The sequence below is a fragment of the Cryptomeria japonica genome, chromosome 6 (genome assembly GCF_030272615.1).
Source record: "Cryptomeria japonica chromosome 6, Sugi_1.0, whole genome shotgun sequence".
In the NCBI taxonomy this organism is placed as follows: Eukaryota; Viridiplantae; Streptophyta; class Pinopsida; order Cupressales; family Cupressaceae; genus Cryptomeria; species Cryptomeria japonica.
The window spans coordinates 639,950,327-640,238,684 of record NC_081410.1 but is presented as its reverse complement, the minus strand read 5'-3'; the positions used below and the strand labels follow the sequence as shown (position 1 = coordinate 640,238,684).

At 36.5% G+C, this 288,358-nt stretch overlaps 2 protein-coding genes across 2 annotated transcripts; both read left to right on the top strand.

Moving 5' to 3' along the window:
• The first annotated feature begins 20,092 nt into the window (after positions 1-20,092).
• LOC131068657 (histone-lysine N-methyltransferase ATX3) lies at positions 20,093-23,297 on the top strand. The gene is made up of 2 exons (XM_058003893.2): positions 20,093-20,218; positions 20,325-23,297. The coding sequence occupies exon 2, from the start codon at positions 20,347-20,349 to the stop codon at positions 23,065-23,067; it is 2,721 nt and encodes a 906-aa protein (XP_057859876.2). The 5' UTR covers positions 20,093-20,218; positions 20,325-20,346; the 3' UTR covers positions 23,068-23,297.
• A 177,440-nt stretch (positions 23,298-200,737) lies between these two features.
• Positions 200,738-205,749, top strand: LOC131068658 (uncharacterized). Its single transcript, XM_058003894.2, has 7 exons — positions 200,738-201,591; positions 202,526-203,285; positions 203,394-203,525; positions 203,636-203,701; positions 203,797-203,862; positions 204,934-204,984; positions 205,095-205,749. The coding sequence occupies exons 1-7, from the start codon at positions 201,299-201,301 to the stop codon at positions 205,263-205,265; spliced, it is 1,539 nt and encodes a 512-aa protein (XP_057859877.2). The 5' UTR covers positions 200,738-201,298; the 3' UTR covers positions 205,266-205,749.
• The last annotated feature ends 82,609 nt before the right edge of the window (positions 205,750-288,358 follow it).

Genomic DNA, 288,358 nt, shown 5'->3' with positions numbered 1-288,358 from the left:
AAACAATTTTAGTAGAAGTGTTCGTTAGCTTTTCTCTTTAGGAGGGAAATTATAGATGCAGGGATCACTCATACCAGTAAACTCTTTGGAAGAAACTTTGAATTTTGATGATCATAGCTTAATTTGGAATGCATGAATTCTTGTAGGTGCCAGGCATATACAAGGATTAATAGAAACCAAGCCAATAGGATGCATAAAAATGTTTTGTTTGAGGAGTATTATCTGAGTTTAGATGACTCTGTGACCTTGGATAAGGCACTGGTATTGATTGAAGTTGTTTATTGCATGTTTTGTTGATCAAAATGCTGAATTTAAATATAATTTCCATTCTTTGTTTTCAGTTGATTTCAAAGTGAATAGATCCACTAGTTTTCTGGACTGGTTTGCTGTGGGTTTATGTTTAAAAGTGTGAATTCAATTCACAAAAGTATACCCACCTGGGCTCTGAGTAAGTCCGAAGTGTAGAAGGTTCAATCAAACCTTGTCATATGTTGTCTTGAGAATTTCCTTATCTTTGATGTCTCTTCTACACCGAGTTTAACCATATTATTTTAAGGATGTTAAAGGAAATCAGATTTTTAAGACAACACAATGATCTGGTAATAGCACTCAATGCCAATGCAGATCCGCTTTTGCTCCTCTTCACCTTCTACACTTACACTCTATAGGTATCACTTCACTCTTTTGGTTTGGAAAGAATCACACATCTCTTCACTTGGATACTCACACACTACTTTTACCAACAACCTCAAAAAGAAAAACAACATCAACCTTATAGGAAAATAGATAGGTCAGTAGCATAAACCCTAAACCCTTAACCTGTTAGGTTAAGGAATTCAAACGGTTCAATCCTGACCATTGAGTGCACTGCATTAAATGCAATAGTCTTGATCCAATCTCAAGACATTCTCCATTTTTCATTTTCCACCGATTTCATGGCGGCTGATAACCCATCACGCGTTATCACTGTTTATAGGCTTCGCACATTCCCAAGGTAGATGGGAACAATCTCCTTCATGCAAGATCCTTCACGTGCACAAGGCTTACATGGCAACATGATCTATTCTTCGTTACCATGCTAACTCATCACACAATGTCGCCGGCTGAGCCACACAGGCTTGAAGCACTTCAACCGAAAACCCTGAAGTTGAGACTACCAACCGGTAGTCATACAAAGCTTCCATGTGCTAGTTCCCATAACCATATGCTAGTTCATAGTGTTATATCGGTTCTCATATATACCGATTCTCTCCTCTTCATCATATTGACATCAATGACAACATACAATGTCATTATGTCCTCATACCGGTTCACATAATGCCAACAGACACCATGTTAAGAAATAAGGTTGACTGTCTTAGGGTTATGGGACAACCTGTTCCATCTGAATTGAAGGATGTGGAGATTTATTCATATGTTTTTAGTGCATTTATTACAGTCTTGGATAACTTGAAGAGTGGGTGAGACACTCACCTAGGATTTTTGAAGAACATTTTTGTTGATATCTTCAAGTCCTTGTAAAGTCTCTGGTACATATCTCTATAAATAAGTTTTGGACAACACCCCATCTTTGGCATTGCTGTCAAAGGGGGAGAGTAAAGGTAAAAAATGTATAGTAGAAGAGTGTAATTATAGGTTTTAAAATTATTTGTCTAAGGGGAAACCTTAGCAATTTTGACCTGGTGTATAGGTTTTCAACACTTAGCCATTTTTCACGAGTGTTTCCATCAATGCCAAAGGGGGAGATTGTTGGAAATTGACACTCATCCAATGCATTCTGATACTTGCTTAATGGTTTAGGGTTGTCATTGATGGAAAATCTTCTTGAGATTCCTATCTGGTAATCATGGATCTTGATATCCAGAAGGGGATGTCAACCAGTAGCCAGTTAACCGGTATTTCAGGTTGAGCAAAGCAATTTTAGTTTGAAATATTTTTGGTGATTGCGGTGTTATAAATCATGTATGGGATGATTGGACCAACATAGAAACATCATTTTACCATCAATTTGGTGATCCACATTTATCTTTGGTGATCCGGTCAAGCCGACATATGACTACATGTTACATTAGCAGGTCGACTTGGTGAATGATCTATTTTGGGATTGCAGATATATAAGACCAATCTAGAAGATATTTTTGGTGTATGGTATGGTTGATATGCGAGTGAGTGGTGATCAAGAATCCTTTGTAGTGCAGTTTCATGTGCGCATTCTTGATCCAGTAGCTGACTAAGACATGAAACAAAGCAGAGTTGAAAAGAAGATATAGTTAGAGATTTGGCGCTTAACCAGAACTCATCCAAGCCTTGTTAGATGCTATTTTGGAGTTCTCTCATTGTATTTCATCTTTGTAATTGATCAGTAAGGTAGGGATCCTTCCAGGGTTGTATCCCTTATTGTAATTGAGTAGTGAGCTCTAGGTAGTGTGCCTGAATGCTTGTGCATTCCCCTCATGTAATATTGTTTTGCTACTAGCCATAGTGGAATAATATTGTGGGTTCAAACCTCACCGTGGTTTTTCCCATTTGGGTTTCCATGTAAAAATCTCGGTGTTTTGATTTTGTGGTTGGTTGTTTTGAGTTTCTGCATTTTAGTTTCATGTGTATGCTTCTAGTGGTTTAAAGTTAAATCAAAAAATCGGCTAATCGGTAGAACACTGATTCACCCCCCTCTTAATGTTCTTTGATTCCAACAAAAACTTATGTGCCAATCAAGGATAACTCATTAGTGGCTAATCCACTATGAGCCTCATTATCAATTCCATCATCACCATGTAGAAGATAACCAATATCAGCTAAAAAATCAAAATTAGATAGCTCTTGTTTCTCCTTACCAATATGGTGATGAGTATCATGAATGTGCTGAAGTTGAAGCTTGACCTAATGAGCCATCAACTTGGCTTGTCTGACTTTTACCAAACATCCTTCATTCATCCTTTGGGATTTCTCTATATCAACTACCCCAAAATGCAAAAAAATAGACTTACTACAAGATGCATTATCACTAGCTTCCAATCAGTATGCTCTAATTCCTTTAGGCTTGCCATCCGATGAAGCTCTCAACACAAATTCCTTTCCATCCACTAAGAATTCCAACTGCACCTTGTGATAGTCAAATGTGTACCTACTAATAGATTGTAGCCACTATATGCCTAGAACCACATCATATTGTTCTAACATGGTGTAGTCATCGGTTAGCAGGGACCTCAAAGAGATCAGTCTAGATCAGTCAGCAAGAGTAAACACAACAAAAACACAAGTATATGATGGAGGCAGTGTAGAACTGAATTAATTAAATCATGAAAACTGATTACAAGAAACCAATAACATCTGAGATACAAGATTAGGCTCACTGGCCTACTACAAACATGCTCAATTACAGAACAGGTCACAATCGGGACCTCAAAACGTTTGATCTAGCTTCTATGCTCTATATTTCCTCTGATCTATATTCTCATGCTCAATTAAAATGATTTATATGATCCAAGGGGATCCGATCGGCCCAAAAGGATCAAATGTTGAAGAACAAGACCAAACATGTAAAAGCAACAAGGCCAGCCTCTGCCAAAGAGATTCCTTTGGAAAATCCAAAGGATGAAGTGCAGATCAAAGGGAAGGTCGGCCACATGCCCAGGAACATTGGAATAAATGCTTAGGGCTTTGCAAGCTATGGAAGGGATCTAGTAGATTCACCAAAGCAAATAGGTCCAACCTATTCCAGTGCTAGAAAACTATCTCAGAAACCAGAATCAATATCTTACCAGAAAATGATCCAAATGCTCTGCGGTTTAGGAATAAGGAAGATGATCAAGTCCTCAAGCAAAATCCAACTTCTCAAGATCTGGTGAGCCAATGCTAGAAAATGCATAATGAAATGTTGAAACTGCAAAACATAAAGCAAATCAGAAAGGAAATATTTTTGGTTGATGCAAGATTGCAAAGAATCAAGGATGCTCCTGCATCAAACATTCAGGGTTGTTGAAAAAGTGAGTCTCTCACTTTGTTAGTGTTAGAAACCAAGGTAGTCTACCTCTACCTGAGAAATCCAAGACGATTCTTCAAGTGGTCTGTCCTTCCATTTCACAAGATACTCCTTATATTGACTGCTCCGGGTACTACGCCCAATCCTACTGTCCAAAATGTCTTCAATTTGATCCAGTTCCTTCCGGGGCAATTGTTTCTCCAAGTCTGCAATACTGTCCTCACTGAATTATGGTTCATGATACTGATGTAGATCTGCAATGTTGAATATAGGTAAAATACTCAAACTATCTAGTAACTTCACTTCATATGCATTTTGGGAACTAAAATTTCTCAAAATCTTGCAAGGTCCAAATTTCCTCATCTACAGTTTGTTATAAGTTCCAACTAAGAATCTTTCTTTTCTCAGATACACCATCACTTCATTGCCAACTTCAAATTCCTTATGTCTTCTCTTCTTATCTGCTTTCTCCTTATACTTGATGTTCATGTCCTCCAAATGTTGCTTAACTTGAATATGCAAGGCTGTCATGTGGTCTGCAATGTCTTATGCTTCTTCACTTCTCTTATCTTCACTTCTCATAACTCTCAATTTTGATATACCTCTAGGGTGTGCTCCAGTAACAATCTCAAAAGGTTTCCTTCCAATACTCCTGTTTACTGAATTATTGTAGGCAAACTCTTCTTGTGCATGAATCAAATCCCAAATTCTGGTCTTTTCTCCAATTAGGCATCTCAACAAATTTCTCAAGCTCTGGTTTACTACGTTTGTCTGTCCATTGATCTGTGGGTGAAAAGTAGAACTGAACTTCAAATATGTCTTCATCTTTTTCCAAAGTGTTCTCCAAAAATAACCAATAAACTTAGTATCTCTGTCTGAAACTATGCTCTTAGGTAATCCATGCAATCTTACCACTTCCCTGAAAAATAGGCTAGCTATATGCACTCTAGCTGATGTTTTCTTACAAGGTATGAAATGAGCCATCTTTGAGAATATGTCCACTTCCAAAAATATATAATCATTTCCTCTTTGTGTCTTAGGCAATCCAAGTATGAAATCCATGCTTATATCCTTCCAAGGTCTTTATGGTACTGTCAAAGGCTTATACAATCCCGCATTTTGACTACTGCCTTTTGCAACTTGACAAATTCTACAACTATGCACATATTTCCTAACATCCTTATAAATTTGGGGCCAAAAGTAATGCTCACTCACCAATTCTACTATTTTATCAACACCAAAGTGTCTGGCTAATCCTCCACTATGTTTCTCCTTTATCAGATTCTCCCTCATAGAACTCTTAGGTATACACAACTGAAATCCTTTGAATATTTCCCATCTTGAATGAAGTAATCCAACCACTTGCTTCTATCTACCATAACCGGTTCTCTAAATACTTTCCAAGGTTTTGTAAAATCTGGGTCATCATCATACAAGGTCTTCCACTCCTCAAATCCTAATACTATCACTCTCATCTCTGCCAGCAAATTCCTCCTTCTACTTACTGCATCAACAACTTTGTTTGAATTCCTACTCCTATGCTTCAACACAAAGGTGTAACTCTGCAAAAATTCTACCCATCTCATATGTCTCTAATTCAACTTACTCTAACTATTCAAATACTACAAGGCTTGATGATCGGTATATAAAACAAACTCCTTAGGCAACAGGTAATGTCTCCACTTCTTCAAGGCTTGAACTATGGCATAAAATTCTTGATCATACATTGAATATCTCCTCTGGGCATCATTCAACTTCTCACTGAAATAAACTACTACTCTACCTTCTTGACTCAATATGGCTCCAATTGTAGTTCCACTTGCATCACAATCTACTTGAAACACTTTGTTGAAATCCGATAAAGCTAACATAGGTTGCTCAGTCACTTTCTGCTTCAACAATTCAAAATTTTTGTTTGCTCCAGTTGTTCACTTGAATATCTCCCCTCATTGTCTCAGTCATAGGGTTACAAACTAAACTAATTTTTTTGATAAACTTCCAGTAAAAACTAGCCAATCCATGAAATGATCTTACCTCTCCAATGCTTTCCCATGTGGGCCATTCAACAATTGCTTTTACTTTCTCAGGGTCCATCTTCAAACCATCCGCAGATATCACAAATCCCAAATAGTCTAACTCATCCTTCATGAAAGTACACTTCTTAAGATTTATCAACAACTTTTCTTCTCTCAACCTCTGCAAAACTTGTTTTAAATGCAACAAATGCTCCTCTTTTATCTTACTGAAAATCAGAATGTCATCTAAATATACAATAACAAACTTACCCAATAATTTCTTCAATACCTCATTCATCAACCTCATGAAAGTACTTGGTGCATTAGTCGACCCAAAAGGCATCACCAACCATTCATACAATCCTTCATTTGTCTTGAATGTTGTCTTCCACTCATCTCCTTCTCTGATTCTGATATGATGATATTCACTCTTCAAGTCTATCTTTGTATAGTATTTGGCTCCACTCAAACAGTCCATTATGTCATCCATCCTAGGTAAAGGAAACCGGTATTTCACTATGATATTGTTTATTACTTTGGAATCTATATACATCCTCCATTCTCCATTCATCTTAGGTGCTAATACTGTTGGTACTACACAAGGACTCAAACTTTCTCTGATCAAAGCTTTCTTCAACAATTCCTACACTTGTCTATTCATCTCTTCATTCTCTAACAGTATCATCTGGTGTGCAACTTTGTTAGGTAAACTAGCTTCGGGAATTAGGTCCATGCAATGACTGATACTTCTCACAGGTGATAATCCATCAGGCAGATTATCTAAAATGATGTCTTCGTATTGTGATAGTAAATTTTTTATCTCTTCCAGTTTTTCTTCTTCATGCTCGGGTTTCTTAGTCTTCTTAGGAACTAAGACAAAACACACATTCTCGTATCTCATTCCATCCACCAAATAGATTCTAGCATTAGTACAAACTTAATTCTTCAAAGGCTCCTCCAAGGGTAACAAGGTTTGTTTCATCCCATTTGCTACAATAGTATATATGTTCCTTCTCCCATCATGTATTGAATATCTATCAAACTACCAAGGTTTACCCAACAAAAGGTGACAAATATCCATAGGCATAATATCACACAAGACTCCATCATGATAATTCCCAATTTTCAATTTCACCAAACATTGCTCATTTACTAACAATTTATGATCATCCTGAATCCATGCTATCTGATAAATCTTAGGGTGTTTCAATCTTTCCAACTTCAACTTATTCACCATTTCTTTTGAAACAAGGTTATTCGAACTACCACTATCAATAACAACTTTATAGCACTTATCGAATACTTTACATCTGGTCTTGAACAAATTTCTCTTCTACAAGGGCTCCTTATCTCCTTCTGTATGACACAGAGATCACCTCATCATAAACAGTTCTCCATCTTCCAGTTTGTTAGTTGGTCTGGTGGGGCTTTCTTCTACCAATACTATCCTTCCAGTATTTTTTGTCTTCTTACATTTGAAAGAACGACGTCCTTCTCCTCCATGCTTATAGAAAGTTCCTCTAAACACTCTCTTGTCTTGTCTTCTATCATCCTTTCTAACATTTTCACTCTGGTAGCCATCCAGTTCTCTCCTTCGGTGGAAATTTCTATCATCCTTCTAGTATGAATTACCTTCTTTTCTTACTTCCTTGTCCTTGTTCTGATCCGTACAGGTTCCTCTTCTTCTGGTATATCATCTTCCTCCTTGAAATATTCCTTCATAAAACCTTCCACCTCTACCTCTCTGTCTCTACTCATGTCTTTTGTTCAGCTTATTTTCTGCTTTTAGGGCATATTGGTAAGCTTCCTCAACACTCTGCAATTTGATCAAATTGAGTCATCTTGTATAGACATCCATAATCCATTCAAATATCTTGCAACTTGTTCAACCTCATCATCGACATGTCTGGATCTGATATTCAGCTTGTAGAATGCTTCGGTATACTCCTTTACATTAGATTCCTTCTGCTTCAAATTCTCCAACTTCCGGAACTGATTTTGGTGCAGTCACCAGTTAGGAGGAACCTCAAAGAGATCAATCTAGATCGGTCAATAAGAGTAAACATAATGGAAACACAAGGATATGATGGAGGTAATGCAGAACATAATGAATTATATCATGAAAACTGATTATAATCAACCGGTAGCAACCGAGTTATAGAAACCGGCTCACTAGCCTGCTAAAACATGCTCAATTATAGAACAGGTCACAATCAGGACCTCAAATCTTAATATCTAGCTTCTTTGTTTTGTCTACCACCTTCAATCTGAATTCTAATACTTAACTACAATGATTTATACGATCCAAGGGATCCGGTCGGCCCAAAAAGGGATTAGAAGCCAAAGAACAAGACCTAACGTGTAAAAAAAACAAGGTCGGCCTCCGTCAAAGAAATTCCTCTAGAAAATCCAAAGGATGAAGTGCGGATCAAAGGGAATGTCAACCACATGCCAAGGAACATCATAATCAATTCTAAGGGATCCACAAGCTATAGAAGGGATCCGACAAATCACAAATGCAAATAGGTCCAAGCAACTGGTACCAAAAAACTGTCTCGGAAATCGATAGCGATAACTTGACTAAAAATGATCTAAATGTTCCGCGGTTTGTGAATAAGGTAGATGATCAAGTCCTCAAGAAAAATCCATATCCTCAAGATCCAGTGAGCCAATGCTAGAAAATGCAGAATGAAATACTGAAACTACAAAATAGAAAGGAAAACAAAAAGAAAATATTTTTGGTTGATGCAAGATTGCCAAGAACCGAGGATGCTCCTGCATTAGACATCCGGGGTTGTTGAAAAAGTGAGTCTCTCACTTTGATGGGGTCAAAGGAAAATCAAGGCATTTTACCACTTCCTGAGAAATCTAAGATGAATCTTCAACTTGCCTGCCTTTCCACTTCACAAGATACTCCTTATACTGGCTGCTCTGGGTACTATGCCCAATCCTATTGTCCAAAATGTCTTCAAGCTGATCTAGTTTCTTCCATGGCAACTATTTCTCCAAGTCTCCAATACTGTCCTTACTAAATTATGGTTCGTGATACTGATGTAGATCTGCAATGTTGAATATAGGTGAAATACTCACACTATTTGGTAACTCCACTTCATATGCATTTCCAAAACTGAAATTTCTCAAAATCTTGCAAGGTCCAAACTTCCTCATCTGCAACTTGTTATAAGTTCCAACTAGAAATCTTTCTCTTCTTAGATACACCACCACTTCATCACCAGCTTCAAATTCCTTATGTATCCTTTTCTCATCTGCTTTCTCCTTATACTTGTTGTTCATATCCTCCAAATGCTTCTTAACTTGAATATGTAAGTCCTTTATGTGATTTGCAAATTCTTCTACTTCTGAACTTCTCTGGTCTTCACTATTGATATCTCTTAATTCTGATATACCTCTAGGGCATGCTCCAGTAACAATCTCAAAAGGTGTCCTTCTGGTACTCCTATTTAATGAATTATTGTAGGCAAACTTGACTTGTGCAAGAATCAAATCCCAACTTCCGGTTTTGTATCCAACTGAGCATCTTAACAAATTTCCCAAGATTCAGTTAACTACTTCTATCTGTTCATCAGTTTGTGGGTAAAATGTAGAATTGAATTCCAAATTTGTTTTCATCTTCTTCCAAAGTGTTCTCCAAAAATAACCAACAAACTTGGTATCTCTATCTAAAACTATGCTCCTAGGCAATCCATGCAATCTCACCACTTCCTTGAAAAATAGGTTAGCTATATGCATTGCATCTGATGTCTTCTTACAAGGTATGAAATGAGCCATCTTTGAGAATCTATCCACCACCACAAATATAGAATCATTCCCTCTCTGTGTTTTAGGCAATCCTAGTATGAAATCCATGCTTATATCCTCCCAATGTCTCTTCGATGTTAAAGGTTTATACAATCCCACATTCTGACTATTACCTTTTGCAACTTGACAAACTCTACAACTTTGCACATATTTCCTAACATCCTTATGAATTTGAGGCCAAAAGTAATGCTCACTCACCAATGCTACTATTTTATCAACAACAAAGTGTTCGGCTAATTCTTCACTATGTTTCTCCTTTATCAGGTTCTCCCTCATAGAACTCTTAGGTATGCACAACTGAACTCCTCTGAATAAAATCCCATCTTGAATGAAGTAATCCAACCACTTGCTTCTGTCTACCATAACCGGTTCTCTACATTCTCTCCAAGGTTATGCAAAATTCAGGTCATCATCATACAAGGTCTTCAACTCCTCAAACCCTAATACTGTCACTCTCATCTTTGTTCACAAATTCCTTCTTCTACTCAATGCATCAACAAATTTGTTAGATTTCCCACTTCTATACTTCAACACAAAGGTGTAACTCTGCAAAAATTCTACCCATTTCATATGTCTCTAATTCAACTTACTTTGACTGTTCAAATACTACAAAGCTTGATGATCCATATACAACACAAACTCCTTAGGCAATAGGTAATGTCTCCACTTCTTGAAGGCTTGAACTATGGCATAAAATTATTGATCATACATTGAATATATTCTTTGGGCATCATTCAACTTTTCACTAAAATAAGCTACTGCTCTCCCTTCCCAACTCAAGACTGCTCCTATTGTTGTTCCACTTGTATCACAATCTACTTGAAATACTTTGTTGAAATCCGGTAAAGCTAACACAGGCTGCTCAGTCACTTTCTGCTTCAACGGTTCAAGACTTTTGTTTGCTTTGGTGGTCCACTTGAATTCCTTCCTATCTCCCTTCATTGTCTCAGTCATAGGATTACAAACATAACTGAAATTTTGGATGAACTTCCAGTAGAAATTAGCCAATCCATGAAATGATCTTACCTCTCCAATGTTTTCTAGTGTAGGCCATTCAACAATTTCTTTTACTTTCTTAGGGTCCATCTTCAAACTATCCTCAGATATCACAAATCCCAAATAGACTAACTCTTCCTTCATGAAAGTACGCTTCTTAAGTTTATCATCAAATTTTCTTCACTCAACCTCTGCAAAAATTGTCTTAAATGCAACAAATGCTCCTCTTTTGTCTTATAGAAAATCAGAATGTCATCCAAATATACAATAACAAACTTACCCAATAATTTCTGCAATACCTCATTCATCAACCTCATGAAAGTACTCATTGCATTAGTCAATCAAAAAGGCATCACCACCCACTTATACAGTCCTTTATTTGTCTTGAATGCTATCTTTCACTAATCTCCTTCTCTGATCCTTATCTGATGATATCCACTCTTCAAGTCTATCTTTGTGAAGTATTCGGCTCCACTCAAATAGTCCATTATGTCATCCATCCTAGGCAAAGGAAACCGCTATTTCACTGTGATCTTGTTTATTGCTTTAAAATAGGTACACACCCTCCATTCTCCATTCTTCTTAGGTGTTAATATTGCTGGTACTGCACAAGGACTCAAACTTTTTCTGATCAAACCTTTCTTCAACAACTCCTGCACTTGTCTATTCAACTCTTCATTCTCTGTCAGTGTCATTTGGTGTGCTTCTTTGTCAAGCAAACTAGCTCTGAGAATCAGGTCCATGCAATGACTGATACTTCTCACACATGGTAATCCATTAGACATATTATTTGAAATGATATCTTCATACTCTATCAACAACTCTTTTATCTCTTTAGTTCTTCTTCTTCATGCTCTAGATTCTCAGTATTCTTAGGAACTAAGGAAAAACACACATTCTCATGTCTCATCCCATCTAGGAATTTCCTTCCATCCACCAAACAGATTCTAGCATTCATGCAGACTTCACTCTTCAAAGGTTCCTCCAAGGGCAACAAGGTTTGCTTCATCCCATTGGCCACAATAGTGTTTATATTCTTTCTCCCATCATGTATTGCATGTCTATCAAATTTCCAAGGTCTACCCATAAAAAGGTGACAAATATCCATAGGCATAATATCACACAAGACTTCATCATGATAATTCCCAATTTTCAATTTCACCAAACATTTCTCACTTACCAATAACTTATGATCATCCTGAATCCATGCTATCTAATAAGGCTTAGGGTGTTTGAATCTTTCCAAATTCAACTTATTCACCATCTCTTCTGAAACAAGATTATTTGAACTACCACTATCAATAACAACTTTACAACACATACTGGATACTTTACATCTGGTCTTGAAAATTTTTTCCTCTGCAAGGGCTCCTCATCTTCTCCGGTATGACACAAACCTCTCCTCATCATCAACAATTCTCCATCTTCCGATTTATTAGCTAATCCGGTGGGGATTTCTTCTATCACTGTTGTTCTCTTGGTATTCTCTGTCTTCTTACATTCGAAAGAATGATGCCCTTCTCCTCCACACTTATAGAAAGTTCCTCTAAACACTCTCTTATCTTGTCTTCTATCATCTTTTCCAAAATTTTCACTCTGGTAGCCATCCAATTCTCTTCTCTGGTAGAAATTTCTATCATCCTTTCGATATGAATTACCTTCTTTTCTTACTTCCTTGTCCTTGTTCTGATCTGTACATGTTCCTCTTCCTCCAATATATCCTCTTCCTTCGATATATCCTCTTCCTCCTTGAAATCTTCCTTCGGAAAACCTTCCACCTCTACCTCTCTATCTCTGCTCATGTATTTTGTTCAGCTTCTCTTATGCTTTTAGGGCATGCTGGTAAGCTTCTTCAACAATCTGCAATTTGATCAAACTGAGTTCATTTTGTATAAACATCCACAATCGATTCAAATATCTTGCAAATTTTTCAACCTCATCATCAACATGTCTGGATTTGATATTCAACTTGTAGAATGCTTCGATGTACTCCTTCACACTAGATTCCTTCTGCTTCAGATTCTGCAACTTCCAGAATAGATTCACTTCATAGTTAACTGGCTAAATTTTGATTTTAACTTAGCAACCATCTGACCCCATGTATTTATCTACTTTTTACCTCTTCTATGTCTATCAACCTGCAAATGCTCCCACCAAAGAGATGCATGACCTTTTAACCGGGCACATGAATACTTCACCTTTCTTTCCTCTATAGTGTTCTCAAAATAAAAATATTTTTCCATTTTTGAGATCCAACCCATCAATTCATCTGAATCCAACTTTCCATCATATTTCGATGCGGTAAAATGAGGTTTAGTATTCACCCTACTCAAAACCCTTAAGAACCTTTCTTCATTTGGATCAATCGCCGATGGGTTTACTTGTTTTGACAGGGCTTCTTCTCCTTCATCTTCATTTGCATCTTCAATATGTCGGCCTCTTCTTTGGGCTGTCTCAATGGCTTCCAACCGAGCTAAAATTCCTCACAATAGGGTCTGCATTCCCATGCACTTCACCATTCATTTTTCCTCTTCGTGCATATTTGTGCTAGTCCTTTGTAGCTGCAGGTGGGATCCACAGTCCGCCACCCTACAACAGAATTTCTCAAGATGATGCAATCTCTGGAATGAAAGATTGCTCTAATATCACTTGGTGCAGTCACCGATTAGAAGGGACCTCAAAAAGATCAATCTGGACTGGTCAGCAAGAGTAAACACAAGGATATGATGGAGGAAATGCAGAACAAAATGAATTATATCATGAAAACTAATTACAATCAACCGGTAACAACCGGGTTACAAAAATTGGCTCACTAGCCTGCTAAAACATGCTCAATTATAGAACAGGTCACAACCGAGACCTCAAATCTTAAGATCTAGCTTCTTTGTTCTATCTACCACCTTCGATCTGAATTATAATGCTTAATTACAATGATTTATATGATCCAAGGGATCCGGTTGGCCCAAAAAGGGGTCAAAATCCAAAGAACAAGACCTAACATGTAAAAACAACAAGGTCGGCCTCCACCAAAGAAATTCCTCTAGAAAATCCAAAGGATGAAGTGCAAATCAAAGGGAAGGTCGACCACATGCCAAGGAACATCAAAATTAATACTCAAGGTTCTGCAAGCTACGAAAGGGATCTGGTAGATCACACATGCAAATAGGTCCAGGCAACCGGTACAAGAAAATTGTCTTGGAAACTGGTAGTGATAACTTGCTGAAAAATGATCCAAATGCTCTGCGGTTTGGGAATAAGGTAGATGATCAAGTCCTCAAGAAAAATCCAACTCCTCAAGATCTAGTGAGCTAATGCCAGAAAATGCAAAATAAAATACTAAAACTGCAAAATAGAAAGCAAAATAGAAAGGAAATATTTTTGGTCGATGCAAGATTGCCAATAGCTGGGGATGCTCCTGCATTAGATTCACTTGATAATCAGCTGGCATAAATTTTGATTTTAACTTAGCAACCATCTGATCCCATGTTTCGATCTTCTCTTTACCTCTTCTCTGTCTATCAACCTGCAAATGCTCCCACCAAAGAGATGCATGACCTTTCAATCGGGTGCAGGCATATTTCACCTTCCTTTCCTTTGTAATGTTCTCAAAATCAAAATATTTATCCATCTCCGATATCCAATCCATCAATTCATTCAAATCCAAATTTCCATCATATTCTGGTGGGGTAAAATGTGGTTTAGTATTCGTCCTACCCTTAAGAACCTTTCTTCATCCACATCAATCGCTGGTGGATTTATTTGTTCTGTCGGGGCTTCTTCTCCTTCATCTTCATTCATATCTTCAATATGTCGGCCTCTTCTTTGGGTTATCTTGAAAGATTTTAACCAGGTTGCAATTCCTCGCAACATTTCCATCACAAAAGGGTCTGCATTCCCACACGCTCCACCATTTCTATTTCCTCTTCGCACCATCTTCATGCCACCCCTCTGTAGTTGCAAGTCAGATCCACAATCCGCCACCCTACAACAAAATTCTCAAGGAAATGCAATCTCCGGAACACAATCTGCTCTGATACCACTTGGTGCAGTCACCGGTTAGGAGGGACCTCAAAGAGATTAGTCTGGACCGATCAGCAAGAGTAAACACAACAGAAAAACAAGGATATGATGGAGGTAGTGCAGAAATGAATGAATTAAATCATGAAAACTGATTACAAGCAACCGGTAACATCCAAGATACAAGATTAGGCTCACTGGCCTGCTACAAACATGCTCAATTACAAAATAGGTCACAATTGGGACCTCAAAACTTTTGATCTAGCTTCTATGCTTTATATTTACTCTGATCTATATTCTAATGCTCAATTACAATGATTTATACGATCCAAGGGGATTTGGTCGGCCCAAAAGGATTAAATGCCGAAGAACAAGACCAAACGTGTAAAACCAACAAGGTCGGCCTCCACCAAAGAGATTCCTCTAGAAAATCCAAAGGATGAAGTACGAATCAAAGGGAAGGTTGGCCACATGCCAAGGTACATAGAAATCAACACTTAGGGCTCCGCAAACTACAAAAGGGATCCGGTAGATTCACTAAAGAAAATAGGTCCAACCGGTTCTGGTGCCTGAAAACTATCTTGGAAACCGAAATCGATAACTTGCTAGAAAATGATCCAAATGTTTCGTGGTTTAGGAATAAGGAAGATGATCAAGTCCTTAAGAAAAATCCAACTCCTCAAGATCCGGTGAGCCAATACCAGAAAATGCAAAATGAAATGCTGAAACTACAAAATAGAAAGCAAAACAGAAAGGAAATATTTTTGGTTGATGCAAGAATGCCAAGAACCAGGGATGTTCCCACATCATAACATGATCACATAGAAGTCATTAGTCAAAAGATAAGTTCCCAACTGAAGGCTAAGCTAAGGAACTGTCGCAGTACAACTCAAGGTATCGCCACTAGCAGCTGTCACCCTAAATCTTGAGAATTTCTCAACTTGTAATCCATATTTCTCAACTGACTGCTCACTAAGGAAATTTTATGTAGCTCCAATATCTACCAAAAAATCCATAGGTTTCCCCTTAAGAGTTCCCTTTAACCGAAAGGGATAGTACTAGGGTACTCCTGATAATGAAGCAATCGTAATGTTGGTAGTGACCAATGCATCCTCATCACTGCCACCCACATAACCTGTATCCTATATCTACTCATCCTCACCATCAGAGAAGACCTCAATGAGGTGTTCCCTGCCTTTCCCAAGGCATCTATGACCTGGCTCCCATGGCTCCTTGCATGAGAAACACAATTTCTTCTTCCTTAATTCATTCGGTGTTTGTTGGTCCATCTTAGGAGGAGGTTGTGCACTTCGTAGTTGTGTAGAAGAACTCTCAAGAGGTTTGGAACCTTTGGAATATTTCTTGTTCTGTTGAAAAGAGGAAGGTGGAGAAGTCGTATCAAGGTCAAGTGTGATATGAATGGCCTCTTGTAAGGTCTTAGGCTTAAGAGCCTTGAGCAATCCATTCAATCTCTTGTGCAGACCCTCAATGAAAAGCATAACCACTCGTTTATCCGACATCTCCAAAACCATGAAAGCAATGCATTGAAACTCATTTATGTAAGCTTCAACATGTCCTGTTTGCCTTAGAAGTGCCAGATCACTGTAATATAGCTCTATGTCCTTATGATCAAAATGGTTCTATGTAACAAGGTCACGATGCTAGTAATCATAGGCAACATCCTCTAAGTGTAACATGACAAACTGAATGGCCTCGTCTTCTGGCATCGGTTTCAGGGACAAGAAGATATCTAATTTGTGCACTCGAACACATGCACTAATCATACCACTACCATCAAATGGAGATAAGTTGACCTTATTAGTAGCCCGATTCAACTTAGTGTTTTGCTACTATTTGGGTCATCTGTCATTATGATTCCTCATGTTCTCCATGTGCTGCATACAATAGTGGTGTAATGGGAAGGCCTCTCTAACATGAGGCAGAAGATGTGACCACTCATCACTGGCTACCATAACCATATCCTGGAATGCCATGCCATCATATGGATAAGCCAATAGCAGCTCATCTCTAGGAGTGAATCGTGGGAGCATAGGTCTATCAGTTGTTCTAGTCTGATATTTGTCACACCTAGGGGAGATGGATGCAATGCCCAGTGATGAAGGAGTCCTACTAATACTGTGACTCCCTACAATTGAAACTAACCTGCTATGTCTACCACGCCTATCTTTGTGGCGTCCCAAATCCATTCTATCTAAGGTATCTTGTAGCCGGTCTAGTGCTTGTACAATTATCAGTTGTGCATCAGCTAAGCTCCTCATAATCTCATCGGGATCAGGATGATTTTGACTTCCCTCATTCCTGTTATCCTCGGGTATATCCACCATATCTTCTTGTATAGGATGTTCTGGGCCAAAATTTAATTCTACCTAAGCTCTTCTCTGTGTATAAAATTTGTATGTCCTAGAAATATTCAATGATAGATAGAAATTGCCCAAAAATGGTCAGGCTAGTAGGATCATGCTCTGATACCACTATAAGATGCCAACTAGGAACCTTGTTGAATCTGATTGATTTGGTTTGATTTTCAATCTTTGACCAACGAAGTATTTTTTTGGTTTTTGAGTTTTTTTTAGTCTTGCTTTTTGGTTTGTCAATGAGGAATGAAAATAGAATGCAATACATGAAAGAATAATTGACTGAAATGAAAACTTAGAATTCTGATTTTTATTACTAGAAATTTACAAATTAAAAAAAAAAAACCATTTATGACATCCAAAACCCAAAATTGGCCTACTAGGTATCCCATGCTAGCCTGGATGAGATTATTTTATTGCTAGAAGTGGTGCACTAAGCAATACTAGAGCCTCCAAGTTCCATCAATTGCTCCAAAGTTATTTATTTGCCTCACTAATAATTATCAAAAACTTTTATTGAATAAATAATTAAATCTGCTACAAGTTCCAACAGGCTCCTAGGAGAGATCACTAAATTTGGCTTGAAATCCTTAAAGAATTGCTCATACTGCTCAAATTTGCCTAAGAAAGTCTAATAAAACCACTTATTTGCTTATTTCTACCCTTAACAATGAATTTCCTTAAAAATTCAAGCCCTTATTGCCGCTGATTTGTTGTTCTAACCCTATTGATGTCACCAAGAAGGTACGACTAGCATAAGATGACCTCCTGGACCTGAAAATTGTTATTTGCTGCCCTTAATTGCCTCCAATGTTTGATCTCCTTGTTGTTGCAGGTCTGAAGATGTTGATTAAGATTGAATCTTGAAGCCCAAATGAAATTTCTGAGTGAATTTCCCTAAATTATGGCCTAGGGTTTCGTCCAAGCTTGCCTGGGATTGAAAAGTTTTCTTTCTCCAAATGAGAGATAAAAAATGATCAAAAGAATGCCAAACTAGTTGTCGTACATACTCCATTATGCTTTCCAAAACTCAACGCCCAAATTAGGGCTCCAATATGCCATGATTCCCAAGGAATATTCCCTCAACTTAGATGCCTAGCTTGAGGGTTCATTTCAACATTGATGGGGCATTTTATTTTAAATTTTAATTGCCTTTTTTTTTTGCCTAGTTCGGTGTGCATAAAAGGGGGAACTTTATATTTAATCATTGACAACTTAATTAGCCCCTCTTTATAAAGTTACTTTATAAAATATGTCTAATTTTAGAAACAGTAACTTTATAATGAAATATTATAAAGTTCTCATAATATAAGCTCACCAAGGCCAAAATGACTAAGTATAAATCCCCTTGGTTAGCCAATCATCTCCTAACCCATAAATTTGCCTGAGGAGATGGCTAACATGCAAATCTATGCACCTGAGTGATCACCTAGGAAAGTGGGGACATTATATTGTTAGAATAAATGGTTGCACCTACTAGTTATATGAGAGGTGGCTAAGAGTTCAAACAAAAGTGTGTGACACTCAATTACCCAAAATGGATGAGTGTGACACATGTAACTGATGGGTTATGTCATATTCTTGCATAATAATATTTTCTAACTAATCTATATAGGTTTAATGATATATGTAAGAAAAATAAATATCCTTAAAAATAAAGAAAATAAAAAGCCCACTTTTGTTGGCATTCTACACTCTTATGAGAATAGTTGATGTTGTCATTGATGGCAACCAACTGGCAACCAACCGACAATAGATTTCTACATGCTCGACATCACATATATTATACACTGGCAGACACCGGCACCGACAGGCACTTACACCGACATTCAGATTACATCGGCAACAAAGCATGCCGACACTCCAGCCAACATGGGATGAACTTTTGTTTATTGTAATATAATTATCTTTTGTAAGCTGACATGGTATATTATAAAAGACTCATATATGTATGAGATCTTATAGGTCATTTGGTAAGAGACATATATGATATGTATGGTAGAAAATAATTGTTTAGTGACAACGAAGGTTTTTGGATAAGGTATCTATTTGAGCTTAAACCGGTACTGAACCTGACATTAGAGATGTTGTTTTGAGCAATACATTATATTTGATTTAATTATCCATTTTGTAGTCACTGAGACTCGTATTTGAGCAGTGAGCTCTAGGTTGTTGGCCTCCCTACATGTGCAGGCCCCCTTATTGTTTCCTTGTTAAATATCTTGTGTTATGGTGTGTTTCTATGCTATCTCTGTTATTTGTGTTTACTGCATTAATTCTTATTTACCGGTACACTGTTTTGGGTTGCAAAGTTATAAATAAGTTTAAATATTTTATTAATCACACATATGAAAAAAATATAAATTTCTATTGTTAATTAAACAATGCAAATAATTTAATTATTATTCAAAAAAATATTATTATGTATAATTTAAATTATCTAAATATTTTTGAAAAAGACTCACAATTCTAATTTTTTTCAATAAATAATACAAATATAGTAATCTAATATAAACTTTTATATAATTTTATATGTTATAGAAAGTTTTAAAATTCTTATTAAAACATATTTAGGACAATCTTGTTGAAAATGTTTTAAAAATTAAATTAATAAAATTTTCTAAATTCACATAAAAAACCATTCTAAAAATTCATATAAAAATATTTTAAAAGTTAGAAAAATTTATATTATATCTTTACAAAAATATTCCAAATGATTTATATTATATAGATAAATATTATAAATTAAAATACTATATATATTTATCTATAATAATTTTAAGATTGTAATATACTATCTAAATGAAAAAACAGCTATAACGGCTATATACCTAGATCAAATTCAAGATCTGCTCTTATATATGAAAAATCGTGCATCAAAAATCTTGTCATTTTGTCTAATTTATTGCACAAGAAGGTAATTATTTGTGTGATTTCCAAAAAGCTATGAGTCGGATCCGTAAGAACGCAACCCATACACTAAATTCAAGTATTGGGACGATTCATCTCAGATGGTTAGACTGTTCAAGATTTTGGCAAACCGTTTTTTTTCTCTTTCAGAAATTCAAATTGAAAGCAGAGTTCGATTATGATAAATGCAAAATTTATGTTGGTTTGCAGAGCCAGGTGAGTAAGAGCAATCATGATGCATGGAAGAGGACAGCAACCCAAACGACGGCCCGGTCGCCCGCGCAAATTGAACGTCACAGAAAATATGGCGATTGAAATTCCTGGTAATGCAGAAGCGCAGGCAGAGGGTGAAATTGGCAAACAAAAAGACACAGATAAAGATTTAATCGCAAATCGGCGCCGCCAGATAAAGCTGCCATTGCGTTTCAGAGATCCTCCAGATCAACCTCCAAAGCGGAAACGCAAAAGAAAATGTTCCGTTTCATCAGATGAACAGGCCAATTGCAGAATCGATAAACTCCTTAAGAATCTTGTTCAGGGTGAATCAAGATCCAAGATAATGGGGTCAAGTTCAAATCCTAGTTGCAGTGCAGCAGCAGAGGGCTCGAATCCCTCTCAAGGAGGTTTTAATGCGGGTGATATAGTTTGGGTTGTATCTAATCTAAAAAATATGCCTACTTGGCCTGGAACAATTATTGACTTTTATAAAGAAGATCTTCCCCCATCTGTTCTTAGTGTCTACTATCCTGGAACCCTCTGTGTGATGCTTTTTGGCCCTTCTTTCAAAGAAGTTGGAGAAAATGAAAAGGATTATGTTTGGGCAAGGCCCAAAATGATCTTTCCCTTTTTACCCTGTTTAGAGAAATTTCAGGATGAGTTTGCAAGTCTGCATCCAAATAAAAGAAGCTCCACTGATTTTCGTTTGGCAATAGAGGAGGCCAGTTTGGGAGAGTATGGAAGTGGGCTTGTTAAGTCCTTGCCAGAAAGGAATAGTAGTGCTGAGGATGAAATGGGGTTTAGAGAAGCTAACATGTACTTGTACAAACAGTTCTGTGGCATATGCAGAAGGGTTTGCTCAGATTATGAAACAGACAGAGGCAGCTGGCTTAATTGTCACAAGTGTGATGTTTGGTGCCATTCAGGATGTGATCCTGACAGCAGCAAGTATCAGGAGGCTGAATATATGTGTCCTAAATGCCAGCTTTACTTTGAGGTTGCAGAGAAGAACAAGATAATGGTGGAGCAAGGGGAAGACTGGGTTGGGGTAGAGAATGATAAGGTTTTCTGTGCTCCTTATCGGCTGACTGTTGTGTGCGGAGACATGGAAGCAGATTACCTTCCTAATCATCACTTAGTACTATGTGAGTGTATTGAATGTGACAGGGGCTATATCATGAGCATTGGGGATTGGGAATTGCACACTGGGTGCACAGAGAAGAACTGGGAGACCAGTGTGACAGTGAAGGGCATCAATGTGTCTCTCATAGATTGGCTTAATGAGCTCCACAAAGCAGGTGTTGGTGGGCTTGCTCATTTTTTTAACCCAGAGGTAGGGGAAGCTCCACGCACCTCGAAGGAAAGAGACTTGATCGTAGACCTGCTAGGCATTTATGAACCCTACAAAGTAAGCTGGAGCATTGTAACTTGTGCAGTATGCTTTTCAAACCAAGATGATGACCAGAACAAAATCATTATCTGCAAGACATGTCAAATTGCTGTTCATCAAGATTGTTATGGTGCGGGGAATGTGGGAGATGAAGCTCTTGCTTCATGGGTTTGCAGAGCATGCGAGACGCCAGCCATTAAAAGAGAATGCTGTCTCTGCCCTGTTGTGGGTGGTGCCCTGAAACCCACCACCACTCTTCACTTTTGGGTACATGTCACCTGTGCTTGGCTTGTCAAGGAAGTTGTCTTTCCAGATGAAGATACCATGGAACCTGCAGATGGCATCCTAAGAGTAGATGGAAACTCCTTCAAGAAAACCTGTGTCATCTGCAATCAGATTCATGGCTCATGTATTCAATGTTGCAGATGCCCTAGGTCTTTTCATGCCATGTGTGCAGCATTAGCTGGCTATTGGATTCAGTTAAGCATCTTTGGAAAGGACAAAAGTGGCAGAGATGTGGGCAAGTGGATTTCCTATTGTTCTGTGCACAAAACTCCCAACTCACAGAATCCTCCAGGTTTAATTCTAGGACCCCAGAAAGAAAAGCTATGTACCAACAAAAAATTGAAAGAACAGCAAGTTACAGATTCAATTCCAACTCATACACCAGATCAAGGAGAAGAAGAAACACAAGGAGAAGGAGAAACACAAGGAAAAGATGAATTACCAACAGCGAGCAGATGCAGGGCATGGCCCTACTCATACAAGAAGGAAGGAAAGGCTGTGTTTCACAGGCCCATGGGATACAGTCGCCATTCTCCACAGGTGATGGAAACCATCAATTCTTTCAACCAACAAGCAGAATTTTCCTCATTTAAGGAACGCCTTCGTCATGCCCTAGAAAACGAAAGAAAGAGGGTTTGTGTTGGGAAATCTGGAATACACGGATTTGGTCTGTTTGCTCGGACACCCATCCTACAGGGTGAAATGGTAATCGAATACAGAGGTGAGAAAATAAGGAAAACTGTGTCAGATTACAGAGAAACGCTTTACAAGAACAAAGGAATAAACTGTTATTTTTTCAAAATAACAGAAGATAATATCATCGATGCAACAAAGAAAGGAAATATGGCTCGTTTACTCAATCATTCATGTAATCCCAACCTCTATGCAAAGATAATCGATGGCGAAGAGCGCATTGAACTGATTGCTGCCAGAGATATAACAGCAGGGGAAGAGTTGTGTTTTGACTACAACTCTTGCATTGATGGCGAAGATGCTGCTGGTCAAGAAGCTGATAAAGTTCCATGCCATTGTGGAGCACCTGCTTGTCGTAAATACATGTGAATTAACACCCAGACCTCCTCATCATCTTCATTTTTAGCTTGTTTTCCATTCTATCAAGTTTGATTGAATTCTCTCCTGCCCTAGCACTATCTGTACCTATGACACAAGCTTCTGCAACACAGAATTTTGGAAACAATGAGAGATTGACAGCATTTGCATTGTATATAATAAATTTAAGTCCATATTTGCATACTTATAAAAACTTGATTAAATTAACAGGAATGTTTGGAGACCTCTGGTCAGTCTATTTGGTATGGTTTAGATTGTGATGGGGGTGAGAGTCTATTTGCACACTGGCCAAAAGATTATAAGAGTGACTCATCTGCAATAGCAATATTTTTATTCATTAGACTGAACTCTTCATTCCTCATTTAACAAAGAAAAGAAGTTTGTTGTGTTTGTAGTAATTTAGAGGGTATGTGTGGGATTTCTTGAGCTTATATACGAAATTGATCACTCAAATTATTTAGTTGTATTTTTTTGAACAATCTAAATTGTAAATTTTGACAGTTGATGATAGTGAGGTTTTATTGTTCTCTTCCATTTAAAATACTACATTTTCTCTTGGAGAGGAGCAAGATTACATTTTCTTATATGATCATATTCACCTATCCAATGTAAAATTGGTTGTAACTTTTTTTTTCTCAACAAAATTTATTATTAGTTTTATTTAAATAAAATATGAATACTTGTCTTTGTAGCATCATAATAATAGTATTATGATAGATGTAGTGCCCCTCCATCATAGACTTATGGATTATGCTTAAATTCTTTTATGATGCTTTGATAGATATTTATGGATCTATTTATGATTTGGATGCTATAGGTGATGCCAAACATTTCATATTCACTTTTGATACATTATGGTTTTATTTGGATGATTAATTATACTTTTGGGACTATGATGATGGACTCATATTTGGTGATTTATATGCACTCATTATACATGTGAGGTTTATATTTGCTTATGATGATATGATGGTATCTTGCTAACCTCAATTATTACTTGTACTTAAACTTTAGCAACTTAAACCACAAAATAGATCTGATGATTAACAATTAAAGCATGAAACAACACCACACCAATAACACATATAACACCAAGATTTTTGGCGTGGAAAACCTAGTTAAGGGAAAAACCACAGTGGGAACCTACCCACAATGAGATAATACCCTGTTAGGAGTAAATGTGAATATTACAATAGGAATGCACATGCATTCAGACACACTACCTAGAGCTTACTACTCAAAATAAGAAACCCCAAAATGCTACAACCTTAAGGGAAGGCTCACTACATTACAGGAAGTTTCACTGACTTACAAAAATATTCGGACTACAATCTAGATCATATGAACTGTGAAAATAGCATCTCCATATGCTTGAGTATAGTTTCGGTTAAGCACACAGTTTACTTTGCAATACTTTTCTTCTTCACTCTTCTAAAAGATCAAATCACTTATTCGCACATCCAACTTGATCATTCACTCACATATACAACAGAAGCATTCACAGACATACATCTTACATGATTATGTGTGGGAGAAAAAAGCGAGACTAGGTTATCATGCCCTAATCCTACCTTTTGACACACATTACGGAATACGAAAGAGCCTAGAAGTATCACACAATTGGCTACTTCTTTTTGTGAAAGAGAGAGCCACGGGCTACCTATTAGGGTTTCTATTCCTTTGTTGTAATTGAAAGGTAAGATTATGCAAGTTCAATTCCTAACCCTAAAATGCAAGTATGAGCTCACAACAAGATTGCAGAATTGAACTTAAACACTGGAAAGCTGTAAACACAAGGATAAAACAAGAATGCAGATGCGTACCCGGAGTCAAAATTTGACTGAAAATGTTCGGGACGGGGGCGTGGGCACCACTGTCTTGATTCTGTCCCGGAACTGCACCTAAAACTGTTGTTTTGCACTCTGGAAACTGTCTGAAATGCTGTCTGTCAGGAGGACCAGGGCGCCCAGCGCCTCTGTCCCAGGGACCAGGGCACCCAGCACCCCTGTCCTGGCAGGACCAGGGCACCCCACGCCCCTGTCCTGGTATTTTGCTCTGCAATTTGGTGTGGGGTGTTGTCTCGACCTGCTTTTCCCGGATTTGCAACCTGCGGCGTCGTCCGAGTCTCGAAACCTGCACTTGTATCTGAAAAAGGTGTTTGGGCGGCTATATAGGGTTTTGCCTTAGTCAAACCCCCGCTTCAGTGATTTCCACCTCCACGAATAGCCAAGTTGTATTGTAAAAGTAATGTGTGTGCAGACCTTGTGTGTGTGCAAGATCTAAAATGCAAGTAAGCAAACTAGAGCAACCTAGAAAGTAAACCCTAATTGCTTGTAAATGATAATGTAAATGCTCTAAATCGAGATGCAAAGTGATCTAAAGCATGAATAAATGAGATATTGAAGCTTATGCAAAGACATGAAAACAACATGAAATCATACCCAACCCCCAAGGGAGAGGTACAAGCCAATCTTCAGTCGGTAATCTCCTATTGTTCTTCAATGTCTTCCAAGCCCTAAATGGATGAATGGAATTGATGAATGCTTGATAGAGGGATGTTGAATGTTGTTGAAGTCTTCCAAGATCTGCTCTTTCGCTGCATATGAGGTTCCTGAAAACAAAAATTCGGATCCTTTCAAATGAAGAAAGAGAGCTCTTATGTATGAAACCCTAGGTCGTAATTTCTTCTTTTGGCCGACCTAGAGATTGAATATCCCGCCAATTTCTTGGGGTTAAGCTTTATTTTATGATTGGATCGCGCTCCTAAAATTTCGGGAAAAATGTCCGGGACCGTGTGCACTCCGGGCGCCATGGTCCCGGCAACTTTTCACCAAATTTTCAGGGCCGTCAGATATGATGATTTTAGAGAGAATCCAGAAGTTACAGGTGATTTCGAGATGTTTTGACCCCCGAAATCAAGCCCCCAAGCTCAGAATAGGGCCTAATTAAGGTTTTTGATTGAATGATGTATTGGAGGAATAAAATGAAAAGGGCACGCTTTAACGAAAGGGCCCAACTTTATGATGTGGAGAATGGTGAAATAGGACCTTAGACCTAATTAATTTGATTAATTAAGTGCTAAAGGAGAAATGCAATGCAAAATGTAAAATGCACCAAGGCGGGTGCTAAACTAGGTGTGAAATTGTACCACCCTAGCAAGTGCGTACAATTTATGACGCTACATTTAGCCCCCACTTTAGCGGTCATATGAGTACTACGTGCATATGCAAGCTAAAGTACAAAAAGTAAACATCATTTGAAAAAGGATATATCCATAAGTTGTCGGACGAAGCCCCCAGCGGTATCTGCAGTACACAGTTAGGAACCGCACCTTACAAAACACACGTTAGATCACAAAATCACCTAATGCTTACTAAGGAAAGTGATGAAATTTGCGAGTAGCTATATGCCCCCCCCTGTTTCGGCTTGCTTATTAGGGAGGTGAAACAGGGTCACATGTTTACTTACGACAAATTGTGTAAGGGAGTATTGATGAGGGATGTTCACTGAAAAGGCTTCATCATAGCACTTTTTGGAACATCCCGAGAGTAGGGGAATGAAAATACGATTCTACGCAACAAACGGTTCGAAAATCGCATCTCCCAAACTCAAGTTATGATGAAATGAGTGAAAAAGGAAAATTAGGGTTTTGAAAGTAAAGGTAAAGGAATGAAAATATATACCTTGAAAGTGACATTTTCATTTGTCACTTTGTTGATTTCTGAATATTGTCTATTGCAGCGGAGCCCACATAGCCATCATCGTGCCTTCACGACGACCGGAGCGTCCCACGAGGATTGAGATCCTGCGACAGGTCGTGATCAACGATGAGCCACTGGACGAGGTGAGTTGACTGAATGTTGACTTTTGATTTTCTGCATTTGACTTCTGCAGGTGTGGATATTTGAGCACTTTACATGCACCAGGCCTGTCGGCTATCCGATGAGTACGGCTAGCGAGCGACCTAGGGTATTTGCTTATCCACTTACCAGCGAGTGGAGATTTGGAGATCTATTGTATTGGAGAGTGACATTTGACAGATTGACAGCTGAGGTGACTGTGTGGAGACCATATCTGCGGATGCACAGATGGGATGGGATGGAGAGACAGTTAGCATGCTTACAAAGGAACCGCCTACTGAGAGGGCGATATCCACACATCCTAGTCCCATTCTACTTTGACCGAGTACGGAGGCAGTTTGGGCTAGAGCAGTGTGTTCCAGCCGATGTGCCCATCTACACTCGACACTCATGAGTCCTTCCCAGACCCAGAGCAGTAGCGAGACCTATGATAGATGATATCGAGATCACAGATATAGAGGGGTCCGACCAGGATGTGGTCACTGATTATGCTGCAGATCCTGGGGCATAGCGCAGGTATCTCTCATGGTTTATGAGATCATACCCAGGGCCTATCTTTCCACCAGATCATCCGACAGGCCATCCAGGCCCATGGAGACATGGAGACCAAGATGAGGATCAGGGATCCAGGTCGGAGGAGCCAGAGGAGGGAGAGGGTCATGAGGAGGCAGGAGAGCTTGATCCACCCATAGGAGATCATCCTAGTGCCGAGGAGGAGGAGGACGAGGATGACGAGGAGGAGAGAGATGATGAAACAGATATAGATGAGGAGAACGAGGATGCAGGTGAGGATGCGGACGAGGATGAGGATGAGGATGAGGAGGAGAGAGATGATGACACAGATATAGATGAGGAGAACGAGGATGCAGGTGAGGATGCGGACGAGGACGAGGATGAGGATGAGGATAGAGATGAGGATAGAGATGATGAGGAGGGGTCAGATGCCGCTCCCCACCATTTAGGAGATGATACCATAGCCCTGGATCCTCCTCTTATTTGCCAAAAGGGGGAACATGAGGCGATACGGAGACCTGTTTCTAGTACGGGCCAGCCTACACCCATCGTGCACAGATTATTCGAGCGTGGGGAGCCTAGTAGTTCCCAGTCACAGATGCTACCATATCACGATCCCTACTGGCGTGAGGGAGATCCAGGTATAGTAGGTTTAAATTGATTGATTGATGTTTTGATGATATAAAATGGTACTAACACAAAATCTGTTCTACTGCTACAGCTAGTGTGCAGGAGTGGCATTCCTTGATCCAGCAAGCAGTGACAGATATCTCTACGACGGCGCAGATCCCTAGTTCCTCATAGGTTGCTTATAGACCTCAAGGGAACGTGGGTCGGCATGATGATTTATTTTCTCCATTTCGAGTACAGGTAGAGATATGGAGGGAGAGAGAGCAAGCTCTATCAGAGGACCTCCAGCGGGCACAACGTGATCTAGTAGCAGCTCAGGCCAAGGCTACCTTGTATCGCGCGATCCTTATGGATAGGGATCGTAGGAGTTCCTCTCAGAGCCATTCACGATCCATATCATGGTATACCCCTATGGGTCCACTTGCACGGCTGGATCAGGAGGGAGCTTCTAGTCGTCACTCTCTAGCCACCAGCCCTAGAGATAGGAGATGATCTTATGATGTAGGGTAGGTCACATTTTGGATGTGTAGTGACCTACCTTTGTATACATATATATATATATACATGCTTCTTTGTCTCAAATGTGTTATCCTTAATGTCTAAAACAATGTGTATTTTGATTAAAGTTAATACATTTGGTAGATGTACATGTATGTTCTGAATTTAATTTCCACGTGATTGATTTCTCAATGCTCCATGATTAAATTGATACATGTGTGACTTAATTAAAATATTTAATCAAGTACTACATTGATGATAGGGAAGAAAAATATGTATTAAGCCTATGAATCATATAACTAATGTGATTTAATTTGAGTTTAAACACAACATGACACGATTCAACTTAACACATAAAGATATTGTATAATATGTCAACATAATGAAAATGTAAATCCTTTGCAATTTACATAAATGAATTCAAGACAAATCATAAAGTAAAGAAACACGCTTGTCAGGAACGAAGCAACATAGATTAAACAAAACATCATTTAATTCTATTTGCTCTAACAAAGATATGCTAACATATTATCCAATTTTGAAGAAGTGAGAAAGGAAGTAGATGAATGATAAGGAATGAGGAATTAAGCATAGTATCTACGCAAGTGCATAGCATTTATAGGGTCTTTAAGAGACGTACCATCTACACCCGCTATTTTGTAAGCACCTGATCCATAATCTTCAATAACGATATACGGTCCAAGCCAATTAGGACTAAATTTTCCCTTTTCTTCAGGTAAGGCGTTCACATTGCGCTGATTCTCATAGAGCACTAAGTCACCCACTGAGAAGGAACGTTGAATAACCTTATCATTATAGCTTCGTTGTAGAGTTTTGTGATACGCTTGAATATGCTCAAGAGCGTTTATACGCTGTTCATCAAGCATCTCAAGCTGTTGAAGTCTTTGTTCTCTATAAGCGTCGTCATCTACTATACCTCTGAGAGAAATTCTAAGTGATGGAATCTCTAATTCTAAAGGCATAATAGCATCAGCACCATAAACAAGATTATAAGGTGTAGTTCCGGTAGCAATTCGTACGCTCGTTCGGTAGGCCCAAAGAGCATAGATTAGCTGAGTACTCCAATCCTTACCATGCTTATTCACAGTTTTACGAAGAATTTGTTCAATTATCTTATTGGATGATTCGGCTTGACCATTTGATTGAGGATAGTATGGTGTAGAAAATTGATGTTTTATATGATACTTCTCAAGGAATTTCTTCATGTCCTTGTTCTTAAATGATGTCCCATTATTAGAGATTATATTGGAAGGTATCCCAAATCGAGAAATAATGTTTTCTAGAAGAAATTGACAAATCACTTCAGCAGTAGTAGAGCGAAGGGGAACGGCCTCTACCCACTTTGTAAAGTAATCTGTTGCGGTTATAATGAAAGTATGTCCTTGAGATGAAGGAGGGGAGATTTTACCAATAAGATCCAGCCCCCATGCAGAGAAAGGCCAAGAAGCTACATGAGAACGAAGTTCTTGGGCAGGAGCATGAATCAAATTATTGTGTTGTTGACATTGATGACATTTTTTAACAAATGAAAAAGAATCCTGCTGCATAGTTTGCCAATAATATCCCATGCGAAGCAATCTTTGAACCAAGGATTTTCCTCCAAAATGCCCCCCACAGGCACCTGAATGTGCCTCTTCAAGAGCAATAGGGATTTCTGATTTATTAAGACAACGAAGGAGAAGACCATTATAACCCCTTCGGTATAGAATATTAGAAAGAATGATATATCTAGTGGACAGCTTGCGAACTCTAGCCCTAGTGTTCGTATTAGCGGAATCAGGAAAGGTACCATCAGTCAAGTATCTTATGATATGCGAATACCATTCATCTGAGTCTATAAAGTCACAACATGTCACCAAGCTAGAATCATCTACAATAGCTGGAGAAATAAGGTTGTGAATAACAAATTTAAGATCAACCATGGGATCCTCTAAAGATACCAAAGAAGCCACACATGCCATTGCGTCCGCATGTCGATTATCTTTTCGAGGAACAGGTTCCATGGTGTAAGAATCAAATTTTTGTAACAAAGAGATAGCAAGGTCTTTATATTGTGATAATTTGTCTTGTTTCGCTTGATATAGTCCTGTTACTTGTCTTATAATCAGTTGAGAATCTCCAAAAATATGTACGTGTTTTATATTCAAAGCTAAGGCTACCTTTATTCCTGCTATAAGAGCCTCATACTCAGCAATGTTATTGGTACATAGAAAATTGAGACGATAAGATAAGGGAATAGACTTCTTTGTAGGAGAAATCAGAACAACACCTGCCCCCGATCCCGTACGACACTTAGAGCCATCAAAGTATAACTCCCAAGTTTCATCTTTCTCTGTACAAAGGATGAAGTCGTCAAGAAAAGACTCAGGATTAGGGAAGGAGAAAGGTGAAGGGGCCTCAGCTAGGTGATCGGTCAACGCTTGCCCTTTGATTGCTCTTTGTGAAACAAATTTAAGGTCAAATTCAGTTAACATCATAACCCACTTAGCTAGGTGTCCTGATAAATCAGTTTTAGAGAAAAGATGCTTCAAAGGATCAAACTTTACCATGACGTGGACTTCTGAATTTAAGAGATAATGTCTCAATTTCTGAGTCGCAAACACCAAGGCCAAGCATTGTCTTTCTATCACAGAATATCGGGTCTCATAATCGAGTAAGGTACGACTTATATAATAAACCAGACACTCCTTACCATCTTTATCATGTTGTGCCAATAATGCTGCAAGAGCATGAGAGGAAGCAGCTGTATAAAGAAGGAAGGGTTGAGAAGGTTTGGCCAGTCGAAGGATAGGAGGATTAGCCAGATACATTTTTAAATCTTCAAATGCTTGCTGACAATCTTCATTCCATTGAAAAGTGATATTCTTTTTGAGAAGCTAAGTAAAAGGAAAAGTGCGATCCGCAAGTTGAGATACAAACCTACGAATAACTTGAATATTTCCTTGTAAGCTTTTGAGTTGAGACACATTTCTAGGAGGTGGCATGTTGACAATAGCATCTATTTTCTTAGTATCCACCTCAATCCCATGATGCGAAACTATGAATCCTAATAGTTTTCCACTATCCACACCAAAAACACATTTTCAGGGATTTAAGCGCATGTGATATTTACGAATTCTTTCAAAGATTTGACGAAGGATTTTAATATGATCTATGCGAAGAATGGATTTGGCCAAAATATCATCAACATAATCTTCTAAAATCTTATGCATATAATCATGAAAGATAAGGGTCATCGCTCGTTGATAAGTTGCACTGGCATTTTTAAGTCCAAAAGGCATCATTATCCAACAAAACGTACCCCAAGGAGTGGTGAAAGCAGTTTTGAATTGATCTTGAGGGTTAATGTAAATTTGATTGTATCCTGAAAAACCGTCCATGAAGGATAACAAGGCATGTCCCGCCGTAGAATCAACTATCATGTCAATGTTTGGAAGAGGGAAATCATCTTTTAAAGAAGCCTTATTTAAATCTCAGAAATCGGTACACATTCTTATTTTATTATCTGGTTTAGCCATAGCGACAATATTTGAAATCCACGGGGAATAATCAATAGGGCGGATAAACCCAGCCTCCAATAACTTTTCAATCTCAGCCTTAACAAGCAGAGCCACCTTAGGATTCATTTTTTGAATCTTTTGTTTCACGGGCTTAGCATCAGGAACTAAGACAATGTTATGAGTAACAATCTTAGGATCTATACCAGGCATGTCAGAGTATGTCCAAGCAAAGATCTCGGGGAATTCATGCAATAAATCTTCATATTGTTTTTGTTCCTCTTCATCCAAACATTTTCCAATTTTAATAACTTTTTCTTCATTGCAAGGATCCATCTTAACATTAGTGGTGTCACTTATGAGAAGATTACTTTGTTGAGGAGTATCCTTTAACTGAGGGAATTCTTTCACAATCTCATCATTATCAATCTCTTTTCCAAAATAGGCTTCAGTGTTCAAACAATAAGGGAGTCCCCTATTGTGATGATAACGAGGAAGAGTATCATATGCTCCTAAAAACTCAGCTAAAGCATCATCGGTAGGAAAAACATCCAAAGCACAGGCACACAAAGGATCCTCATCAATATACTCAGGGTGTTGCATTGATAGAGATGTAGAAATAGCATTAAGACTAATACATGGTCTCTTAGAAGCTTTAGTGCGCTTGCAGGGATTATAGCCAGGTCCAAAGGCATAATTGTGAAGATTATTCTCTAGAGGAACTTTTATCCCTTGTTCGTGAGCACCACAACCATTTCCATGATACCCATGCTTAGCAAAAATTGGAAAACCACGACCATAATGATCAGCCATTTCAGAAAGAGAAGGCGGTTTTTCATAAGACAAAGAGTCAAACTCTTCAGAATTAGAGGTGTGAGGAGAAGAAGTTTGAGAAGCGGCCACAAAATTATTACTCATAGGCTCAGGTAATGTTGATTGATTTTTAGCTTCTTCCTTCTTTTCAACTTTAAGCTCTCTAGAAGGAACCTTATATTCACCTACAAAGGTGGGATTAAAATCAAGGGATCCCCAATCGTCATCTGCGAGAACCTTCTCAGGATCAAAATCCTTCCTATGTGTAGTTTCAAGTCGAGAAGAGTCTTCTTCAGGAGCTCCAGACTCATCCAAAGAATTTTGATCATCAGAAAGCGAGGATTCATCAATAGGTATCTTATTTAAAGAGTCATAACTAGACGAGGACGGCTTAGAAGAACCCCCTTTGGAAGTAGATGTTTGTAAACAAGCTTGGAAATTAGTATCACCTATCAAGGTATATGTCTTATTGTTATAGATAAACTTAACTTGTCTGTGCAATGTAGAGGGGACAACTTGCATACTGTGAATCCAAGGTCTCCCTAATAACAAGTTATATGTTAGATTTCCTGACATAACATGGATAGGAGTAGGCAAAGTAACAGGCCCCACTGTGATGGGTAAGGTGATAGTACCTAATGAAGTTTTAGCCACATTATCAAAGCCTCAAATAGGACGAGAGTCCAGCTCAATTAGGGATGTATCCACATTCATCTTATGCAAAAGATAATGCTACACACATTAAGACTAGAGCCATTATCTACTAGTGTTCGTCTTATAGCAGTGTCTTTCATGATAACCACAATCATCAAGGGATCATATTGATGTTGAATTTCACTAGTAGGCAACTCATCTTGGGTAAACACAATTTGAGCTTTAGGATTCATCACAGAGTTAACCAAAGATGCTATATTACTAGATGTATTCGGTGGAGGAACATTCAAATCTTTCAAGGCATCTTGTAACATTCCATGATGAGCGGAAGAAGTTTGAATCAAATCCCAAAGGGATATCTTAGCAGGGGTAACTCTAAGTTGTTCTATGAGATCATATTCCTTACTAAGAACTTGTGAAATACGTGGAGCTTGCAGAAGAATTGGTTGAGGATTCGGAAGAGAAACTAGAATAACAGGAGGAGGACTAGGCTGCCTATTATTTCTGGTATGGTAAGTATGGGCAACCGCATGATAACTCTCTCTAGTTATTTGCTTGGCATAACTATAAGGACTTATAGGTTTTCTTCCTTGCACAGTGATGATTGGTTTATTCGGAGTACGAAAGGAATCATGATCATACCCTCCTTGGACAGTAAGGAGAGGTGATTTAGGAACTTGAAAGGTGGGAGAAGGATAGGCACCTTGGACTTCAAAGAGAGGCTTTTTATGCTCATTCAAGTTTATCATGTTAACCAATTTAGAAGTTTTGTTCTTGTTTAAAGATTTTGATAAAGCCACAAAGTCATCAAGAGCATCATCCAACAAAGTATGATCATAGCTATCAAGAGGTTTATCTTTTGGTTCAAAAGGAGATATCTCTTCATAGAGGGGATTGTTGAAAACAACCATTTTACTAGATTTAGTGGAAGCGTTGATAGGAATGTACCCTTGAGAGGAATCATTCAACTTATCTTTCTCATCACAACGAAATGGCATAGTAACAAGGTTTATGAGTTTTTGGTAAAATGAAGGTTTGGCATCCTTAGGGTTCAAAAACTCATCTAAAGCTTCATCTAATTCATCTTGGCTATACTTATAATAATCATCATAAGCATGAACATTTTGCAAATAAAAATCTGACATTTTGAAATGAAAGTTGCATGAAAATTAAACACACAATGCAAAGAAACACACTCCCTTTTTTTTTTCTTTCTTTCTTTTTAATGAAAATGAAATGAAAACACACTAAATCTAGATCTAGATCTAACAAATGCAATGCAAGAGGAAGCAATGATAGATTCATGTTAGGTTCACCAAAATGTGTGGGAGAAAAAAGCGAGACTAGGTTATCATGCCCTAATCCTACCTTTTGACACACATTACGGAATACGAAAGAGCCTAGAGGTATCACACAATTGGCTACTTCTTTTTGTGAAAGAGAGAGCCATGGGCTACCTATTAGGGTTTCTATTCCTTTGTTGTAATTGAAAGGTAAGATTATGCAAGTTCAATTCCTAACCCTAAAATGCAAGTATGAGCTCACAACAAGATTGTAGAATTGAACTTAAACATTGGAAAGCTGTAAACACAAGGATAAAACAAGAATGCAGATGCGTACCCGGAGTCAAAATTTGACTGAAAATGTTCGAGACGGGGGCGCGGGCGCCACTGTCCTGATTTTGTCCCGGAACTGCACCTAAAACTGCTGTTTTGCACTCTGGAAACTGTCTGAAATGCTGTCTGTCAGGAGGACCAGGGCGCCCAGCGCCTCTGTCCCAGGGACCAGGGTGCCCAGCGCCCCTATCCTGGCAGGACCAGGGCACCCCACGCCCCTGTCCTGGTATTTTGCTCTGCAATTTGGTGTGGGGTGTTGTCTCGACCTGCTTTTCCCGGATTTGCAACCTGCGACGTCGTCCGAGTCTCGAAACCTGCACTTGTATCTGAAAAAGGTGTTTGGGCGGCTATATAGGGTTTTGCCTTAGTCAAATCCTCGCTTCGGTGATTTCCACCTCCACGAATAGCCAAGTTGTATTGTAAAAGTAATGTGTGTGCAGACCTTGTGTGTGTGCAAGATCTAAAATGCAAGTAAGCAAACTAGAGCAACCTAGAAAGTAAACCCCAATTGCTTGTAAATGATAATGTAAATGCTCTAAATCAAGATGCCAAGTGATCTAAAGCATGAATAAATGAGATATTGAAGCTTATGCAAAGACATGAAAACAACATGAAATCATACCCAACCCCCAAGGGAGAGGTACAAGCCAATCTTCAGTCGGTAATCTCCTATTGTTCTTCAATGTCTTCCAAGCCCTAAATGGATGAATGGAATTGATGAATGCTTGATAGAGGGATGTTGAATGGTGTTGAAGTCTTCCAAGATCTGCTCTTTCGCTGCATATGAGGTTTCTGAAAACAAAAATTTGGATCCTTTCAAATGAAGAAAGAGAGCTCTTATGTATGAAACCCTAGGTCGTAATTTCGTCTTTTGGCCGACCTAGAGATTGAATATCCCGCCAATTTCTTGGGGTTAAGCTTTATTTTATGATTGGATCGTGCTCCTAAAATTTCAGGAAAAATGTTCGGGACCGTGTGCACTCCGGGCGCCATGGTCCCGACAAATTTTCACCAAATTTTCAGGGCCGTTAGATATGATGATTTTAGAGAGAATCCCGAAGTTACAGGTGATTTTGAGATGTTTTGACCCTCGAAATCAAGCCCCCAAGCTCAGAATAGGGCCTAATTAGGGTTTTTGATTGAATGATGTATTGGAGGAATAAAATGAAAAGGGCACGCTTTAACGAAAGGGCCCAACTTTATGATGTGGAGAATGGTGAAATAGGACCTTAGACCTAATTAATTTGATTAATTAAGTGCTAAAGGAGAAATGCAATGCAAAATGTAAAATGCACCAAGGCGGGTGCTAAACTAGGTGTGAAATTGTACCACCCTAGCAAGTGCGTACAATTTACGACGCTACAGATTATTACATATATTGATACAAGTCATCAACCTATATTTCAAGATTGGTTAAACCCTCAATACAAATTACAAAATAGTATCCTCACACGCTATAGCAATACATGTAGACCAAAAAAATATCAACGAAGACATAGTCTAGACCCAAATCAATACCACAAACATGCAACACCTTCAACAATCATGCCTCGATCATCCGCAACACACTACAACCACCAAGAATATCACATAACATGAAGAACATCATTGGACAAGGAAAATATTCAATAACGTGCACAATAATCAATGTAGACCACCCATTCGCATAGAAGATGATCAAAAAACATTCACAAGTAACGTCAATTGTATCACAACAACCACAACAACTCAGATCATCATCATCTCTCTACCGGAGCTCAAGAACATCAACATAACTGACTATCAACCTAAAAGATTCACTTGTAGATATCCAAATCATGAACCAAGCTAATTGAAGACACACATTAATGTCCAAAACACATTCCACGCATCCACAACCAAAGATATAGAAAGTTTGGAGGAATATGAAGCACAAACCAAAATACCGAATAACATGAACAACTACATAACATCCTAAATACTGAATCTCATAACTCAATCAAATCATCATGCAAACCTCTATAAATGGGAATGAACCATCTACAAACAACATACTAGAAACCCTTTAAACCGCATTAGCTCCTCTATAATAAACAGGCTAAACGAACTCATCCAATCAAACTGCAACACTAGAATACATAAAAAACTGTCCAACAATTTTTTCATCAACAATCTCCACATATGTCACATATGTTGACATCAATGACAACATATCAGCCAATATCTAATACTCTCTGTTTGTCCTGACATGGATATGGTGGGACCCAGTCAGATGTGTGGTGTGATGTCGACCACCCATTTTCACTTGAATCTAATTGGATGATTGCATTTTAAGAGTTTGTTGAGCCTAATGTGGGCTATTGTGGAGAGATCTCACGCGTCCATCTGCATGCGAGTCTCTCAGATCGATGACTGGATTTCAAATCTTGCAGTGACCATTAACTTTCAATTACTCTACAAGTGGGTAGTTGTCGACCCGACTATCAAGGACGTTATTTGTGCTCGGTCGACACCACAAATATGATTGGATTTTCATTTAACCACTGGGGATTTATCGCCATTACTCCAGAAGTGACCTTGCAAGCTGATTGTGGATGCCACTCATGCCTCTTCAAGACATAATGAAGACTTTGGGGTCTGATAGAGTGTTCTTAGACGCCATCCCTCGCAGATTTCTCTAGATTTCCAAGAGATGATTGTCTCTCCTTTGCCTCTATGACTAAATTCAGATGAAACCATGCTCATTCATTGCAGACCAGAGACTTTTTTGCCTGAGAGTGTACTCGACCATGCTTATGTGCGGAGGTTGCTTCACCTACGTTCCTACCAAATGATTAGACATTCATGAAGGAGATTTTGCACGCTATAGATTAGAACAATCAATCAAATTTTCTTCTCCCATCTACCATTTTGTAACCTAACCCTTGTTGTGGTTAGGGTTTCTATCTTGAGCTTGATCTGAGTTATGCTTGAACTATAAAGGTAATTTTTGTAATATTTTTTGGATCTTCTTTTTCTTTCTCTGTAGAAAACTTAGGTTTCTCTACACATGTAAAAGTTGCTTTTCCTTCATAAGAATATAATTTACTTATTTTGCCTCCATTCAATTCTCATAACTTGTGTATTTTCTTTACCTTGTTGTTTGAATGCATCTTTCTTTAGTTCTCCTTAACATAGTGATTGATTTGACCCTTCTTTAGGTGTTATCTATGGGCTACTTTCAGGCCCTCTTGTCATATTCAATATTTTCAACCTTCATTCTTCTTAGGAAGCTAAGTAATATAGGATCTTGTGCATCTCATGGGTAGTTTTTATTTATGTTTTGTGTAGTTATAGGCAGGGAAGATCACCATTTCAGTTTGGGTGCAAACCCCCTTTCCCCTCTTTTAGCAAAACCTTCTCTACCTCCCTTTTCCTTTCCAGACCAGTAGAATAGATATTTCAGTGTTGGGTTAGTCCAACACTCGCATCAGATTGAAGAGGAAGCCGGCCTTCTCCAAAAATTCAAGCTTACCTCTGCAAGTCCCACACTTGGAGGTTGGTTCAATGTTGCACAAGGTTGATGACCAAGATTGCTCATAAAATGGGTGAACTTTTGTGACAACAGTTAGAATGTAGTCATGTGGCATAATCCTACAATCACATGTGTCATTCACACCCACAATTGGGCGATTGAATGTCATGCCCTCTTTTGGATTTATTTGCCACCTCCCCATACCAATTTCTTATATTTACCCAAGTTGGCATAACCATTTACTTTGTATTTACCAAGTAAGTAAAACTCCCTCCTATTTTGGGCTACAAGGAGTTATTATTCCTCTTGGTTTTATATGCCCATATTTTGTTATATAAACAAGCCTTCACCTCTCCCTATGCTAGGTACTGAGAATGATAACACTAGCGCAGATTATGAGTCTAGTTTAATGCTAGGAGAGTGTTGGTTTTTTGTTCATCTCTGGGTTCTTGTCTTGCTTTCCTTCAGTCACATTGATCTTGGGTGGATTCACAACTAAATTTAATAGAATCATCACAGTCCACATCTTCAGATGAATGGCTACTCTCTTTGGATTAAAAACTTCTCATAGTCTTATCTCCATTGTCTCTATCATCTATCCTCTTATTTCTATCATCTCATCTTTTATTGATTTCTTCTCTATAAGGACATCTAGAAACAAAATGACCAATCCTACCACAATAGAGACATTTAATAGGTAACTTACCTTTGTATTTATTAGTTCCCTTTAGTAATCTTCTCACAAAGTTTTCTTTTGTATCATCTAGGTTAGCATCATCTTCAAACTTCTTAGTTGCTTTGAATGCATATTCCTTCTTTGGTTGATCCAAAATAACCTCTCTCATCTTGAATGCAATAAGGGCTCAATAGAGTTGATCCATAGTATAAGTATCCAAATCTATACTTTGTTCATTGACAATCACCTTAGGAACAAAATACTTACGAAGAGTCCTAAGTACATTCCTCACAACTTCATCTCCTTTCATTTATCCACCAACACCTCTAATTCTAGAAACTACTTCAATGACCTGATGCATGTAGCTATCAATGCTTTCATCTTTCTACTATGTTGTAGAAGGAATTATATTGTGAAAGGGAGATATGCATCCTACTTCATAAAAAAACATCATAACTATTATGATCAATCTTGATGGTGTGGAGTTCATTGTTATATTTGAATTTGATTATGCGATGAAGAGTAAAAGGGATTTCTTTCATCTACCTAGAAGAAGGTTATAACTAAGATCGATGGGCATGGCATGAATATGAGTGCATAAAGTCACAAGTCCTAGATTGATAGGTAATATGAATATACCAAGTGACCCTCTAGGAACATTATCAAAGCCACAAACACAAAGGGGACTAGGTTGGATAGAAGAATAATCCCAATTTATCTTATCTAATAAGTCAACATGACAAATGTTAAGGGTTGATTCATTATAAATTAAAGAACCCCTTATTTTATGTTCATAAATGTGAGGTATGATCATTTGGGAATCATTTCTATTTTCAACCAATAAAGAAGATAGTTCATCTTGTGATAATGTTATATAATTTGGTTTAGAAGAAGGATGAGGGACTACCTTTTGTAAAAATTCTTGGATCAACTTATCATATGAAGGTTAAAAGTTTGAGTCAAGTTCTAAAGGGAAATCTTAGTTAAGATATCATGGAGTTTATCAACAATATTAGGTTCCTTATCAACATTTTTCCTAAGATGAGGGGGGGGAGGAAGGGAAGTGAGAAGAACATTAGGATCTTGCTAGTTGATTCTACTGTTATATGTGTGAGGCACTTCAAGACCATATTTTTGTGCTAGTTGTCATTCCATGTTACTTGTTTCACATATGAATTTTTCAACACTTAAGAAATAGTAAGGAGGTCTCTTTGGTTCAAGTTAGCATTAATTGTAGGTTGGTTTTGAGGTTGAGTGGCATGTTGAATAAATCTAGGCTTCTCATAACTAAAAATATGAATAGTATTAAATTGATTAAAATCTTTGTTCTCCAAGGATTCATCTATATATTCATCAAAGAAAGTTCTAATTATTTCTCCTCTTTCTCTAAGGTATCTTTATAGTTAGGGAAAAATTTGGGAGAAGGATTAACAATATCCATCAATGATTCATCTCTAGAAGGAATACCATGTATGGAAGGTAAATTGACATTAACAAAGGTGTTTATGATATCAACCTCTTCCACTAGGATATCCTTATGAGAGAGGCGCCTTTTAGGAGAAAGATCAACATCATTCTTCCAAACTTGGGAGAGGTTAAATCATATCTATGGATGAAAGGAATAACTAAGTTGTCATCATATGCATGAAAGATAACATCATGAATATCTTGAATATAACATGAAATTGAACTAGCAAAAGAAGATAAGAATTCCATATAATCATATGATCAAACAAGATACTCATATGATATAGTAAAGATGCAACCAAATTGTTTATTCAATGTATGCAATGAAATTATGCAAATCAGATTTAAAATCATAAGATATGCAAGTGTAAGAAGAGTTAGACTCACCAAAATGTAATGGATGGAAATAGGAGCTCACAAGTTTAGCTATGTAAACTAGGAATCAGACCCATTTCACACACATTACATTAAAATGAGAATCAACTAGATAGATTCAACTTCAATTCTATTAGGAAGAGAGTTGAATTTAGATTGAATTCTATTCCTTTTGATTGAGTTGAAATGCAGCTAAAATAATGTAACTTAGATGCCAATAATAGATGACAATAATCAACATATATAGGAAGCCTCATATCAGATATGAAGCCATAGATGCAGACATAAAACCGAGAAGCAAAGGGGAGCCTATAACTAAAGAAGGGATGGGGATGAACAAGACCATGTGGCTCTAGATGCCCTAGTTCTCCCATATTTCCTTGGTCCTCTTGTAGTGTCTTGGTCCTCCGTGGTGTTTGAAACCCTCACAAAAGCTAGGTCTATTCACGTTTGTCTCCTCTACTTCATTCTTTGTTTGTAGCTCCTAGATTTGTCACCTACACACCAAAAGAAGGGAAATTATGTTGTAGACTATGGTTTTCTTAAGACAAACCCTAGGTTTAGAATTAATCCTTGAATTGAATTGAAATTGATTTTGAAAAGCTTGCCTTTTGAGGGAAAAGCTAAATCTAAATTGAAATGTTTGAATTGGATTGATTATACCTTTAATTTATGAAAAAATGTCCTTAGGATACGCCTTCCATGTGTTGATGCAATAACATGATAAATCGCATAAAATCCATCATGAAATCATAATTGAAACATAAATCAAGATGCCTTGATGAACCTTTCTACTCTTTGAATCATGCATGTTCTTGAAGTGTTGCTTTTCAATTGGAATGATAGCATAATGAGGAGGTAAGACTGGGAATGAGAAATGAATTGGGACAGATGCCTTATATAGGGATTTCATAATAAAATCACCCTTAGGCTGACTTAAAATTATCATATTTTTGCATGGAGCTAGATTTGAATAGGATAGGACCATCTTATTATTCTCTTGAAATTCGGGGGAGAAATCATAGGTTCTGTTGGTAAGAGACACTGCATAGATGATCAGATGTTGTCATTGCTGGAAAATCGTGTCAGAAATTCCATCCGCAGTTCATGATCTATTCATACTGGAAGTATGACTAAGTTTTGGAGAGGTCTGGTGAGATAGAACATGGCATCTAACAGAGTGTACAATAATTTGGTTGGTATTTCATTTTGGTTGGATATTTGGTGTTGCGGATCTTTGGAAAGCATTGTGGAAGTGTTATCTACCTTATTCTAGGTTTGTGGCCTTTGGTGATGATTCTTGAGTGAGTTAGAAGGTTTGGTATATAGGTTTTTGGTTATAACAGTGTTCATCAACAATAACATGTGGATATTCATTGTGCGGATCTTGCATATTGATTTTGATGATCATTTGTGTGTTTGAGGATATTTAGCTGACATATGGGAAGAGTGTGGATAGTTTTTTTGGTCCGCATGATTGTTTTAATTCAGATTGAGCCGACTTGGGTAGCACGTTTCATTTGTGTGTGATGCATTTTTGGGCCGACATGAAGAAGGCATAATTTGATGTTGCAGATATATAAGATAGATTGATATGATCATTTTGGAGATCAATGATTGTGTGGAAAGTGTTTATGAGAGATTGTGCACAATTTCACGTGTGCAAGTAAGAGATTTATGCTCTAGTATATTGAAGAACAACATGATAGAGCAGTGTGACAGAGTAGAGAAAGATAGAGTTTTTGAGCTTAATCAAAATTATATTTTGACATTTGTAGATGTTTAAATCATTTCAAACATTCCAATTATCTTTGTAATCATTTATAAGGCAGTGTTCCTTCCGGGGTTGTATCACTAATTGTAATTTGAGTGGTGATCTCTAGGAAGTGTGCCTGAATGCATATGCATTCCCCTTATGTAATATTTTTATACTTCTGTAGAGTACATTGATATTGTGGGTCTCATCCCCACCATGATTTTTTCCTTAACCAAGTTTCCACGTAAAAATTCTAGTGTTATGGTGTTGGTGTTGATTGTATTTTTTTTTGCATCTTACTTTCATTCATTTTCATCAAGTTGTTAAAAGGTCAAGATAACAAGGTTAAACATTGAAAAACACTGATTCACTCCCCCCTCTCAGTGTTCATTGATTCCAATAATTGGTATCAGAGCCTAGTTACTAGGAAGAAGCCTAACATCTTGAGGAGGATCCGAGATGGTGAACCAATGGATTGTGGTAGTATTCAACATTAGCTTATTGTTTCTCTTGAGGATCTTGATCAAGCCCAAGCTAAGGTCCAATAGATGAAAGAAAATCTTAAAGAAGTTGAAAACTTCATCCAGTCATTGAAAGATCAGGTGAACAAGTCAAGAGAGAAAAGAAAGGAACTTGTTGATAAGTTGAAGGACAAAGAGAGTCAAAGCATTGATGACCAAGCCTTGAAGAAGAAGACATAAGAGTGTGAGAAGCTTGCCAGAGATAATGCAGTTCAGAAAAATGAGATGGAAGCCATTGTGATGAGGTTGACAAAGGAAATTGAAGCAAGAAAGAAGAATGAAGAGAGCCTTAATTAGTCCCAAAAAGAAAAATCTGATGAATATTGTAGACTCAACTATAAAAATGATCAATTGAAGCTTGAACTACTTCAATCCAAGAAAAATGAGCAAGAGCTTGAGAGACAGATTATCATTCTTAGAGATGAAATTTCCACTACAAATGAATACATGGAGAATTTCAAGATTAGATTAGGAAAACTTGATAAGATCCTTGGAAGCCAAAAGAGTGGAGATGACAAGCATGGACTTGGATTTGAGAAAGGTGAAAGCTCTAGATCTAGTCAAGGCAATACCAAATTAGCACATCAGAAGAACAATTCTATAAGGCCTCTAGTAAGACAACCTAATGCTCATAAGTTTAATGGTAACTATTTTGTTTGCAATAAATTTAGTCATATGGCTAATCAATGGAGAAATAGAATGAATCAGAATGGTCCATCTTTCTTTGGTCAATGTTTCAAATGCAATAAATATGGTCATAAGGAAAATGAATGCATAAGTATGATGAATAAATTTTAAAATTGGAGAAATGTTTGATGACATGCATGTGTTAGATTTGTACACATTGGTAATTAGTGCATATCAAGAGAAAATTAGATGAACTTCAGTCCTATGCAAGGAAATGTTATTTTTTATGCATGCAACAAATTCAGTCACATTGCTAAGTATTGCATAAGAAAAAATGTTAATAGGTAAGGTACGGAAGTCAAGAACAAGAATGTGAAGGCATATGAGAAGGGAAAAGAAAAAGTTGAAGAGATCAGAGATCAGATGAAGAAGACATGGGTTAAGAAGAGTAATTTAGATGCAGGAAGTGGGTCTGTACCTAATTTCGATGCTAGAACTACATCCGGTAACTAAGCTAAGGCATCCAGCCTTGGGGGAGTTTTCATGAAAATCTTATAAACCCCCTGTTTCAGATCTGTACCTAATTCCGAAAGGTTGCAGAAGTTGAATTTGATAATGACTAATCTATCTAAAGTATTTTTGGAAGAATATGAGTAGATTTGAAGGTCTGGATAGAAATTCTTGAAGATATAGAGTATCCAAAATTATTAGGGTAAAAGTGCATTTATTACAATGAAAAGCTAGGTATGCAAAAGATAAAAAGTGATTTAGCCACTTCATTTCTCACCATGCATTCAAAGAGAAGAAGAGAAGAGATCTCCGCAAGAGAATTTTTAGCGACCAAAGCATGAAAGAAGATTTATCAAGAGAAAATTGAATCCGGTGGTAAAGGTATTTATCGGTGAAACCCTTCAGTTTGAAATTTGAAATTTGTGAAATGGCTACATCTGGTACTACTACCCCTTTCATTGTTGACATCACGGAGAGAGCTTGACCTAATTTCAAAAGCCATCCATTTATCTCCATGGAAAATGACCCAAAGAGCACGTTTTCATCAGTTCCACATGGTGTCCTGCACATTAAGGATGTTAAGGTTTACATGCATTGCAATATTGAGGAGATTAAAAGCACACAAATGTTGAATTTATACACCAAGAAGATGGCTAATGAGGTTGGTAACTTGAAACCAAAATTTCAAAAATTGGAAAATAAGGGTTTCGCTCAGTTTGATAGATTTTTGATGTTTGATGAACCAGAATGGGTCTGGTACGTGTTGAGCCAAAATGCATGAAAATTTTATATGGTTAAGAAATCCTTGCAAGATCATAAAGAATGTAATTAGGGATGTGTCAAAGTTATGTTCATTTGGAGAGATGCCCTCATTGAAGGCAATGAAGAATGAGGTTGTTACTAATGCATCTGGATCAAAATTTGATCGTAGCACAATGAATATCAATGATATCTTGGAGCATGATGTCAAATTTACATCAATGGTGATTGGATACAAGGTGTAGAACACAAGATGCCACTGAGAGAGGGGGGGTGAATTAGTGGTTTCCAAACATAACCCTTTTTAATCCTAAATGTGTGTACTAGTTAGCAGTTCAAACACAAGGTAAATGTACTGGTGAGATAGGGGAAGACATCAAGATGCAAGTACACACAAATACATATCACATAACACCAGATGTACGAGGAAAACCCAATGTGGGAAAAACCTCAGTGAGAAATGTTGTTGGAGTCTACTGCTCCAATCTAGCCTCACAATAAATATTGATTACAAAGTTTAGGGCACCAGCCCAAGGAGAACTTGTTGGCATTGTGTTGTCATTGTTGTCAACTGGTATAGAAGGACAATCGGTATGTGAGTGTAGTTGATGTGCAGTAATTTATGTCAACCTGTCTTGCAGGACACTGGTAAGGGAGTGAATGTCATTCAATACAATTACCATTGGAGTCATAGTTGAGTCATTGGTATACAAGTTAGTGTCTGACTTGTGTGGAAGATATGGATAGGAGACCGGTATGATATAACAACCAGTACATGATGAAATCTCTGAGTGGGAAAGATGTTGAGATGTTGATTGTGATGAAGAGGTGGAATGTTACCTAAATCACATCAACATAGGAGGAGAAGAATGTACAGGTCATCGGTATGTTTTGTGGATGCAGAAGAGAAGGACTCCCACTAGATGAAGATGTAGTCACCATGTGAAGAGATGACTGAAAGTGAATGTACTTACACTAGATCACATGTTCCTGTTTGAAGGTATGTTGCACAAACATGGAAGGCACATGAGTACATTGAAGGATGCAGATGACAAGGATCCACTACCACCAGTAACTGGAGCTTATCTCCTATTATGCATAGTGTGCATCATAGTTCTCTGAGATAAGGAAGAAGAGGTAAAGGTAGATGTTTGAAGGTTGACACTGGATCTACCAGTGAATCAAAGGAATGCCTCAAGTGCATGAATTCAAGGATATGCACTAGATTGACATAGAAGGCATGATAAGCCATTGGGACAATAAAAGAAAAGTAAAGAAGTGATGGGTTTGTCACCTTGACAAACTGGCTGAGATAATGTCTGGTATGATGATGAAGAGGGAAAAGTGGAACAGATGCAAAGAGAGAGTGCAATCAGTATGCATATACCTTAGATGGAATCAGTTGAAGGTTGATGACATGGTGTCATCGGGATGATTACTAGTGAGCATGAGAACTAGTAAGGAAGCAAAGAGGCTGAGTGATGTGCTCCTATATGATGAGAATGATCATGCTATGGATAGACATGTCTGGCGACTAGTTAAGGTGTTCCACCGACAGATCAACAAAGTGAAGACATGAAGGGTAACTGGTAAAAGTGTGAGATACCGACAAGGTTAGTGAACTGACAGAAAAGAAGGATCGGTTGTGTGTTTGGTTGGTGATCCTGTCTGAACTAACACAGTGGTCCAAGCTAAGGCGGATGTTGACCAAGGTGCCATGTGGAGTCAAGAGGGCGTACATGCATGCAATGGTAGGTGGAGTGTGCATCGACGAGGTTGTTACAGAGTTGGTCGACATTAATTGTAGACCCTATAAATCATGAAATATGTTGCAGAGGCATTACAGAGGTGTACAACTCGAGGAAGATCGAACAAAGGAGATCAATGGGATGCATCAATCAATGCAGAGTGTCCAGGTGTAGAATGAAGTTGGTGATGCAATCTGTAGAACCATTTATGGTGATTGATCTTGTGTCTCGCCGACTGACTGTCTGTGTTTGCTAAGTTGAGAAAACGTGTATTGGAAGGCACATTAATGGTGATGATGTGTAGGTATTTGTGTTGGAGATCGGATCGAATGAGATTTTATTAGATTCGATGTGCCTCGTGTTCAGTGGTAAAAACCCTAAAGGTGCCAAGTTCAAAATCATCTCTTGGCAGGAAAATATGGCTATATGTATGCAAGCCAAAGATATTGTTTGTGTTGCTAAAGGAGAGAATGTTGTTGCTAAATGTGAGACAAAATCAGTCAAGTAATCAATGAATATCAGTAAAGAGACTAAGTGTGTATGAGTGAGAAACTAGTTGAAGAGTTCAATCGGCAACAGTGAGGCAATTGATAGTTGGCCATTGAGTCTGATAGAGGAGGAAACCAATGGTGACCAAACTGGCAGTGAAGAGTTGTAGAAGAGTGCAAAATAGGCAAGAAAGAACCTGTTAGATGCAATGACAGTCCCAAAGACACTGAGAGGGGGGGCTAAATTGGTGTCTAACCGTTTTATGAAATATTTGAATTTGTTTATAACTTTGTAACTTAGATTAATGTACCAGTAAACAAGCAATAGTACAGTAAAGAGAAATAACAGAGACAACATAAATGCACACCATAACACAAGATTTTTTTGGCGAGGAAACCTAGTGTGGGAAAAACCTTGGTGGGATTTGTGACCCACAATATTTACTCACTGGCCAATATGAATAAATATTACTTATAGTAGGGGCTTGCACATGCTGGAAGACCAACAACCTAGAGCTCACTTCTCAATAGAAGAGTCTCACTGACTAGGAAATGGATAATTAAATCCAATATAATGTACTGCTCAAAATAGCATCTGCAATGCTTGATTCAGTACCGGTTTAAGATCTATCATAAACCTTAACCAAAAACCTTGCCGGTGAATGATATTCACTTACATAACCTATCTGCCTTATCACAAAATCTTTTCATTATCTTCTACATAATATTCTTCTATGCCATGCTACTACAAAAATGACTTATTAGATCTCATACATATATGAGTCTTTACAATACATCATGTCGGCTTACAAATAATTAATTACATTTACAATATAATTCACATAAACAAAACTTTATCTTATGTCAGCCTAAGTGTCGGTATACTTCTCTATCGGTGTAATCTGGATGCTGGTGAGTGTGCCTACCAGTGTCGGTAGATGATGTCTGTGTTGCCGGTGATCTTGTTCAACCTGTTTCTGGTTGGTTGCCATCAATGACAACATCAACCATTATCATGTGAGTGTAGAATGCCAACAATCTTCCCCTTTGGCATTGATGGCAACACTCATGAGAAAAATCCAAAAATGAAATCCAAAATCTGATCCCCAAAAAGGTGTGCTCCCCCTGAGCAAGTGATCTCTTCTGTGCATTTATTTTTCTCCATACTACTCTCCCTTTGACATCAATGGCAAAGGATGTCAAAAAGAATCAAAGAATACAAAAATGCTACCTTATAGCCTGTAACTAGTTGCTTACAAGTTGAAAAATGTCCACCAAAATTAGATTCAGGCTCTGCATGAATTTGTTATTGTCAAAAAGAATGGTTTTTGTCTGCTGGATCATGCCGGTCAGATAGTGCATCTGTTTCTCCAGTGACTGTTCTCCTTGAATTGTTGTCTTTGATAGTTCAACCCGTTGAGTAATAAGACTGTCCAATCTTGGACCAAGTTTGGTTTTCATCTCCCAGGCCTTTAACCTTATCCTTGCTTTCTCTTTCTCAAGTTTCTCTAACTTTTCCTCACAAACTGCCATTTCCTATTCAAAAATTGAGGTAAGTCCCTAAGAACCTATTGTTAGAGTAAAGTAATTAATTAACTTTGCTCTCCTCTTAAGATTTCTCTTTATGCATACATTAGTCATTTAATAATTAATATTTAATTATTAAATGCTCACACCTTAGGGTTAGGTTTTCCTTTTGGTGTTGATCTCCTTTATAAGGATTGATCTCTTGTATTATTCATATTCTTGATTCATTTTTCTCTGATAATACATCTTTTCTCTTTGTCAGAGCCAAAACCCTTGTATTCGTTCTCTCTCTTTCTCTGTGACAGGTTTCTTGCATGCAGGTTTCTTTTGGGTTCTGTGGATTTGTATTTCTCAAATCCTACATGGTATCAGAGCTGGATCTGCTGCAACTTGTTCAGAATTTTGAAAGATTTTGAGATCCAGGTTTTGGTTGCATCAGATCTGTGTTTGTCTTCTGTTTTTTATTTTGGAATAGGGGGTATTTTTTTTCGGTGCACTTTGAGCCCAAACGGACCTCACCGTTGAGCTCGTAGCGCCCAAAAACCCCTATTTCCATATAAAATTCGTCCGATTTGGACACAGTTGCACCAGGAGGCAAAAAAATTTTGGCCCCAAGGCCGTACGGCCTTAGGGCACGAAAACCGAGGCGGATTTTCAAAAAAAATCAAAAAAAAAATTAAAAAACGCAATTTTTTTTGTTTGAAAAAAGCGCAGCCAGTTTTATTAAAAAGGGCGCAGCCCTTTGGAGTCTAGCGCCGCCGGTGCGCAGCCCGGCGGCCACCGCCGCCGGCGATAACACCCGCCGCGCCGTCTGCGCGCCGCCAGCCGCCTGCCGCCAGCCTGCGCGCCGCCCGTGCCCAGCCAGTGCGCCGCCCGCCACCACAGCGCCGCCCCCGCGCCGCCGCCCCCTGCGCCAGCCCCTGGTCGCCCAGAGGACCAGGGGCTTATTTTTTTTAAGCCCTTGAGGGCTTAAAGGGCCTATTTGGGCTTTTTTGAAGCTGTTTTTACAAAATCGGGCATAACTTGGGCGTCCGATCTCCGTTTTTCGAAAATGAATAGGCGTTGGAAAGCTGGTTCCGAGCCCGATCTAAAAGATGTAGATCTTTTTTTCTGATTTTTCCGTTTTGTAGTGTTTTTTGCTAGTCGAAGTCAGAACAAGTTTTTTGCACTCCAGGAGCCATATCTTTTGCATACGGACTCCGTTTTTCGAAAGCGAATAGGCGTCGGAAAGGTGGTTCTGTGCTCTTTTCAGATCTACAGTCTATTTCATCAGAAAAATCTTCAGGTGCTCCAAATTTTGTCTCAACCCGTTATTGTTTTCTATCATTTTCTGGCTTTCAGTTTGTACTGGGGATTAGTTTTTTGCATTGTGGGGGGGTGTTTTCTCTTGCTTTCTGTTATTTACATCAGAAAACTAGAATTTACAAACACCAATACAAAAAAAAATCAAACCCCCTTCTGCATCTTCTGTCTAGTTCTGAAAGACCACTTAATACTAATTAAAAATTCAGAGCAGTTGAGACACAGTTTACAGGATGGCAGACAGACCTATTGAATCTCTCACACCGCATAATTACCACACTTGGAAGGGTCGCATGATGACTCTTCTCCAGTCAAAAGGGTTATGGTCCTGTTTGGATGAGGTTCAGCCTCAGTTGACACGTCCTTTTGAGATTATGCAGCACAGGAACAATATGGATCAGGCTATGGGATTGATGGCTTTACACATTTCTGACAGTCTTCAGTTTCATCTTGAGGGTTGTCTCACTCCTCGAGCCATTTGGACCAAGTTTGAGGGACTTTTTGGTACTGTCAACGAGTTCAGAGCTTTGCAGCTTGAGGCAGAGTTAACTTCCTTGGTACCTGATTCATTTCCTTCTATTGAGGACTTTCTGATGAAGTTCAAACAACAAAGATCTATCTTGCAAGGTTGTGGTAAGACTAAGACTGATACAGAGTGCATTTTCCTGATTCTCTCTAAGCTTTGGGGTCCATTTCAGATCTTCTCTTCGACCTTCTATTCCACCATGGATGCCTTGGGTGCTCGACATGTCATGCCTTCTTTTGAGGTCTTTTGTGATCGTCTGACTCGTGAGCAAGCTAAGCTTAAGCAGTTGGATTCACTTTCAGGTTCACAGAACCAAGCATTGGTAGCCCAGTCCTCCAAAGGAAAACAGAAGCAGAAACCGAAGCCTAAGAAAGATTCAGAGGCTAGTGAGAATCCCTCCAAGCCACCACCTAAGTCTGATTCAAAACCACAATTCAATTCTAAACAGGGAAAATCTTCAAAGTCTGGTGAGTCTTCCTCCAAGACTAAGAAGAAATCAGGTGATCCTTGCAGTTTTTGTGGCAAGGAAGGACATCCCATTTCCAGGTGTTGGAAACGTTTAGAGGCTTTGGAGGAAGCCATGCAGCAGCATAATATCAGTACACCACAGCCTCCTTCACAGCCCATAGGGAAAGGTCATGCTCTTTCTGCACGAGCATTGTCCTCTGCGTCCACTTGGATTTTAGATTCTGGTGCCTCTCACCATATGACACACACAGAGGATTTGGTCACCGCTCTTGCTCCTACAGGCACTCGACATATTGCAGTTGGTGACTCAGCACAACTTTCCGTTCAGGGTTCTGGTACTGTTTCATTGGATGGTGGTTGTCTTCAGGATGTGCTTTTGGTTCCTGACATTTCGACAAACCTTCTATCTGTTTATCAGATTTGCCACTCTGGCTCTGGTAAGACAGTTGAGTTCTCTCCACATGATGTGGTTATTCGAGATCTTCATGATCCTGACTTGGTTGTGGCTACTGGGATTGTGGATTCTGCATCTCACTTATATAGTTTTGATGGCTTTGAGAGTTCAGACACTGTTGGTTCCTCTCTTATAGCACATGCAGATTCAGTGAGCAGGCTTTGGCATGAGCGTTTTGGTCATGTCAATTACAGATATCTACAGCAGATGAGTACACAGGCACTTGTGATTGGGCTTCCACAGATTTCTTGTACAGATGGTGTATGTCGTGGTTGTGTCCTTGGCAAACATCATCGAGATCCTTTTCCTAAGGGTCAAGCCTCTCGTGCTAGGGCAGCCCTAGAGTTGGTACACAGTGATCTTATGTCCTTTCCGACTCCTTCTTTTTCAGGGGCCCGTTATGTACTCACTTTTATTGATGACTTCTCCAGACGTACATGGGTGTACTTTCTTAAGTACAAGTCTGATGTCTTTGACTCTTTAAGGAAGTTTAAGACATTTGTGGAGAAGCAATCTGGACTTTCTATCAGGAGGATACGCACAGATAATGGGGGGGAGTATGTAAATCAGGCTTTCAGAGATTTTTGCACTGAGCATGGTTTACAGCATCAGTTTACAGTTCCTTATACCCCTCAACAGAATGGTGTTGCTGAGAGAAAGAACAGAACCTTACGGGAGATGGCAAATTGTATGATACAGTCTCGAGCTATGAGTTCTTCATTTTGGGCTGAGGCAGTCAATTGTGCCAATTATATTCAGAACCGGATGCCCCATAAGGCATTACGACATATGACTCCTGAGGAGGCTTGGACCCATGTCAAGCCTGATGTTTCTACATTCCGAGTTTTTGGTAGTGAGGCTTGGGCATTTATTTCTGATGCTCAGCGGATAGCCATGGAGAGGAAGAGCCGACCACTCATATTTGTTGGCTACTGTGAGGATGTTAAGGCATACAGGTTGTTTGATCCTGATTCCAGAGAGGTCTTGTTTCGGCGGGATGTCCAGTTTGATGAGTGCTATCCTCAGATGGATTCTCCATCACCAGCTTCTCCCTCATTGCCTACTCCTTCCTCTTCATCTCTTGAGGATTACTTATCTCTTGAGGATGATGTAGATCATGATCCACCATCTCCACCACCACCAGTTGCTCCGTCTTTGCCGAAGTGGGCCCGTGATACTGTTGATGCAGCTGGTTCTTTGGCAGGTGATCCTTCAGATACTCGTCGCACTCGTGCTCAGACATCTGGTTCTAGTCTTTTGAGTCATACCCTTTCAGATGATCCTCAAAAGTTTTCAGAGGCGACAGGACACCCAGAGTGGGATAGGGCCATGGATGAGGAGTATTCTTCTTTGATGAAGAATCATACTTGGGATCTTTGTCCTCTTCCTAAGGGAAGAAAGTTGGTTCGGTGCAAGTGGGTGTATCGTACCAAGTATGCTGCAGATGGTTCTATTGATAAGTATAAGGCCCGTCTTGTTGCGAAGGGGTTTCTTCAGGTAGAGGGTATTGACTACTCTGAGACCTTTGCTCCTGTCGCCAAGATGAATTCTATACGCCTGGTACTTTCACTTGCAGCTTCACAGGGATGGACAGTGTTTCAGATGGATGTGAAGAGTGCCTTCTTGCATGGAGACCTTCATGAGGAGATCTATATGGAGCAGCCTCAGGGTTTTGTGCAGGACACTTCTTTGGTTTGCAGACTTCGACGTTCATTGTATGGTCTCAAACAAGCCCCCAGGGCTTGGTATGAGAAGATGGACTCCTTCTTGCTTTCCTCACACTTCACACGCTGTCATTCCTATCACATAGTCTATATTCAGCGTCAGGAGGGTGATCTTTTGATTCTAGTGCTATATGTAGATGATCTCATCATTACAGGTAGCTCATCCTCCATGATTCAGAGTGTTCAGAGAGCTTTGATGGAGCAGTTTGAGATGACCGATCTTGGTCTCTTGCACTTCTTTCTGGGTCTACAGGTTATTCAGTCTTCGGATGGGATTTCCATTTTTCAGGAGAAGTATGCTCTTGATATGCTTCAGCGATTTGGCATGCTTGATTGCAAGTCTGCCCTCACTCCATTTCAGTCAGGTGTTGTTTTGTCTTCCACTTGCTCTACTCCTTCAGTAGACCCCACTTTATACAGGCAGTTGGTTGGCAGTCTGTTGTACCTGACACATTCTCGTCCTAATCTTTCCTTTGCGGTTGGCCTTGTCTCTCGGTTCTCCCATGATCCTCATGAGAGCCATTGGCAAGCAGCCAAACGTATTTTGAGATATATTCGGGGCACCACACATTATGGCATTCACTACTCTTCAGGATCCCCTCATATCATTGGCTTCACTGACTCCGATTGGGCTGGTGATGTCAATGATCGGAAGTCTACTTCTGGCTTCGTTTTTTGCCTTGGTTCTGGTCCTATCACATGGTCTTGCAAGAAGCAATCTGCTATTGCATTATCATCTACAGAGGCTGAGTACCGTGCAGCAGTGTTAGCCAGTCAGGAGGTTTTATGGCTTCGGCAATCGATGACAGAGTTTGGGTTTCCTCCAGATTGTCCCACTATTCTTTGATGTGACAACCAGAGTGCCATTCACATTTCTCGCAACCCAGTAGAGCATCAGCGGACAAAGCATATTGAAATCCACATGCACTTCATCAGACAGTTGATTCAGGATGGTTCTCTCATCTTGGAGTATATTCCTACAGAGGAGCAGGTTGCAGACATCTTCACTAAACCTTTGGCATCTCCGCGCTATCTTCAGTTGCGCTCAATGCTTGGGGTGAAGGAAGTTGTCCTTGGGGGGTCTCAGTGAGGCCTTCCTTCCTTCATGTTCCTTCATGTTTTCTTTTCAGCATGATTCTTTATCTCTTTTTGGAGAGGAGTTTTTTCCCACTGGGTTTTCTCCTTTACTCCGCTTTATAGAGATTTTCTTGTATTCGGGTACCTCATCAGGCCTTGTTGCCGGGACCCTCTTTTGCATTGTAGTTCCTTTGCTTTCTTCTGCATTGTTTGCAGCTGCATTGTAGCTCATCTTAAGGGGGGGTGTTAGAGTAAAGTAATTAATTAACTTTGCTCTCCTCTTAAGATTTCTCTTTATGCATACATTAGTCATTTAATAATTAATATTTAATTATTAAATGCTCACACCTTAGGGTTAGGTTTTCCTTTTGGTGTTGATCTCCTTTATAAGGATTGATCTCTTGTATTATTCATATTCTTGATTCATTTTTCTCTGATAATACATCTTTTCTCTTTGTCAGAGCCAAAACCCTTGTATTCGTTCTCTCTCTTTCTCTGTGACAGGTTTCTTGCATGCAGGTTTCTTTTGGGTTCTGTGGATTTGTATTTCTCAAATCCTACACCTATCATATTATATGCAATGTCATCTATCTCCTTCCGTGTCTTCTTAATTTCCTCATCAATATCTTCAATCAGGTGGTGAGGCTTGCTAGATTCTCTATACAGCTCCTTATATTCCAAAATTGTTGAGTTAAGTACCAGTAATAATGAATCCATGTGCTCAGTATAGTCTTTGATAGTTTTCTCAAAGAATTCACCTTTCTCTTTGTCTACTCTTTCCTTTACAGTTTCCTCATTTACCTTATCTATGGTTAGAACACTTTTAGCAATAAATTTGGACAATGCGTCCAGTTTACCTAAATAATCATCAATGTGATCTATCTTATAGGTTGGTGCAATTATCTTCAAAATAGGTAATGTCTCATCAATAGCCTTAAATGTTAAGGCATTGCAATATGTTATCCTCTTAATTGAATCCAAAAGAATATATGTTACATTAGTGGGTTTGAATTCTCCAGAGTATGTGCTTAGTTTTGCAATAGGTTTCCTTTCAATAGATATGTTCCCAATTGCCTTAACTAATTCTTCCTTGTTTCCATTAATTGCTTCCTCTTTATTTACATTTTCTATCAGTTTCTCTGTCTGTATTATTACCTCTGCTTCTTCTAGTTTTTCAGTCTGAGTAAGTACCTCTGCATCTGTTGATTTCTTTGTGTCTGATTTCTCAGTGTTCTGAGAGTCAACAATGTGTGTCAGTGACTCAGAGATCTCACTGTTCTTAACATCAGCTGCCTTAACCTATATAGTCTCTTTATCCACAACAATGTTAAAATCTTGTGTATCAACATTATAGTGAAAATAATTTCAGAATCCGGGTTAGTGTCATCATGTGTTACTTCTTCAGTTGCCTTATTCGATTGATTGTCTGTATGTACTGATGTATCTGAAGTTATTGATGGAGTATCCTGTGTTGGTGGAGGAATGTTATCTGTGACCTTTATAATAGGTATACTACAAAATTTTCTTTTACCTTTGTCCTTTCGGTATACTTTGACAAAAGATTTATCCATTTTATGTCTCTCCCTTTCCTCTTTCTTTTCTTTTTCAACAAAAATTATGTCCCATTTGTCTGCAGTTTCATTAGCAATTTCTTTTACTCTCCCAACCATTAGGATAACTTGTTGGTGTCCACTTACAAAAACTGATCGGTTTGCTTCAGAAATCAGTTCATCAATTTCCTCTTTAGAATTTACAGGGTGCACTACCAATAATGCTTCAACTTTTAACTTTTTATCTAATTCCATCACTGACATTCTTTTAGCCTCTAATCTTAGATACAAGTCATTCGGCAGATCGTCTACAACTTCAATCAAAACCTTCTTATAGATGTCTAAATGCAAAATTATGCTAGCCTCTATGGTCTCCTTGTCATAATCCTTGAATGAATGATATAATTTATTTACATTGCAAAGATTACCATCTTGATTTATCTCATTTACCAGTTCCTCCGGTGTAAGGGTATCCGGGGTCTTAGTTTGTTTCTTCTTAGGAGTTAGCTTCTTCTTAGGCTCCCTTACAACCTGTTGCTTCTTCCTTAATGTCCTTTCCTTTTTAGGAGAAGGAGAAGGCACCAGTGAGGGTTTCCTCTTCTTCCTCTCAACTCTCTTGAACTCAGCTACTTTTCCACTATCTGTATCCGAAGAAGTGACAACCGGTGAAACATGAGCTACTAGTTCCAATCCTTCCAGTTCACTAACAGATATACCACTCAAGTTCATTACATTTTCTTTAACCTCCTTAGCCATCTTGGATGCATCTCTGATAAATTTCTCTCTTCTTTTTCTCTCCTTCTACATCAAAACAACACTCTTAATGCTCTCAGCATTACCAAAAAATTCTTCAAATGGTTCCTTGGGTGCATCAAGAAGTGTTTTAGCATATGCTTCAAGAATATTTAGATCAACTTCATAACCCATTTATATTATCCAAATAGTTCTAGGAGTAACTGCAAGATAGGAATCTAGAAATCATCAAAGCAATATAAACATTAGCCTAGCTCAATCACGAAAACTAAAATGTAGTGACAAATCCTAATTACATTCAATGAAAACATGAAGACAAGACATTCAAAATGAAATCTAAGCAAACTAAATGCAGATGTCTCCTTCATGTGGCTCCATTGTCCTTCTTTCTCCTTCAAATTGCTTTGTTTTGTGGATCTCATCTTCAAGTGCATAAACCTAATATGAAAGCAAGATTGACGAGACGACAACATAAGGGTACTAGAAGTGTGATTGATTCGACCAGGGGCCTTGATTGAAGAAATTCATCCAATTTATAGACAAATTGGAGAAAAGACAAGATTAGCATGAGGAGATTTGAATGGAAATTTCAAATCAAGAATGACAATTATGACAAATTATGACAAATTGACACTTTCTATGCAAGATTTATTGATTGATAATTATGACAAATTGCTATGTCAAAATTGATTGATTGTCAATTATGACAAATTATGACAAATTTGCTATGTCATTCCCATGAAATTAGGAGAAAATTAGGAGAGAATTGAAAATTAAATGAATTAGAAATTAGGAATTTAGAAAATTGATGAAATTAGGAATTAGGAAAATTAGAAAATGAGGAAATTAGGAATTAAGTGAATTAATTAACAATTTTTCATTTATTAATTAATTCACAAAAGAGGGAGGAATTAGTTAGCCAATTAAATAAACATTTAATTGTGACAAGAAGACTTAGGATAAATAAACTATTTAACCTAGAGGGAGAAATGACAAACAAGGTTAAATGAATAAATCATGAAACCCTAGAAAATGCAAGGATGACAATTAGGTCTTGACAAAAGATAATTGATATCGATTCGATTTGATCATGATTATGACTGACAAAGGACCAATGTTGATAAGTGATTTGATTGATAAATACGCCAATTGATGAGGAACAATGACTAATTGATCCAAATTGACATGATTAAAAAGGACGACGATTGATGACAAATCGATCGCAAAATGACAAGATTGAAAATGACAACGATCGATGACAAATCGATCGCAAAACGACAAGATTGAAAATGACAATGATCGATGACAAATCGATCGCAAGATGACAAGATTGAAAACGACAACGATCGACGAAAAATCGATCGCAAAATGACAAGATTGATAAGAGGACAAAACCCTAATTCCATCATCGATTAGGATTGACGATGTCCAAAATGATGACAAATGAGCACGCACATTGATGCGACAGGGTAAGATCAACCAAAATCATGACTAAAGATTGTTATCGACAAGACCAAATTCGAAAGCGAGACAAATGAAGAATGCAAAAGAAGGACTCGATGCTCGCAAATGATAAAGACCAAGTGCGTAACATAGGATAAATGTTAATGCGACGCAAAAACCCTAAAATAAGGCAATGTGCAGATGTTAAAGTATGACTCCGCAAGCGTTGACCATTTTTAGACGTCTACAGTAACAACTTCCATCCATGTTTCAACACATTTGATTACAAAGAAAATTTGCTTATCATACTTATTTATAATTCTCTGTTGTATCCTTTCTCTAGCCTTCATCTTAGTTTTGAAGTTTTTGAAGTGTGTGCTATAATGTTATCACTGTTAGAGCCCATACCGGTGATAGCTTCCATGATTTGTTTGCCTACCGGGATGTCATATCCAAAGTCCTTATGACCAATGTCGGGTATCTCTTTGGTGAAGTAAAGCATTAAACACACAAGTAGGTTGCCAAATAGAATGTCCCCTTCTTGTAACCCTTAATCTTTTTCAGGTTATCAATCAGTTCATCCTTAAGCCATTCACAGATATCAATCCAAGCATTGTTCTTAACCATCTCATATGCACTATGAATACATAATCTGGAAACATAGTTTAATCTATTTCCATGAGTTACTCTATAGCCAAGTACCATGCTCACATATCTCACATTTGCATCAGTAATGTCATTAACCCTAAGAGATCTGTTGTCGGATGTGGCTCTGGTTAGGTCCATAACACCCTTGTTAGGTATATTCTTTATTTTGTTGGGCCTACTACTAGTTGAGGGTAAACCAGTAACTACCTTGATTTCTTCCTTTGAGATTTTAAAAATAGAGTCTAGCCATATAAACTCTCCATGAACTCTGCTCAGTACAAGACAAACTACCTCCTTCAAAAATTCAGGTATGTTTAGAATTTCAACAAATCCTAAGTCTCCTACAATCTTATGCTCCGGTTTAACCAAACCTTGTTCATCAATAATAACATCACTATAAATTTTCTTTAAAGCATCAGTCCCAAAATTTTCTATATTGCAGTGAATGTAAATCCTCAGGTCTTCGGCAAAAGTGACTCTCTTTGGAATTTTTGAAAAAACTCCGACAGAATCATCTTGCTTGGAAATTTCGGGGATGATTTTAAAAATGGGTCTAGGGCACTTAATGTTTTCTACCACAGTAGGGTTTGCAATAAACTCAGGTACAAAAGATGAAGATTCCATTTCAATAGATAAATACCTCTTGCTGGAAATCTTGAATGCCTAAAAAAAACTTGTTGCTTCACCTTAGGATGCCTTTGCTCAATTTCATGCTCTCTAAATGCTTGGATGCTTGGTGGATTGAAATGAGGGTTTTTCGGTGCTTTATAACCAAAAAGTTCTTCAAAAACCGCATTAAATGCTTGTCGGCTAAGTGAAATCTTAACACATATTCCGGTAAAGAAGAAATGTGTCTTATTACCATCAACCGAGGGTAGAATGCATGATTTTCAACCTGTTGCCATACCCCCTAAGGATTATTCCTTAGTTAGATGAATAATCTCCTATCGGTGGAGGGTTACTCTATTCTACCGATGCAAAGACAGATTCATCAACTCTTTGATCTCTCTTCTTAATCTATTGTTTTGAAAATCTTGCTTTATTTTATTTATCTTTTATTTTCCCTTCTCATTAGATCCTTTACTATTCATCGGTATAGTCTTGCTTCTATAAAATTTTTCAATATGCCCAATCTTGTTATATGCATAACAAGTTACATTATTACTCTGAATAGATTTTCCATATCCTTGACCAGTTTGTATTTTGCATTGATTAGATAAATGTCCAAATCTACCACAAACATAGCATTTCACATTCATTCTACAATTTTATGAATTGTGACCAACTTTATTGCATTTGGAACATTGACCAGTGGGTAAGTTTGTATTCTGATTATTTCTAAATCTACACTGATTTTCTCTATGACCAAATTTGTTGCAATTAAAACATTTCCCATTAGATTTATAAGCATTAGGTTGTCTTACCGATTTGTTGATCTTGATTATTTGTATTCCTAGAACTTTCTCCATGTTCAAATCGAAGTCCAATTGTATCTCCATCAGGTTTTTGTCTTTTTAGCATGTCAATAAGTCTTTTTGAACTTTTCTTGAATTTGTCTTTATGTTCATTTGTAGTGATCAAATCATTTTCTAGAATGCCAATTTGTCTCCTAAGCTCCTCTTTATCATGTTGCATGTGAATCAGATATGTCCTTAGCACATCATTCTCATGATAAAGTCTTAGATTTTTATTTGCTCCATCATTAAGTCTTCTAGTCAAGTCTTCTTCATTCTTCTTTTTGTCTTCAATGTCCTTACATAGCCTCATGGTTAAATCTTGCATTTCTTTCCTCATGTTATTGTTCTCTTGCCTCAACTTTTCTACAATATCACTAAGAGTTTCCTTTTCATCATCATGTTTCATCATTTTATCATGAAGTTCCTTCCTCTTATTTTGTGCCATAACTAGGTTCTCCTAAAGTCCTTTAATGAATTCCTTAGCAGTCCTCAAATCATCTTCAAGTTTGATATTTTTCAATTTTTCTGCATCAAAATCTTCAACAACTCCTTGCAATTGTTTTCTCAAACTCTCCATCAGTACCGGTTTCAAAATCTTCCTCAAGTTGTTAGGCTTTTGCAAATAGAGGACCTAGCTCTGATACCAATTGTTAGATGCAATGACATTCCCAAAGAAATTGAGAGGGGGGAGTGAATCAGTGTCTAACTGGTTTATGGAATATTTGAATTTGTTTATAACTTTGTAACTTAGATTAATGTACCGGTAAACAAGCAATAGTGTAGTAAACAGAAATAATAGAGACAACATGAATGCACACCATAACACAAGATATTTTTGGCGAGGAAACCCGATCTGGGAAAAATCTTGGTGGGGTTTGTGACCCACAATATTTACTCACTGGCCAATATGAATAAATATTACTTACAACAGGGGCCTGCACATGCAAGAAGGCCAACATCCTAGAGCTCACTGCTCAATAGAAGAGTCTCACTAACTACAAAATGGATAATTAAATCCAAAATATGTACTTCTCAAAATAGCATCTACAATGCTTGATTCAGTATCGGTTTAAGCTCTATCATAAACCTTAACCAAAAACCTTTCCAGTGAATGATATTCACTTACATAACCTATCTGCCTTATCATAAAATCTTTTCGTTATCTTCTACATAATATTCTTATATGTCATGCTACTACAAAAATGACTTATTGGATCTCATACATATATGATTCTTTACAATAAATCATGTTGGCTTACAAATAATTAACTACATTTACAATATAATTCACATAAACAAAAATTTGTCTTATGTCATGATGGGATGGGGTTTGGGATAGACTAGCCTAGTCTATGCTCTTAGATCCTTTCCTTTGATCATCAGGTGTAATAACCACACCCTAGGGTCTCTAGGACTTCCCCTACTTGTGGAATCCCCTGACCTTGCCCAATCTACCCACCAACAACTTGAATTTTTGCTCCTAAGGTCTCACCTACTCATGAGAATCAAAGAACCCTTACTTAGGATAATAAGGGTTTGGCTTGTTCCACACCTTCCTAAATCCTAGCAAGGTCATGACAGGTCTTAGAGATGGTTTTCCATCCATTCATGTGCCCCAAAGAGGTTTCAAGTTTCCAACCCCTTACCGATTTCACTATTTTGTCTTTTGCCTACAAAATAGGGCTACAAGGATTGTGTCCAATTAGGCCTCCTACCTGGACTTTTAGGGCTCCCTCTTGCAAATGATGCATATTCTTGTGAATCTTCCCAAAAGACTTTCTATTCATTTGGCAAGGGCTCAAGGATTTTTCTAGTTTTGGGCCTCCAAGTGTCCGTACACTGCCCTAGGTGGATTTTAAGGTTTTTAAGGGTTTTAAAGAGGGTTTTTAGGCCTGCCAGGGTCACAGTGTAGGTTTGATGTTGTTGCCACCTTTTTTGGATTGGTGGAATCTCCTCCTTCTCACCAATGGTACTCCACTCACCCCTCTACAACTCCTCCAAAGGGTGCCTCCTCCTCTATCCTTCCTCGCTCTCCAAGACCTCTACAACTTAACCCTTCCTAGCCGGGCACTGTTTAGTCTCACCTAGGAGTGGGTCTTTAGATGGCTTCCCTACATCTTCAAGGGCCCTTCTTGCTTTGAAGTATTGTATAGGGTCTGTACTCCTATTCCCCATGGTTTCATGGTGATTCCACAATGGGGAATGGAGTTATGAACCCATTGACTCAAACCAGTCCAAAATTGGACAGTGAGAAGCAATTTTACAAACTATTTACAAACACACACAACCTGCAAAGAAAAACCTCATCTAAATGCTCACAATGAAAGTAAATACACCATAGAAGACACTCAACATAGTTTTACTCAAAAATCAATCCATTAATGATCTTGTCTTACTCCATTTGTGCCGACTGGCAACAAAATTGCAGTCACAATCAAGTCACTTTTCTTGGGCCATACAACAAATGACATCCAACCCCTTCTCTTAGGGTTTGCAACTACTTATACTACCCTTTCCTCAGTTTGTGTGCCCATATTAGGGTTTTCCATGCTAAACTAAAGATTTTTACCTTCTAGGTGGAAAAGTTGCTTGACAACTTTGAAAAGTTGTCATGCAACTTTTGCAACTTTTGAGCAACTTTCTCAATGTTGCTTTTCTTGACTCCTAGGCCCACACTGGACTCTCCTAAGGACACCTCCATGCTAAGAAGGACCCTAAACACCACAAAGGCACACATACCCTCTATTTTCAAGAAAAACTCAACTTTGACTTATGACCCTAGGACCTCAACTAGGACCTAAACTAGACCCAATGAACACATGGCTCTTATTGTATATACAATGGCTTCTTAAAGAAGTAAGAACACAATCAAAATCAAATGGTGGGAGCCCTATGAATGGTGCTCCTGCACCATACTCCCCCTCTACAACAAACTAAGGAATTAGGGGAGTGAGAAGAGGCGGATCAATGCCAAGCTTCTTGAACTTGCTCTCCTCAACCCAAGTAGCTTCAGACATAGGTTGACCTGCCCATTTCACCAAGTGCTCCATGTAGACCTGGTGTCTAGTAGACTTCTTCACCCTTGTCTCCAAGATCTCTTCTGCTATAGGCTACTTCACTTGAGGTAAGGCATTCATATCCAAGTCTTGTAATACCTTGGCTTGTCTCTCAGTCTGCCCTGCTATCTATCCCTTATACATTACCAGATCAGCCACATTGAAGACTGGTGAAATGGCTAAGTCTGAAGGAAGATCAACCTTGTAGGCATTCTCACCATATTTTGATAGAATTCTACAAGGTCGTACCCTCTTCATTTGTAGTTTGGTAGGCTTACCACTTTGCATCCTAGCTTTGCTCAAATGGACCATCACATAGTCACCCACCTTGAACTGAACCTCTCTCCTTTTCTCATCCATTTTGGCCTTCAGTTTTTGAGTGGATTCAAGGATGGCCTTCTTAACCTACTCTTGGACTTCCTTGATGGTTTGAGTGAAGTCCTCTTCTTGCCCACTCTTCATCTCCATGGAACCAAGTTCCCTGAGTTCACACACTCCCCTTGGATGTCTACCAAAGACAACCTCAAAAGGACTTCTTCTAGTGGTCCTATTTACACTGTCATTATATGCATACTCTGCTTGTGGAATGACTAGATCCCATGTCTATCCATACTCCTTGGTTAGACACCTCAACAAGTTGCCTAACACCCTATTAATGACTTCAGTTTGACCATCAGTTTTGGGATGGTAAGCTGAGCTAAATGAGAGATTAGTTCCTAGTCTCCTCCATAAAGTTTGCCAAAAATGGCCCATGAACTTGCTGTCCCTATCTCAAACAATGCTTAAAGGAAGTCCATGAATCCTTACAATCTCCTTAAAGAAGAGATGTGCAACATAGCTAGCATCATGTGTAGTTCTACATGGAATGAAATGGCTCATCTTGGAAAATCTATCTACTACCACATAGATGCTATCCACACCTATCTTTGTCTTGGGGAGTCCTACTACAAAGTCCATGCTTATACATTCCCAAGGCCTATTAGGGACCGGTAATGGTTGATAGAGACCTGCATTACTTGATCCTCCTTTTTCCCTTTGACACACACCACATTGCTCCACATACCTCTTCACATCTCTTGGCAACTTGGGCCAATGGTAGTACCTCTGTACTAGATCCAAGGTTTTATTGATCCCAAAGTGTCCACTTAAACTACCATTGTGTTTTTCTTGGATGAGGTTTTCCCTCATGGATCCTCTAGGTACACATAACTGATTACCTTTGAGCAAGAGACCATTTTGGAGAGTGTAATCTGCATACTCACCATGAAAATGATTCTCAAACTCCTTGCAAACCTTGTAGGCTGATGAGAAGTCTTCATCTCCTTCATAGAGGTCCTTGAAACCTTCTATTCCTATGCTCTACAATTGTAACTCTTGAACTATCAACAACTTCCTACTTAAAGCATCTGCCACCTGGTTGAGTTGCCCCTTTTTATGCTTGATGGTGAAGGTGAAGGATTGGAGATATTCCATCCATTTCAAATGTCTATTGATAAGCTTCTCTTGAGTGTTAATGTAACTCAACACCTGGTTATCTGTGAACACCACAAATTCATTTGGGAGTAGGTAATGCCTCCATTTCTTAAGAGACTGCACTAATGCATACAACTCTAGCTCATAGGCTGAGTACTTCTTCTTTTCTTCATTGAGCTTCTCACTAAAAAATTCCACAGGTCTTTCCTCTTGACTCAATACACCCCCTACTGCAATTCCACTTGCATCACACTCCAATGTGAATAGCTTGCCAAAAGTAGGTAGGAGTAGGATAGGTTTTGTGGCTACTTCTTGCTTCAATAATTGAAATGATTTGTCAGCCTGCTCAATCCATTTAAACTTAGTTTTAAGGCCTCCTTTTATGGTGTCAAGGACTGGTACAGATATGCCACTGAAGTTCCTCACAAACTTTCTATAGAATTGAGCTAAACCATGGAAACTCCTAACTTCGGTCCATGTTCGAGGTGTAGGCCAATTCAAGATTGCCTCCACTTTTCTTGGATCCATCTTCAAGGTTCCCTTAGAGACCACAAATCCTAAGTAGACCAGCTCCTGCTTCAAGAAGTCACACTTCTCTAGGTTGATTGATAACTTCTCTTCATGCAACCTCTCTAAGACTAACCTCAAATGCTCAAGGTGCTCCTCTTTAGTTTTGCTATAGATGAGAATGTCATCTAGGTACACCACCACAAACCTGCTTGTGAATTCTTTTAACACCTCATTCATCAACCTCATGAAGGTTCCTGGGGCATTGGTGAGTCCAAATGGCATCACAAGCCATTCATACAACCCTTCTGTGGTCTTGAAAGCAGTCTTCTACTCATCACCCTCCTTAATTCTAATCTGGTGATTACCACTTTTAAGGTCCAACTTGGTAAAATACATAGCACCTCCTAAACAGTCCATAAAATCCTCTATTCTAGGAATATGAAACCTATACCTTATGGTGATCCTATTTATTGCCCTTGAATCAGTGCAAATTCTCCACTTGCCTCCCTTCTTTGATGCTAGCACTACCGGGACTACACATGGGCTGATGCTCTTCTTGATCAGTCCTTGTTCCAACAACTCCTACACTTGCCTTGCCACCTCCTTGTTTTGGTCAGGTGTGAGCTTATATGTAGCTTTGTTAGGTAGGGATGCACTGGGAACAAAGTCTATTTGATGGCTTATAGACCTTCTTGGTGGGAGTGTTGTAGGTGCTCCATCACTCACTATGTCCTTATACTCTTGCAACATTTGCTTCACCTCCTTGGGTACCTCTGCTTGCAACTTGTCTTCCTCCTCCTTTGGCTTCACAAAGATAGCACACCTCATTATCTCCTCCCCATGTAGCAAGTGTAAGAACTCTTTACTAGTAGCCAATAAGACACTAGGTGTTTTTGAGGTTCCCTCTTCATTATCTGTCAAAGACTGAATCTTAAAGGTCTTGCTATCCTTCTTGAAGGAAATGGAGTTCTCCTCTCCATCATAGATCACCTTCCTATCAAATTGCCAGGGTCTACCTAGCAATAGGTGATAGGCATCCATGGGTAACACATCAGAAAGGATCTTATCCTTGTATCCTCCAATAGAAAACTCTACCCAAGTCTGTTCATTGACTAGCACACTCTGCTCTTGATTCAACCATGTCACCTTAGATGGGTTAGTGTGGGGTATCCTTGTGAGTTTCAACTTCTTAGTTGCCTCCTCTGATATTATGTTATCAATTGACCCTGAATCAATTATTACCTTGCAAACTTTACCAAGGATCTTACATCTCACCCTAAACAATGCTCTCCTATGCTTAGGTTCATTCTTAACCGGCTGTCTTATCAAGACCCAATTAAATATTAGATTTTCTCCAATCTCTAACTCAATATGGTCCACCTTAGGTGTCTTTCTTCTTGATGTGTCTTCATGTGCATAAGCAACCCTCTTTCCACTGTTTGATGATGTAGGCTTGTCAGGGCATTTATAGGCTGGGTGTCCCAATTGTCCATAGTTGTAACATTTCATGGTTGCAAAGTAGGAGTTACCCCTACTTGGACCACCTTGTGCACCTCATCCTCTAGAATGGCCCCCTTTGAGATTGGCTTCACTGCTATGTTTAGTCAACTTGGATTCTCCTTGGTTCCTTTGTTCATTTGCCTTGCTTTGGTAACCACCTCGGTGATTCATTTGTTCTCTACCTCTGCCTCTACACCTATTATTAGAGTCTCATTTCCTTTTGTTCCTCTCTTCCACCTTGGCAGCAAGCTGATGACATTTTTGAATAGTGGTAGGAGTCCATAGGCTTATCTCCTCTTGAATGTTCCACTTTAGGCCACTTAGATACCTAGCCACCTTGATAGATTCATCTTCTTAGACTTTGGATCTAAGACAAAGCTTTTGAAATTCTTCGATGTAGGAGATCACATCAAGGTCTTTTTGCTTCAATCCCTATCTCTTCTTATGAAGTTGGACTTCATAATCCTCTGGTAAGTAGTTCTCCTTGATCTTACTCACCATGGCCTTCCAATTGGCAATAGGTAGCTTCCCCATGGTAACTCTCATTTCTTGCAGATACTTCCACCATGTCAAAGCTGCTCCCCTTAATCTTGACTTGGCAACTTTAACCTTTTGAGCTTCTGTCACTCCTTCACACTCAAAGTGGTTCTCCATACCCTCAATCCATTCCATGACAGTGTCAATGTCCATCCTTCCACTAAAATGTGGCAATCCTTCAAAAGCTTTGGTGTTCAAAGCCTTAATAGCCTTTACAAAAGGTTCTTCATTGAACAATGGATCTGATTCAGGTATAATGTCATCTATGTCTATAATTTTCTTGCCTTTATCCTTGGTGTCTTCACCCCAAGATCCATGTGTCCTCTGATCCACCACTTCCTGCAGCTTATCCCTTATCTTGCTCATAGCTTCTTCAAGGAGTCTATTCGTCTCCTTCTACTCTTCTACCTCCCTAGCTAGCTCTGCATTAGTGACCATTCTGCTCTTCCCTACTAATTCACCAGTATATAGAGACATGCACGGTCCACCAAATCTTTAACTTGCTCTGATACCAATCTGATGGGATGGGGTTTGGGATAAACTAGCCTAGTCTATGCTCTTAGATCCTTTCCTTGGATCACCAGGTGTACTAACCACACCCTAGGGTCTCTAGGACTTCTCCTACTTGTGGAATCCCCTGACCTTGCCCAATCCACCCACCAACAACTTGAATTTTTTCTCCTAAGGTCTCACCTACTCATGAGACTCAAAGAACCCTTACTTAGGCTAATAAGGGTTTGGCTTGTTCCACACCTTCCTAGGTCCTAGCAAGGTTAGGATAGGTCTTAGAGATGGTTTTCCATCCATTCATGTGCCTCCAAGAGGTTTCAAGCTTCCAACCCCTTACCGATTTCACTATTTTGTCTTTTGCCTACAAAATAGGGCTACAAGGATTGTGTCCAATTAGGCCTCCTACCTAGACTTTTAGGGCTCCCTCTTGCAAATGATGCATATGCTTGTGAAGCTTCCAAAAAGACCTGCTATTCATTTGGCAAGGGCTCAAGGATTTTTCTAGTTTTGGGCCTCCAAGTGTCCGTACACTGCCCTAGGTGGATTTTAAGGTTTTTAAGGGTTTTAAAGAGGGTTTTTAGGCCTGCCAGGGTCACAGTGTAGGTTTGATGTTGTTGCCACCTTTTTTGGATTGGTGGAAGCTCCTCCTTCTCACCAATGGTACTCCACTCACCCCTCTACAACTCCTCCAAAGGTTGCCTCCTCCTCTATCATTCCTTGCACTCCAAGACCTCTGCAACTTAACCCATCCTAGCCAGGCACTATCCAATCTCGCCTAGGAGTGGGTTTTTAGATGGCCTCCCTGCATCTTCAAGGGCCCTTCTTGCTTTGAAGTATTTTATAGGGTTTGTACTCCTATTCCCCATGGTTTCATGGTGATTCCACAATGGGGAATGGAGTTATGAACTCATTGACTCAAACCAGTCCAAAACTGGACACTAAGAAACAAGTTTACAAACTATTTACAAACACACACAACCTGCAAAGAGAAACCTAATCTAAATGTTCACAATGAAAGTAAATACACCATACAAGACACTCAATATAGTTTTACTCAAAAATCAATCCATTAATGATCTTGTCTTACTCCATTTGTGTTGACTGGCAACAAAATTGCGGTCACAGTCAAGTCACTTTTCTTGGGCCATATAACAACTGACATCCAACCCCTTCTCTTAGGGTTTGCAACTACTTATACTACCCTTTCCTCAATCTATGTGACCATATTAGGTTTTTCCATGCTAAACTAAAGATTTTTACCTTCTAGGTGGAAAAGTTGCTTGACAACTTTGAAAAGTTGTCATGCAACTTTTGCAACTTTTGAGCAACTTTCTCAATGTTTCTTTTCTTGACTCCTAGGCCCACATTGGGCTCTCCTAAGGACACCTCCATGCTAAGAAGGACCCTAAACACCATAGAGGCACACATACCCTCTATTTTAAAGAAAAAATCAACTTTGACTTATGACCCTAGGACCTCAACTAGGACCTAAACTAGACCCAATGAGCACATGGCTCTTATTGTATATACAATGGCTTCTTAAAGAAGCAAGAAGACAATCAAAATCAAATGGTGGGAGCCCTTTGAAGGGTGATCCTACACCATGTTGGCCTGAATGCTGGTATACTTCATTGCTGGTGTAATCTGGATGTCAATGAGTGTGCTTGTTGATGCTGGTAGATGATGTCCGTGTTGCTAGTGATCCTGCTCAACCTGTTTCCGGTTGGTTGCCATCAATGACAAAATCAACCATTCTCATGTGAGTGTATAATGCCGACAAAGATGACATAAGATAGAACTGGTGGAGAGCAGCAGATCAGTTGAGAGAAGATAAATCCAGCAAAGAGAACCGATAGAGAGAGAACCAACAGAGAAGGAGAAGAGGATGAACTGATAAGGTTGCAGTAGTGAGAGGGTGATAGAGAGAGAGAACCAACAATGAACTATATAGAAGATCCAGTAGAGAGATTTGAAGAGGAGTTATAAAATCCATTTGTAATAAGGCTATTAACTTGTAAATGATTATGTTTTGTATTCATTGAGTTGGAGCTCGGTGCAGGGGTTGTAGCTCCTTGGGTTGGTGTCCTAAATCAGGGGTTGGTGGTCCTTGGGTCAGTGCCCTAAATATTGTAATCGAAGATTCATTGTGAGGTTGGATTGGAGCACTATTCTTCAACAATATTTCTCACCGAGGTTTTTTTGATCTTGGGTTTTCCTCATATATGCTAGTGTTATGTGATGTCCCTTTATGTGTGAATGCATTTGTGATTAGTCTCCCCACTAACCAGTAAGTCTGCATTGAGTTAGATCTGATAATTGGTATACACTCATAGGATAGTTAAAGGGAAAAGATTGAGGACCACTGATTCACCTCCCTCTCAATGGTGCATTGTGTCTAATAATTGGTATCAGAGCCTAGGTTCCTAGTCAGATGAGTTGTCTCTAGCTTGGGTAGATTTTGGCTTAAAGACATAATGGTTTGTTTAGTTCAATCCTAGCTCTGGTGTTTAATGTGTCTAACTATTCTATTTGGAGTTGTAGAATGAAAGTTCACTTATCCTCTCTAGGGTATGATGTATGGATGTCTATTGTAAATGGTTTCCCTAGTAAAGTCAGTCCTTCCAATGAATCAGATTTAGAAAGAAGAAACCAGTGCAATGAAGCAATAATGAAGGCTATACTTTGTGGGCTAATAGATGATGTCTCTGCTTAGGTGGACAGCTGCAGATTTGCAAAAATATTATGGGAGAGATTGAAGAAGCTCTATGGAAATGTGCCTACTATTGCAGAACTGGCTTGTGAAGATAGAATGAGAAATGCATCTCATGTATCTGAAAATGATGAAGGCAAATTTGCTAGCAGCTGTAGCAATGATGATGAAGGAACCCACCTCTTCATGGCTCAAGAATCAGAAGATGAGAGGCACACATCTAAGAATGATAATGCAAATCACCCCTACTGGCAAGATGTGTTTGATAGTGATAGTGAAGGAGAAGAAGAAGATAAAGTAGAAGTTGATATTGAAAGTAAGCTTGTAAATGCACTTGAAGAACTCAGAAGGGTAAGAAATGAATACAAGATATTCAAGAATGCTGCTATTGTGGAGTAGAACTAGTTGATCAAATAACTTGAAAAGTCTGAGAAATCCATCTCAGAGTTGTAGACCTCAAGAAGAAGACACCAAGGAGTTTTGGTGTAAAGACCTAGCATCTAAGCTAGAGGTAAAAGATAAATAACATTAGCAGCTGCTTGGAGAAATGGAGGTTCTCTGAAATGACCTTGAGAAATGTTAGGATGAGCTCAATGTAAGAATCTGGTTTGATGGCAGCAGTGATGCCTTGGACAAGATGTTGAAGAAGCAAAAACATTCCAAGGATACTGGAGGATTAGGAAGCGGTGCCAGTGAATTCTCCACCAGCAAGAATGTCCCCCACAATGACATTTTGTTTGTCTCCTCAAATGGAGAAATCAAGGGACAAACCTTCACAGTTAGAAATGCTCCCCGAAAGAAGGTTGATATAACTACAACCGGTGAAGACTTGCAGACAAGAATGAAGACTGGTGTTGCAAGAAGGATGAACAATGCAGATCCCAAAGGAAAAAGGAAAATGGGAGAAGACAACTTAACTAGAAGCAAGAACATGAGAAGACAACAAAGATGACCTCCTACTAGTAGAGGACAAAGAAATGCTACCGCCCACATGTCAAGACAAGTGTGGGAGAAGAAGAGATCAGATGGAGGGAATGCAAAGAATGGACAAACTAGGATCCATCCTTAGAGATAGCGAAATGGAGATGCCAGATTGGTAAGATCTCCCCATGCATGGAAAAATAAATTTGTAAGTCATATGCCATCCTTTACTGGTTATTACTTTGCATGTAATGGTCATGGCCATAGGGCAGAAGAATGTAGAAAGGGATCTAGAAGGAATATTCTAGGATCTCACAGATATCATGCAAATAAGAAAAATGTATCAAGGAGTAGATACTGGCATATCCCCTCTCCTGGTTATGCAAAAAATGTTTTTTATAACTACAATGGAATTGGCCATAGAGTTTGAATGTAGGAAGAGGAACTTGCAGTCATATGGAGGCCGGTATAGCAACTATGTGTGTAGGAGAAAAAGTGACACTAAGCAAACATGCCCTAATCTCACTTTCAAACACACACTTGTGGACTACAAAAGAGCCTAGAGGTATCACACAATTGGCTACTTCTTTTTGTGGAAGAGAGAGCCATGGGCTACCTATTAGGATTTCTATTCCTTTGTTGCAAATGATAGATAGAATGATGCAAGTTCAACTATTAACCCTAAAGTGTAAGTATGAACTAGTAACTTTGAGCACAAGATTGTAGAATTGAGATTTAATGATGAACAATTGTAAGGATAAGAGGAGAAATGTAAATGTGTACCTTGAATGGATTTGATTCTGCAAGATCTACCACTGAAGCCAGAAGCCTGAAATATGGAAGCTGCTACCTCTAAAACTGCTAAAATTCATTGAAATGGACAAGGACCAGGGCGCCCAGTGCCCTTGTCCCAGGGACCAGGGTGCCCAACGCCCCTGTCCTGGTAGGACCAGGGTGCCCCACGCCCCTGTCCTAGCTTTCTGGGTTGGAATTTGGTGTGAAGTTCTATCTCGGTCCGCTTCTGTCAGATCTGCAACTTGCGACGTCCTTCGAATTCAGAAATCTGCACTTATATCTGAAAAGGGTTGTAGGTGGCTATATAGGGTTTTGCCTTAGTCAAACCCCTTCTTTGGTGATTTCCACCTCCATGAATAGCCAAGTTGTATAGTAAAAGTTGTGTGTGCAGACCTTGTGTGTGTGCAAGATCCTAAAATGCAAGTAAGCAAACTAGAGCAACCTAGAAAGTAAACCCTAATTGCTTGCAAATGATAATGTAAATGCTCTAAATCAAGATGAAAAGTGATCTAAAGCATGAATACAAATGATATATTGAGGCTTATGCAAAGACATGAAAACAACATGAAATCATACCCAACCCCAAGGGAGGGGTACAAGCCAATCTTTAGTCGGTGATCCCCTATTGCTCTTCAATGTCTTCAAAGCCCAAAATGGATGAATGAAATTGATGAATGCTTGATGGATGGATGTTGAATGTTGTTGAAGTCTTCAAAGATCTGCTCTTTCGCTGCGTAGAAGGCCCCTGAAAACCAAAATTCGGATCCTTTCCAATGAAGAAAGAGAGCTCTTATATATGAAACCCTAGGTCTTAATTTCAACTTTAGGCTGACCTAGAGATTGAATCTCCCACCAATATCTTGGCATTAAGCTTTATTTTATGACTGGATTGCGCTCCTAAAATTTCGGGAAAGATGTCCGGGACCGTGTGCACTCTGGGCGCCATGGTCCCGACAACTTTTCACCAAATTTTCAGGGCCGTCGGATATGATGATTTTAGAGCGAATCCCGAAGTTACAAGTGATTTCAAGATGTTTTGAACCCCGAAATCAGGCCTCCAAGTTCAAAATAGGACCTAATTAGGGTTTTTAATTAAATGATGTATTGGAAGAATAAAATGAAAGGGGCACACTTTAATGAAAAGGGCCCAAATTTATGATATGGGAGATGATAAAATAGAACCTTAGACCTAATTAATTTAATTAATTAAGTGCTAAAGGGGAAATGCAGTGCAAAATGCAAAATGCGCCAAGGCGGGTGCTAAACTAGGTGTGAAATTGTACCACTTTAGCAAGTGCGTACAATTTACGACGCTACATTTAGCCCCCACTTTAGCGGTCATATGAGTACTACGTGCATATGCAAGCTAATGTACAGAAAAGTAAACATTATTTGAAAAAGGATATATCCATAAGTCTGTTGAACGAAGCCCCCAGCGGTATCTGCAGTACTCAGTTAGGAACCACAACCTACAAAACCACATGTTAGATCACAAAATCACCTAATGCTTACTAAGGAAGGTGATGAAAATTCGAGGGTAGCTATATGCCCCCCCTATTTCGGCTTGCTAATTTTAGTGAGTTGAAACAGGGTATCATGTTTACCACTTCGAATTGTTAAAGAATATTGATGACAAATGCTCACAAGAAGATTTGATATGAGATCAAAAATTAATGGAGAATCATTTGGTAAGAAAGAGGACTAAATCTCAATTCCAACACAACAAAGAGTGTGAGGATTTGAGAGTTCTCTAACACAAGATGAAGGATGTAAATGGAAACAAAATGCAAAGAGAAGAAAAGATAAGATAGTTGAAAAAGGGATATCTTGTAGTATGTGTAAAGGAGATCCTTAGAGGAGAAGAGATCTTTGTACAAAAGACACCTATCCCCGAGAGGAATTGTCTTAGACAAATATAACATCTTCTAGAATAAGACAAAGAAGAAAATAAGAATGCAATACTTCCTTCTTTTGCGAGGTGAGAGTGATTCTTAATGAAGGATGATGCTCTTTTTAACCCAATTGGGAGAGTGAATTCATTATGGATGTATTTTACCAAGTGCAAAAGAGGTTGTAGTCAAGGACTTACACCTCTTGTAAGGGAGAATCCTTGAACAAACAACAACAAATGCATACAAGGAATAACATCAAGTAATAAAGTTCACACCATCCACGAAATAGGAAAAAGTGGATCCTTAGATAAAAATAAGGAAAGATCATTGCCTCCCAAGGATAAGGACAATGAGAAGGACTTACACAATCCTCTAGGGAGAGATTTAGACATAAGCCAAAATGTACTACATAGTCACATGAGTTCATGCAAGCAAGACATTAGTGTATGTAAAATTCTCCTCACAAGAAGTGGGTAGGATAAGAAAGAGAATACACATCTTCTCCCATATCTAGGAAAAGAGGATTCTAAAGAAAAGATGATCAATATTTCCACACTATTACCCCAAAGGGAAATTTTAACCATAAAAAGAAGAGATGTATGAAATCACTCTTGTCCCCATAGGAACAAGAGATAACATAGAAAATTAGGCTATTATGTTGCCTCAAAAATATGATTGCACTTGAAATTGTACCATCATGAATGACAATGAGCCCCTAGTAAATGAGCTACCAATGTCACATAATGATGAGCAACATAATAGCCATTAATGTTATTTAAAGACATGGTAGATTGAATGAGGTATTTGAATATGACATGCTAAATGCTCAACTATAAGTGAGATCAAAAACATGTATAAAATGATAAAAATTGAAGAAGAAAAGTCACAAGAAATCTTAGAAGAGGGATGAGTGTAATTTATTAGAGCCTTATCCCTAGAGGAAAGGACTTTATGATGAATAGGAGATAAAGATTCATAAGTGGATTTAAAAATTTGAGGGGAGTCATAAAGAGATTTTTTCATCGCCAAGATTTCCTTATGAGGGGAATGAGAGTTGATAGAAGTAGAAGATGATTTAGTTGAAGTGAGATCATCATCACTACTAAATATAGCATTCACATTGAGAGATGGTCTTTTAGATACTTTGGTGGGCTTAGAAAGATTATATCCAAGTCCAAATGAATATTCATGCATGTTATGTTCTAAAGGAACTTTAATTCCTTGTTCATTTGCCCCACAACCATTTCCACTATAGCCACTCTTAGCCAAAATATGAAAACCACGACCATAATGATTAGCAATTTCAGAAAGAAAAGGTGGTTTTTCATAAGACAAAGAATCAAATTCTTTAGAATTAGAGGTGTGAGGAGAAGAAGTTTGAGAAGCAGCCACAAAATTATTGCTCATAGGTTCAGGTAAGACTGATTGATCTCTAGTTTCTTCCTTCTTTTTAACTTTAAGCTCTCTAGGAGGAACCCTATACTCACCTACAAAGGTGGGATTGAAATCAAGAGATCCCCAATCGTCTTCTGCAAGAACCTTCTCAGGATCAAAAGTGTTTTCATGTGTAGATTCAAGTTGAGAAGAATCTTCTTCAGGAACTTCAGACTCAGCCAAAGAATTTTGATTATCGGAGGGTGATGATTCATCCATAGGTATCTTGTTTAACGAGTCATCACTAGAAGAGGAAGGCTTAGAAGAACTCCCTTTGGAAGTAGATGTTTGCAAACAAGCTTGAAAATTAGTATCACCTATCAAGGTATATGTCTTATTATTATAAATAAATTTAACTTGTCTATGCAATGTGGAGGGGACAGCTTGCATACTGTGAATCCAAGGTCTCCCTAATAACAAGTTGTATGTTAGATTTCCCGACATAACATGGATAGGAGTAGGCAAAGTAACAGGTCCCATTATGATGGGTAAGGTGATAATACCTAATGAAGACTTACCCACATTATCAAAGCCTCGAATGGGATGAGAGTCAAGCTCAATAAGGGATGTATCCACATTCATCTTATGCAATAGATTAATGCTACACACATTAAGGCCAGAACCATTATCTACCAGTGTTCATCTTATAGCAGTGTCATTTATGATAACCACAATCATCAAGGGATCATATTGATGTTGAATTTCACTAGTAGGCAACTCATCTTGAGTAAACACAATTTGAGCTTTAGGATTCATCACAGAGTTCACCAAAGACACTATATTACTAGATGTATTAGGTGGAGGAATATTCAAATATTTCAAGGCATCTTGTAACATTCCATGATGAGTGGAAGAAGTTTGGATCAAATCCCAAAGGGATATCTTAGCAGGGGTAGCTTTAAGTTGTTCTATGAGATCATATTCCTTACCAAGAACTTGTGAAATACGAGGAGCTTGAGGAAGAATAGGTTGGGAAGGAGGAAGTGAAGTTGGGATAACTGGAGGAGGATTAGGTTGCCTATTGTTTCTTGTGTTATAGGTATGAGCAACCGCATTATAACTCTCTCTAGTCAGTTGCTTAGCATACTCATAAGGGCTCTTAGTAGAATAACCTCCCTGCACAGTAATAATAGGTATCTTAGGAGTGCAAAAATAATCATTAACATAACCACCTTGGACCACTAAGATAGGCTTATTTAAAGGTTGAGAATTTTGAGAAGGACAAGCACCTTGGACAGTGAAGAGAGGTTTGTTAGGTGTTTCATTCACATGTATCAAATTGATTGAGGATGGTTTAGAGGAATGAACAAAAGTGTTGGAAGAATTATTGATAGTCTTCTCTTGCACTAAAATCTTATCATAGATTAAATCAATTTTAGGAGAGAGACAAGGGGTAGGCATTGATGTTCTAGTAGGAAAAGTAATACTAGGAAAGGTCATATCATCCTCTATCATCAAAGGATCTACATGGGGAATAAACTCTCTAGGAGAAGGATCAACATTACTCTCTAAAGTCTCACTTTTAAGAGGGAGATCTTTGAAAGAGATGTTAACCATCTTGCTTTGAACTAGGGTATCCTTATGAGTAGAACCAAGTTGAGGAGAGGGAGATGGTTTATTTTTAGAGGGAGAATAATTGAGATTTAAGGAAGGTGAGAAACTATCAAGGGAATTTTCAATCTTGATTTCATCCCCTTTGGCTAGGGTTCTCTCATGGGGTATAGAATAGTCTACACCTTCTTCTAATGGTTCATCCCAAATAGTGAAGTGATTGAAAAGAATGTTTGAAGTATTGTCAATTTCGGGAGAGGAGATAACATTATTTATTAATTCCTCATCTTCTTTCCTCAAAATATGTTCAATATGATCTTTAGGGGAGAGAGAGTTAAGGAAATTGCTTATTATTTCATCTTCTTTCTCTAAGGGATGCTTATGGGTAAGACAAACTTTAGGAGAAGGGTAAGCATTTATCATTAATTCATCATCTCTAGTTGGAATTTTGTTGGAAAAGGAAATGCCATCACTAGGAAATGTAGGGATAATGTCATCTTCTTGCACAAAAGGATCCTCATGAAGGGAGTGTTTTTTAGGAGGAACATGAACATATTTCTCCAAAGATTCATGCTTAGGAAGGAGATCTTTGAAAGAAGTGTTCATAACCTCTTGTTGCACTAACATGCCCCCATTGGAAGGACCAACTTTAGGAGAAAATAAGTCAATATCCATCAATAAATGTAGGGAAAGTGAAGTAACATTAAGAAAGGTGTTTAAGATATCATTCTCTTCCTCTAGGATAGCTAAATAGGAATGGCACATTTTAGGAGAATTGTCAAGATCACTCTTAAAGTTTTCATCCTTAGAGCATGGGAGAGTCTCAAAGTGATCAGTAGCAACTCTTTTAGGCACTAAAATGTTGTTATAGATGGGGGGAGGCTCTTTAGGAGAAGGAAAAATTGAAACAAGGGAAGCTAACCCATTATCACATCTATGAAATGAATGCATCATGACAACAATTTTCCTCTTTCAAATGATACCACATGCAAAATAGAAGGAAATGTTTAATTTTAACCAATGCAAGCACTTAGAATGTAGATTTAGAAAATGAAATTTATGATTCAAATGAGTTCCTAAATCAGATTTGAAATTATTGATCCCAATTAAGCTATCCACAAGTTCAACTTTGAATTGAAAAATTAGCAAAAATTTCCTCTAAATTTTTGAATTTGAAATAGCATAAACACTCAAATTTGAAAACATAAATCAGAATTAGAGAAGATTGGAATTCACGTCGGGTTCACCAAAATGTGTAGGAGAAAAAGTGACACTAAGCAAACATGCCCTAATCTCACTTTCAAACACACACTTGTGGAATACGAAAGAGCCTAGAGGTATCACACAATTGGCTACTTCTTTTTGTGGAAGAGAGAGCCATGGGCTACCTATTAGGATTTCTATTCCTTTGTTGCAAATGATAGATAGAATGATGCAAGTTCAACTATTAACCCTAAAGTGTAAGTATGAACTAGTAACTTTGAGCACAAGATTGTAGAATTGAGATTTAATGATGAACAATTGTAAGGATAAGAGGAGAAATGTAAATGTGTACCTTGAATGGATTTGATTCTGCAAGATCTGCCACTGAAGCCAGAAGCCTGAAATATGGAAGCTGCTACCTCTGAAACTGCTAAAATTCACTGAAATGGACAAGGACCAGGGCGCCTAGCGCCCCTGTCCCAGGGACCAGGGCGCCCAGCACCCCTGTCCTGGCAGGACCAGGGTGCCCCATGCCCCTATCCTAGCTTTCTGGGTTGGAATTTGGTGTGAATTTCTGTCTCGGTCTGCTTCCATTGGATCTGCAACTTGCGGCGTCCTTCGAATTCAAAAATCTGCACTTATATTTGAAAAGGGTTGTAGGTGGCTATATAGGGTTTTACCTTAGTCAAACCCCCACTTTGGTGATTTCCACCTCCACGAATAGCCAAGTTGTATAGTAAAAGTTGTGTGTGCAGACCTTGTGTGTGTGCAAGATCCTAAAATGCAAGTAAGCAAACTAGAGCAACCTAGAAAGTAAACCCTAATTGCTTGCAAATGATAATGTAAATGCTCTAAATCAAGATGCAAAGTGATCTAAAGCATGAATACAAATGATATAATGAGGCTTATGCAAAGACATGAAAACAACATGAAATCATACCCAACCCCAAGGGAGGGGTACAAGCCAATCTTCAGTCGGTGATCCCCTATTGCTCCTTAATGTCTTCAAAGCCCAAAATGGATGAATGAAATTGATGAATGCTTGATGGATGGATGTTGAATGTTGTTGAAGTCTTCAAAGATCTGCTCTTTCACTGCGTAGAAGGCCCCTGAAAACCAAAATTTGGATCCTTTCCAATGAAGAAAGAGAGCTCTTATATATGAAACCCTAGGTCTTAATTTCAACTTTAGGCCAACCTAGAGATTGAATCTCCCACCAATATCTTGGGGTTAAGCTTTATTTTATGATTGGATTGCGCTCCTAAAATTTTGAGAAAAATGTCCGGGACCGTGTGCACTCCGGGTGCCATGGTCCCGACAACTTTTCACCAAATTTTCAGGGCCGTCGGATATGATGATTTTAGAGCGAATCCCGAAGTTACAGGTGATTTTGAGATGTTTTGACCCCCGAAATCAGGCCTCCAAGTTCAAAATAGGACCTAATTAGGGTTTTTATTAAATGATGTATTGGAAGAATAAAATGAAAGGGGCACACTTTAATGAAAAGGGCCCAACTTTATGATATGGGAGATGATAAAATAGAACCTTAGACCTAATTAATTTAATTAATTAAGTGCTAAAGGGGAAATGCAGTGCAAAATGCAAAATGCACCAAGGTGGGTGCTAAACTAGGTGTGAAATTGTACCACTTTAGCAAGTGCGTACAATTTACGACGCTACACTATGCTCAACATAGAAATGGATACAGAGCATATGGAAGTCAGAGACTTGCATGTAGTCAAAGGAGAAATGTCCCTGCAGGTTCAAGAGGTCCACTGGTTCTAGTTGCTAGTCACAAGAACATGACCAGAAGAAGATGGTCAAACTTGCATGTTAAGAGATTCCCCTATCATGAAGTAGTGATGGATGTTGTGTGCTTCTATAGCACTACTTTTAGGTTTGTAGAAGAGTCCTTAAATGAAAGGACCTATCTACAGAAGAAGGTAAGACCTGAACCCATGATTGAAAATGGGAAGAATAATGAGATCGGGTAGGCATGGGGGAAGAAGCAAGAGGATGCAACCATAGACCAGAATTGTGTGTTCAATGCACAGGTGACATCTCCTCAGGCCTAAAGGAGATGTAGGACCTTATGGGGAGTAACATATTGACTAGATAATCTACCCCCTCAATGAAGAAGGGAACTTGGAAGAACAAGATGAGAAGATATATGCGTGTAGTGGTTTCCTTGGCTACACACCTACAGATCAAAGTTGGTTCACTACTGCATGTGTCAATGGATGGAGATTAACAATTGAAATTAGATACATAGTGACACAAAATGTCAGGAGTTGTAGGAAGGTTCTCTGGTAGTGATGATGAACCGGTATGTGCAGGATGTTACTGACATAAATGCTAACAAGTACTTGCAGGTTATGTAAGACAATGAGGTTGGAGATTATTGCATTAGCCCCGGTAACATGGAATGGGGAAGTTATGTCTCAAGTGGTGTTCATGAAGACCTGAATGACATATATTGGCTCGATTATTGATCATGTAGGCATACATGTTTTTGGGCTAACCGGTTTGACTCATGGCATGGTGATGACATTGTATGACATTGTGAAGATCCAAGATCATGTCATAGGCTGTGGTGGATATGATCGAGTTGAAGGATCATCAGATGATCACATATGCACAACTCAACTACTATATAAAGTTGATTAGAGCTTTAATTTTGGACTTGACCAATAGTATGGACCTGAGATGTATGACTCAGGGGGAGTTGATAGCCATGCTTTCTAATTTGTATCAGACTTGCTAGACACATAGGACATGCAAGTGTCTATGGCTATATCTGAGTGATGGTTTCTTTGAAAGTGTCCAGAGTTGTGAGATATTTTAATGCCTATTCAATTGAAATCACAACTGGATCACTGGAAGTGTTGTCTAAAAAAAAGGGAAAGTTACTTGTACAAGAGAACATGTATTTGGTATCAGAGAAGATACAATTGGTATTAGTGTCAGCTTCAACACTCGATATCAGATAATTGGGGTCAGAATAACTTCTGCATATCAAAGGGGAGATGAAGCAGTCTAACCAATAGTTAAATTTTGTTCACTCACACATGGGTCTTCAATTGGTTTCAAACTTGTATATGCAAAGGCTTTTGGTTTTTATATACACTTTGTAGCTGAGCAATTGGTGTCAGTTCATGGTTGAGTCCTCCATCTCAAGAGCTCTAACTTGAGAACTTGTAACAAGTGGTATCAAAAGAGGAGATGCATCCGATAAAGATAAAGGAGGAGAAATATTTTTGTTAGTACCAAGTAGATACAAGGAGGAATGATATCCTGATAGTGCCCTTTGCCATTGTTGTCAAAGGAGGAGAAATATTTTACAGTATGCTAGATACTGCATGTGTTGACATCAATGCAAAGGGGGATATTGTTGGCATTGTGTTGTCATTGATGTCAACCGATATAGAAGGACAACTGGTATGGGAGTATAGTTGATGTGCAGTCATTGATGTCAACCTATCTTGCAGGTCATCGATAAGGGAGTGAATGTCATTCAATACAATGACCATTGGAGTCACAACTAAGTCACCGACACATAAGTTAGTGTCTGACTTGTGTGAAAGATATGGACAGGAGACTGGTATGATTTAATAACCGATACATGATGAAATTTGTGAGTGGGAAAGATGTTGAGATGTTGATTGTGATGAAGAGGCAAAATGTTACCTAAATCACATCAACACAGGAGGAGAAGAATGTATAGGTCACTGGTATGCTTTGTGGATGCAAAAGAGCATGACTCCCACTGGATGAAAGTCACCATGTGAAGAGATGACTAAAAGTGAATGTACTCACACTAGATCACATGTGGTTGTTTGAAGGTATGTTGTACAAATAGGGAAGCCACATGAGTACATTGCAGGATGCAGATGACAAGGATCCACTACCACCGATAAGTGAGGATTATCTCCTATTATGCATAGTGTGCATCATAGTTCTATGAGATAAGGAAGAAGAGGTAAAGGCAGATGTTTGAAGGCTGACACCGGATCTACCGATAAATCAAAGGAATGCCTCAAATGCTTGAATTCAGGGATATGCACTGGACTAACATAGAAGGCATGATAAGCCTCTAGGGCAGTAAAAGTAGAGTAAACAAGTGATGGATTTGTCACCTTGACAAACTGGCTGAGATAATGTCCGGTCTAATGATGAAGAGGGAAAAGTGGAGCAGGTGTAGAGAGAGAGTGCAACCAGTATGCAGATGCCTTAGATGAAATTAGTTGAAGGTTGATGACATGGTATCATCAAGATGATTGTCGGTGAGCATGAGAACTAGAAATGATGCAAAGAGGCTAAGTGACATACTTCTATCTGATGAGAATGAGCATGCTATGAATAGACATGTCTGGCGAATAGTAAAGGTGTTCCACTAAAAGATCAGCAAAGTGCAGATATGAAGGGTAACCGGTAAAAGTGTGAGATACTGGGAGGGTTAGTGAACTGGTAGAAAAGAAGGACTGATTATGTGTTTGGTCGGTGATCCTATTTGAACTGACATAGTGGTCCAAGCTAAGGTGGATGTCGACAAAGGTGCCATGTGGAGTCAAGGTTATGGACATGCATGCAATGATAGGTGGAGTGTGCACTAACGAGGTTGTTATAGAGTTGGTCGACATTAATTGTAGACCCCGTAAATCATAGGATGTGTTGTAGAGGTGTTACAGAGGTGTGCGGCTCGAGGAAGGTCGAACAAAGGAGATCAATGAGATGCATCGATCAATGTAGAGTGTCCAGGTGCAAAATGAAGTTGGTGATGAAATCTGCAGAACCGTTTATGGTGATTGATCTTGTGTTTCTCCGATAGACTGTCTATGTTTGCTAAGTTGAGAAAACGTGTATTGGAAGGCATGTTAATGGAGGTGATGTGTAGGTAGTTATCTGGGAGATCAAATTGAATGAGATTTGATTAGATTCGTTGTGCCTCATGTTCAGTGGTAAAAAAACTAAAGGTGGTAAAAAACCTAAAGGTGCCAAGTTCAAACTCATCTCTTAGCAGGAAAATTTGGCTATATGTATGTGAGCCAAAGGTATTGTTTGTGCTGTTGAAGGAGAGAGTGTTGATGCTACATGTGAGAGAAAATCAGTCAAGTACTCAATGAATATCAGTAAAGAGACCGAGTGTGTATGAGTGAGAAACTAGTTGAAGAGTTCAACTAGCAATAGTGAGGCAACCGGTAGTCATCCATTAAGTCTGACAGAGGAGGAAATAAGTGGTGACCAAACCAGCAATGAAGAGTTGTAGAAGAGTACATAATAGGCAAGAAAGAATCGACAGGAAATAGAACTGGTGGAGAGAAGCAGATAAGTTGAGAGAAGAGACATCCAGCATGGAGAATTGACAGAGAGAGAACTGGTAGAGAAGGAGAAGAGGCTGAACTGATAAGGTTGCAGTAGGAGATAAGGTTGTATTAGTGAGAGGGTGACAGAGGGAGAGAACTGACAGTGAATTGGATAGAAGATCCAGTAGAGAGATTTGAAGAGGAGTTACAAAATCCATTTGTAACAAGGCTATTAACTTGTAAATGATTATGTTTTGTATTCACTGAGTTGGAGCTCGGCATAGGGGTTGTAGCTCCTTGGGTTGGTGCCTAAAGCAAGGGTTGGTGCTTCTTGGGTTGGTACCCTAAAATCAGGGGTTGGTGCTACTTGGGTCGGTTCCCTAAACATTGTAATAAAAAATTCATTGTGAGGTTGGATTGGAGCAGTAATCTTCAACAACATTTCTCGCTGAGGTTTTTCCCATCTTGGGTTTTCCTCGTATATGCTAGTGTTATGTAATTTCCCTTTATGTGTAAATGCATTTGTGATTAGTCTCCCCACTACCAGTAAGTTTTTAGAACCACTGATTCACCCCCCACTCTCAGTGGTGCATTATGTCTAACAACACCAACCCAAGGACCGACAAACCCTGATTTAGGGCACCAACCCAAGGAGCACCAACCTTTGCACTGAGCTCCAACTTAGTGATTACAATGGCATATATCAATACAATAGTAATAGCTCGATTACAAATGAGTTTTGTAACCTTTGCAATCTCTCTTCCAGTTCAGCCCTTCTCTGTTCTCTGCTTAACTGGTTCTCTTCTCTTCTTTCCTCTATGTTGCAACCTTACCAGTTCTACTCTTCTCAATCTTCTTTCTTCTCGTCTCTGTTGGTTCACTGATCACTCTAACCTACTGCTTCTTGACACCACTGATACTCTTCACTCTATTAGTTTTATTCACTCTACCAGTTCTGTTCACTCTGTCGGTTCTCTTTACTCTTCTGCTTAGTCTCTGCCATGTCTGATCTTCTCTGACACTCACTCTCCACTGCTTCACTCTTTGTTGCCTTCCTATTGGTTCAAACACTACCGGTTCACACCACTATAAAATTTAGTGTTAGTCCATCAGTTTCCTTCACCTTGCCGGTTAAGCACTTCCTACCGATTCCTTCTTCAACTCTCTTAGCCACTTCAATCTTTAGCATTTAAACACTAAGACTATTTTGTCTACACTCTTCACTTGCATTCGACATCTAGCATCCAAACTCCTTCATCAACCTTCACACCAACAACCACTTAGATCTTAAACCTGCATATTTATACTCGGGCTTTCCCACAAAAACAAAAACTCAAATTTCATGCCCTAATATTTTCTTCACTGACTCAATCCATATCAAATTTGATCAAATCCCTTGTTCAAGATTGACAACCTACAACAAATCATCCATCAATGCCAATCTCATTGCTTCAAACACACGTTTCCTATATTTAGCAAATACGACAAATTGATCATCGACCTTCTTCTATTAGTCACATTAAATGATCCCTCGCTTGCCACTCCAAATCTGATCTACACCAGGACATCCTGCATTGATCATTGCAACACAAATGTCAACCTTCTGATCTACCTCGAGCCACATCTAGCTCCTCTCAACTCGTGATTTACGTAATCGACATTAATGTCGACCAATCAACAACTACCTCACTAAAACATTTGATGATGCACTATTCATTTACCACTTGGAGACTACATGACATCTTAGTCAGTATCCAACTCATCTGATCATGTCGGTTCAAGCTTAGTCACTAACTGAACACACAACTAGTTTTCCCTCTATAGTACCGATCTGTCTTACCTTACTGGTATACACAGACTAGTTCGCCTTCATGAAGTGCAAACTCCAGTTCTACTGATAGGAACACATCTGCACGGTCACCAAACATACCAATCCATTGCATGCTCATCTTCATCTAATGGGAGACTTTTAATTCTACACTCTTTTCTTTCTTACCGGTTGACATTGACATGTCAACAGTCTCTTTGGAAAACCGATTGTCCTACTTACTGGTTGATAATGCATCTACCTATAGACCAATAATAACCTTGATGACACCATGCCATCAAACTTCAACTGTCAAGCATCAACCTACATCTGCATTTTGGTTGACATCAGCATCTTGGAGTAGATCGATGTTTGTAAGTGCTAAGCTTTGAACCTTCTCCTATATTTGCTCGAATCTCACCTTAACCAGTTTGTCAAAGTGACAAACCCATCACTTCTTTACTCTTCATTTTCTGTCCCGATAGCTCATTATTCCTACTCTTAATGATCTAGTGCACATCTCTTGTTTTATGCACCTGAGGCATCTTTGCGTTTCACTTGTTCATCTAGTGTGTGCCTTCAACCACCTGCCTTATATCTCTTGATTGTCTTATTTCGAAGGGTTATGATGCACTCCATGCATATTGTGAGATAAGCTAAGTATTACCACTTACCAATGGAAGTGGACCTTTGTCATTTGTTGACCACCATCTGATAGGAACTAGTTGTGAATACATTACTTTCTTTGCTTCTGGTATAGCACTAATATGACTTAGCTGACATTAAGCAGATACACCTTCAATTAGGCACATAACCCGATAGACATCCCCTTTGTCTACCTTACTAATTTGCAGCAGCACAAACTCTGTCAGTCATATCTTCATCCTATGATAACCTCTTCATCCAGTGGGAGTCCTGCTGTATGACACCCAACTGCATACCGATTGCCTACACTTTCTCCATTAGCTCAACCTTGCTTACTCACCAGTCACATGCTTTACGATTGGCAGCCATACACTACCAACACATCACTCACCAGTTGGCATTTCCATAATGCCAACTATATCCAATGTGTACTCACCGGTTAACACCAACTTATGTCTCCAAAACTAACTTGTATACCAGTGACTCCAATGACCATAATTCTGATTGATATCCTCTTCTTACCAATGAGAAGCTATAACGATAACCTTCTATACCAGTTGACATCAATAACACCATTACCGGTTGACATCAATGACAACACAATGCCGACAATCTCCCCTTTTGGTATTGATGTCAACACATGTAGTATTCGGTATACTACATAATTTCTCTCCCCCTTTGACAACAATGGCAAAGGGTACTGATAGAACTTTCTACCAGTTTCTTCTCCCCCTTTGACCACTATACTCTGCATCCTCTCAATCAACAGTCCTTGAGATAGAGGGCTCACACACCACTGACTCCAATTGTATATACCAGTCTGATACCAATTATAAGAAAATGTGTTAGTGAATTTTACTTACCTACCAGTCAGACTGCATCTTCTTCATCAGAGACTAATTTTTTATGCAGGTAACTCTCCTTCTTTGTCAAGTATATGGTTCAAAAATCAAGGGATGTGAAGCCATGAACTCACCCTGAACCATAGATCCCAGGTCTTCTTTGCTTGTCTGATCCTAAATCAGGACTCCAATCTGCACCATTTACCAATAGAGCTGAGTATATGTGATCTACTAATGATCTTCCAGCTCCATGACATCCATCACAACTTATGACATGATCTTAGATGACCACAATGCCAACCAAACCAGTTGACACAACTTCAGATCTCACATCAACTTCATGTCAACTGCCAAACCGGTTAAATCAAAATGATGCATCCATATAACGTCAGTTACCAGACCAAGACATTTTCATTTAGGTATTCTCCAATATCACCTGAGATATATTTTCTTTAGTCCAAGCCATGGGAGTCACCGCACAGATCATAATATACAATACCGATTAGTATCCATACTGATAACATGCTATACATGTCGGCAATATATCCACCAAAGCACCTTCCTCTAACCTCTGTCTTCTTCTGTCAAGTGTCTTTGATTCCAATTGTAGTTTAAACCATCCATTGACACTTGTAGAAATAATCCATCTCATATATGTAGATGTATAGCCAAGGCAGTAACTACACACACTATCATTTCATCTTCTTCCTTGTATCGACAACAAACAATCCTTTCCTTTGTCCTTTTCTAATTTGAGGGTGAATGATATGATCAATATATTACTCCCCCTGAGTCCTACATCTCCTTTAAGCCTTAGGAGATAGCACCTATGCATTAAATGCATAGTGTCAGTCTATGGTTATACTCTCTTTCTTATTCCTCCATACCTTCTTGGTCTCTCTCCTTTTCTCATTTGTAATATTGGGAGAAACATTGACTTCCTTTTGCTGATTGGTTCTTTCTCCACAAACATTGTTGTAGTGGAAAATTGTGCTCATGCCAACCAAATGATTGGAGGACCTTCTATCAAATCGGTTTGATCTTCTTCCTCTGATCATTTTGTTGTAGCTAACTACCGAAACCGGTGGATTTCTTGATCCTACAAGAGCACTTCTCCTTAGGTTCCATAAAGGTCTTTGATTTTTATATGTTCTATAACCATTTCCATATTGAGCATAGTTGTTATACCGGCTGCCATATGACTTAATGTTCTTCTTTCTACATTCATGACTTCTATGGTCAAGTCCATTACATCTTTGACAGACTAAATTATTATTTATAAGAATTTTTTTTTGTCTATTCCTAGTCCTCATTTTACATTCATCGACCCTATGACCATAATCCTTGCACGAAAAATAATAACTGGAGAAGGAGGGCATACAACTTAAAAATTTAGTTTTCCAAGCATGAGGTGATTTTACCAGCTTGGTTTCTCCATTTCTACTTCTCTAGGGATTATTCTTGGGAACAATAGCATCTCTTTGTCTTCCACCGGTAGAAGGTCTTCTAGGTTGTCTTCTCATGTCCTTGTTTTTGATGAAGCCATCTTCCATCAACTTTCCTTTCCTTTTAGGATCTGCATTATTCCTTCTTGTAGCATTGGTCTTCATCCTCATGTCTTCACTAGTTGTAGTTAGTTCAACCTTCTTCCTTGGAGCATTTCTGACTGTGAAGGTCTGACTTTTGTTGTTTCCATTTGAGGAGACAAACTGAATGTCCTTGTGGGGGACATCCTTGCTTGTGGAGAATTCACCAACTACAAGAACTAAACCTCTGGTATCCTTGGAGTGTTTTTGTTTCATCAATATTTTGTCCAAGGCTTCAGAGCCTCTATCAAACCGGATCCTCACCTTGAGCTCATCTTGACACTTCTCAAGGTCTTTTATGAGATTCTCCATTTCATCTTTTAGACTCTGACATTCTTTGTCCTTGGACTCTAGCTCTGATGCTAAATCTTTACACTTGCATATCTTGGTGTCCAAATCTGATTTTGGTTCTTCATTTATCCTTTTAGAATCATCCACTTGTGCTTTCAGATTAGCAGTAGTTAGCTCTGACTCTTGAAAGCATTTGATTAACCACATTCTTGAACAACTTGTATTCTTTTCTTACTCTACTAAGCTCCTCGAGTGCACTTATAAGCTCTCCTTCAAGATCAACTTCTGCTTAATCTTCATGATCACTACCAAACACATCTTGCCAGTAGGATTGATTTGCATGATCACTTTCTGATGTGTTCATTTTGCTTTGTGTCTCATGAGCCATGAAGAGATGGGTTTCTTCTTCATCATTGCTATAGTAGCTAACTGATTTGTCTTCATCATCTGCACATGTGTTTGTTCTATTGTTCTTCTTGCATCCATAGTGGTAGGCTCATTTCCATAGAGCTTCTTTAGTTTGTCCCACAAACTCTTTGCTGATTTGCATCTATCCACCTGTGAAGAAACATCACTGGAGAGTCCACTGAGTATAGCCTCCATTGCTTCAACATTACACCTGTATCTTGTTTTTGCTTTAGGATCGGTGTGAGGAAATGCAGAGACAAAGTATCCTTTCACACCTGACATCCAAACATCACATCCTAATGAGGACAAGTAGACTTCCATTCTACAACTCCAAATGGAATAGTTTGAACCTTTAAATACTGGTGTAGGGATTGAGTCAATTTTGGCCATTGTGTTCATACACCAGAATCTACCCAAGTTGGAGAAAGCTTATCTAACCAAGAACTTATGCTCTGATACCAATTGTAGAACACAATATTCCATTGAGAGGGGGGGTGAATCAGTGGTTTCAAAACTTAACCCTTTTTAATCCTAAATGTGTGTACATCGGTTAGCAGTTCAAAAACAAGGTAAATATACTAGTGAGATAGGGGAAGACATCAAGATGCAAGAACACACAAATACACATCACATAACACCGGATGTACAAGGAAAACCCAATGTGGGAAAAACCTCGGTGAGAAATACTGCTGGAGTCTATTGCTCCAATCCAGCCTCATAATAAACACTGATTACAAAGTTTAGGGTGCCAAGCCAAGGAGCACCAACCCCTGATTTTAGGGCATCAACCCAAGGAGAACCTGTAGTATCATAAATTGTACACCCTTGCTAGGGTGGTACAATTTCACACTTAGTTTAGCACTCACCTTAGTGTATTTTACATCTTGCATTTCTAATCTCTTTTAAGCATTTAATTAATTAATTAATTTTATTAAATCTAAATTCATATTTTACCTCTTCACACATTATAAAGTTGGGCCCTTTACCCTAAGCATGCCCCTTTCCATCTTATTCCTTCAATAAATTATTCAATCATAAACCCTAATTATGTCCTATTTCTACCTTTAAGGCCTGATTTCATATATCAAAACATCTCAAAATTAGTTGTAACTTTGGGATCCGCTTTAATATCATCATACCTAACAGTCCCAAAAATTTGGTGAAAAGTTGGCCAAACCATGCTGAAAGTACACATGGTCCTCAACTTTTTTCTCAAAATTTTGGGAGCATAATCCTATGATATAATAATTCTTAACCCCAAAATATTTGTGGGAAATTCAATTCCTAGGTCAGCCTAAACATGAAATTAAGATCTAGGGCTTAATAGTTAAGAGCTCTCTTTCTTAATTTGAAGAGGTATTCTTCTAAGAATCTAAGAGAAGGTTGTTGGAGAATAAAGAGCCTTATTTGTAGTGAAAGAGTAGATATTTGAAGTCTCAAAACCATACAACATTCATCCATCAAACATTCATCAAGCATCCTTTCATTAATTGGGAGCTTTTGAAGATATAGGAAAGCAATAGGAGATCACCAACTGAAGATTGGATTGTACCTCTCCCTTGGGGTTGGGTATGGTTTCATATTATTTTCATGTCTTTGTATGAGATTTATTTTGATTACTATTCATGCTTTATATTACTTTGCATCATGGATTTAGAGCATTTACTTTGTCAATTATAAGCAATTAGGGTTTACTCTTTAGGGTTGGTCTAGATTGTTTGCTTTCATTTTAGGATCTTGCACACACACACACAAGGTTCTTGCAAAAACATTTTTTAGTACATTATCGACTATTTATTGAGGTGGAAATCACTAAATCGGGGGTTTGACTAAGGAAAAACCCTATATAGCCACCAAAAAATCTCTTTTTTCAGCTACAGGTACAGGTTCGGACCTGAGCGTCACTGGAACTTTTAGGACCGGGAGAGCACACAGAGCCTGTCCCGGGGTTCAAAAATCATCATAAACCCCTAATATAGGGGCATGGTACCCTAGTCGTGCCCAAGACAGGGGTGTGGTACCCTGGTCTTTCCTGTTTTTAGCAGCATTTGGCAGTGCAACAATTTGCAGATCCTAGAATCCAGTCCTTCAGTTGCAGCGTCAGATTTGCAGAATTAGGACAGTGGCATGGCACCCTAGTCTTGGATTTTTTTGGCTCAGATTTTAGACACAGGTGTGCCTATGATATTTCTTCCTAATATGTACTTTTCAGCAGTTTATCAATTATTTTTTGTTCTGCATTTCCAGATTAGGGTTTGCTTGCTTACTTGCACTTTAGGTTAAATTGCATTTTGAATCATTCATCACCCTTATTTGTAGAAAAGGAATAGAAACCATATGAGGTAATCCATGACTCTCTCTTTCTCATAAGAAGTAACTGAAGTGCGTTACCTCCCTAGGCTCTTTCGTATTATGTGAGTGTGTATGAGAGTGGGATTAGGGTTTTCATACTTAGTTTCACTTTTCCCCCTACACATTTTGGTGAACCCAACGTGAATCCAATTGAATTTTCATTACAATGCATTGTTAGATCTAGATTTTGTAACTTTTAATTTTTCTTTATAAACATAAAATTCCAAAAAAAAGTGAAAAAATTTAAGAAAAAAAAAGAGAGATTTCCCTTTATTGGCTTGGATTGTGTGTTTAAATTTCAAAATGTTAGATTTTTTATTTTACAATTTTTTTGATTATGAGTTTATTAAGGATAAATTAGATGAAGCTCTAGATGATTTTTTGAATCCTAAGCCTTCTAAACCCTCATTTTGCCAAAAACTAATCAACCTTGTTACCATGCCATTTCATGGTGATGAGAAAGATAAGTTGGATGATTCCTCCCATGGGTACATTCCTATAAACTCCTCCACTAAATCTAAGAACATGGTTCACCTTCACAATTCTCTATATGAGGTTATGTCTCCTTTTGAGTCCAAAGATAAACATTTCAATCGCTATGACCATGCTTTATTGGAAGATGCCCTTGATGACTTTATGTCTTTACCTAAACCTCCAAATAAAGGCAATACATCTAAAGGGTTAATCAACATGATCAATGTGAACAGACATAGTAAGCCTCCTTTTATGATCCAAGGTGCTTATTCTTCCTCATCTCTTTCTAATCAACCCCTTTTCATAGTTCAAGGTGGATATAGTCATGATTCCTTTAGTACTTCGATCAAACCTATCATTACTGTGCAAGGAGGAAATCCCACTAAGAGTCCTTATAGCTATGCTAAATAATTAACTAAAGAGAGTTACAATGTAGTTGACCATACCTATAATACGAGAAACAATAGGCAACTTAATCTTTCTTCGGTTATCCCAACTTCTCTTCCTGATCCTCAACCTAGTCTTCCTCAAGCACCTCGCATTTTGCAAACTCTTCATAAGGAATATGATCTTGTTGAACAACTTAAAGCCACTCCTCCCAAGATATCCCTTTGGGACTTGATTCAAACCTCTTCAACTCATCATGGATTTCTACAAGATTCCTTGAAAACATTAAATGTCCCACCCGTAGTTACATCCAATAATATCACCCCCTTGATCAATTCTATCACAGCTCCTAAGGCTCAAATTATGTTTACACAAGATGAGCTACCCACTAGTTAAATTCAACATCAATATGATCCCTTAATAAATGTGGTTATTATAAATGATAGTGCAATAAGATGAACATTAGTGGACAATGGTTTTGGCCTCAATGTTTGCAGCATTAACTTGTTGCATTAGATCAATGTCGATACATCTCTTATTAAGCCTGATTCTCTCACTATCTAAGGCTTTGATAATGTTACTAAATATTCATTAGGTATCATCACCTTTCCTATTAAGATAGGTACTGTTACTTTACCCATACCTATCCATGTCATATATAGAGAATTAACATACAACTTGTTACTAGGGGGACCTTGGATTCATAACATGCAAGTTGTCCCCTCTACATCACATAAGCAAGTTAAGTTCATTTACAACAGTAAGACATATACCCTCCTAGGTGACACACATCTCCAGGCTTGTCTGTAGACATCAAATTCCAAATCCTCTTAAATTGGTTCTTCCCCAACTATCTTAGTTGATTCCTCTAAAGCTTTTAGTGTGTCCACTTCATCAAACCCATCTCTCACTTCTGAATCACTTCCCAATACTTCCCCAAGTAGACCTAAAGTTCTTGAGGAAGAGTCTTCTCAACCTGATTTTACTTTTGAGGAAACTTTCTCTCCTGAAAAAGGTTCTTTCAAAAGACGATTGGGGGTCCCTTGATTTTAAACCTACCTTTGTAGGGAAAAATAAAATCCCCCCTAGAGAACCAAGGTCAAAATGAAGGAAGAAAAAGAAGAACCTAAAAAGCAATCCACTCTGTCTGGGCCCTTGAGTAATAACTTTGTGGCAACTTCCCAGACTTTTGTAAAGCTTTGTTGCAAATAGTAAACAAGATGAGAGGGGGGCGTGAATCATACAAACTTAATATTCCATATATTCAATAGATTCAACCTCGGTAACTTATACTTCTGAATATATAACCAAAACTGTAAAACATTCAAACTCATGAACAGATAATCATCACAACACATATAACACCAGATTTAATGTGGAAACCCAAATAGGGAAAAACCGCTATGGGATTTCAGACCCACTAAGAAATATACCCTTCTAGAGTATGCTCGGTTAAAAGCAAATCCTGTTAAAGATTACAAACACATTGCTAGATGTGACCCGGTTAAGGGATTTCCCTTAGATCTCTTAGGATCTTCACTTTGTTAGAAGTGACCTTGTCAAAGGATTTCAAACACTCATTTAGAATGTTACCTTGCTAGAGGATTTACAAATAAGACTGTTAGGTCCACTTGGTTAAGAGATTTTCTGTCACTTTACAAAATAATAGTAATAAAAATATATCTGCAACTTCACATCTAAAATGCTAAAGCAGATTCTTATTTTCTCAAAACAATATTGTCATAAGACTTATGTAATCCCTTGATGGGCTTGTTGGGCTTCTCAATCTATTCTTCAATCAGATCTTCGAGCTTCTGAGCTCAGTAAACATTCCTGTAGCATCACTGGGCATACATTTGCTCGCATGTAGTGTTTATCAACAATTCCTTATTTATAAACAATTTCTAACCACTTAATCTTGTTGATCACATTTCCCATGATCAATCTTAGCCATCAGATCATTAAACTTGACTAGGTTCAATGTATCCTTCGATCTGAAAATGTTTTACCTCACCTTGGAACTTGCATTCCTTCCTAGGAACTTGTGCTAGGTTATTGCAGTTCAATCTATGTTGTAGATCTTCCTCCTAATTTTCTATTGCCGTAGATCCTTAACAAACTTCTTGCACGACATACCAATCATTTATTCATCTCCTTCTTATCAGCATCCTTCATTAAATAATGCTTTTATCCATCCAATGCGATCTATTATAACTCGGTTGTTACTTGGTTAATACTGAACTTCACTCGGTAGACATTTTGACTTCATTAACCAATATTAATAACCTTAGGGTTTACCGACTAGGTTCCTTGCTCAGTGACATAATACAATATTAAACTTATAATCAACAACATGTGTAGGATATCAAAACAATCAAAACAACATGATCTCATCATTGTCTAACTTGGTAATAGTTTCCCATTGAATAACTTATATCTCCCCTTTATTATCACATTCTTTCTGTGTCACTTACCGACCTCTCAATACTCATCAAAACATACTTCTCAGGCTATGGCAACATCATACTGATGAGAAAATCAATTTCTTGACATCAATGACAAAATAATATTATTAAGATAGTAATCATCCTTCTTTAGTTATATCAACAATCTCCAACAATATTCTCAATATCCTTATTGAAATGCCAACAATCTCCTTTCTATTGTAATACCAACAATCTCCCCCTTTGGCATTGATGGAAAAACCAACAATTAAATGGTAATACCAACTTGATTTGCTCCAATTGATTCGGATTCAGATTGCTGTTTAGTCTTCTCCTGAAGTCTTCTCCCCCTTGGCATTGGTTTTCTATTATCTTCTCCATTTAGTTTTCTTCCCCTTTGACAACAATGCCAAAAAGAAAAAGAGCTAATTCGTGGTTTCTTCCTCTGTGAAGTGATTTGCCTTGCTGTGTTACACATGTATAATCTCAGTCTCGATCAGAGCAACTTGTCTCCAATCACTATTTCCTACACACCTTTAGAAAACCTCCTAAAGTGCGTAAATCAACATCAATCCACAAATAATATTTGATAGAGTCATCGAATTGATGCTTTCACTGAACTTTGTCAGTGAGTAGAATATAGGGGTAGGACCCCTAACTTGCTTTTGAGATACTCAAAAGTGTCCCTTGGTAGTGGCTTTGTGAAGATGTCTGCTATTTTCTCCTTTGAACTGATATATTCTAGCACAACTTTCTTCTCTTGAACTTCTTCTCTGAGATAATGATACTTTATAGAGATATGTTTTGTCCTAGAGCGCATTACCAGATTCTTTGAAATGTTAATGGCACTAGTATTATCACAGAATATAGTTACTGGCTCAGTAACTTTCTCATTTATACCTTCCAACAGTTGTTTTATCCATGCTATATTAGTGCAATTCAATGTTGCAATGACATATTGAGCTTCAACTGTTGATTGTGAAATGCATCCTTGTTTCTTGCTAAGCCAACTTACCAGTCTATCTCCCAAGACGAAAGCTCCACCACTTGTTCTTTTCCTATCATCAATGTTTCCTGCCCAATCAACATCAGTAGACACTTTTAAATCAAAATCATTCCTCTTTTCATATACTAAGAAATAGTCTTCAATGCCTCTCAAGTATCTAAAAATTCTCTTGATTGTTGTCATATGGGTTTTTTTGGGATCTGCATAAAATCTTGCAACTATTCCTATTGCATGTGCAATATCTGGCCTGTTGTGAACAACATATTGCAGCTTTCCAATCATAGATAGGTAAAGTGTCTCATCAACAGATGCCGATTCATCATTCTTTGATAGTTTACAATTAGTAGTCATAGGAGTACTTACAAGTTTAGAATCCTCCATTCCAAATTTCTTCAAGATTTCCTTTATGTACTTGGATTGAGTAATGAAAATCTCATCTTTCATTTGCAGTATCTATAAACCTATAAAATACTTTATCTCACCGATTAGTGACATCTCAAATTCTTTGCTCATTTCATGTCACAAATTTTTGCATAAGGAGTCATTTCCACAAAATATAATGTCATCAACAAATATGGCTGAGATCAGTATTCCATTATCCTCATCATTCTTCATGTACATATTGTTGTTTTCACTTGTCCTTATAAAACCAATCTTGATTAGGTAAGAGTGCAGTCTTTCATACCATGCTATAGGTGCTTGTTTCAAACCATATAAAGCTTTGTTCAATTTACATACCTGATCTTTACTCTTGTCTTCAACAAATCCTTCAGGTTGTTCAATAAAAACTTCTTCTTCTAGTATACCATTCAAAAATGCAGATTTAACATCCATTTGATATACCTTGAAATTTTTGAAAGCAACATATGCCAACAATGTTCTTACTCCCTCAAGTCTAGCCACAGGTTCAAAAGTCTCACCATAATCTATTCCCTCTTCTTGAGCATAACCTTTGCAAACTATTCTTGCTTTATTTCGAATGACCTCACCTTTTTCATTTAGCTTGTTTCTGAAAATCCACTTTGTACCGATTACTTTTTTGTCCTTTGGTCTTGGGACCAATGTCCAAGTTTCAATCTTCTTGATTTGATCAATCTCTTCTGTCATAGCATTTACCCAATCTTCATTGTTAAATGCCTCTTTTACTATTCTTGGTTCAAATTCAGATATCAGACATGTGTTTTGTCTCAGTTTGTTCCTTGTCATCACTGGATCATCCTTATCTCCTATAATCTGACTTGATGCATGATTCCTTCTGACATATTTGGCTAATATAGGCTCAGTAGGCTCTATATGATCTTCTTCATCAATCGGTAACTGGATATTCTCTTCATTTTCTTTAGTAACTCTCTCGGTAGGACTTCTCGATTGAACATAAACAAATTCTTCATAATTTTCTGGTTCTTTAGAATTTCCTTCATCATTTCTTTTTGTAAATTCATCAAGTTTTACATTTGCACTTTCTACTATTTTGTTAGATGATTTGATCAGACATTTAAATGCTTTACTTCTAGAAGAATAACCAAGAAATGTTTCATCCTCGCTTTTCTGATCAAACTTTCCATTCCTATCATCTTTGTGAACATAACATCTACTTCCAAAGATTTTAAAATAACTTACATTAGGTTTCTTATCATACCAGATTTTATATGGTGTCTTCATAGTTCCTTTCTTCAGTTGTACTCGGTTCAGGGTGTAAATAGCAATGTTGATTGCTTCTCTCCAAAATGTTTGAGGTACCCTCTTTTCTATCATCAGGTTCTGGCACAATCTACAATTGATTTGTTTCTTCCCTCAGCTATCCTATTTTGTTGAGGTGTTCTCAGTGCAAACACTTGCCTTTTTATACCATGATCATTGCAGAATAAGTTAAACTTGTTAGAAGTGAATTCTCCTCCTCTATCAGATCTAAGACATTTCAGTTGTCTTCCTATTTCATTTTCAACTCTTGCCTTGTACCATTTAAACATTTGAAAAGCTTCTGATTTTTCTTTTAAAAACATAACTGACATCATCCTTGAGTAATCATCCACAAATAATATGAAGTATTTGTCACCATAATAACTTTGAACTTTCATGGGACCACAAAGATCAGTGTGTACTAGATCTAAAATTCCTTTAGAAGTGTGGGACTTACTTGTAAAGCTTGATCTTGTCATCTTACCCATCTGGCATCCTCGACACATAGCATTCTCAGGTTTTTCTAGGCTCAGTAGACCTCTTACTCGGTGTTTCTTACTTATTTTGATCAGATTATCAAAATTTACATGACAAAACCTTTTATGCCATAACCAAGTATCTTCTATTTTTAAATATAGACATTTGTTCCGAGTTGAGTCAAGATGAAATGTATTACCTTTTGTTTGTGTCCCAGTAGCAACCAGCTTTCCATGTTTGTCATGAACTTTGACACATCCCTTCTAGAATTCTATTCGGTATCCTGTATTGTTTAGTTGTGCTACACTCAACAAATTGTATTTCAAACCTTCAACCCAGTATACATCATCACATTTAGCATTGTCAAGAAGTATTATAGATCCTTTACCTTTCACCAGACATTGTGCATCATTACCAAATCTTATATATCCTCCATCATAGTCTTCTAATTTAACAAACTTGTGTTTATCACTTGTCATGTGATGTGAGCATCCACTGTCTATGATCCAAGAATCATTATTATTTATTTGAGATATTAGGGCTTTTTCTTCATACCTTTCTTCATCCGATCCATCTTTAATAGCCACATAAACAACTTCGTCTATATCAGTTTCATTAGATTTATCATCATCGGATTCCTCATCAGCTACTAGGCATGTCTTTCTATCTCTCCTTCTGAAGTCTTAATGTCCTCTGTAGTGATTGTCTTTATGTCTGTCTTCTCGGTATTCTCTCTTCTCACTAGATTCTTTGCCAGGGCAGTTAGAATCCATATGTTCTATTTTATCACAATTGAAACATTTAAAGGTAGCTTCCCTTTATACTTACCTTTGCCTCTTGGTTACCTTCTAGCCAAAAGTGCTTCAAACTCTTCTTGCTTTCTGATTTCCTCATACAGTTTGTGTACTTCTTCCATGTTTTTATGAAATCTCTCACTTGCTCTACTGTGATTTCTTTCAGGATACTTATTCATTCTATCATTATAGTCATCAGATTCACCAATATGAAAAGAACTGAATGCAGATTCTATTTTATTTACTGAAGACCCACTGTTATCAAAATTACTTAACTCAAATGCATGTAGCTTACCGATAGTGGCATCCAAAGAGACTGGCATGTTTGGTACAAACCTCAAGGGTTCTCAACAACTTACTTGTTACATTCTTTTCTTCAATAGTTCCTCCTACTCCTTCTGATTTGATTGACAATTTCCCTTAACCTTGTACTGTATTGGGTTATGTTCTCACCTTCATTCATTCTCATGGATTCAAGTTGTCCTCTTAGACTATCTACTTTTGCTCTTTGAACATGTTCATCACTGCCATACACAGATATGAGCTTGGTCCACATTGCTTTTGCATCATTACAACCTTCTAGATCATTAAACTCTGAATCGGTCAATGCTGATGTTATTTCAATCATAGCTTGAATATGTTCTTGCTTTTATTTTATCTCTTCCAAGGTCATCGGGTTGGTGCTAGGTGCTATGTATTCATTCTCCAAATAATATGTTGCATATTCTCCAATTCCTGATAAGTGCAACTTCATCCTTTTCTACCATGTGGAGAAACTTGACTTGTTCAGCTTTGGTGCATCCCTTTTATACATCTTCAGATCTTTGCCTCAAGTACCTTTAAACTTTTCTTTTGGAGTCCACAGCTTTGATGCAAATAGTAAACAAGATGAGAGGGGTGGGGGGTGAATCATACAAACTTAATCTTCCATATCTTCAACAGATTCAACCTCGGTAACTTATACTTCTGAATATATAACCAAAACTGTAAAACATTCAAACTCATGAAAAGATAATTATCACAACACATATAACACCAGATTTAACATGGAAACCCAAATAGGGAAAAACCACTGTAGGATTTTGGACCCACTAAGAAATATACCCTTCTAGAGTATGCTCGGTTAAAAGCAAATCTTGTTAAAGATTACAAACACATTGCTAGATGTGACCCGGTTAAGAGATTTCCCTCAGATCTGTTAGGATCTTCACTTTGTTAGAAGTGACCTTGTCAAAGGATTTCAAACACTCATTTAGAATGTTACCTTGCTAGAGGATTTACAAATAAGACTGTTAGGTCCACTCGGTTAAGAGATTTTCTATCACTTTACAAAATAACAGTAATAAAAATATATCTACAACTTCACATCTAAAATGCTAAAGTAGATTCTTATTTGCTCAAAACAATCTTGTCATAAGACTTATCTAATCCCTTGATGGGCTTGTTGGGATTCTCAATCTGTTCTTCAATCAGATCTTCAAGCTTCTGAGCTCGATAAACATTCTTGTAGCATCATTGTGCATACATTTGCTCGCATGTAGTGCTTATCAACAATTCCTTATTTATAAACAATTTCTAACCACTTAATCTCCTTGATCACATTTCTCATGATCAATCTTAGCCATCAGATCATTAAAATTGACTAGGTTCAATGTATCCTTCGATCTGAAAAATGTTTTACCTCGCCTTGGAACTTGCATTCCTTCCTAGGAACTTGTGCTAGGTTATTATGGTTCAATCTGTGTTGTAGATTTTCCTCCTGATTTTCCATTGCCATAGATCCTTAACAAACTTCTTGCATGACATACCAATCATTTATTCATCTCCTTCTTATCAGCATCCTTCATTAAATAATGCTTTTATCTATCCAATGCGATCTATTATAACTCAGTTGTTACTCGGTTAATACTGAACTTCGCTCGGTAGACATTCTGCCTTCGTTAACCGATATCGATAACTTTAGGGTTTACCAACTGGGTACCTTAGGGTTTATCGACTAGGTTCCTTGCTCGGTGACATAATACAGTATTAAACTTATAATCAACAACATGTGTAGGATATCAAAACAATCAAAACAACATGATCTCATCATTCTCTAACTCGGTAATAGTTGCCCATTGAATAACTTATATCTCCCCTTTATTATCACATTCTTTCTCTGTCACTTACCGACCTCTTAATACTCATCAAAAAATACTTCTCAAGATATGGCAACATCATACTGAATCAAAAAATCAATTTCTTGACATCAATGACAAAATAATATTATTAAGACAGTAATCATCCTTCTTTAGTTATATCAACAATCTCCAACAACCTTCTCAATATCCTTATTGAAATGCCAACAATCTCCTTTCTATTGTAATGCCAACAGACTTCATCTCCCTTTGTTTCTGACCTATAGGACTTTGAATTTTCATTTTATGAAAATCCTCCTTCTCTCTCAGAAATGGCTAACGTTTATGGTCCTAGTTTTCACATCCTAGCTAGGTGTGGATATAATGATAATGTATGTGGTGCACAAGAACAAGGGATAAAGGTTCCCTTGGAAAACAAATTTCATGATATGACATTTGGGCTTGGTTATGATCCTTTTAAGCGTATTAAAGCCTCTAAGAGACCATCTATTAGTGTTAATTGACCATGACTCTTCTAGTGTCCTCCCTTTGGATGTTTTTCCTACTGATGATTCCTTAGCCAAATTCTTAGGAGCTTATGATAACATTCCTTGTTATCACCATAATCATGGCTTTCCCTAATGTCTAAATGTGGAAGCTTATTTTGGGAAAGAAAGAAATAACGATGATATATTTAAAGAATTTCCTCAGTCAAAAGATGCTCCTCAACAAAGAAATCTCCTAATAAGTGTCACTATTGATATCAAGATAGATCCTTATGTTGAAGATAAAATTATCAAGATAGGGAAATTGGTGTAGAGCACATTTCATTTCACAACTAATTTTCAAGCACACGGTGTTGTCTACTAGTTCATTTATGTTGTAATTGTGGTTTGGATCAATGATCAAACTTGATGTAACTGAATGCCTATTTTGTATGGTCAATAATCTCTCAGGTGAGCATATAAACCTAGAGGTCTATTAGGCCATGAAGGCTTGGAATTTGGATTTTGTCAAAGTTAGTATGTCTAGGATGTTGTCTTAGGTGTTGGAGGAAATAATGACCTTGGTTGTGTTTCCATAATAAGGTCTAGGTAGTTAATAACAGGTGCTGTTCTAAAATTGTAAAATTGCAAAATCTTGCATTTGTTGTCAAGCAACTTTTCAAAGTTGTCGGTAGATGACAACTACTTCTCCAATGGTCCTAACTGTTCAAAAGTTGGTTATGGACATTGGAAGAGGTTTATATATATGTGGACAGCCATAGGAAGGCATGAGAAAAGGTTTTGTAAAGTCTGGTGGAGAAAGTGAATAAGACAAATTTGATTTCGCCATACAGAGATTTTCCATACGATTCATACAGATTGTGAGAATTTTTGATTTGGTTAGGAGTAACTTTGAAATGCCTTTCTAATGTGCTAGGTCTAACCTCTCAAAGTAGATTTTAGTAGAAGTTACAAATGTTTGATTTCTACAAGTTGAAACCCTCCATTTTCAAGAGTTATAATGCAAGTAAGGCCCTAACTTGCAGTCTACTTATTGGGATCCGATGGTCATGTGTAGAATGCTAGTTAGGGATGTGTATTTTGAGATTCTAGAGGGGTGAGGTCAGAGGAGCTGGTTAGTATAGTGCCACCAAGCCCTAGTCTAAACCAGTTTAGGGTTTAGATTATATTAGATGAGTTTTTTTGAATAGACAATGAATAATGATGAGAAGATGAGTTGAAGTGCTGAAACTGGGTATTTGAATATAGGAGAAACTTCCCGAAAAGTTGGAACCTTCCTGTGATCCCATTCTCCATTCCTCTTTTCTGTGACCAGTCTAACCTGATCAATTAGGCTTGTAACCAAGTAGGTGTTGAAGAGTGCAGGAATAGGGTGGAAAATCCAATCTTTTCGAATCTAATAGTGATCCCAAAAGGGCGTCTGAAACCTAAATTTGGGTAAGTGTTGTTTGGTGTTATTTGGAGAAAAGTCCCAAAAGACAATGAAATTGGGCTACTAACTGGTGAACTTGTACTGGTAAGTCTATGAAACCGGTATCGGTAAAAATGTGAAACTTATACTGGTAGACCTATACCAGTGGGCTTGTCTAGTCCTCAAAAACCAATACTTGTCTTGTGTTTCAAATGAGCATTGTGGAAAATCTTGATAGGTCTTAGGAAGTGGATAGGAGTGTGTGTCAACCTGCTTAGTGGTGAGAAGTTTTTTCACCATTGAGGTGTGAAACATAACTAGAAAGAGAAGACCAGAGGTGTGTGTGTGGGTTTATCACCCTACTGTTGCCGACCTCTGCATCAGAAATGTCTTGACGAAGAAGAGAAAAAACAATATTATGAGTTATTACTTGAATTCCCTGAAATCATTGCTTGGATGTACTATGACATAGATACTAAGATTTCCCCTCATAAAATTGTCCTAATTCCTTATGCTAAACCTGTAAAGAAAAAATTTCGAAAGATTCACCCTAAAGTGGCATTACTTGTTAAAGATGAGATTGAAAAATTGTTGGATACTGGATTCATTTGTCCTATCAATTATCCCCCATGGATTTCAAACATTGTGGTTGTAGCCAAGTCTAATAATAAGATTAGGATGTGTATGGACTTTCGTGATCTAAACAAAGCTTCTTTAAAATATGATTTCCCTATCTCAAATATCGATATGATAGTGGATTCTATAGAAGGTCGTGCCTTATTATCCTTCATGGATGATTTCTCTGGATATAATCAAATCTTCATTAATCCTCAAGATCAATACAAAACTGCTTTCACTACCCCTTGGGGCACGTTTTGTTGGGTTATGATGCCTTTTGGATTGAAAAACATTGGCACAACCTATTAGCGTGTTATGACTCTTATATTTCATGATTACATGCATAAAACCTTAGAAGATTACATTGATGGTATCTTAGCTAAATCTGTTCTTCACACATATCATGTTATGATCCTTCATTAGGTCTTTGAGAGAATTCATAAGTATAACATGCACTTGAATCCCCGAAAATGTGTTTTTGGTGTGGATAGTGGAAAACTATTAGGGTTCATAGTTTCGCATCATTGAATTGAGGTGGATACAAAAAATATAGATGCCATTGTTAACATGCCACCTCCTAAAAAATGTCTCTCAACTCAAAAGTTTGCAAGGAAAGATTCAAGCAATTCATAGGTTTTTATCTCAACTTATGGATCGTACCTTCCCTTTTACTCAATTGCTTAAAAAGAATATCACCTTTCAATGGAGTGAGGATTGTCATCAAGCATTTGAAGACCTACAAACTTATTTGGCCAATCCTCCTGTTCTTCAACCTACTGACCCTTCTAAACCCTTTTTTCTACATACAACTGCTTCCCTTCATGCTCTTGCAGCCTTATTGGCACAACACGATAAGGATGGTAGAGAATGTACAGTTTAATATATAAGTTGTACTCTACTCAATTATGAAGTCCAATATTATGCGATAGAAAGGTAGTGCCTTGCTTTGTCTTGCAACCGAAAAGTTAAGGCATTACCTTCTGAATGCTTAAGTCCATGTTATCATCAAATTTAATCCTCTTAAGCATCTTTTTTTTAAATCTGACCTTTCGAGATGCTGAACTAAGTGGGTTATGATGTTGACTGAGTTTGACCTTATGTTTGTCTCACAAAAGGCAATAAAGGGTCAAGCATTGACTAACCACTTAGTTGAGGCTCCTTCACCCTTCTCCCTACCTAATATAGAGTCCTTTCCCGATGAATACATTTTATCTATTGATATTGATGAGATTTGGGAATTATATTTTGATGGCTCTAGATGTCGTACAGGATCGGGGGTAGGGATGGTCTTAATTTCTCCTAAAAAAGAAGCCTATCCCCTTATGATATCGTCTCAATTTCTTATGTACCAATAATATTGTTGAATATGAGGCTCTTATAGCTAGAATTAAAGTATCCTAGCATTAAATATAAAAAATCTACATATCTATGGAGATTCCTAACTAATCATAAGGCAAGTGATAGGGATTTATCAGGCTAAGCAAGACAAATTATCTCAATATAGAGATTTAGCTATATCTTTGTTGAAAAATTTTGATTCTTATACCATGGAGCCTGTTCCTCGAAAAGATAATTGATATGCTGATGCAATGGCATGTGTGGCCTCTCTTGTGTCTTTAGAGGACCCCTTGGTAGATCTCAAACTCACTATTCACAACCTTACTACCTTGGCTATCGCTGATAATCCTAGTGATGTGGCATATTGTTGTATTATTGATTCTGACAAATGGTACTCACATATCGTGAGATATTTAAATGATGGTACCTTTCCCGACTCTGCAAATAAGAATACTCGGACTAGGATTCACAAATTAGCTGCTAGAAACATTATCCTTTCTAATGTTATTTATAGGAGGGGTTATAATGGGTCTTCTCCTTAGATGTCTTAACAAGGCTGAAATCCCTATTGCTCTTGAGGAAGCACACTCAGGTGCTTGCGGGGGGCATTTTGGGGGCAGATCCTCAGTTCAGAGATTGCTCCAAATGGGATATTATTGGAAAACCATGGAAAAGGATTCCTTTACATTTATTAATAATGTCATCAGTGTCAACAACATAGCAATTTGATCCATGCTCCCACCCAAGAGCTTTGATCTCAAGTCGCATCTTGGACGTTTTCTACACGTGGTTTGGATCTCATTGGTAAAATATCTCATCCTTCATCCCAAGGAAATACTTTCATCATCAATGCAACTGATTACTTTATGAAGTGGGTGGAAGTATTTCCTCTTCAATCCACTACTACTAAGGTAATTTAAAAATAAGGATGTGAAGAAGTTCCTCAAGAAATATCATATTCAACATAAATTTTCTACACCCTACTATCCTCAATCAAATGGTCAAGCCAAGTCTTCTAATAGGATAATTGAACATATTATTTGAAAGACTATAAACAAGCATGGTAAGGAATGGCATACTTAATTAACCTATGCTCTCTGGCCTATCAAACAAGTGTACGTCTTGCTACAGGTTGTAGCCTTTATAATCTTGTTTAAATGGCGCTGATGCAATTATACCTTTGGAGTTACAAATTCCCTCTTTGAGAGTTTCTCATAGGGGTATAGTGGATGATGATTCCTATAGAGAAAAAAGACTTCAACAACTTGATATGCTCAATGAATGACGTATAAACTCTCTTGAGCATATTCAAGCATCTCATAAGACTTTATAACATAGCTATAATGATAGTCATTTCACGTTCCTCTTTAGTGGGCGATCTAGTTCTTTATGAAAATCAACATAACGTGAAAGCTTTACCTGAGGAGAAAGGCAAATTTAGCCCTAATTGGCTTGGACCATACATTGTTACCGAAGTATATGGATCAGGTGCTTACAAGATAGAAAATGTAGAAGGTACGCCTCTCAAGGAGCCTATAAATGCTATGCACCTTTGTAGATACTATGCCTAGCCTCTTTCTCTTTCTAGTTTATTTTCTCTCTCTTTGTACCTTTTCTTTATTCAAAATTGGATAATGTGTTAGCATATCTTCATTAAAGTATGTGGTATTAAATGATATTGTATTGTTTAGTCTACATTACTTCATTCTTGACAAGCATGTTCCTTTACTCTATTGTTTGTCTTGGATTTATTTATGTAAATTGTAATAGATTTACATTTTATGTGTTAGAATGTTATACAATTTCCTATGTGTTAAGTAGGATTATATCATGTTGTGTTTAATTAGAGTTAATTAAATCACATTAGTCATTTAGTTCTTAAAATTAACACATTTCTCTTCTAAATCATCAAAGTAGCATTTAATTAAATACTTAGTTATTTAATTAAATCAGACATGTATCAATTTAATCGTGAAGCATTGAGAAATCGATCGCATGAAAATTAAATTAGACATACATGTTCACCACCAAATGTGTTACTATTAATATAAGAAATCCATACATTGTTTAAGTATTAAAATAACATGTTTGAGATATAACATGACCATAAATAAATACATATCCATGAGTGTCATAACATATACATCAACAACATGTCTCCTAATAAAGAAGAGTCATCTCCTATCCCTAGGACTAGTAGCTGGAGGATGGTGACTAGATGTCCCCTCTTGATCTAGCCATGGGGGTGGGCCCATGGGTGTGTATCGTGATACGGAACGCGAGTGACTCCATGAGGAGTTCCTATGATCCCTTTCCATCATAATCCCCTAGTATGTGGCAGCCTCTATCTGAGATGCTACCAGATCACGCTATGTCTATTGTAATCTCTCTCGCAAATATCTCTTTGTATCTCACTAGACCTCCATCTCCATCCAAATGGGGGTGAATTGGTCCTCATGCTATCCTGCCCTTCCTTGTGATCTATGTGCTATCTGCAAGGAACTAGGGATGTTTATAGACATGATGAGGTCTATCATGGCATGTTGGATAAGGGAGCACCATTCATAGATGCTAGCTGTAGAGAGAGAGAGAGAGAGAGAGAGAAGTTTTCATCAGTAACATTCTATTTCATCAAATCTAAGCAAATAAGATGCATAAACTAGACAATCATAACACACCTTACTTGGATCTCCCTCTTGCCAGTAGGGGTCATGGAAAGGAACCACCTGAGACTGGGACCCACTAGGCTCTCCATGCTTGTACTGTTTCTACAGAGTAGGCATGGGTCAATGGGGACTAGAATCAAGACCCTTTATAGGGTCCTTCTCTGCCTATGATGGGAGGTTCGGTGGATCTAGGGCTATGGTGTCATCCCCAGAGTGATGAGGAACTGCATCTGACTCATCCTCCTCAACCTCCCCCTCAATATACTCATCCTTCCCATCCTCCTCGTCCTCATCCTCTTCCTCCTCATCCTCGTCCTCACCCTATTCCTCCTCCTCCCCATCCTCCTCATCATCTCCATCCTAATCTCCCTCTCCTATATCAAGATCATCTCCATAACTAACCACCTCCTATTGTCCTACATCATCATCCTGATTATCTGTTCCCTCCTCGAATGTATCAGGTCCCTCCTTGTCGCCCATTTGTCTCCATGGTCTAGGATTCCCTCTAGGATAGTCTACTAGAAAGATGGCTCTAGGGTATGTCCTACCTCACCATGTGTTGTACCACCAGTGCACACCCACATAATCTCTATAATCCATCATGACATCTCAATCTGATCCATCTGAATCCATGATGTCAATCTCATCACTCGTAGGCCTCGGAACAACTCTCAGCCTAGGAGTCATGTATGAGTGTCAGATGTAGATAGGCACATCATTAGGAACACACTAATCAAACCCAAAATACCACTGGACTCGGTCAAAGTAGAAGGGAACGACTATATGACTATACCATCCCTCCAGTAGACGGTTCCTCTGCATGCAAAATAACTACCTGTGTATCCTTGCCCACATATACATCTTGAGGTAAGGTCTCCATATGATCAATCCCGTTGTTAATCTATCAATACTCAATTTGCAATGTAGTAGATCCCCAAACTGGCACTCGCGGGTAAGTGGATGAGCAAATATCCTAGGCTTCTTTGAAACTATGTTCGTGTAGCATCCTAAAATTGCGACACTTGCAATTTCGACTACATTTGGGTCTTCACGATGGCGATGCAACACGGAACCTGAATGGAGACCCCGAAACTTGTTCATGACATCAAAAACTGCATTTTTCAGCACCCTGGCCTGATCCTCCTTGCACCCCGCTGTCCCTAGAGGTGGGACCATGGTGCCTAGCGCCCTGGTCCTTCAGGACTAGGGCACCCAGTGCCCTGGTCCCCCAGGACCATGGTGCCTAGCGCCCTGGTCCCTGGCCCTATTTTTGGGCCCGGTCTCTTTTGGGTCTCGGGTCTTTATGTTTGCAAATTGGAAAATAATATTTCCTAGTCAGCCTAAGGTCGGAAAAATCAGTCTATCAGCCCTAATTGAAAAGTATATAAACTACATTTCCTCTCCCATTTTGGGAGATGAAAAAAAAGGTGGAAACGATATTCAAGCATTCAAGCATTCAAGCACTCAAGCATTCCTTCAAGAAATTGAGCATTCTAAGTCTCCATTCAAGGCTAAGTGTTGCATTCAAGACAAGGATTCAACCATTGAAGAGGAGATCACATACAACATAGAACATACTACATACATTACACCTTCGCATGTAAGAATACAAACATTCTTACAACAAGGTATCAGTACTTGTTTACATTACAAACATTTACATTTACAACATTCTCATTTCTTGGTTAATTCCAAAACCGGGGTTTGACCTAAAGGAAAACCCCTCATCCCTAACCCCCCAATCGTCCTCTCTTTTTTGTGTGTAGGTTGCAGGTATGCGGCTGTAATTGAAGATCTGGAGTCCTTGTGCAGAGACGAACCGATCCCCCTTCGTTTCATGGATTTTTTGGAGGACCGTGTGCAGGCCGGGCGCCATCGTCCTGTCAACTTTCGCTCAAATTTACAGAAAAGCACCATCTCAACATTTTACTACTAATTCCAGGTCCACAGCTTCATCCCATAGTCCTATCTCTGTTTATAAGCGAATCTTTCCTACTTTACATGCATTCCTAGTTCAATCTTTCTATCTACATTCTTTACAAAAGAGGGTATCCTTGATGTCTTAACCCTTGAAACTCATTTAGAATCCAATCTTGCATTGTGTGGGATTGAATCTGGTGGGTTTCAACCCCTCTTTTGAATGTAAAGTCTCCCCTAAGTGAAAACCATCAACCCTAGTGACTCTCCCTTCTCTCTCCTTGGAGTTGGGGAGGGGAGAACGACTAGGGTTTGATTTTTCTGCTTTACATTTTGGTGAACCCGACGTGAACATCCTCATTCTGATTATTCATGGTTAGATCTGAAAATTTGCTTCCCTAATTACATTTCCATGTTTGATCTTTTGCAAATTTTAGAGGCTAGTTACATAAAAACCCTAAAATTTTCTTTTAAGTAATTAAGCTTGTGAAATGTTTAATTGTTAATGCTTGTTTCAGATCTACCCTTCTATTGCAAATTTTCAATTCATATTTGTGCTTTAATTCTGAAAATTAAGTGGTTAAATGTCAAAACCCTAATTTTTAAGACCTTCTTGATTCAACCTTTGACTGATCAAAACACCTCCAAATCGGCTGTAACTTTGGATTCCGCAACAAAATCACAATATCTTTTATCCCTAAAAATTTGGAAAAAAGTTGTGAGGACCGTGTGCACCCCGAGCGCCCTCGTCCTCGACATTTTTTCCGGAATTTCGGGAGCTAGATCTTACTGTATTTTTCTGCTAAAATCCAGAATTTTGGCTGATTTTATCAATTTTAACACTCTCAAAATTAAAGTCAAAGTTGGTCTAGCGATTGCTTGGTTTGAGGCTTCTAATCATTCAAAAATCAATGAAATTAAAATTCATATCAAAATTGTGTTTCTTATAGTCCTAAATCTGAAAAGTGTGTTGGCATTCATTCGAAATTTCAGTGTTTTGTTCAAATTTTTGCAGTTTGTGACTTTTGAAATTAAGTGTTTAATTGCAACAACCTTGATTTCCACTTTCAAATTCGAATTTTGCATGAAATCGGGTCAACTTTTAAAATTTCAAAACTTGCATTGCTTTCTGCATTCCTTCTAAAATCATAAAATTCAAAATTTCAGTTTCCCCCTCCTTTTCAAAATTCAAATTTTACATTTTTCAACAATCTTGGTAGGGTTCAAATTTGAGATTACAACTTTAATTTGGCCTATCTACAGATCATAAAATCACTCAATTTTTTCAGATTATCTTTAAAATCATCATAACTTTCATCCTTGAAAATTTCAAAAAAAGTTGCAAGGACCGTGTGCACTCTGTTCGCCACGGTCCCAGACATTTTTTCTGAAATTTTGGGAGATTGTCCTGATTGCATTTAACAGCTTAAATCTAGGAGATTGGCTGATTTTATTGAAGTTTTCTACCTCTAAGATTCAAAATCTCTCTCTCTCTTTAGTGCATGAGTTTTACAACAATAAGTCCTACTTACACTATTCCCGTTAGACGAAGCCTTAGAATTAAGTCTTTCCAAGGTTTAATTACTGAGGAGATGGAACCTAATTTGAATGGCCTTTTTAACGAGGACATGGGTAATTCCTCTAATCCTCTTAATGATGAAGAAGCTCTCCATAAGGTTTCTGTAGAACAACTTTCGAAATTGGATAACCAATTTGATGATTTTCGACAATGGATGTCTCAAGAATACCCTGATAGTGAAGCTCTTTCGTTAATTGAGGGTCTAAAACGTATGGTTCAAAGTGATAAGAATGGAATTGATATTTTGCGTGGTATTGCACACATTGTGGAATCGAATGTGATGCCTATGAAGAGTTGTGCCGAAACTTTGGGTTATACACAACCTCCTACTCAAGTTAATCATTCTATTCCTTTGACGACTCCTATTGCTAGTATACCTACTTTTACATCAAACATAATGACTACTTCTATACAAGACATTCCCCCTATGATCACCAGTCATGGGGGCAATCCTTCTTCTTCAATTAACCCTCTTCCTTCATTTAATCCGACTTCTTCATTCATTCCTTCATTTAACCCTTCCATTCCTCCTTGTAGTGTTCCTCCTTTCCAACCATCTCCTATGACCAACTATCATAGTGTCCCACCACCTTACTCTCTACCTTCTTTCAATAACATAACACCTCCGTCACAATCTAACACGTCTAATATGAACTCTTCGACTGAAGCGACCATTAACAATCTTGCACAAACTGTCTCTTCTTTACAACAACAAATTGCCTCCATGAATCAATCTAAGTTTAGTGTGCCCACATTTGATGTTGCGAGCCCACTTTCTCTTGACATTGTTCGAGCTAATCCCCCTAAACATGTTGAAATTCCACATTTGGAGCTTTTTAATGGTAAGGGTGATCCTCTAACACATGTTAAGACCTTTCAAACAATATGTACTGATTTTGCTTATGACCAAAGGTTGCTTGCAAAACTGTTCACTAGAACATTAAGAGACAAAGCCCTACTATGGTATTGCTCGTTGCCTTCCTATTCTATTTCTTCTTTCGAACAACTTGCAAATGCTTTCATTCAACAATTTCAAAACAATATAAGTCCTAAAGTTACTTTGATTGATTTAATGCATTGTAAACAAGGTGTTAAAGAAAAAGTGACTAATTTCATTGGTAGATATAAGCATTTGTATGCTCAAATTTATTTTCCAGTACCTGCCAATGATATTCAAAGAATCTTTATTTCTAATTTACAAAAAGATATTAGAGAAAAACTCCTAATTTTTGAGTTTACTTCTTTCCAACAGTTGTGCGCAACTCTTCACAATTATCAACTGACTGTGAGTCAAATGGAACAAGAAAATCCTATGACTCCGGGTGATAAGGGTGATAGTAGTCAACAAGCATTTGGGAAGTTTAAACCGAACAAAGAGTCTATTAAATTCAATGAAAACACCATCAACAACAATGTGAATGCGGCATCAGGTGTGCCTCCTATTTCTAAGTTTTTCAAGAAAGAAAGAAAGTTTACTCCTTTGAATGAATCATTGCATAGTATTATGAATAAGTTATTGGAACAAAATGTGCTTACCCTTCCTCCTATAAGGCAAATAGATCCTGCAAAAATTAATTCACCCTATTTTGATAACAAATCTTTTTGTCAATTTCATCGTCAACCTGGGCATGATACTGAAAAATGTTTTGCTTTGAAGGGTAAAATTCAAGATTTGATTGATAATAATACTATCTCTGTTTTTGGTGTGAATGATAAAGGCAACACATCTGTAGCTCTTCCTAACCAAAATCTTCAGATTTTTACTGATCCATTACCTTCTCATACCTCTAATGCGTTTGATACTACTGATTCCTCTGTCTCACTTGATGATCTGGTGTCTATGACTCTGAATGTGATTAACTTTGTAGAGCAGCAGAAGATCCCTAAAGAACCTTCCATCACCTTTGATTCCAGTGAAACTATCAGGGCACTTGATGGTCCTTTATATATAGTTGCAAAAGTCAAGAATACACCTTGCCGTGGAGTGCTTATTGATCCTTCTTGTATGATTAATGTCATTACTGAAGAATTTCTTTTTACTTTGCAATTGAATCAAGTGATCTATGATGAAAAAAATGTGGTTGTGAAACTATTTGATGCATTTTCTTCTCCTACAATTGGTTCTATTACATTACCTATTGAGGTCCATAACAAATCCCTTGATGTGGACTTTGCTATTATTCCATCATCCGAAGAATTTTGTGTGAAGCTAGGTTATCCTTGGCTATCTTCCATGAAAGCTATTGCTTCTCCTATTCACAAGTGTTTGAAATTTCCCCATAATGGTGAAGTTGTTACTGTCAATCATAGTCTCTTTAAACCAGCTGAAAGAACTTCTAGCATTCCTATTGATTACTTTTGGCCTAAACAATTCCAATCTCTTCCTCCACGAAGTGATCATCTTTTCAAATCCTATCAAAAGTGGAAAAAAGATATGATCCTATCTCTAAGTGAACCTAGAACACCCAAACTTGACATTCCTATCGTTCTTGAGAAGGAAGTTCTTCCTTTGAAAGATAAAACTAATGTCTTTCCTCAAGAAGATTACCAACCCATTCCTATGAATGTGATTATGCCTATATCTAATAAACTTCCTAAAAGTAGACCTATCCCTCCTCGTCATGATGGACTTGGTCTCCTTCCTAAACCAAATATTCCTCCCTTATATGGAACAATTCCTCCTCCTTCCTCTTATGGAGAGAAGAGACCTTCCTCTTCTCCTATTGTTCAACCTAAGAGACCACAACCTAAACACCCAAGTGATAAGGATGAGAATATTCCTCCTCCTCAATCTTCTCAACTTCCTACTAAGACTAGATGAAATCATTCTGCACGTGAACGCCGATGAAAGCGTCGTCTTAGAGCTCAGGCAGCTGCTTCTCAAACTTTGCAATCCCCCAAAACACCTTCAGCTAGTATTATTCCATTTTCTCCTCAGCCGAAAATTGAGCCGAAATCTCCTAAACATAAGATGCATGATGGTCTTGATCCTGTGCGAGTTAAAGATCCTATTTTTATAAATCTTGATGATGATATAGATGAAAATGTTATTCATGATGAAAATGTTACTCCAGTTCATTCTGATAGTGAGTATGAATATGTCGATGTTGATAACCATTTATCTAACGAATTTTCTAAAGCACTTATCCTAGCTCCTAGACAAAAACAATGTGGCTTGGAACATGAACATAGACCTTGTTTGGATCTTGTGATAGCTCCATCTGCTATGTTGGATGTTCCTCCTCTAGCGTGTTCCCTACCTTCTCGAAATATTGATCAGCAAGATCAGGGGGTAGATGATGTGCTAGACTAGTTCATTAGCATAGCAGACGCTCTCCTCCTCTCTTTTGTTACTTCTTCTATGTGTTATTCTCATTCTTCTATTTGTTGTCCTTAGTGTTTTCTACTTGAGGACGATGCAAAACATTGAGATCTCTTTTGGTCTCTCTCATGTTGACTCAAAAGACACATGTGTTCCCTTCTTCTAGGTGACCTTCCTTGATTGGGGAATGAAGAACAATTATGCATACATACATATGATATACATGAATTATCATACAACATACTGACCCCGAGGAAAGCGAAGTCACCTCGTGCTTTGTGTTTTGTGTCTATTATCCTTGGGCTTATCTCACACTTGGGGGCTAAATCCTTGTGATAACGTGCTCCTTTCTCATTTCTTATATGTATCACTACCTTAAAGCAATCACCCCCGGTGAGGCGTGTGCGATCGCTTTAACGTAGGGAGGCATACATCCCGTTCATATCTTTTCAAGATACTTGAAAATTTCTTGACAAATTTAGCTTTGCCTTGAAATTTTTTGATATCTTTCTTGCATGACTCATAGTGAGGGAACCTTACTACTGACAGTCATGGTTCTCCCTCATGATCTTCAATTTTACTTTGTCAATTGAAGTCGTAAGATCCTTAGTCCACTGGGGGCTTGGTGTATCTTGCCTCCTTGACGTGGTGAAAGTTTTTCAATGTTGTTTCCTTGTACTTTACCGGAAGTATGAGTGTACGCTTATACTCTCGCTAAAGTGGGGACTAAATGTAGCATCCTAAAATTGTGACACTTGCAATTTCGACCGCATTTGGGTCTTCACGATGGCGATGCAACACGGAACCTGAATGGAGACCTCAAAACTTGTTCATGACATCAAAAACTACATTTTTCAGCACCCTGGCCTGATCCTCCTTGCACCCCGCTATCCCTGGAGGTGGGACCATGGCGCCCAGCACCCTGGTCCTTCAGGACTAGGGCGCCCAGCGCCCTGGTCCCCCAGGACCATGGCGCCCAGTGCCCTAGTCCCTGGCCCTATTTTTGGGCCCGGTCTCTTTTGGGTCTCGGGTCTTTATGTTTGCAAATTGGAAAATAATATTTCCTGGTCGGCCTAAGGTCAGAAAAATCAGTCTATCAGCCCTAATTGACAAGTATATAAACTACATTTCCTCTCCCATTTTGGGAGATGAAAAAAAAGGCAGAAACGATATTCAAGCATTCAAGCATTCAAGCACTCAAGCATTCCTTCAAGCAATTGAGCATTCTAAGTCTCCATTCAAGGCTAAGTGTTGCATTCAAGACAAGGATTCAACAATTGAAGAGGAGATCACATACAACATACAACATACTACATACATTACACCTTCGCATGTAAGAATACAAACATTCTTACAACAAGGTATCAGTACTTGTTTACATTACAAACATTTACATTTACAACATTCTCATTTCTTGGTTAATTCCAAAACCGGGGTTTGACCTAAAGGCAAACCCCTCATCCCTAACCCCCCAATCATCCTCTCTTTTCTATGTGTAGGTTGCAGGTACGCGGCTATAATTGAAGATCTGGAGTCCTTGTGCAGAGACGAACTGATCCCCCTTCGTTTCGCAGATTTTTCGGAGGACCGTGTGCACGCCGGGCGCCATCGCCCGTCAACTTTCACTCAAATTTACAGAACAGCACCGTCTCAACATTTTACTACTAATTCCAGGTCCACAGCTTCATCCCATATTCCTATCTCTGTTTATAAGTGAATCTTTCCTACTTTACATGCATTCCTAGTTCAATCTTTCTATCTACATTCTTTACAAAAGAGGGTATCCTTGATGTCTTAACCCTTGAAACTCATTTAGAATCCAATCTTGCATTGTGTGGGATTGAATCTTGTGGGTTTCAACCCCTCTTTTGAATGTAAAGTCTCCCCTAAGTGAAAACCATCAACCCTAGTGACTCTCCCTTCTCTCTCCTTGGAGTTGGGGAGGGGAGAAAGACTAGGGTTCAATTTTTCCGCTTTACAGTTCGTAGGGACTCCAATAGGCCTAGTGCATGTACTATGCTCGAACATACACAATTGTAGTAGTGTACAGGTCATTAGACTGAACCCCTATCCAAATACATAATCTCTAAGGTTGTGATAGAGATATGAAAGCATGCTCCAACACCAAGAGTATACACTCTGATGTCTCTCCATGGCTCTAATCATGTAGGTGAGACCTCCATGCATGTGGGTGCCATGCCCATTGGGGCACATGACTAATGCAATGGTAGTGATCATGAGCTGCCTCACCAATGGAACCTCGTTGGTAGGGTGAAGGAGCCAACTGACCATGATGCAACCCCTCGTCTCACCGGGTATCACTCTCCCTATGCAGTACACCTGCTCACTGCTATACTCAATAGCAGAGCAATAGACTCAATATATAATAGTCTTTTCCTTGATGGGAAGAGACAAAATATGGTATACATCCTCAAGGGTAACCGCCATCTCCCTCACAAGAAGGAGGAATGTTGAGGTATCTATGTCCCACCTCTCCATCAACACCATCAACATCGTAGGATAAAACTTGATGACAGGCATAGTCATCATATACCATAAGTCTACAACGTGAAGCAACTCTCTCTCTCCTCTGGTGTAAGCCTTGAAATTTTCTTCAGAAGGCTCTCAAAGGTGTGATTGACAGTGTTCTCCCAAATGTATGAAATAATTTGCAATTCGAAACATCAAATCATCAATAATCAATCATTGATCATAATCATCCAATAAAAAAAATCATCAATCTATTCTATCTGACTGATGCTTGATCCCATGCACCCTTTGGCTGCCCTGAAAAGGGACCAGGGCACCCTAAGTGGACTAAGGCACCCCCCTATGACCAGGGCTCCTAGGTGGGACCATGGCACCCTAGGAGGACCAAGGCACCCTCATGGGACCGGGGTGCCCATGGAGGACCATGGCGCCCTAGGAGGTCATGGTGCCCAAACAGGGGGCATGAGCATGATCTTGGTGATGACATAATTTAATATTGAATTCAATGCATACATGAACAGTCAAAGACAAGTCCATGACAGGTCAACTCACCTCATCCAAGGGTCGGTCGATGAGTATGGACTAGTGTAGGATCTCCATCCACATAGGTCGCTCGGGTCGGCATCGAGGCATGATGGAAAATAAGTGGTCTCTTTTGCAATGAATAGTGCCAAAAAGTCAAAAAGTTACAAATGAAGGTGTCACTTTCATATTTATGAGTTATGCACTTTTTTTGTTTTATGCTTTTAAGTTAAAAACCCTAATTTTTGCACTTTTCCTTCAATCTATCATATCTTGAGCTAGAGAGCTCTGATTTTCACACAGTTAGTGGCGGAATCATGAATTTTCTCACTTTGCATCAGTTCCATAAAGCACTTGGAAGCACAACTGAGCCTTGTTGTGAACATGTTCATCAAGGTTTTCATTCCAATTCATTGTGGTAAACATGATACCCTATTTCACCTCATAAATTAGCAAGCTAAAATAGGGGGCATATAGCTACCCACAAATTTCATCACCTTCCTTAGTAAGCATTAGGTGAATTTGTGATCTAACATGTGGTTTTGTAGGGTATAGGTCCTAACTATGTACTGCAAATACCGTTGGGGGCTTCATCTAACAATTTATGGATATATCCTTTTTTCAAATGATGTTTACTTTTTCTATACTTTAACTTGCATATTCACATAGTGTCATATGATCGCTAAAGTGGGGGATAAATATAGTATCATATATTGTACACCCTTGCTAGGGTGGTATGATTTCACACTTAGTTTAGCACTCGCCTTAGTGTGTTTTGCATCTTGCATTTAATTAATTAATTTAATTAAAGCTAAATTCATATTTCACCTCTTCACACATTATAAAGTTGGGCCCTTTACCCTAAGCATGCCCCTTTCCATCTTATTCATTCAAAGAATCCTTTAATCATAAACCCTAATTATGTCCTATTTTGACAAGGCCCTATTTTGCATATCAAAACATCTTGAAATTAGTTGTAACTTTGGGATCCGCCCTAATATCATCATACCTAACGACCCCAAAAATTTGGTGAAAAGTTGGTTGGACCATGCTGAAAGTGCACATGGTCCTCAAGTGTTTTCCCAAAATTTTGGGACCATAATCCTATGATATAATAATTCTTAACTGCAAAATATTAGCGGGAAATTCAAATCCTAGGTCGGCCTAAACATGAAATTAAGATCTAGGGTTTCATACTTAAGAGCTCTCTTTCTTCATTTGAAGGGGTCTTCATCTAAGAATCTAAGAGCAGATTTTTGGAGAAAAAAGAGCCTTCTTTGAAGTGAAAGAGTAGATATTTGAAGTCTTAAAAAACATGCAACATCCATCCATCAAACATTCATCAAGCATCATTTCATTAATTGGGGGCTTTTGAAGATATATGAAAGCAATAGGAGATCACCAACTGAAGATTGGCTTGTAGCTCTCGCTTGGGGTTGGGTATGGTTTCATGTTGTTTTCATGTATTTGTATGAGATTCATTTTTATTCATATTCATGGTTTAGATCACTTTGCATCATGGATTTAGAGAATTTACTTTGTCAATTATAAGCAATTAGGGTTTACTCTTTAGGGTTGCTCTAGATTGTTTTCTTTCATTTTAGGATCTTGCACACACACAAGGTTATTGCACAAACATTTTTAGTACATTATCAGCTATTTATTGAGGTTTAAATCACCAAAACAAGGATTTGACTAAGGCAAAACCCTATATAGCCACCCAAAACCCTCTTTTTTCAGTTACAAGTATAGGTTTGGATCTAAGCATCACTAGAAGTTTCAGGATGGAAGAGCATACAAAGCATGTCCCAGGGTTCAAAACTCATCAAAAACCCCTAGGACAGGGGCATGGTGCCTTAGTCCTACCCAGGACAAGGGCTCGGAGCCTTGGTCCTGCCTATTTTCAGCAACATTTGGTAGTGCAATAGTTTGCAAATCCCATAATCCAGTCCTTCAGTTGCAGCTTCAGACTTTCAGAATCAGGATAGTGACATGGCACCCTGGTCCCAAATATTTTGGCTCAGATTTCAGACATAGGTGCATCTCTGATATTGCTTCCTAATTTGTACTTTTCAATAGTTTATCAGTTATTTTTTGTTCTCAATTTCCATATTAGGGTTTGCTTTCTTACTTACACTTTAGGTTAAATTGTATTTTGAATCATTCCTTTGCCTCATTTGCAACAAAGGAATAGAAACCCTAAGAGGTAATCCACGACTCTCTCTTTCTCATAAGAATTATCCAAAGTGTGTTACCTCCCTAGGCTCTTTCGTATTTTGTGAGTGTGTATGAGAGTGAGATTAGGGTTTTCATACTTAGTCTCACTTTTACCCCTACACAACACCAACCCCTGATTTAGTGAACCAACCCAAGGAGCACCGACCCCTGATTTAGGGAACCAAACCCTGTACTGAGCTCCAAATCAATGATTACAATGATATATATCAATACAATAGTAATAGACCGGTTACAAATGAGTTTTATAACCTTTGCAATGTCTCTTCTGGTTCAGCCCTGCTCGGTTCTCTACATAACTGGTTCTTTGCTCTTCTTTCCTCTCGGTTGCAACCTTACCCGTTCAACTCTTCTCAATCTTGTTGCTTCTAGTCTCTATGGGTTCTCTAATCACTTTGATCTACTGCTTTTTGACACCACCGATACTATTTGCTTTGTCGATTATGTTCACTTTGTCGATTTCATTCACTCTGTCAGTTCTGATTCCTCTTCTGCTCAGTCTCTGTTGTGTTTGATCTTCTCTAAAACTCACTCTCCACCACTTCACTCTTTGCTTCCTTCTTACCGATTCTAACACTACTGGTTCACACCACTATCAAACTCAGTGACAATTTAACGGTTGCCTTCACCTTGTTGGTTAAACACTTCTTACCGATTCGTTCTTCAACTCTCTCAGTCACTTCAATGTTTATCACTTAAACACTTAGACTATTTTTTCTGCACTCTTCACTTGCATCCAACATCTAGAATCTAACTTCCTTCATCGACCTTCATAGCAGGAACCACTTAGATCTTAAACCTGCATATTTATACTCGGGATTTCCTGCCAAAACGGAAACTCAAACTTCACGCCCTAGGATTTTCTTTGCCAACTCAATCTGTATCAAATCCCTTATTCAAGATTGACAACCTGCAACATATCACCCATCACTGCCAATATCATTTCTTCCAACACACGTTTGCTAAATTTAGATAACATAGCAAACTGATCATCGACCTGCTTCTATCAGTCACATTAAATGATCTCTCATTTGCCACTCTGAATTTGATTTGCACTAGGACATCATGCATTGATCGTTGCAACACAAACATCAACCTTTTGATCTACTCTCGACCCATGATTTATGTAGTCAACATTAATATTGACCAATCACCAACTACCTTATCGACAACTTTGATGATGCACTATTCATTGGCCACTTGGAGACCATGTGGCATCTGAGTCGATATCCAACTAATCTGATCATGTTGGTTGAAGCTTAGTCACTAACTGAACACACAACCGATGTTCCCTCTATAATACTAGTTTGTCTTACCTTACCGATATACACAGACCAATTCACCTTCATGAAGTGTAGACTCTACATCTGTCAGTGGGAACACGTCTGTCCGGTCACCAAACATACCAATCCACTACATGCTCATCTTCATCTGATGGGAGCCTTTCACTTCTACACTCTTTTCTCTCTTACCAGTTTACTTTAACATGTCAACAGTCTCTAATGCACACTAATTATCCTACTTACTAGGCTGATAATGTATCTTCCTATATATTGGTAATAAACTTGATGACACCATGCCATCAAACTTCAACTGTCTAGCATCAACCTACATCCGCATTCTGGTTGACACCAGCATCTTAGAGTAGATCCATGTCTGCAAAAGCTAAACTTTTCCTTCTCCTACATTTTCTCGAATCTCACCTCAACCTGTTTGTCAAAGTGAGAAACCCATCACTTCTTTACTCTTCCTTCTCTGTCCTGGTAGCTCATCACGCCTACTCTTGTTGATCTAGTGCACATCTCTAGTTTCATGCACCTGAGGCATCTTTTTGTTTCACTTTTTCATCTGGTGTGTGCCTTCAACCACCTGTCTTATATCTCTTGATTGTCTTATCTCAGAGGGTTGTGATGCATTCCATTCATATTGTGAGATAAGCTATGTAGTACCACTTACCAGTGGAAGTGGATATTTTTCATTTGCTGACCACTATCTGATAGGAATTGGTTTCCAATACATTACTTTCTCTGCTTCTGGTATAACACTGATATGAATTAGCTAACATTGAGTAGATACACCTTCAATCAGACACATAACCCGGTAGACATCCCCTTTGTCTACCTTACTAACTTGCAGCAGCCCAAACTCTGTCGGTCATATCTTCATCTTGTGATAACCTCTTCATCTGGTGGGAGTTCTGCTATATGACACCCAATTGCATACCGGTTACCTACACTTTCTCCATTAGCTCAACCTTGCTTACTCACCAGTCACATGCTTGTTGGTTGGCAACCATACACTGTCAATACATCACTCACCAATTGGCATTTCCATAATACCAACTATCTCCAATGTGTACTCACTGGTTAACACCAACTTATGTCTCCAACACTAACTTGTATACCAGTGACTCCAGTGACCATAATGTTGGTTGATATCCTCTTCTTACTAGTGACAAGCTATACCGGTAACCTGCCATACCAGTTGACATCAATAACACCATTACCGGTTGACATCAATAACAACACAATGCTAAAACAAGGTGTACTACTCCAACAAGGAAAAATTTGATTTTGAAACAACCATTTACGCTATATATGAGATTATGAAGGAAAATAAGAAATATGACTGGTGTGAGTTGCTTTGAAGTGAGCTAATAAAGAACTTCAATAAGATTAAGGAGAATAGAAATATTCATTCAAATACGAAACTCTAATCCTATGTTTGTTTTTCTACTTCATGAGTGAAGTACCAAGAGTTGGATAGGTACAATGGGCCTTTGATAGACCTATAGATGTGCAGATCCAAGAATAATTGTATACCTCCGATGACTCTAAGGTTTGGAAAGCCAATCTGTGGGGATACTTTAAGAATTTCTAGAAGAAAATGCATGAAAGAGAAACAATTCCCAAATCTATAGTGGAGAAATATCAGGATACAATCTGTTTCATGATTGATACTGATCAGTGTTTGATGGAAGCCATTGAACCAAGAACATCTTGGATTATGCCAATGGGATATGAAGTAGATGAGAAAATTTTGGAGCTTTATGCACAACACTTTCTAAGAAAGCCGTTTGATCCCTCTAAGGAGAGGTCCAATACTTATGCAGATAAAATATTGAAGTTGCACCGACATGTCAAAAGGCCAAAAATCTAGAAGAAAGTTAGGAAAGAGTTTGAAACTTATGTGGAGAGCATAGGGATCTCCCATAGGGGCTTCACTTAGTGCACCTAGGTTATATCACGTGTGTTCATGGCATACTAAATAATCCCCCTATTTTCAAAAAATATTGCCCTAAAATCCTTTTTTGTCACCCCCTCCCAATACACAACCTAAATTAAAACCCCCCTATTTTCACCTAATATTGCACTTTTTCTTAGCCTGAATTAAAAATACCCCCTATTTTCATCGATAGGAAATATATTGTACCCTCATTTTTGGAATTTTAAACCCCCCAATATGAACACACGTGATATGGTATTTCCTATCTATTGAAGCCCTCGTGGGATCTCCAAGGAGGCAATTCAGGAGGTGAGGGAGAGGAACATACTCTCTGAAGAGAAGACTATTAAGAAGGCCAAACTAGAAGCATCTTAGCTAAAACAATCAAGGAGTACTGTGCCCTTCTCCAAAAACCATCTAAATCATCAGCTAAATCATCCAGTAAGGGAGAGAAGAGGAAGATAGTAATATTTGTCACTATAGATGATGAAGAAACTGAGTTCGATGAAGCGGTGAATGAGGTAAAGGCAAAAATTGTTAAGGCCTCTAAAGTCACAAAGGAGAAGCCATTTAATGGAGCTAAATTCAGTAAGAAAGAAAAATCATCCAGAATTGATGAAGTAATGAAACAAGGAAAATTTGAATGTGTGCCTCCTATGTCCTTAAATGAAATTGTAAATGAGGTTGTAAAGAATGGTAATCTGAATCCTCTGTCAGAATGGTATGACAATTTTGATACAAATAGTAAAATATCATTAGAGGAAGCTACAATAGAATACTTGAATGTGTATAGTAAAGATCTAATTAAAATAATGTTAGAGATACCCAAGAATTTGTATGATATTTTGGATACAAGAAGATTGACGACTAGTAAGAAAGATGAGACACTAAGAGAATATATATGAAGCAGTCACCGGTTAGGAGGGACCTCAAATAGATCAGTCTAGACTAGTCAACAAGAGAAAACACAATGTAAATAAAAATACATGATGGAGGCAATGCAGAACAGATTGAATTATAACATGAAAACTTATTACAACCAATCAGTAACAACCAGGTTACAAAAACCAACTCTCAGGCCTGCTAAAACATGCTCAAAGGTACAAAAAAGGTCACAAATGAGACCTCAAATCTTAAGATCTATCTTCTATTTTTAGTATCATCTCTTAATTACATTCTAATTCTCTATTACAATGATTTATATGATCCAAGGGGATCCGATTAGCCCAAAAAGGGATCAAAACCCGAAGAATGAGACCTAACATGCAAAACCAACAAGGTCAGCCTTCGCCAAGAGATTCCTTCGGAAAATACAAAGGATGAAAAGTAGATCATAGAAAAAGGTCAGCCAAATGCCAAGGAACATCAAAATCAATGTTCAGGGCTCCGCAAGCTATGAAACATATTAGATAGATCACAAATGCAAATAGGTCCAAGCAATTGGTAATAGGAAACTATCTCGGAAATCGGTAGCAATTAATTGTCAGAAAATGATCCAAATGCTCCATGGTTTGGGAATAAGGAAGATGATCAGGTCTTCAAGAAACATCCAACTCCATAGGATCGGGTGAGCCAAATCTGAGACACACAAAAAGAAGTGCCGAAACTCCAAACAAAAAGAAAAAACAGAAAGGAAAATATTTTTGGTTGATGCAATATTTCTATGAATCGGGGATGCTCCTGCATCAGACATCAAAGGTTGTTGAAAAAAAAGTGAGTCTCTCACTTTGTCAAGGTTAGAGGAAAACCAAGGTGGTCTACCTCTCCTTGATAAATCCAAGATGAATCTTCAACTAGTCTGTCCTTCCACTTCACAAGATACTCCCTATACTGACTACTCCGAGTATTACGCCCAATCCTACTGTCCAAAATGACTTCAATATGATCTGGTTCCTTCCGGGTCAATTGTTTCTCCAAGTCTACAATAATATCCTCACTGAATTCTAGTTCATGATAATCATGAATATTTGCAATGTTAAACACAGGTGAAATACTCAGAATATCCGGTCTCTACTTCATATGCATTCCCAGAACTGAACTTTCTCAAAATCCTGCAAGGTCCAAACTTTTTCATTGCCAATTTGTTATAAGTTCCAACTGGGAATATTTGTTTTCTTAGTTACACCATCACTTTATTTCCAACTTCAAATTCCTTATGCCTCCTCTTCTCATCTTCCTTCTCTTTATACTTGATATTCATGTCCTCCAAATGTTGCTTAACTTGAATATGTAAGTCCTTCATGTGATCTGCAAATTCTTTTGCTTTTGAACTTCTTCGGTCTTTACTGTTAATATCTCTTAATTATTATATACCTCTAGGATGCACACTGGTAACAATCTCAAAAGGCGTTCTTCTGGTACTCCTGCTTACTAAATTGTTGTAGGAAAAATCCGCTTGTGCAAGGATAAAATCCCAACTTACGGTTTTATCTCCAACTAAACATCTCAACAAATTTCCCAAGCTCTGATTAACTACTTATGTATGTCCATCAGTCTATGGATGAAAAGTAGAATTGGACTTCAAATTTGTTTTCATCTTCTTCTCAAAAAATAGCCAATAAACTTAGTGTCTCTATTTGAGACTATGCTCCTAGCTAACCCATGTAGTCTCACTACTTCCTTGAAAAATAGGTCTACTACATGTAATGCATCTGATGTCTTCTTACAAGGTATGAAATGATCCATATTCAAGAATCTATCCACTACCACAAATATAGAATCATTTCCTCTCAGCGTCTTAGGAAATCTAAGTATGAAATCCATTCTTATATCCTCCCAAGGTCTTACCAATACTGTCAAAGTTTTATACAGTCCCACATTCTGACTACCACCCTTTGCAACTTGACAAACTCTACAACTTAGCACATATTTCCTAATATCCTTATGAATCTGGGGCCAAAAGTACTTCTCACTCACCAATGCTACTATTTTGTCAATACCAAAATGTCCGGTTAATCCTCCACTGTGTTTCTCCTTTACCAGATTCTCCCTCATAGAACTCTTAGGTATGCACAACTGAACTCCTCTCAATAAAATCACATCCTGAATGAAGTAATCCAACCACTTGCTTCTATCTACCGTAACTGGTTCTCTACATGCTCTCCAAGGTTCTGCAAAATCTGGGTCATCATCATACAAATTTTTCAATTCCTCAAATCCTAATACTGTCACTCTCATCTTTGTCAGTGAACTCCTTCTCCTACTCAATGCATCAACAACTTTGTTAGATTTCCCACTTCAATGCTTCAACACAAAGGTGTAACTCTGCAAAAACTCTACCCATCTCATATGTCTCTAATTCAACTTACTCTGACTGTTCAAATACTGCAAGGCTTGATGATGTGTATACAACACAAACTCCTTAGGAAACAGGTAATGTCTCCACTTCTTCAAGGCTTGTATTATGGCATAAAATTCCTGATCATACATTGAATATCTCCTCCAGGCATCATTCAATTTCTCACTGAAATAAGCTACTACTTTCCCTTCCTAACTCAAGACTGCTCCTATTATTGTTCCACTTGCATCACAATCCACTTGAAATACTTTATTGAAATTTGATAAAGCTAACACAGGCTTCTCAATCACTTTCTGCTTCAATAGTTCAAAAAATTTATTTTCTTCGGTGGTCCACTTGAATTCCTTTTGATCTAACCTCATGGTCTCAGTCATAGGGTTACATGTTGGCATTTCAATATCAAGAGATTGTTGATATTCAATAAGGATATTGAGAAGGTTGTTGAAGATTATTGATATAACTGAAGAAGGATGATAACTATCTTTATAACATTATTTTGTCATTGATGTCAAGAGATTGATTATCTGATTCAGTATGATGTTGCCATATCTTGAGAAGATTGATTAGAAGAGAATTAAGATGTCAGTAAAAGACACAGAAAGAATGCGATGAATAAGAGGAGGAATAAGTTATTCAATGGGCAACTATTACCGAGTTAGACAATGATGAGATCATGATGTTTAGATTGTTTTGATATCCTACATATGTTGTTGATTGTAAGGTTAATACTATACTATGTCACCGAGTAAAGAACCTAGTAGGTAAACCCTAAGGAAACTAGTCGGTAAACCTTGAGGTTATCGATATTGGTTAATGAAGGTGGAATGTCTTCTGAGTAAAGTTTAGTATTTACCAAGTTGCAACCAGGTTGTGACAGTGCACATTAGATGAATACAAGAATTATTTTATGAAGGACAATGATGAGCTGGAGATGTATAAATGATTGGTATGCTATGCATGAAGTTTGTTAAGGATCTATGGCAAAGGAAAATCAGCAGGAAGATCTGCAGCGTAGATTGAACCACAATAACCTTGTGCAAGTTCCAAGATAGGAATGCAAGTCTCGAGGCAAGGTAAAACATTTTCAGATCGGAAGGATACAATGAACCTGTTTAAGTTTGAAGATCTGATGGCTAAGATTGATCATGAGAAATGTGATCAAGGAGATTAAGCGGTTACCAATTGTTTATAAATAAGGAATTGTTAATAAACAATGTATTCGGGCAAGTGTAAGCACAAGGATGCTACATATTGATTACTAAGCACAGAAGCTTGAAGACCTGTTTGAATAACATAGTAGAGATCCCAGCAGAGGGACATGATAAGTCCTATGACTAGAAAATAAGAATCTGCTTTAGCATTTTAGATGTGAAGCTGCAGATAGATTTTTATTACTGTTATTTTGTAAGTGACAGAAAATCTCTTAACCGAGTGGACTTAACAGTCTTATTTTTAAACCCTCTAGCAAGGTAACATTTTAGTTGAGTGTTTGAAATCCTTTAACAAGGTCACTTCTAACAAAGTGAAGATCCTAACAGATCTAAGGGAAATCCCTTAACCAGGTCACATCTAGCAATGTGTTTGTAATCTTTAATAGGATTTGCTTTTAACTGAGCATACTCTAGAAGAGTATATTTCTTAGTGGGTCCGAAATCCCACAGTGGTTTTTCCCTATTTGGGTTTCCACGTTAAATCTGGTGTTATGAGTGTTATGATGATTATGTGTTTATGAGTTTGCATGTTTATCAGTTTTTGGTTAAGTTGCTGAAGTATAAGTTATCAAGGTTGAATCTATTGATTTTATGGAAGTTTAAGTTTGTATGATTCACCCCCCTCCTCTCATCTTGTTATCTATTGGCATCTGTAATTTACATTAAGTATCAGAGCTATCAATTGGTATCAGAGCTTTGGAATCCGAAAGAAAAAAAGTTTAAAGGTACTTGAGGCAAAGATCCGAAGATGTATAAAAGGGATGCACCGAAGCTAAACAAGTCAAGTTTCTCCACATGGGAGAAAAGGATGAAGCTGCATTTATCAGGAATTGGAGAATATGCAACATATTATCTGGAGAATGATTACATTTCACCGAGCACCAACCCTATGACCTTGGAAGAGATAAAGGCAAAGCAAGAACATATTCAAGCTATGATTGAAATAACATCAGCATTGACTGACTCAGAGTTTAATGATCTAGAAGGTTGTAATGATGCAAAAGAAATGTGGACTAACCTCATATTTGTGTATGGAGGTGATGAACATGTTCAAAGAGATAAAGTAGATAGTCTAAGAGGACAACTTGAATCCATGAGAATGAATGAAGGTGAGAACATAACCCAATACAGTACAAGACTAAAGGAGATTGTCAATCAAATTAAAGGAGCAGGTGGAACTATTGAAGAAAAGGATATAACGAGTAAGTTGTTGAGAACCCTTCTACCAGCTTATGCTATTCGAGTCTCTACAATCAATGAATTGAGGTATGTACCTAACATGCCAGTTTCTTTGGATACTACTATTGGTAAGCTACATGCATTTGAGTTAAGTAATTTTGATAACAGTGGGTCTTCGGTAAATAAAGTAGAATTTGCATTCAGTTCTTTTCATATTGGAGAATCTGATGATTACAATGATAGAATGAGTAAGTACTCTGAAGGGGATCATAGTGGAGCAAGTGAAAGATTTCGCAAGAACATGGAAAAAGTGCACAAACTGTATGAGGAAATCAAGAAGCAAGAAGAGTTTGAATCATTATTAGCCAAAAGGTTACCGAGAGGCAAAGGTAAGTATAAAGGGAAGCTACCTTTAAAATGTTTCAATTGTGATAAAATAGGACATATGGCTTCTAACTGCCTTGACAAAGAATCTAGTGAAAAGAGTGAATACCGAGATAACAGGAAGAAAGACAACCAATACAGAGGACACCGAGACTTCAGAAGGAGAGATAGAAAGACATGTCTAGTAGCTGATGAGGAATCCAATGACAACAAATCTATTTAAACTGATACCGAGGAAGTTGTTTATGTGGCTATTAAAGATGGATCTGATGAAGAAAGATATGAAGAAAAAGCCCTAATATCTCACATAAATAAAAATGACTCTTGGATCATTGACAATGGATGCTCACATCATATGACAGGTGATAAACATAAGTTTTTTAAATTAGAAGACTATGATGGAGGCTATGTAAGATTTGGTAATGATGCACCATGTCTGGTAAAAGGTAAAGGATCTATAACACTTCTTGACAATGCTAAATGTGATGATGTATACTGGGTTGAAGGTTTGAAATACAATTTGTTGAGTGTAGCATAGCTAAACAATACAGGATACCGAATAGAATTTCAGAAAGGAATTGTCAAAGTTCATGACAAGCATTGAAAGTTAGCTGCTACCAGGACACAAACAAAAGGTAATACATTTCATCTTGACTCAACTCGGAACAAGTGTCTTTATGCAAAGATAGATGATACCTGGTTATGGCATAAAAGGTTTTGTCATTTAAATTTTGATAATCTAATCAAAATAAGTAAGAAGCACCGAGTAAGAGGTCTACCGAGTCTGGAAAAACCTAAGAATGCTATTTGCCGAGGATGCCAGATGGGTAAGATGACAAGATCGAGCTTTACAAGTAAGTCCTACACTTCTAAAGGAATTTTAGATCTAGTACACATTGATCTTTGTGGTCCTAGGAAAGTTCAAAGTTATTATGGTGATAAATATTTCATATTATTTGTGGATGATTACTCAAGGATGATGTCAGTTATGTTTTTAAAAGAAAAATCAAAAGCTTTTCAAAATTTTAAATGGTACAAGGCAAGAGTTGAAAATGAAACAGGAAGACAACTGAAATGTCTTAGATCTGATAAAGGAGGATAATTCACTTCTGATGAATTCAACTTATTCTACAATGATCATGGTATAAAGAGGCAAGTATCTGCACCGAGAACACCTCAGCAAAATGGGATAGCCGAGAGAAGAAACAGATCAATTGTGGATTGTGCAAGAACCCTGATGATAGAAAAGAGGCTACCTCAAACATTTTGGAGAGAAGCAATTAGCACTGCAGTTTACACCCTGAACTGAGTTCAACTGAAGAAAGGACCTATGAAGACACCATATGAGATCTGGTATGATAAGAAACCTAATGTAAGTTACTTTAAAATCTTTGGAAGTAGATGCTATGTTCACAAAGAAGACATAAATGGAAAGTTTGATCAGAAAAGTGAAGAAGGAACATTTCTTGGTTATTCTTCTAGAAGTAAAGCATTTAAATGTCTGATCAAATCATCTAACAAAATAGTTGAAAGTGAAAATGTGAAAATTGATGAATGTGCAGAAAGAAATGATGAAGGAAATTCCAAAGAACTAGAAGATTATGAAGAATTTGTTTATGTTCAACCGAGAAGTCCTACGGAGAAAGCTACTAAAGAAAATGAAGATAATGTCCATTTATCGAGTGATGAAGAAGATCATACAGAACCTACTGAGCCTATATTAGCCAAATATGTTAGAAGACATCATGCATCAAGTTAGATTATAGGAGATAAGGATGATTCAGTGATGACAAGAAACAAACTGAGATAGAACACATGCCTGATATCTGAATTTGAACCGAGAATAGTAATAGAGGTATTTAATAGTGAAGATTGGGTAAATGTTATGGCAGAAGAGATTGATCAAATCAAGAAGAATGACACATGGACACCGATCCCAAGACCAAAGGACAAAAATGTAATCGGTACAAAGTGGATTTTCAGAAACAAGCTAAATGAAAAAGGTGAGGTCATTCGCAACAAAGCAAGACTAGTTTGCAAAGGTTATGCTCAAGAAGAAGGAATAGATTATGGTGAGACTTTTGCACCTATGGCTGGACTTGAGGGAGTAAGAACATTGTTGGCATATGCTGCTTTCAATAATTTCAAGGTATATCAAATGGATGTTAAATCTACATTTTTGAATGGTATACTAGAAGAAGAAGTTTACATTGAACAACCTGAAGGATTTGTTGAAGATAGGAGTAAAGATCAGGTATGTAAACTAAACAAAGCTTTATATGGTCTGAAGCAAGCACCTAGAGCATGGTATGAAAGATTGCACTCTTATTTAATCAAGATTGGTTTTATAAGGACAAGTGAAAACAACAATATATACATGAAGAATGATGAGGATAATGGAATACTGATCTCAACCATATTTGTTGATGACATTATATTTTGTGGAAATGACTCCTTATGCAAAAGTTTGTGACATGAAATGAGCAAAGAATTTGAGATGTCACTAATCGGTGAGATAAAGTATTTTATAGGTTTATAGATACTGCAAATGAAAGATGAGATTTTCATTACTCAATCCAAGTACATAAAGGAAATCTTGAAGAAATTTGGAATGGAGGATTCTAAACTAGTAAGTACTCCTATGACTACTAACTGTAAATGACTCCTTATGCAAAAATTTGTGACATGAAATGAGCAAAGAATTTGAGATGTCACTAATCGGTGAGATAAAGTATTTTATAGGTTTATAGATACTGCAAATGAAAGATGAGATTTTCATTACTCAATCCAAGTACATAAAGGAAATCTTGAAGAAATTTGGAATGGAGGATTCTAAACCAGTAAGTACTCCTATGACTACTAACTGTAAATTATCAAAGAATGATGAATCTGCATCTGTTGATGAGACACTTTACCGATCTATGATTGGAAAGTTGCAATATGTTGTGCATAGTAGATCGGATATAGCACATGCAGTAGGTATTGTAGCAAGATTCTCTGCAGATCCCAAGGAAACATATATGACAACAATCAAGAGAATTTTCAGATACCTGAGAGGCACTGAAGATTATGGCTTAGTAAATGAAAAGAGGAATAATTTTGATTTAAAAGTTTATACTGATGCTGATTGGGCAGGCAACATAGATGACAGGAAAAGCACAAGTGGTGGAGCTTTCTTTTTAGGAGAGAGACTAGTAAGTTGGCTTAGCAAGAAACAAGGATGTATTTCTCAGTCTACAGCAGAAGCTGAATATGTTGCTACAGCATTGAATTGTACCACTATAGCATGGATCAAATAACTGTTAGAAGGTATAAATGAGAAAGTTACCGAGCTAGTAACTATACTCTGTGATAATACTAGTGCCATTAACATTCCAAAGAATCTAGTAATGCACTCTAAGACAAAGCATATATATATAAAGTATCACTATCTTAGAGAAGAAGTTCAAGAGAAGAAAGTTGTGCTGGAATATATTAGTTCAAAGGAGCAATTAGCAGACATCTTCACAAAGCCATTACCAAGGGACACTTTTGAGTATCTCAGAAGCAAGTTAGGGGTCCTACCCCTATCTTCTATTCACTGACTGAGTTTGGTGAAAGCATCAATTCAATGAATCTATATAATATTATGTGTGGATTGATGCTGATTTACGCACTTTAGAAGGTTTTCTAAAGGTGTGCAAGAAAAAGTGAATAGAGACAAGTTGATCTGACCGAGACTGAGATGATACACAGCAAGGCAAATCACTTCATAGAGGAAGAAATCATGATTTAGTTCTTTTACTTTTTGGCATTGTTGTCAAAGGGGGAGAAGACTAAATGGTTGGAATGCTAAATGGTTGACTAAATGGTAAAGCCCTAAATGATGAAAATAATAGAAGACTAACGATAGAGGGAGATTACTGCAATAGGGAGAAGACTAAATGCAAGACAATAGATCAAGGATAATAGGAGAAATCTAACAACAATCTAAATCCAAATCAATTTGAACATCTTATTGGTATTACCATTTAATTGTTGGTTTTGCCATCAATGCCAAAGGGGGAGATTGTTAGTATTTCAGTAGAAAGAAAGATTGTTGATATTCATGAAGGATATTCAGAAGGTTGTTGAAGATTATTGATATAACTGAAGAAGGATGATAACTATCTTTATAACATTATTTTGTCATTGATGTCAAGAGATTGATTATCTATTTCAGTATGATGTTGCCATATCTTGAGAATATTGATTAGAAGAGAATTAAGATGTCGGTAAAAGATACATAAAGAATGTGATGAATAAGAGGAGAAATAAGTTATTCAATGGGCAACTATTACCGAGTTAGACAATGATGAGATCATGATGTTTAGATTGTTTTAATATCCTACATATGTTGTTGATTGTAAGGTTAATACTATACTATGTCATTGAGTAAAGAACCTAGTCAGTAAACCCTGAGGTTATCGATATTGGTTAATGAAGGCGGAATGTCTACTGAGTAAAGTTTAGTATTTACTAAGTTGCGACCGAGTTATGATAGTGCGCATTGGATGGATAAAAGCATTATTTAATGAAGGACAATGATTAGCTGGAGATGTATAAATGATTGGTATGTCATTCATGAAGTTTGTTAAGGATCTATGGCAAAGGAAAATCGGCTGGAAGATATACAACACAGATTGAACTGCAATAACCTTGTGCAAGTTCCAAGAAGGGAATACAAGTCCCAAGGCAAGGTAAAATGTTTTTAGATCAGAAAGATACATCGAACCTGGTCAAGTTTGAAGATCGGATGGCTAAGATTGATCATGGGAAATGTGATCAAGGAGATTAAGTGGTTAGAAATTGTTTATAAATAAGGAATTGTTAATAAACAATGTATGCAGGCAAGTGTAAGCACACGGATGCTACATAGTGATTACCGAGCACAGAAGCTTGAAGACCTATTTGAATAACAAAGTAGAGAGCCCAGCAAAGGGACAAGATAAGTCCTATGACTAGATTATTTTGAGCAAATAAGAATCTACTTTAGCATTTTAGATGTGAAGTTGCAGATAGATTTTTATTACTGTTATTTTGTAAGTGACAGAAAATCTCTTAATCGAGTGGAATTAACAGTCTTATTTTTAAACAAGTTAACATTCTAGTTGAGTGTTTGAAATCCTTTAACAAGGTCACTTCTAACAAAGTGAAGATCCTAACAGATCTAAAGGAAATCCCTTAACCGGGTCACATCTAGCAATGTGTTTGTAATCTTTAACAGGATTTGCTTTTAACCGAGCATACTCTAGAAGAGTATATTTCTTAGTGGGTCAGAAATCCCACAGTGGTTTTTCCCTATTTGGGTTTCCATGTTAAATCTGGTGTTATGAGTGTTATGATGATTATGTGTTTATGAGTTTGCATGTTTAGCAGTTTTTGGTTAAGTTGCTGAAGTATAAGTTACCGAGGTTGAATCTCTTGATTTTATGAAAGTTTAAGTTTGTATGATTCACCCCCCCCCCCCCCTCTCATCTTGTTAGCTATTGGCATCTGTACTTTACATTAAGTATCAGAACTATCAAAGTCTCCCCCAATGGAAGACATCCAAGAATCTCCCCAAAATGATATAACAATGAAGTTCTTAACCAATAGACCAAACTCCCCCTTTGAACGATATCCCTATTAAGCTCTATTTTTCACATATATATCTCTTCCCCTTTTACATAAATGCCAAAAATATGACATAAACATCAAAGAAAAATCATAAATCCTCTGAACCACGCAATTGACTACTCCCTCTGAGTAGTAGCACCAACACAACAATCCAGAATGAATGATAGCTCTGATAAATGCATATCGGAATGATGCCAATCAACATCACTCAAGTCTCTACCAGAGGAGCGGAGACCCCCAATCTATCTCTAAAGTATTCAAATGATTCCTTAGGCAAAGGTTTAGTGAAGATATCTAGAATATGCTCTTTAGTGTTCACATAAACCAGTCTAACTTCATTTGGTTCCACCTTCTCCTTTAGAAAACTATACTTGATTGATATGTGCTTTATCTTAGAATGAAATACCAGACTCTTTGATATGTCAATAGCAATATATTTATCATAGTGAATAACTACCGGTTCATTATATCCTTCAACATTTGCTTCATCCATAGAACTTGTGTACATTTAGTAACAGCAACAACATACTCAGCTTCAGCAATAGATAAAGTAGTACATGAAACAAGTTTCTTTTCAAGAAAGAAAGCTCCACTGAGTGTTCTCTTCCTATCATCAACATCTCCAACCCAGTCTACATCTGTATATGCACATAGTGTAAAGTCATCATCTTTAGGATACCACAAACCATACTCAGTTGTTCCTTGTAAATACCTGAAAAATCCTTTTCACCACACTCTCATGATTCTCTCTAGTATCACTCTGATATCTTGATACAATACAAACTGCATTCATTATATCCGGTCTAGTTTGAGTCAAATATAACAAACCACCAATCATACATTTATAACTTGTAGGATTTACCAGATCAGATGCATCTTTTTTTGTCAATTTCTCACTTATAACCATAGGAGTACCAACCAGTTTAGAATTTTCCATACCAAATTTCTTTAGCAACTCTCTAGCATACTTAGTTTGACAGATGAAAATACATTTATTAGTCTGAGTAATCTACAAACCTAAGAAAAATTTAATTTCCCGAATCATAGACATCTCAAATTGATTCTTCATATTATCAGAGAATTCCATACATAAATTATCCTCACCTCCAAAAATGCTATCATCAACAAAGACTTCAACAATCAATATGTCATCATCGATGATCTTATAATATAAGTTACTGTCAGCATTACTTTTAGTGAAACCAAGCTTCAAAAGATATTTGTCCAATCTAGCATACCAAGCTCTAAGGGCTTGTTTCAATCCATATAAAGTTTACCTTAACCTGCAAACCATGTTTTTGTCATCTGAAAGTGAAAATCCACCAGGCTGCTCAATATAAACTTCCTCTTCAAGATCTCCATTAAAAAATGCACACTTGACATCCATCTGATAAACCTTGTATTTCTTATGGGCAGCATAAGCAAGAAATAGTCTCACAACTTCAATCCTAGCTACCAGAGTAAAAGTCTCATCATAATCAATTCCTTCCTTCTGAAAATATCCTTTACATACCAATCTAGCCTTATTCCTCACAACCTGTCCATCCTCATTCACTTTATTTCTAAAGACCCATTTAGTTCCAATAACATTCTTATTTTTAGGTCAGGGAACTAAAGTCCATGTGTTGTTCTTTTCTATCTGATATAATTCCTCTACCATAGCTCTCATCCAAAATTCATCTTTACAAGCTTCACTAACTGATGCCAGTTCAACTTGAGAAATTAAACATACCTCATTAGCTGCCAACCTTCTTCTTTTCATTACTCCTTTGTTCTTGTCTCCAATGATCTGATCTTCTGAATGATTTAACCTTACATACTTATGAGTCTTCTAACTTTTTGTTTTCCAGCTCTGATCTTTAGTTACTGTTGAATTTTATGATACAGTTGGGGTAAATGGTTCAACATTTTGTTCCGGTATAGGTGTTATTGATTCAGTTATGATCATCTCCACTTTTGGTTCTCTCGCATAAGTTTTGATTTGAACTTTGTACTGCTCATCCACCTTGACATTAGCACTCTCCACAATTCTTTGTAATCTTCTGTTATAACATCTATATGCTTTTCTTTCATTAGAATAACCAAGAAATATCCCATCATCACATCTAGGATCAAACTTTCCAATGGAATCATCTCTTTTAATATAGCATTTACTAAAAAAGATTTAGAAATACTTAACTCTAGGTGTATGACTAAACCATAACTCATCAGGTGTCTTACCAGTGTCTCCTTTGATATGAACTCTATTGAATGTATATACTGTGGTTCTCACAACTTCTCTCCAATAGATATGAGGCAGATTATCTTCCATCATCATAGTTCTAGCTGCATCCAAGATAGTTATGTTCTTTCTTTCCACAACACCATTATGTTGAGGTGTTAGAGGTGTAGACAACTATCTCCTTACCCCATGCTTCTCAAAACAACTATTAAATTCAATGGATGTGAATTCACCACCCTGATCAGACCTTAAGCATTTAATCTTCAACCCTGTCTATGTTTCAACTTTAGCTTTAAAGATCTTGAACTTTTCAAAGGCTTCAAATTTCGCCCTTAGAAACCCACATCATTCTAGAATAGTCATTAATGATTAGCATGAAATATCTATCACCCTAAAAACTTTTTATTCTAGCAGGACCACATAAATTAGTATGGATAAGATCAAGAACATCATTAGTTTTGTCTTGTGTACTCTTAAAATAAGTTCTGACTTTCTTTCCCATTTAACATTCCTTACATAACAGATTATAGGGCTTCACAATCCTAGGTATATCTCTAACATCCTTACATGAACTGATCTTTACAATGCAATCAAAATTCACATGACACAACCTCTTATGCCATAGCCAAGTCTCATCAATTTGTGCAATCAAATATGTCTTCGCACCAGATTTCAAATGAAAGATTGTTAGGATTCCCAACGATATTGAGAGGGGCAGGTGAATCAGTATCTAATCGGTATATTAATTTACTTGACTTAAAACATGAAAAACATATTAAAAATGTGTACCGATAAACTAGAAATAATGTAGTAAACAAGAATAACAACAACCACATGAGAAGCACACCATAACACAGTATTTTAACAAGGAAACTCGGTGTGGGAAAAACCTCAGTGGGATTTGTGACCCACAATATTCGCTTACTGGCCAATAAGGGAATATTACTCTTACAATAGGGGCCTACACATGGAGGAAGGCCAAGTTCCTAGAGCTCACTACTCAATTACAAAAGAAGTCACACTGACTTACAAAAATAAATTATATTAATCCAAAGTCTTGTACTGCTTTAGATTAGCATCTGCTATGCCAGATCCAGTACCGGTTTAAGCTCTGCTACATACACAAACCCTTAACCAATAATTCGCATATTAGGTCTGCATAATTTCACCTTTTTCCTTATTACAAAATGATCTCATACATATATGAGTCATATTACAACTCGCCATGTCGGCTTGCAATGATTTTACAATTAATTACAAAATACATTTTAAACAAAATTGAAGTCGGCCAAGGTGTCTGTATCCTTCCTTTCATTGTCGGTGTTCTGTATGCTGATGTAGAGTCTATCAATGCCGGTGCCGGTATATTTGTCTTTCTGGTATCATATGATTGCAAGGTTGCCATCAATGACAAAACCTTCAATCACCTACAATTTCTCATTGGAATGTGCATCTGCCAACAATCTCCCCCTTTGGCATTGATGGCAACACTCATGAGAAAAATAAAAAAGTGTCCAAAATGATATCCAAAAATAGTCTGCCAAAATTGTCTTTCCAAAACTATATGCTCAAAAAATGTATGCTCCCCCTGAGCAGACGATGTCCTTTCGTCTGGCCATTTTTCTCATCCCACTACTCCCCCTTTGACATCAATGACAAAGGTTGTCATTCAATGTCAATGGAGTCCTGCCTGGATTCTTGTAACTGGTGGGTTATAATCTGAAAGATATCTGTCAAAACTAAATTTATGCCATTACTGAAAGTTTTGCTATCTTTTATTGCCTCTTGTGTTCTCTGCACTGTACCGATGAGTATGTGCATTTTCTCTTCCGGTGTCTTTAGTCTGGGAACCAGAGCTTCAGATATTTCTTTTCTCAAGGAAATAAGATACTCTAGTCTTGGACTAAGTTTGCATTTTAATTCCTTTGCCTTATCATTTATTCCCTGTTTGTCATTCTCCAGTTTCTTGATTTTCTATTCCTATTCTGCAATTTTCTTCTCTAACTCCAAAAATGAATCTGATGTTCCAATCAAATTGTCAGCAATATTATTTATCTTTTCTTGTGCTTTGTTGATCTCCTTGTCAAGATCCTCTATTAATACATTTGATTTGCAAGTATCCCTGTATAGTTTCTTGAAGTCATAGATTATTTCTCCAAGTTCTGGTAAAAGGGTGTCCATTTCTTCCTTGTTCTTCTTTACAGTATCCTCAAAGAATCTCTCTTTTTCTTTTATCATTTTTTCTTTAAATGTATCCTCATTTATTTGATCAATAGTTAATAGGTTGCAGGAGATGAATTTAGACAATGTGTCTAGTTGACCTAAAGAATCTTTTCAAAACTGCACTTTGGTGCTATCAATTTAAGAATTGGTATTGTATCATCAATAGCCTTATAGGCTTGTGCATTGCATTCCGTGATCTTCTTTATTGAATCTAACATAACTTTTGTTACATTAGTAGGTCAGAATTCTATCATAGTTGTACCATATGTTTGTCCAATAGTCTTTATAATAGCCATGCTACCAGTTGTGGTTATTTCCTTGCTTGATTCAACCTTTGGTAGGTCTATCTGTGTTTGCATTTCTACAAACAAATGTTTATACTTTTCAGTTTGGGCTGGTGGCACTGTCTCTATTTGTACCTGTGCTTCAACCTATATCAGTTTTGGTTTCTCTAACCATGTCTTAGAAGGTTTCTCAGATGTAATCTTGGTCTGTACCTCTGAACTTTGCTTAGTTGTTCTTCAGATGGTTTATCTGTTGTATCTACCAGTTTCTCAGTGGTATCCTTTGCCGGTTGCTCTGCCAGTGCTAGTTTTTCTGTTTTTGTCTCAATCTCTGTAGTTGGTGACTCAGTAGTCACATCTTTCTCTTTATCCTCAGTGTTTTCTCTGTCAACCACAATGTTAACTTCTTGAGTGTCTACATTTATTGTATACAAAATTTCTGATTCAGGATTTGTATCTTCTACCAGAGTCTCCATACTCTCAGTGGCCAGTTGATTTTCAGTAGTGTCTACCAGTGGATTATCTTAAAGAGGTGGGGGCATATTGTTAGTTATTTTCAGGCTTGGTGGTCCACCTACCTTACCTTTTCCATTATCTTTGTCCTTTTGATATACTTTGATAGTTTTAGGTCTAAGTAAGTCTTCCTCTTTTTCTTTCTCCACAAAGAAATATCCCATGCATCAACAGTTTCCTCAGAAACTTCCTTTACTCTTCTTGCCATTAATGCTACATGTCGATGAGTAGTAGAAAATACTATTCGATTAGCCTCACTAATTAATTTGTCTATTTCATCAGGTGAGTTAACTGGATGCATTGCTAGTAATTTTTCAATCTTAATCTTTTTATCCAATTCAACAATAGCTAATCTCCTAGCTTCCAATCTCCTATACAAGTCATTTGGAATTTCATCAACAACTTCCATTAAGAATTTCTTGTATATATCTAAGTGTAAAATTACACTGTTCTCTATACTTTCCTTATCATTAGCTGATAGTGTATTGTATTATTTTATTGATGTTCTTCAACTTACCATCTTTTGTGATTTCACTAAGAAGTTTGTCTATAGGAGCAATAGTTTGTTTCACCTTCTTCTTAAGAGTCATCTTCTTAGTTGGAGGCCTTACTATGTGTTTCTTTTGTCTTGTCCTTTTAGGTGTAGGAGAGGGTGTCGGTGAGGGTTTTCTTTTCCTTCCAACCCTTTTAAATACAACAGGTATATCACTTTCAGAAGAAGTTCCAATCGGTGAAAGATGAGTTTCCGGTTGAGGTGCTTCCAACTCACTTTCACTTATACTAGTTTGTCTCTAGAACATCTTCCTTGATTGCCTTTGCTTGTCAGGTTCCTTTCCTTACAGTTGCTTCAACCTTCTTAACCCTTTTTCTAGATTGAATTCCACTTTCTATTGTTTCAGCATTTCCAAAAACTTCCTCTTCCAGTTCGTTTGGAGCTTCAAAGAGGGCTTTTGCATATGCTTCTATGATGTTGTCATCTATTTCATAGCCCATTTCAGTTACCCAAATAGTTCGAGGGACAACTACTTCCATCCAAATTTCATCTTTCTTGATCACAAAACAAATTTCCTTTTGATACTTATCCACAATGGCTTGTGATAGTCTTACTCTAGACTTCATTTGAGTCTTCAATGCTTGAAAATACTCATTTATGTTTTTCTCCCTATTTTCTCCCATATTGTTTAGTAAATCTAACAGTTGTTTTCCTACTGGTATGTCAAAACCAAAATCTCTAGCACCAATACCGGGTACTTGTTTAGTTATGTACAGTTCATCAGACAAACAAGTAAGTTTCCAAATCAGAATGTTCCTTTCTTATCTCTTTTGATCTTTCCCAAATTGTCTATCAACTCGTCTTGAAGCCATTCACATATATCTATTCTTGCATTATCATTTACCATATCATAGGCACTCTTGATACATAGGCTAGAAACTAAATTTAGCCTATTTGCATCTGTACCCTTATAACCTAAGACCATATTGATAAATCTGACATTTATATCTTTCACATTGTTTACCCTTAGAGATCTTTTGTCAAATGTTGCACCAGTTAGGTTTGTCACTGTGTCATTTGAGACCTTTGTTTTGTCCGGTCTATTACTGGTGGAGGGTAACCCTTTTATAGCTTTTATTACTTCTTTTGTGATTTTATGAATAGAGTCTAACGAGAAAAATTCACCATGTACTCTAATTAACACAATCCTTATGATGTCCTTGGGAAAATCCGGGATACTAAGAATTTTAGTGAAACCTAGGGTTTCCACTATCTTATGTTCAGGTTTGACATTTCTGGATTCATCGCAGATTACAGTCTTACACATATTTTTAATCTCATCATCACCTAGTTCATCAATATGACAATGTATGTACATCCTAGGGTCTTCAACATATACTACTCCTTTAGGGATTTGAGAGAATGCACCTATGCTATCATCTTTCTTTGCGATTTCGGGAACTAGTTGAAATATGGGTCTAGGTCACTTAACAACTTCAACAATAGTAGGGTTTACAATAAATTTAGGAGTGGATGAAGATGCCATAGCTATAAATACCTCAATCTGCCTTAAGGATGGATGATTTGATGGATTGCTTCACTTCTTCGCTTAGAATGCCTTTGCTTGGGACTTTTCATGCTCTTGATGATTTGAATGCTTCGTGAATGGAAAAGGAGCCAAAACACTTGCTTTATAATGTTATTTTTGCCAACTACCATATTTTATGCTTGTCGGTTAAGTCACAACTTAACTCATCTACCAGTATAGAAGTAATTTCAACTTCTTACCATCAACCGAGGGAATAATAGCATGTTTTTCATTTTGTTGCTAAACCCCCAAAAGAATTTTCTTCAGTTAGATGAAGATTCTCCTGCTGGTGGAGTGTTACTCTATTCTGCCGGTGGAGGAGTATTCCCATCAATATTATGATCTGACTTTCTGATCCATTGTTTTGAGAATTCTTGTTTTACCTCTTCAACTTTTTCTTTACCTTTCAAACTCGGACATTTGTTATTTGTCTGTGAGGACTTGCTTCTACATAATTTAGCAATATGTCCAATCTTATTATAGGCATAATAAGTCACATTGTTCTTCTGAATAGCTTTCCCATATCCTATACCGGTATGTGTTCTGCATTGATTAGATAAGTGCCCAAATCTTCCACAAACATAACATCTTACATTCATTCTACAATTTTCTGAATTATGACCAACTTTGTTGCATTTGGAACATTGACCGGTGGGTGTATTAGTGTTTAGATAATTTCTAGATCTACACTGATTTTCTCTATGACCATACTTGTTACATTTAAAGCATTTGCCATTAAATTTGTAAGCAGTAGGTTGTCATACCGGTTTGTTATGATCATGATTGTTTGCAGTACCAGAGCTTTCACCAATTTCAAAGCCGAGGCCATTTGTATCACCATTAGGTTTCTGATTCTTCAGCATGTCACCAAATTCTTCTAAACTTTTCTTGAATTTCTCCTTGTGATGATTTGCAGTAGTCAATTTGTTCTCCAAGATTTCTTTCTGTCTCATGATTTCAGTTCTGTCATTTTGTGTATGCATTAGATCTGTCTTCAACATATCATTTTCATGACTGAGTCTTGTGTTTTCATTTCTAGCATCGTTTTGTCTTCTAACCAAGTCTTCTTCATTCTTCTTTCTATCTTCAATTTCTTTACAAAATCTCATAGTCATATCCTGCATCTCATTCTTTGTTGTACTGATCTCTTGTCTTAGCTTGTTTACCAGATCATTAAGAGTTTCCTTTTCATTTTCCTCATTCTGTATTTTTTCACAAAGTTCTCTTCTCTTGTTCCTTGTAATAGTAAAATTCTCTTGAAGTTCTTGAATAATATCCTGAGCAGCCTTTAGATCATCTTCGAGTTTGATATTCTTCACCTTTTCTGCATCATAGTCTACAAGAGCTATTTCCAATTGTTTTCTCAAGTTTTCCATCTCTATTGGTGACAAGATCTTCCTAAAGTTGTTAGGATTTTGAAAATAGAGGACCAGGCTCTGATACTAATTTTTAGGATTCCCAAAGATATTGAGAGGGGGAGTGAATCAGTATCTAACCAGTATATTAATTTACTTGACTTAAAACATGAAAAACATATTAAAATTGTGTACCGGTAAACCATAAATAATGTAGTAAACAAGAATAACAACAACCACATGAGAAGCACACCATAACACAATATTTTAATGAGGAAACCCGGTGTGGGAAAAACCTCGGTGGGATTTGTGACCCACAATATTCGCTTACTGGCTAGTAAGGGAATATTACTCTTACAATAGGGGCTTGCACATGCAGGAAGGCCAATTGCCTAGAGCTCACTGCTCAATTACAAAAGAAGTCACACTAACTTAAAAAAATGGATTATATTAATCCAGAGTCTTGTACTACTTTAGATTAGCATCTGCTATGCCAGATCCAGTACCGGTTTAAGCTCTGCTACATACATAAACCCTTAACCAATAATTCGCATATTAGGTCTGCATAATTTCACCTTTTTCCTTATTAAAAAATGATCTATAATGATCTCATACATATATGAGTCATATTACAACTTGCCATGTCATCTTACAATGATTTTACAATTAATTATAAAATAAATTTTAAACAAAATTGAAGTCGGCCAAGGTGTCGGTATCCTTCCTTTCACTATCGGTGTTCTGTATGCTGGTGTAGAGTTTGTTGGTGCTGGTGCCAGTATATTTGTCTTGCCGGTATCATATGATTGCAAGGTTTCCATCATTGACAAAACCTTCAATCACCTACAATTTATCATTGGAGTGTTCATTTGCCAACAGTTACCTTTAGTCTGAGTACCAGTTGCAATCTCCAATCTAGATCTATTGATGATTTTTCATTTTTCATCTTTGAATTGTAATTGAAATCCCTTATCCACCAACTTTCCTACACTCAAAAGATTATGCCTTAAACCTTCAATGTAATAAACATTATCAGTGTTATTCTTACCATCCAATGATATAGTTCCTCTTTCTCTGATCATGCATGCTTTGTCATTTCCAAATCTAACTAGACCACCATCAAATTCTTGCAAAGATAGAAACTTCCTTTTATCTCTGGTCATATGATGTGAACATCCACTATCTATCACCCATTCATCATTGTCTTCAATTTTAGTAGCAAGGGCCTTTTCCTCATTTTGAATGACAGGTTCTCAAGCATCTTCCTTGATAGCCAAAAATACCCATTCCTTTCCACTAGCTAAATATTGTGTTGGTTCATCATCAGAATCAGTCACACCTTCCTCATCCACACAGTAACATGATTTGTCTTTTTTCCTCCTATACTTATGCTTGTTTTGATAATCATGGTTAGGCCTAAAATATCTTCTAGCTTTCTCTTCAAATCTTGAATTCATCTCAGGACATATATATGCAAAATGACCTATCTTATTATATGCTAAACATTTAAAAGGTGATTTTCCTTCATACTTACTTCTTGTCGGACCTTTTGGTACTCTTCTAGCAAATAGGGCTTAAATTTGCTCAAACTCTTCATCTTTTTTCTTCATTTCCTCCAGTTCCTTTACATATAGAGATTTCCAATCACTCTTGTCGGTTGATGATGTAGTTGTATGAAAAGCAGATTCAAACTTTGCACCTCCTTGAGGACAAAATTCTTCAAGCTCAAAAGAAGATAAATTTCCAACCAAAGTATCCCTGTCAACAGAGGTGTTAGACATTGTTCTCATTGTTGGTCTCAATTTCTGATTACTTTGTTTTCTCTATAAGATCTTAAGCCTATGCTCACATAAGGAGAGAACAACAAGAAAAGAAACAAAAGACAACAATTAACGAGGTTTATAAAGGAACCTCCTACACTTCAAACTCAACAGAGCTTAGGCGGGTATACCCTTTTGTGATGGATTTATCACAATTTTAAATGGTGATTTACAAAAAACCAATGCAAATTTCTGCAAACTTCACCCCTTTGAAGGCAACCAAACATAAATGAAAGACTCATTTTCATAGTAATGGATCACCAAGAATAACATAAAATTTGACAAGCCATACCAGTGCCTTATTTGGGCCTCAGAGTCATTTAAAATCAAATAATAACTTTGATAGTGGAAACTCACATACATATCATCACCTTGATTTACTAAATCTATTTATGCCTGACATACATAAACCATCAACCTATGCTAGACCCAATCATCAAATTTATGTGTAGTTACTGATTATCAACGAAAAGGAATTAAGTATATTTAATTTCAATCCTTGAAGGAAAAACCTAAAACATTCTCATAATTTGCCTTGCAAATCAGTTAACTAAACAATCCTAGATCATTTAATCAAAATGATAATGAACACACAGACACAAAGACAACATAGATCCAGGCTCAAAATGTTCTGATTGTATATTTATATTCTATCATCAAAATTTTACAAAGACACAAAATGATCCTCTAAAAACTAAACAAAAGCTTGTATACATTTTGCCAGAGCTTTCATACAAAATTCTTGCGATCCCCTTTCTAAGTAGTCCTGGTATCCATTTATAGAGAAATGGATGCGCCAAGCTTCAGACTTCCCTAGAAAATATTCTTGTCCTAACGATAATTCCCCCCCAAAAGTTACATTGTTTACAATTGAAAAAGGAGCATAACCAATTAGTTAACCAGTTGGAGAAAGGCCAACCGACTTCTCAATATTTGCAAATCAAGTGCCAAGTGTCTTCAATTCTTACCCAAAAAATATCTGTTATAAGAACTAACCACTTCCAGTCGCCTGAGGGTTTCTACATACTGGAGTGCCGGTAGAATCTCCCTGTGCCTCTATCTCTTTCATCACATATTTACTTCCCCATTCCTTGAATGTATCATCATCAAGCCAAGATAAACTAACAATTTTATTCTTTAGCTTATTTAATCTTTTCCACGTCCCCTTTAACTATTTAACTTCCTTTTCCAAAAATCAAAAGTGTAATTTTATTTTTCCCGCATTATAGTCTATAATTCCCTCCCTCCCGATTGCTAATATAGTTGGGTGAGGAGAGATAGTTCTGGGAATTCCCCTACTATTCTAAGGGGTTAGTTTTGCCAATCTACTGGCTAAAGGTGACTTGTACACTGACTGTACCGCTGCTAGCTTAGAAGCTGGTGGATCAACAATGGTAACTTGAACTGGCAAAGATGTCGGCTTTGTTGGGGGTGAACCTACTGCTTTTGGCTCGATCGATTGATTGTTAATACGTATGTAATGAATGGTGCCTATCTCACCATGATCCTTAGAATAGTAGGGCACTTATTAATTAAGTATCATCTATATTTATGATGTTATTTATTCTTTGAGACAACTTATGGCCTAACTTGCCAAGCTATACTTCTTTATCATTCAATTTATTAATACTAACAAAACCTCCAGGAAACAATTGAAATTCCTGATCTGCATATTCTTTTTGATATAAGTTTGCCTTTCTTTCCACATTGACTCTTTCAGCTGCAAACCTGGACAAATCTTTTACCAATTCATAAGTGGTTTTGATAGTGGCATTATCACCTACTTCCTCCTGGGATAAATATATAAGCTCTAAATCTACCTCTCTGGCAATCCATTTATCCAAAATTGGTTCCAAAATAGCCTTATCTTCTTTCAAAGAATTCAAAATATTCAATATTCTTTTTATATAAATATAAACAATTGATGCTCCAGCAGTATCAACAAACTTCAAAATGGTACCCCAGATCTTCTCCTCATATTTGTTTGCAAATATTACCTGGGCCTGCTTCAATCTCTCCATCTCATCTTGAATGTTTTCATCTGATTGAAAACTAGGAGTCATAGGAGAAGGCGTGAATTCAATAATTGGGCTAGAAGGAGGGGGCCTAGCAGGAGAAGAGGCAATCATCAGTTTGGAAGACTCACCCTTTTGATGTTGTCCTCCCAATTTATTCTTCAACTCTGCAATGGTGTTGTCCTTATGAGCTATCTCAAGCTTTGCTTCTTTATAAGATTTTAGGACTACCTCTAACTTCACTTGGAGATCATCTTTCTCCATGGCTTCTTTCTCAGCCACTGCCATACCAAATTTAGCAGACTCTAAGGTCGTGCTAGTAGCTTCTACTACCCCTGTATCCCTAACTCTCTTTACAATCATACCTCCTGAGTAAAAAGATTCTGAGGAGTCTTTCCTTCTTTTGTTTTCTTCCCTCTTTAGTGACCATATAACAAGGGCCTCATGGTCATTACTATAATTTATTCCTTCTAGAGGCATGGTTTCCTTTCTTATTGCATAAAAAACTAGGGCATCAACTATGTCCCATTCCAGGAGAATAAAAACTCCAGCATCTACAATCAATTTTCTCCCTTTCTCAGGGGTAATTGCCTCAAATTCTCTCAGCATTTCTTTCTTTACTTCTACTTAAACAATAGATGTATCTTTATGGGGTTACTCAACTTTCCCCTTTTTACATCTTTCTTTAAACTGCTCAATATGTTTCCTCCAAACAAATTGCAAAATGCTCCTCTTTTAACAAAACTATTATCAGCCAAAAATTCATCACTGGCTGGGTTAATGATAGGATCCATTTCTCTTCCTGGAAATTCTTCAATATTCAGGTCCATTTTGGCACGTACTGGCTCTTCTAGCATCCCTTCTTGTAGTTCTCCATATGTGCATGCAATCTCTTCTAGGATTCCTTACTGCAATAATTGCTCAGCTACTGCCCACTCATCACCTATAAATAATGGGGATTGAGAAGGAGAATACAAAGACTCACTTGACTATGCTTCCTTTTCCAACCTCTTCCTTTTTGGGGAGGCTTGTGACTCAGGAGGATCCTCCATTGGCCCTTTTCCTTTTGAAGTGGAAGGCTCATCTTTTCTTGGCATCACTACATTATACCTCGACCTCTTATACATCATATATTCACCAGGAGGAACAAACTTAGCAAAAATAGGCTTAGCTGAAACAAGCTTAGCTTTCTCAAGATTTGCTTTGATTACAACATCCTTCTTCTCATTCAAGGTCTACATTACATCTTCAAAATAATCTACCAAAAACTTAATCTTTTCTTCAAAAGGGTGAAAATTGTTCAAAGAATCATAACTTTTGTCAAAATGTTCGACAAAATCAAGGGTCTTCTTGAATGCCAACCACTTTTCCTTTCTTACTTCTTGCTCATCCAAATTCAATTCATTTCTTATCAGATCTTCAGGAAAGTGAAATTGATGAATTCTACCCCCACACCTGACTTTCTTCCTGAACATACCGTTGAAGAAGTCCTCTGGATCAACAAACCTAGCAACTATCGTTGACAATCTATATGGTTGAAGGAAGATTTCAAAATGTAACCAACCACCTTTGGTGACTACAAATTGATGTGCCAAAATGACTCTTGTGAAAATTGTCCCTATTCCTTTGTTTGTTAGCTCTACTTCTTGTAGGCCTCCAATCTGCCTCAAAATCTCAGCAATCCCGATCTTCAAAGGGACCATATAGGGGAGTAGATATGGGATTCCCCTAAAACCATATACTCTGAAAATAGTGGAAACATGATACAAGATTATGTCACCCCAATTGTGCACAATCTTAATATTCTCAACAAACTCCTTTGGTCTAATGAATTCACGGAGAGCCTTTGGGATCCTAGGGTTCTCTTGACATAGAAAGATTTTGAGCCTAGATGCAAATCACCTATCAAATTTCAAGTATCTTGCATCCTCTCTATCCCAGGACAAATCTATACTCCATAACTGAACAGGCATGTCTTCACCATCCTTTTCCCTTAGTAAATCCATATTGTTTGCAAAATATTCAACACCTTTAAACAAGAACATGTGCATCAGCAGGGAGTACCAGTCGAAAGATCTATCCACCTTAGCATTATTTTCCCGTTTAGACCTTCATGAATGGCATCTGTAAGATAAGGTACAAAATCATAGGTTACTACTAAGGACGGGTTTAGAATTTGTGCCATCATAAGCATATAATGGGTAGGCATGGCATTCTCTACATCTTCCCCAAGAATTTGACATAGAGACCAATATATACCCTTAGCCCTTAAAGTGAAAAAATTCATAGGGAAGGGTTCCATTGTGCTAGGGCCTACCAATGTCAATCCTCCTATCTTTGCAAAACATTCCTTCAATGACCCACTCCTAAGATGATCCCTATGGGCATCATAAACCTTCTTGAATATCTCAAAATCAATGGGTTCCAAATAGTTTAACGCCTCACTCAGCCGAAAAACCCTTCTGAATTCAACATCATTAATTTCAATTAAGGGCCCCCCATTTACAATTCTCACAGTCCTAGTGACAGGGTCATAACTTTTTCCAATTTGGGTCAACAAATCAATGTCAATGAAGACTCCAAGGATCACCAGTTTTCCAACATCTAACTCCCATATACTATTTATAGGAGCAGGTGTATTCTATTGTCCAAATCCTACCCTAAACAAGCCTAGACCTATCATACCTATCTGGGCATCTCTCAACCAACATCCCTTGTCATATAAACTGTCACCAATCTAGAGGCGGGGAGATTTGGGCACGAGTTCTTTTATCTTGGGTGCACTATTTGTAGATTGAACTAGTTGTTCTAGAAATTCATCACAAATAGCCCTCTCTTGGTAATCTATTTTTCCCTTGAATTCCCTTTGTGGTGCCATCTTAAAACTATCCTTACTTCAATTGTTATTCAAATAACCTCTTATGAATTTCAAGCACCAAATAATGCCACACAAATAGGAATTGTAAAGCACAGTCGCATAAAAACTTACTTCTTGCCTGAGAAATCACAAAGCCGCACACCTATTTTCTCTACAAATCTTCTTGAATGCTTCTATGCAAATTTACAGTTCAAAACAATGTCATATGGAGGGACTTTAGTTGAAAATAGAGCATTTATTACCATCAATAAAGCCGCACACTTCTGCAATTAATCCTTTTGAAATTTCAAATTTCGGCTCCAACGAACTAGAAGAGCTTCTTCTGAGTATTTTCCCTTCAGTCGTTGATCTGCAAATATTAAAGTTCAAGCAACTTTCAATCGTGGTCTAGCGACCGCTGTCAGATCATGCAGAACTAGCGCACCCTTTAATCATACTAGCCTTTAAAAGTGGTCCCATCACTCAGTCACTCGTCTGCTCTTTGTCGCTGAGCCGCAAAGTTTAAGATTCGAGCATCTTCTTATTGCAGTCTAGCGACAACCGTCGATCTTCCTCGGACTTGTCAACTCTTTAACACACCTGGGCCGCCCACATTGGCCAAGCCCATCATTCAATTGCTAGTCCGCGATGAATAAACATAGAGCATCTCTCAATCATTGTCTAGCGACAATCGTTGGATCATGAGCTAACCGTTCAATCTTTAAAATCCTTCATTACTTTTCTGCAACCACTTAACTATCTGCACTAACTTCTTGCATTAACTATCTGCCTTAACTATCTGACTGAGCCCACCGCTCGTGGCTTGTCGCTAGGTCGCGATGAATATTCAACACGCAACTTCCCATTGTGGTATCATGACAACCGTTAGATCAAAAGAAATTTATCCGGCCCTTAAAAACCCAACAAATACAAAGGAAAATACTTAGGACTTTAGGAAACTGTGAAATATTTCAAATTTAATTAAAACCCACCCAAGCCTAGAACTCAAAATGGCCCTTTTCAACGAAACAATGACCCTTCTGCTTTAAGTGAAAAAATCAATGGGCAAACAAAAGTGACTTGGAAATAATGCGACACAAAGGTTTATTTTTTAAATGATTTTGAAATTGCAAAACCCTAAACCCTTAAGAACCATGGACTCGCAGACAAGGATCAATCCAAAATTTGAAAGACTTTTAAGAAATAAAGGTAGGACTTCCAACAACTTTTAAAACAATGATAACAACAACTCTGACTGGGGATGGTTGGATGTGAGACCAACGCAAGAACTTAGCAAAAAAAAACACTAGAACATAGACCAAAACAAAACCCAAAATCAAAGCAAACCTAATATATACAGTTTCTACAGCTACTGTGCATGGACTAAAATGAGTCATGAGAAGTAATACTTCAAGAATTGTCCATGCACTGGAAATTCTTGTACTTCACCATTCATCCTTTGCAAAAAATATGAATCCCTTCCATTAACATTTTAAACAATCAAAGGGCCTATCCATAGTGATTCAAATTTCTTGTGCTTACCCTTGTCCTGTTCTCTAGCATTCCACCGAAGAACCATATCACCAATTTGGGATTTCCTGGTTGTAGTTCTTTTATCAAAGAGATATTTTGATTGCAATTGGATTTTCAGATTTCTTTTATGAGCTATAGTTCTCATTTATTCCAATTCTACCAATTGGATCACTCTTTCCTCCATGGGTTCTAACAATTTCAACTCTTCAGCTTGCAAAAACTTGTATACAGGGAGGAGATTGTTTACCGGTACTCTAGTCTATATTCCATATACTAGTTCAAATGGATATATACCAATGGCCTTCTTTACAGTAGTTCTATCTACCCATAAAGATAGCTTGAGCTTTTGATCCCAAGATCTTTTATTTTGTTCAACAATCTTTTTAATAATGTTCAGAAGACTTTTATTACTAGATTTTGCTTGGCCATTGCCCTGTGGGTGATATGGTGAGGAATATGACATAGTAATTCCATAACTTGCACAAAATTCTGTGAATTCCTCTGCCCTGAAGCACATAACATTATCCATTATCAATTTCACAGGCACACCAAACCGTGTTAGTACATTATCCATTAAAAATTCAATGACAATTTTACTAGTTGCCTATTTAGTACCTATGGCCTCAATCCATTTTGTGAAGTAATTTGTGTCCACCATGATCCATTTGTGACCTCTACCTAATTTTTCTGCTATCTCCCCAATAAAATCAATGCCCCATTGAACAAAAGAGGCTTCAACTATAATAGGATTAAGTGGCAAAGCTCCTTCATACTTCAATTTAGAAAAAAATTCTGACAAGGATCACATTTTTGAACATATTTATGGGTATCCTTAAACAAAGTGGGCCAATAATATCCTATCGTGATTATCTTGCGAGCTGTTGTCTTTGCTGAATAGTTCCACATACTCCATTATTCATCTATGTCAACATTTTTTGAGCCTAGGAATCATCTTAGCACATTAATAATGCCCCTTCTCTATTTTTCCAATATAAGTCCCCCTGAATAAGAACATATTTCTAGGACTTCAACTTTAGTGTCCTTTTCTGATTGTGGGTCATTCCTTCTAGATAGGTTGCATTTAAAAAAAAAATACACTAACTCTGAATACCACAACTACATCTCAATACTAGTGACCATGACCTTCTCAGTCTCAACATTATTAATATCAACAGTGACAAGATTTGATTTAGTCATTAATTTAGCAAGGTCTAATCCTCTTACCAATTTTGTGATCTTGATCTCAAGATCAAACTCTTGTATCCTATTTATCCACCTACACCTTTTACCAGTAACCTCAGATTGAGATAAAATATCCTTGACAACAGCATGTGGGACATAAGCAATTATTCTTGCATTTACAAGATAAGGCCTAAATGCTTTAATGGCCTTGAATAAAGCATATACCTATTTTTCCATAATCTCATACTTTAATTCAGCAGCCTGCAAGGATTTACTATAGAAAGCAATTGGATGTTCATACCCTTCATCATCCTTTTGAAGAAAAACTGTTGCTACTGTATGGTAAGAAGCGAAAGAGAATAGTGAGAATGGCTTACTGTAATCAGGGGATTTCAACACTAGGGCTTCTTGAACAACGCTTTTTATCTTTTCAAAAGCCTGTGCTGCTTCCTCATCCCAAGAGAACTTAGCATCTTTTTTTAGCATCTTAACAATAGGCTTAACAATCTCAACAAAGTTAGCTATAAACCTCCTAACAATATTCACCTTGCCCAAAAAGGACTGAATTTCTTTAACACTCTTTGGTTGAGGCACATTATTAATAGCTTCAGTTCTTAGGGTCGATCCTAACTCCTTTCTTGGAAACAATATGTCCTAACAATTTTCCTTCAGTTACAACAAAGTGGCATTTTTTTGGATTTAAAGATACACCAAACTCCAAAGCCTTGCAAAATAGTTTTTCCAAATGACCACAGTGGTCATCTGCCTTCTTTGAGAAACGTGTAAGATCATCCTGGTAAACAACCATTATGATGTTAATAAATTATTTGAAGGCTACATCCATAGCCCTCTAAAAGTTGCTCCAACATTTTTTAGACCAAATGGCATCCTTACATAAACATAAGTTCCCCAAGGGGTAGTAAAAGAAAACTTAAATTGCTCAGACTCTTTTACTAATACCTGATTATAACCAGAGAATCCATCCATCATTGATAGTAAGTCACAACTAGTTACCCTTTGTAGCATAGCTTCCATGTTTGGAGATGAATAATTATCCTTAAGAGAAGCAACATTCAAATTCCTAAAATCCACGCAAAGCCTTATGTCCCCATTCTTCTTTCTGACAGGAACTAAATTGGATACCCATGAAGAATGCCTTATGGGCTTTATAATCCCCCCTTCTCTCAACTTAGTCAATTCTTTTTGCATTTTGGGTTCTAAGAGGGGGTTAATTGGTCTTTTCTTTTGTCTAAAAGGCTTAGCATCAAGATACAGAGGTATCTCATGCTGAAATAAATCTTGTCTATACGCCTTCAAGGCCTCAAAGGACCAAGCATAAAGATGTTTGTATTTTCTTAGCAAATTAATGAGGTTAATCTTGATATGAGGAGACAAGTTTTTCTCGATATACACCAACTTAGGGGATGACTCTGTCCCTAAGTTTACGTCTTCCAATTCTTCCAATTTAGTGGACGAATTCTGGTGCAAATGAACATCACTATAACTAAACATACCCTCTAATTCCACTAATCCTCTAGGTATCTTAGTAGTTTCTAATTGGACCATGTCATTGCCAAAAACTGTTTCTTTGCCATCTACTACTTCTACTAATGCATTACAATCAATTTTATGACCTTCATATTCATTGATGCATTGTACAAACTGAAGAATATCATCATCATTTTTTGAAACACCTGCCAGTTATACAGATTATCTGGGATAGCAGGTCTAGCTCTAACCTCAACTATTGATACTCTAGTCAATGTTACATCATTATTTTTTAGTGCAACATTAGCTAAGAAGTCTGCCATGATGTTTTTTGATCTCTCAATCCAATCAATTGAAAATGCATTAAAGTATTTAATCACATCCCAAACAACATCCATATACCTTTTTAACCAGTTATTCTTAGATGCATACCTTGATCTTATCTGAGATACTACTAGTTCTGAATCTCCAAAAACTTTCAATAATTAAATTCCATGCTCCTTAGAGATTTCTAACCCCAATAATAAGGCCTCATACTCAGCTGTATTATTTGTACACTAAAAAGCCAATAGAAAAGAGTATTTGAAAGTAATACCCAATGGAGAAACAAAAAGTACCCCTCCTCCAGATCCTTCTTTGGAAAAATCTCCATCAAAGTACATATGCCACAAGCCCTCCTGTTGAGATTCCAATTCATTAACAATGAGGTATGTGTTCTTTAACTGAGGCTGAATTTTTTCCACTCTAAAATTTTCAAAGTCCACATCAATCATTCAATTAAGCATGTTAGGATCTACTTTCTCAATGACCCTTGGGGCATGTGGTTCTCTATATAGCTTAACCCGATTTCCATTTATTGGGATAGTTGCATATGAAAGGTCTAATTGGACATTTCCCCCAACTACTGTAGTCCACTGTCTAGACAATAGCATTCCATAATGAGGCTTGGTATTAGTTACTATGACATCCATCTTGTAAGTAGCTTCAGGGAACACTGCTATTTTTACTTCTACATCTTTCATTATACCTACACCAAGTACCTCTCTGTTGTCCATGGCATAGCATTTCCCATACAAATTACTTACTGACAGTCCCAATTCCTTGATGACCCCATATGGCATCACATTTGCCGCAACCCCATAATTTATCATATAATTTTTTATTAGCCTATTATTGATTAATAAGGTTACATAAAAAGGATCAACTTGGGAAGGTTCTTGAGTAATTGTGGTTCCCACATAGATTTCTGTTATTTTTTCCTCTTAATCCCTTTTATCCTTTTCAGTACTTTTGGGTAAAGAAGCATTGTTGTCTGATATACTAGAAAGTAGAGAAAACACAACTTCTCTATGCTCTTTCATTTTCAACAATTCCATTAGTGGTACTAGAAATTTCATTTGGGTTAAAGCTTGAGTCATATCAAATGTAGAACTAATGTTTGACTCAGTATGGGCTTTAAACTTTTCTGCCTTTTGCTGACTTATTTTCTTATTAGCAGCGGTCTTAAATGAATTGCCAGTCGCACTATTTTCTTTAGGTTTCTCCAAAGCGTTGGACTGATCCTTTTTAGCATGGTCATCTTGGGCAAGAGTATTTCTATTAGCTGCCCTTTTTTGAGACACTTATTTTATGAACATAGAACCAGGCTCACCTTGATCTTCATCCTTCTTGCTATTTCTTAGATTATAATTATGTTTGGCCTTAGCTATGGTGGCTTTGGTGAGGTTCTTGACTTCTTCCTCACTAGGCCTTCTAAGATGAACTTCTTCATCCTTAATTGTTACTACATTCAAGGTGGGATGCCAAACAATTGTCAATTGCCTATGGCAATTTACACTGCTGCTCAATGCATCATACTCACTTACTTCATCCTGTGAAGAATCATCATCACTTTCAACAATGGTTTCAAACATATTAACTATAGGTTTATCCTCACTCTGATATCTCAGTTCACCCTCACTCCTCATAGATTCATTTAAAGCTTGAGCCACAACACACTGGTAAGGAAAGTGTGGTCCATCACATGTTGTACACTAGGGAGTGTTCTCCACATTATGCACATTTCCACCCTTCAAAAGATCAGGAGTATCATGATTTTGTGTACTTCTTGGCTTGTCTTGCAAGGGTTTACCATCCTTCCAAGTAGTGTTATATGGCATGTCATGTAATCTAGCAGGCCTATCTTGCCAATTGTAATGAGGTTTATCATTCTTACTCACCTTGTCAGTAAGGTCTTTCACAACAGTCTTTAATTTCTCAATCTTATCCTCTTCTTTAGAGGCTTTATTTAGTTGCGGCTTTTTCTCTTGCCACAATCTACTATCAGTTCTCCTTCCCACTTTGACTGATGCTTTCCTGTTACTTTCCACATTTAAGGCAAATCTAAAGGCATCTCTTAAACTATGTGGGTTTTTATCTCTGAGGATCTAAGCCATTTTTGGGTCAAAGGCATTATAATAAGTAGTTAGACATACATTCTCATCTAGCCTCATTACTTGAAAAATTCTATTCATTGCCTTTTGAAACCTTGCATTGAAATTTGTGACAACCTCATTATCAGACTTCCTGATGTTGTTGAATTCATTGAGCATGAAGCTCACATTTATCTTGTCTCCATATTGTTCTTGAAAACAATTTTTGAAATCTTCCCAAGAACTGATGCTATTTATAGGTAACCCTCTGTACCAATCCCTTGCATCATCCACTAAAGACTGCACAAACAATTTTATAATCACATCCTCATTAGAAATCTCATAGTCATTAATCATATCACCGAAAGACTTTAGGTGTTCCTTTGCACTTATAGCATTGTTTCTAGCAAATTTTTGGAGTTTGTCCCTCATTTCAATAGGGACATGGTTTGGGTAACCTGGGATTCCATCAAAGAAAATCTTTCTATGCAATTTCACATTGATGAGTCTTCTTCGGAATTGGTTACCAGTAGAATTATTACCAATGTTCATTCTCAAACAGGACCACCGGTTCGAGGGACTTGGCTATTTTGGTTAAGAGGTTGCACAAGTGACATTTGACTTACTAGAGAAATATTAAAAGAAAAGTGAGGGCTATGTTGGCTAGCAGGAGCATATTGGTTTAGAGGTGGAACAGTATTCACAGGCACAGTTGGTTGAATTTTCATTGCAGAGTGTGAAATATGTTGAGGTATAGGTTTACTTTGATCTATCGAAGGAAAAGTTATAGGAGGAGCTTTCAAGTAATCAATTTTTCTTTCGACTTCAGCATTAATTGCCTCTAATTCAGTCTTTTCCAACTCTCTTTATAGATTCTCTTTCTCTTTCCTCATTCTCTCTATTTCTACCTCATGTAAAGAAATTCCATGATGTACTGTTTCATTTCTTGATACTATGTCTGCAGTTTTGGAGCCAGACCCAGTGTCTATAACCTTTTGTTTTCCTTTATCAATGATGATTTTGGTAGGTTGTGGATCACTTTGAACCTCCCTACTAGTTTGCACAAGAACTTTGGGTGCAAGACTAACTTTAGCAGTCAAATTTTCTCTGATAACAGGGCCCTCTTCTTTACTTTTAGGTTTCTATTGGGTGAATAACTCAAGATCTGCAATCTGTCTCAATAACCTATCTCTCTCAATAAGTCTTGCCTTAGTTTCATTTTCCTTACCCATCTCCTTTTTTTCTTAAATTAATTGATGGACCCTTTTGTTAAGAGCCTCAATTTCCTAGGAAACCTCATCAGGGTCTGGGAAGGTTTCCTCTGAATCTGATATGTTGACATGGTCAATGTTAATTAAACTCACATTCTCGTCTACAGTCCAGGGCAAAGAATCCACCCTAACGTTGGAGCTATTCCTATCCCTCCCAGAAATGCCAGTATGAGACAATCTCTGATGAAAAGTCTGAATATCCTCATTATTACCAAATAGACCAGTATGAAAACCCATGATGTCTTGTTCAGATTCACAGGATGATGTATTATAATTTGCATATACCGGTCATCCAGAAGACTTACCTGTATGGCTGCTTTTCTATCTCCATGCAACATTAATTGGTTCATGCATAACCATTCCCTTCTGGCCTTTTTGAATTGGTTCTGGTAATCCTTCTTGCAACTTCTCTTGAGGATTATTCTTCATGTAGGACCTCGTGTTTCTTCCTCTCTGCATTGTATGCACTTCCTTAAAATGACTTGTGATTTATTCAAGAGCACTGGTTGTTTTATATTTTTAGAGTCGCCACCCAATTGGGAATTTAGAATATTATTATTGAATTTGACAAATCACTCACAGGAGACAACAAAATGAGAATATTATTTTTAAAGAGAAAATTGAAAAACACGGGGATAGAGAAACCTATTACAAGGACACAGGTAAAAGAAAATTCAGACAAATTTTGAGCAATACAAGCACTAATCTACAACATAAACTTATACTATGACTCTCCCCAGTAGACTCGCCAATTCTTGTTGGTCTCAATTTCTGATTACTTTGTTTTCTCTATAAGATCTTAAGCCTCTGCTCACATAAGGAGAGACCAACAAGAAAAGAAACACAAGACAACAATTAACGAGGTTTACAAAGGAACCTTCTACACTTCAAACTCAACAGAGCTTAGGTAGGTATACCCTTTTGTGATGGCTTTATCACAATTTTAAATGGAAACTTACAAAAAAACCAATGCAAATATCTGCAAACTTCACCCTTTTAAATGCAACTCAACATAAATGAAAGATTCATTTTCATAGTAATGGATCACCAAGAATATCAGAAAATTTGTCAAGCCATACTAGTGCCTTATTTGGGTCTCAGAGTCATTTAAAATCAAATAATAACTTTGACAGTGGAAACTCACATACATATCATCACCTTGATTTACTGAATCTATATATGCGTGATATATATAAACACTCAACCTATGCTAGACCCAATCATCAAATTTATGTGTAGTTACTGATTATCAACGAAAATGAATTAAGTATATTTAATTTCCCTCCTTGAAGGAAAAACCTAAAACATTCTCATTATTTGCCTTGCAAATCGCTTAACTAAACAATCCTAGATCATTTAATCAAAATGATAACCAACACAGACACAAAGACAACATAGATCCAGGCTCAAAATATTCTGATTGTATATTTATATTCTTTCATCAAAATTTACAAAGACACAAAATGATCCTCTAAAAACTAAACAAAAGCTTGTATACATTTTGCCAGAGCTTTCATACAAAATTCTTACAATCCCCTTTCTAAGTAGTCCTGGTATCCATTTATAGAGAAATGCATGTGACAAGCTTCAGACTTCACTAGAAAATATTCTTGTCCTATCCATAATTCCCCCCAAAAAGTTACATTGTTTACAATTGAAAAAGGAGCATAACCAATTAGTTAACCAGCTGGAGAAAGGCCAACTGACTTCTCAATATTTGCAAATCAAGTGCCAAGTGTCTTCAATTCTTACCCAAAAAATATTTGTTATAAGAACTAACCGCTTCCAGTCGCCTAAGGGTTGCTACATATTGGAGCATCGGTAGAATCTCCCTGTGCCTCTGTCTCTTTCATCACATATTTACTTTCACATTCCTTGAATGTATCATCATCAGGCCAAGAGAAACTAACAATTTTCTTCTTCAACTTATTTAATCTTTTCCACGTCCCCTTTAACTGTTTAACGTCCTTTTCCAAAAAACCAAAGTGTGTTTTTTATTTTTTCAATCTCTTCAATGGTTTGAATGAATACGAAAGTATCATCTATATTTATGATGTTATTTAATCTTTGAGACAACTTATGGCCTAACTTTCCAAGCCATACTTCTTTATCTTTCAATTTATTAATACTAACAAAACCTCCAAGAAACAATTCAAATTTCTGATCTCCATATTCTTTTTGATAAAAGTTTTCCTTTCTTTCCACATTGACACTTTCAGTTGCAAACCTGGACAAACCTTTTACCAATTTGTAAGTGGTTTTGATAGTGGCATTAGCACCTATTTCCTCCTAGGATAAATATATAGCCTCTAAATCAACCTCTCTGGCAATCCATTTATCCAAAATTGGTTTCAAAATAGCCTTGTCTTCTTCCAAAGAATTCAAAAGATTCAATATTATTTTCATATAAATATAAACAATTGATGCTCCAACAGTATCAACAAACTTCAAAATGGTACCCTTGATCTTCTCCTCATATTTTTTTGCAAATATTGCCTGGGCCTGCTTCAATCTCTCCATCTCATCTTGAATGTTTTCAGCTGATTGAAAACTAGAGTCATAGCAGAAGGCAATAATTCAATAATTGTGCTAGAAGCAAGGGGCCTAGCAGGAGAAGAGGCAATCATCAGTTTGGAAGACTCACCCTTTTGATGTTGTCCTCCCAATTTATTCTTCAACTCTGCAATGGTGCTGTCCTTATGAGCTATCTCAAACTTTGCTTCGTTATAATCTTTTAGGACTACCTCTAGCTTCACCTGGATATCAGGTTTCTCCTTGGCTTCTTTCTCAGCCACTGCCATACCAAAATTAGCAGACTCTAAGGTCATGCTGGAAACTTCTACTACCCTTGTATCCCTAACTCTCTTTACAATCATACCTCCTTAGTAATCAGATTTTGAGGAGTCTTTCCTTCTTTTGTTTTCTTCTCTCTTTAGTGACCATATAACAAGGGCCTCATGGTCATTACTATAATTTATTCCTTCTCAAGGCTTGGTTTCCTTTCTTACTGCATCAAAAACTAGGGCATCAACTATGTCCCATTCCGGGAGAATCAAAACTCCAGCATCTACAATCAATATTCTCCCTTGCTCAGGGGTAATTGCCTCAAATTATCTCAGCATTTCTTTCTTTACTTTTTCTTCAACAACAGATGTATCTTTATGGGATTGCTCAACTTTCCCCTTTTTACATCTTTCTTTAAATTGCTCAATATGTTTCCTCCAAAAAAATCGCAAAAATGCTCTTGTTTTAACAAAACTATTATCGGCCAAAAATTCATCACAGGCTTGCTTAATGACAGGATCCAGTTCTCTGCCTACAAACTCTTCAACAGTCAGGTCTATTTTGGCACCTACTAGCTCCTTTGGCATCCATTCTTTTAGTTCTCCATATGTGCATGTAATCACTCCTAGGCTTCCTAACTACAACAATTGCTCAGCTACTGCTAACTCATCACTTATAAATAATGGGGATTGAGAAGGAGAATACAAAGACTCACTTGACTATGCTTCCTTTTCCAACCTCTGCCTTTTTGGGGAGGCTTGTGACTTAGAAGAATCCTCCATTGGCCCTTTTCTTTTTGAAGAGGAAGGCTCATCTTTCCTTGGCATCACTATATTATACCCCAACCTCTTATACATCACATATTCACCAAGGGGAACAACCTTAGCAAAAACCAACTTAGCTAAAACAAGCTTAGCTTTCTTAGGATATGCTTTCATTACAACATCCTTCTTCTCACTTAGGGTCTGCATTGCATCTTCAAAATAATCTACCAAAAACTTAATATTTTCTTCAAAAGGGTGAAAACTGTTCAAAGGATCATAACTCTTATCAAAATGTTGGACAAAATCAAGGGTCTTCTTGAATGCCAACCAATTTTCCTTTCTTACTTCTTGCTCATCCAAATTGAATTCAATTTTTATCATATCTTCAAGAAAGCAAAATTGATGAATTCTACCCCCACACCTGACTTTCTTCCTGAACATACCATTGAAGAAGTCCTCTGGATCAACAAACCTAGCAATTGTTGTTGACAATTTGTATGGCTGAAGGAAGCTTTCAAAATGTCACCAACCACCTTTGGTGACTACAAACTGATGTGCCAAAGTGACTGTTGGGAAAATTGTCCCTCTTCCTTTGTTTTTTAGCTTTGCTTCTTGTAGGCCTCCAATCTTCCTCAAAATCTCAGCAATGTTGATTTTCAAAGGGACCTGATAGGGGAGTAGATATGGGGTTCCCCTGAAACCATATACTCTGAAAATAGTAGAAACAAGATACAATATTATGTCACCCCAATTGTGCACAATCTTAATATTCTCAACAAACTCCTTTGGTCTAATGAATTCAAGGAGAGCCTTTGGGATCCTAGGGTTCTCTTGACATAAAAGGATTTTGAGCCTAGATACAAAGCATCTGCCAAATTTCAAGTAACTTGTATCCTCTCTTTCCCAGGACAAATCTGTACTCCATAATTGAATAGGCATGTCTTCACCATCCTTTTCCCTTAGTAAATCCATATCCTTTGCAAAATATTCAACACCTTTAAACAAGAACATGTGCATTAGCAAGGAGTACCAGCCAAAAGGTCTATCCACTTTAGCATTATTTATCCTGATTAGACCTTCATGAATGGTATCTATAAGATAAGGCGCAAAATCAAAGGTTACTGCTAAGGACGGGCTCAAAATTTGTGCCATCATAAGCATATAATGGGTAGGCATGGCATTCTCTACATCTTCCCCAATAATTTGACATAGAGACCAATATATACCCTTAGCCCTTAAAGTGAAAAAATTCATAGGGAAGGGCTCCATTGTGCTAGGGCTTACCAATGTCAATCCTCCTATCTTTGCAAAAAATTCCTTCAACGACCCACTCCTAAGATGATCCCTATGGGAATCATAAACCTTCTTGAACATCTAAAAATCAATGGGTTCCAAATAGTTTGAGGCCTCACTTAGCCGGAAAACCCTTCTAAATTCATCATCATTATTTTTCTAAAAAGGCCCCCCCATTTACATTTCTCACAGTCCTAGTGATAAGGTCATAACTTTTTGCAATTTGGGTCAACAAATCAACGTCCATGAAGACTCTAGGGACCACTAGTCTTCCAACATCTAATTCCCATATACTATTTGTAGGAGCAAGTGTATTCCACTGACCAGATCCTACCCTGAACAAACCTAGACCTATGATACCTATCTGGGTATCTCTCAGCCAACATCCCTTGTTGTATAAACCATCACCAATCTACACGCGAGGAGATTTGGGTACGAGTTCTTTTACCTTGGCTGCACTATTTGTAGATTGAACCAGTTGTTCTAGAAAGTCATCACATATAGCCCTCTCTTGGTAATCACTTTCCCTTGAATTCCCTTCGTGGTGCCATCTTAAAACTATCCTTACTTCAATTGTTATTCAAATAACCTCTTCTAAATTTCAAGCACCAAATAATGCCACACAAATAGGAATTGTAAAGCATAGTCGCAAAAAAACTTACTTGTTGCCTGAGAAATCACAAAGCCACACACCTATTTTCTTTGCAAATCTTCTTGAATAATTGTTTGCAAATTTACACTTCAAAACAATGTCATATGGAGGGACATTAATTGAAAACTGAACATTTATTACAATCAATAAATTCACACACTTCTGCAATTAATCCTTGTGAAATTAAAAATTTCAGCTCCAATGGACCATAAGGGCTTCTTCTGAGTATTTTCCCTTCAGTCGCTGATCCGCAAAGATTAAAGTTCAAGCAAATTTCAATTGCGGTCTAGAGACCGCTGTCAGATCATGCAAAACTAGTGCACCCTTTAATCATACTAGCTTTTAAAAGTGGGCCCATCACTCAGTCACTCATTTTCTCTTTGTCATTGATCCGTAAAGTTTAAAATTTGAGCATCTTCTCATTGTGGTCTAGCAACAGCTATCGATCTTCCTTGGAGTTGTCAACACTTTAACACACCTGGGCCGCCCACATTGGTTTGACCCATCATTCAATTGCTAGTCCGCGATGAATAAACATCGAGCATCTCTCAGTCGTGGCCTAGTGACAACCATTGGATCATGAGCTAACCATTCGATCTTTAAAATCCTTCATTACTTGGCCACCACCACTTAACCGTCTGCACTGACTGCCTGCATTAACTGTCTGCCTTAATTGTCTGACTGGGCACACCGCTAGTGGCTTGTCACTGGGTCGTGATGAATATTCAATGCGCAACTTCCCATTACGATATCATGACATCCATTAGATCAAAAGAATCTTATCCGACCCTTAAAAAATTGATAGATACAAAGGAAAATAGTTAGGACTTTAGGAAATTGTGAAATATTTCAAATTTAATTAAAACTCGCCCAAGCCTAGAACTCGAAATGTCCCTTTTCAATGACACAACAACCCTTCCGCTTTAAGTGGAAAAAGCAATGAGCAAACAAGTGTGACTTGGAAATAATGCAACACAAAGGTTTATTTTTTTAAGTGATTTTGAAATTGCAAAACCATAAACCCTTAAGAACCATGGACTCACAGACAAGGATCAATCCAAAATTGAAAGACTTTTAAGGAATAAATGCAGGACTTCCAACAACATTCTAGACTGGTCAGCAAGAGTAATCACAACAGAAACACAAAGACATGATGGAGGCAATGCAGAACAAATTGAATTATAACATTAAAACCGATTACAACCAACCCGTAACAACCAGGTTACAAAAACTTTCTCTCGGGCCTGCTAAAACACACTCAAAGGTACAAAATAGGGCACAATCAGGACCTCAAATCTTAAGGTCCATCTTCTATGTTTAGTCTCACCTCTTGGTTACATTCTAAAGCTCTATTACAATGATTTTTAAGATCCATCGGGATCTGATCAACCAAAAAAGGGATCAAAACCCAAAGAACAAGACCTAATGTGCAAAACCAACAAGGTCGGCCTTCACCAAGAGATTCCTCTGGAAAATCCAAAGGATGAAGAGTGGATCATGGAAAAAGGTTGGTCACACGCTAAGGAACATTGAAATCAACATTTAGGGCTCCACAAGCTAGGGAATGGATACCGTAGATCACAAATGCAAATAGGTCCAGGCAATCGGTAACAAGAAACTATCTCAGAAACTGGTAGCAATAAGTTGTCGGAAAACAATCCAAATACTCCATGGTTTGGGAATAAAGAAGATGATCAAGTCTTCAAGCAAAATCCAACTCCACAAGATCCGGTTAGCCAAATCTAGGACACACAGAAAGAAATATTGAAACTGCAAATAGAAAGCAAAAATAGAAAGGAAAATGATTTGTAAGGAGGAGATAACCAAAATTTTTAAGTTAGCTAAGAATGAGTTTTAGAGTAAATAAGATAATGATTGGAAAAACAAATGAAGTTGTAAAGGACACTGAAGCAATTTTGAGAAAAGATTTGTTACAAAATCAATATGAGGTTGTCCATGAGAAAACTCATGATGATCTAGAAGAGAAGAGAAAGGATGATACTCCTTTTGTTTCAGATGTGCGGGAAGTTGATTAGACATAAGTGAATGATCTGGAAGGTGCTGGAAATGATGATACATTGAATAAGGGTGAGGGTGATGCAGGAAAAGAAGATAAGATTGAGGATATTCCAAATCCTCCGGCTGAAGCTGGAACAAAGAAGAAATTAGAAAAGGAGAAGGTGAGAATGAAGCAAGAGACAATGTAGGGGCAGTGAAGGGCAAGCAAGTTATTGATAATTTGGAATTCATACAAGGACCTATCAGCCTTGCCTCTCTGTCGCCTATCCAAAAGCTTCAACTAGCATCATTCACACAAGCAAAAGCCAATGAAGATCTCTTAAAGTCCCATATTGAAGATAGTGAGCTACTAACCCTGACATCCAGTGTTATAGAGAACCTTATTTCCTCATTTTAGAAGCATACATCAGACACTCCATCCAGTCAGTTGAAGAGTTTAATCAACTCTGTGGACAGTCACTTTGAGTCTTTTAATAAATCTGCTGCAGTGAAGGTTCAGAATGAGTTTAATGCCAAAAGGCTCCAAACTTTGAAAATGATGATTGTTGATGAAAGAGCCTGATTAGATTCTTGTGTTAAGAGTGTTCAGGATGCTTTGTCCCAAGGAGGAAATATTTATAAATCATGCTTATCATTGTCTAAATTCATTGAGGATATTGAGAAAAAGTCTATGGAGCATGAGGATGAGTTAGCCTGGATATCTCAGTCGGTTGATCCACTGTCAGTTTATGTAAGCAACCATGAGGATCAAATGATATCTTTACTTGAGAAAATCAGAAGTTTGAGTTATGACCGGGAGAAGATAATTGGTAGAGTTAGTGATTTGGGAGTCATATTACTCCCAAGTTAGATATCATGCTTAGTGCTTTGTCAGATGCTTAGATCGCTAGTGAATCAAAAAATCTTAAGGCAATAGAGACACAAGCCTATCTATTCAATGGGCTTATAAACATCTTGGAGAGTCTAAAAAAGGGTTGTGATAGCCACTTGGATTCATTGAAGAATACTTATGCAAATATCTTCAAATTTTTGTAAGGACTATGTGTACATATGTATATAGAATTTTGACATTGGAACCCCATCTTTGCCATTGATATCGAAGGGGGAGTGTAGAGGAGTGAAAAATGTTGATCTTAGGGGGAGTCTTTTGGATTTTTTGGTTGCAGTGTGTTTAGTATTTTGGTTTTGGTCTGACACTTAGTCATTTTTCACTAAGTGTTTCCATCAATTGCAAAGGGGGAGATTGTTAGCAAGAGACACTGCATAGATGATCAAATGTTGTCATTGTTGGAAACTCTTGTCAGAAATTCCATCCATAGTTCATGATGTTGGTATTTTGGTATGGTTTTGTCATTGATGTCAACACCTACTAAAACACTAGCACTTTGGAGATCTAGCAGCATTCACCAGGAAGCAAGTAACTATTGCACAGTTACTAGTATATGGTTCACCGACAGGATATAATGTTCACCGGCAGGATATAATGATCACCGACACTTGGAATGATATGGAAGACACTTGGTAATGTCGAAGACATTGTGTGGACACTTTGTTTTGAAGAATTAATCATTGGTATATTCATATTTACATATTTGTTGTTACCGGCAAACAGGTCCAGGGTTACCTAGGGTTACACCGGTAGGTTTATCTTTTCCAGATCAGCATGGCACGCTATAGAGATGATTTATTATTGTTGTAAATGCATTAAGCCAACATGTTTAATCGGTTATTGCATCGGATATTATATTGTTTACAAATGATTTTATTGTAATATCTTGTAGAGCCGACCTACTAAAATTGGTCTTAGGTTATGGTATAAATGTAAGATCGAATGTGGAATGCGAAAAAGGATTGTGAGAAGGTATATGCGAGATTAAGTAGAGGTATACATGAAGACATCATTTGAAGGTGAAGATAGGTTTTTGTAGAAGCATATCAACATTACACCAGTATTGAATCCAACATATGAAGATGCTATTTTGTGCAGTACATTCTTATTGGATTTAACCATCCAACTGTAGTCAGTGTGACTCCCATTGTGTGATTGAGCAGTGAGCTCTAGGTTGTTGGCCTTTCTGCATGTGTAGACCCCATTTATCTACACTTACTATCTGCAGTAGTATCATCTGATTGTGGGTGAGGTTTCCCACCATGGTTTTTCCTCTTACAGGGTTTCCACGTACAAATATTGGTGTTATGTGTTGTGGATGACTTTATGTTTGTGTTTCATGCATTAATCTTTACCGGTACAACAATTTACTGTTAACACTATCTACCGGCGTACTTAACTAGTTTACCGGTATTAAGTATTAAGTTGGTTTAATGGTTTTTGATTTGAATTTATTAGACAACTGATTCACCCCCCCTCCTCTCAGTTGTCTCCAGGACCTAACAATTGGTATCAGAGCTTAGTCCTCTTTTTGCAGAAGTTTAACAACTTGAGGTGAGGAGATCCAATGACTACTAATTATTTCAGGAAGGATAGTCCTAAACTTGATGGAACCAACTATGGGATATGGAAGATTAGAATGGAGACACATCTGAATTGCATTCGTAAGGACATCTGGGAAGTTACAAAAATGGTTATACTGCTACTGTAGCTGGTCAAACTGCTCCAACTACCTTAGCTAAAGATGAGGAGAATGATTCCAAAGCAAGAGAAGCACTTTTAAGCGCTTTATCAGATCAACAAATCATGGGATTATCAGATAGGTCTACTGCTAAAGCTATTTGAGATCATTTAGAAACATTGAATGAAGGAGATTCCACAGTCAAGATTGCAAAACTTGAAAGCTTTCGAGTCAGGTAAGAGGATTGCCACCGACATATAAAATGAAGGTTACTGCTATAAATGAGTTGAGAACAATGCCTAATACATCAGCAACTAGGGATACATTGATTGGAAAACTTTCAACTTTTGAAATTGAGGAATTTGGTCCTGTTGCTACTATAAAGACAGATTTGGCCTTTAAAGCATCAACATCATCTGCTCCATCATTTGACAAATCAGATTGGAAATCCTTTTATGCAAGAGAACTTGAAGAAACTAGGAAGGAGAATGAAGAGCTTGAAGAACTTGAAGCACTATTTGCAAGGAAAATGCCAAAAGGTCTAGTTGGAAGTAAGTATGAAGGTAAAGCACCTTTTAAATGTTTTAACTGCAATAAGATTGGTCATATGGCTTCGAGATGCCCTGATAGACATGCTAGACTAAGAGAAGAAGCTAGAAGAACATACAAGCCTAATCTTGAATATCAGAGATACATATTTAAGAAGAACAAAGACAAATCTTGTTACATTGCTGATGAAGGTGTAACTGATGATTCTGATGAGGATCTAGCAGACAATGGATGAGTTTTTATTGCTATAACAGAAGATCAACCGACACCTACTGCTCAACCGGTAAAACAAGCCCTAGCAACTAAAGTTGAAGTAAAGGATGAATGGATCATTGACTCAGGATGCTCACATCATATGACATGAGACAAAGGTAAATTCTTGAACTTTCAAGAATACAATGGAGGTTTAGTAAGATTTGGAGATGACAAAGCCCGTTCAATCAAAGGTAAGGGTACAATATCTCTTGATGGTAAGCATAACACTGACAATGTCTACTATGTTGAAGGATTAAAGAATAATGTTTTAAGTGTTGGTCAATTGGTTGAGAAGGGATTTCAGTTACAATTTAAGAATGGAAAATGCAAAATCATGAATAGAACTGGTTTAGAGATTGCAACCGGTAATCAGACTAGAGGTAATATCTTTCATTTGAATAATAGTGAAAAGGCATGCTTGATTGCACATATAGATGAAAGTTGGTTATGGCATAAGAGACTATGTCATGCAAACTTTGATTGTATGGTAAAGGTCAGTACTTCTAAGGGAGATCTACCCAAAATTGTGAAACCTCAGAATACAATATGTAAGGAATGTCAATTTGGAAAACAAGTTAGAGCTAGTTTCAAAAGTATTCCAGAAAAATCCAATAATGCTCTTGATTTGATTCACACTGATTTATGTGGTCCAACTAGAACTAAAAGCTTACAAGGTGATAGATATTTCATGATAATTATTGATGATTATTCTAGAATGTATTGGGTTACTTTTCTTAGAGAAAAATTAGAAGCACTTGGAAAGTTCAAACTATTCAAAGCAATGGTTGAAAATGAAACTGGTAAGAAAATAAAATGTTTAAGATTAGATCAAGGAGGAGAATTCACATCTAAGGACTTTAATACATTCTATGAAGTGAATGGAATCAAAAGATAGCTATCAGCACCTCAGACACCATAGCAGAATGGAGTTGTTGAAAGGAAAAACAAAACTATCTTAGATACAGCAAGAAGTATGTTATCTGAAGCAAATTTACCACATGTGTATTGGAGAGAAGCAGTCAGAACAACTATCTATACATTCAACAAAGTTCACATCAAAGGTGAAACTGGTAAGACCCCTCATGAACTATGGTTTGGTAATACTCCCACTCTTAAGTATTTCAGAATTTTTGGAAGTAAATGTTATATTAGAAGAGATGAGTATATTGGCAAATTTGATCCTAGAAGTGATGAAGGAATATTTCTTGGTTATTCATCTAAGAGCAAGGCATATAGATGTTTTAATAAGAGATTGCAGAAAATTGTTGAGAGTACAAATGTAAAGATTGATGAACAATTCAAAGGAACTTCAAGGTATATAGACTCTGAACCGGCAACAAAAGTTGTGACAAATGAACCTACACTAAATCCACCGGTACAGAATGAAGATCCAGTTACCCCGGTACCATCAGAGGATTCCACAGTAATTGAAGAACAACAACAAACTAAGACACCCCGGTATGTAAGATTGAATCATTCTGAAGATCAGATAATTGGAAACAAATTTAAAGGAGTTATGACAAGAGGAAGATTGGTAAATGAAGAGGTATGTCTTATTTCTCAAATTGAACCATCATCTGTTAATGATGCATGTGAAGATAAATTTTGGATTAAAGCTATGGAAGAAGAATTAGGACAAATTGAGAAAAATAATACTTGGACATTAGTCCCCCGGCCTAAAGATAAAAATGTAATTGGAACCAAATGGGTATTTAGAAACAAACTTAATGAAGATGGTAAGGTTGTCAGAAATAAAGCAAGATTAGTGTGTAAGGGATAATCTCAGAAAGAAGGAGTTGATTACAATGAAACCTTTGCATCGATAGTTAGAATTGAGGCAGTCAGATTATTCTTGGCCTTTGCAGCTCACAAGAAATACAAAGTTTATCAAATGGATATTAAATGTGCATTCTTGAATGGAGATCTTGAAGAGGAAGTCTATATTGAACAACCTGATGGATTTTCTTTGACAGATGACAATGATATGGTTTGCAGATTAAGAAAAGCTCTGTATGGATTAAAACAAGCCCCAAGAGCTTGGTATGCAAGGTTGGATAAGTATCTTTTAAAGATTGATTTTACTAAAGGAAATGCAGACAACAATTTATATTACAAAATAACTAATGATGACATCTTGATTATAGAAGTATTCGTTGATGATATAATCTTTGGAGGAGAAGATGGATTATGTAAGGAATTTTCTATTAAAATGTAGCAAGAATTTGAAATGTCTATGATTGGGGAAATAAAATTCTTTTTAGGATTGCAGATTTCATAGATTGACAAAGGTATATTTTTGAGTCAATCCAAGTACCTGAAAGAGTTACTAAAGAAATTTGGGATGGAGAACTCTAAACCGATAAGCACACCTATGACTACAAATGACAAATTATCTCAAAGGGATGAATCTACACCTATTAATCCAATTAGATACAAATCTATGATAGGAGGTTTACTGTATCTGACACAAACCAGGCCTGATATTATGAATGTTGTATGTATTGTTTCAAGATTTCAAAGTAATCCTAAGGAAAATCATGAATTAGTAGTAAAAAGGATTTTTCGGTACTTACAAGGCACTACAAATCTTGGATTATGGTATCCTAGAGATGAAAATTTTGATGTATGTGCATACACATATGCAAATTGGGCAGGAGATGTGGATGATAGGAAAAGCACCACCGACGGAGCATTCTTTCTTGGAAAGAGATTAGTTTCTTGGTTGAGTAAGAAATAGAGTTGTACATCTTTATCAACAACATAATCAGAATATGTTGCAACAACAACTAACTGTACACAGGTAATATGGCTTAAGCAAATGTTGAAAGACATAAAGGTAAAATGCAAGGAACCTATTACTATATATTGTGATAACACTGCAGCAATTGATATATCTAAGAATCCGGTATTACACTCTAAAACAAAACATGTTTCTATCAAACTGAATTTTCTAAGGGAAAAAGTTGAAGAAAAAGAGATAAAACTGGTTTATGTGAATACTAAAGAACAACTTGCAGATATTTTCACAAAACCTTTGCCTAAGGAGACTTTTGAATATCTTAGAGATCAGCTTGGAGTCATACCACCACCGGTAGAGACTTAGACAGTTGATGATTGTCATCAACCGACAGAATTAAAAGACAAATCTTTTACTTCGGTCTTTGATGAGGAAGCTACTTCTTAGGGGGAGTAGTTGGTATATTGAATTGATTGGTATTTCGTATATGAACTTGATTTTTGTAACTTTGGCATTTGATGTCAAAGGGGGAGAGATATCTATGGAAAAACACATTATCTTTTAAGAGAGAGATTGGTATTGAAAATCCTTGGATAAACACATGTTGCTCCCAGGGGGAGAAATTATTGTTTAGGAGGATTGTTGATTTTTGGTATTTGGCATTTCTATTTTGGCACTTTGATGGTTTTTCCATCTTGTGTTTCCATCAATGCCAAAGGGGGGGATTGTTGGTATTTTGGTATGGTTTTGTCATTGATGTCAACACCTACTAAAACACTAGCACTTTGGAGATCCAACAGCATTCACCGGCAAGCAAGTAACTATTGCACAGTTACTGGTAAATGGTTCACCAATAGGATATAATGTTCACTGGCAGGATATAATGATCACCGACACTTGGAATGATATGGAAGACACTTGGTAATGTTGAAGACATTGTGTGGACACTTTGTTTTGAAGAATTAATCATTGGTATATTCATATTTACATATTTGCTGTTACCGGCAAATAGGTCCAGGGTTACCTAGGGTTACACCGCCAGGTTTATCTTTTCCAGATCAGCATGGCACACTATAGAGATGATTTATTATTATTGTAAATGCATTAAACTGACATGTTTAATTGGTTATTGCATTAGATATTATATTGTTTACAAATGATTTTATTGTAATATCTTGTAGAGCCGACCTACTAAAATTGGTCGTAGGTTATGGTATAAATGTAAGGTCTTATTTGTAAGATCGAATGTGGAATGCAAAAAAGGATTGTGAGAAGGTATATGCGAGATTAAGCAGAGGTATACATGAAGACATCATTTGAAGGTGAAGCTAGGTTTTTGTAGAAGTATATCAGCATTACACTGGTACTGAATCCAGCATATGAAGATGCTATTTTGTGTAGTACATTCTTATTGGATTTAACCATCCAACTGTAGTCAGTGTGACTCCCATTGTGTGATTGAGCAGTGAGCTCTAGGCTGTTGGCCTTTCTGCATGTGCAAACCCCACTTATGTACACTTACTATTTGCAGTAGTATCATCTAATTGTGGGTAAGGTTTCCCACCGTGGTTTTTCCCCTTACAAGGTTTCCACTTACAAATATTGGTGTTATGTGTTGTGGATGACTTTATGTTTGTGTTTAATGCATTAATCTTTACCGGTATAGCAATTTACTGTTAACACTGTCTACCAGCATACTTAACTGGTTTACCGGTATTAACCATTAAGTTGGTTTAATGGTTTTTGATTTGAATTTAGTAGACAACTAATTCACCCCCCCCCCCTCTCAGTTGTCTCTGGGACCTAACACATGATATGTTCATACCGGAAGTATGATTAGGTTTTAGAGAGGTTTAGTGAGATAGAATAGGGCATATGATTGAGCATACAATAATTTGGTTTGTATTTCATTTTGGTTGGATATTTGGTGTTGTGGATCTTTGGAAAGTATTGTGGAAGTGTTATCTACCTTATTCTGGGTTTTTGGCCTTCGGTGATGACTCTTGAGCGAGTTAGAAGGTTTGGTATACAGGTTTTTGGTTAGAACGGTGTTCATCAATAGTAACATGTGGATATTCATTGTGCAGATCTTGTAGATTTATTTTGATGATCATTTGTGTGTTCAAGGATATTTAGCTGATATATAGAAAGAGTGTGGATAATTTGTTCTGGTATGCATGATTGTTTTAATTTGGATTGAGCCGACTTGGGTAGCAAGTTTCATTTGTGTGTTATGGATTTTTGGGATGACATGAATCAGACATAATTTGATGTTGCTGATATATAAAATAGATTGATATGATCATTTTGGAGATCAATGATTATGTGGAAAGTGTTTACAAGTGATTGTGCTTAGTTTCACGTGCGCAAGTAAGAGATTTATGCTCCAGTATATTGAAGAACAACAAGACAGAGTAGTGTGATAGAAAACAACAAGATAGAGTTTTTGAGATTAAGCAGAGCTATATTTTGACATTTGTAGATGTTATTTATCATTTCAGACATTTCAATCATCTTTGTAATCATTGTATTTCATCGTTCCTTTTGGGGTTGTATCCCTTATTGTAATTTGATTAGTGATCTCTCGACAGTGTGCCTAAATGCATGTGCATTCCCCTTATGTAATATTTCTATACTTCATTAGAGTATATTGATATTCTGGGTCTCATCCCTACCATGGTTTTCCCCTTAACTAGGTTTCCACGTTAAAATCCTGGTGTTATGGTGTTGTTGTTGATTGTGTTGTGTTTTTGCATCTTAGTTTCATTCATTTTTATCAACTAGTTGTTAAGATGTCAAGTTAACAAGGTTAAAAATTGCAGAACACTGATTCACTCCCCCCTCTCAGTGTTCATTGATTCCAATAATTGGTATCAGAGCCTAGTTCCTTGGAAGAAGCCTAACAACTTGAGGAGGATCTGGGAAGGTGAACCAATAGATTGTGGTAGTATCCAACATAAACTTATTGTTTCTCTTGAGGATCTTGATCAATCCCAAGCTAAGTTCCAACAGATGAAAGAAAATCTTAAAGATGTTGAAAACTTCATTTAGTCATTGAAAGATCAGGTGAACAAGTCAAGAGAGAAAAGAAATGAACTTGTTGATAAGTTGAAGGAGAAAGAGAGTCAAAGCATTGATGACCAAGCCCTGAAGGAGAAGACATAAGAGTATGAGAAACTTGCTAGTGATAATGTAGTTCAGAAGAATGAGATGGAAGCCATTGTGATGAGGTTGACAAAGGAAATTTAAGCAAGAAAGAATAATGAAGAGAGCCTTAATCAGTCCCTGAAATAAAGATATGATGAATGTTGTAGACTCAATTGCGAAAATGATTAGTTGAAGCTTGTAATACTTCAATCCAAGAAAAATGAGCAAGATCTTGAGAGGCAGATTATCATTCTTAGAGATGAAAATGTCACTACAAATGAATACAAGAAGAAGTTCAAGGTTAGCGCAGTAAAACTTGATGAGATTCTTGGAAGCCAGAAGAGAGGAGATGACAAGCATGGACTTGGATTTGAGAAAGGTGAAAGCCCTGGATCTGGTCAAGGCAATACCAAATCAACACATTAGAAGAATAATTTTAGAAGGCCTCTAGTAGGACAACCTAATGCTCATAAGTTCAATGGTAACTATTTTGTTTGCAATAAATTTGGTCATATGGCTAGTCAATAGAGAAATAGAATGAATCAGAATGGTCCATCTTTCTCCGGTCAATGTTTCAAATGCAATAAATATGGTCATAAGGAAAATGAATGCAAAAGTATGACGATTAACTTTCAAAACTGGAGAAATGTTAGATGCCATGCATGTGGTAGACTTGGACACGTTGGTAATTAGTACAGACCAAGAGAAAATTAGGTGAACTTCAAGCCTATGCAAGGAAATGTTGTTTGCTATGCATGCAAAAAATCCAGTCACATTGCTAAGTATTGCATAAGCAAAAATGTGAATAGGAATGGTTCGGAAGTCAAGAACAAGAATGTGAAGGAAAATGAGAAGGGAAAAAAAAAAGTTGAAGAGATCAAAGATCAGATGAAGAAGACATGGGTTAAGAAGAGTGAATCAGATGCAGGAAGTGGGTCTGTATCTGATTCTGGTGCTGGAAAAACATCCGATAACTAAGCTAAGGCATACAACCTTGAGGGAGTTTTCATGAAAATCTTATAAAACCCCTGTTTGAGATCTGTACCTGATTCTGATAGGTTGTAGAAGCTGAATTTGATAATGACTAATCTATCTGAAGGATTTTCAGAAGAATATGAGTAGATTCGAAGGTGTGGATAGGAATTCTTGAAGATAAAGAGTATCCAAAAGTATTAGGGTAAAAGTACATTTATTGCAATGAAAAGTTAGGTATGTAAAATATAAAAAAGTGATTTAGCCACTTCATTTCTCACATTGCATTCGAAGAGAAGAAGAAAAGAGAGCTCTACAAGCAGATTTTTTAGCGACCAAAGCATGAAAGAAGATTTATCAGGATAAAATCGAATCCGATGGTAAAGGTATTTATCGATAAAACCCTTTAGTTTGAATTTTGAAATTTGCAAAATGGCTACATTTGGTACTACTACCCCTTTAGTTGTTGACATCACAGAGAGATCTCAACGTGATTTCAAAAGCCATCCATTTATCTCCATGGAAAATGACCCAAAGGGCATGTTTTCATCGGTTTCACATGGTGTCCTGCACATTGAGGATGTTAAGGTTTACATGCATTTAAATATTGAGGAGATTGGAAGTGCATAAATATTGAATTTATACACCAAGCAGATGGCTGATGAGGTTGGTGACTTGAAACCAGAATTTCAAAAATTAGAAAATAAGGGTTTTGCTTAGTTTGTTGGATTTCCGATGTTTGATGAACCTGAATGGGTCTGATATGTGTTGAGATGAATGCATGCCATTTTTATGTGGTTAAGAAAGCCTTGCAATATCAAAAAGAATGTAATTAGGGTTGTGATAGGATTATGTTCATCTGGAGAGATGCCCTCATTGAAGGCAGTGAAGATTGAGGTTGTTACTGATGAAACTAGATCAAAAATTGACCATAGGGAAATGACTGGCAATGATATCTTAGAGCATGATGTCAAATTTGCATCAATGGTGATTGGGTACAAGGTATACTAATCCAAAAAGGAAAACTTTGTTTCTGAAACAACCATTTACACTACATATGAGATGATGAAGGAAAATAATAAATATGACTTGTGTGAGCTGCTTCCGAAGTGAGATAATAAAGAACTTGAAGAAGATTAAGGAGAATAAGAAACATCCATTCAAATATGAAACTCTAATCCTATGTTTGTTTTTATACTTGATGAGTGAAGTGCCAGAAGTTGGACACGTGTAGGCAGCCTTTGATAGACCTGTAGATGTGCAAATCTGGGAATACTTGTATAGCTCCGGTGACTCTAAGGTCTGGAATGCCAATATGTGGGGGTACTTTAAGAATTTCCAGAAGGAAATGCACGAAAGAGAAATAATTCCCAAATCTATAGTGGAGAAATATTGAGATACAATTTGTTTCATGATTGATACTGATCAGTGTTTAATGGAAGCCAATGAACCAAGAACATCCTGGATTATGCCAATGGGATATGAAGTAGATGAGCTAATTTTGGAACTTTATGCACAACACTTTCTAAGCAAGCCAGTTGATCCCTCTTAGGAGAGGAGAATTACTTATGCAGAGAAAAGATTGAAGCTGCATCGACAGGTCAAAAGGCCAAAAATCCAGAAGAAAGTTAGGAAAGAGTTGGAATCTTATGCGGAGAGAATAGGGATCTCCCATAGGGGCTTCACTTAGTGCACCTAGGTTATATCACATGTGTTCATAGCATACTAAAGAATCCCACTATTTTCAAAAAATATTGCCCTAAACTCCTTTTTTGTCACCCCCTCCCAATACACAGCCTGAATTAAAACCCCCCTATTTTCACCAAATATTGCATTTTTTCTTAGCCCAAATTAAAAAACTCCCTATTTTCATCGATAGGCAATATATTGTACCCTCATTTTTGGGATTTTAAATACCCCAATATTGTTGGCAAATGAACACTCCAATGAGAAATTGTAGGTGATTGAAGGTATTGTCATTGATGGCAACCTTACAATCCTATATGGCACTAGCAGACACAGACACTGACACAGGCAGCGGCAGCGACAAAGATGATTACCGACACCCTAGCCAACAAGATTTTATTTTGTATTTAATTGTAAACTCTTTTGTAAAGCCGACAAGGCAAATTGTAATAGGACTCATATATAAGTATGCGATCTTGTAGGATCATTTGTGTATGTATAGGCAGATGTGAACATATTAAGATAGATTTTGGAATAAGGTTTATGGAAGTTGTATGAGCTTAAACCGGTACTGAACCTGGCATAGCAGATGTTGAACCAAAGTAGTACATGATATTGGATTTGCATAGTCAATTTTCATAAGTCAATGAGACTTCCCTTTTGTATTTAAGTAGTGAGCTTTAGGCAGTTGGCCTTCATGCATGTGGAGGCCCCTATTGTAAGTAATATTCATTTATTGGCCAATGAGTGAATATTGTGGGTCACAAATCCCACCAAGTTTTTTCCCACACCGGGTTTCCTCATTAAAAATATTGTGTTATGGTGTGCTTTGTATGTTGTGGCTATTGATCTTATTTATTGCATTATCTTTGGTTTACCAGTACACTGTTTTGGAATGCAATTTGTTTAATAAGATTAGAAAATATGTTAACCGGCAAGATACTGATTCACCTCCCCTCTCAGTATCTTTGGGAATCCTAGCAATTGGTATCAAAGCTTGGTCCTCTATTTTCAAAAGCCTAACAACTTGAGGAAGATTCTGACACCGATAGGGATGGAAAACTTGAGAAAGCAATTGGAAACAACTCTCTTAGATTATGATGCAGAAAAATTGAAAAATATGAAACTTGAAGATGATCTGAAGGCTGCATAGGAAATCATTCAAGGAATTCAATAAAAAAATCACTATTGATAAAAATAAAAGAAGAGAAGTTTCTGAAAAGATGCAGAGTGATGATGGTGAAAAAGAAACTCTTAATGACCTTGTGAACATATTGAGACAGGAAAACAATACAATGAGGAAAAGGAAAGCATAGAAAACAGTGTTATCCTACACTTAGATATCTACAAGAATTTTTTGATAGAAGTTGTAGATGATCTACCTAATGACTTGTATAGAAGGTTAGAAGTAAGAAGGGTAGCAATTGTTGAACTAGACAAAAAGATAAAGGTAGAGAAATTACTTACAGTTCACCTAGTAAGATCAGCTGAAGAGATTGATGAACTAATAAGTGAGGCTAAAAGGATTATATTTTCCACCGGTCACCGGCATGTAGCATCAATGGTTGGCAGAGTAAATGAGATCACTGAAGAGACAACAGATAAATGGGACATCTTCTTTGTAGAGAAGGAAAAGCAAGAAGAACTTAAATGACCAAAGACTTTCAAAGTCTATCAGAAAGAAAAAGATAAAGGTAAAGGCGAGATAGGTGGTCCTCCGAGCATAAAGGTAACAAATAAATTGCCCCCACCTTCTTCTGATACTCCACCAGCACAAACTGTTGATACACCACCAATAACAAAGAATGTGGAGAGTATGGAGACAACACATGAAGACACCAATCCTGATTTTGAGGTGTTGTATACCATCAATATTGACACTCAAGAAGTCAACATTGTGGTTGATAAGGAAACAACTGAGAAGAGAGATGTGGAAATTGAGCCACCGGCTAAGGAGATTGCAGTTGAGAAAAATGTTGAGGATACAGTTGGAAATGTTGAGATTGCGATTGAAACACATACTGAACAATCAACTAATCCCCTAGATACTGGAAAGACAGATACCACTGATGTACACACTAAAAAACCTACTGAGAAACTGGCTACTAATAAATCTATTGAGATACCGACAGTAGATAGTTCAGAGGTACATACAGAAAAACTGGTAGTTAACACTAAGACAAAATCATGGAAACCGATAGTGGAAAGCATAGAGAAACTGATAGAGGTACATTATGAGAAACATGAAGAGGAAAAGGTTCAGACGAAGACTATACCACCGACATCAGCTGAGAAACCAAAACCCTTGCTTGTAGAGATGTAGACTCAAACTGACCTACTAGAGGTCACCATAAGCAAAGAGGTTACTCACACCGGCGGATTACAAATTGTTAAGGCAGTTGGTCAATCATCTGATTCTTCACTGATAGAATTCAGACCAACAAATGTAATAGAGGTATTGCTTGATACTATTAAGAAAATAATTGATTGCAATGCACTTGCATACAAGGCAATTGATGACACCATACCAATTTTGAAGATGATTGCACCCAAGTGTAATATAGAAAATAAACATTCTTTAAGCCAATTAGACACATTGTCTAAATACATAACCGACAATCTACTAACAATTGATCAGATCAATGAGGAGACTTTTAGAGAGAAAATGAATAAAGAGAAGGAAAAATTCTTTGCAGAGTCAATAAACAGATGTAAAGAACATAGTGATACATTATTACCGGTACTAGGAAAGACAATAATGGACTTCAAGAAATTGTACAGAGATTCATGCAAGACAAACATTTTGACAGAGGATATAGATAAAAAGATTAGCAGAGCACAAAAGGAAATCAATGACATTGTTGATAATCTAATAGGTTCATCAGACTCCATATCGGTAGTAGAATAGGAAATTTTAGGCTTTGAAGAGAAAATTTAAAAACTTGAAAAAGATAAGGAGAGATTAAAATTTAAGGCAAAGGAACCCAAATGCAGACTTGGTCCAAAACTAGACATCCTCATCTCTTTGAGAAAAGAGATTTCTGAGGAACTTGTTCCTGGACTTAAGACACCAAAATAGAAAATGCACATACTCACCAGTGCCATCCAAAGGATAGAAGAAACATTGAAGGATAGTGAGAGACTCACTAACAACTTAAATTTTGCATTAGCAGATCTATATTAGATTGTAACCCACCAGTTACAGGGATCTTGACAAAAACTACACTCAATTGACATTAATTGACAACCTTTGTCATTGATGCCAAAGGGGGAGTAATAGAATGAGAAAAATGACTGGCAGAAGAGATCATCTACTCAAGGGGAGCACACAATTTTGGAGCACACAGTTTTGGCAAGACTTTTTTGGACATCACATTTTTGGATACAATTTTTCACTTTTTCTCATGAGTATTGCCAACAATGCCAAAGGGGGAGATTGTTGGCAAATACACACTCCAATGAGAAATTGTAGGTGATTGAAGGTATTGTCATTTATGGCAACCTTACAATTATATGGCACTGATAGACACAGACACCGACACAGGAACCGACACCGACAACGACAAAGATGATTACCGGCACCCCAGCCGACAGGATTTTATTTTGTATTTAATTGTAAAATCTTTTGCAAAGCCGACAAGGCGAATTGTAATAGGACTCATATATAAGTATGAGATCTTGTAGGATCATTTGTGTATGTATAGGCAAATGCGAACATATTAAGACAAATTTTGGAATAAGGTTTATGGAAGTTGTATGAGCTTAAACCGATATTGAACCTGGCATAGCAGATGTTGAACCAAAGCAGTACATGATATTGGATTTGCATAATCCATTTTTGTAAGTCAGTGAGACTTCCCTTTTGTATTTAAGAAGTGAGCTTTAGGTAGTTAGCCTTCCTGCATGTGCAGGCCCCTATTGTAAGTAATATTCATTTATTGGCCAGTGAGTGAATATTGTGGGTCACAAATCCCATCGAGGTTTTTCCCACATCAGGTTTCCTCGCTAAAAATATTGTGTTATGGTGTGCTTTCTATGTTGTGGCTATTGATCTTATTTATTGCATTATCTTTGGTTTACCAGCACATTGTTTTGGAATGCAATTTATTTAATAAGATTAGAAAATCTGTTAACCGGCAAGATATTGATTCACCCCCCCTCTCAGTATCTTTGGGAATCCTAACAAATATGAACACGTGTGATATGGTATTGCCTATTCAGTGAAGCCCTCATGGGATATCCAAGGAGGTGGTTCAAGAGGCGAGGAAGAGGAACATCCTCTCTTAAGAGAAAACTATTAAGAAGACCAAGCTGGAAGCTGCTACATATAAGAAAAAATAATCAAGGAGTATGGTGCCCTCCTCTGGTCCTGCAAAACCATCTAAATCATCAGCTAAATCATCCGGAAAGGGAGAGAAGAGGAAGACACTAAGATTTGTCACTATAGATGATGAAGAAACCGAGTTCGATGAAGTGGTGAAGAAGGTAAAGGCCAAAGCTGCTAAGGCCTCTAAAGTCACAAAGGAGAAGCCATATGGTGGAGTTGAATTCGACAAGAAAGAAAAATAATCCAGAATTGATGAAGTAATGAAAAAAGGAAAATTCGAAGTTGTGCCTCCTATGTCCTTAAATGAAATTGTAAATGAGGTCGTAAAGAATGGTAATCTGAATCCTCTATCAGAATGGTATGACAATTTTGATACAAATAGTAAAATATCATTAGAGGAAGCTACTATAGAATACTTGAATGTGTATAGTAAAGATCTAATTGAAATAATGTCAGAGATACCCAAGAGTTTGTATTAAATTTTGGATGCAAGAAGATTGACGACTAGTAACGAAGATGAGAGACTAAGAGAATATATATTGGTTAATTTATTCTCTGTGATTTGTAAGGAGGAGATAACAAGAATTCTTAAGTTAGCTAAGAATGAGTTTCAAAGTAAAACTAGAATAAATAAGATAATGATTGGAAAAATAGATGAAGTTGTAAAGGACACTGAAGCAATTTTGAGAAAAGTTTTGTTACAAAATCAATATGAGGTTGTCCCTAAGAAAACTCAGGATTATCTGGAAGAGCAGATGAAGGATGATACTCCTTTTGTTCTAGATGTGTAGGAAGCTAATCAGACACAAGCGAATGATCTGGAAGGTGGTAAAAATAAGGGTACATTGGATAAGGGTGAGGGTGATGCAGGAAAGGCAGATGAGATTGAGGATATTCCAAATACTCTGACTGAAGTTGAAATAAAGAAGAAAGGAGAAAAGGAGAAGGTGAGAATGAAGCAAGAGACACTATAGGGGCAGTGAAGGGAAAGAAAGTTATTGATAATTTGGAATTCATACAAGGCCCTATCAACCTTGCCTCTCTTTTGCCTATCCAGAAGCTTCAACTAGCATAATTCACATAGGCAAAAGCTAGTGATGATATCTTAAAGTCCCATACTGAAGATAGTGTGTTACTAACCCTGACATCTAGTGTTATGGAGAACCTTATGCCCTCATTTCAAAAGCATACATCAGACACTCCATCTAGTTAGTTGAAGATTTTAATCAACTCTGTGGACAGTCACTTTGAGTCTTGTAAGAAATCTGCTAAAGTGAAGGTTCAAAATGAGTTTAATGCTAAAAGGATCTGGACTTTGAAAATGATGATTGTTGATGAAAGAGCCTCATTAGGTGCTTGTGTTAAGACTATTTAGGATGCTTTGTCCCAAGGAGGAAATATTTATAAATCATGCTTATCATTGTCTAAATTCATTGAGTAAATTGAGAAAAAGTCTAAGGAGCATGAGGATGAGTTAGCCTGGATATCTCAGTCAGTTGATCCACTGTCAGTTTATGTAAGCATCCATTAGGATCAAGTGATATCTTTACTTGAGAAAATCAAAAGTTTGAGTTATGATCGGGAGAATATAATTTATAGAGTTAGTGATCTTTGGAGGCATATTACTCCCAAGTTAGATATCATGCTTAGTGCTTTGTCAGATGCTCAGAATGCTTAGGTCGTCAGTGAACCAGAAAATCTTAAGGCAACAGAGACGCAAGCCTAATTGTTCAGTGGGCTCATAAACATCTTGGAGAGTCTCAAAAGGGGATTGGATAACCACTTGGATTCATTGAAGAATACTTATGTAGATATCTTCAATTTTTTTTAAGGACTATGTGTACATATGTATATAGAATTTTAACATTCTGAACCCCATCTTTGCCATTGATATCAAAGGGGGAGTGTAGAGGAGTGAAAAATGTTGATCTTAGGGGGAGTCTTTTGGAGTTTTGCAATTTTGGATTTTTGGTTGCAGTGTGTATAATATTTTGGATTTGGTCTAACACTTATTCAATTTTCACTAAGTGTTACCATCAATGCTAAAGGGGGAGATTATTGGCAAGAGACACTGCATAGATGATCAGATGTTGCCATTGGTGGAAACTCTTGTCATAAATTTCATCCCCAGTTCATGATATGTTCATATTAGAAGTAGAGAGGTCTGTTGAGATAGAACAGGGCATCCAACAAAGTGTACAATAATTTGGTTGGATATTTGGTGTTGCAGATCTTTGGAAAGCATTGTGGAAGTGTTATCTACCTTATTATAGGTTTTTGGCCTCCGGTGATGATTCTTGAGTGAGTTAGAAGGTTCACTATACATGTTTTTGGTTAGAATAGTGTTCATCAACAATAACATGTGGATATTCATTGTGCGGATCTTGTGGATTGATTTTGATGATCATTTGTGTGTTCGAGGATATTTAGCTGACATATGGGAAGCCTGTGGACAATTTGTTTTGGTTTGCATGATTGTTTTGATTCAGATTGATCCAACTTGGGTAACACGTTTCATTTGTGTGTTATCCATTTTTGGGCCGACATGAATAAAACATAATTTGATGTTGCTGATATATAAGACATATTGATATGATCATTTTGGAGATCGATGATTGTGTGGAAAATGTTTGTGATCAATTGTGTGCAGTTTCACGTGCGCAAGTAAGAGATTTGTGCTTCGGTATATTGAAGAACAATAAGAAAACAATGTGACAAAGTAGAGAAAGAAAGAGTTTTTGAGCTTAACTAAAATTGTATTTTGGCATTTGTAGATGTTGTTTATTAGTTCAGATATTCCAATTATCTTTGTAATCATTTGTAAGGCAGTGTTCCTTCTGGGGTTGTAGCCCTTATTGTAATTTGAGCAGTGAGCTCTAGGTAGTGTGCCTAAATGCATGTGCATTCCCCTTATGTAATATTTATATACTTTTGCAGAGTATATTAATATTGTGGGTCTCATCCCCACCGTGGTTTTTCCCTTAATCCAGTTTCCCTGTAAAAATCTTGGTTTTATGGTGTTGTTGTTGATTGTGTTGTGTTTCTACATTTTACTTTCATTCATTTGCATCTTGTTAAGAGGTCAAGTTAACAAGGTTAAAAATTGTATAACACTGATTCACCCTCTCTCACAAACTTTCATTGATTCCAATAGGTTCGTGTGGCATTTAGTGACCTGGTCCCAGCACTTTCAACCCAACATTTTAGGAATGCAAGATAACATGATTTACGACACTACAGTACTATATTTGAATTTTTTGAAATAATAATGATATATCATAAAAATTTTAGTGAAACCCAAATGAGATGTCACGACAAAAATCAAAAACCTAATAAGAAAGGATATAACAATGTATATATGATAAAGCACAAAAATGAAAAAAAAAAAAAATCTAGAAATAAGATGTAAAATAATAAAAAGTACAAAGATAGAAACTCTAATAATTAAAAGAACTTTTTGAAATAAACTAAGCCATATGAGATTGATTAGGTTCACCAAAAATGTAAAAGGAAAATAATCTTTCCCTTATTCTTAATTTAGGTTAATCCAATAAAATGCATATAAATACGCACACATTAACCTAGATAAATAAACGAGTGTTATACTAGTCTAATATACTCTAGGTACATGAAACATATGCACTAGATAAGGGCACTTAACTATATGACTAAAGAATGAAAAATTTATGTTGTGGTGTTGACCTCTAAACTATATATAATCTAAAAAGGCTACCTCTCTTGCAATGCAATGAGTTAGATCCTCATTAAAAATCTAATCTACCCTAAGATTATTTTATTGGTCTAGGTTTATTCCATAATTGTGGATTCATATTGGACGTGAAAATTCAACTAGGCTCGATATGTAATTATACTCTATGGTTTGCACAAGTGATCTTTATTTTCTCTACTCTTTTTTCACATCTAGATATTAGTAGCATTTAGAACTATCTTATAAGGGTTGTCAATAAAATATTACAAGGGGATATGTAATCACTTAATTCAAACCTATTTATGCATGTAAAATATTTAAGGCAACATGTAAGCACCTTAAATTGATGTATCCAAACTTATTACTCCTTTTAATGCATTGAGTTAAGCTATATTGTTATTAATCACTCATTAAATGGGCTTAAGATGAGAGAGGATGATTGAATGCATTAAACATGTGAAATGGATGCAAATAAATATCTTTAAATAGAAGCATGAAACATCAAAACATGCAAGTATGTGTTTAGTTGGCTCATAACAACAAGTAAAATATGCATGAGAGCGTTTTCAATTAGAATTAGAATTCTGAAAATGTCAATGACTTTGCATAGGCAAATGGTTGTAATTGTATGCGGGATAAACATGGCTATCTATAAATTCATAAACAAACATTATATAGGAAGATGTGTATAAATGGAAAATGCATAGGCAAACATATAAATTTCTACGCATAAAAAGATCAATAAAAATCAAATCTACACAAAATTATGTCATTTATCAAAATGTACATTTATAAAGCCATTCTCGTAAAATAAACATAATTGAAAAAAGATATCATATCAACAATATAAAAGAACCAACTTAAAACAAATGCGACTAAACAATTTAGATAAACAATAAATAAAATCCACTATGACAAAAATTTCACCCTTAAAAAATGATATGCCATCTTATACGTAATATATAAATAATAATAAATTGAATATATTTCCTACAAATAAGACTTATTATGGAAAATTTGGGGTGACCCATGTAATGCAGTGATTAAAACACTTGCTTGGTGAAACCGCCACCAAGATTCAAATCCCTCCTGGATAGCTATGCTCACAGGCTTTGTGCTTTCGCTTGGCTAGCAGACTCACGGATTTGAACAATAGTAACATTCAACACCTTAAAAAGTACCCTTATTGATTAAAAAAAAAAGACTTATTATTATAAATAATTACTCATTCCATTCCAAAATCAAGTAATAGATCCCTTGTGTGCAAAAGAAGAGAATGATAATGATGAAAACCAAGGTAAATGATACCCAACTTAAACGGTATGAATGATAACTCCTAACCCAATGGAAACCCTAAAATCAAGTTATTGTGAATGACGAATATTGGTGATGCTCAGATTACTACTCACCAGCTCAGGTGAAAACGAAAGATATGGTTGATATTTTATTGAATAAAATTTTATAAAAGTCAGGCTTTAAATTTAGAAATAAGAATCCAAGTCTTTTTAAAATACTAGGAAACATCCTAAAGTGTACTATTTCCGCACAAGATTCCACTGCCGTAGCTTTTGGATAAAAACCAAAATAAAGCCATCTATGTCAAAAGTAGTCCAAAGACTTATTTTAAATTATTCTTATTACACAAATGTCACAACTTAGTCTTCACAATATTAATTAACAAGTTAATTTTGGAGTATTTTTTACGCCAAAAGTTTCAAGTATATGTGAACATGTTTATGTTTTTTGGTTCTGAAAATTGATAGCATGCTGTTAGGCATCCATCATGGTTGATATGTTAGTCTTTTGTAAAGGTTTTCTAATTTGTTGTTGACATTTAAAAAAATATGGTACAATTGTTGGTAATGGGTAAGAAAAAGAATAGAATATTTAAATTTCATTTTTTTTTTATGAATTTTTGAATCGATCAAATATAAGAATATGATTATTGTTTGTTAGATTGAATATTAAATTATTGAAATTGGAATCTAAAATTGTTGTATATAAAATTACGCTGTAAGACTAGTTTCATAAGCAATCATTAGATGATATTTTCTATCAAAAGATCAAAATGTCATAAATTTTATCTTTGTGTCTGCATTGAAGAACATGTATTTTGTTAATATTTGTCTACATATTCTACATCAATCGTGTCTTGGGTTTCTTGAACAACAATAGGAGCTTGACCAAGTATGAGGAAGTCTAACACTACATTTTCCTACTCAAATAGATCTAGCTTAGATGAATTACAATTTGTAGATCGTAGGTGACACATACACTCAAATTTAAAGCATAATAGTATATTCTACTAGTAGACCGCATGTTGATTTATTAATTATGCAAACTAGTTAGTTGTACATGAAATGAACTCGATGTGTGTGTGTATGCGCGCGCGCACGTCCCTTAAACATTGAATGTGATATCATTTTCCTTCTAAACTACATCATCAATGTTGTTGGTAATTTGCTACTTCACCTCATATATTTGAGGACAAAATAAAGTCATACAAATATGAAATTATATAGCTAAGTAGCCCTCATTTTATCTTTTTGAAATGAATTAATTTAATTTTCTTTATGTCAAAATCATATATTTATTAATTTCATAATCAACATTGGAAAATTAAAAAAAGAAATGTTTTCTATTCTAGAAATTAGATAATGACAAAATATGTTAAAAGAATGCATTAAACATTGTATCGATGTCCTTGTTTCAATGGACAAAGAAAAACTAGATTGGATGTTAGGTAAAGGGGAATTCTTTAAGGGAAACATCTAGCTCTAAATTTTTATTTATTACCAATAAAAAAATAATAGAAAATATTCCAACAGTATAAATACCAAAAAATATCAATGCAATAGCTATTGGAGTAAATATCTATTTTCAAGAAATCATGTAAATATTTTTATTTGTAGTTGAAGTTATGTACTATGCAAAAATATTACTAAATAAAAAGAAGGAAAATATAGAGAACATTTTATTAAAAATTGAACAAAATTTTAAAAATATTTTTTTAAAAAAAAAGAATCTAAATAAAAATATTTGCAGATAACTAGTTTTCATCATCCTTAAAATCTCAAGAGTTTATTCTTTATAACTGATAGAATGTGGCGAATACTAAAAAAAATTCAATTGTGGAACATATTATTGTGTAGTCACTCATCATAAAAAAAAATGATGAGATTACTAAAAAGTTTAAGATTACAACTTCAATTCTCTTAAAAAAAAAAAAACTTTAAATGACCAGATTAATTTATCATAATAGTTTATACATATTTTTTTGTCTCTAGACTTAGTGTACATATTCAATGTCAATTATAACACATCAGTCAAAAAAAGAGATAGACTTTATTATCTATTTTTTTTTGTCAATTATTATTTTAAATTGTTCTATTAGTCATGAAACTCCTACCATTTAATGTCAATCATGTCTTTAGATAATACAATCATTTTTAATAAATATATAGACATTATTTTAATGGTGTAGAGGTGAAAATTGTATGACCTTAAAAATAATTCTTCTTATTTCATGCCACTTTGTATTGAGGTCCTAAGTAAATAGTCCTAGAACCTGATTTTATTTTATTTTTTGTACTTATTGACCTCAAAATTAAACTATCACTCATGATTGTTATTTTACCTCAACTAGTACTTTCTCTTACCAATTCAAGACCACCAAGGAGGCCTTACAACTCTCACTTGTAAATTCAAATTTATTATGGCCTCACACTATCTCAACTTAATGTTGTTGTTACCCATTGGAATATCTACTTAAAAAAAAAATTGTACACCTATAAATAATATAAAAGGGCATCGCCTCTAGTATGATTGTATGCTTAATCATCCTCATCCATAAAAAAATATAAAATACCTTTTTAATAACACTATCTTTGCATTAGTAATTTGTTGATTCTATCATGATGGAGAATTAGAATGATGGCAAACCTCCAAAGGATAAGGCAAAATAGGCCATTCAACAAGTGGAGAATGATCATAGTGCTCACATGAAAGGGAGTACGAAGAAATCATTCCAAGATGAGAAGAAAGAGTTATTCAATTTCACCAATCTCCAAAAGAACTTCTATTAGTAGTAATTCGAGGTTGCTAAGATGCTTAAGAAAATGTACTCATTTTTGTTGTCTCTTTTTTTCTATGTAATTCTTTTTTGTTTATTGTTGGTTGGTTGTCAGTTGCCTAGGGTTTTTTTTTATCAAAATGCAGAACGTATATATAGAAAATAATTGAGTACAATAGAGAAAGTATCAAATATAAAAGTGGGGGTCACCACTCATCTTGATGACAAAAAACCCTTGAAAGCTAGCCAAGAAGATTTACATTATAATTGTGTAGTCATATAGCTAAGACTATACAAACCCATTGAAAATGATACAAAAAGTTCTACTGAACCTGTCATGACTATGTAGATAAGAAAGGCATAAGATGGTATAATCCAAAAGACTTACTCCTAATTTTCCAATCTGATTCTTGTAGATACCACATCATTTTCTCCTTCCACGTCACGAACTTGAATTTAATTATCATTCGGAACTTACACATTCAACTGTCAATGGTAATGAAGAATTCTTGGATGGCGGCGATGAATTCTTGGATGGGCTATGGATGTGAGGGGTCATTTCTTGTTTGAACTTGGTGAAGAATGAAAACCCTCATAGTTAATGAGGAGGGAAAGAGCATTAAAATCTATTCTGAATTACTTCTAACTGCACTAGTCCAATATTATCTGCAAATGAAAACAAATCTCTACCCAAAGTTTCCTCATTATTATCCTCTATTGCCACTTTAAAGGCATCATAAAGTGAAGCAATTTTAGATTTTCTTTGAAGTTATTCTCTAAGAAATAATCTTCATATGTCTTCCTGAACCTTATAGAAATTATTTCCCCTTATTGCCATCTCAAAAGAATGATTAACAACTTATAATCCACATTTACAAATTTATATACTATGTGTGACAAGGTTCCATGATATTGGCACAAATCAAAGCAATTTGAAACAAAAACATATATTAATTGAGAGGGAAATAGAGCACAAGGAGACTATGGAGAGAGGATACAGTCACTTATCATCTCCCAAATTGCATCTTCCATGAATGAGTTTTTGAAGTTGAAGATCTTTGATAATTGAACTGAAGAGAAAGCTCTAGAAATTGGAGTTTTTGTAAGTAGGAGTTTGGGTCCTTTCAAAACCTTCTTTATCCTTCAATCTTTTTCCATCAATTATAACTAAATTGCATAAGTTTCCATTTGATATTTTTCAATGGGGCAAGTAAACCTAGAATGTTGATATTGAGAATAGACATGTTGAAATAGAAAAAGCATAAAGACAACCAAATATTTTATAATGCAATATTACAGATAGAACAAAATATGGGCTATAATATAATTAATGGATGCTCAAAAGTGAGCTACAAGTGGATATATAAGATATTCCACCAAAAGATTATAATTTATAATCAATTTAAGATAAAGGAGAAAGTACATATGTATAGTATAAGGATTTATCAAAATAATAAAGTGGATACCTACTAATGTGCAAGAGAAATTTAACACCTACCTAAGTAAGATTATGCTAGGTGTACACCAATGCAATTTAAATTTATTAAATAAATATTAGAAAAAAATTGTGCACCAACATTTCTTGATAAACTATGTGACATATGCATGTGGAACTAGACTTTTAAACTGTGTATCCATGTTAGGTAACCATTTCAAAAATTGTCCCTCAAAAGAATAAGAAGGAAAAATCCACGTGTGAGGAAGAAGTAGAACCTATAATAGAAATAAAGTGAGGAATTCTCACCAAATAATACTTATCCCATTAGGAAGAAACAAATGCAAACATGATTGCAGAAGATCTTCCCATTCTTAAATGAATAAGAAAGAATAAAATACAAGATTTAGTTTTTCTTAGAAGATTTTCATCTATCATAATGTTGATGGTGTATAAGGTATCACAATATAATCCAAAATCCCAAGCCTAAACAAAGAAGATGAAAACTAAAAATAATACAAAAATTATTTAAGAATAGGATCTATAGATGATTCTTATATCTTCAAAAAATTATCAATCATTTCCAAGTTAATATAATAGAACACTAATAAATACTAATAAGAGAGATCATCTAACATATGAGGAATTGATACAAATATTCTCTTGAACAAAAAAAAAAGATCTAAACAAATGATAAATCAATACTCCTAAATAAGGTGTCAAAATGAACAATAAAAAATTCAAATATAAATAATCAATAATTGTAAGATGTGTCACTATGAACCATGTAGAGGTAGATAAAGAATATAAAGGTCTAAATGTACCTTCACAATAGCTAGCTAAGAAAATCTAACACTATGGCACCCTCCAAAGTCCTAGAAATATTAAAAAAAATCATATAATATTGTTAAATTCTTGGAAACTATTGATCTTTATGCAAATATGGTATTAATTATGTCATGAATTCTTTAGTAGGTTGTAGCTCAATTTTCACTCACTTATCATCAATGAAAAAACACTAGGATTTACTTAAGTTCTAAGGAGGGAACTTTGTGTTGACTATTGGTATTACCAAATGCTACCATAGGGAAAAAGACTAATAATAAATTGGCTATAACTTGAATAATATGCTAGCATGGGACTCCCCTTAATTGTTAGTGTGGTATCCTATATAAGTAAAAATGAATAAAATAATGAGCATTTGGATCGAGTCATCATTTCCCACAATCCCTAGGTTTTACATGGAAGAACCATCAAATTTTTATTTTCAAAAAATCTAGAGGAGGAGGCCAATTACTAATTCAATTCACTTTCTTAGAAAACAAGCCTCTACACAATAGGTAGAAAAAGAGAAGTTGAAGAAGAGTAAAGACCAAGAATACTAGAAATTTGATAATAAAAAGGAGAAAGGACCTATATAAGTGAATATTTAGTGGCAAAATTTTTCTAAATTGTAATTTGTATCTTTTACCAAACCTAAATGAGAAGGCTCCAATTCTATTTAAAAAATTCCCTATTTCTCTAGATAACCAAATTTTCTAAATAATAAAAATAGGAAAAGTAGATCCCAACCAAAAACCAAATAAACAACAATTGTAGGTGTACACCCCAAGCTAACCTAAATTCAACTAATGAATAAGCATGAATCATATTCTTTCCATATTCCTTGTCATAATATCTTGAGATATAAGACAAAAGGACACTAGAAAAGGAGATGTGGAACATTATCCTCACTAAACCACACAAAAAACATTTAAATGTACCCAAAAAAATTGGCTTCAAAGTATTGTCCCAAGTGAGGCACTTATTCTAACTTTAAATACAAATTAAGAGATTACATTTTGACAAACTAAATTTAATCCAAATTTTCCTCCACAAGGAAAAATCTCTATTAATACCATTCTTGTACTCTAGATATAGAAATCCAATTGCCATCCATAAGTACCTTTAGGCTATTGAACATTGTGTTGTCATTGATGTCAAATAAATCAATGATAACTAAATTAAATTATACTTGATCTCAAATGTCAAATAATTTTAGTAATTTTAGTTTCTTTTGACATAACATGATTGATCATTTGAGTTCCAAAACAAGTGTAAAAAGCTATGTTTGATAGCTCCCTTATTGTTATAATTATGTTGTAGTTTTAGTAGTTCCTAATTATTTGTCACTTGTGCTATTGTCTAGGAGCATTTGTAGTAAGTTTTAGAGGTTTTTTCTTAGAAATAATATGTGAAATTAGTTGCACTGCAATGGTGTTTGGCACTGCATTTTATCGTAGTTGAGGGTTACAACTTGAAGTTTGGAAGTTAACTTGTAATAATACATATGAAGTATCATATTCCAAATTTTCATAGGTTGAGCATCAACAAATAGCAATTTAGAAGTCATAGAATATTGAATGTGCTATTTGATCAATTGTGTTGATGTTCCATATTGATGTGCTAGAGAAGGATAATTTGCACCAGCTAGACGAAGTGTACATATGCTCTTCGGGGATAGAAGAGTCTGTATTAGGTAACACATATCATGTTCCTACTCTTGGAGTAACATGTGGGATTTAGGACCAAGCCTATTACATGTTTCTAGTTTAATTTTATTCTTGAGGCTGACTTACAAGTATTGTAAATGTTCTACTACGACTTGAGGATTTAATTAATGTTGGAGTGCATATATATTGAAGATCAAATTCATTTCATTGTGTTATTTTTGTTGCTGTGGATTAAGTGAGGTGGTTGTTGATGTGCAAGTATGTGGGTGATGATGACAAAAGTTGTACACACTATCTATTCAATCATTGCGTGTAAATTCATTTGAAGATGTTATGATAGTGTGGGGGTTTTCTGAAGTTGATCAAATTAGGAAGAAGTTGATTATTTGGCCTTGAAAGTCCTCATTTAATATCTCTCATATTTAAATGAGATTGGTGTCTTACATATTGAGTTGGTACTCAGATCTTGTATTAAGGGATGGGTTGTTAGACACAATGCACCATTGAGAGGGGGAGGGGGTGAATTAGTGGTTCTCAAATCTCTTTCCTCTTTTGCAGTCCTTTGTGAACATACCAGTTCCTAGATTTAACTCAATGCAGACTTATAGGTTAGGGAGAAGACTAACTTAAATGCAAACACACTCACAAGGGGACATCACATAACACTAGCATATACGAGGAAAACCCAAGATGGGTAAAACCCTGATGAGCAATGTTGCTGGAGTCTATTGCTCCAATCCAACCTCACAATAAAACACAGTTACAAAGTTTAGGGAACCAACCCAAGGAGCACCAACCCTTGACTTTAGGGCACCAACCCAAGGAGCTACAACCCCTGCACTGAGCTACAACTCAGTGTACACAAAGTAAACGTCAAATACATGAGTGGTTATCATGTTGCAAGTAAGTCTTGCAACCATTTCAAATAGTTTTCTCTGTCGATGAGATATCCTCTCTGCTACACCAACTCACTCTTCTTGATTATCTTCACTTGCTCTACTCTCTGCTGGTTCGTTGCTTACCATCTCTGCAACCTCATTCCCTTCTACTTGACCGGTATAAACACTACTGGTTCTTCACTCCAACCAGTTGAAAGCTTCAACCAGATTCTCCCTTTCTCTCACTCTTCTCACAGATGCTCGTTGAGCACTGGACTAATTTCTTCTTCCCTATAGAGACCTTCAATTTCTCAATCCCTCGATTGTCTATTCTTAAGCAACTCTATTCTTCCTCTTTTGTTGTACACTTATAGACTGGTTTTCCCTCCAAAAACCAATTCAAAAACTAGGCGGTTAGGGTTTCCTCACCATCCTCAAGGAAAACTAAATCCAATCATATCTTGCATGATCTAATCTTTCTGACATCCGAATGCACAACTCTTCCATAATTGCATCTCTTGGATCACGCCTTCCATTTTTGGCGACTTGCTTTTTACCCTAATAGCTGATTCCTTGGTCAATCATGAAAGATCTGTTGTGTTGTTTTCTATGTCACCTCGATCTTCTCAATCACTCTAGGCTGACTCGTAGTTGTCTTCCAGACCTCGAGCCTCAAACCCCTGCAATCACTCTGCAGCAAGTCCCGTGATTTGTGTGACCTTTCATTAAAGCTGACCAACCCTGCAACAACCCTGTTGATGTACATTCCATCTTTATCCACATGCAGGTTTGCCATGATGACTCCTTGTGGCATCCATATCGACTATCTGCCAGTTTGGCACTTCAAGTCGGTCCTAGTAGGATCACTGACCAACCACCCTACCGGTTCCTTACTTCTGCTAGTTTGGTAACCCTTCCAGTCTCAACCATTCTATCGGTTACCTTATCATATCTTCTCTCATCTTGAATTGTCGATGAAACTCTCAAACCAGTCTCCAAATTGGTAAATCCAAAGTATGCTCATTCCCACAAATGGGAAATCTTCTGCAACTGCACCTTGCTTATATAACCGATGGAATCATATATCGGTTACCACTCTTGATGACACCATGTCATCAACCTTCACAAGACTCCTATCTTCTTTCAGTGAGGTCAAATTCCTATGTGTGCATCTACTCAGCCTTTCTTCTTGATCAATGTTGTTTCTTCCTCTACCGATTTGTCAAAGTGACAAACACTTCACACTTCCTTTGTAGTGGCATCTTAATCATGCCTTCTCTTTTCAGTTTAGTGCATAACCTTGATCTTAAGCACTTAGGGCATTCCTTCAATTCATTGGTAGATCTGGTGTGATCCATCAAGTGCTTACCTTTACCTCTTCACTCTTATCTCTCCAAACTATAATGCACTCAATGCATATAGGAGATAAACCCCACTTACTTGGTGGAGTAACACCCTGTCATCTGCTCATGTGAGTTCCCTATTTATGCAGCATACATGCACATGAGAATCGGTGTGAGTACACACATTGTCAGTCATTGCTTCTCATGATGACTGCAACTTCATCCGGTGGGAATCCTACTGTTTTGCAACCTCACAACATACTAGTTCATTCTTCTATTCTAGTGTTGATGTGATTCAAATAACATTCCGCCTCTTCATCACAAACAACCACTCAAAACACCTCTCTATCTCCTCACACAAGTCAGGCACTAACTTGTGTACTGATGACCTCTAAGGTCATCTTCCTTACCTTTATCAGTGTTCTGCAACACAAGGTGATATCCAAGATATCACATCATGTACTCCTTCATAACAATGTTGCACATACATATCTTCTACCGGTGGTCATCCCATACTGGTTTACATCAATGACAACACACTGCCAACATGGGTGTCTCCAATAGGCTCATGCCTACTTCATATTGTAAGTACATTATTATTTTTTGAGGCTACTTTTGGATAGTAGGTCCAAGTAGCTATTCTCATTTTTCTTTTTCCCTTCTGAGTTTCCACATAAATTTGGTGTTCTTTTGTGTGGATGGGTGTTTGTGTTTATTGTTTCATAAGTTTCTTCATCATTGAGAAAAATTTAGTAAATGCTACTATTAATGATTTAGGTTTGATATTTGTTGTTATTCTTGGAAAAATTATTAATTGTAATTAATGTTCAATCCATTTGAAATTGGCATATACTAATTCACTCCCCCTGTCAACATATCTATGTGTTTAACATAGACTCATTGCTAGAGATAAGTATATCATATTTCTCCAAAGAACTACAAGGCATGCCAATAATAAGAAGCAAGAGTAGCATGATCAATAGATGACTAACCTTTGGGCTAACTAATGGGATCCTTTCATTGATATATCTAGGATCTACACAATTGAGTACACTTTTTAAAATCTTGAACTTTAGATCACCCTACTGCCTAACAAATTTTAGTAAAGGGAAGAAGATGAGGGAGGACTCAAAGGATTTGAAGATTAAGATCCCAATAATATTTATTATTTTTTTTAATTATCCTATAATTTTATTAGTAAGGTTTATTTTCTTAACATTGATTGTAGTGAACCCCTAACTTAGATGCCTAACTAATAGGGTAGAAACTTCTTCTTTCTTTTATAAGATTTTATTTTACATACATTAAGGTTTTGATATAGGATCCTTCACTATTTTTATTGTTTATAATTTTAATTGCAAACATATTTTCTTCATTCATAGCTATATTGAAACAATTTTTGCAATTTAAATAACTTATCAATTTATCTTCCATAAAACCTTTTGATATTTATAGAGGCATTCCAAAGTACTTTAATGCTAATTATTTTGGTTACTATCATTAGAACATGGACAAGATATAGGTAGATACATTAAATTAAATGATGATCTTGTTGATAAACATGTGAAGTTGAGTATATTTATGGTTATGTACATATGCTTTTAGCACCCCATTCTTATAGTGAGGATTCTTTCAAGGCAACTAGTAAGACGAATAGAAATAGTATGGAGAATATTACATTTACATCTAGCAAATCATATTAAACATATGATAATAATCAAGACAAGATTTGGATACAAGTTAGCACAGATGAAGTAGTATATGGTGGTAAATGCTAATAAAGGTATATGATGAGAATCAAAATGAGTCAAAGATTATATAGGAAAAATCTAATTTCATCAATCTCAAAAGTAAGAAACATTTATTTTGAACCTAAGAATGTATCAAAATTGATACCATTAGATGATTCATTTTATTAATAAAGAGACCTTGTTGAATCATAATTCACTTATATGTCATGGTATGCAAGAGAGTGATCTCATTAGGGGTCAAAAATATATCATATAACATTTAGTTCTCATCTAGCATTAATTTATTTATATATCTTACTACATGTATTATTTTATTTTCTATTGAATTTTTTAGTATATTTTGTTACATGAGACAAAGTTATTATTTTCATTTTTAGGTCACTTTCATTTGAAACCTTTCATCTTCAACTTACATCCATATTGATCACACACATGCAAGTATATCATCCATGCATCTCTATTTTTTTTGTCTTTTTTTCTTATTACAACTTTTTACTCATATATTGATAATTTTAGTTACTTTTTAATCCTTTGTTTTATTGAAACTCAATTTATCTTGCTTATGCTCATTTTTTTAATACACAAATTATCATGTTACCATGCTCATTATTGCCATATTTTCATCTGATTGATTTCTTTACACCCATTTATGGTGCACATAAAATCAAGGGTGTAATTATACGTTGCTAATATTTGTGAAGGCCTTAGTTGACTCTAGTTCTTTCTTTAATTATTTTAATTGTAATTATGCTTGTATATTTTCTTTTTAATTTGATATGCTTCTAATGTAGATTCATTTGCACATCAAAGTGAATGTAAAATGCAAAATTGAAAATTTCACTCTTACACTTTTTCCTCTCATTTTACATTACTTCATGTGGAAACTCTAAGTACATAGTACTAGCACATGATTTTGGCTATTTTGACACATTCATTGACCCCACACTTTGTTTATCACATAGAAATACTATTTCACCTCTACTTAGACCAATTTCAATTATTAGATCTTAGCATTATAAAGGATTCCCCATTTCCATTAGTAAGTTCTAGTAATGCTTCATATTACCCTAATTTCTTTTATTTGCAATTACAAACATTTATGTGAGGGACCTTGTAGTAATATTTTTAAGATTCAAATACCAAAGTTATACATAAAGGCCAAGATGGTCCTTAGAAGGAGCATGGTCACCATTGTGACCCCAACCTAAAGTTTAATATAATTATAAATTTCACATAGTGTATTCATCATAGCATATTCATCTTAAATTTAATCTTATATTCTGTATATCTACTAATTTCCTCTTCAAATATCCATTTATTATGATCTCATTATTTTTATTTCAATTTACAACTTATATTTATCAAATTCAAATTGTATATAAACTAACACCTTTTATTTGAGGATGCTTATGGATTTGAGTATGTGTGATTCTCTTTATCAACATTTTAAATCACAATCTGTGATCCATCATTGAGATAATAGAAGAAAAAAAAAAAGATAACATATTCATCATAGCTTTAACCTCGTATTTCATATATCTGCTAATTTCATTCTCAAAGACACGTTTATTCCAATCACTTCATCTTTGATTTAATTTTCAACTAATATTTATTGAATTCAAATTGTATCTAAACTAACACCTTTCATTTAAATTATTACTTGTCTTTCACTAATAATTTTATTTTTAAACCTTATGAAGTTTGTTTTTCTAGGATGAAAAGAAAAACATCTCTTCAAAACAAGATAACTTATTAATCATAACTTTAATCTCATATTTCATATATCTGCTAATTTCATTCTCAAAGACACCTTTATTCCAATCACTTCATCTTTGATTTAATTTTAAACTAATATTTATTTCATCTAATTCAAATTGTATCTAAACTAACACCTTTCATTTATAAATTATTACTTGTTTTATTTTCTCTCACTAATAATTTAATTTTTTAAACCTTATGAAATTTGTTTTCCTAGAGTGAAAAGGAAAACATCTATTCAAAGTTATTTTACTTCCCTTCAATGATTTGATTGAAACATGGTAGAAGATTGACAATGCAAAGATTGACAATGAAACATGGTAGAAGATTGACAATGCATTTCTTAAGGTTATTGACAAAGGTGAATAATGTTGACAATAGTGAATAGTGTTGACAATGGTGAATAATGTTGACAATGGTGAATAGAAAGGAAACAAAGAAAGCATAATAAGCCCTCCTAACATTTGGCAAAACATGATAAAAGAGTGACAATGGTTGTTGACAATGGTGAATAGAAAGAAAACAAAGCAAGCATTGTAAGCCCTCCTAACATTTGGCAAGAGTAGTTGAATTAGCAATGGACAAACAATAATCCCCACTCGATTGAAATCAATAGAAAGAGGGGGGGGAGGTTCACCTGTTCACAATAGGGGTTGGAGTAGAGTAGATTGATTCCCAAGTGTGATAAAATAATAGCTAGTCATTTCAGTAGGCGACAGGAATAATTTGGTTTGCAAACAACTCTCTTTGGTTTGAGTTAAGCGAAGGAACTCATAAGAAAGGTGACAAACAAAGGGAGATGAGATGAGGTGAGTTAAGTGAAGAAAGCTGACAAACAAAGGGAGATGAGTTAAGTAAGAAAAGCCCAAATTAAAGAAAAGATGATTCAATATCAACATGAGTGAGTACAGTTATTGATGTTTGTAGTCAACTTGGATGCAGCCAAAGGAAAAGAAAAAGTTGGTTTGTGAGGCTTCCCTTATCCAACTCCATTGACGACTGACTTGAAGAAGAAAAATTGAGGTCAAATAGCTCGTCGATGAAAACGTATGTAACAAGTCAAAATGATAGCAAGAATAAATAATTTAAATTATATATATTCTTATTCCCCTTCTGTAGAATGTCAGGCTTTGACTTTGTGATTAAATTAAATGGAAAAGGCAATGACCTAGCACGCGCGCACGCCGCCCAGTAATATGTTTCCCCCACTGCCCGCCACCCGAGCAATGCCCGAAGCGCTGCCCCTGCCCCAGCCCGTAACCTTTTGCACGGTGGTGTCGGCCCGCCACCGGGTCCACCGGTGGGTTGACCTCCACCCTACATTCATTTCTCTTTTCCAGCTCACGTTTCCACTAAACATTCCCTTGTCCCACCTGAAAACATCACGCTGACGTCATCTTTTTAACCTAATATCGCCCGTCGCCGTTCCCCCTGCCTGCCCGTCTTCCTTGCATTATTTCTACGTGTGAATGAATACAAAACAGACTTGACTTTGTGTTTTGCTGTGGTTTTTTTCTCTTCTCTTTTTCTTTTGTGTTTTTTTTTTCTTCGCTTTGCTTGCAATTCTTGTTATATAAGCGTTTTTATTGTGGGTGAGAGTGAGTTCATTCATATCTCGATTTCCCAAAAGAATTGTGATGATTAGCAAGTTTGCCTGCTGTTATTAGCAGAAGAGAAGATGATGATGATGATGATTATGACGATTATGATGATGATGATGATGAATTGCAAATGAGACTTAGGAGGGAAGGAAGGAATTAGATAGATAGATAGATTGAAAGGTTGTTTTTTTTTTTGAGCATTATTCGATTCCATTCATTTCAATTCAATTCCACCGTAGTACCTTTTTTCTCGTTATCCGAGCATATACACGTAGAGATAGAGCTTCTTCCTAGATTCTCGGCCGGCCGGCAGATCTAATGCTTATTGTCTTGTTTAATTCGTGGTCTCTTTTATTATAAGAGAATTTTGGCCGCCCAGTTTTCTTGCATGTATTTTGGCAGCGCAGTCTTGTTGCATGTATTTTGCAGCTTTGTTGCATGTATTGACGTTGAACACACAGAGAAGAGAGATTTTAAGAAATGGCAGGTGTTTCAGGAGGCAATTTGTGGACTAGTGGTGAATCGAGGGCTTGGACTTCTTTGTTTCTTCAGACTGCTGCTGCCGATTCACAAACTGTTTCTGCTGAAATGGGGAATTTTAGCTGGGGTTTGGATGTCACTCCAAATTCCGCCGCCAGTGTAGAAAACGCCGCCAGTTCAGCCGCCACTCACGATCTTTTCGCCAATTTGGGTGGTGAGCAGCTTGGGGATTCTCCCAGCCTGCTGGATTCTGCTGCGTTTGTCGACTCACAGCCCTGGAATCAAACCCTAATGTAAGTTAGTTTTGTTGCTTATCTGATTAATCTGTGCTTTGTGCCTTGTCTCACCAAGATTAACGTGTTGTGGTGGTAAAGTTGAATCAGATTTTTGAAGATGACAGTTGCACATTTTTCTTCAAATCGCACTGTTGATAGGATTATATAATTTTGGTAAAGTTGCATCTTTATGAATTTTTTTTTCATATGGACAGTAACGTTCTAAAGCCTCTCGTCTCTATGGTTATGTTTTGCATCACCTATGAAGCACAAGAAACGATAGATGATTTTTTTTTTATGTGGGCTACTTCAGTTGAATATTTCAGATTGGTGCTGTGTTGTATTCAACCAGTCAAGTTGGAATTTTTAATGGGCTCATCTTTTATAATTTATAGGGGATGAAAAGAGAGATTGTATGGTCACTTATGGGTGTTCTACAGTGAAAGAATTTTCTGCATAAGCGCTTATAGATCAGTTTATTGCCCAATAAATGAATGGATGCAAAATTTCTTGGAGATAACGGTGAACTGAATTAACCAGTTGATGGGATCCTCCTATGGTTGTTCATATAAAACGTCAAAATTAAAGACTTGCTTAAGTTTACAAGAACGTCTTAAAGACATATAATCCAATCTTCTCTCCCACTCATAGAACTTGAAGTAAACAACTATTGAGTATATTGTGAAATGCTGTATTTGCAATTCTCTGAACGGGGTAATTAACCAGATCAGAAGTCAGGATGTTTTCTCACAATCAATCTATATTTCTGACTTGTTATTTTTTTAAATATGGAACATATTGTTTATATTTTCTCCTACGAGATTGTTGGGCATGCCCAGATTTCTTTTGTTGAGTATGATCCTTGTAAAGGATTTGAAACAATTGAAAAAAAAACATTTGTCTGGTCTACTTTTTGCTAACAGAGGGCAATTTTTGTTTTGTGTATCCTCAGGAGGAGCCGAGGGGGAGACTCTGTGCAGAACATGCAAGGCTCGTTGGGAAACCTAAACGAAGGATTCTTTAACAGGCAAAAGGAGCTGGTAGGAGGAGTTCCTTCGGAATGGGAAATGAGAAACTTTGGAGGAGAGGACACAATGAAGAACTTCACAGGAGAAGACACAACATTCTCCACTATAACTACAGAAAATGGATTTAGCCATTTCAATACTAGTGCTGCATTATCAGATTTAGGAAGTCCCACATTGCAGACAACAGACCAAACTGTAACTCATAGCATCTCATGTGCAAATAGATTCAATAGTCGATCACTGCAGTTGCCAGTGCCTCAATTTGACATGGCAAGAATAAAGCAGGAATGCAGTGTACTGGATCAGTCTGGTACCACACTAATATCCCAAGGACTGGAATCAGACGCTTACAGCAAACAAGATATGTCAGGCATTCTAGAGCCCTCAGCAAACAGACCCTTTCTAAAACCCATGGCATATGACAATGGACAAGCTTTTATGCAAGGGGAGGATCAGTACCCTGGTCTGTGGCCATCTGCCAATAGTTTTCCCATCTCTCTCTCTCAAATTCTACCCACATCTTCGCAATCGATTGGCCCCTTAAACACTAATAGAAATAGTCCTTTATGGGACTTGTTATTCTCTAAAACAGACCTTAAGCCACACCACACTATCCAAAACTTCCCACATTTTGGGCAGGAGAAAAAGGTGCAAATGAACAGGATAACTCAACATCTGACCAGGGTGAGTCTTCCTTGAAAATATTTGGGTTGCCTTCTTTCATGATAAATTTGAGATTTCTTCCATGTTATTAAGATGGTATTCTTTCTTAACTTATCTAACGTCATGCAGTCTCATGGTGATGATGGAAGAGATTGTTCCAGTGAGACTGGAAAGAGATGCAACAATGAGAGTAGTACATCGGATACCATCTTCAAAAGGCCCCGCCTTGACACTACTAACTGTACAATGCCTACTTTCAAGGTATGTCTTTGCTCTTCATTATTGAAAAAGAAAAGCTTTAAAAGATTTGCTCATTTTCTTTTGAAACAGCACATGAAGGTCATTATGAGTGTTACCATTACCATTTACAGGTGAGGAAAGAAAAGCTAGGCGACAGAATTACTGCTTTACAACAACTGGTTTCACCTTTCGGCAAGGTACACTATCACATACTGTGAAAACTGCTTTCCCTTTTTGTTCACACAAGATTAAGGTTGTTAATCTGAAAAATATGACAACCTATTACTTGCAGACAGACACTGCTTCCGTGCTGCTAGAGGCCATTGGATATATTAAATTTTTACACGACCAAGTTCAGGTAATTTTTTACTTCTTTCTCCCTTGTTTGTATCTATGTTCCCATGTGAAAAGATGTTTGCGTTGCAGATTTGACATCCTGTTCTTACAAGGTTGTCTACATTGATATTTTTTTGTACTGAAACCTGGACATTGATAGTAGTTGCATATGGAATGCACAAATAATAGAGATTAATTTGGTAGTAGTTAATGCGATTTGATAAAATCTTGTCAGAAAGGTTAACTTTACAATTTTTATGGTTATTATTTATGTGTATCAAAAGTTGTGTCAATTACACAGTAAATTAGATAAGATTATATCTGAATTTAATCGTGTTTGTTTTTTAATTGACAATTTAAGTATATCAACTGAGAAATAAGTATAGTAATATAATCTAAAACGTTGATTGTAAAACAAATACAGTAATGTAATCCAAAATGTAGATTGAAAAACAAGTATAGTAATGTAATTCAAAATGTTGATTGAAAAACAACAACATAAATGTAATCTTAAATGTAGATTGAAAAATAAATACAGATGAAATAATCTTATTTAAGATGCATAGACCTGGGAAAAACTTGTACCAACTAAAAAGTAAAATCTTATGTTCAAGTTATATCTTGTTAAACTTAGCATGAAATGTAATTTAGGGTTTTATTTGCTCGAACTTTGCATACCGACATATCTCATGTAATTTAAAGCAGTTCGACATCTGTAGTGCATTCACTACTTTCTCTGTCTGTCAGTTAAAAGTATTTAGCTATACCAAAAAAATGTCAAAGAAAGATGTAACATAGAAAAATTAATATACATAAATCTGACAAGACTAGAAGCAATTATACAACTTAGATAACCAACAGTTGGAAAATAATATTTTTAAGGGTTAAGAAAACAAAAAAAATTACATCTCAATAGCACAAAATAAACTGATAAATCTTTTGTCTGTATCTCCAAAGTGTGTGCAGCAGCCTTCATTTTCTGTTAGCTGTGTCAACTTATAATTGCTTAATGTAATACTTCTTTCATATCTCACTGATGTGGCCATGGGCTGAGAAAAATCCTCACCATTTCTACCCTTACTATAAAATGCAGGTCCTTAGCACACCTTACATGAACAATGGAGCAGCCAACTCTGGTCAAGGGGTAAGCATTTAAACCATTTTTTAACAAAACCATAGCCTGATAAACTATATGCTTTATGGATTTTTTTGTGGGTCAATAATGACACTCTTTAACTCTTTTCTCTTCCTCAGGTTGAGACAGGCTGGGCAGGAGGATCATGTGAGGGTAATGATTCAGATGGAGCCAAACAAGACTTGAGAAGTAGAGGACTGTGCTTGGTTCCAGTTTCTGCCACTCTGAGTGTTACTAATGACAATGGAGCAGACTATTGGAGCCCAGCCCTTGGATGTAATTACAGATGAGACTGTAGATCATGATTTAGTTTCTTCCAGTTCCTTTGGGTATTTCATCCCTAACACAAAACATAACTGCACAGTGGCATTCTCAACAAACAGAATGGACAGAGAACTGACAGAATCTACTTTAGTTGGCAGCAAAGGAAAACAGAAATTAATTGTATATAAGAGCTCGCTTACCCATGAGATAAGCAGCAGCAAGAGAATTTAAACTTTAGATAAATTAGTTTAGCTCATGTTAATTTATGAACCTTCTTATGATGTAGCATGGTTGTCTCAATACTGGGCAAAAATCAATAAAGCTATTCAGCCTACATCCATTCTGACAGAGAAAAAATGTGTATGATGGGAACACATACTTTGTATCAGCTGCCAACGCCAAATTGGAATCAAATCCAAAGGTTTTGACAAACAGAAAGTTCCAAAGGTAATTTTCCACTTTTGATTTAATTTCTCATCAAAATAAAACTCTCCAAAAAGTATTGAGCTATGTAAAGTTTTCACTGGTTAGGCTTCAATTGAGAAGGATGACGCCTGACATGATAACATCGAGTGGAAAAGAAAAGAATTCATCTGACAAGCTCGTAGAAAAAGTTTAATATTCGCTTGTCCCTTCTAGTACGTTCGAAAAAATAATGCATTATAGGCACTAGCCATTGATAATTCCATGGCAATCTAGATTATTTGCATGTATATATAATTTTTCGACAGTAGCTCTCTTACCATCTTTTAAACTCTCATTGCTATACCACAATGGCAGCTGTAAAATAATAGATTTGTAATACTTATATTTTTGGATTTGTTTTGATTATTTTGAATCTAAGAATCAGTTTATTTGTGACATTATTACATGAAACTGATTTATAACATTACATATTACAATATCTCTACCACTGATTTATAAATTTACATTCACAATCTTTAGAGTTATTGTTCACCACCTTGGATCATATTTGTAATCAAATTTGACCTATGTTACTTTTGAACTCATGAATCTGTAATGTCATAAAATGGGTCCTTGCTTATAAGCCAACTTATTGCTCAATTATTTGATTTGTGTTTTGATTTAAAGACATTCACTCATTCATTTATCATTCACATAGGACTTGGTGTGCAAAACTAGGTTTTAATTTGTGAAAATGGATAAATATAATTTAGTGCATGATCGATCATAACTTCATTTTAGGCCCATTGCTTCTTGTGCTCAATCCTTTTCCTAAGAATCATAAAAATAGCCCATTCAAGGTTCTAACCTAGGAGAAAATGAACATTCTTATCTAACAACTTTTTTAAAGATCTTTATAAACATTGCTCATCCTTGCATTAACTTAGATATCAACATCGAGTTGAGTGAAACTCAATAGTCTACAATTTACAAGATTATCGAAGTAGTGGAAATATAGATATGAACCACCAAATCATCTAAATACTTATTTCCAGTTTGTTTAAATTTTTACTTTATTTATCATAAATCTAAGTTAGTGTAATTGAATTATATCATTTATTATATTCATTAAACCTAATGTTTATAAAGAATGCTAATTTATATTTCTTGGCATTATTTATTTATTCTTACACTTTGGAGTTTATCCTTACTATTTACATTCTAAATTAGGTATTTATAAGTCCTTTTTTTCCCTAGATGCTTTGTCTTAGTTTTATGTTTTCTTCTTTATTTGTGCTTCCTACCTATATTTTCTTCAAGTTTTTGGATATTATTTTCATGAGTTCTTTCAACCACACCACTCATCTTTTATTCTACCTTTAAGGTTTCATAGATTCAAAGCTAATTTTTTTATTGCATCCTTTTATTCAAATGTTCCTCGCCTCTCAATTCAGCCTTGTTCATATTTTTTTTATCATACATTGATTAGTGTTTTGCATCCACAATGGTATAACTATTTGATTTCACCAACCTATCCTCGGATACTCCATCATTGCTCCTTATAACTTAATTCCTTTAGCTGATTGACGTGCACATATTTTCTATTTTGACATTTTTATAACTTTTATGGCCTTCAATCCCTTTATCCATGACATCCTCAAGACTTTTTATGCTATGGTGAGGATAATTTCTCTGTCTATTATTTTTTGACATTCATAGAATTGGCTAGCAATTAACCTTTTCTTATAGAAACAGTCATCTCATCTCACCTTAGGTGTAAGAATTACATTTAATGTACAATAGTTTTGAAGTTTGTCAAAGTATTTGGAAAGAAAAAATATTAGACAATGACTACAGGACTTCAATAATAAAATTGAACTTCGATAGGAGTTTCACTTCAATAGCAAGTTGACACTTTGGTAGCATCTAACAACGCTTCATTAGTACACAATATTAATTTTACAAACACTATTGTACTTTAGTGGTAACTTTCCACTTTAAAAAGAATTAAAATTTAGTAACATATTGTTAAATTTTAGTGGTAATATGCTCCTATAGAAATAACTAAAACTTTGTAACATACTATCACTTTGGTGAGAATTAGACATGTTGTTTAGGTTCCTAAACATGATCTTATCTTAGAGGGAATGTTATCAACTAAGAATAATATGTTGTGGTGTGAGGACATGGCCCATATTGGTGAGAAAGGACATAGATCCATGAAAATAAAATCTTATTAAGGTTTAGTTGATTATTCTTTGGATTCAAACTTTTGTGAACATTGTAGGTATGTAAAGTAAAATTATAGATAATTTTTTTTAAGTTGTACTAATTTTGTATGGGTTTTGAATTTGATCCACAATGATAGTTTTGGTCTACTTGATGTACATTGCAAAAGTACTCAATTATGTTTATTTTATTAATGATTTCTGTAGGAAGACATGAGTCTATTTCTATAGGAACAAATAAAAGACCTTAGAATAATTCAAAGAGTTTTAGTATCTTGTGGAAAACAAGATGGCAAAGAAGATCAAAGTGTCAAGAATAAACAATGGTGGATAATATTTCTTCACGAAGTTTGATATTTTTATTAAGGATGATGAAATTTTATGAAATAATTCTATTTCATATGTGCCCCTCAATAGAATGTTGTTGTACACAGGATCAACACACCATTGATAAAAAGAGCTAGGAATTTTTGTATTGGAACTAGTTTTGATAATAAATAATTAATTATTCTCATTTTTATCTCGAATGATTTAATAAATTATATTAAATTAAACTTCTTACACCTAAAAATTATTTAAAATTTGATAAAATCCTTCTTTTATCTCCACCCTCCATCTCTTAACCAAATAATTAACACCAAAAAACAAATATTTTTAAAATTTTCATTTTATGTCTACCCTCCATCTCATAGCTACTTAACTAGCTAATCTTAGTATTTGATCTCTCCATCAATCCTAACCATTAATCAATATAAACTCAAACATATAAATCCGTCTTAAGCCATTTTAAAAAAATATGTAACTTGGTCAATTTATCATTTTTTTATCACAATGAGCAACCACACACCTTCTAAAAACAATATTGGAGCACAACTATTTCTTTGGTGCAACAATATTTGAATAGTGGGATTCGTTCTTTTGTATTTCATGCATTTTTCTATTTTTTTATTTAAACTAAAGTGTTTTTTAGATTCGAATTAGGCTTTAATCTTTAAAGTTTTAATTTACATTTTGGTTCATTTTTAGTTATATGAACTAACTACCATAAATAAGGATGAGTCAAATGTATCATCTATCCTAATAAATGATCCACTCCTAACAACCTAATAAAGCTAGAAAAATATGTAGGAAATATGCAATAAACCTAAATAAAGTAAAATAAGAACCTACACTAATAATGTTATTGGATATTCTATTGAAAGACATTAATTCAAAATTAATAGACTTGTTTTGATTAAAGGGGAAATCAAGTTTTGAGGGGACCCGAAACCCCTTACAATAGGATTTGAAGGGAACCAAAACCTGCAGATCTAATAAGGATCCAAAAATCAAAACAAACAGCTACCAAAAGATACAACAAAAGATAACCAACAACCCAAACTCAACCTAGCAACAAGGGGAAAACAATGAAACCTAGCTGAAAAGGGAGAAGGCCAAAACCTTTCATAAGCACAAGGGTTTTAACAAGGCTCCCTTAACCTTGAACATAAACCAAGGGTTTTTCCAAGCCCCCATAACCCGAACATTGAGGATGATCAAAGATCTCAAAGTAAAAAGCACCAGATTCTTTTTGATAAGTATACAAACACAATCTAGGACCAAAGGGTTTTGAAAGGATCCCCAAACCTTGGAGAGTGGGTTTTATAAGGCTCCCACAACCAAATGGGAAGAAGATAGCAACAATGCCATCAACAAATCCTCTGCTGCAAAACACCTGGGTATCATCAGCCCCACAGTAGCACTTCTAGGCAAAAATTATAGCATCTAACTCTACCTCAATAGGAAATAGGTCACCTCCAGCCACATCCATCTCCCCCTCCATAGAAGATAGGAGCACTTCAATAGGAACAACCAGAGTAAACCCAAGATGTTGAAAACGAAGCACAATGAACAAAGTCATGGAACCAAGACAGAGAGGTGAAGAAAAACCCTCAACATGAAGAGATCTGAGAATCAAAAGATATGGACATGAAAGACCAGTCCCTATCAAACCAAGGGTTTTCACAAAGATCCCATAAACAATACTAACCACCCCATGGGGTTTTACTTAAATGTCACTTTACTTAAATGGGGATGGTCAATAGAATGATGTTGTAGACAGGATCAACACACCATTGATAAAAAGAGCTAGGAATTTTTTTAGTGGAACTAGTTTTGATAATAAATAATTATTTATTCTCATTTTTATCTCGAATGATTTAATAAATTATATTAAATTAAACTTATTACACCTAAAAATCATTTAAAATTTGATAAAATCATTCTTTTATCTCCACCCTCCATCTCATAACCAAATAATTAACACCAAAAAAAAAAAAAAATTTAAAATTTTCATTTTATGTCTACCCTCCATCTCACAGCTACTTAACTAGTTTAATCTTATTCTTTGATCTCTCCATCGATCCTAACCATTAATAAATATAAACTCAAACATATAAATCCATCTTAAGCTATTTTAAAAAAATATGCAAACTTGGTCAATTTATTATTTTGTTATCACTATGAGCAACCACATACCTGAACTAAAAAATATATGCAAACTTGGTCAATTTATTATTTTGTTATCAAGAGTGGGTTTTGTAAGGCTCCCACAACCAAACTGGATGAAGATAGCAACAATTACATCAACAACTCCTCAACAGCAAAACACGTGAGTATCATCAACCCCCCCAAATAGCACTTCCAGGCAAAAATTGTAGCATCTAACTCCACCTCAATAGGAAATATGTCACCTCCAGCCACATCCATCTCCCCCTCCATAGAAGATAGGACCACCTCAATAGGAACAACCAAAGTAAGCCCAAGATGTTCAAAACAAAGCACAATGAACAAAGCCATGGAACCAAGACAGAGAGGTGGAAAAAAACCCTCAACATGAAGAGACCTGAGAATCAAAAGATATGTACATGAAAGACCAGTCCCTATCAGCACAAGGGTTTTCACAAAGATCCCATAAATAGTATTAACCACCCCATGAGGTTTTAACAGGCTCCCCAAACCAAAAGCACTGGGTTTTAGCATGGCTCACAGAACCATAAGAATAAAACAACAAAGCCTCCAACCATTTGTGACCCTTTAATGCTTAGATCCATAAAGCTAGTCCATCTAGGGGTCTTAACCAAGGGAACATAAACCTTGTGATCTAAATAAATCCTCAATGGTGTTTATAATTTTTTTGTATACTAACTTAAAGTAAAGTGTTTGTCATATTTGAAGTATGCTTTCATCTTTAAAGTTTTAACTTGCATTTTGGTTTCATTTTTTAGTCATACACACTAACTACCAAAAATAGGCACAAGTTAGATTCATTAAACGTGGCATCTATCCTAATAAATTATCCACTCCTAACAATCTAAGAAAGCTATAATATCTAGAAATATCCAATAAATCTAAATAAAATAAATAAAAAAACATATACTAATAATGTTCTTCATTATTGTATAGAAAGACATTTATTTGAAATTAATATAATTATTGTAGGTTTTAATTTGTGAAGAGCTAGGTAAAAAGTGTATATCACATGATAAGATATTAATTCATTCTACATCCATAGCATGATTTATTGCCATTCGTGAACCTTCAAGGCTTAGATCTATAGAAATAGTCCATCTATATGTTTTAATAAAGAGAACATAAACCTTGTGGTCAGGTCAAATCCTCAAAGGTGTTATAAACATTTCAAGATTAATGAAAATCAAAATCAAGAAACTATTGACTTCTGAATCATTATTTATAATTATAGGTTGAACAACATCTATATGGTTCATTCATTTTCACTATTGATATGATCAATTCCTTTTTGCACTTAAATATATAATATATCAACATTATATTAATGACTTAATTCAAATTTCATCATATGATTTCTAAAAAACTATATAAAAATATGATTCTAAATTATATTTTATTAATCAATTTCAACAATGTGAAAAAATATTTTCATTTCTACTTATTTTTTAAATTTCAAATTTTATTCTATAATCTATTAAAATTTTATATTAAGTTAATTAAATTTTATAATTATACGTTGAATAACATCTATATGGTTCATTTATTTGCACTATTGATATGATCAATTCCTTTTTGCACTTAAATATATAATTTGTCAACATTATATTAATGACTTAATTCAAATTTCATCATATGATTTCTTAAAAAATCTATTAAAAAACGATTTCTAAATTATATTTTATTTATCAATTTCAACAATGTGAAAAAATATTTTCATTTCTATTTATTTTTAAATTTCAAATTTAATTCTATAATCTATACAAAATTTATATCAAGCTAATTAAATTATACTAACTATATTAAGTAAGTCTAATTCTAATTAAGAAAACCCACTAATTTCTTTACAAGATGATGACAATGATAACTTATTAGAGGTTTCCATGACAATTTAATATAAAAAGGGGATGGTCAAATAACTTTGTTAAAGTTAGTGAGATGACATTATTTATGAAGCACTTTACTTAAATGTCACTTGGTTCCTTATCAAATAGTTGATTCTAAGTCAAATAATCAATCACAATTTTATATCTTATACAATAATTAAATCTTCTTTTAATTAAGTAAAATCATTTTTTAATAATTAAACTAGATTACATCTAGGAATAACTAAAGAAAACTCCTTTGTTTATTATAATCTACTATTAATAGTTGGGGAACCAGAAGCCTAAAAATATTTTGAAAGTCATATGGTTGGTAGAAATCTAAATTTCTTCCATTCCTCATAGAAAGAATATATTGACCAAGAAAGACTTAAAGCTAGGAGCTATAAATGAAATTAATAAAAAATAAGTGGGAATTTTATATCCCTTAAACAATTTTACATATGAATATACAAGAAAAATATAGAGGACCATAGGATAAGGATCTACGTGCCTCAAATTGGGATGATCTTCTTTGTTTAACCTATAAAATTTTAATGGAAAGATGTTGATTCCTAGAAGGCCCATTAGCTATTGTCTTCTCTATAAAGCAATATTCTATTATTCCCCATGCTTACAATGGGAATTTTATGGGTATTTTTACAAAGATTCATATTAAATCAATAACGTTTTCTTTTTGTATGAATTATTACTCTAAAATTTTAAGATATGTTTTTATATTTCTTTTTATATAGATAAAGTGTTAAATTATAAAGTTAATTATTCTATTAGTGAATTGAATAATATTCAGTAAAATATATGGAAAATGATTAAAAGTTTAAAAAAAAAAAATTAGAATGAATGTTTCTTTTACTTTAAATGAAATTCAACTCTTTATAATTATTCTCATTCTATTAATATTATTATCATTTAAGAATATTTATCATGTTATTATTTTAGTATTTACATCTTTTTAATCACAATAACTAATTATTATTTTTCATTTTATTATTGATTGCTTGATTATGACTGTGAATAATGTTTAAATAAAATAGAAGAAAAATAATTAGAAGTATCTCTTCTAAATCTTAATGAATGTTATTTCTTTTATTTCTAAATAAAATTGATATCTTAATAATTATTCTACAATTACTAACATTATTACAACCCAAAAATTAATATATAATTTTTTTCCTTACATCATTTTAATCACTATTCAATTTACTATTGTCTATTTTATTTTACAACTAACATTATCAAGAACCACTTAATTGTTTTCTCATTTATGATTTTTTTAATCCCAATCTTTAATTAATATTTTTCCATCTTATAATATAAATGGAATGGAACAAGAAAAGGATTCGGTGGAATAATCCAAGGAAAAAATGTCCTCACTAAGTCTATAACTATGAACAAGAAAGAAATTGCAAAGCCATTGGGACCAACATATATTTTGGAGAAGATTTGAAAAAGACTGTTCCTCTTTCTTTGTGAGACGGAATCTTATTTTTCAAGACACCTACCCCTTAAAATATCAAATTGTAGTTCCTTGAGGTTCACTTTACCCATTTGATTAATATTATGTATGTACATAAAATCAATTATTATGGATTTTCATGTATATATCACTATTGACTTTTAACATTACTTTAAAAAGGGCCATCAACTAATAAATTTAGTTTTATAGCGTTTTGGTTTAAATAATCTCAAATAATATTTATAATTTTCATTTTTAGTATTTGTTGAGTTATTTGAATATATATATATATATATCTTTTTATTTATTTTGAAAGACACTTTAAAAAAAGTTATTATATGTTTTGATATGGTAATTGTTTTTGTTTTATTTTGATTTTGAAAAGTGAGAACTTGTACTTAAATGTGATCTATGAATAATTTTATAATTTGTAAGTTTTGTTTTCTTTCTTTCTTTCTTTCTTTTTTTAAAAATGTGTGGTAAACTTTTTAACATGAGTAGCAGTGCTGGCATGACACATCCTCCGACTCCATGCGAAATGCTTTTGATCCGGAGCTATGAACCGATGAAGTCACAAACGAGGGACCTCATCCCCACACTTCATTTGTTCAAACCCGCGAGGACAATAGCCCAACATAGACACAAGGCCTGCGAGCACAGTGGCCTAGTAGGGATTTAAACCTTGGTGGCCGCTCCACCAACAAAGTGTTTTAACTGCGACACTACACATCCGAAGACTTTTATTTGTCAGTATTAATATGTATTTTAAATTTTGATTTTTTTATATTTAAAATACTTATATTTAAAAAAACCTATGTAAAAGACATGATATATATCATTCTCAATGTGCTATTTATTTAATTATCATATTGTTGGTTGTCCATTATTCTAGGCATGGCTTTTGCAACTGGTTCCTTTCTCGTGTTTAGTGATACTATAATGGATTTCCCTCTCACAAATTTCTATAGTGTTATGTTGAGTTCTTGAAAGTAACAAGGTGTTGCCAAGTGTTGATTGAATGAGAGTAATTCAAAATGTATTGTTGTACATCTTTATGTTGAAGATTAATAATATACTTGTCCTCTTTTCTATGTTAATTTTCTCCCAAAAGGGTTTCTCCACATTAATTCAATGTTTCTTATGGTTTGTTGATTTTTATATTATAGTTGAATACAAAATCACATAATCTAAGTTTGGTAATCTTATTTTCATATTTGTATACACATTCATAAGTTATTATTGCAACTTTACTTCACCTTGTTTTTAACACACTTAAGCACCTATAGGTAGTGGATGTGGGTTGAATAGGGTTTGTCATGCCTACTAGATGTTGTATACAACAAATCTATGGTGATACAAGGTTTGTGTATCTTATAATGTTTTCTTAAATTTATTATTTAATTTAGTTTAATGTTTCTTTTAAATAAATCTTTAGTAAAAATAAATAATATATATAGTTTTTTTTACTTGATAGGGAAAAAATTGTAGAGTTTTCATGACACTAGCATATAATTGGACGATGCAAACAACATGGATGGTCATATAATGGGGCAGGGAGGCTAAAAAAAATACTTGATTGGACAATCACAAAAGAATTTCACGTTTACTCTCGGTCCATATATATTTGGCCTTTATGGACTCAACCAATAGTTATATCTAGTCCAAGATGCTCCCAATAAAACTTAATGGAAATAAATCTCCAAAAAGAGAAGGGGCTTGTCAAATTCAAAGTTTTGATACCATGTTGAGGTAGACAAATAATATTAGATATACAACACCAAATAATCTTCCACCACATAAGAGATAAGAAAGAACAAAATATGTTATTCTACCAATAAAGAATTGCAAGCATGACCACAATATTTACAAGATGCTCAATATGAAAGAGAAGCCTTTCTTATAAATGTAAGGTGAGGCCTAGGAAGGAATAGTATTAAGTCAAGTGTCATAATCATATGTTGTAAGATAAATGGATATATGTAAATCCTAGGTGTACTCTTGAGGCTATCTAAGTAAACTTAATTAAAAAAAGTGAATAGGTCCTAGAAGGGAACCAAATAGGGAATAATCACTTTTACACCAATATTAATGTCTATAAATACTAAAATAAAAACTATTTAAAATAGTTTTAAATTATTTTAAATTAATTAAAATAAATCCAATGGCCTTGCAAGGAATACTCCTTGGTAAGAAATTTACCGCCCTTGTCTTCTTTCCCTCATGACATTATTTGTAGCTGGTAGATGGAGGCTTCTTGATTTTAGGCATGTCTCACCACACCTTTTGTATTGATCTTCACAAGATCATCAAAATTGATATCTCCTAGCCTTATGTTCCAAACCCAACTTTATTCCTTCTATATGGAAAATAAATTCTACCCATTTAATTCACTATGATGATAAACATCACTATTAGTCCTGCTTTCTTCTGCAGCTAATTATCTAATATCGATTTCTCTAATTTTACAAGCCTTTGCATTGAAAGAAAAATTATAACCTTTATCACACATCTGACTCACACTTAGGAGATTATGTTTCAAACCTTCTACATACATGAAATCAAAAAAAGGTGCAAAAAAAATTCTACTAACATATTTATTTCTTCTTGTCAGAAACCTTTTATAATTCAAGCCATATGACCAAATTGATTGCAATTAAAATAATAACCAAAAAAATAAAATGGACCTAGCATTATATGCTTGTTCTCTTAAAGCTTGTCTTTTAGATCTCCTATCTTGTCTATGCACATGAGTAAAACCATCATCCACCATCTTTCTCTCTTTGGTTGCCATAATTGGTTTAGATTTTGACCTTCCAGATCTATTCTCTTCTAGATTCCCAATAATTTATTTCATGGTCTATTCAATCACCTTATTCTTTTGTATCTTTGTGAATTTGATACTGATTTTGATATCTAGAAATCCTTGGCTTTCTATAATCTAGCCTAAGATCTTAGTTCTTTTTCCAAACTTAAATTTTAGCTAATAATTTTCTTTCTCCAGATCCTTTCTCAATGTCACAATTTGTGCCTAATATCTTTCAAATTTCTTATCCTTTGTCAGAAACCTCTCTATCATAACCTCCACTTGAATGTTGAATTCAATAACCTTCTTCTCCACCTTCTCAAGGTTTTGAGATAGCTTGTATTTTTATTTAACTTCTTTAACAATAGTCTTCTTTAGCCTCTTCATCTCTTTGCAAACACAATACAATTCTTCCACAAGATCTACCTCATCATCTTCATTTCTAAACTTCATTCCTCCTACATCACCTTTAGTAATCTCCATAACCATGAATAGATCATTTTCACCCTCATTCCCAGAAGTGCCTTGGTCATCCTCATCAGATGAATCTAGATTTCCTTATTAGTGAAGAAACTCTTTTGATTCTTCTGAATATTCTTCTTTTTTGGAGATGACTTCTTCCCATTCCTTTGATCATCATTGTTATAATCTCTCTATGGACACTTAGCCATGAATTAAATATTTGAAAATAAATTTACCTTTATTCTTTCTAGTTCTTCTCTATGAATTTTTGACAATGTTTGCTTCCTCTAAATTTGTAATGCATCATCTAAATTTAGATCTTCTTATCTCTTTCTTTGTAAATTTATCATTTTCAATCCTAATCTCATATGTAGTTGGCATTTGATGTAACTCATCCATACTTAGAGAATTCAAATCTTTAGCATCTTCGAGAAACACAATTGTATCAAACCCTGGGGAAAGAGATGAATACTTTTTTCATTGCCACCATATTTTTTAGTTCTTCACCAAGTCCTCTAATAGAGTTGACAACTTCATCAACCTAGGGTCAGAATGTAGCAATACTGACCTCTTCCTTCATTTTTAGACTCTAAAATTGACCTCAGTAGGTCTAAATATTTTCTTACTTGACCTTTCATCTACCTTATAAATGTTGTGCAACTTAACCTGTGACACTTCCTTCAATGTCTTCCAATGCATAATCTTGAAAAACTCCATGTTAGATAAACCATATAGAATAACATTTCTTACCTTAGCTTAATTTTGACAAGCCCTCTTTCTAACCTGATCTCTTGGGGGACTCTTAATGAATTCATAGCTATCCACAATTTATTGGGAAACATCAAACCATAGGGCCATAAAATATGCTTACATCCTTATACTCCAAACCACATAATTGGATCCATCAAAAAATGGTGCATTGTTTGAGTCAAAGGCCTTCTTGAGAACCTAAGTGTGTCATCCTAGATCTACCTCAATTTATTAAGATTCTTTCAAGCTTCTTGAATTAGCTTTGATACCAATTTTAAAGCACACCAATTAATCAAGAGGGGGTTGAATCAATAAATGCTAATTTCAACTTAATTGAACAATAATTATCTTTAATAACTTCTCCAAACATGAAAACCAATTCATCAAAGTAGAATTTACTAAATTTTCTTAATGCTAATGCAACTTATCAACATACACACAAATGAACATCAGATTTACATGAAAACCCCAAAGGAAAAAAAAAAAAAAAGAGCGAGAATCGCTACTTGGATCTACTACCCAATTATAGCCTTACAAAATAATAGAGAACAATAGGTACCAATCTACCAAAGATTATAATCCCTAAATACACTTTTAGGCACTAGTATACAAGAGACACCAATCACCTAATCCAATATTTGAGCACTAACTTAGCATATGAGACATCAATCCCACTAAAAATATAAAAGATATGAATTGCGTACCTTCAAGGCTAATTACTTAGCATCTTGTTGACCTAATCAACATCAAAACTACCTCACATTATGCATCTGATCTTCAGTTGCAACCACACAACGATTGAGATGCTACTCACACAACATCACCCACATACTCTCATATTAATTACACCTTCCAAATATTCACATTAAATAACCATGCTAGAAATGGACCTAGATCAACTAAATATATATGAATTAAAATATTAATTACATTTATATGTTAACCTAGAATAATATTATTGCATCTACAAGTTAGCCACACAAATAAATCATATACACCTAACATGTAATAGGATCAGTATAAAATTCCACACATAACTCCAAAATAAGGGACATATTATGCATTACCCAATGCATTCTCCATTGGCCCCAATGTACATCCAGATGGTACTTCTAGCTAGCACACATTACAATCCCTTGTCACATCAAACCTAAACATCAAACTAGTTGGCCAACAAGCATAGTGAAAAATCTGTCAATTCACACTTTTTGTTTGTTGAAGCTCAACCATAGAAACTTTGGAATATGACATATCATATATATACTTACTTATCTTCCAAACCATAGGTCATGACACACAATTGTGGCAAAATATGGAACATGGTGCAACATCGTGATAGTGCAACTGAATGTACATTATATTCCTAAGCAAAAAACCTTAGAATCATACCATAGATGCTTCTAGACAAAATGACATAAGATATTAGATTAGGAACAACTCAAACTAAAACATAATGATAACATTAAGAGAGATATCCATCATATCTTGTTATTTTGGAACTCAAATGCTCAAACATGTTATGCCAGAAGTAGTTACATCTAATTTTTACTGGTTAACTTACTCCTTTGGCATTACACCTTTGACATCAAAGACAACACAATTTTCAACACTTGCCCCTCACACAATCTCAAGCACAATAGAGATAATTTCTTTTTAACATTTGATTCCTTAAAATTTCCACAATCAACAAAGTAATGGGCTAACATTTTGAATTTTTTATTCTACTATGTTGAGAATTCTACATAGCCCACTTCTAGTTTACACTTAGGCTGAGATATTTATGATATCATGGATCAATAAGGGTGTGTAGCAAAAGTGAAGACAAAAAGGAACTAGTGCAAAAAAAAGATGATATAACCACTTGTATATTAAAATATCATTAAAAGTACCTTATTTATGTCACAAATATCCCTTTTATTCATTACTCCATAAATTCTTTGCATTAGGAAATGACACACTAAAAAATGGTTTACAAATTTTAATGTCAAAATACTACTTTAAATTGTTCCCAAATTATTGAATTTTTTTAAAAAAAAGGGGGTTTTATACTTTTATTTATTTGGTTTTTGAAATATTTTCAATTTTAAAATTTCATTGAGATTTCAAGAAGTTATTACAATATTCCTAGGACTACAATCTGCAATTTTAAAAACACCTCAACAAACCTCCATTCTTAATAGCCACAAGAAAGATAATTGCTCTGACATAATGTTAAAAAATGGAAGAAAAAAAGAATAAATAGAGGATCAAACAATTTCTATAGATAAGACAATATAAAATATATATTATTGATTTCTTCCAATAGTTTTTCAATACATTACATTGGCTTTTTAAAGTCTTATTTTCTAGCAGGCAACTAACCTATAGGAATAGCTTCCTAAAAGATATCTAACTAATTTATTAATTTTAAACTATAAACTAACCAAACTAATGTAGTATTCAACATTTACTAGAACATTGAAAATACCATAAAAATAGATGTCATATATATTTTTTATCTTTTCTTGTACCAATGCTAGCAAATCGCTCTTGGATTACCATAGGATCGATAAAGCATCTACCCATGATTAATTTTTGTAGCATCCTAAATTGTACCCCCTTACAATTTAGATCGAATTTGGGCCCCTCACCTTAGTTTTTGCATCCTTATTCTTGACTAAGACCCATTTATGCTTGAATCATGCAAATATGGCCTTAATATTATATTTTACCATGCATTTCCCCTATATCCTAGCCCCATATTAGGGTAGGATTAAGGCGTGGTGCCTTGGTCCTCACTAGGACCATGGTGCCATGACACGGTCCTCCCTAATTGGGTCCTTTTTAAACTCATTGTCCCATCTCAAATTTGAGTGGAAACCTTTCCTTGTGTTAGCCCATGTCATAAAATTAACATGTTTTCCCGATGAGAAAGTATATAAGGAGGTCTTCCCCTCTCATTTTGAAGAATAGAAGATAAGGTGGTAAAATTGGGAGAAATAAAGCATTCAAGAATTCAAGAATTCATCATCAAGCATTTCTAGAGGTCTTCAAGGCTACATATTCTTCATCTATCTATTGTGGTGCAAATTTACATCATTCCTATGCAAGCATGTGTGTTTGATTATGGTTTTATCATGATCATGCCATTTCATACAACATACGTGATTACATGCAAGAAGCAAATCATCATTATCAATCATTGTAGATCTAAGGTATATGTTTCCATTATTTATTTCATTATTGGCAACATTTCATTCAAGGTCGAGCCCTCAATCAGGGTTTGACTTAGTCAAACCCCTATTCCCAACCTATTTCACCTTCTTTCTTTGTGTAGGAAATAGGTACGAAGCTGCGATCTTCATGATATAATTTATTTATAGAGATGAATCAATCCCTCTTCGGTGCGTGAAAATTTCAGAGGATCATGGTGACGGGTGCCATGATCCCCACATTTAGGTTCTTTTTCAGGGATCAGATCTGAGTTTGCTCATATTTCTTAGTTCCAGGTGTACAACTCAATCTCGCATCGTTAACTTACTATTTTCATGTTTTTATCTTCTTTTCCAGCACTTTATCTTAATTCAACAATTCAACTTACAAAAGAGGACCCCAAACCAATCAATCCAATTAGTATTCAATCTAAATCTTTGCTAATTTGTGTTTGAATCTATTGGATTCCTCCTCTTTTATATCTGATGGTCATCTTAAGCAAAAATTAGTGGTTTTCTCCCTCTAATGGTGGAAACCCTAATTTTTCACCATTACGTTTTGGTGAACCCAACTCCTTAAACCTTTAATTTTGATTTATGTTCTCAGATCTGAGTTTTTATGCAGTTTAAAATTCAAATTTTTATTTACAAGTTTTTGATTTTCTTGCAAATTTTAAAAATTTAGAGGTTAATTTCACTAAAAACCCTAATTTTTAAATTCAAAATTAAGCTTATCAATTGTTTAATTTTCATTAATAATTTCAGATATGAGTGCTTCTCATATTGCATTATTCAAAACTTCACTTACAAGTTCAAATTTCAAATTTTAAATTTAATTGGTTAATTTAAAAAAACCCCAATTTAAAAAAAAAATCAAAATTGAGCTTGTGGGTTGTTTAAATTTTGAATTTACCATTTTGGATTTGATTGTTAATGTTTATTCAAATTCAAAATTGCAATCTTGGATAAAATTTCAAATTTAAATTTTAAAAATAAGCGAATAATTTCAAAGAACCTAAATTTTTAAATTTAAAATTGAACTTGTGGTTTGTTTAATTTGGATTTTTAGATCTAATGTATTTTCAAATTTCAAATTCTAATTTTTAAATTTATTTCACATTTTTCAATTAATTTAATCTTAATTTCAATGTGTGTGTGTGTGTGTGTGTGTGTGTGTGTGTGTGTGTGTGTGTGTGTGTGTGTGTGTGTGTGTAAAAACAAGTAAAAATTAAAATAAAATAAAATAAACATATATATAAAAAGAAAACAAAAAAAATCAAATTTGTGGGTTGGCTATCTTATCAATTTACATAAATTAAGAGGTTTTATTAACAAAACCCTAATTTATTTTGATTAATTTGCTTGATCTAAATTTAAATATTCATCATGACAATTAATGGATTTGGTTTATGTTCTATTTCGCATATGATTACATTGCTTTTTACGTACATTTATTATAATCATGTGTCGGATAATGGCTTCTTTCACTTGATGTTACTTTTTTTCATTCATAGCACTTGGACATATTGCATTTTTTAGGGTTTCCAAGTTGGTTCCTTTTCATCAACTAGATCTCAAAGATTTCATCTATCATGTGTGTTGTGTTATGGTGATGTTTTTAGGAAAATGTATTTCATACATTGATCACCTAAAAGCTTTTGTAGATCCCAATCCTAGATATGTTAATGGAAAACTTAATACTTGTACCTCTCCTAGGGTATCTAATGTGAATGAAGAAAGAGATAATTCTCCTATCAATGATCTCTCTAATGGAGAGAAATAATTGAAGAGAAACATGGCCTCATCTTCTTCTTATACACATACTCTTGCACAAGGGGGGGAAAATCAAAATATATCTCCCCACATAAAATTAAGTAAAGATGAGGCCTTAGATGATAAGGAACTTCCTTCCCAATCAACTAAAAAGGATATGCATGATGAAAGAAAGGAAGAATCCCCTTCACAAGATATTCCTTCTCCATCTACTAATCCTTTCATTTATTATAAACATCCTTAAACTAAAAACTTCAAAGAAATTTATTATAATGTTCCTATGCCTTATCAATTAAAGGATTCTTATAGGAGTGGTTTTAACGTAATATCAAAACAAGGTTTTAGAGGATGAGGACTTGGAAAATTTGAACAAGGAATTAGAGTCCCTATAAACCCTCCTAGACAAATCAATACAGAAGGCCTAGGACATGATCATAAATCTCCTATTGATGACCTCCTTAGGATTCAAGACTTCAAAGATCATCTTGCAAGACAACAAGCCATTCGTTCCCATAAAAGTGATTCTTCTTCAAAAAATCCTTTTTGTTCATTTCATCAAACTCATGTTCATCACGCTAATGATTGTCCTAATTTTAAAAATGAAATGAAATGACTTATTGATAGTGGTAAAGTTAAAATAATGGAGGACAATCCTTCTTCTTCTAATAATAACTCTTTTCCTCAGTCTCAAAAGAATAAGCCTACACCTATTGATGATCAAGAAAAGTTAGCTACTAGAATCTTTTGGAAATTGAAGTATGACAAGAATGTTGTTTTTCCCTTTGTCAAGTTTAGCACTAAACATAAAGAAGGTTGTGGATATTGTCTTGTTCATCATGGTAGTTCTCATTCTCTTAGAAAGTGTAAAGAATTTAAGGAGCTTGTTCAAGAACAATATGATCATGCTTGTATATGTCTTTGAACAGATCTTGTTCGCTTTCTTGGTGAAAAGTTAGCACCTTAGCATTCCTTTCATCCCATGTTGCGCCTCACCCTATGAAAGAAGTAGCTAACTTAATTGGGGGCCCTTTGTCATTAGAGGTGATGCTTTTTCAATTTCAAATATCTTGGGGTAGATACATGATTCTCTTCTATCCTATCTCTCATCTGTAAAGATTCACCATTTCCTTTCGGGATTGCATTCTTCATTACTTGATGTCCTTTCTTGCATAGAGTTATCCTTCATGTGGATGAATTTGTGACCATTGTTAGGATCTATTCTTTGTTTGAAACAACATTTATTTTATGAATAATCTTTCCTAGGGAAATGCGTGATTCTTCCCCCTTACCCATCCTTGTCTTCTTGCTTGGGGGGCAAGGATAACTTTTCCCTTTCTCTCTTTCTATCTAAACTATCACTATTCCCTTTAGGGGTTGCATTTTTAATGTGTTGATATCCTTTTTTGCATGAAATGGTATGACTCTTATGAATAATCCCTCTTTAGGGGAATTAGTGATCTTTTTTTATTTCTCTCTTTCTTGTTGAAGATTACCTCTTCTTTAGAGTTGCATTTTACATATACTAATGTCTTTTCTTGCATTGGATATTAATTCATGTGAGTAAATTGTACACTTGATTATGTCTAATTTATCTTTGGAAGTTGTGTAATTATTCTCACTGGCCTTACACTTGGGAGGCAATTCTTTCCCTCTCTTTCCTTTCTAAGGATCTACTTTTCCTTTGTGAGCGGTGTTTTCTTATGATTTGATGTCATTCCTAATGTGAAATTGTTCTTTTCTCAAGGATTATCTCTTATACAAGAGGTGCACATCCTTGGATACAACCTCTTCTTCACTTGGAAATGTATATCTATTATAAACCTACCCCTCACATTAGGTCAAAGGTGTGTCACCCTTCATCAAGAATCCCTTTCACCTAGCAATAGGAGGAAGATATGAATTATTGTTTCCTTTCCTTTCTTTTGGAAGAAGATTCTATGTTTGTTCAAGAAACTCCTCTTGGAGGTAGGTGTCTTTTGAATAGATATCTCTTCTCCAAGGATCTCCTTTGCATTTGTTGCAAGATATCTCTATTTCAACTATCTTATCCTTCCTTTAAGAGTGTTCCTTCTTTAGCTTAGATTTATGAACATTATTGCTTTGAGGATATCTCCTTGGTGTTGAAGGCTAGGTATTCTTGTCTCTAATCTTCCTTAAGACATCAACTAGACCTATGCTGACATAATAAGGGGGGAGGGGCACCCATATCGCTTCCTTTGTACCATATGTTTGCATGTCTTAAATGAGGTGTTCATTCTTGAAACCAGAGGAAACAAACTCTTACAAAAGATGCTTCATGCCCAAAACCATATGAAACATTTAATATATGACTTAAATGGGGTTACAAATCACCAAAACCAAAGGAAACACTCTTACAAGAAATGTCCTTGAAACTAGGCATGTATCTATCATTCACCTCTTAGCATTTGCACACACATTCGCCCCTTGGCATTTGCACACACATTCGCCCCTTGGCATTTGCACACATAGTCACCTCTTGGAATTTGTATTTACATTGCATGTCTTAAACAAGTTGATGAACACTAAAAAATGGGGTGCTTCATACTTGAAACCAGACATCACTTGCACACACGCATGAGGATAAGTGGAACTAGCAAAATAGGGCTAGACTATTCTTACTCTCCTCTCCAACATGGATCACCTAGATAAAAACATCTAGGGGCGAGATATCTATGTTCTCTTTCATCATTCTTCTGATGGATCACGTAGAAAAACACATCTCTAAGTGTGTATTCATGCTCTCTCTCTCCTTCTTCTCATGAACTCGTAGCTTTTCTATCGATAGTTCATGGATGATGATTTCTTTTATCTTTTATGTGATCACTTGTGTTCATAAGATGAAATTTTTAAAAAATGATATTAGTGGTTGAGACATTTTGATATCAAGGTCTCTTCGGCTAGTTGACTTGAGTTTTTATTTTTGGTCTTTAGCTTTTGTGTGTGTGTTTTTGTGTCTTTTTCCTTGGTTTGTCTTTTTGTTTTTGTCTTGTTTTTCTGTGTGCCCTTGCATATGTTTGAGTTAGTTAAGATCCTATGATTAGGGGCTTGGTTCCTTGAAATTAGTGATGTCTTTTACTCCTCAAGGTGATCTTGCTCCATATTCCTCCTCTTCTTCATCTTTCTTTCATCTGCTTTACCATGAGTATTTGTGTAAGCTCATTCTCCTGCTAAAGTGGGGGCTAAATGTAGCTTCCTAAATTGTACCTCCTTACAATATAGACCATATTGGGGCCCTCACCTTAGTGTTTGCATCCTTATGCTTGACTAAAACCCATTTATGCTTGCATCATGCAAATATGGCTTTAATATTATATTTTACCTTGCATTGTCCCTTTATCCTAGCCCCATATTAGGGTAGGACCAGGGCATGGTACCTTGGTCCTCATTGGGATCATGGAGCCATGTCATGGTCCTCTCTAATTTGGCCCTTTTTAAAACCCATTGCCCCATCTCAAATTTGAGCAAGAAACCTTTCTCTGTGTTGGCCTATGTTAGAAAATTAACATGTTTTCCCAGCAAGCAAGTATATAAGGAGGTCTTCCCCTCTCATTTTGAATAATAGGAGATAAGGTGGTGAAATTGGGAGCAATCAAGCATTCAAGAATTCAATAATTAATCATCAAGAATTTCTATCGGTCTTCAAGGTTACATACTCTTCATCTATCTATTGTGGTGCAACTTTACATCATTCCTATGCAAGAATGTGTGTGTGATTAGGGTTTTGTCATGTTCATGCCATTTTATACAACATATGTGATTACACTCAAGAAGAAAAGCATCATTATCAGTCATTGCAGATCTGAGGTATATCTTTCCATTATTTATTTTAGTATTTGCAACATTTCATTCAAGGTTGATTCCTAAATCGGGGTTCGACTTAGGCAAACCCCTATTCCCAACCCATTTCCCCTTCTTTTTGTGTGTAGGAAATAGGTACAAAGCTATGAGATTCAGGATAAGATTTATTTATAGAGACAAATCAGTCCCCCTTTGGTGTATGAAAAGTTCAAAGGACCATGGCAATGGGCACCACGGTCCCAACATTTTAGGTGTTTTTCGGGGATCAAATCCGAGTCTACTCGCATTTCTCAGTTTTATGTGTACAACTCAATCGCGTATTTGTAGCTTATTGTTTTCATGTTTTTACCTTCATTTCCAACACTTTATCTTAATTCATAAATTCAACTTACAAAAGAGGACCCCAAATCAATCAATCCAATCAGTATTCAATTTGATTTTTGGTTGATTTGTGATTGAATATATTGGATTCCTCCTCTTTCCCATTACAATTTTTTTTCACTATTTCCCATTTTAATCTCAGACTACAAGTCATTTTTAATGGAGGATTTGTTTCTTATATTGTCACTCATGTGGTTACTACAAACATTATCCAAATAAAAAACCTTAATTTTTCTTTTCTTAATAATTATATATATAACGATATGTTTTGTAATTTTCATGTTCTAGGAGCTTTTGATTGGCTAAATTTTCACTTTGTTTTAATTAGTCATTCTTCCTTTTTTGTGCTTACTTGCAAAATTATCGTATTTATGACAATAATAGAACTAAAAATTACTTTTATTATATATTGGTTTGAACTACTATTCGTAGGAGTCTATTTATTAATTTATTGTTCCCTCTTGGCTATTTGAGCTACTCTTCCATAGTAGTTTCTTCTTCTACCTCTTAGATTTATACGTCTATTTTCCATTCCTTCCTCCCCACTTCTCACATTAGTTTGATCTCAAATTATTACTCTATGGAAGGAGTTTATCTATTAAATAACTACACAAGTTTGTAATGAACCCACCAACTCATCTATTATCATATTTGAAAGGTATTCAGTCTGTTTAATTGCAAGGATGATAAGTTCAAACTTTAAGGGAAAAATCTTAAGAATATTCTCAATGATCCTTTTATCTTACATAGATTCACCATTAATCATTAACTAATTTAATAAAATAGAAACTCTTTGTAATGCCCGCCAAGATACCCTAGAGAAATACACTAACATACAAATAGAGATAATTTTTTTTTATAAATATCTACCAATGCCACATAAATAACTATCTTCTCATATGAATCAATCATCCAATAACAAGAATAACATCTAATAATCATAACCTATTCTCAAGAATACATAACACAAACAAAAATAAACACATCACATCTAAGAATTTCCTAGGGTATCTCAACGCCATTACCATATCTGATACCAAATACCATTGATACCATTAAATAATCAATATCCAAGATACACATGTTACATCATTATGTTTACTTATACATCATCTATCATCTCACATGAATACAATATCCTTTTACAACAAGGAGCATAGCTCTCATTTACATTAAAATTACATAATGTATCCAATACATATATATCATATGAATCATATACATCAATCTGCTACAAATATCCATTCATAGCTCAGAAGACAAGAGATCCACATCCACACAAGAGAGTCCAATGAAGAACATCCCAATGGAAGAAGGCATCAAACCACCCCACCATGTGGAACCATAAGGAACCAGCCCCTGTGCTAGGATATGACACAAGAGATCCCACTCAAACACTAGATCTAGGATGACACCTAACATCCAAAGGAAGACCAATACAAAACAAGTACAAGAACACATATCATAAAATATTTAATCATAAATCCTCCATAGGAAACACACCAATTCAAGACTCAAGGCACTAGGACCTACATGTAGGGAAAAGAGTGTCATCACATGCGACAAATGGGAACCTAGGCACCTGTCCCAACCATCCTAGATGCAAATATGGAGCCATATCAACCTCTATAGAGTAAGGGATATTAGCTTACTTGGGTTACCAAGGCCTTCCCAATCCTATCCCAGATCTCTACCATTGGGCAAGGTAGAGTGATCACCAGCCATTTCTTATCTTATTATGATGAAGTATTCTACCCAAACCCCAAGAAATATCAATTAGAATATCACTTCATTACAAATAATAAACTCCCAATGATATATTCTGGCAATCTAGACTCTGAGTAACCTAGCCGTCTACTCCACATAATCTCAGTCACTCACTTGGAAGCCCACACCCCCTAGCATGATCCTATACTTTTAGGGTAACAACATAACAATGCAAAAAATGACCATGGGACCACAACCCAACAAGACCTAGTAAACCAAGGTGCAAAACAACCAATAGCATCAAAACCACAACAAGAAGGCTCACAAGAAACATACAAAGCAAGAACCTTCACCAAGCATGGCAATCAAGAAACTAAAGCATAGGTATGAAATCAAGACCAATCCAAGAGAAACTCCAATGCTCAATAGTGAGGCAATAACATCCCACTAGAGTTCTCATAAACATTCCTCAATATCAAGACATCCTTCCTCTCACTAGAGAAATCAAACACATAAGAACAATCCTCAAAGGTAGGGCACAACACCTCATACCAGAGCACAAAATCATAATGCAAAGATCCAATGAAATCATAAACAACTTAGAGAAACTGAAAGAAATCCAAAAATGCCTCTAAGAAATGCACAAAGTTCAGAAAACCAATCATACAAGTCAAACTACCAATTACGACACCCCTGTAGCTGATTAGCACTCTTGGTTTCTAGATTAGCGCCCCTGGTAGCCAGAATGGCATTTTGGGTAAATATGTAGAAAAAACAAGGAAATTTGACAAATAAGAAAAGGGCACTTGCCTAGTTCTACACAGGACCCCACAAATACCCAAGAGAACTCCTGGAAGGTTTAGGAGATAAAAAAATCACAAGGAAAACACATAATTAAGGGAATACACACTCATAGAAAGAATTAATCATCAATAGACAATCATAAGCACTCTCCAAAAGTGCTTAGAATGACACGTCATCTACACATCAATAGGGGAAGACATAATAACACCATAATAGCTACAAGAAAATATTACAAAGTCTATTCCAAGCCCATTCACATCTCTAGACCTTCAAAAATAGTCTATGACCACAATGCAAGTCACAGGAAGACAATAAATAGCTCTTGGCAAAGTCACAAAAAATGCAAACTTGCAATCATGCACAGAGCTTTGGGATAATGTATAATACACATAAGGAGGATGCCAAACATTCCAATAGCATGATCAAATTCCATATAGTTACAAATAAGGGGAATACAAGTCCATTAAAGGAGAATGTAGAATAAACACTTCTCGACAATCAACATTTCCATAAACTTAAAATCAATCAATCAAATAAAAATCCTAACCTTCCTAAATCTCTCCCTCAAGAACAAATTGAATTCTCTAAACTTCAATATCCCAATACAATCTTTAATAGGCATTGTGCATACACTCTTTTCAGAAATGAAATTTGCAAAGAGAAAAATAAGAATCTCCAACCTGAAAATCATAGTCCCAACAAGAATAACTGGTGAAGGGCAATCAATCCAACAATATTCAAACCAAATCTTCAACCAAAAATATTCTCGGAAATCCAATCCAAAACTCAAACTAAATCCAAAGCTTTCACCTCATAAATGCAAAGAAGCCAACCCCCGTGAACACACAAGCAACCAAATTTATAAAAATTAAAATAAAACTATAGAAAAACCTTGACCAATCAGAAAATTCGATGAAACGATATATTATACCTACCATACCATATACCAATGCAAAAATAATACGAAATAATATTTACCAAACTTACCAAGCTCACAGTCAATGGTAAAATTGGGTAGATAGAATAAACAATTAATTAAATAACCAAGAGGGTGAAAAGGAATTAAAATAATATAAGATCAACCAATATAAATAAAACCATGGGCATTATTAATTATAAAAGCCCATTAATTAAATAATCAAAGGAATATAAATAAATACCCACAACAAATCATTAAATAAGTAATAATTAATTCTCAATCATAATAATGATATTAAATCATTAGTTTAAATATAAAATCGAGGATAATTAGTAATAATAATTCCCCTCTGAATGTTGAAATTAATATGGCTAATGAATCTTCCTTAGGGAATGGTAATCCATCAGAGGTTGTCCCTGTTATTATGCCAGATGAGAATCTGGTTCAGCAAGTAAATGATATTTTTAACAATCATGCACATCAAATGGATGAGGGTATTACTAATAGAGTTGTTTGTTCAATTGAGAATGGTTTGGGGGGTATAAACTTGACCCTTCCAATTTCTGCATCTGCTAATCCTTTTACAGTTTTGGCTACAATAGAGTTGGGTTTTGAAGATAATCCATTTATCCTGGCTTCTCCAAAATCATGCAAGAGTTTACCAATTGTCCAAACAACTCCGATTTTTTCACCATCGGTGGTTTCTCCTAGGAGAGGTAGGCCTCCAAATAATCTTAAGACTCAAATAGAAATTGATGCTGGAATTCAAAAGACTTTGTCCCTTTCTCCTACTAGTGGGCAAGGGAGGCATTTGGTCTCTCTTGGTAGGCCTAAGAAAACATGCCTAACTCCTGTAGGTGTAAAAAGAAAGAGGAGTAAAAGATTTGTGACTAGTCCTCCTGTGACAAGATCAGGGGCTGTGAAATGTAATTTGCAAGGTTGCTTAAATGGGGAAAGCAAAAATTCTCTGATTAATGGGAAGAGGGGAGCTTCAGCCTCCCCTCGAGGACAATGAGAATTATTTCTTGGAATATTAGGGGCTTAAATGCCCCTAACAAGAGACACTTAATTAAGTCCCAGATGGACTTAATTAAGTGTGATACTTTTATGTTGCAAGAAACAAAGTTGTCAAAGGAGTCTACTGAGTTGGTTTTTTCATCTTGGAGAAGGTGGAATTTTCTTTCTTCTCTGGCTTGTGGTGCTTTAGGAGGTTTGGCACTGCTTTGGAATAATTATAATATTGAGGCACAGTTAGTGGAATCTGCTACAAATTGGATGTTGGCTTTAGTTATAAGCAAGATTTCGAAGGTTAAATTCTAGCTTTTTAACATTTATGCTCAGTCAAGAATTCAAGGGAAGAGTAAGTTATGGGGTGAATTAAAGAGGATTTATTCTCCCTTAAAACATGGTTCCTTTATTATCTTCGGGGGTGATTTTAATGCTATCACTAATTTATATGAGAAAAGAGGAGGTGTTTTCCCTAATAAAAGGAATATGGATGACTTTGGGGATTTCATTTATAATATGAGCCTTTTTTATTGTAAGTCTCAGAATGGGGTTTTCACATGGACAAACATAAGAAGGGATTTTTCTTAGATTGTTGAGAGATTAGATTGGTTTTTGTTATCTGAGAATTGGATTGATTTAGATTTTGAATTCTTTTCCTCTATTCTACCGGTCTCGGGTTCTGATCATTTTCCAATTTCCCTTTCAGTTATTGAGGATAGGACTTCTTTTAAGTCTCCATTTAAATTTGAGCCCATGTGGTTTAGGGATTCTTCCTTTTTGCCTCTGCTTATGAAATGGTGGAATTCTGCTCCTTTTTGTTCTAGGTCCTGTATGTTTCAGATTGCTAAGAAGTTAAGTTATTTAAAATTGAATATTAGGGAATGGAATATCTCACATTTTAAGAACATTTTTCAGGAGAAACAAAGGATTCCAGATATGATTGAGTGTCTAAATACTAATGTGCCTGAACATGGTATGGTGCCACAAGTTTTTGATGAATTGAAGTCACTAAAATTACAGCTTGAGGAGGTGTTAGCTAGAGAGGAAATCTATTGGAGACAGAAATCTAGAGAGTTATAGCTTTCAGATGGTGATAGGAACACAAAAAAATTTCATTCTTCAACTAAGATTAAAAGATGTAAGAATAGACTATCTTGTATTCAGTGTCAGAATGGAAATTTATTGACAGAGCTAGAGGACATTGCTTCAGAGGCAGTTAGGTTTTTTAAGTCATTATTGTCTTCGGAAAATGGAAATCTCAGCAATGATATTATATCTAATATTCCTCCTTTAGTATCTTTGGAAGACAATAAGATGTTGATGTCTCCCTTTTCCTTAGAAGAAGTTAAGAGTGTTGTCTTTTCCATGAATCCAGATAAAGCTCTAGGACCAAATGGTTTTACTCCTTTACTTTTTCAGAAATGTTGGCATTTTGTGGGAAATGATGTTTTATTGGCTCTCGAGGAAGCTAGGAGAAATAGGTCTATTTTAAAAGAACTTAATACTACAATGATTGCAATTATTCCTAAAAAAGAGGATACTAAGACTTTTGTTGACTTCTGCCCCACTGCTTTATGTAAGACTTTGTATAAGATATTTACGAAGGCAATTTCCCTTACGGTGGCAAAAATTCTACCTAGGATCATTTCATTGGAGCAAGGTGGTTTTGTTTCTGGAAGGGAGACGATAGAGGGTGCAATTGTAGCACATGAGGTGTTGCATTCTATTTCCACCCAAAGAACCCCGACCATGATACTTAAACTAGACATGATGAAGGCTTATGATAGAGTAGAGTGGGGGGCTTTATGTGTTGTTCTTGAGAAGTTAGGTTGTTCCAAGGCTTGGGTCAAATGGATTCATGCATGTATTTCTTCTGCAAGATTCTCGGTTTTAATTAATGGTTCTCCTTGTGGTTTTTTCACTTCCTCTAGGGGTTTGAGACAGGGAGATCCCCTTTCTCCCTTTTTGTTTATTCTCCTAACTGAAACCTTTAGTTGGGCAATTAGGGCTGCTAAAGTGGGGGGGCTTTGGAAAGGTATAAGGATTTAGAATATTCCCCAAAGTATTTCTCATTGTCTCTTTGTAGATGATACTCTGTTATTTGGACATGCTTCGTTAGTAGAGGCAAAAGTGATTAAAGGAATAATACAAAATTATGCATCATTTTCTGGTCAGAAAGTGAATGGTGATAAATCAAAGATTTTTTTCCTTAATGCATCACACTAGTTTAGCATAGGTTGCAATCCTTTTGGGGATTTGAGACTGGAAATCTTCCATGTACTTACCTTGGGATTCCTTTCTTTGTTAAACAGGATAAGATTGGTTTTTGGGATAAGATTATTTTGGTCATTTTTAAAAGAATTCTCTCATGGAATCATAGATGGTTAACTTTGGTGGGTAAAATTGTTCTTATCAAGTCTATTTTGAATGTTGTTCCCATATATCTCATGTCTGTTTTGAAGTCTCCAAAAGTAGCTATTGTTAGTTTACAAGATACTCTTGGAGATTTTCTTTGGAACAATAATAAAGATGGAAAGAAGAAACTCTCTTTAGTTGCATGGGATAAGGTATGTTTGCCTAAGGAACTTGGGGGAATAGGAATTCGGAGTTTGGAAAATCAGAATTTAGCCTTAGGTGCTAAGTTGGTTTGGAAATTATATGACAAGCCTAGCTCCTTATGGGCACAGATTATGTTTGCCAAATATTTAAATAATGGACCGAGAGAGTACATTTTTAAAATCTCAAATTTGCCTTCGGGTTCTACTATTTGGAATTTCCTTTGTAAATGTAGATCAGTTAATTTGCCTCATCTCTCATGGATTGTTCATAATGGTAGAAAGGTCAGATTCTGGGATGAAGTATGGAATAGACACACACCTTTGGTGAATATTAGGGATTGGTCTCCTTTGATCACTGTTCTTTCCTCCCTTTGGGGTGTTTTTGTAGCAGATTATTTTGAAATTGTGACTAGTGGACCCCTTAAGCTAGCTAGATGGAAGTCGATTGATTTCTTAGATGTTGATCAAAGCATGAAATTAGATTTTGAGAAGATTTTGGGGGATAGAATTGTATTTCTTTCCGAATCTGAGGGTGAACTTATTTGGACAAAGAATATTTCTAGTAAGTACACTGTTAAAGATGGTTACAACTCTCTTATGGTTGCTAAAGATTTATCATCTTGGCCTTATAAGTTGTTTTGGCATTCGGGTTGTCTTCTTAAAGCTGGAGCCTTTTCTTGGTTGGCAGTTCAGAACAAAGTCCTTACAGGTATGAGACTAGACAAGCTTGGTATTATTGTTGTTTTCCCTTGTGTCCTTTGTAACAAAAATTTGGAATCTTCTTCACACCTGTTCCTACATTGTGGTTATGCTTATGAATGTTGGTAGTGGTTGTTTGAGAAGTTAAATATATCCTTTGTTATTGGTAAGGATCTCATTTCCCATTTTAGATCTTGGCCCTTTATGTTTGCCTCATCTTTTTATGCATGCCTTTGGATCATATCTCCATCTATTGTGCTTTGGAATGTTTGGCTAGAGAGAAACAACATGATATTTAAAAAAACAAGGTCTCATGTGTCTGAGGTTCTATTAAAAATTGAGTCTTCAATCTCTAAGGTTGCTTTGTCATTTATTTATAAGAATTTGGAAAATCTTACTTCTCTTTCACATTGGGATAGTAGAGTTACTAGAGTTTGGAAGATGTCAGTTTTACCCTCTCATGGTTCAATTTTAAAAAAGAATGATGCAATAGATAAGAGATGCTCTGCTAGATGGAAACCTCCTCCACAGGGGCACTTTAAACTGAATTTTGATGGGGCATCTCGTGGTAACCCTAGGGTGGTTGGGGTAGGTATGGTAATTTATGATCACAATGCAAATTTTATTCGAGCTAAGTGTCCTGCTATTGGTTTTAAATCTAACAATTATGTGGAATTTCATACTTTGTCTTTTGGATTGGATATGGCAATCTCTTTGGGAATTAAGGACTTAATAATTGAAGGTGATTCTATGGTGATTATTCAATGTGTTATGAAAAATAAATCAAATTGTTGGAATTTGCAGTATATACTTGATCCCATTTTACAAAAATTAGAATTGTTTGAATCTTTTTTGGTATCTCATTGTTACAGAGAAGTTAATAAGATTGTGGTTTATTTGGCAAATTTAGCCATTGATAACAATGCTAATCAACGAGAGGTGGGTTTTGAGGAAATTCCTTCTAGGGTATGGGAAGGTTTGCAACAATAGTTATATGATTTTCTTGAGTAATGTTGATGTAAAATTTTATGATGATAATTATTCCCGCTTTCCCCTTTCATTTCAAGTATTCATGTTCGTTGTCTGGAGGAGAGTTCGAGCTCATGGTATTTGATATAATAGTGTTTTTCCAAAAAAAAAATTGATACTTTCTTTTTTGGCAGGAAGTTTTTTGGCTCATGGGATTTGGCACAGGGCTTTGGAAAATTTTGTCTTCTTCCATTTATAGCAATTGTGGAGTCTACACTTGAAAATTATCCGATGGGTTTCTTTTGGCAAATTGTCATATGGGCTTTATGCAAAACTAATATTATATGTGTTGTGACCACATTTTGTATGTGGTTTTGGGCGGGGTGCATAAACTGATCTATTAGATACTACAGGTTTATTTTATGAGCTGTGACCGGAGGTTTTCTTCCTAGGATTCTTTCAAATAAACCATTAAATTTCACCCATTAAATTTCAAATATGTATATCAACTATTTATTTAATTTATTATTATAAACTATATTAATCCATTAATTTTAATTTAACATTATTAAACTATATAAATCAATTAATTAATTTAATAATTAAATCAAACAATAATCACAATAGTACACAACAAGAATAACCCAAGGAATCACTAGACGCTAAACAATAAATCACACCAAGACACTAAACTAACAAGGGAAATCAACTTAAACCTAGAGTATAGAGTGGGTTTTCATGTCATCTCTAATCAACTTGCCATTGGGATAAAACACACTTAGACCTATGAAGCTAGGTGGAGTTGATGTCTGGTACCTGCAAATCTGTCATCACCAACCCAAGTACAACAACATATATAATAACATATATCATATAATAGGAAGACAAGTGAAGGGGAATCCCAATGCCGTATTGTGCTCATGAATGAGTGGTATGACATCGTCCCTTTCACAACCATAGTAGAAGACACTTACAAACAACAAGCACTTTCATTGTCATCATCATCATAAGATAAGGTTAGTACACAATATGATTTCATCAAATCACCATAAGAAAACATGAATCACACATATAACATGAGTACATATCAATCATCAAAGAGTAATCCATCATCACAATAATCTAGGAATGTCATCATCCACAAGTAATCATGGTGTCAACACAATATAATAAGTCTAGTATCCATAAGGAAGCATCTAAATCATAAATAAACCCATAAATGTCTAATCAAAGCATCACAAAATAGTCTAAGCTATGCCAATATAGTCTAATGATGCACAAAAAGGAAAGATGAATTAGGGAGGGGCACTGCACTCTTGAATGGAAATCTAAAATAGACTCACCCTTTTTCATCTAAAGGGTTTCAATTCTCTTTTGATAAATTAGAGTTTGAATAACTTCACCTTGTTAGTCCCTTCTTAAGGGTTTTTAAAAACTTCCAAGGCCACCCTGGAGTAATTAGTCAATGTTAATCTATAGAATATAGTTTCAACCATTCCAATTTCAAACAAAATTTGAACTTTTACATCATTACTTTTAGTCCTATTTCACTAGATCTTTTCAAAACTTGTCAATATTGCATAGTTTATTTGGTCAATTACATTGTTGAATCTGCTAACCACAAGCTCCCACGGATCATTATTTGCCATTTTATTATTCATTTTCTTAGCTAACACATCATAGTTTTGTGCATCAAATGTATGTGTCTATTGCCAAATCCTGCTATCATTTCTAAACATGCTATAAATTTTGGGAAAGACTCTTAATACACAATCTATTGGATAAAGAGAAGAATAAAAAGAACACAAGGGAGAAGAAGAATAGTGTAATATAAACTGAACTAAAAAACTAAATAGGGTTCATATATTAAAAAAAAAAATGTTTACAAAATTAATACTAGTGCTTAAAGATAGTATACTTTCACAATCTATGAAACTGTTGCTAAATGTTTATGGATTTGATTGAGTATTGATTTTTCAGCATCACTTAAAAATTGATACACAATCAAATCCAGAAACATATAACTACAAATGCTAGAACTACTCTAATGTTCCTTACATCTACTATTATTTTGTGCAATGCTTTTTTATTCTTTCACTACCCTATTCTCTACTTCTTCTTATCAACTTTATTCATGTAATAAACAACCTTGATATTGTACTTCCTATGATTTGTTTATTCAACACTAACCTTATTGATGTTGCAATTCCTTTTCGTTTTTAATCTTCAAGTTAGTCGCCTTCTTTTCTTGCTTATACACAAAAACAAAATTTAAAATTTTAAGTGGACAATGACGATATCAAATCCACAAAAGATTTGAAACAAATAAGAAAAATATCAGAATAAATGGTAGCAATTCAAAATTAGAAAATCCAACAATTTTGATGTCATACATGAAGATTTCAACTTTAGTGAGATTTGTGTCCACTGATTGATACATACAAATTTAATCAAATTTATATTAGATTATATCCCAAGCACTACATCTTACCTTTATTTCTAGCTCATAGCTTGGCCCACTCAAACTTGTCAGCTATTTTCTATGAAAAGTAATTCATAGTAATTACTTGTATAACTAGATTATTGTGTTTACTTATTCAACAATTTTTGTATACAAGTTCAATCCATTCTCTTTTATTTCTCTTGGATAATGTATGAGTTGGATTAGAACAAACACATTAAGTGCTATTTGCAGCTTTCTCTATTTAATAGAAGAAAACAATATGGCAATGTTGCAATTCTCTTATACTTAGAAAAGGCAACACACATGCAAAGGGTGTCAATCCAATCTTTTTCAGTTGATAGGCCTATTCTTTGCATCTCGACAATACCCGCTAAACAAATCAGAGTAGCTACACAAAATTTATATGTCAATCAAGTTTTAGAAACTTTCAAGCAAATGTATTTGGCGAGGGTAAATCCAAATCAATGCATTTGAGACAAGTAATAGACATCAATCAAAGCGCAATAGAAAAGGAGTTTTTGTCACATATTCTTGTTGGAAATGTCATCTCATGAAATACAGTGATTTCAGTTCAAGCACAAAAACGATTTGTTGAAATGACATTATAAATGGTTTGAGTTTCAGTTGTACGTGAAACCTTAGTCAAAATGCATCAAGTGATAGCAGTCTTTTGGACTACTAGTTGAAGATGATATGCAGAAGCTAGATTCGAACCTAGTTCACTAGATGACTGATCTACTTTGTATTCATTGTGAACTCCCATAAAGAATTAAGTCCGACTAGACCATGGAAACAAGCTGAAAGATGGTATTATGTCCTCGCCTAGTGAAAAAAGCTTACAAAGTTACTTGATATTAATCAAAACTTACTCCAAAATATACGTCAGCAATCAGAGTCAACTTAGAATGTTGGGAATTCATCAATTTTTGGGCAGGCTTTGTGCTACATGGGCCCATCATGATGGATTCAACAACAGGGAGCTAGCCTTCCAATATCTATTGGTAGGAGTGCTTGAGCTCAGCATGGCCTACAAACTTCATATTAACACCACCTGAAGGCTTGAAGGTCAAAGTAATGACAATAGTGAAATGGAAAAAAAGTAATAGGTCTGATATGACTTTAAGGTGGTATAATGAAGGTTAGTCTATGATAGTAGGTGATTTATATTTGAGTGTACAGGTGGCAGAAAGATTCTTTTATAGTCTACAATTTTAGGTGATCTATATTTGAGTGCACAAATGACTTATAGTAATATGGGGCTACCTCTTACTTACTCGGAGAGACACTAAATTGTGCTACAACAAGGCATACATACCTTGAACTTGTGACCTCTCTTTCAAGAGCACAAGTTCTCCACCACTAGGCTAACTCAAATTTGATGAAAATATTGCACATTTTTTATGAATAGCTTTTACATTGTTTATAAAATAGTGTCACATGTATTCGCATAAAATGGGTGGATATATGTAGATTTCTAATGTCCAAATGAAATTACTTGGAATAAGGAACATTAAAACAATAAAAACTAGTGTCATGAATAAAATAAAACTACCCTTTAATAACAATAATAGACAAAGTGAAAAAACTAACAATTAGATGTAATAATAAATCTATGCATTTATAGGAGAATGTTCAAATGGGATCTGTTGGCAAGAGACACTGCTTAGATCATCTAGTGTTGTCATTGATGGCAATCGAAGTCAGATATCCCATCCACAATATGTGATTTGATCCTACTGGAAGTCAAAATGCATATTGGTTCAAGTCCGACAAGCTAGAAAAGAGTATCCGGAAGAGTTCAGAATTCTATGTAGCATTTCATTTCAAGTTAATATCTTGTATCGCGGATCTGGTTGAAGGTTGATGCATGTATGGATAGCCTTATCCCATTATTTTAGCCTCTGTTGTTGATTTGATTGTAAGTTAGGTGCTATGGTATATTGGTCTTCAGTTCATCAGTGCACATCAGCAGTCTCGTGTGGATAATCCTTATGCAGATTATGTGGATCAGTTTTGGTGATTACTTTTGGGATCTAGATGTTTTGTTTTATGATTTTGGTAGTGTGTGGACAATTGTTTTGGTTCGCATTAGTATTTTGGTTCGGATTCAGCCGACAGTGTGTACATGTTTCATTATTTGTAAAGTGTTCTTGTAGTTGACATATAACTAGCCTAATTTCTTCTTGCGGATATATAAGGTCCATTGTTATGATCATTTTGGATATCGGTGGTTATGTGAGATATGTTCATGATCGATTGTGCATAGTTGCACGTGCACAAGTTGAAGATTTATGCTCCAGAATATTGTTGAACAATGGAACAGAGCAGTTTGTAGCAGAGTGTGAAAAAGTTGTATATTGTGCTTAATCAAAACTATACCCAGGCATTTGTAGATGTTGTTCAATAGTTCAAATTCTCTTGTGATAATTTGTAACTCATTTGTAAGACAATGAGTCTTCCTAGGGTTGTAGCCCTTCTTTGTTTTGAGTTGCATTCCATTATAAACATTATATTTGAGTATGCTCATTTGAGGGTCTCATCCCCACTGCGATTTTTCCCTTGATCGGGCTTTCCATGTATAAATCTATGTGTTATGGTGATGTGGTTGATTGTTTTGTATTTTTGCATCTTTCTTTTGGTTCAATGCATTAAGTGGTTGAAAGAAAAAATTATCAGAGTTAAAACTTGTAGAAAACTGCTTCAGCCCCCCCCCCCTCTCAATGTTCTTCGATTCCAACAATTGGTATTAGAGCCTAGTTCCTTGGAAGAAATCTAATATCTGAAGGAGGATCCAGGAAGGTGAGTCAATGGATTATGGTGGTCTTCAACATCAGCTTATTGTTGCACTTGAGGATCTTGATTAAACCAAAGCTGAGGTTCGACAAATGAACGCGAATCTTAAGGATGCTAAGAACTTCATTCGTCATTGAAGGAGCAACTGAATAAGTCCAAGGAGAAGAGAAAGGAACTTGTTGATCAGCTAAAGGAGAAATATAGCCAAAGCATGGATGATGATGCCTTGAAAGAGAAGACAAAAGAATGTGAAAAGCTTGCACAAGATAATGTTGTCCTAAAACATGAGATGGAATCTATAGTGATGAAGTTGACTAAGGAGATTGAAGGAAGAAAGAAGAATGAAGAAGGTCTTAATCAGTCCTTGAAGGAAAGATCAGATGAATGTTGCAAACTTAGCTGTGAGAATGATCAGCTGAAGTTTGAATTGATACAATCCAAGAACAATGAGCAAGATCTTGAAAGACAGATTATCATTCTTAGGGATGAACTTACTACTGCAAATGAGTACAAGGAGAAGTTCAAGATTAGCTCTACTAAACTTGATGAGCTGCTGCAAAGCCAAAACAGTGAAGATGACAAGTGATGTCTTGGATTTGAGAAAGGTGAAAGCTCTGAATCTGGTCAAAGAAATCTTGTCATAACATTAGAAGAACAAAGCTAAAAGGTCTCCGCTAAGGCAGCCTAATTCTCACAAATTCAATGGTAACTATTTTTTTGCAATAAGTTTGTGTTGGAATCAATGAACACAGAGAGGGGGGGGTGAACCAATGTTTTTCAATTTATAATTTTCTTTAACTAATTCTTAAACCACTAGATGCAAAAGAATGAAAGTAAAATGCAGAAACTCAACACACAGAAGCAAAAAACCATAACACCGGAATTTTTACATATAAACCTAGAAAGGGAAAAACCACAGTGGGATTGAGACCCACAATATTATAATACTGTGATCAGGAGTATAATAATATTACAAGGGAATGCACATGCATTCAGGCATACTGCCTAGAGCTCATTGCTCAATTACAATAGAGGGCAACAACCCCTAGAGGAATCACTCACTATCCAACAAATGATTAAAAATGATAATTGATTGTCTGAACTAATGTATAGAATCTACAAATGCCAAAATGCAGTTTCGATTAAGCACAAAAGGTCTTCTTCCACTGTTCTGCCACATTGCTCTATTATGATTTGTTTTGTCACATACCAGAGCATAAATCTAAGGATACCACAAGTGAAACTATGCACATATTCTCATACAATATTTTCACACTCACATCGATCACCAAAATTCTCAAATAGATTGGTCTTATATATTTACATCACTTGATTAGGTCACCAACATGTCGGCTTCAAACATATTCACAAAATATGAAATATGTAACAAGAAGTCAGCTCAATCTAATTACAAATGCTCATCTGGACCAAAACAAATTGATAACACACTTTACACAAGCTAGCACAACAACCTTGAACACGGTACCAATCAATAAAGTCATCCTGAAGATTCTACATAACACACTACACCAAAATAACCTTGTTCTTCCTGAAATATTGGATATCGGATCATCAAACTTGCACTAGAATCAACACCGAAAGCTAGGATTGTGGACTAAGGAATTCCAAACATCGAATCAACTACCTCTTCTTCCGCAAACAAAAACGTGCACCCCAAATTAGGTTCTACTCAATGTACTCATACTCTGCTGAACACTTTGTTTCACCTTCCAGACTTAAGCAAAATAGGCTTAGGACTTCCGATAGAGTGAATTTGCGTATACCGGATGAGGCATCTGATCTAAGTTGCCATTAGTGAGAACCCCAAGACAATTCTCAAGCACTAATCTCTTCTAGAATAGTGGCTCTTGCCAACAATCTCCCCCTTTGGCGTTGATGGAAACACTTAGTGAAAAATGACTAAGTGTCAAGCCAAAAATGTCAAACAGTGCAAAATTTCAAAGATTTGATTCTTTAAGGATCCCCTTGAGAATATACATCATTTTTCACTCTCTCCTCTCTCTCCCACTTTGACATCAATGGTAAAGGTAGGTATCTGCTCAAAATTGTATGTACAAGGGTATATACAACATCTTACAAAAATTTGAAAATGTCTACAAAAATAATTCTCAAAGACTGCAAGTGATCATCCCAACCTTTCTTCAGGTTCTCCAAAATGTTTATCAGAGCAGTAAAAAGATAGGCATGAAGTTTTTCTCCATGAAATCAGGAAGGAACACTCTTATTCGGTGCATTCAAGGCATCCTGCTGATTGCTCAAAAGAGTATCCAATCAGGGAGTGGTCCGATTTCTTGTCTTTCCCACTCTAGCGATTACCATATCCTTTTCTTGATTCAGGCTCTTTATTTTATCAAGTAAAGCTATCACCTGAGCCTCATAGTTACTTGCAAAAATGGCCTGAGGTGAATAGGACTGAGATATACCAGATAGTTGTCCTTCACATTCTTTGATTTTCTTGTCTAGCTCTATAGTGAAGTTCGGCAATAGAAGATATGACTTGTAGATTTTTCCACCTTCATTCAATGCCTCCTGAATGCCCTTCACACCAGTTATGAGATTGACCATATCACCTTCAACCATTCTCAAAATTGTCCTTAACCTCATAGCATTAAAATGATTCAAAATATTTACATCTACCTCTTTCTCAAGAGATTCAAAATGAGAATCTACCGCCTTAAGCATACTTCTTAGCTTATTGGAGGGTGAGTCAATTTTTTCTTTCTTGAATGCTAGCAAAATCTTCTCAAGAACACTTGAGGCCAAAGATATAAGCTCTCTGTCTTTAGAGTGAGACTTTAACAGGTCTTCACTAGCTTTTTCTTGTGCTAGAGCTAGAAACTTCAATGCTTGCACAAGAGATAATGAATTGAGATTTATAGGCCCTTGAATAAAGTCTGTTTCACTAATTATCTACTTATCCTTTTCAGATTCTGCAGTGTTTTTTGCCACCAGAACCTATTCAATCTTTCCTTCATCCTTCTCCTTTTCTCCCATCTTTGCATCCTTTGCCTTCTCATCACCAAACTCCTCAGCAATCTTCCCTGAATCAACATTCACCACTAGAGGATCCCGAACTACTTCATGGGAGTTTGCAATGTGTTGATTGTTATCAACATCATTTGTAACAATAGGTTTAGTTTTCTGTACATTCGGTTTTGCAATTTTTGGCTCATCACCTTTGGGCGGCATCCCAAAGACTTCTGGAATAGATTTTTGAACACTTCCCTGAGATCTTTTAGGAACTACATCATAATCATATTTCTTTATTATTTCTCTCAAATTTCTCGTGTCTCTTTATGAACCTTTGCATTCTTACCAATTATTATTTTATTTACATGAGTTTTGCTTCCAAATCTTTCTTTATTTTCCTTAAGTATTCTATCAACTTTTGTCTTAGCAATCACCGAGCAAAGTTGCACTAGCTCATACTCCCTAATTATCTCCTCTTCTATTCTTGCAATTTCTTTTCACATATCCAAAATATCATATATACTCTTAGGGATTTCAAACGCAATCTCAATAAATTCTCTACTATACTTATTCAACTACACAATGGTAGATTCTTCTAGACATCTTTTCCCTTTTTCATCCAAATGATCATAAAATTGAGAAAGCAATTTAAGGTTGCCTTGTTCTATGATTGCATCCTTGACTTGCTTGAGAGTTATACCAGATGGATCAACTTCAACTCTTGGCTTCTTACTGGTCTAACTTCCACCAGAGGATACAACCCTAGCAGCCGTAGCATTCTTTTTTACTTCTCTCACTACTTCATCTGATTCAGTCTCTTCTTTTGCAGTGGTTGTTGCATAAACTCTCTCAGGTTTCCCTTTCTTCCTCTTCTCTACTCCACTAGATGGTTTGGATTGAGGCTTAGGTGGAGAAATGGGCTTTTGAGCATCAGAGGAAGGTGTTGGCTTTCTTGTTTACCTCGGCTTCAAGGAAGGAGATTCCGGTTTGGACTTCTTTAGTTTCACCATATCCTCTTCCTTCAGGATATTCTTCTCTCAGGATCTTTGAACTTCCTCCTTTGTGATTCCCATGTCTTTTGCAAGTTTCTCCACTTCCTTCGTCACTCTCCTTTGCATTTCGGGTTTGGTAAACTGAGAGTACAGACTCAAACTTTTCTCCTTATAAGTTCCAAACGTTTCCTCATTAGTGTCTACCGGATTGCTCAAAAGGTGCTAAGCATATGAATTAATAATGTCACCACTAACCTCATACCCCATGGGCATGATCCAAACTATCCTAGGTTCGACAGCCTCCATCAAGAATTGATCGGTATCCACCATGAAGCATATGGTGTCTTCATATTTCTCCATAATTTCTTTAGGGATTCTTTCCCTTCTTTGCATCATGCCTTGAAATTTTTTAAAGTAACCCCACATAATAGCTCTCTAAGCTTGTGCATCACCCAATCCACTTAGAGTTTCCTTTATCTGTGCTGCCACCAGCCTGTCATAGGCCCATTGAAATTTTCTTGCACCAGGGACCTCATTCATGAAATAGAAATACAGACAGATAATTAGGGTATCAAATTTGAATATATGCTTCTTGTCCTGCTTTATCTTCTTTAGATTATTCAAGAGCCCACTCTGGAGCACCTCACATAGATCATATAGCATATCTTCTTTAAGAATTTGAAAAGTAGCGCAAATGGTCATACCGGATACAGAGTTATTTTTGCTAGATTGATAGACCTTGTATCTCATTACCATGGATTTAAATCTAACATCATGTTCAATAATGTCACTGATTGGCATGCCTTTGTCACGGTCATGTTATTCACATTCCTTAGGGCAGGAACTACAATAGTTGCATTCAATCATGTTACAACTTTGATTACTTGCTTCGTTATCTTGTGTGGCCTATCAAGCCATACGAATTCGCCATGAACTCTGCTCTAAATGAATCTAATCCATTCAGGTTCATCAAAGAGAAGAAAGTTCACAAACTGGATGAAACTCTTGTCCTAGAGTGATTTGAATTCGGGTTTAAGGTTACCCATGCCATCTACCATGTGCTTTGTGTAAAGCTTCAACATTTCAGCATTCCCAAGCTCTTCAAAATTGCAATGAATGTATGCCCTAATATCTTCAACATGAAAAACACCATACGAAAAGGTTGAAAATTCCCCTTGCAGATCATCTTCCATCGATTTATATGGGTGTTTCTTTAATTTAGTCCTTGCCCTATCAGCTACATCAAAACCAATGGAGTCACCACAATAGATGATGCCATTGTCAAATTTTAGGTTATGAACAGAGAAGGTTATCGAACTCTGAAAAATACCTTTTAATCTCCAATTGGATGCAAGAAATCTTTGTCGAATCTCTTAAGGCTTTGGGTTCACTTCACAATCTCTTCACCAAGCTCTCCCACTCTTTCTCTTCAAATGCAATGTGAGAAATGAAAGTTAAATCACCCTTTTATTCATCGCATACCTAACTTTTAGGTATGTGATGCATAAAAATGGAACCAAGTTACTAGGACCTAATCACACTCTCATGTACACACAAAGGAATATGAAAGAGCCTAAGGAGATATCTCGCTTTGACTACTTCTTATAGAGAAGAGAGAGTGAAGAAATATCTCTTAGGGTTTCAATTCCTTTGTTGTAAATGATGAGTAGATATGCAAAATACAATGCAACAATCAACTACACTAGGAGATGAGAAACAAAGCAAGCTAAACCGAAAATGTAGATTTTGCACAAACTGAAACTAAGAGACAGAAAGAAGAGATAGAAAATTGATTCAAAAGTGCATCTATTGCTGAAATTAATGTAGAATTAGTAGATACTAGGGCGTTGGGCGCCCCTATCCCTTTGCTAACAGGAAGTTGATCTTCTGAATCTAAGGTCTTGAGGGTCTGATATGTAGATCTGGCACTTGAAACTACAAAACTTTGGGGACCAGGGTGCCACACCCTTGTCTTTGAGATCTAAGATCAAATTTTGGCCCTGAGACTATCTCTATGTCTTCCGTTGGTCCCAAAATTCGTGCATCTGCCAGATTCCAGTACTTGCACCTGCAACTTGAAAAAGGGTGTCTAGGTGGCTATATAGGGTTTTGCCTTAATCAAACCCCTTATTTTGGTGATTTTCACCTGCACAAATAGATGATAATGTAACGAAAATGTGTGTGCAAGAATCTTGTGTGTATGCAAGATCCTAAATAAATAAGAAAGTAAATCTAGAGTTCTACCCTATGCTTTGGAGAGAAAACCCTAAACGATTGTAAATGTAAATGTCAATGCTTCAAATCACAAATGTTACAATAGTTCTAAAGAATGAATGTAAATCTGAAAATGAATGTTATGAATCTCATACAAAGACATGAAAATAACATGAAACCATACCAAACCCTAATGGAGAGGTACAAGCCAATCATCAGTCGGTAATCTCCTATTATTCTTCAGTCTTGAAATCTCTTAAGGTATATTGAAAATTCTTTATGTAGACTTGATGGATGCTTGATTTGATGTTGTAGACTTCATAAAACCTGTACTTCGCTACATAAGAATCTCCTTCAATTGCTAGATCTTATTAGCTTCTCAAATGAGGAAAGAAAGGATTTATGTAGGAGACCCTAACTTTGTTTTGAGTCATAGGCTGACTTAGAAATAATATTTTTTTTCAATCTCTTGGATTTGAATATTAAAATAGTGCCAAAACATTCTCTCAAAATTCGGGGAGAAAAAGTTAGGACTATATTGGTACCAACATGGTCCAAACACATGTCCGACCAAATTTTTTCCAAATTTTTGGGCAAGCAAGGTATTGTGATTTTAAAGAAAATTCTAGGAGTTTGTGGAAATTTGAAACGTTTTGATATGTGAAATTGAGCCTTGAAGGTCGAAATAAGACATAATTAAGGTATTTGATGAAATGATTAATTAGAGAAATGAAATAAAAAGGGGCACACTTAGGATAAAGGGCCCAATTCTATGATGTGTAGAGAGATGAAAGAAGGCCTTAAATTTAATTTAATTAATTAATTAAATGCTTAAGGGGGAATTGAAATGAAAGATGCAAACACACTAAGGTGGTGCTAACCTAAGCATGGAATTTTACCACCCAAATAAGGGTGTACAATTTACGATGCTACATTTAGCCCCCACTTTAGCGGTCATATGACACTACCTGCATATACAAGCTAAAGTACAAAAAAGTAAACATTTCATGAAAAATGATATATCGATAAGGTGTTGGACGAAGCCCCCACCAATATCTACAATACACTGTTAGGAACCGCACCCTACAAAATCACCTAATGCTTACTAGAGAAGTAATGAAATTTGTGGATAGTTATATAAGATGTGATGCATAAAAATGGAACCAAGTAGCTAAGACCTAATCCCACTCTCATGTACACATAGAGGAATATGAAAGAGCCTAGTGAGATATCTCGCTTTGACTACTTCTTGTAGAGAAGAGAGATTCAATGAATATCTCTTAGGGTTTCTATTCCTTTGATGTAAATGAGGAGTAGATATGCAAAATGCAATGCAACAATCAACTAAACTAGGAGATGAGAAACAAAGCACACTAAACCAAACATGCAGATTTTGTACAAACTGAAACTGAGAGATAGAAAGAAGAGCTAGAAAATGGATTTAGAGTTGCACCTATTGTTGAAACTAATGCAGAATTAGCAGATCCTAGGACACTAGGCGCCCTTGTCCCTTTGTTGACAAGAAGCTGATCTTTTGAATCTGACGCCCTGGAGGTCTGATCTGCAGATCTGACACCTAAAGCTACAAAACCTTGGGGACTAGGGGGCCATTCCCTGGTCCTATCCCAGGGTGCCATGCCCCTATCTCTGAGATCTGAGATCAGATTTTGGCCCTGAGACTGTCTCTGTGTCTTTTGTCGGTCTCAAAATTTGTGCGTCTGCTGGATTCTAGTACCTACACCTGCAACTTGAAAAAGGGTGTCTAGGTGGCTAGCCTTAGTCAAACCACTTGTTTGGTGATTTCCACCTCCACAAATAGCTAATAATGTAATGAAAAATGTGTGTGCAAAAACCTTGTGTATATGTAAGATCCTAAATGAATAAGAAAGTAAATCTAAAGTTCTACCCTATGCTTTGGAGAGAAAACCCTAAATGATTGTAAATATAAATGTCAATGCTTCAAATCACAAGTTCTACAATAGATCTAAAGCATGAATGTCCAAAAATGAATGTTATGAAGCTCATACAAAGACATGAAAATAACATGAAACCATACCAAACCCTAAGGGAGAGGTACACGCCAATCATCAATCAGTGATCTCCTATTATTCTTCAATGCCTTCAAATCTCTTAAGGGATGTTGAAAATGCTTGATTTGTTGTTGTAGACTTCATAAAACCTATACTTTCACTACATAAGAAGCTTCTTCAATTGTTAGATCTTATTAGCTTCTCAAATGAGGAAAGAAAGGGTTTATGTAAGAGACCCTAACTTTGTTTTGAGTCATAGGTTGACTTAGAAATAATATTTTTCGCCAATCTCTTAGATTTGAATATTAAAATATTGCTAAAACATGCTCCCAAAATTTGGGGAGAAAAAGTCAAGACCATGTTGGTACCAACATGGTCCGAACATGGTACCAAGCTATTCTTTCGCAGCTTTTCTTTCTATGTCCTGTTCTTTCTAGTTTCTTTTATGCTTATCTTCTCATTATGTAAGTGGGTTTTAGGTCCCTTAAAACCTGATTTTCCTTAATCAAAAACATGGTCCGAACACATGCTCTAACCAACTTTTTACCAAATATTAGGGGAAGCAAGATATTGTGGTTTTAAAGCAAATTCTAGGAGTTTGTGTAAATTTGTGATAGTTTGATATGCGAAATCGGGCCTTGAAGGTCTAAATAAGACATAACAAGGGTACTTGATGAAAAGATTAATTGAATAAATTAAATAAAAAGTGGCACACTTAGGATAAAGGGCCCAATTTTATGATGTGTAGAGAGATGAAAGAAGGCCTTAAATTAATTTTAATTAATTAATTAAATGCTTAAGGAGGAATTGAAATGCAAGATGCAAACACACTAAGGCAAGTGCTAACTTAAGTGTGGAATTGTACCACCCAACTAAGGGTGTACAATTTACGATGCTACAAGGTATAATAAATGTTCAACCCTAACTTTACCAGATGCATTGTGTTCCTTGAATATTCTTTTGGAGTCACAAATCTACATGAAGTCTTATGGAGATCCTTCAAAATCAATTGTACAACCATCTGCCACCTCTCGCAGCAAGTTATAAATCTCAAATAGGGGGGTTTTTCAGGATTTACATGAAAAGCTTCCCCCTAAGGCCAAGTGCCTTAGTTACCGGATGAGGTTCTTGAAGGAGGTTAGAATGGTGGAAGGAAATAACACAATCAAATAACAACAAAACATACAATTAATCAAATGACCAAGTTATACCTTCATTTTTTTTACCTTCTTGCTCGGATTGAGTGGGATGAGGTTGCAGTAGCACCCCTTCTCCAACCTGATTGGATGTGCTCCTTGATTGAATCTGGTGGCTCTCCAAATGTGGACAAAATGATTAAAAGGATGATGAGATGGATGGGTTGAAAATGGAATGGATATGCAAGGTAGATGACTAAGTGATGGATGAGTGGAGATTTTGCTATAGTCTAGGTGTTTGGATGGATTTTTGACTCAAAATGACAGCATGAACTTACTAAACTTGGAGATGATCAATGAAGGGGTGGAGTCTCCAATTTATAGAATAAGGGGGGGAGAAATTGAGGGGAAAGATTGCATGTGAGCCCACACATGGATCAAGAGAGGCTGATATGACAAGTGTGGAATCCAAGAGATATGCCATAAAGACATTTATTATCTCCACACTCCTCAAGGTTTATTGGGAAGGCTTCCCAATGCACCTAGGAAAGACAAAAGGATTAAAATATTCCTTGGATTATGGGAAGAGGGATTTAAAAATTATCCAAAAAGGGAGCATGGGGATTTGTGGAATAAAAAGGAATTAGAAATTCCTTGGGTGAAGGGATACATAGAGGAATGCAAGATTTTTGAAAATCTCACATTCACCTAGGAGAAGAGCATGTAAGGAAGGTAGTTGGATGAGAGGACAAGGAGATCTAGCCTAGAAGGGCTAAAGGTTGACTTTGTGGCTAATCATGGGGATTAGCCACTAGCAACCCATTAGAAGAGGGATTAGATGAGATTAGAGCAAGTGGGATTTGTAGGAAGATTTGACTAGGAGAGAGAATGAGTGGAGGTAATTAAAAATTGAGGAATAATGCTAAGTAGGATTAAGGGAGTTTCTAGAAAGAATTTATTAGACTAATGATGGATTAAAAAAAGGTGATTTGTAGGAATCACAAGGATTAATTAGTTAATTGAGATTAATTTTGATTGCCTTACAAGAAGAAAGGAAAATTGATTTATTAAATAAATCAATCATTGGACTATAGTGACAACATCAATTAGATTAAATTTAATTAATATTGAGAAGAATAAGGTTTAACCTAATTAAATTAATTAATTATGTAGGACAGTTAAGTTAATTAAAATAATTAATTTAAGTGTCTACATTTTGCCCCTCTTTTACATAGCAGCAAAATTTGGCGATGGGTAAAGATGGAAGAAAGAGGATGCCCCGATGTAAAGTGCGGGTGGTGTATGCCCCCTCAAGAATTTTTTGGAATTTTAAAAAAAAAATTAGCAGAAAATTCTCAAAAAGAAGAAGGAAGGAGGGAAAATAACGAACAAATGAGAAAGGAAGGAATGATCAAGGAAATGCGAGATGAGACAGAAGAAGGGGTGGGCCCGCGAGGGGGCCCATATAAGCCACACAGGGCCCAATGAAGGGTCATTGTCACACATAAGCATTGGAGCAAATTGGAGCTTAGAAAGTAGAAGTTGAGATGGACCAGATTCCAATATGCGAGCACTCCACAGAGAGGGTTCATTGTCATGAGAGGAGCGCCCATTATGGTCCACTAGTACGTACCCTAAGCCCACTTTGTGATTCGATAGGTTTAGGGTAGAATTTAGGGCTAGAATTATGGTTAACGTTTAGTAGGGCGGTTGCATTGATCACTATTTTAGTGCACGTGCCCCTAGGTTAGCATGAGTGTTAGCGAATAGGGCCAACTTGGGGTGGGCATACATGCGTGGCGCATGCACTCGCTCTGGTCTAGGTTAGGGTTTAGATTTGGGGGAGGAAAAAGGGGCGCATGGTTAGGGGTTTAGATCAGGGTTAGGTCCTAGGTTAGGGGTTTTTGGTGTCTGCAACTTTGGCATAGCATGAGTAGCACGGCTTTGGCGTGAGCGCTAGATGAATCAACGTGAGTGCTAGGGAGGTTTGGAAGATGAATAATTTGATAAGTATAGGTGTAGTAAGTGGCTTAGGAGGTATCATGAATGCCTTGGGAATAAGATAAGGGGAGGGCTAATAAGGATGACAAGGGATAATGAAGTGGTTTGCATGAATGTAGGCAAATTTAGGGTCATTGGCATTGAGGGAGCATTGGCTGGCGACTATGAGGCTTTACACATAGTTAGGGGCAGACGAGCTGGAGATATTGAGCGCCATAAGATTGCATTTTGTCAGTCGATGGCCAAGGATCAGAGCACATACCACCATGACAACTACATTGGTGGAGAGGTGGGATAGAAGAACCTGTACCTTCCATCTCCCTACAAGAGAGGTGACAATGACACTATTAGATGTATGGAGGATCTTGAAGATCCCCATTCGTGGCGTGATTCCCTAGTATAGGCTAGATGCGACAAACTTCTATCTTTGGGAGGTTTGTGAGTGGGATGCGCTGCCTATAATGGATAGAAGTCGGATGCATTTAGGGAGAGCAATGGAGATCTGACACATTCCTCACTTGGTTCTTGTGATCTGTGTATTTTATAGCAGACGGGTGATGCCTAATCTAGGAGGTCATGGATTTCCTATTGGGTGGAGCAGGTGCTTATATTATATGGTACAATGATATATGGAGTAGAGTATGCCTAGGGAGCATGGATGCTTGCTTAGTTATATCATGATATGCATCTCGTTGTGTACAAATATTATGTGAGTCTATCAACAGGGGTTACCTTACTGCATATATGGGTGTGGGATTACATTGCAGTGACTCGGTCGCTTGGGGTACAGGATAGATGGCCTCGATGGCCTTACATTGACCAATATAGGGGCCTGCTTCATTATACATGGATAGGAGCTATATGGTTCTGGTGCCACATTTTTTATGAGCTTATGGATTTTACATGGTAGCCATTTTTGGACAGCGACCGGTGGAGGGGAGATTGGCAGCTACATTGGGTGAGTGTGGAGATGTGGCTTTTTGGGTGTTAGTATAGGTTATGGAGTACTGCACACTATATAGGGTAGCGCGTCGGTTCAGTGAGGTACAATATATGGTAGGAGATATACCATTATGTCCGTAGACTACATGGGATGTGGGGGTAGACGGTGAGTCCACTACAGGGGAGGACTAGTTTTCAGACTGAAAATTACTTGGTTTGGGATGAGTGGAGGGGTGTGGGGGAGGATCCAGGCACCATAGGGGGATACAGGAGCTAGTGGGAGGTGCACCTACCAGTGTGGTTGACCATTCCAGGGGTGTTGGAGGATGATGAGGTATAGTCGGTTATGGACGAGATAGTCAGAGGGGAGGAGGATGCACCTACGGATAGGGCTTTGGCAGGAGGAGGTAGGGGTATTGTGAGGTAGAGGAGGGGGGAGGTACTAGGGAGGGGGCCATAGGTTGCCATTCCAGCATATGTACAGGTGGCTACAACAATGATAGGATAGGCTACAAGGGATGGGGAGGTTGGAGGAGATGAGGCAGTCCCGATGGATATTCCTAATATGCAGGCATAAGATGCTGGAGTGGAGGGTGGTGGCGAAGTTTCTCAGGCAGATTTTGACAAGCTACTGCAGGAGAGGGATGTTGCCAAAGCAAGATTACACTCACTTGAGGATGAGATATAGGTGGATAGGGAAAGGAAGGAGAGTCTATAGGAAGATGTGGGGAGGTTACAGTTGGAGGTTGAAGATTTGACAGAGAGCCTACAAACGAATAGGACAGAGATGCATGAATTGTGGAGGAGGGAGAGGAGGCAAGGATAGGGACTACTATTGGGGAGATGCAAAGAACATTACAATAGTAGGATGAGGAGCTGGAGGGGCTACAGGTGAGGGTACAAAGAGCAGAGGCATATGTTACTCACCTGCATGGGTAGAGGGACAAAACATGATAGATGTTAGTCCCCATAGGGCTAGGACAAATGTATTCAGATATGATGCAACAGTGGGAGAGGGCAGAGAGGGAATTTTGGGAGGCTACATATTATAGAGGATTATATCATGGGGTGGTCCCACTAGATCAAAGAGTAGCATCATACACAGAGAGTGTATGTTCTCATAGGATCCACAGCTAGCATCCAACGCAAAGCTAGCAGACAGGTGGATTGGTGGGTATGAGACCACCTAGGATAGGGGAGCAGAGGGATCCAGAGGAGGAGGAGGGGATGAGGAGGGGACTAGATAGATAGGAGGGGAGAGTCAGCTCCATTTGACATTATGTATTATTTTTTACCCTTCAGGGCGACCATTGTACTATGACAGTTATATTCATTTTTTGAGAGGCATATATATGTGATTTTGGCGGCGCTTATGCATGCATGTACACTTTATTATGGACATTATTTATTTTTTTACGATGTGATGCATTGATGATAATTATGGATGTATTGTGTTGACCTATTTGTGATGCAGGATGGATGCTTTTGTATGCCTATACTTATTATATGTTACTGACATTTTGGTGGATGCAAGATGATTATCAATGTATGCATATGTTTATGATATATTACTGACATTTTGATGGATGCAGGATGATTGTCTATATGGATGCATATGCTTTGGGATTTATGATGTGTATATATATATATATATATATATATATATATATTTGTATGATGTGTTATTTTGGGATTTTCTAATGATTTTGAGGATACATAATATGATTTAATGGATTAATCTATAATGAATATGCAACAAAATCTATAATGAAATGAGCATGTACACTATAATGGATAACCTATAAAATGAGAAGTGCAACAAAATTTTGAATGCAAACTAGGTGATAAGCATACCGTACAAAATAAAAATGAATAATGCCACAAAAATTGAAATATAACCTAAATGATGGATTAATGAATAATGCAACAATTGAAAGATTGATGAGTAATACACCTATATGAATAATGCAAAATTTATTTGAGAATATGCCAATCATAATACAATGACCTTAGGTAGGATAGAAGAACAGGTGGGGGGGAAATTGAGGACTCCACAGGAATGCTAGATGGGGAGAATAGAGGACTCGATGGAAATGCAAGATGGGAATGATGGGGGGGTGGGGTTGTGAACATAAGATGTGGAGAGCCAACCTAGTTTAATATTGCCCTAGGTAACCCACACCACTGATTATAGGAACCATGATGCCATGAGAAACCCAAGGCATGGACTGAATCACAGACAAGTGGTAATTACTGGCACACAACTATGCAAGTATTAAAAAACATGGATACAAAGTTGTGGGTACATGCAAGGAAACCCTCAAACACACAAATATCCCTTGTACATGGAAAGGTAAGTGTTGAAAAACACTAGTACCAAGTCATAGGTTTGTACAAGAGAGATCCCAAACATGCCATACCATGAAAACATGCCCCAGTATACACCCATCACAAACATACCAGGAGATGGAAGATTCGGGTAGTCATAGATAGGAGTAGTCATAGGGAAAAAGATGCAAGTCAAAATGAAAACCCAAAAATCAGACAAGTCATGCACACATGACCAACTGACGCCTCTTGCCAAGATTAGGATCGGGATAAAGATTAAGCTAATAGGTGAGGGAAGGATTCATCCCAATGGTAAAGGACAAGATGGATAAGATTGACTAGGCAATTGACTAGATGACCATAAAGACTGACCTACAGACGTAGGACTAACACTAAGACTTGTTGAAGCTCATATGGAGGCACAAGCTCAGGATGCGGGGAAAAGCTCAGTGTGAGGGAATAGAGCTCAGTTTAATGGGTCGATCCTTATTCATGCTTTAGGAAAAGACTCATCATCATGTGGGTGATCATTTAATAGGGGGATGATATTCATGCTAGGATGAAGGGAAGAATCGACGACAGATGAGATGATGGATGCAGAGGCAAATATGGTTATCTAATGGGTGAGTGGTGGAGACCAAGTCTGACCTAGTAGATGATGGATCTAGATTATTTCCCTTGATGCCTGCGTGTTGGTTTTCACCAAGGTACTTGCCCATAGCGCCACAAAGTGGTTTTCACTAACGGACGATTTTTTTTTTTCTTTTCTTTTGTGTTTTTTCATTTTTCCATTTTTTTTCTTTTTTTCTTTTTTTTTGTATTTTTCTTTATTTTTTTATTTTTTTGAGATTTTAAGACAATTGGTGACCTTTTGAGGACTAGGCATAGAATCTCTTTAGGTGCATGATGTTCATAGGCTCATCCAAGGGATCTCCTTTAGGAGTAGCCAACTAATATGCCCCTAATCCATACTTTGTTGTGATTACATAGGGTCCAAGACAATGGGGCTCGAACTTGCCTTTCTTCTCTCTTTCTTGGAGGTTTCTCTGATTTTCCATGAGGACAAAATCACCAACTTGAAATTCCCAAGTTTTTACTTTCTTGTTGTAACTCAAGCATAGACGATGCTGATATACCTAGAGATGGTTTGAGGCCTTGAGACATCTTTCATCCAATAATTATAGCTCTTGCAGCCTGGCGACTCTATATTTCTCATCTCAGAGGATATTCTGCATTGACACCCTTAGGGAGGGGATCTTGATCTCAAGAGGGAGGACAAATTTAGAGCCAAAGATGAGGGAATATGGAGTGGCACCTGCGGGTGTGCAGATGGAGGTACGGTAGGCCCACAGAGAAGGATGGAGTTGGAGGTGCCAATCATGGCCAACTTCATTGACTCTCTTTTTAAGAATTTTTATTAAGGTTTTGTTAGAGGCCTCAACTTGACTATTTCCTTGTGGGTAATAGGGAATGGAGAAGTAGTGTTGGATATCAAACTTCTGATAGAGCTCTTTAACATCGTGATTTTTGAAAAGTCTACCATTATTTGTGATAATAACCTTGGGGATTCCATATCGGTAGATTAAATAGTTCAGAATGAATTTAGAAATTTTTTTACTAGTGGTGAAGGTAAGAGGGATGGCCTCCACCCACTTAGTGAAGTATTCGATGGCGGTAATGATGAATTTATGACCATTGGAGGATGTAGGGTTTATTTTCCCAATGAGATCGAGTTCCCACTATGAGAAGGGTCAGGGTGTGATGAAAAGCTATAGATCTTGTGATGGAGCATGAATCTTGTCGCCATGCTTCTGGAAAGGGATACATTTCTTCACATAATTATATGCATCTACATCCATTGTAGGCAAGTAGTATCCTATTCACAAAAGTATTTTAGCCGAAGTGAGACCACTTGAGTGTGCCCTTCAAATACATTCGTGCACTTCACATAGTTCCCATTCAACCTCTTGAGTGTCTAGACACCTTAGGAGGGAACCATCAAAATGCCTTCTGAATAGGCTATCTGGAAGGATAGTATAACAGGCACATCAATGAATAAAGGTTTATTGTTGGGTTTTGGTGAGGTGCGGGGAAATGGTGTTATCTCTTAGGTAAGAGAAGGTCTCCTGATACCAAGAGGATTCAGGACCAGCCAGTATGCACACCATTTTAGACTCTAGTAAGTCATATGCCGGTATGAAGAGTTAATCGACCAAAAACTCACATTTCTTACTATGTGTCGAAATCTAAAGGAGGGAACTAATAGTGGCCATTACATCTACGGCTTTGTTGTTGGTATGTGGAATCTGATCAAACTTGATTGATATGAAATGCTGCTTGAGGTCCTCAACCATACTGCGATAAGGAAGAAGCTTGTCATCTTTTGTTTGATACTCATCATTGACTTGTTTAATGACAAGTTGGGAATCACCATAGACATGTAATTCCAATATTTTTCATTGGATAGCCAAATGGAGTCTAGTGATTAGTGCTTCATATTCTGAAAATGTTGTTAGTACATGCAAAGGCTATCTTGTATGATTTAGGGATGCAATCTTCTTGGGGTGTTATCAATAGTATTCCTACCCCTGATCCATTCTATGTGAAAGAACCATCAAAGTATACCTGCCATGTAGAGGATGCGTTGATAGTCATTATGAATTCATTTGGAAATTCTGTGAGGATTGGGTGATCACCTGGGAGTGGAGAATCAGCCAGCTGATCTACTATTACTTGTCCTTTGATTTATTTTCTATCCACATATTCGATGTCTAATTTACTTAGTAACATGACCCATTTAGCAATTCTTCGAGTGAGAGCAAAATTTGATAAGAGTTACTTGAGAGGGTTGATCTTAGCAATCAATTTTGTTTTATTATTAAGCATGTAGTGCCAAAGTTTTTGTGTGCTAAGCATTCTTTTTCAATAGGGGTATAATTGATCTCATACCCTACTAATGTGCAACTAATATAGTATATAGCATGCTCTTTTCCCTGATCATCTATCTGTGCCAATAATGCCCCCAATGCCATTGAAATAGCTCGTATGCACAAAAGAAGTGGCTATCCTAGAATAGGAGGTACAAGAATCAGAGGCAATGCAAGATATTCTTTGAGTTTCTCAAAAGCCTTCTGACACAGGAAATCCCATTTGAATTTTTTATCCTTGCATAATAGATGTGCAAATTGATGACATTTGTCTACAAGCTATGAGATGAAGGACTTGATGGATTGAAGCTTTCCTTGGAGGCTGCACAACTGCCTGAGGGTCTTTGGGGGAGGAATTTCCATGATATCTTTCACCTTTTCTGGATCAACCTCTATGCCCCTGCAAGAAAAAATGAAACCTAACAGTTTCCTAGATGTGACGCCAAAGACACATTTCTTGGGATTTAGGTGCAGCTTATATTTTTCCAATCTCTTAAAAATTTGCCTTAGGATAGGGATGTGCTCATGTCTTGTCTTGGATTTTCCTAGAAGATCATCCATGTAATCCTCCATAATTTTGTGCAAAAGGTCATGGAAATTTTTTGTCATTGCTTGTTGGTATGTAGCTCTGATGTTCTTGAGACCAAAAGGCATGACTTGATAACAAAAGGTTCTCCATGGTGTTGTGAATATTGTTTTGTGTTCATCTTCCTTTGTGATCCTGATCTGATTATATCTATTAGCATTATGGATATGTTACATTGGTTTTGTCATTGATTTCAACACTTATCAACACTTATCCTTCTGGAGATCTTTGGTTATGTTCACCAGCAAGACTCAATGACTTATGCACAATCACCGGTATCTAGTTCACCGATAGGTTATATTGTTCACCAACACTAAGGATGACTTGTTATCATTTGGAGATCACTTGGTTATGTCGAAGACATGGTTTGGACACTTGGTTTTGATGATTTGGTTATTGGTCTAATTGGGTTGACATATTTGTTGTTTACCGACAAATGGATCTAGGTTATGGACCAGAAAGCACTATCTATTTCAGATCAGCATGACACGTTATGGAGATGGTTTAATCAATAAATATTGTTGTTGAGCCGACATGATGCATTGCATCTTGACTTACTTGTAATAGATTTTATTATATTATTCTTAGAAAGCCAACATACACATTTGGTCTTAGGTTTTGGCATATATGATCTCAATTGTGAGATTGATATATAGGAGAAGAGATAAGGTATTATAAAGTTGTGATATTTGGTATATGTGAATATAAGCAGAGCTACTCATGCAGACATCATTTGAAGATTCAAGGAAGGTTTGAAGAAGACAATCAGAACTTAACCGGTACTGAATCCAACATTGGAGATGCTACTTTGAGTAGTGCATTATAATTGGATTTAATCATCCAATTGTAGTCAGTGTGACTCTCATTTTGTGATTGAGAAGTGAGCTCTAGGCAGTTGGCCTATCTGCATGTGTAGACCCCATTTGTATACACATACTATCTATAGTAGTATCATTTTATTGTGGGTAAGGTTTCCCACCATGGTTTTTCCCCTTACAAGGTTTCCACATAAAAATCTTTGTGTTATGTGTTGCGGAGGTTGTTTCTCTTTCTATTTCATGCATTAATTTTCACTGATACTTTTATTAACTGTTAATCTATTTACCGACATTAAGTATCAAGTTTGGTTAAAGTATATTTGGGTTGAAATTAATAGACAATTGATTCACCCCCCCTCTTAGTTGCCTTTGGGTCCTAACAATTGGTATCAGAGCCTAGTCCTCTTTTTGCAGAAGTTTAACAACTTGAGGAGATTCTATGGCAACTAACTATTTCAGGACGGACAGTCTGAAACTTGATGGAACCAACTATGGTATATGGAAGATCAGAATGGAAACTTATCTAAATTGCATTGGGAGAGACATATGGGATGTTACACAGAATGGTTATGTTGGTCCTACACCACTTCAACCTAATCCACCTACATTGGGTAAGGATCAAGATAATGATTGCAAAGCAAGAGAAGCACTTTTGAGCACCTTGTCAAAATCAACAAATCATGGGATTATTAGACCAATCTACTACTAAAGCTATTTGGGATAAATTGGAGACATTGAATGAAGGTGATTCCACTATCAAAATTGCAAAACTGGAATGCTTCCGAGTCAGGTATGAAAATTTGAAAATGGAAGAAGATGAAATAATTTTTTCTTTTATGGAAAGAGTTAATGAAATTGTTTTGGGAATACAATGTTGTGGAGGTTCTTTAAGTGAAGATGAAATTGTTTCTAAATTTTTAAGAACATTGCCATCGACATACAAAATGAAAGTAACTGTTATTAATGAGTTGAGAACCATGCCTAATACATCAGTGTCTAAAGATACCTTGGTTGGAAAACTTTTAGCATTTGAGCTTGAGGAATTTAGTCCTGTTGCTACAACTAAGACAGATTTAGCTTTCAAAGCATCATCATCTGTAGCACCTTCATCATCAGCTGATAAATCTGATTGGAAAGCACTTTATGCAAGAGAAATTGAAGACATCGGGAGGGAAAATGAAGAACTTGAAGAGCTTGAAGCACGATTTCTAAGGAAAATGCCTAAAGGTCCTATTGGAAGTAAGTATGAAGGTAAAACACCTTTTAAATGTTTTAACTATAATAAAATTGGTCATATGGCACCTAGGTGTCTGGATAGACATGCAAGATTAAGAGAAGAAGCTAAAAGAAAATATAAGCCTAACCCTGAATATCAGAGATACCGATTCAAGAAAAATAGAGACAAATCTTGTTACTATGCTGATGAAGGAGTTACTGGTGATTCTAATGAAGAACCAAGAGACAATGGATGGGCTTTTGTTGCAATAACATAAGATCAACTGGCACCTACTATTCCATTGGTAGAGTAGACCTTGGTAGCTAAAGTTGAAGAAAAGGATGAATGGATTATAGATTCCGGATGTTCACATCATATGACTGGTGATAAAAGTAAATTCTTATCTTTTTAGGAATACCATGGAGGTCTAGTAAGATTTGGAGATGACAAAGCTTGTTTGATCAGAGGAAAAGGCACTATATCTTTTGATGGTAAGCACAATACTGACAATGTTTATTATGTTGAAGGTTTGAAGCACAATCTTTTGAGTGTTGGTCAATTAGTTGAAAGAGGATTTTAGTTACAATTCAAGAATGGTAAATGCAAAATCATGAATAGAATTGGTTTGGAAATTGCAACCAGTAATCAGACTAGAGGTAATATCTTTCATTTGAATAACATTGAAAAGACATGCTTGATTGCACACATTGATGAAAGTTGGTTATGGCGCAAAAGACTCTGTCATGTAAATTTTGATTGCATTGTGAAGATTAGTTCATCTAAGGTAGTAAGGGATTTACCTATGATTGTAAAACCTCATAACTTGGTATGTAAGGAATGTCAAATGGGAAAGCAAGTTAGAACAAATTTTAAGAATATTTATGAGAAAACCAATGATGTTCTTGATTTAATTCATACTGACTTATGTAGTCTGGCAAGAACAAGAAGTCTACAGGGAGATAGATACTTTATACTAATCATTGATGATTATTCTAGAATGTGTTGGGTTACTTTTCTAATGGAAAAATCAAAAGCTTTTGGGAAATTGAAATTATTCAAGGCACTTGTAGAGAATGAAACCAACAAGAAAATCAAATGTTTGAGATCAGATCAAAGAGGCAAATTTACATCTAAGGAGTTCAATACATTTTGTGAAGTGAATGGAATTAAAAGACAACTATTAACACCCCAGACACCTCAGCAAAATTAAGTTGTGGAAAGGAAGAATAGAACTATTTTGGATGTAGCTAGAAGAATGATATTAGAAGCAAATCTACCTCATGTATATTGGAGAGAAGCAGTGAATATAGTGGTTTAGACTTTCAACAGAGTTCACATCAAAGGTGAAACAGGTAAGACACCCTATGAACTATGGTTTGGTAATATTCCTACTCTTAAGTACTTTAGAATATTTGGAAGCAAATGTTACATTAGGAGAGATGATTATATTGGTAAATTTGATCCTAGAAGTGACGAAGGAATATTTCTTGGGTATTAATCTAAAAGAAAAGCATATAGATGTTTTAATAAGAGATTACAAAAAATCATTGAGAGTGCAAATGTGAAGATTGATGAACATTTTGGAAAAAATTCAAGGTCTATGGATTCTAAACCGACAGTTGAGATAATCACAAATGAACCTACACTAAATGCACCGATACAGAATGTTGATCCAGTCACACTGGAATCATCAGAGAATTCCACAGTGATTGAAGAACAACAACAAGTGAACACACCCAGGTATGTAAGATTGAATGACTCTAAAAGTCAGATAATTGGGAATAAGTATTAAGGAGTTATGACAAGAGGAAGACTGGAAAATGAAGAGGTATGTTTAATTTCTCAAATTGAACCAGCATCTATCATTGAGGCATGTGAAGATAAACATTGGATTATGGGTATGGAAGATGAATTGGAATAAATTGAAAAGAACAACACATGGACATAGGTTCCTCGACCTAAAAATAAAAATTTAATTGGAACTAAATGGGTATTTAGAAATAAACTCAATGAAGATGGTAAGGTAATTAGAAACAAAGCAAGACAAGTGTGTAAGGGATATTCACAGAAAGAGGGAATTGATTACAATGAAACCTTTGCACTGGTACCTAGAATTGAGGCAGACAGATTATTTCTTGCATTTGCAACACACAAAAACTATAAAGTATGTCAAATGGATGTTAAATGTACATTTCTGAAAGGTGATCTTGAAGAGGAATTTTACATTGAACAACCTAATGGATTTTCATTAACAAATGATAAAGATATGATTTGCAGGTTAAGGAAAGCTTTATATGGATTGAAGCAAGCTCCTAGAGCTTGGTATGCTAGATTGGACAAATATCTTATGAAGTTTGGTTACACTAAAGGTAATGCTGATAGCAACTTATACTTCAAAGTGACTAATGAAGACATTTTGGTTATTGAAGTTTTTGTTGATGACATCATTTTGGAGGAGAATATGGATTGTGTAAAGATTTTTTTAACAAGATGCAGGAAGAATTTGAAATGTCTATGATTGGGGAGATAAAATTCTTTTTAGGATTGTAGATTTCTCAAACTGATAAAGGTATATTTCTATGTCAATCAAAGTATTTGAAGGAATTACTAAAGAAATTTGGTATGGAAAACTCTAAACCGGTAAGTACTCCTATTACTACAACTAATAAACTATCATTGAAGGATGATCAGCTCCTGTTAATTTGATAAGATACAAATATATGATTGGAGGTTTACTGTATTTGACACAAACAAGACCTGATATAATGAATGTAGTATGTATTGTTTCAATATTTCAGATTAATCCTATAGAAAATCATGAATCAGCAGTAAAAAGGATTTTTGGGTATTTACAAGGCACAACAAATCTTGGTTTATGGTATCCTAAAGATGAAAATTTTGATTTATGTGTATACACTGGCGGGGCATTCTTTCTTAGTAGCAGATTGATTTAATGGTTGAGCAAGAAATAGAGTTATACATCATTATCAACAACAGAATCAGAATATGTTGCAACAACAACTAATTGTACTCAGGTATTATGGATCAAACAAATGTTGAAGGACATAAAGGTAAAATGCAAAGAACTTATAATCATCTATTGTGATAATTCAGCAACAATTGATATATCTGAGAATCTAGTATTTCACTCTAAAACTAAACATGTTTCTATCAAATACAATTGATATATCTTTACTAAGCCTTTGCCTAAGGAAACTTTTGAATATCTTAGAGAGCAACTTGGGGTCATACCCTCACCGATAGAGATTTAGAAAGTTGATGCTTGGCATCAAACCGACAAAATTTATAGAGAAACCTTTTTTCTAGCTTTGATGGAAGAGAGCTACTTCTTAGGGGGAGTAGTTGGATAAGTTGGTATTTGTAATTGGTTCTATGAACTGGTTGTATCTGGTATTTGTATTGCTTTGGAATTTGATGTCAAAGGGGGAGAGATATCTATGGAAAAACAAACACGTTATCTTTTGGGGAGAGATTATTCATTGGGGGAGTGATTATACAAATGCAGAGATGATTTGTATTTTGATTTCTGGTATTGATTTCTAGAGATTGTTGGTTTTTGGTTTTTGGCATTTTTGCTTTGGCACTTAGATGGTTTTTCCATCTTGTGTTGCCATCAATGCCAAAGGGGGAAATTGTTGGTATTATAGATATGTTCCATTGGTTTTGTCATTAATGTCAACACTTATCAACACTTATCCTTCTGGAGATCTTTGGTTATGTTCATCGACAAGATTCAATGACTTATGCACAGTCACCAGTATTTGGTTCACCAGCAGGTTATATTGTTCACTGGCACTGAGGATGACTTTTTTATCATCTAGAGATCACTTGGTTATGTAGAAGACATGGTTTGGACACTTGGTTTTGATGATTTGGTTATTGGTCTAATCAGGTTGACATATTTGTTGTTTACCGACAAATGGGTCTAGGTTATGGATCGACAAGCATTATCTATTCTAGATCAGCATGAAACATTATGGAGATGGTTTAATCAATAAATATTGTTGTTGAGTCAACATGATGCATTGCATCTTGACTTACTTGTAATATATTTTATTATATTATTCTTAGTAAGCTGACCTACACATTTGGTCTTAGGTTTTGGTATATATGTAAGATCTCAATTGTGAGATTGATATATAGGAGAAGAGATAAGGTATTATAAGGTTGTGATATTTGGTATATATGAATATAAGCAGAGCTACTCACGCAGACATCATTTGAAGATTCAAGGAAGGTTTGAAGAAGACAATCAGAACTTAACCGATACTGAATCCAACATTGGAGATGCTACTTTGAGTAGTACATTATCATTGGATTTAATCATCCAATTGTAGTCAGTGTGACTCTCATTTTGTGATTGAGCAGTGATTTCTAGGTAGCTGGCCTATCTGCATGTGCAGACCCCATTTGTATACACATACTATCTGTAGTAGTATCATTTGATTGTGGGTAAGGTTTCCCACCATGGTTTTTCCCCTTACAAGGTTTCCACGTACAAATCTCTATGTTATGTGTTGTGGATGTTGTTTCCCTTTATGTTTCATGCATTAAGTTTCACCAGTACTGTTATTAACTATTAATCTGTTTACCGGCATTAAGTTTGGTTTACCGGTATTAAGTATCAAGTTTGGTTAAAGTATATTTGGGTTGAAATTAATAGACAACTGATTCACCCCCCCCTCTTAGTTGCCTCTAGGTCCTAACAATATCCAGAAAATCCATCCATTAATGATAACATTTCATGTCCCATTGTGAGGTCTACAATCATGTCTATATTGGGGAGAGGGAAATCATCCTTAGGACAAGCTTTATTCAAATCTCAAAAATCCATGAAAATATGGATGCCCCCACCAGGTTTGTTGATAGGTACAACATTGGATACCCATTCAGGATAGTCTTTTGGTTTTATGAATCCAAAATCCAACATCTTTTGAAGTTCTTCTTTGACGAGGAGTGCAATGTGTGGATGCATCTTGCGTAATTTTTTCTTTACTAGTTTTGCATCCAGACGAACAACAAGATTGTGAACTACCAAGTCAGGATCTAGGTCTGGCATGTCAGCATATGACTAGGCAAAATTGATCTTTGTTTCTATGAGAAAATTGATAAATTTATATCTCTCTTATCCTTCAAGGACTTGGTAATGAGCATGTTATTTGGGGTGTCTTTAGTGCCCATATTGATAGTGTTTGTTTCCTCTATTAGTAAATTTGACATGTCCTATTGAGGAGGAACAATGGTAGGGAGGTCAAGTCTCTCATCCTTAAGTGCCTGATCTAGGTTTTTACTTTCGGATATGCCCTTTGTTTTTACTTTTTCCTCATCCAAAGGTGCCTCAAAGAGGTTTTCACTTAGGGAATCAAAGAGGTTTTTATAAGCTCGGGGTGAACAAGTTGTAGCTCATGCGGAGTAAAAGGGGTTATAGGGGTGATAGTGTTGACGTGTGTGTCAAAGAAGATGTCCTCTTCATACTCAAAAGGCATTTTGTGGAATTTTGTTTCATCAGAGTCTTCGACATCCAAGGAAGGACTTGAAGGGGTGCCAGTGATAGTGATCTTAGGTACTGGAGTATAACTCAAGCCCCTGTTAAACTTGTATGAGGGTATTTATCAATGCTTTGATTCCTTTCTTTTCTCGCCTTGTGTTGTGTCCTTTATTACCCATCTTCTCCACTATGGCTAATGCTTTTGGATACATCTTCTTGGGTATTTTTGTTGGATCTTCATCTTCTTTGCGGTACAACCATGAAGAAACATTTGTCTCAAGGATTTCCTCATCAAGTGGAACCCATTGCTTGAAGGTGGTACCTTACATTGTATAATGGGTTTCTGATCTTTTTTAATTTCTTTGGGCTTGCCAAATGACTTAGGATACAAGGGGAGATTTCCTATTAACAAGACATCCTCAAGTTTGTATTCTCCATAGCCATTGTCTAGGATCTTGCCTTTGGGCTCTGTTTGAGATGAGGTGGAGGTGACTTTAGATGCATCAGATGGGGGAGTTCTAGTGGCTTTGTTTAATAGGAAATGGTATGGATGTTTCCCTTCTAGGAGCTTGCAATACTGAAAGGGTTATGGATCACCTCTAATAGTGATTTCTCTACCATTGAAGGGAAATTTAATGCATTGATGATAAGTGGAAGGAACATCTTGAAGGGAATGAATCCATGGGTGTCCGAGGAGAATGTTATAGGGGAGATCAAGATCCAAAACTTGGCAAGGGGTCTCAATTGTAACAGGACCCACTTGAAGAGGCAAAGTGATCATTCCTTTTGAAACCCTTTCTGCATCATCATAGGCTTTAATTATGATTCATCCTGATGTATCAACCAAATCCTCATAAAGCCCCAATTTCTTTATTAACTTATATGTACAAAGATTGAGTCTAGATACACCATCTATCAAGATGTATTTAACCTTGTGTTTCTAGATAAGGGCTTCAATATGCAATGGTTTATTATGATCATCATTTATAGGAGCATCATTGGAGGGGAAAACAAGGTTTTGCTGGGAAACGAGGTTTCCAATGAGGGCTTGGAATTGGAAAACATTGATGTTGTTATGGACATGTGACTCGAGGAGGGCTTGTTCCAAAATCTCCTTGTGGACAAGGGAGGCCTTGAGGAGCTCTAGGATGGAGATATGTGTGGGGGTCTTCCCAAAATGGTCAAGGAGATCATATCGACGAGTGGATGACATGGGGGGAGGGTTTGGTCAAGGAGGGGCTCCTTGGATAGTTACCCTCCCACATAAGGTAGTTACATTGCAGTCATTATGAGAGTGTGAAGAAAAAGGTGTGGTGCCTTGAATGACTATCTTAGTAGGGTTTGGTCTGCTTTCTGGTTGAGGAGGGGCGAGATCACCCTGAACAGTAATCCTAGGTCTTCTTTGGGAGGGGGGAGGATTAGTTCCTTGGATAGTGATGGCATTGACATGTTTATCTATAGGTTCAATGTGACCCACCAAAAAGTCAAATTCGGTTATATGATTGGTATAATCGTAGTTCACGGCATTAGATGATGACCCCTTTCCTTTGTCATTCTTGGGGAAAGGTTCCTGGTACATCTTGAGTTTGCCATTATTGTTACCAGGTTTTTCTATTGCTACATTAATATTACCCTTATCAATGAGCTCTTGTATGTAGTTCTTTAGTTTTATAAACTTTCATGTATCATGCCCATTGATACGATGATAGTCGCAATACTTATTCTCATTGTACCACCTAGGTTTAGGTTGATTAGGATCAAATGGGAAATTTATTGGAAAGACGACCGCACCCACCTAGACAAGATTTTGGAACACAACCTCAATGGGCTCAGCAAGGGGAGTATACTCTCTTCGAGCCTAATTTTTAGACTAGGGTGGTTGCCCCTAAACCGAGACATTATTGGGAGGCCTCTAAGATTGATTTTGATTGTTTTGATGAATATTGAATTGACAATTAGTGGTGGTGGGCTTTGGAGGAGCAGCCACAATATAAACCGCTTTGCATTAGTGACACCATCATTGACTATGTTCTTGTTCTTAGACCAAAATTTTGGTTTGCATTGTGACAAGAGGAAGTATTCTGACTTGATTTTTGATAATGATTTAGGGTACCTTCCTCTAACAACACACGTTCAAGGGCTAGGTCCTTATCAGTCAAATTTTGGAAAGACTTTATGCACTGAGATGTCAAGGGTTTTGATAGTTTAGGCACCAAATTTTTCTAAAATAATTCAATTTGGTGTCGTTCTGGCATATCCCAGTGGAATGTTTTGATAAGGTATTGTGGTGCAGGAGCACCTAGTTGAGTAAAACTCCCATTTTTGAGTATTTAATGCTTTTATGTTTGTAAAGTCTTGTGTTAGTTTGATTATTGTTTTAGGTTTTTTTGGGTCATATTGAGTGGTTTTGATCTCATTTTGGGCTCTAGAGATCAAGTTTTGCCTTTTAGGCCTTGAGTTGACAATTTCTGGCAAAAATGTGCAAAATTGCCAAAAAGGTCTCCTAATGTCTTCAAGAGCATTGAAACATGTTTTTTAAGTGTTTTTAAGCATGTCTAAGTTGTTTAGACAAGTTTATAAGGCTAGGTTGTCAAAAATTCCTTTTTGAGCAACAAAAGTTGTCAAAATTGTCATTTTCTTGCAAAATGAAGTTATTGAAGCCTCATGTCCGTACTTGAGTGAATGCTAGGCAAGTGTTTGTCATTTGGCTAGTAGCATAAACAAAACTCAAGGTTTGCACTCAAAAGTAATTTGGGTGAGAAAATTAATGTGACAAAGGCTTGGACATTTGGACAAGGGAATTGAGTATATTCTTGGATGGCTAGTTTATCTTGTTCTTACTTAAATCTTTCTCATTTTGTCATCAAACAGTGAGTTCACCATTTTTATAAATTGTATGTGGCAAAATGCCCATGGAATGCTTGAGGAGCATAATCCAAGCCTTAAATCTTGAAGGCAATGTAATAGGAGGTGTGTTACATGTTTGAAGACCTCATTGAGGTGTTTTACCAAATCCAAAATCTTCATTTTTGTAGGTCCCAAAGTGCAATGTGGCTGACTGGTAAAAGAGCAATGAATTGACTGTCACAATGATAGTTTTCTAATTTTTCAGTTAGTGTACCAAGTGTTTGGAAAAATGACAAGTGGCAGTGGCATGGTTAGTGTTCTCCAAGGTGTGGAAGACTTCCTTAGTCAAGTTTAGTCCTTGTTTCATGAAGGAGCTAACAAATCAAACTTTGCAAGCTCAAAACCCTCACCAAACCCTCCTTTTGTGCCATAAAAAAGTGGATAGTCATTAAACATTCCTCATGGATCTCAAAACCTAAAAAATATTCAAGCATAGACCTCCTAAAAATCATTCAAAACAATTTTTATGGTGGAAATGCCCATCATTGGGCTAGGTGAGGAAAAAGGAGCCAATTAGGCCTCCACGGGCTAGTAGCCCTTTGTTGCATAACACACAAAAATGACTGTTTTTTTTGTCAAGTGCATGAACCCAATGGCAAAGTGAAACTTGGGCTTATGAAACATAGTGATAACAATCCTAAGCACTCAAAAAAGTGTTACTTGGGACCCTTAATCAGTGTGCAGCCTCATGTGGGGGTAGTTGATCTTAGTTGGTGAATTTGAGCAAGCCAAGGGTCAAGGACCTCAAACAAAATTGTGAGCATTCAAAGGTGAGCAATACCTTACTGCCCCTGCATTTCCATGTGGAAGACCCCTAGTACACTCTGAAACCTAAGGTAGAAGGCCCCAAGAACCAAGAATGAGAATGTGTAATTGGAAGGGGTAAGTAATTTGAGTAGATCTGTGCATGGGCGAGAGCCATCACCTAAAAGGGAGTTTATTAGGCAAGTGAACCATGGAGTACCTAGCATTATAACAATAAGATAGATTGAGTAGTCATACACAACACTCTAAAATTCTTTGGGTAATAAATTGATCCTTTTGAGAAAATTAGCCTTGTGAGCGCTTTCCTATCAAGCTCCCTATCATAGTGGTATCAGAGCCAACAAAAGATTCAGGAGGAAAGAGACAATAGGCAAACATGGTGACCAATGCAGAATTGGCTAAGAAGGTTGAGGACCAAGAAGAGGAAAATAGGGCACTCAGAGAAAGATTAGATCAACTAGCAATGAAACTAGCTGAAGTAGAAGTCAAACTGAGGAGGTCCGGGATAAGGTTGGAGATTAGGGTAAAATGATGACAATAGAGGATGAAGTCCCCATGCCTGATCCTGTCATTGAGAAAGAACCATTCTTGAAAGCCTTGAGGGTTATGAGTGGTAACACCTTAGAAGGAGTGGCCCTTTTCAGTGGGAAGATGGATCCAGATGCTCTAATAGAGTGGATTGAAGGGTTAGAAAACCATTTTGAGTGTGATGGAGTGACTGAAGCACAAAAGGTTAAGGTGGCAAAATCAAGGCTGAGAGGGGCATACTTAACTTGGTGGAAGTTTATCCAAGAGGAAAAGGTGAAAGTAGGTAAGCAACCACTAGCCACCTGGAAAGCAATGGTAGCCAAAATCAAAGAGACCTACCTCCCTGAAGACTATGAAGTACAAATTCACCGAAAAAGACAAAATTTGAGACAGAAAGACCTAGATGTTAGTAGCTACGCTGAAGAGTTTCAAAAAATATGCATGAGATCCATAGTAGTGGAGGATGAGAGTATAAAAGTGGCAAGGTATTTGAATGGGTTAAGATGGAACATCCAAGAAGAGATGAGCTTGTTATACCCACAAACCATACACAAGTGCTATCAATTGGCACTTACGGTGGAAGAGAAAGGTAGGAGAAAGCAAGACCAAAATAATAGAGGAAGAGGTAGGGGAAGAGATGGTAGAGGCCATAGAGGTAGTTTTAGGGGAAGGAACATAGATCAACGATCCTAGGAGAGTCTAAACTTATTGAGAAAAGTGGGGATTCTCAGAGCAAACCCAACTATACGGGTAGGGGATCAAGCAACCCGAGTAGAGGTAGATCTAATGGACCAGGGAGAGGGTCCTACTTCTCAACCATGAAGTGCTATAACTGCCAAAGTTGGGCCAGCTTGCCTATAGATGCCCAGAGAAGCCTAGTTCATCCTATGGAGGTCAAAAGAGGGTAAATTATGTTTAGGAAGATGGATGTAATACCAGAACTTCAGCATTGAACCACCTAGCTTCTGAGGATGGTGAGAGTTTAATGATCAAAAGAGTGTTAATGAAGAAGGCACATAGTACAGAGGCCTCACAGAGAAGAGCATTATTTAGGATTAAGTGTAAAATCATGGAAAATGTGTGTAAGGTGATCATAGATTCAGGATCCACAGATAACATCATATCAGAGGAAGCAGTGAGCAAATTGAAATTACCAAGGATACAACACAAGGAGCCATATAAGGTCACATGGTTGAATAAGGAACAACATGTGTTAGTAAATGAGAAAGCCTGGGTAGATTTCCACATAGGTGGATATGTAGATAGGATCCTATGTGACATCATTCCTATGGATGCTTGCCACCTGTTGTTGGGTAGACTATGGCACTTTGACCGAAAAGAACAACATGATGGGGAAAGAAACTCCTATTCATTTCAGAAAGATGGAGTAACCTATTAGATCCAATCCCTTATTGAAGAAGGAGAGAGCAGCAACAAAGTACCTAGCATCTTGTTAGTGAATGAGAAAGAGTTCACAAAAACACTAGAAGAGGGTGAAGGAGTAGGATTTGCACTCATAGTGAAACCCAAGGAAGAAAAGGTAGAAAAGAAAGTTGAGATACCATATGAGGTGCAACAAATCCTTGATAACTACAAACAAATAATCAGTGATGGTACAGATACAACCTTACCACCTTCTAGAGCCATTAGCCATCAAATTGATTTCATACCTGGAGCCTCTTTGCCCAACAAGGCAGCCTACAAGATGACCCCTAAAGAAAACAAAGAGGTAGCAAGACAAATACAAGAACTCTTAGACCAAGGCCTGATTAGGAAAAGCATTAGTCCTTATGTAGTACCTATAGTATTGGCACCTAAGAAGGGGGGTACATGGAGACTTTGTATAGATTCCAGAGCCATAAACAAAATCACCATCAGATATAGATTTCCCATACCCAGGATAGAGGATTTGATAGATTGTTTGGGGGGTGCATAGTATTTCAGTAAGATTGATTTGAAGAGTGGCTACCATAAAATAAGAATCAAAGAGGGGGATGAGTGGAAGATAGCTTTCAAAACAAATGAGGGACTCTATGAGTGGCTAGTCATGCCTTTTGGAATCTCTAATGCTCCCAGCACATTCATGAGACTCATGAATGAAGTTTTACATGATTTCATTGGAAAATTTGTTGTAGTGTATTTAGATGATATTCTTATTTTTAGCAAGACTAAGGAAGAGCACTTACAGCATTTAGCCAATGTTTTGAAATAGTTATTTGATGAACAGCTAACCATTAATCTTGAAAAATGTGATTTTATGAAGCAAGAATTGGTCTATCTTGGTTTTGTTGTATCAGGAGGCAATATGAGAATGGATCACTCAAAAGTGGCAGCAATAACTAGTTGGCCAACTCCTAAGACAGCCAGTGATGTCAGAATCTCCCATGGTTTGGCACAGTTTTACAGGAAAGTCATTAGGGGATTCAGTGAGATTTGTGCTCCAATGTTGGACACCATCAAAGGGGGTGTAAAGGTAAAGTTTCAATGGACAAGTGCAGCCAATAAGGGGTTTGAATTACTGAAAACTAAAGTAGCTACTCAACCAATGCGCATTTTACCTAGTTTTGATAAGCTTTTTACTATTGAATGTGATGCTAGCAATATTGTAGTAGGAGTTGTTTTAAGTCAAGAAAATAGACCAGTTGCACTCTTTAGTGAGAAATTGAATGAAGCAAAGAAAAAGTACTCTTCCTATGATTTAGAACTCTATGCATTAGTACATGCACTTAGGAAATGGAGACACTATCTTCTTCCTAAAGAGTTTGTTGTATACACAAATAATCAGGCACTCAGTTTCTTGAACTCATAGGATAAACTGAATCATAGGCATGTTAAGTGGGTAGAATACTTGCAAGCTTACACTTTTACTCTTAAGCATAAGAAGGGTCAGTTGAATAAAGTAGTAGATGCTTTGAGTAGAAGGTTGTTAACTATTCATGAGATTCAAGTTCAGAGCATTGGTATTGATAGTTTCAAAGACATGTATCCTACCGATAATGATTTTGTTGAAGCTTATAAAGTTTGTCAAGATTTTGAGAATAACTTCCATGGTGCATATGTTGATTTCACTTTGCAGGATGGTTTGTTATTCAGGGGTGGATAGTTGTGTGTTCCAAAGGGTTCTATGAGAGAGAACCTCATTCAAGAGAAGCACAATGGGTGCTTAAGTGGACATTTCGGTCTCAACAAGACCTTAGAACTGGTTCAAAGGTTCTATTATTGGCCTAAAATGCAGAGAGACATTAGGAGGTATGTTGAGAAGTGTTTGGTATGCTAGAAAGCAAAAATTAATTCCTCTAATGCTAGTTTATATCAGCCTCTTCCCATTCCACATAGGCCCTGGGATTGCATTAGCATGGATTTTGTAGTAGGATTGCCTAGAACTCAAGCAGGATTTGATAGCATCTTTGTAGTAGTTGATAGATTTAGCAAAATGTCTCACTTCATTCCTTGCAAGACAACACATGATACAAGTCATATTGCCTATTTGTTTTTCAAAGAAGTTGTTAGAATTCATGGTTTGCTTACTAGCATTGTTTTAGATAGGGATGTTAAGTTTCTTGGTCATTTCTGGAAAACATTATGGAAGAGATTGGGTACTAATCTCTCTTTTGGTTCAACTTATCATCCACAAACTGATGGCCAAACTGAAGTTGTGAATAGGTCTTTTGGAAACATGCTTAGGTGCTTGACAAAGGACTATGGGCAGAGTTGGGATCATTTCATTCATCAAGCAAAATAAGCCTATAATGATAGTGTTAGCCGGTCTACAAGTAAGAGTCCATTTGAAGTTGTTTATGGTATGCATTGAAGGGGTATAATGGAGTTGAGGGATATCACTAACTTGCAGCATAATATTTGGACAGCAAATGACATGGCTCACTCCATGAAGGAGGTTCATGAACAAGTGAGACAAGCTCTCCAAGATACCTCTCAAAAAGTCAAGGCAAGAGTGGATGCTACAAAGAGACATGTTCAGTTTTCCATAGGTTATTATGTGATGGTTCATTTGAATAAGGCAAGGTTGCAAAAGGGAGTTCCAAGCAAGCTTTAGATGAGGAGGATAGGCCCTTGCAAGATCTTGGCTAAGTATGGGTCTAATGCTTACAAAGTTGATTTGCCTACTAATGTTTCTTTGTCCCCCATTTTTAATGTTACAGATCTGATTGCTTTCAAAGGGAAGACACCTGAGGAGGTTCAAAGAGTTTTAGATGTCTCCAAATCCCTTTCTGATCTATCTCTCCCTTCTCTTTCTTTTCCCCAAGCAGAACAGGTTCTAGACTCCAGGACTCTCAAGAAGACAAGGAATCATGGTTATATGGAGCATCTAATCAAGTGGAAGGATCAGCCTACCTCAAAGGCCACTTGGATACCTGAAGCTAACTTTTAGAAATTTGGCATTCCTTCTTCTTTTCTGCCTCAAGGAGTCACATGACTTCTTTGTTTTTGGGGGAGTATGGTGCAGGAGCACCTAGTTGAGTAAAACTCCCATTTTTGAGTATTTAATGCTTTAATGTTTGTAAAGTCTTGTGTTAGGTTTATTATGTTGTTTTAGGTTGTTTTGGGTCATATTGAGTGGTTTTGATCTCATTTTGGGCTCTAGAGATCAAGTTTTGCCTTTTAGGCCTTGAGTTGACAATTTTTGGCAAAAATGTGCAAAATTGCCAAAAAGGTCTCCTAATGTCTTCAAGAGAATTGAAACATGTTTTTTAAGTGTTTTTAAGAATGTCTAAGTTGTTTAGGAAAGTTGATAAGGCTAGGTTGTCAAAAATGCCTTTTTGAGCAAGAAAAGTTGTCATTTGGCTTGAAAAGTTGTCAAAATTGTCATTTTCTTGCAAAATGAAGTTATTGAAGCCTCATGTCTGTACTAGGGCTTGAAAACCAACTGGAAAAACTATATAAGGCCTCCCTTTTCCTTGGAAAGTGTTGGTAATTATATTTACAAGAGAATCTTAATAGAAATCATGTTTTTTGGCTTTTATGATTGTTTTTCCTGCCTTTTGAATAACAGTCTGTAATGTAATTGTGCAAATCCATACTGTACCTTCTTGGAAGTTGAAATGTTGATGTAATAAAGTTTCCCATGTAATTGTTTCATTGGTTTTTCATTTGCAATGTGTTTGTACACAAATATTTGTAAACTGTGTACCTGTTGCCCTGCCAGGGGTTTGGAGTTGTAAAATGCATCAACTTGGCTGATCCAGGTCTGGGATCCCTCCAATGGATTTTCACTAAGTTGATTCATATGTATATTTTACATACATCTCTTTTTGTTCCAAATAAGTGTTTTGAAGATGTACTTGAGTGAATGCTAGGCAAGTGTTTGTCAGTTGGCTAGTAGCATAAACATAACTCAAGGTTTGTACTCAAAAGTGATTTGGGTGAGCGAATGAATGTGACAGAGGCCTGTACATTTGTCCAAGGGCATTGAGTATCTTTTTGGATGGCTAGTTTAGCTTGTTCTTACTTAAATCTTTCTCATTTTGTCATCAAACAGTGAGTTCACTGTTTTTATAAATTGTATGTGGCAAAATGCCCATGCAATGCTTGAGGAGCATAATCCAAGCCTTGAATCTTGAAGACAATGTAATAAGAGGTGTGTTACAGTTTTTAAGACCTCATTGAGGTGTTTTCCCAATTCCAAACTCTTCATTTTTGCAGGTCCCAAATTGCAATGTGGATGACTAGTAAAAGAGCAGTGAATTGACTATCACAGTGACAGTTTTCTGATTTTTCAGTTAGTGTGCCAAGTGTTTGGAAAAATGACAAGTGGTATTGGCTTGGTTAGTGTTCTCCAAGGTGTGGTAGACTTCCTCAATCAATTTTAGTCCTTGGTTCATGAAGGAGTTGACAAATCAAACTTTGCAAGCTCAAAACCCTCACTAAACCCTCCTTTTGTGCCATAAAAAGTGGATAGTCATTAAACCTTCCTCATGGAGCTCAAAACCTAAAAAATATTCAAGAATAGACCTCCTAAGCATCATTAAAAACATTTTTTATGGTGGAAATTCCCATCATTGGGCTAGGTGAGGAAAAAGGAGCCAATTAGGCCTCCACGGGCTAGTAGCCCTTTGTTGCATAACACATAAAAATGACTATTTTTTTTGTCAAGTGCATGAACCCGATGGCAAAGTGAAACTTGGGATTATGAAACTTAGTGAGAACAATCATAAGCACTCAAAAAAGTGTTACTTGGGACCCTTAATCAGTGTGCAACCTCATGTGGGGGTAGTTGATCTTAGTTGGTGAATTTGAGCAAGCCAAGGGTCAAGGACCTCAAACAAAATTGTGAGAATTCAAAGGTGAGAAATACCTTACTGCCCCTGCATTTCCATGTGGAAGACCCCTAGTACACTCTGAAACCTAAGGTAGAAGGCCCCAAGAACCAATAATGAGAATGTGTAGTTGGAATGGATAAGCAATTTGAGTAGATCTGTGCATGGGCGAGAGCCATCACCTAAAAGGGAGTTTATTAGGCAAGTGAACCATGGAGTACCTAGCATTATAACAATAAGATAGATTGAGTAGTCATACACAAAAGACTCTACAATTCTTTGGGTAATAAATTGATCCTTTTGAGTAAATTAGCCTTGTGAGCACTTTCCTAGCAAGCTCCCTATCATATTGCACCTCTATAGGAAGTTAGTGAAAGTTTCTCGAAGCCTCTATTTCATTTTACGAAGGTCCATCATGGAAACATCATTGACAATGTTATAAGCATACTGGGCCACAAACTTTTCTGGTAAGTCCAGGAAGGAGGTGATAGAACCTCTGGGAAAGGAGGAGAATGATGTAAGAGCATCTCCCGTGAGACTCTTAGGGAATAGCCTTCGAAGGTATAAATCACTATAGGATACCTCTTGGCATAAGATATGAAACTCATGGACATGGTCTTGGGTGTCCCCTTGACCCTCATATTTCATGAACTTAGGCATCTCAAACCTTGGTGAGTAAGGTGCAACTAATATCGAGGGATCATAAGGACAAGGATAAAATTCCTGAAATGAATAAGGTTTTCTCTTGTTAGTCCCCTCCATGTTTTTGATGATGTTTTTCATGTCTTGGATTTCATTGATTATATCATGTTGTGGATCTTGGACATGATGGACTGTGTTCACCCCAAGTATCTGGTGAGTCATGGGAGGTATATCACCACCACTAATATATTGATATGATGGAGAAGCGGGAATGTGAGATGTGATGACCGATGTAACGGGGACTTGGGTGACAATTGGTTGCGACCTGCGAGTTGTTGTGATGAGAGGAAGTGAAGCATGGATGAAATTAGCTACCTTGTCGAGAGGAATGGAGGATTTGTTAGATTCAATGACAATCCCAAATACACTAGGAGGCGGGGGTGAATCAGTGTCTAACCGGCTAGTTAAATATTTGAACTTATTTTTAACTTTTCAACCCAAACAACCGTAAACAAGAAATAGTGTAGTAAACAGAAATAATAGAGACAACATAAATGCACACCAAATCACATGATATTTTAACGAGGAAACCTGGTGTGGGAAAAACCTCAGTGGGATTTGTGACCCACAATATTTACTCACTGGCCAATATGAATAAATACTACTTACAATAGGGGCCTGCACATGTAGGAAGGCCAACTGTCTGGAGCGCACTGCTCAAAAGAGTCTCATTGACTATAATATGGATAATTAAATCCAATACAATGTACTGCTCAAAGTAGCATCTCAAATGCCTGTTTCAGTACTGGTTTAAGCTCAGTCAGATACCTTAACCAAAACCTTCATTGTCCACTATATCACCTCATACAATAATTTCATATTCATTCCATTCAACCATCATACAAAATGACCTATGAGATCTCATAAATATATGAGTCTTTACAATGTACCAAGTCGTCTTACAAATAATTAATTATATTTACAATACAATTCTTATAAGCAAAACTTTATCCCATGTCAGCCTGAGTGCCGATATACTTCATTTTTGGTGTAATCTGGATGCCAGTGAAAGTGCCTGCCAGTGTCGGTGCCTACCGATGTATGATGTCTGTGATGCTGGTGCATGTGTAGAAACCTATTGCCGGTTGGTTACAAGTTGGTTGTCAGTTGGTTTCCATCAATGACAACATCAACTATTCTCATTAGAGTGTAGAATGCTAACAATCTCCCCCATTTGCATTGATGGCAACGCTCATGAGAAAAATCCAAAACTGCTATCCAAAAATGAAATCCAAAAAGAAGTGTGCTCCCCTTGAGAAAGTGATCTCCTTTGTGCATTTATTTTCTCCATACTATTCCTTATTTTTCTCCATACTACTACTCCCCCTTTGACATCAATGGCAAAGGATGTCAAAAAGAATCAAAGAATACAAAAATGCTACCTCATCACCTGTAACCGATTGGTTACAATTTGAAAAATGTCTGCCAAAATTAGATTAAGGCTCTGCATGAATTTGTTACTGTCAGAGAGAATGGACTCAATCTTCTGGATCATGTCAGTTAGATTGTACATTTGTTGCTCCGGTGATCATTCTCCTTGAACTCTTGCCTTTGATAGCTCAACCCACTGAGTAATGAGACAGTCCAATTTTGGACCAAGTTTACTTTTGATTTCCCAAGCTTTTGACCTTATCCTTGCTTTCTCTTTCTCAAATTTCTCTAACTTCTCTTCAAAAACTGCCATTTCCTACTAAAAAACTGAGATAAGTCCTGAAGAACCTATCAAATTATCTACAATATCATCGATTTCTTTATGTGTCTTCTTGATTTCCTCATATATATCCTTTGTCAAATAGTGAGGTTTACATGCTTCTCTAAACAACTCCTTATACTCCAAAATTGTTCTGATTAATAAGAAAAATAGGTTTTCAGGACCGGAAACCTTTAACATAGGAGATTTAAAAAGATCATCATAGAGAATCTAGACCATATAAAAATGTCTTACAAAATGACTGGAAATAAAGCCAATAAACAGAAATGACAACAAAATATAGAAACAACAAAACAACAGAAGCGAGGAAAACACTGCACAGTTATAGAGTCTTCAAGAGGTCCTCTGCCTTAATCACCAACTAGTCGTAGTTGGCCGCAATAGCTTTGAGTTCATCCAGGTCCTTATTTGGCTTCTTCTCCTTCTTTTTACCTCTGGTTCTTGTTCTGGGTCCTTGAACATCTCCTGTGCCTTCAGTGTCAGGGTCAATTTCCAAGATGTCCTTCTCCTCATCCAATTTGTTGATGAGGGTTTTGGTATTGCCAGCAGAGACCTTGAGAATGTTTAAGCTTTGCTCTGCGATACTTTTGAGACATTCCTCAATTTTGCTGACTTTATTAATAGTTTCTGACATTGTTTGATCCATAGCATTAGCATTTGTTTTCCTCTCAATCAGTTCTTTCTCAATTTTCTCCAATCTGGGGTTGAAGGAGTCACTTATATTTTCAGCTTTAGCAACAGTATTGGTCAAATCCTCCATATAATGTGCCATAGTCTTCCTTTCGCTAGTGTTGATAGTTTCCAAAATCTGGATTATGTGGCTGAGTTTCTTGTTGTCCTCCACAACTTTCTTGTAATTGGTGATTAACCATTCCATTGTGTCCATAAAACCTTTCATACCCTTAGGAGGAGGGTTTGAGGAGGGATCTATCTTATTGGAGTTGTCATGTTCCTTATTTGGGGTGTCACCAATAGTGACTTTATCTTCAGCCCTATGAACTTCCCCAATGGTCACTTCCTCCAAGTTCTGGTCAACTTCCAAAATCTTTTTTTTCTTTTGTTCCTCCAACTCCTTCACTTTCTCATCCTTTCTCTTTTGTTTGTTTCTGGTCTAAATATGGACTTTAGTATTCTTTTTCATAGAACCCTAGGGTTTCTCCTTCTCAGAATCTTCAGAGACCTCCTCCTCCTCGAAGGAGCTAATCTAGAGAATGTTGCCTTTAGATTTCTTACCCTTCGAGGATAAAGGCCTAGTTTTCAAATGTTTCCTCTTCTTACCTACTTCAGCTTCCTAGTCATCCATACTCTCCTCAGACTCACTCGTTGGATCACTGTCAAAACCCTCATCCAAAGAAAAAATAGAGTCTGACCCTTCCTCCTCAGACTCATAAATAGAGGGCTGAGGGCAGGCTATTTGGTTAGCCTTGAGGTGGTCATAAATAAGAACCATTAAGCCTTAATGCATGGCAGTGTCACCCGTAGGGTTCTCTTTATAGGCCTTAATGGTGGCATTCATAGAACATAATAGAAAATATGGAATGTTCACTTTCTCATCATGCCTAAAATGATTCAGTAAAACAAAATGGTAATATAGCGCATTATAACAAAAAGGACCTCCCTCCATGGTTTAACAAAAGCCCTAGGGGGATAGTAAGTTTTACTTAGCTTCACCAGGCATTTTTTCTCCTTTTTAGTTTTAGGATATCTTTCAATGGCCTCCTTGATCACTTTTCTATCTCTGTAGTAGTTGCTTCCTTCCCTTCGAAGACCCATGGCCTGAGCAATGAGGTCTTCATCAATGACGAAAGACTAGTCTTCCATCTTCAAAGAGCTCTTTCTCCATTTTTTACAAAAGAAATTAGTGACTGTGGCGTCCCATCCATGGAGCCTCTCCATAAATTTTAAAAACCCGCCCTTCTACATAATGTTCCAGACTGCCTCCTTTTGCTTCCACTCCTTACAACTGCTAGGTTCGTAACGACGTCTATTACCACCCATATTTTTGCTATTCAGAGCTGAATGTCAAAACATGCAGAGAGCTTTCTATAGAGAGTTTCTTGGAGCTACCAAATCTACCCAGAAAGCATGGGAAGTGATTGATTGTGTTATAATAAATGGTGCTAATAATATTATAATTGCTCGAAGCACTCCTTTTAATCTATTTCATTATTGTTTTGTCCATTTATAATTTTTGGGGTACTATTATATCGGTCCTTACAAATGATTAATCTGACATCCTCTAGGAGGCCTTGTTCCCCCTTCCAAGTAATCATTTCATCTTGATTGACTGCCACATTGGCTGCCCAGTCAGCATAACCATTAGCTTCACGGTAGATATGAGATATGTAACTTTTCTCAAAAGTGTTAATGGGGTCTCTAGCAGCCTTTATAATGTTATTGATAGACCATGAGGGCTTAGCGGTCCCCTTGAGGCATTTGATGATGTTTTTAGAGTCCCCTTCAATCCATATGTAGGGGCAATTCCATCTTTTTGCGAGGAGAATACCTTGGAGTGTTGCCATTGCTTCTACCTTGTGATTTGTTTGGCTTCCTATTGGAACAACAATCATTTCCTTGCATATACCTTTATTATCTCTAAGAATAGCTCCACATCTCGCAGGGCCCGGATTACCTTTTGCAACACCATCGAAATTGACTTTGGACCACCCATGAGGGGGAGTTTGCCATTTTGCTTCTAATCTTTTGTTTTGCTTGGGGTCAAAACTGCCAGCATTCTTCAAACTCCAAGAACTTAAAATGTGAGATTCCAATGGGTTGGTCAAAAAGCAGGGACCCCCAATGATCCTAATGTTCTCCACAATCACCCATTGTATTTTCTAGAACACAATATCCTGAGTGAGAGAAGTGTCCCTAAAAATACAATTGTTTCTTTCTTTCCATAATCCCCACAGAATGTGAGGGAGAGATAGCTACCACAGAGACCTCAAAAGAGAGTTAGACCAATGGTAATTCTAGGAGTAGAACAACTCACTGATAGTGTTAGGAAACACCCAGTCAATACAAAAACTCTTAAGAAATTTTTCCTAGATTGAAGCAGAATAGGAACAATGGATGGCCAGATGGTCCACAGACTCTTCCTCCTTAAGACATAGAGCACATCTATTAGGAAATTTAACTCCTCTACCCTTGAGGTTATCTAAGGTCAATATTTTATTTTGAAGAATAGTCCAATAGAAAAAGTTGATTTTGGGGGTCAGACCCTTTATCCAAGCTTTAGACCAGAAAGGATTTTCAGAAGGGGCAGAGGAGAGAACACCATACATTGAAGAGACAGTAATGTTACCTTTGGGTTCAAATTTCTAAATGAGGGAGTCTTCCTCTTTATTCAACTAGGCCGAAGACAGATGGTTTTTAAGCTTAATAAGGCTTGGGTGGATGCTTTCAATGTTCTGCCATTTATTACCTATCCAATACCCTTCAACTAAAGGACCAAAAGTTCTAATACAGGAGGAGGCATAAGGGGCCCATTCTAGGATATCAATCAAAGGTTTATCAAAAAGCCAGGGGTCTTCCCAGAATTTAACTTTCCTATCATTGCCAACTTTCCAAATAACCCATTTAGCAATGCTATCTCTGCACGTAGAGGCATGGTTCCAGATATGGGACCCATTCATACTAATTTCAGAATTGATAAAAGAGGAAAGAGAGAAGGACAGAAGAGAGTACTTACTTCACCAAATTTTACACCATTCACTATCTGAGTGGAACATTCTCCAAACCTATTTAGATAGGAGAGCTTCATTTAAGGTCCAGATTCTTCTTAGGCCCAGACCTCCTTTACTTTTTGGTCTGCATACCTGATCCCAAGCCACAAGAGACATTATTTTCTTATCCTCAACCCCTGACCATAGAAATTTTGTTTGAATTTTCTCAATTGCATCAGCATACTTAACTGGAATTTTGAAAAGGCTTAGGGCATAGATAGGTTTGCTTTGAAGAGAAGCTTTTAGAAGTTGAAGCTTTCCGGCCTGACTTAAAAGGGGTCCTTTCCAACCAGCTATATTTTTATGAGATTTGTCCACTAGAGAGCTCCAAAAGGAATTAAGAGGTGCAATGCCCAAGGAGAGGCCAAGATAAGTGGCAGGAAGATCAACAATATGACATTCCAGGATTCTGTTAATTTTGTGTTGTCTTCTCTCTGGTGTGTTGATGAGAAAAACTTCACTTTTGACCCAATTGATTAGCTGACCAGGTGCATAGGCAAACTTACAAAGAGTGTCCTTCAGGGTTTTAGCTTCTGAGATACTTGATTCCCCCATGACAATGGTATCATCCACAAACTATTGGTGAGAGCAGATAAGACCAGCTAAAGAAGGTTGAAGTCCCTTAAAAGATCCTCGCATAACCATGTTTTTGATGAATAATGATGAACAATTAGTACCAAACTGATACTAAGAGAGGGGGGTAAATCAGTATAGGCAAAAACTTTCCCTAAACTAGTTTAACTGCAAAGACTACACTTAGCTGGTAAACAATAACACTAGTCTGAATCAGGGCAGTACTAGTAAAATACAGTGAGAGTATGAAAGACATAAACCAGTAAATACTTAGATCTCCACACAATCTAATATCTCATTTCCACTCACCCGTATGCATAAACAAGTAATATATTATCAGAAATATAATGATTGCCAGTTCAACATGCTTTACCACTTGACATAGAATATTAAAGCATCAAATGAAAAGCATCACACATGACACACTGATTTTTTATGTGGAAACCCAACTTGTAAAAATCACGATGGGGATGAATACCCAAAAGTTGTTTCTGTTAGGAGCCTAGTTTGGTTAAAGACTTACAATAGGTCCTACTAGGGATCACCCGGTTAAGGGATGGCTAAATACCTGGTTAAAGGTTAGAACCCTGTTAAAGATTACCTCACAAGAGGATTTGAAGAACTCATTGAATTGAGTCACCCTATTAAAGGATTTACATGAAACACTGTTAAAGCTAACCGGTTAAGGGATTTTCCAACTGCTAAAATGGTTAGAAATCAACAAGTAATACATTGATCTGATAACAGCACTCAATGCCAAGGCAGATCCACTTTAGCTCCTTTGCTTCTGCAATCACACTCCGCAGGTATCAACACACTTCTCCGGTATGGCAAGAATCAAGTATCTCTTCACTTGGATACACACATAACATTTGCCAACAACTTCAAAATGAAAAACATCATCGACCTTATAGGAAATAGATAGGTCGATAGCATAAACCCTAAACCCTAAACATTTGGGTTTACCAATTCAATCGGTTCAATCTCGACGTTTAATCATACTATATTGAATACAACAGTCTCAAACAGATCTCAAGACGTTCTCCAACGTTCATTCTTTGCTGCTTCAGGAAGTTGATAACCCATCACGCGTTCTCCACCATTTACAGAGACTTCACACATTCCCGAGGTAGATAGGATCAATCTCCATGTAAGATCCTCAAGGGAATCCTTCACGCACACAAGGCTGGCATGGCCACATGATCTATTCTTCATTACAATGCTAACTCATCACAAGATGTCATATGTTGAATCACACAGGCTTGGAATGCATCAACCGGAAACCCTAAAGTTGAGACTACCAACCGGTAGTCATGCCAAATGAAACCCTGATACAAAACTTCCCATATACCGGTTCTCATTCCAACATACCGCTTCAATTTTTCACATATACCAGTTCACAATATCATATCAGTTCTCTTACCAATTTGCTTACTTCAATATACTAGTTCATACTTTAGCATATTGACATCAATGACAACATACAATATCATCATGACATTAAGCTTTGCACATATGCCAACAATCTCCCCCTTTGGCATTGATGGCAATATACAAAGATATCTCTTTGCTTCACATCTTCTCCCCAATACTATAGATATCTTCTCCGCTTCACATCTTCTCCCCCTTTGACAATAATGCCAAAGTGGAGGCACAAACAACTATGTTCCACTATGCTGCTCCCCCTAAGGAGAAGCATCTTTCAACACACCAATCCTAAAAAATATTTATCAATGCAATACCTGACTAATGTGGAGCACACACCTTTAGTTCACCTCTTAAAGGGGCAACACCCCTAATTCACCTCTTAAATAGGTAAATGTAGCCTTCGATAGAGGCTTGATAAACATGTCTACTAATTGCTCCTTACTGGAAACATGTTCCAATACAACTTCTTTGTTCTGAACCTTCTCCCTCAAGAAATGATGCTTGAGCTTGAAGTACTTGGTTCTATCATGTAAAACCAGATTCTTGGAACTATTAATTGCACTTGTGTTGTCACAAAATATACTTACCGGTTCAAATATAGGAACTTTGAAGCCACTTAATACATGCTTCATCCAAATTGTCTGGTGTAGTTCATAAATGCTGCAACATATTCTACTTCTGCTGTAGACTGAGAGATACAACTTTGCTTCTTACTCATCCATGAGACTAGTCTACCACCAAGAAAGAGTGCACCACCGGTTGTGCTCTTCTAGTCGTCCACATTGCTAGCCCAATCAGTATCTGTAAACACTTTTAGGTTGAAATCAATACTATATGGATACCATAATCCATAGTCAATAGTTCCCTTCAGATATCTAAGAATCCGCTTGACTGCTACCTAGTGGGATTCTCTTGGACTTTACTAGAACCGTGAAGTAATACCCACTGCATGTGCAATGTTCGGTCTGCTATGTACTACATAGTGCAACTTACCAATCATTGATTGGTAATCTTTCTCATTCACCAATGTTGAGTCATCTTCTTTTGATAATTTGCAACCGGTCACCATCAGTGTACCAACCATTTTGTTGTCTTCCATGCCAAAGGTCTTCAACACCTCTTTGACATACTTGGACTGAGTGATAAAGATACCATCTTTCATTTGTTGAATCTGTAGTCCAATGAAGAACTTAATCTCCCCTATAAGTGACATCTCAAATTCCTTCTTCATCTCATCTGCAAAATCATGACTCATCTTGTCATCTCCACCAAAAATTATGTCATCAACAAATACTTCACAGATCAGAATCTGATCTCCTTCTGACTTTGAATAGATATTTCTATCTTCACTTGTTCTTTCAAATCCAATCTTCACAAGATGGGAGTGCAAGTTTTCATACCATGATCTAGGTGCCTGCTTTAATCCATACAAGGCTTTATGTAGCCTACACACCATGTCACTGTCTTCTGATAGGGAAAACCCATCTAGTTGCTCTATATACACCTCCTCTTTAAGTACTCCATTCATAAATGTATATTTTACATCCATTTGATATACTTTGAATCCCTTGAATGCTGTATATGCAAGAAGCTTACGAACTCCTTCCAATCTAGCTACTGGAGCAAAGGTTTCTCCATAGTCTTCTCCTTCTTCTTGAGCATATCCCTTACATACCAGTCTGGCTTTGTTCCTTATCACTGTGCCATCTTCATTCAACTTATTTCTAAAAACTCATTTGGTGCTGTAGACACCTAAAATTGTCATGTCTAATTAAATAAATATTTTTATTTATTTAATTATCTAAGCCTAATTCTTCTATTAATTAAATAAATCTTTATTTATTTAATTAATTCATTTATCTTCTTCTAGCCTTATTTCTCATTTAAATAAATACATTTATTTATTTAAATTATCCCTTTCCTAAATTAAATAAATATTTTATTTATTTAATTATCCTACTTCTTCTATTTATTAAATAAATCTTTATTTATTTAATTAATTCATTATCTTTTTCTACACATGACACATGTCATTCATCTCTTAATTCATACACTACCTACCTCTTTCATTATTTTACTATTTTCTCTACCTACCCTCTAATCCTAGCCGACCTCTCTTTTTACACCTCTCAATCTTATCCCTCCATTTCATATTGTGTCTTCTATTTAAGGAGATGCTTTCTTCATTGTCAAACCCTAATGACTAATGACTGATTTTGGAGTACTTGGCTACACTACAATTCCACTTGCAACCACATTCCATTCTTTGTTGAGCTCTTGTGCATATAAAAATCTAAGAGCAAATATATCAAGCAAGATCAATGGAGATAGGAAGAATGGAGATCAAAACCCTATTGGACATGTGATGGTATAATCTTTGTGATTTTGAGTTATTTGCATTGTCTTAGGTAATCTTCATATGTTATGGTGGATCTTTGTTATTGTTAGGCTAGGGTTTGGTGGTTGAATTCATTTAGCCTTTCAATTTTGTTATTATTGTTATCCATTTTCACCATAAACATTTTGGCACGCTACATCACCAGATATGAATGTTTATAGACACAATCCAAATGTGGAAAGCGCAAACACTATAAACAACAATGCTACACACAATGACACAGTTGACAATTCTTCAATACTATCAGCAGACATACAAGAATCCATAATGGATCCTCAATTCAATAGATTGGTTGAAGAGATAATGAGGAGAGATCGTCAATACTTTCTAAACATGATGGCACAAAGTGGAGCTAAAATACCGCATGATTTTGACTTATCTCAACTTATGGAAAGTCGACCCTCACAACAAACTCAACCCAACATGGATCAAAGGAGACCAAATAGTGGAGGAAATAGAGGACCAAATAATATGATGCTGGAGTCACCATCAGTTTTGCTTCAAAAACCAGCAATCCCACATACACAAGCTCAAGCATATGATACTTACACTCAAAGACCCTCATGGAGGCCTTATGCTCAATCACATGCTCAAGGTATGAATCAATCAAAACAAGTGGATACTCAAGGACATCCTCAAAATTTTGACACAAGGAGACCTCATGCCAAAATTGGGGGCAACACAATGGAAAATGAAAGGCCCATTGAATATGGTTTATACACACAAAACAGATATGGGGTTGCCCAACAAGAAGTTATGCCAAGTGCTCCATACATGTCGCAACAATATAGACCTCCATATGGACATGTCTACGATCAGTATCATCCATACATGCAA

What these genes read in the sequence shown, in the direction of transcription:
- LOC131068657 (XM_058003893.2), top strand. Translation starts at nt 20,347, where the DNA reads ATGATGCATGGAAGAGGACAGCAACCCAAACGACGGCCCGGTCGCCCG.
- LOC131068658 (XM_058003894.2), top strand. Translation starts at nt 201,299, where the DNA reads ATGGCAGGTGTTTCAGGAGGCAATTTGTGGACTAGTGGTGAATCGAGG. An exon ending in TAACTCAACATCTGACCAGG is followed by an intron (nt 203,286 to 203,393) that starts GTGAGTCTTCCT and finishes AACGTCATGCAG; the next exon opens with TCTCATGGTGATGATGGAAG. An exon ending in CAGCCAACTCTGGTCAAGGG is followed by an intron (nt 204,985 to 205,094) that starts GTAAGCATTTAA and finishes TCTCTTCCTCAG; the next exon opens with GTTGAGACAGGCTGGGCAGG.